At 40.0% G+C, this 243,793-nt stretch overlaps 3 protein-coding genes and 1 pseudogene across 4 annotated transcripts; 2 read left to right on the top strand and 2 right to left on the bottom strand.

Moving 5' to 3' along the window:
• Window positions 1-476: 476 nt before the first annotated feature.
• SUMF1 (sulfatase modifying factor 1) lies at window positions 477-95,586 on the top strand. 2 transcript variants are annotated; one of them, XM_027522785.1, is made up of 9 exons: window positions 477-784; window positions 12,872-13,045; window positions 16,494-16,568; window positions 38,320-38,402; window positions 40,934-41,056; window positions 41,786-41,900; window positions 46,919-47,032; window positions 80,209-80,268; window positions 94,481-95,586. In XM_027522785.1, exons 1-9 carry the CDS (start codon window positions 515-517, stop codon window positions 94,589-94,591), a joined length of 1,125 nt encoding a protein of 374 aa, XP_027378586.1. In that variant the 5' UTR covers window positions 477-514; the 3' UTR covers window positions 94,592-95,586. The 2 variants fall into 2 exon arrangements, with proteins under 2 accessions (XP_027378586.1, XP_027378587.1); XM_027522786.1 differs by lacking the exon at window positions 46,919-47,032 and having other exon boundaries at window positions 497-784.
• Window positions 95,587-105,019: 9,433 nt separating this feature from the next.
• Window positions 105,020-105,475, bottom strand: LOC113880766 (26S proteasome complex subunit SEM1). The gene has a single exon (XM_027523306.1). The coding sequence runs from the start codon at window positions 105,380-105,382 to the stop codon at window positions 105,170-105,172; it is 213 nt and encodes a 70-aa protein (XP_027379107.1). The 5' UTR covers window positions 105,383-105,475; the 3' UTR covers window positions 105,020-105,169.
• Window positions 105,476-114,650: 9,175 nt separating this feature from the next.
• Window positions 114,651-125,553, bottom strand: LOC113880535 (histone-lysine N-methyltransferase SETMAR). Its single transcript, XM_027522811.1, has 2 exons — window positions 125,314-125,553; window positions 114,651-118,687 (listed from the first exon to the last, which is right to left on the bottom strand). The coding sequence occupies exons 1-2, from the start codon at window positions 125,428-125,430 to the stop codon at window positions 117,884-117,886; spliced, it is 921 nt and encodes a 306-aa protein (XP_027378612.1). The 5' UTR covers window positions 125,431-125,553; the 3' UTR covers window positions 114,651-117,883.
• Window positions 125,554-232,125: 106,572 nt separating this feature from the next.
• On the top strand, window positions 232,126-233,050 carry LOC113880536 (annotated as a pseudogene).
• The last annotated feature ends 10,743 nt before the right edge of the window (window positions 233,051-243,793 follow it).

The following is a 243,793-nucleotide window of genomic DNA, read 5'->3' as shown; positions in this document are numbered from 1 at the left end:
CGCCGAAGAATTGATGCTTTTGAACTGTGGTGTTGGAGAAGACTCCTCAGAGTCCCTTGGACTGCAAGGAGATCCAACCAGTCCATTCTGAAGGAGATCGGCCCTGGGTGTTCTTTGGAGGGAATGATGCTAAAGCTGCAACCCCAGTACTTTGACCACCTCATGCGAAGAGTTGACTCACTGGAAAAGACTCTGATGCTGGGAGGGATTGGGGGCTGGAGGAGAAGGGGACGAGAGAGGATGAGATGGCTGGATGGCATCACCGACTTGATGGACGTGAGTCTGAGTGAACTCCGGGAGTTGGTGGTGGACAGGGAGGCCTGGCGTGCTGCGATTCATGGGGTCGCAGAGTCAGACACGACTGAGCGACTGAACTAAACTGAACTGACCTGACCTGGAGAGAAGTGGAGAGAGGACAGCTCTCAAGGCCACTTCTCAAGTCAGCCTGGGGCTTGGCCCCTTTAAGGAGGGCGGGGACACGTGACCTACAAGGTCACATGGCTCGCAGGACAACATGGCTGCGCCCGCGCTAGGGCCAGCTCGAGGATGCGGCGCCGAGCTCACTCTCGTCCTCTTGTTGTCGCTGTTCTTGCTGCTAGGCTGGGCGGCGGGGGGCGAAGAGGCTGGGCCCGAGGCAGGCGCGCCGTCCCTCGTGGGCTCCTGCGGTTGTGGCAATCCCCAGCGGCCCGGGGCCCAGGGAAGCTCGGCAGCCGCGCACCGATACTCCCGGGAGGCGAACGCCCCGGGCTCGGTCCCCGGAGGGCGGCCATCCCCACCAACCAAGGTGCTCTCTCTATTCCCTAATGATGGATGGGGCTCGCCAGGTTCCTCGACAGGGTTGGGATGGATAAACCAAGTGGTTGAAGGAGGGCAAGTAAAGATTGTAATCACATCGCCAAGTCGCGCACTGGCTGATCTAGTTTGATGAGAAGTTCCTCCGCCCTCCAAAACAGCTGGGTCTTGGGGCTCTGCCTAATTCTGAGCATTAGGTAGTTTGGTTTGAGGACAGTTGTCTCGCCTTTTCTTGTCTTTTATTTCCTACTTCCTCTTCTTTCAACCCCGTCTTCTTGATGAGGTTCTCCGAATTTTAAGTTAGACAGATGTAGGTTTAGACTTCTAGGTGGTGCCAGGGTAAAGAATCCATCAGCCAATGCAGGAGACGGGTTTGATCCCTGGGTTGGGAAGATCCAGTGTAGTAGGCCATGGCAACCCATTCCAGTATTCTTGCCTGGAAAATTCCATGGACAGAGGAGTCCTAGGTTCCTCTCATTAATTGTGAAGCAATCAGGACACTGGGTGTCAGTATCTGTAACATTGTTGTATACTTACTGGTAGTCTCTTACTGTAGATTCTGCCTCTTGAGGACTTGTCCTATTTATTCTGCTGTCCTTAGCACTTTAGCACATGTGGAGAACTAAGTAAAACAGTAGTAGTAGTTGTTGTTGTTGAGTTGCTAAGTCGTGTCCAACTCTTGTAACCCAGTGGACTGTAGCTTGCCAGACTTCTCTGTGGGATTTCCCAGGCAAGAATACTAGAGTGGGTTTCCAGTTCCTTCTCCAGGGGATCTTCCTAACTCAGGGATGGGACCCGGGTCTCCTTCACTGGCAGGCAGACTCTACCACTGAGCCGCCCGGGAAGTCTCCTGCAGACCTTTCCGAATCGCTTTCCTTTCTGTCCCGTCAGTATTTCCATATGCTGACACAGTAGTGTCTGTTTACTCTGATATAATGATTACCAAAGATACTTGTCTGCTGGTGTCTCGCCCCAAGTAGGTTGTAAGAGTGATGGGGGTCAGGACCATAATCTCGTGACTCTGTATAGAGTGTTAGGAGGTTGGTAGCTGGACTTCTTTTTGTTTTTCCATCCTGTATTGTAATTATTGGCATTTAAATTTTTGTTGTTCCTCAAAGGATGCCCTGAATTATTAGCATTTATCTTTTGTGTGGTAAGGAGCTTTGGTTACAATTACAGTGTGTGTTGGCCATATTCCTCTAACTTGAATGGTAATTGATAGTCTGTCTCTCCTGTGAGAAAGCCATCTGTTGCTCTGCTCTGTGACAGGGTTGTTGTCTTATTTGCATGTACACTGGTCTGTGTCAAACTTTACCAAGGACCTTCTGGACAGTACTGAACATTCCTCATTTTAAAAGGTCCAGTGTCTGATTGATCCCAGAATTGGATGTAGGTATCTTTTGAATTACATTTTTAAGATATGCTTTTTTTTGAGCCCTTTAGAGTGGTTTCATGTGCAGATTGAGTATTGTATGGGTCATCTTTGGCCATATCTTGCATTCACTTTAAACATTAATTAAATTAATTATATTTTGTTTTCATGCATTTATTTTATGTTCATTTTTACTTCCATTCAGTTTCTATAATGTTTGGCTGCATCTCAGGTTATTAGTAAATTAACAATTGTTGAGAACACAGCTCACAAGCCTTGAAGGACTCCTAAACTTAATTCTTGAACATGAAATGGACTTCTTATCAAGACGAAGGACTTCTTAGGAGGCTATTCTTTGTCTCTCTGTTTTCCTTGGTTTCCAATGTTTTAGTTTATGTGCAAATGACTTTAGTCTCATTCTGACACCGATTTATTCTGAATTTTGGAAGTCCAGTATTATGGGAGAGATACGTGGTCCTAGTGATAACACTTTTTCCTCTTAATTTTCTTTCTTCTTTTAGAAAAAGGATTTTTCTTTTTGAGCAGTTTTAGGTTCAGAACAAAATTGAGAGGAAGGTAAAGAGATTGCCTGTGAATTCCCTGCCTCAACACATGCATAGCCTTTCCCATTATCAACATCCTCCACTACAGTGATACGTTTATTACAACTGATAAACCTACATTGATATATCATAATCACCCAAAGTCATTACACTTGACCCTTTAAAAATATATAGGTTAGGGACACTGGCTCCTTGTGCAATCAGATATCCTTGTATAACTTTATAGTTGGCCCTCCATATCTGCAGTTCTGCATTCCAGGATTCCACAAACTGCAGATCATGTATGACAGTACTGAAGTATGTATCTTTTGGAAAAAAAATACGTATGATTGTACCCTCGCAGTTCATACCTGTGTTGTTCAGCAATCAACTGTAATATACTTTAGGGTTTGCTCTTGGTGTTGAACGTTTTATAGGTTTAGACAAATGTACAGTGACATATATTCATCACTATAGTATCATGCAGAATATTTTATTGCCCTTAACATCCTCTGTGCTCTGCCTATTCATCCCTCTTCCTCCTCCCCACTGGCAACCACTATCTTTTTACTGTATCCTTAAGTTTTGCCTTTTCTGTAATATATTTGGAATCATGCTATATATAGCCTTTTCAGATGGAGTTCTTTCATTTAGGAATATGCATTTAAGTTTCCTCCATGCCTTTTCATAGCTTGATAGCTCATTTATTTTTAGTGCTGAATAACGATGCATTGTCTGGATGTACCACACTTTATCCATTCACTTACTGAGGGGCATTTTGCTTCCTTCTGAGTTTTGACAATTATGAATAAAGCTGCTATAAAAATCTGGGTGAAGGTTTCTTGTGTGTATATAAAATTTACAGCTCCTTGGGTAAATTCCAAGGAATGTGATTATTGGGTCATATAGCAAGAGTATGTTTAGTTTTGTAAGAAACTGCCAAACTGTCTTCTGAAGTGTGTGTCCCATTGTGCATTCTTACCAGCAGTGTATGAGCGTTCCTGTTGCTACACACCCTTGTCAGCATTTGGTATTGTCAGTGTGTCCAGTTTTAGCCATTCTAAGATGTGTTATAATGGTATCTTGTTTTAATTTGCGTTTTTTGGTTGACATGCTGAGCATCTTTGCCACCTGTATATCTTCTTTGATGAGGTGTCTGTTAAGGTCTTGGCCTTTTTTATCAGATTGTTTTCTTATAGTTGAGTTTTAAAGGTTGCTTACTTTGGATAACAGTCTTTTTTTTTTTTGGATAACAGTCTTTTGTCAGATGTGTCATCAGCAAATATTTTCTGCCAGTCTGTTGCTTGTCTTCACAATTCCTTGACATTGTGTTTTGAAGAGTGGTCTGTGTCTAGATTTTTTGTTTGTTTCCATGTGGATGTCCAGTTGTACCAACATTTGTTGAAAAGACCGCTGTAGCTCTGCTGTATGGCTTTTGCTCCTTTGTCAAAGATCATTTGATTGTGTTTATGGAGGTCTATTTCTGGTCTCTCTGCAGTTCCATTCACCTAGTTGTATGTTCTTTAACCAGTGCTTGTCTTGGTTACTGTAGTTTTATAGTACGTCTTGAAGTTGCATAATATCTTTCCTCCAACTTTGTTTTGCTCATCAATATTGTGTTGGTTCTCTAGATCTTTTGCCTCTACCTACAAACTTGAGTATTGTATTATTGTTATTGATCAAATAACCTGCTGGGATTTTGATTGAGGTCGTATTGAATCTGTTTTTGCTTTATTTAGTTTAATTCAACAAATTTTTATTTGACACACATGTAAGACTGTGTCCTGTGTAATGGGCATAAAGAAAAGAAAGATTTATGCCTTACCTCAAGGCATTTACTTGTTGGTAGGTCTCTCGTTATTCTCTGTCTCTCTCTCTCACATACACAGATTCATGAGTACATGCAAGCATCATTTTTCTATTGTGACTGCGCTCTAGGAGGAGTATGTACAAAGCAGTTGGAGAGGAAGAAAGGATTCTTTCTTCCTGGACAAGTCAGGAGGTGCTCAAAGAAAAAGATGCATTAAGCTAGGCTTTGGAGGAAACGTTTTCAGCAGTTGGGGATGGCGGGGCAGCTTGAAGGACCTTGCAAGAAGGAGAATGGCATGGGTACAGACAAATCATTGTACAAATGCATTGGTGTATTCTAGGAAATGTAAGTAATTTAAGGTTTCTGGGGGTGACATTTTCACCCTATTTCATGTAACACCTTTTAGGTGTGAGTTTGTTGTTTTTTAATTTTAATTTAATGAGCACTTGGCAAGATGAGGTATGCAAAGAGGTAAATAGCACTAGGCTTTACTCTCAAGGAATTTAGTTTCACTAGAAAGTTAAGGCAGCAAGAATTGTCTGGGAAACAATAGAGACACTTTCAAATTTTACTTAAGTTCCCTCCAGTTAACAAAATATACAATGCTCTTTGAGAAAGCTTTTCTAACAGTGTTCTACACTGCTGATTATTTTATTAAAAGGTATCAAAATATTTTAATTTCCATGTATCATTTACAATAGTTGATGTGACATTGAGGATAATGAGATGATAAAATTGTATGTGCCATCTCTGTTTGTATAGGTGAAGTCAGTTGATTTCCTGTCTGAGAATGGTTTGATAGGGTAATGCTGACCCGGGTGTCAAGGCGGGATTGAATGCCCTCTCCTCTATGACCCCTTTCTTCCAGGAAGAAGTAGTGTTTTTCTCTGTGTTCTCAAGTATTTTGTCATTGTTTGAGGGAAACGTGTATATTTTCTTTAAAGTAGTGTTATTTGTGTAATTGTTTGATGTCTCATTCTGCACGGGAAGCAATTTTTTAGTCCTGCTTTAATCTCTGTGTCCTCTGAGTGCTTTACACATTTAAGGATGGTATAACAATTTCTGGAATGATCTTACCTTTTTGTTGTTACTGGCTACAGTACTGACAAACTGCCAAGGGAATAAAGGGTATCAGATACTTTTTAAAGAAACCTTTGGCAAATAGTCTTTTTGCTGTCTCTCATCCTCCCAAGGGTCCTGTGAGATATTATCCCCTAGTTTACAGATGTAACAACTGAGGCCGAATAGAATCATAAACTCACAGGGCTTAAAGGGACTTTAATGTCATTTCATCTGCGATTAGTGGCAGTAGAGTGAGAGGATGATGGAGGTAGATAAGTCCTACATAGATAGTTAAGGCAGCACTTTGTGGGCAGAACCAAGGAGCTTGGTTCTCTTGTACACTCAGCTTCCTCCAGAGTTTTTAGCTTTTTGCTTAGGTTTGAGGAGAGGAAAGAGGGGAAAAGGAGAGTGCTACACAAAAGAGCTGCATATAAGTTAATTTTGTTTTTGTGTATAAAACAAAAGCCCAAACTTTGTACTGCAGTTATGGGAACATTGGTTTCCAGGTTACTTTAACTGAAATTTGCTGCTGACATGTTGAGTTTGTTCTTTAACAATAATCTCAATTCTTTGACTTACCTCATTTCAGAAGACCAGACCTAGTGAATGTACTGATGAAAATGCATCTATTTCAGAGCTGACTTTAAAAGTTTAGGTTTTTTACTTTATAAGCTGTGCATATGAGTATGCCAGCAGCATACGAGGTAACTGTTATAATATTTAAACATAGCTCACTTTCTCTGTTAAAAAAACAAACAACCCACAGAGGCAAGTGAAAGAAAAGATTCTTAAAACTAGCTTCTTGTTATTGTTGTTCAGTTGCTAAGTCGTGTCCAACTCTTTGACCCCATGAACTGCAGCATGCCAGGCTTCCCTGTCCTTCACTATCTCCCGGAGTTTGCTCGAACTCATGTCCATTGAATTGGTGATGCCATCCAACCGTCTCATCCTCTGCCACTCTCTTCTGCCCTCAGTCTTTCCCAGCATCAGTGTCTTTTCCAGTGAGTCTGCTCTTTGCTTCAGGTGACCAAAATATTGGGAGCTTCATCCTTAGCATCAGTTCTTCCAATGAATATTCAGGGTTGATTTCCATTAGACTTGACTGGTTTGATCTCCTTGCTGTCCAGGGGACTCTCAAGAATGATAAAAAACTGGGGGAGGGGCTCTCATGACTGGGAAGTTCAAGTGCAGCTGTGGCCCCAGACACAGCTGGATCCAGGACCTCAGGCAGCATCTCCAGGTCTCTCCTTCTGGCTCTCTCTTGGCAGCTCTTCTTTCTTCTGTGTAGGCTTCACGTTCGGGTAGTATCCCTTCTTAGTTCCAACTCTTTGCGACCCCATGGACTGCAGCACGCCAGGCCTCCCTGTCCATCACCAACTCCCAGAGTTTACTCAAACTCATATCCATTGAGTCAGTGATGCCATCCAACCATCTCATCTGTTGTCCCCTTCTCCTCCTGCCTTCAATCTTTCCTACCATCAGAGTCTTTTCAAATGAGTCAGTTCTTCGCATCTGGTGGCCAAAGTATTGGAGTTTCAGCTTTAGCATCCTTTCTACTGATAAAAAAACTGGAAGAAAGAGGTTTTTTCCCCTTATAGCACCAGCAGAAGTTCTGAGATTAACTGTGGTTGGGTTGTGTGTCTGTCTCTAATTGTATCCCTATGGTCAAAAGAATGTGGTGATGAAAATCATCAGACCTGAGTCACGGGAGGTGGAGCAGTTATTCAGCTCCCCCCCAACACCCAGCGTCATACTCTCAGCTGAAGAAGTGGTTTTAAAAGATGTCACTTGCTCTTAGAAGAACAGGAAGGAATGGGTGCCAGGTGAGCAGAAATAATAGATGTTCACTGCACCTGGGCAGAGTGTGTAGCCCGAATGAAGTCCTAGTGGTAAGAGGGTCACTTTGACTTCACGTGTGCTTTTGGCTTGGCAGTAGCAGGAACTGTGGCGGCAGCGGGGTTTGAGCTGACTGCCAAGGAGGAATGGACTGTTTGAACCTGGACCTTTCTTGAAGATGTGGTTAAAGTGGTTCTTTGTATTTGGCTTCCCTGGTAGCTCAGAGGGTAAAGTGTCTGCCTGTAACCGAGGAGACCTGGGTTCGATCCCTGGGTCAGGAAGATCCCCTGGAGAAGGAAATAGCAACCCACTCCAGTACTCTTGCCTGGAAAATCCCATGGACAGAGAAGCCTGGTAGACTACAGTCCATGGGATTGTAAAGAGTGGGATACAACTGAGCGATTGCTTGCTTGCTTGTATTTGGCTTACGACTGTGAGACCTGATGCTCCAGGTTTCAATGGAACAGCACTTTACATTTGCAGGACCGAGATTTCACTTCATTAGTATAATTTGGGAATTATGATCCAGTCAGAGTTTTGTGGGCTATTTTTGTCTGTCGCCTCCAGAATGAAAACTTGGCTTCTTCAGTGTGGGTTATCTCTGACAGTCAATGAAAAACAGAGGGAAAAAAACCCAACCAGGCCAGGAGTCCACAGTGGAAGTCGTGATTGTGTTGGCATTGTTGGTACTCACCTGGAGGGAGAGTGGGATGAGAAACTGAGATAATTGTAAAACTTCATTCGATACAATGAAGCCCACAGCTTCCTGTGGCCCTTGTGTTTGTAGGAAGGTATGAACAAGTGTTCTTAGAAAAGGACCTCCTTGTCTGCTGCTGGAAGCTTGTTTTTCCTTTAAGTCCTTTATGAGACATGAAACCTTCTATTAGATCATTTTAATAATCATTTTAAGCTTTCATCTGCAGGCTTCTATTTTTCTACTTCTTTGCAGAGCTGCTTAACATTCTGATTTCTCACCTTAGGACTAAGGGATCTTGTGTCCCAGACGCTTGACAAATGATGAGAATAATGTGGGAACCTAGTTCAGTCTCTGAGCAGAGTCTGTTCAGCAGGTTTCACTGTGATGCAGACACACTACCCATGTCTGGGATGGTGTTATAGAAGAAGGAGAATTTTTTTTAATTTAAATTTATTTATTTTAATTGGAGGCTAATTACTTTACAATATTGTATTGGTTCTGCCACACATCAACATGAATCCGCCACGGGCATACATGTGTTCCCCATCCTGAACCCCTCTCCCACCTCCCTCCCTGAGAATTTTTATAATTAGGAATAATTCAGATGATACATTTTTCATTGTACTTGTGAAGTCATCTGTTCAGTCAATGAAGTTTCTTCCTCCCCATCTTCCTTCCTCCCTTCCATCCTTCCTTCCTTCCTTGAATTATGCACCATACTAGGAGCTGGGGATATAGAAATGAAAACTTTATTTCTGGTCCCCAAGGAGCCTGGGATCAAGGGCAGGTGTTGGGATAGAATGGTGTTTAACAAAGGACCCCTAATGAGAGATGTATGCAGAGCCAGCAGAGGGAAATGCAGGCAGGAAAGGCTTTCTGTAGGAGATGATCCTTGAACATGGATGTCATTAACAGAGAGAAGTACAGATAGAGTCCAGGGTGAGAGAGATGGGCTCTATGCTTCGATATTTTACTCTGAAAGGTGATGGAAGAACCCTAAAGAATTTAAGTAGGAAAATGGCATAATCAAATTGACACTATACTGTTTTTTTGAATAGAGAGTACATTACATGGTTTTAAAATTAAAAAATAATTGTGTAGAAGGGTGTATGGTGAAAATTTTTCCACTTACGTAATAACCTTACCTTCTGACAACCACTGCATGTGTTTTTTGAATATCTTCCCAGAGCGGTATTCTGCAAATGTAAGCAAATACAAAAAGAAGATGTGAATCTATATTTTCCCCCTCACCTCCTTTTCACACAAATGATAACATACCATGCTTTCTTTTTTTTTTTTAAAGTTTATTTATTTTAATTGGAGGATAATTATTTTACAATATTGTGATAGTTTTTTGCCATACATCAACATGAATTGGGCATGAATTGGTCATTGTCCTCTCCATTCCTTATCCCTTTATCCTGGTGCTGCTGCTACTGCTAAGTCGCTTCAGTCGTGTCCGACTCTGTGCGACCCTATAGACGGCAGCCCACCAGGCTCCCCTGTCCCTGGGATTCTCCAGGCAAGAACACTGGAGTGGGTTGCCATTTCCTTCTCCAATGCATGAAGGTGAAAAGTGAAGGTGATCTCTCCATATCTATATATTAAAACTGTCTTCTTTTCTCCCTCAGTTTTCCTTCTTTTTCTTTTCTTGTGGCTGCTTAATTTTCCATTTTATGAGTGGCCCACAGCTTAGTTAATCATTCCAATACTGAAGAATATTTCGGTTGTTTCCCACCTTTTTCTGTTCCAAGCAGAGCTTCAATAAATTGTGTTGGATATAGAAGACATATTTTGGAAGGTTCAGTAGGGGCTTGGATATTTGTTGTATGAATGATTTGAGTGGAGGGTTGGTGGCTTAGAGAGGAGCTAGTAGAAATGTGAAAGTATGAAGCTGGAGGCAAAGGAGCCAATTGTGAGGCTACTGCATTTATTGAAGAACAGAAAAGGGGAGAGATGAGAAGGGTATATATTTAGGTGACCCAGTAAAACTGGGTGATTGCTATACTGTTGGGATTAGCAGATGGGCGAGGTCGGGATGACTTCTTAATAATAATACATTGGACATTAAAACATTTATTACTTATGTCATAGATGAAAGCAGCTCCATTTTCATTGGGAAATACATGCACAAAATTGAAAGCAACCACCAGTAAAGAGAGTGGAAATAGAGCGTAGGAAACCATGATTACTGATCATTACTTTCTGTTACTTCTGATCTTGTTTTTCGAACTTTTCTGCTCTTATTGCTAAGCCACGTTTTCTGTTTTTGTTCCTACTAGCTATTACTCTTTAGTTTCTTTTTTTTCCTTTCCTCAAGTCAAACTTTTGTTTTCTAGATCAGAGATCTGACAGATCCTAATCTGCTGAGAAGTGAGTGAATTGTTTTTTCACTCAAATGATTAGCATGTAAGACACTGTGTCTGCAGAGTATATTTCTGATAGATGGTATGATTGTGTTGCTGTTTAGAAATTGAGATACAAATGACATGTCATAAAATTCACCCTTGGAAAGTTTACAATTTAGTGTGTGTTTTAGTATAGACACAAGGTTTCCACAAGCATCATCACTAATTCTAGGACATTTCATCACTCTGAAAAGAAACCCCATACTCATTAGCACTTATTCCCTCTGCCCACCTCCCTGCAGGCTCTGGCAATCACTAATCTACTTCTGTCTCTTTGGCTTCAGCTCTGGGCATTTTGTATAAATGGAATCATACAATATACAGCCTTTTGTGAGTGGATTCTTTCATTTAGCATCATGTTCTCAAGGTTCACCTGTGTGGTACTTCGTTTCTTTTTATGGCTGATTTCTATTTTGTGGATGTGTGACATGTTATTCGTTCATCAGTGGACAAATGAATATTTGGGTTGTTTCCACTTTTGGGGTATTATGAATAATGCTGCTATGAATATTACTATACAGGTTTTTTCATGGATATATGTATTCATTTATCTTGGGTATAATCCTAGAAGTGGAATTGCATGATCATGTGTTAACTCTTTTATGTAGCTTTTTGAAGAACTGACATTGTTTTCTAAAGCAGCAGTGTTACTTTACATTTCTACCAGCAACATAAAGGGTTGCAAGTTTCCTTCATCCTTGTTGACACTTGTTCTTATCTGTGTTTCTGGTTACAGCTGTGCTGGTGGGTGTGAAGTGGAATCTCACTGTAGATTTTGTCTGCATTTCTCCAATGATGCTGACCTTGGACCTGTGTTTATTAACTGAAAATTTTAGGTGTGATCCTCAGATCTTATGTTTAGTGCTAGGACAACATGTGAACAAGGTAGCCTCTCTTGCTGCCCTCGCGGGGTTTAGAATTTATAGAAAACAGTTGTTGTTCAGTCACTAAGTCATGTCTGACTCTTTGCGACCTCACGGACTACAGCACGCCAGGCTTCTCTGTCCTTCACTATCTCCTGGAGCTTGCTCAAACTCATGTCCATTGAGTCAGTGATGCCATCCAACCATCTCATCCTCTGTTCCCCCTTCTCCTCCTGCCTTCAGTCTTTCCCAGCATCAGGGTCTTTTCCAGTGAATCAACTCTTCACATCAGGTGGCCAAAGTATTAGAGCTTCAGCTTCAGCATCAGTTCTTCAAATGAATATTCAGGACTGATCTCCTTTAGGATGGACTGGTTGGATCTCCTTGCAGTCCAAGGGACTCTCAAGAGTATTCTCCAGCACCCTAGTTCAAAAGCATCATTTCTTTGGTTCTCAGCCTTTACAGTTCAACTCTCATATCCATACATGACTACTGGAAAAACTGTAGCTTTGACTATATGGATCTTTGTCAGCAAAGTGATGTCTCTGCTTTTTAATACACTGTCTAATAGATAGAAACAAAGTAACTGCAGTTAGAGTTTTGCGAAGGTGTTAAAAAAGGACAAGGCATAGTCCTTTAGTAAATGTTTTAGATTTTCCATTTGAGTGATTTAGGTCTTTTCCATTATCATTGGCAACCTCGATTGACTGAGTTGGTTTTAAAAGATATTACATGTGGCATTTTTATATTTGCTTTTTAAAATAGTTTAAAAGGAATAAGAACATAGTAAAGGAGGAAAACGCACAGATGTATAAAGTAAAGCGAAATGAAGTCGCTCAGTCGTGTCTGACTCTTTGCAACCCCATGGATTGTAGCCTTCCAGGCTCCTCTGTCCTTGGGATTTTCCAGGCCATAGTACTGGAGTGGGGTGCCATTTCCTTCAGATGTATAAACAAGTGGAATATGCTCCCTGCCTCTGACCTCCAGTCATTAGGAGCTTGGTGACTCTTGCTCTAAACCTGCTTCCATGGTGTGTGCAGGTGTGTGTTTTTTTTTTTTTTTTTTTAATTATTTATTTATTTGGCTGCGCCACTTCCTAGTTGCAGTATGTGGGATCTAGTTCCCTGACCAGGTATTGAACCCTGCCCCTCCCTGCATTGGGAGCACAGAGTGTTAGCCACTGGACCACCAGGGAAGCCCTTTTTATTTTTCATTTATTTATTTGTGTGTGTGTGTGTGTGTGTGTGTGTGTGCAGATATATATTATGAAGAGTTTTTTCTAGATATATTACTGTCCTAAAGACTCTTCACTTCCTTTTGTGACTAGCCGTTCGCTGGAGTGTGGAGTCACCTTACTCATCTCTCAGTGGCTTTTGCGGCGGGGGTTCGCTCCCCGTCCGGTGCTCACCTCGTGCTGGCACTTTACACTTGGCCCGGGTTTACTCTGACTGCAGTGGCCTGACTTCCTGTGTTTCCCCTTTCGCTGCAGATGGTCCCCATCCCTGCCGGTGTGTTTACAATGGGCACAGATGATCCTCAGATAAAGCAGGATGGGGAAGCACCTGCGAGGAGAGTTGCTATTGATGCCTTTTACATGGATGCCTATGAAGTCAGTAACGCTGAATTTGAGAAGTTTGTGAACTCAACTGGCTATTTGACAGAGGTAACGGGATTGGGATGGGGAGGAACGACTTCATCAGTTGACCACTTTTCACTGTGTTCCCAGTGCTGTGCCAAGCACTTTATATATGTTTCATCTAATTGTTGTTTTCATAGAAACCCAGCGAGGCAGGTTACTTTTCAGGTGGTAAACGGGGGATTATCAAAGCATCTTGCCCTGAGTCCCGTAGCTGGTTAGTTGTGATGCTGTGGTTCAGGCCTTGCCAGTGTGACCCCAGCACCTGTCTTTTTAACCTTGATGCTCTGGTGTGTCAATGCTGTAATATGCCAAAGGGTGCCACTGTCCGCTCAGGCTTTTTGAGATAACAGCATGTAAAGTAAGGCCACTCTTCCCTCTCAAAAAATTATAGTTCGTCTGTTTTGGAAGCATGGCGTAATTCATAAGTGATAGATGAAGAAGTGCAGCTTTTCATTTTTGTGGTTTTATTCCAGTGCCTGAAGACACAGGAGGTTTCCTTCGGCAATTCCAGTGTCTGCTGTGGCTGCTGAATCACAGAGCAGTGTTCTGAAAGCAGCTGTTTGTACTCAGTGGCACTAGGAAGAGGGAGGCTTTCTAGATGACGGAAGCTTCTGAGTGGCTCAAATATCCTTGTCATATATATATGTTTCCCATTTTTCTTACCAAAAGATTCTTCCCTTGCTTTCAGTTTGTGGAGTCCCTGCCTTGTTTTTGTTTTTGTTTCAGGGTAGAACATCTTTTTTATTAAAAAAAAAAAAAATTCAGAGTGAATGCTGAAAGCAGAACAACTTCCAAATTTGGTTTTGCATTTCTTTGGCATTTCCTAAAATATACAGAATGGTTGCCGCTTTGATCCCATTCCTAGTGAGAAGTTTCTGTACTTTTTGTTTCATGAGAATACTCTTAGATCAAGTTCCTTAATAGTCTGCTGAAGTTAGAAGATGGCTTCTAAGGCAGGAAGTTTCCCATGGACTAGGGTTCTCCATCGAGATTAGACAGAATGAGTAGAATTTAGGATGTGTAGGAACATGGATGATAGAATACTACATCTGGATTTCTGTTACCCTCTAACTGAAATTGAGCATGTCCTTTAATTAGGAAGTAGACAATGTCGTACAGAAATGGCAGCAATGCCTGTGTCTTTGTCCTCAGCAGAAATCACAGACACTTTGTGTCACATTAGTCTTATCTCAGAGATCTTAACCTTAAAATTACTTGTATTCATCCCCACCTTGCTACTGCTGCTGCTAAGTCGCTACAGTCGTGTCTGACTCTGTGTGACCCCATAGATGGCAGCCCACCAGGCTCCCCTGTCCCTGGGATTTTCCAGGCAAGAACACTGGAGTGGGTTGCCATTTCCTTCTCCAATGTATGAAAGTGAAAAGTGAAAGTCAAGTTGCTCAGTCGTGTCCGACTCTTAGCCACCCCACGGACTGCAGCATACCAGGCTCCTCCATCCATGGGATTTTCCAGGCAAGAGTACTGGAGTGGGGTGCGATTGCCTTCTCCATCCCCACCTTAGAAATGATAATTATGAGACCTGCCACTAGATCTTATTTAATATATTAAAAAATAAAAAAAGGCAGACATATACATATAGACACACACCTGTATGTGTTACTATAGCACACATTTGTTTTACGAATATTTTGATATAACTCGCTTTCTTTGTAATTGTGTTGATTTTGTTTTATACACTTCACCCGACTGCCAAAAGGGCCTAGGGAACTAAAAGGGTTAAAGCCCTGGCTTTGGATAAAATACTTCATATTTTTATGCCACTTTACAGTTGTTTTTTTGTTTTTGTTTTTTCCATTTCTCCAGCTTCATTTTACATCCCACTTCCATTGCTCATCACATTCTGATCCTGCTGTTCTTGTTTCTGTTCTTTGTGAACTGGACACTCTTTACCATCTTTGGGGCACAGCCCATACTCTCCCCTGCTTGAAATTTCCTGCCTGTCCCCCTTTTGCAATGGCCGGCTCCTTCTCATTCTCGAGTCATCTCATCTTAAATATCCTTCTCAGGGAGGCTTCCTCTGCCCGCTCTCTCAAAAAGAGACTTTTCTCAGTACTCTCCACTTTACAATGTCACATAAAGTTGTACTTATTTTCTTCCATTCTTTTTTCAACTTGACTTTTGTTCTAAGTGCTCCATATTTAAGTGCTCTAAGGTCAGAGTCCATGCGTATGTAATATTGACCTTGTATCTATGTCATGTAGCCCAAAGGCGGGCATCTGGTAGGTCTTTGATCAATGTTGTTGAATGAGGGACTGGTCTGGGTTTTTAGACATGGTGACGCCACAAGGGAATACAGGAAGAAGAGCTGGGATGCAAAAAGTTGATGAGCTTGAATCAGGAAAAAGAATTTGAGGTGTTCATAAGGCCTGAAATCCAGGTATGTAGCAGGAAGTTACGCTCATCTAGCGAGGAGAGGATATGTATGCAGGTAGAGATCTGAGCATCATTTGAAGTGCTGGCAGTGGTTAAAATGATGAGATTGCCAGAGTTTGTCCAGCAGCAGGTCTGTGTCTCTCAAGTGGGATCTCTTAGACCACCTATGTTAGAGTCACCAGCTTAGCTGTTCTTATGTGCAGATTCCTTTGCCTCACTCCAGACCTCCAGAATCAGAAGCTCTGGGCTTGGGGAGCTGTGATGTGTAGTGGCAACAAGTTTGCCAGCTGATCTCAACTGCACAGAGCCCAAGAGCCGCTGGAATAGAGTAAGACGAGCAGAGAGGCAAGGTAGAATATCAGGGAGCAACAGTGTTTTAGGGGCTAGAAGGAGAGCCCACGTATTTCAGGAGATGAGGAGGAAGAATCCAAAAGGAGGAAGAAAACCGGAAGAGTAGAACCATGGAAACCAAGAGGCTACTTTGCACATTTGCTCACTGGGGCCACATGCAGCAAAGAAAACCAAGTAGATACAGACTTGAGACAGTAACGTTAAATAAAAATGATTAAAATACATATTTCCACCTGGTGTTCAGGTTGGCCACTTGAGATTTATCAGCACAGCAGACACCTTAGTGGAGCTAGAATGTGTCAGAATATCAGCAAACAGTGCCATTTGCTTCTTTTAGCTAAATTCCTGGAGTAGAACAAAGGAAAAGGTTGATATGTGATCTGATATGTAAAGAATCCTGTTATTTTCCAAAGTCATTTGTAATACTTGGGGAGATGTGTTTCCATCAACAGAGACAATCACAGGCTCAAAAGCTAATCTCTTCCAGTCTGCATCCTTATCAGCTACATGAGCCTAAAATGAAAATGGGCTCTGTAAGTGACACTAACCTGTTTTAATAGGAAGCCAGATGCTTTAATGTCATTTCTGAATCCTTTGGGAGGTCATATGACAAAATTAAGTTCATTTGGACAAGAAGAACCACTCGAGCAGCGTACACAGAACATGGCACTTGTGAAATGTGTTACTGCAAACTTTTCTGCATTTTTATTTCCCTTCTTTCCTTCAGGCTGAGAAGTTTGGTGACTCCTTCGTTTTTGAAGGCATGTTGAGTGAGCAGGTGAAGTCTGACATCCAGCAGGCAGTAAGTAATGTTTTAACAGGCTCATATTTCTCTACTGCTCATTAGAAACAGCTTGGGTGAAAAATCCAAACTACAAGTCCTTCCCCTCCCCCCAGGTAGCTCACCATTTTCCTGCTATAGGTTTCCCCTAGGACAGGCCTATGGACGGGGACACTGTGTCTTGAAGAAAATCACAGACCTGGGATAGTGTCTAACGTGTGGAGTCTGACTTGAGCTGCTGTCTTGTACCTGGGCTTTAAACCCTTCTGGGTTTCTTTTACTTATAGGCATTTCTAGAATGGAGGGTTAAATGTGTATTTTTTTTTCAATTTACTTCTATTCTTAAAATCTTGGGCTCATCAGGTGTTGGTATGGAGAGAGAGCATCCTTTTAAAGGATTCTTGAATTCACATGATCAGAGTAGCATTTATGAAAGGGGCCCTTTGCTTTGGATGATCACAGAAATTGAGGCCAGAACCTGGTTCTTAACATCTGGGGTGAACCCTCTCTTAGAGGGGACCCAGGGGAGTCATGGAAGCAGTGGATAAGGCCTCTAGAAGCACCTGTGTGGTAAGGGGAGCTCAGGGTTTCTGTTGCAGACATTTTAGTAGGTTTGTGTATATTTGAAGTGAAAGTGAAAAGTGAAAGTGTTAGTCACTCAGTCGTGTCTGACTCTTTTCGACCCTATGGACTGTAGCCCATCAGGCTCCTCTGTCCATGGGATTCTCTGGGCAAGAATACTTGAGGGGGTTGCCCTCCTCCAGGAGATCTTCCCAAGCCAGGGGTTGAACCCAGGTCTCCTGCTTTGCAGGCCGATTCTTTACTGTCTGTGTATATTTGGGTATATATTTACTCATCTGCCTCATGAGAAGGCAGAAAACATACAAGGGAAGGAGGGAGGGGTAGGTAAGCTGGAAAGCGGAAGGTTCACGGAACAGGGCTAAGGATGCAGAAGAAGCAAGAGGTGGTGAGAGAGGAAAGGAAACGGGGTCAGCTGACCCCAGGGAGACTGAATAAGACCCTGACTTGGAAGACAGGACTTCAGCACTAATCTTCCTTTCTTATACAGGTTTCCTTTCAACTCCTGCCTGAATCTCATCTTTATATGTTGGCTTCACCGTTCTCTCTTGTGAGCTAACCATCCTGGTTTGACTCATGTAGAAAACCTGGGGTAGTGAGGGGGAAAGATGAGGTAAAACCAAACTTGCTCTCAAGCCATTTTATAGGAGAATCAGGCCTCCTTTATATATGTATTTCATATTACTTTATTTTTCGTTTTATTTTTTGTCCTGCTGCCTTGCAGCATTTGGGGTCTTAGTTCCCTAACCAGGGATCTAACCCATGCCCCCTGCATTGGGAGTGCTGAGTCTTAACCAGGGGACCACCAGGGAAGTCCCAGTGTTTTAACAAACATGACCAAGTTCCATCTGAATCGCAAGGTTTTCCTCACAAGTTTACATTACAAGTCTGTTATGTATCTGATATACCCTGTCCTCCCCGTCCCCCTTTTTGAAGGGGTTTGCGGTCAGATTGGCTTAGTGTTGATGAGCGAACAGCTCAGGCTGTGAGGTCTTGTTTTGTGATAGGGAGTTCCGATGGGGGAGGGCACTTAGTTTTGTATTTTGCGCTTTCAGATACTAGGCCTCTTGTCAGTTGAGAAGCTCTGAGCGCTTTAGGCATAAAGGCTGATCATTACTAGGCTCTGCTGGTGCCCTGTTAAACCCACAGTGAAGTGTGTGTGCTGGTAACCAGGACGAGGAGAAGCAGCTGTTACCCGGTCATAGTGTTGGGCACTCACTTAAGTGCTCATAATGGAAAAGCAAACCTTTTAAGCATGATTAGAAAGGGCTGGAATGAGTGAAATGAACCTGTCAGTGATTTGAGGGAGCTAAGTTTTTGTTTTTTCAGCCTCCTCTTAGGTCTTGGCATACCCTCATGCACTAGACCTATTTTTAACCTGGTGTTTCCAAGAGTGTAGGAGAGGAGATGGGCCACTAGGTGACTTTACGTGAAGCAGGTGAATCAAGGTGGTACATGGCCAAACATCAGATCACACAGTCTCGGGCTCAGGGCTCTTGTAAGTTGAGAAGAAACTCTCATCTGAGTGTTTGCTTGTCACTAAAACTCAGTGAAAGTGAAAGTTGCTCAGTCGTGTCCAACTCTTTGCGACTGCATGGACTATACAGTCTATGAAATGCTCTAGGCCAGAATTCTGGAGTGGTTTCTTAGTTCCCTTCGTCAGGGGATCTTTCCAACCCAGGAATTGAACTCAGGTCTCCCACATTGTAGGCAGATTCTTTATCAGCTGAGCCACCAGGGAAGCCCCTAAAACCTAGTAGCACTTGTTAATCTCATTTTTAACATAACAAATAGGCCTCAGAAGCTTCCCCAGGTTTCACTGGCTGGATGGAATTTATTAATGTAGTTTACTCTTATGTATATATTAAATGTAATTATTTTATAAGATTATTTACTTTCATGCAGTTTTTTTAGATATTTACAGTCATGTGATTATTTTATGTTTCATATAATTCTTTAAAATAATGTAATTAAATTAATTATTTTAAATGTTATAAATGTTCTCTCATGATAGGAAACACTAGGGCTATAACTTTGCATTTTTAGGAAAAGCCTTTTCATTGTAAAAGAAAAATCAAATACAGATCACACAAATCAAGTGAGTCATTTTACTGTGTTACTCTAAAACAAACATCACTGTAACCTTGTCTTAAGTCAGGAATTAGAATTTTGCCACCTGCCATAGCAACCCCAACCATGTGCCACATCCTGATCACCACCTGCTCTGTCCCTGAAGTAGCCACTATCTTGCTTTTTTTAAAAAGAGTTTTGTTGTTGTTGTTGTTGTTTGTTTGTTGTTGTTTGGCTGCACCATGCAGCAGGTGGGATCTTAGTTCTGTGACCAGGGATTGAACCTGTGTCCCCTGCATTGGAAGCCTGGAGTACTGACCAGTGCACCACCAAGGAAGTCCCTATCTTGCCTTTTAAGATACTTCTTGATACTTTAACATACTTTTTAGATACTTCTTTGCATTTCTTTATAGTATTATCAGCAGGCATGTATCCCCAAGACTGCCAATGTTTAGTCCTGCCCATTTAAAGCAAATTTGTGTCTTTTAAGATTTTTTTTTTGGCTTAGTTAAGACTGTTATAATCTGACCAACCTAGATAGCATATTGAAAAGCAGAGACATTACTTCGCCAACAATGGTCCATCTAGTCAAGGCTATGGTTTTTCCGTGGTCATGTATGGATGTGAGAGTTGGACTGTGAAGAAGGCTGAGTGCCGAAGAATTGATGCTTTTGAACTGTGGTGTTGGAGAAGACTCTTGCGAGTCCATTGGACTGCAAGGAGATCCAATCAGTCCATTCTAAAGGAGATCAGCCCTGGGTGTTCTTTGGAAAGAATGATGCTAAAGCTGAAACTCCAGTACTTTGGCCACCTCATGCGAAGAGTTGACTCATTGGAAAAGACTCTGATGCTGGGAGGAATTGGGGGCAGGAGGAGAAGGGGACGACAGAAGATGAGATGGCTGGATGGCATCACCAACTCAATGGACATGAGTTTGAGTGAACTCCGGGAGTTGGTGATGGACAGGGAGGCCTGGCGTGCTGCAATTCATGGGGTCGCAAAGAGTCGGACACAACTGAGCAACTGAACTGAATTGAACTGATCCTGCTCCTTCCCAGCCCCTGGCCCTGTCTGCTACTCCCCCCCCACCCCCAACAATTTATCTGTGAAAGAATCCAGGGTTTTTTTCTGGATTGCCCTTTCATGTTGCACCTCAACTCTTCTTCCTGTCCTGTGCATTCCCTGCCAGTGGTGTCTGGATCCATAGACATGATCAGACTTACACCTGGACCCCATTGCAAGACCTCAGATAGTGACACGTTCTTACACCACAAGGCACCACAAGGCACATAATATCTTTCTCTCTATATAATGTTACCTGCTGTTAATCCTGTTAATGTTAGTGTCTAGATCCACGAGTTCATTGGGGGTTGAAAGATGTTGAGAATATAATAGTTTTTTTTTTTTAATTAATTGAGAATTTATAAAGAAGTGGTTCCCTCATCTACTATTTTCTTAACCATTGATACTGTTCATACAAGAAAGAGAGTAAATGCTTGATTCTTTACTAGGTTTTAAAATAAAGAAGTGATCCCTACTACTCTCTAGAAATAACCGATTTGATTTTTTTTGTAATTAAACATTTAAAGAATATTGTAAATTTACATGCGGTTGTAAGAAATAATACAGATATCCCATACACCCTTCCCCTGGATTCCTCCAGTGCTAGCATCTTACGTAACCTTAGAACAGTTTCACAAGCAGGAAGTTGACAATTGACACAACCCACTTACCTTCATCTGGTTTTATCAGTTTTATATGTACTCATTGGTATGTGTGTATTTAGTTCTATATCGTTTTATCACAAATGTAGATTTGTATAATCACCAGATTAAAAAAAAAATGTCATGAACCTATGGATTTAAACATTCTTAAACATTCTTTGTTTTCTTCTTTAGGAACTCTTAATATATCTATAGGATTCATTTTCAGAGTTTATCACTTGTTTTGAATTGTTTCTTTTTTTTTTTAATTAAAATTTTTTATTCCTTTACATCTTCTTTGTCTCTTAAGTATTCTTGTGTTCATTTCTGAAGTGGCCTTTTCTTTTGATTTAGTTATTTCTTGATTTATCTGCTCATCTGAGTTTGCTGATCCTGTTCTATTTTATTCTCTCATGAGTCATTTTCTTAGTGCCCTTGACCTCATTTTGACATGGCGTTCTGAGCATTCCTTACCCTTTAGAAGGAGGCGTGGTCCAGGGTAGCTTCTGTCTCTTGAAGAACTCTTTATCTTCAGTTGTGCTCACATGGGCCTCAAACATATGATCTCCTGTTCCTTCAGAATTTCCTGCATCTCTTCCCTTCCATTCCTTCTCCTCCTTTACTCTCTTGTCCCTTGTTTCCTAGAGTTTGATTTTATTCTCTCAGCTTTCTCCTTGGTGAGGGACTCTGTTCTGGATGGGAACCCTAGCAGGTCAGTGTCAAGAATTCTTGGGGCAAGACTGTTCAATGGCCTTTGTACTTTCTCACCACGGGTCCCTAGCGCGCAATAGCCACCACAGTGGGCAGAAGCCATCCCCGTTTTCACTGCTTCCTCACACTGTAATTCTCTGCTTTCCGGGGATGTCCACTGGCTGCTTTGGGATTTTCCTCATCACAGCTCTGATGACTTGTTGCTTTCTTCTCTTTTCTCCGTACAGCTGTAACAACCACGCAGGTTGTGTGGCTGTTGGCGGTTTCCCTTTGCCTGTTTGTATCCTGGTTTGGTAAAGGTACCTTCACATAGATTGGCTGTGCATGTGTGCTTAGGATTTTGGGGTTTTACCTAGTGGTTATCTAATTGCTGTGTCTGGTTCTACACATCGACTTGGAGAGATTAAAAAACTGCTGATGCCGCTGTCCTTTTGGGTTGGTTTGTTTTTTAATGTATAACGTTTAGAGGCAAAGCATCCATCTAGCTCTCACAGTTTTCTTGTAGAGATAAATGGTAAATTTAATGGTGAGAAACAGAGTATATGTGTGTGTAGAAATTTACCTACTTGTGATTATTACTTGGATGTTTCATTTAAAACAGTGTCTTAAAAACTATAGATATCAAATCCTAGAAGGGATTAAGGCTAGCTTTTGTTGTTGTTTTTGTTTTTTAACTCTAGATAACTTAAACTACCTTAAAAGGATGGTATTTAAAATATATAATTTCTAAAGAGTATGTTTCATTTTTATACTTGTGTCATTAATGTATCTCCTAAATCTTGGACAGAGGAATAGCAGTGAGATGGGAAAAAACAATTCCTCTTGGTGGGAACCTGAGAAATAATGATCATCTATTTGTTTGTGGTTTAATACTTTCAAAATTGTTAACAGTTTAAGGAAACAAATTGCTGAGTAAGTGTCCTTGAAAAAGGAGGATGAGAAGCTATTTTGAGACTGTCTTTTCAACTGAAAGCCAATTTCATTAAGGATTCAGAATTACGAAGACTGCTTCTCCTTTTTCTTTTTTCAAATTAAAAAAAAAAAAAAGTCTCTTCTGCCTAAAGGAGATAGATCTTTTGGTAAATGTTTTTTTTTATTAATTGTGTTCAAATATATTTTGCTTCGTTACTGAAAGATGGAAATGGCAACCCACTCCAGTATCCTTGCCTGGAAAATCTCATGGACAGAGGAGCCTGGTGGGCTGTAGTCCATGGGGTCATCTGTTCTTCTGTAGGTCATCGAGTTGGGCCCACTTTTAAAACGATCTCCTGTCTCTGCTGTTCTGCAGTTTCCCTGTGATATGCCTAGGTGTTGGTTTCTTTCCATTTTTCTGCTTCAGTTTCATTGAGTTTCCTGAATCTGAGGACAAGTGTTTTTAAATCATATCTGGATTATTCTTAACCATGATCTTTTTGAATATTGCCTTTTTTTCCATTCTTTCCTCTGGGACTCCAGTTAGATGTTGGTTAGACTTTGTCACTCAGTCTTCCATGTCTCTTAACTTCACTTTTGAGTAAATGTATGTATGTGTATATATTTATACTATATATACTTAATATAGTTATTTTTAAATATATGTATATATTTTATACTGTATACATTAGTATGTATATTTCATTTTAATTTCTGTTAGCTTTTGGCTATATCTTTGGTGTTATTTTTTTAGTCTTCAAATATATTTTGCTTCATTACTGAAAGATAATTTAAGTATCTTTAAGTATAAAATTAAAGTTTAATTTTTAAGTATGAAATTAAAGTTGCTCTAAGAATTAGAATATACACACCTAACTCCTCACAGTCTACTACAGAGTTAACATTTTAAGACTTACTATAGAAGCCTTATTACCATGTAGGTTCTTTTACCTGACTCCCTGTATTATAGTTGTTATATATAGTAAGTACGTCTTCATAAAGGGGAAAGAACCCCCAAATTTTGCTTGTAATGCTCATACATATGTTTTTATAATTTAAAGAAGAAAATAATCTATTCTATTTACCCAAACTATTTTTGTAGTTCTTCCTTTATTCCTAAAGTTCCAGATTTCCCTTCAGCTGAAAAAACTTCCTTTAGCATTTCTTTTAGAGCAAGTCTTACGGTGATGAATTCTCTTACTTTTTGTTCATCTGCAATGTGTTTATTTTACCTTTATTCTTGAAGGATGTTTTCACTGGATACAAAGTCCTGGGTTGACACTTCTTTGCTTTTGTGACTTTAAAATATTGACTCACTCTTTTCTGTAGATGTGGTTTCTAATAATAGACATTTGAACCACTAATCTCTCATATGTATTGTGGCATTTGTTTTACTGACTTCTTTCAAGATATTTCAAAAATCTTTTATCTTTAGCAGTTTGATTATAATGCTTTTGGACATTGTTTTATTAGAGATTATCCTGTTTGGGGTTTGTTGAGATTCTTGTGTCTGTAAATTTATGTCTTTAACCATATTTTGTGGAGTGTCCAGCCATTATTCCAAATATTTTTTCAACACCAATTTCTCCTCTCATTTTGGGATACTGACACTTTAGTTAGACTTTTTATTACTGAAGAGAGGTTCCTTAGATTTTGTTCATTAAAACAATTTTTTTTCTCTGTTTTTAGATAGTATACTAGTGATACAATCTAGTATTCTAGTGATATGTCTTCAAGCTTCCTGTTTTCTCTGTCATTTTCATTCTGCTCTTGAGCCTATCTGGTGAATTTCAGATACTGTATTTTGCAATTCTAAAGTTTCCTTTTTAAAAAATAGCTCCTGTTTCTCTGCTGAGAAAGAATGCCTAGCTTTTTTATTCATTTCAAGAGCATTCACCTTCACGTCATAGCTGATAGTTATAATAGCTGTTTTGTTCTTTGTCCAGTAATTCCAACATCTGGGTCATCTTGGGGTTTGCACCTGTTCATTTTCTTTTCCCTTCACTTTTGGGTCTCTGGGTCCTGTTATAATACTCTGGAGAATGTTGACTTTTTTTTTGAGGCAGTTAACCTAGTAACCTGGTTAAGTACAAATCAGAAGTTTTGCCTTGTCTACTGCTAGTAGTGACTTTGTAGCTCTGTTTGTTCATCCTTTTCATGTTAGTGTAGCGCCTTAATTATTTTTTCTTCATCCTAACTAGAATTTTAGTTTTTTAAAAATTATAGTTATTTACAATCTTGTGTTAATTTCTGCTGTAAAGTGATTCAGATATGTGTATACAATATTTTTAAAAATATCCTTTTTCAGTATGGTTTATCTCATTTTACTTGTTTAATCAATTTCTTATAGGGATATTAATGCCTACCTAGTTGTTGTCATCAGTTGCTAAGTCATGTCTGACTCTTTGTGAGCCCATGGACTGCAGCATGCCAGGCTTCCCTGTCCTTCACTAAACTCATGTCCACTAAGCCTACCTCGTAGAGTATTGTAAAGATCAAATGAAGTAATGTTCATAGAACTACCTAGTAGTACAATGTCTGGCACATAAAGAGCCTTTTAGTAAATGTTGCTCTGGTTTCTTCAGATTCTCTTTGCCTGGCCTAATTGAAAATTTAGTTAAATTTCCTTTGCTTTACTTTGGCTCATTCTTAAGAATTGGCATTGCCACATATAGCATTGTACAAAATTACAGTGATATTTTCAAAGGATTTGCTGTCATGGGATAAATCTTCTTGGTTATCTTAGAGGCCTTGGCTAGAGGAATATACAAGTGATACATCTTTTTTGGTAGGAAAGTGAGATAAAATATACGTAACATAAAATTCACCATTTAAACTATTTTTAAATGGATAATTCATTAAAGTTATGTACATCCCTAATGTTGTGCAACCCTCACCACCACTATGCACTTAAAGGACTTGTTTGCCATCCCAAACAGAAACTCTGTACCATTAAACAATAATTTCCTATTTCCCTCTCCCCTAGCCCCTGGCAAACCTTGATTCTACTTTGTGCCTGTGTCAGTTAGTCTGTTCTAAGTGCCTCATAGAAGGAATTTTACAATATTTGTCTTTTTATGACTGGCTTATTTCACTTAGCATAACGTGTTCAAGCTTCATTCATGTTGTACCATGTATCAGAATTTCAATCCTGGATAAACAACAAAGGCCTACTGTATAGCACAGGGAACTATATTCAGTATTCTGGGATAAACCATAATGGAAAAGAGTATTTTTTAAAAATTATTTATATGTACAACTGAATCACTTTGTTGTACAGCAGAAATTAATACAACATTGTAATCAATGAAAAAAGAATTCTATTCCCTTTTTAAAACTGAATAATATTCCACTGTTTCCGTATACCACATTTTGTTTATTTTATATGTCAGTCGACATTTGGTTTGTTTTCAGCTTTTGGCTATTACAAATAACGCTACCATGAATGTTGGTGTACAAGTGTCTGACTTTGTCAGTGCTTTCAGTTCTTTTGGGTGTATATAGTGACATTTATTTAAATTCGTGCCTCCTTGGTTGTCTGCCATCCATCAGTGGGGTCTGTTTTTTGACTTATAGAAGAAATGAGCTTAGCTCCCTCTGTTTGAAGATTTCCTTTCTGGATTTATATGTAGCCTGTTTGTTTAGCAAGCCATCGGAAATGTGTTGCTGTCTCCTAGGTACTGTACTCTTCCTGGGAATACTAAGATGGAAGATATCTTCCCTGTCTTTTAACTGCTCAAAGTCTAAGGAATGCAGTAACATCGAATTCAAACCAATATTGGGTGATTTTTTTTCTGAATTATGACTTTTTAGTATGAAATATATTAGAGAAACAAGAATGAAAACACATATATCATCTGTTTAAAATTTATCAAAAAGAGTAAGAGTATATGAAGTCCATCCCATCCTGAAGTGGAAGTACCTCAGCAGTGCTGTGATGAAGAGAAGTGGTGAGGAGTGGGGAGAGATGCCTGCAAAGTTGAATTTATTAGGTTGATCAGGGAATGCCTGTGTGAGGAAAAGGCATTTTAGGAAAGCCTTTCAGGTAAGGAAGAACTCGTCTTGGGATCAACTAGGACAGAGCTCTGGTGGAGTGCCTACCATGTCCTGCTGCTTTGACAATCCATATTCAGCTTTGCATGGTCAGGTTTCAGCTAAACTTACTCTGGGCAGTCCATTTGAAATGCCTGGCTGTTGTCCAACATTGCAGATTGAGATGCTTCCATTTATTTGTTCTTACGGCTTCTTATGCCTTCGTTTCACATTATTTATCTCACTCATCATTATTTGTGTAGGTATTTATTGAATGCCCTTTTCTTTACCCGAACCGTCCTGCGATGGCAGGTAAAGCTGTTTCCGAATTATTCACCATCCCCCGAGCATAATACCTGTCACTTAATAAGGACTTAATAAATATTTGCCAAAAAAGGAAAGAATGCCATTTGAGTATCCTCTACAAGAGCATTCATTTTTGAGAGCTGTGGGGCTCAGACCTGGTATGACCTGTCTCATGTTGGAAAGGCAGGTTTTTCTTGGCAGGAGAATGCTGATTTGATCAATAGGGTGAAGGTGAGTTCACAGAAACTGAGTTTTTCAGGAAGTGCGATCCAGGGTTGGCTGATTGGATAAGAAGAGAACATGGTCAGACAACTGTGTTCTATGTCTGGTTTTGAAAAGGCTGGTTGTCTGCCTGTCCTGGGAGTCAGTGTGTGGTGTAGACTCAGGAAACAATTGATAACCCTGGAAGGTGAGAATCCAATAAAGTAGGATAACAGGGCACAGTATTTTATTCCAACCAGTTCTAAAACAAGGCCCCTGATCAGAATGAGTGTTAGTGAGGCATGGTGGGCTCCCAAAGGCTCAGATTTCAAATCTGTTTAAGAGGTTCTTAAGTGTCTTTTCAAGTCATGGGTCTTTTGAGGTCTGACTTGGATTAGGAAATAAAGATGATTCTCTCATCTCCTACCTCCCAGGTGTTGGCATTTGTGCTGTAAACCTCTGCAGTGAGACAAAGACTGTCAGGTAGGGAGTTCTGCCCAGGGGATATGCAGCTTTAGGAAAGACTTACGCAAAAAAAGAGGATTTAGAATGGATGAAACTTTCAGAATCATCTGGTGAAAAACTTTCCTCTTCTAGATGAGGCAACCATGGCCCAGGAGGGGAAATAGCTTGTCTCAGTTCTTGGAAATGTTTAAGGGGGGCACCTAGGAGTACCTCTGTGTGTGTGTGTGTGTGTGTGTGTGTGCACGCACGCTCTTAGTCACTCAGTTGTGTCTGACTCTTCGCGACTCCCCAGACTTAGCCCACCAGGCTCCTCTGTCCATGGAATTTTGCAGGCAAGAATACTGGAGTGGGTTGCCATTTCCTGTTCCTGGGGATCTTCCTGACCCCGGGATAGAACCCACATCTCCTGTGTCTCCTGCATTGGCAGGTGGGTCCTTTACCACTAGCGCTACCTGAGGACCAGCCTAGAACCTTTCCTGTCAGGGACCCTTTTGCAAAACCCCTAAGATGAGGGCTGATTCTCCCTCTCTATAAAAGTATGTCCTGTTGAAACACTGAATTTTTAATCGATATTTATCCAGAAGAGGGTCACCTGTGGTGGGGAGGGGTTTGGAAACCATGGAAGCCTCAGGAACAGATGAACTTATTTGTTAAATAAATGTTTATCCCATATATACTGTGTACCAGGCAGTGTTCCAAGTACTGTGGATATAAATCCTCACTCTCCTGGGAGTTATAGCTCCAGGGAAAAACACACTCTACACAAGTGAACTTTTAACTGACTTATGCTAATGGCCTGTGAATAAAATAAAACAGAGTAATGGGGGAGAGAGTGGTTGCGTATTATACGATTAGGCTCCTTGGGCTCTTTTATGTGTGGGGTGTGGGATGGCCTCTCTAAGGAAGTGACACCTGAGCTGAAACCTGCCTGGTGAGTAGAATCCAGCATGACCAGTACTGAGGGAGTCATGAACGGGGGAACTGGGATAGGAGCTAGGCTTAGGTTGGAGAAATAGCAGCAGTGGATGACCTAGACTTTGTGAGCCTCAGAGAAGTTTGGGTTTCTTCTTTAGTGCAGCTGGAAGCCACTGGATCTAGTTAACATTTTTTTTTAATTTATTTTATTTTGGCCATGCTGGGTGTTTGTTGCAGCACATGGGCTTTCTGTAGTTGCCCTGCGGCATGTAGGATCTTCGTTCCCCGATCAGGGGTCAAACCTATGTCCCCTGCAGTGGAAGGTGGATTATTAACCACCAGACCACTGAGGAAGTCCCCTCTAGTTAATATTTTAAAGAGAGCACTTTGGCTTCTGTGTGTGTTTTTGTCGTGTGCCAGGTGTGACATGATGTGGCTGTGGAGCAGGCTGGCAGGAGGAGAGATGCTGAGAAGGGTCTGGTGTTGGATATCTGAGAGCAGAGGGGGCCAAGTAGAACTCCTGGGTACTGGCCTGAGCAACTAGGGAGGCTGTGATTCCTTTCACTTGAGACGGTAGAGCCTGGGGAAGGGTGAATACGTGATTGAACCTAGAGAAGACTAAGAGGTGAAAGAATTATGATTATTCTACACATGTCTGCAAGGTGATCCAAAGGGAATTTAACTTGTTCCACGTGATCCTTGGAGCTTGATCAGTGCCAGCAGACGAAAGGGCTCTGGGAGGCATTTCTCTTGCACTGTTGATGAAGAGCTCTGTTTGTTAGAATGATCTGAGCTTGAGTATGTACCTGCAGGGAGGTGATGTCTGTCCCCTAAATTGTTGAAGCTAAGATGGGGGATCATCTACGAGTAGAGTGACCATTATAATTTATGGTCCACATTGGGATATTTTTGAGAATAAAATGGGTTGCTCTAAGTACGCCAGAATAACAAGTGTACGTCTGGACTGTCCTGGTTAAACCAGGGCCGTGTTCATCCTGTCTTACATATTCATCCTAGGGATACTGTAGAGGGGATGTCTTTGGTTGGGTATGGGTTGAAAGCAGGTGTCCTCTGGGCTTCTTTCCAAGTCTAAGATTCTGAATATCTTTGGTGTATTTTATTTCACAGAAAAAGTTGATGTTTGTCTTTTTTGGATTAAGTGAAGTACTCTTAAAATACAGGGAGATCAAGTGAAGTGGACATGTAATAAGAGCAGCTTCTCCTGTGGAACATCCTTCTCACACCCATCCTACCTCACTTGCTCCTCCTTCTCCCCTCCTGTGGGACACATTTGCAGGGTGACACCCCCTGACTTCAGTCGGGTCCCCATCCTTGGGCTCCCATAGCTCATCAAGCCCCTCTTGGCCACAGTACTTAATACAGCCTTGAATGAATCTGCTTATTTGTCTGCTTCACCCCTAGATTGTGGACGTGGCTTCTCACCCCTCAGGCCTCTCACAGGGCTGCACAGGGCAGGCACTCATCAAATGTTTGATGAATGTATAAATGAGTGAATGAATGAATAGCATTGTAAATGAGTTCTTGAGCTCTCTTGTACCAACACTTATACATGCTTGTCTTCTGAATGCTTATGCTAAATCCACACTGTAGTAAGCCTGTTAGATACGTTCTCTTCAGTTCAGTTCAGTCGCTCAGTCGTGTCTGACTCTTTGCAACCCCATGAATTGCAGCACGCCAGGCCTCCCTGTCCATCACCAACTCCCGGAGTTCACCCAGACACACTTCCATCAAGTCAGTGATGCCATCCACCCATCTCATCCTCTGGTGTCCCCTTCTCCTCCTGCCCCCAATCCCTCCCAGCATCAGAGTCTTTTCCGATGAGTCAACTCTTCACATGAGGTGGCCAAAGTACTGGAGTTTCAGCTTTAGCATCATTCCTTCCAAAGAAATCCCAGGGCTGATCTCCTTCAGAATGGACTGGTTGGATCTCCTTGCAGTCCAAGGGACTCTCAAGAGTCTTCTCCAACACCACACAGTTCAAAAGCATCAATTCTTTGGCACTCAACCTTCTTCACAGTCCAACTCTCACATCCATACATGACCACAGGGAAAACCATAGCCTTGACTAGACAGACCTTTGTTGGCAAAGTAATGTCTCTGCTTTTGAATATGCTATCTAGATTGGTCATAACTTTCCTTCCAAGGAATAAGTGTCTTTTAATTTCATGGCTGCAGTCACCATCTGCAGTGATTTTGGAGCCCAGAAAAATAAAGTCTGACACTGTTTCCCCATCTATTTCCCATGAAGTGATGGGACAGGATGCCATGATCTTCGTTTTCTGAATGTTGAGCTTTAAGCCAACTTTTTCACTCTCCACTTTCACTTTCATCAAGAGGCTTTTGAGTTCCTCTTCACTTTCTGCCATAAGGGTGGTGTCATCTGCATATCTGAGGTTATTGATATTTCTCCCGGCAATCTTGATTCCACCTTGTGCTTCTTCCAGTCCAGCGTTTCTCATGATGTACTCTGCATGTAAGTTAAATAAGCAGGGTGACAGTATACAGCCTTGATGTACTCCTTTTCCTATTTGGAACCAGTCTGTTGTTCTCTTACTAGGCTGATTTTGCTGATTGAGAAAACCAAACTCAGAGAGGTTTAGTAACTTGCCCACTGTCACAGAGCTAGTAAGTAGTCAATAGTCAGGATTGGAACCTACCAAGCCCTTGGCTCAAAGACCATCTCCCGTTACTCAGAACTTAACCATGACTGTTAATGTAAGCAGTTCAAAGATTTTGAGGAGTTCTGCAATTAAAAAAACTAGTTTAACTTGATTACCTGAGTGCTTTCCTGGCTAGATGGACTGCTTTGATTGTGGAACTTCCTTCCACCCGCCCCATACCGCCCTGCCCCCTCCTCCCCTCCATAGCTATTAACGTCTTGTGGAAGACTCTGGAAACAGCTTTTGGAAAAGCCTGGGTAGTAGAACAGACTTATAAATTGAATATCTGTGGCTGTGGGTTCCTTCCCTAGCCCTACCACTACCTGCCACATTTCAGGGCTCATTTTTCCATCCTTAAAATGAGGGAATTTAAACAGTTGGCCTCCCTATCCTCTCACCTTTAAAACCTGGCAGCATTGTAAGCCTGCTTGTGTTAAGCAGGCAGCCAGGCTGGGAGAGCTTCTTAGGTGCCTTTTCTATTTTCTGTCTTCTGTTTGACCTTTTTTCTCAGAAGCCTCAGAACTTGTAAGCCATGAAAACAAAGTACAGAACCAATCAAATGTCATTCAGATGTTCTGTAATTTCCCTGTTTTAGACATTGAGAAAGGCTCGTAGGTAAGCCAGTAGCAATTTAAGGAGCTTAAATGAAGCCTTTTTGTAAAGAGTTGTAATAAAAGCTTCTTTGCCTAAAGACATAAAAGACTTACTTAAAAAAATAAAAAATTATTTCTCTTGTTTTCAGAATTTTTTTTTTAGAAAGCCTCAGATCCCAGACCTAGAGAGCATTATACTAAGTTAAATAAGTCAGACATAGAAAGACAAATACTGTATGTTATCACTTACATGTAGAATCTAAAAAATGAAACAAACAGATACATATAACAAAACAGAAACAAACTCACCTATGTAGAAAACGATCTAGTGATCCTGGGGAGACAAAAGGGAGGAGAGGCGAGATAGGGGTAGGAGATTAAAAGATACAAACTCCTGGAAACTAAATAGATAAGGAACAAGGATATGTCATATAGCACAGTGAAATATAGCCATTGTTCTGTAGTAATCTTAAGTGGAGTATATATTATACACCTGAAATGAATACAATATTGTAAATAAACTATACTTCAATAAACATTTTTTAATAAAAAGCCCCAAATCTACTTTCCCCATATTTCTGCAGGTCTCAATGGAGAATGAGTCAACTACCTCACTTTTAAAGGGTTCTTGGATGCTAACGATCCTTTTTGCATTTTTTATACATTGTCTTTAACAAGTGACACTCTAGGATTTCTGCTCCTCTCTTAAAGACATGTAATAAATGTTTAGAGTGTACAAACTGGTATTTCAGGAAGGCAGTGAATTCTATAATGAGGAATTTCATTAAGAACTGGAGCAAAAATGTTGAACATTTTCAGATTGGCCTTAAGTTTCATAAATGTTTGTACTCTATGAAAAAGCATGCATTTTTCTCTCTCACATATTCTATTAAGTAGTCAAGGTACCTGATTTAGGATTTAATTTGAAATAAGCTGTCAGACCTGACTACCTATCTATTTTCATGATGAATTTGTTTTTACTCTTTATTCAAGCCTACTTCTCAATTTTCTACATTTGTATTGTAGAAAATACAAATTGTATTGGGTGCTGAAGAAGAGATTTTACTCATTGTGTGCTTCCTATTCCACTTGATTCCTTCAGTTGTATTTGATTCTCACCCAGTTTTATTTATACTTCATGAATTTGAACAGATCTGCGATTTCTTATTGTTCGCTGGTGCCAGTTGAAAAATTCTCCCAGGCTGTTTTTATAGGGGTAACTGTCATGTTTATACTGCGTTTCAAAAAACATCCATCTTTTTAATTTGCTTGTCTAAATGTATTGAATTTTTAAGAGAACAGTTGTAAAGTTGTGAACTTGACATTTTTACACTTGAATGTGCATATTAACACAGTGCTTTGTCTTTTTCCTGTGCCGACTTTATTCTGGGCTGTGTGTGTATAAGAAGCATAATTTACCACTTCTGGCAAAAATAAAGGCACCTTCGCTGTCTTCCTCCTTTTCTTTTCTTTAAGCTGTTACTACACGTCTGGCTATGTCCCTAGGGAGAGGTGGGAAAAGATGTCTTTGCCCTCTGAAGTCCATGTCTCAAGGGGACGTCAGTACTCACACGGATCCTATTTACGTTGTAATTGGTTGCTGGCTGTCTGGTACAGCTGTTTCAACTTAAACCCAAGACAGTTGCTATGGAGATGGTTTGACTAGAAATAGGTCAAGTAAAGTCCTTTTCTCCCTGGATGTAAGGGAGTGCTGTAACTCAACTAGAAGTGTCTCAGTTGAACAGAAAATACGTAGATGGGCAACCACATCCACCGCCCCCTACAGTTTCTCTTTTTAGGATGAGGCTTATCACAGGTGCCAAACCACTCATGTTGTTGCTGTGACTCTGGAATGAATGCATATGAAGACTCTTTCTGTTAAAAGGAATCATAGATGTTATAATTTGCAGTGTAACCTTGTTTAACTGGCTTATGTATGACTCTCAAAAGTTGCTTATTTCATAAATTACTAAACATAGTAGAAGAGCATTTATTTTGAAAATATGACCAGGAGTTCAAGAACAAGTCTTAAAATGTGGAGTTAACAGTGATATTTGAGAGAAGTTATCTGGTGACATCAGATGGGATTTGTTGTATGTTTGTCTAGAAAAGATGGCTTTCCCAGTACAACTTGGCTAAGAAGAATGATGTTCTGCCTGTAAGCTAAGTCCTCTGTGTGGGTGACTCTGATTGCTTATCTTTCCTTCTTCATGTGTCTGGTGCGGAAGTGGTTCCTGACTCTGTGTCTGACCATTGTGATGTAGAGTTACAGTCTTTCTCATAGGCGCGGGTGTCCTACGGTCCTCTCATAGGCCCCCAAGCTTTGTCTCGTTTGGGGCTTCATGAATGTGGAGACAATTTTTTTATTTGTTTTATCTCTTTTTAAAATTTATTTGTTTTTTAATTGGAGGATAATTGCTTTACAATATTTTGTTGGTTTCTGTCATATATCAACATGAGTCAGCCATACATACATACGGACCCTCCCTCTTGAAACTCCCTCCCACCTCCCACTCCACGCCCCCCTCTAGGTTGTCTCAGAGCACCAGGTTTGAGCTCCCTGAGTCGTACAGCAAATTCCCACCGGCTGTCTGTTTTACATATGATAATGTATATGTTTCCATGCCGCTCTCTCTACTCGTCCCACTCTCTCTTTCCCCCTACTGTGTCTACAGTCTGTTCTCTATGTCTGTGTCTCTACTGCTGCCCTGTAAATAGGTTCATAAGTACCATCCTTTTAGATTCCATATATATGTGTTAATATACGATGTTTGTTTTTCCCTTTCTGACTTACTTCACTCTGTATAACAGGCTCTAGGTTCAGCCACCTCATTAGAAGTGACTCAAAATATGTTTTATGGCTGAGTCGTAATTTGGTTCTCACAGTTGAGTGGGGAGTAGGATGCTATTGGCATCTAGTGGGGAGAGGTCTGGGATGCTGCAGGGCTTCCTACAGTGTACGGAACAGCCCCCTCCATCAAGGAATTGTGTGGCCCAATAAATCAGTAGTGCTGAGATGGTCTGTATTGGATGGGTTATTAAGAAATGTAAAAGCTTTCAGGAAAGAATGATAGTAAGAGAACTGGAAAGCAGATATGTAAAATGAGAAAGTGTGTGTATATGATGGGAAAGAAATTGAGTAGGAACTATAGCACTGATGTGTGTACCTGGACCCACCAATCTGAGTTTTACAGATATTTTTGGAAGAAGATTAAGTGAGTAGTTAACCATGTACGATAAATATTAATATGTACAATAAATAATTGAGAAACTCTCAATATACCAAAAGTCTTAAGTCATACTCTCAGGATTCTGGGAGTTGAAGATTTCCTTTAGGAATGAGGTTCCTAAAAAGGGAACCTGGCAGATGGTAGGCGCTCAATAAATATGTGTGACCAGAGTGAGTTGAGGGGAAGCAGAGAGGAAAAGAGAATGGACTCAGAGGCCACAGGGGCAGCTGCCCCGGGTCTTCCCCACACAAGCCAACTCTGTGGAATTTTCCCATTGAAGAAGGTTGGGAACCTTGGAGGACTTCTGCCATTAAGGCTTGTGTTTGGTTGTCTTTACTAACGCTGTGCATGTGTGGACCCTGGGATCCAGCCATTCCACTCCACAGCGTGCACTCAGCAGGAATGCTTCTGCATATTTCCTGAGTCATGAGCTACCAAGAATGTTCACAGAAGTAGCACCATTCAAAGTAGCTCAAACTGGAAACTGCCCAAATGCCCATCGCAGTAGAAGAGATAAGTAAATCCATTTAAAAAGTTGCTAATGATGGAATATTTCAAAACATAATAGGGTATAAGAAAAATAGGCATTCTAGTTTCCACCACCCAGATTTAACAAAAGCTAGCATTTGCCATATCTGCCTTTTAAAAATTCTTTTTTTTTTTTTTTAAATTTGAGAAATAGAACCTTCTGGTGACCTTAGTGTTGGGAATGGGTTAGAATTGGGTGAGTAATCTGAAAATCTTGAAATGTTAAGAGTGGGATGACCTGGGCTTTCTCTGCACATCTTCCCTTGACGCGGAATGAATTACCTGTCGCTGGCACTTAAACGGGCTTCCCTGGTGGCAAATATCAAGCAGTGTAGTGAGCGAGAACACCACCCCCCCACCGCCCGCCCTGATTAAAGATTCCACAGTGCCACAGAAGAAAGAGGAAGAAGCCCTGCCTTTCACCTCTCCTGCTCTCTGAAAGAGAAAACACTCTGCAGTAGTGTCCTCAAAGGACATAATGCCTCTTTCATTGAGATATAAAAGAATTTGTCTTTTCCCATCAAATTGTGATTGGAATACCGTGAATGTTTTGATTGTGCTGATGTGAGAAAAAAAACAAGAACAGAGTTTGGTGTTCTTGGTGATTGCTGTAATTGTTAGCCGGGAACACATCCCCCATCTCTTCCACTCAGCCCGGCTCGTCAGGACGCAGAGGACTGAGAGCAGCATTGTCTTGGGGATAACTTGAGTCCGTTCCGGTTTACAGCAGAAGAATCATTTGCAAACTTCTGTTCTTTACTTAGTATTAGCATCACTGATGATGGTAATTTTTTTTGGGTAACTCTCTCCTTGATTGTCATGAGGTCCATGGTTGACTGCTTCCCTTTACTGAGTGCTTGCTAAGTGCTCGGCATAGTCTTAAGCCCTGGATGTATGTTTGGTTTCCTTGTAATAATCTCTGAATAGGCATTGTTACTGCCTTCATCTTACAGTTGAGAAAACAGATGTAGGGACCTCAGTAGGGAGGTTGCCAAGGGTTACCCTCTGCATGGCAGAGTCTTAATTCAAATCTCATTTTGACTGACTCCAAAATCAAGTTTTTAACCAATCTCTAAACAATCCCAGGTGGCGCAATGGTAAAGAATCTGCCTGCCTGTGCAGGAGATGCAAGAGATGTGGGTTTGATCCCTGGGTCGGGAGGAGGAAATAGCAACCCACTCCAGTATTCTTGCCTGGAAAATTCCATGGACAGAGGAGCCTGGCGGGCTATAGTCCATGGGATTGCAAAGAGTCAGACACAACAGAGAAAGCACAAATGAATGAAAAGGAACAAAACAAGGGCCACTTGATATTGGTATATGGGTTGACAGAGCTATAAAGTAGCAGTTAAGGTCCTGGGAACAGGATGTGGGCTGAGCACTTCCCAATCCTTTTAGATTCACCCTGCTCTGAGTCTGAGGTGGGCAACTGGGAGGCTGCTCTCATTTCACAGATGAGGACTTTGGGGCCAGACAAGCAGTGAATTTGCCCAGAGCCACACACCTCATGTTGGGCTGGATATTAACCAGGGTCTTTTGTGAACACACTGCAGCTCTGTATTCGGTGCTTCAGCTTGGTCTCCCACCACCTTGGTTGACCTTCAGCCTGGCACCAAGTTGTAAGATTAATGCTGTTTCCTCATCTTTTACATCAGAGTGGTACCAGTTGTCCCAGTTGTTAGAGCTTATAGAGGATTAGCTAGCAGTGTCTTTTTCAGATTCTTGGAAAGATATACCATTTAGATACATATTTATTTAATCACTGTGGGGCTTTATGATGCGAGATAATACCTTTTTAAAAAAACTTTTTATGTTGTATTGGGGTATAGCTGATTAACAATGTTGTAGTAGTTTAAAGTGAACAGTGAACGGACTCAACCTTACATATAAATGTATGCATTCTCCCCCAAAGCCCCCTCCCATCTAACCTGCCACATAACACTGTGCCTTTTTGTTTGTTTGTTTTGGGTGCATGTGTGGCTTTCTAGATCTTAGTTCCCCAACTCAGGATTGAACCTGGAGCACAGCAGTGAAACGAGTCCTCACTACTGGACCACCAGGGAATTCAAGAGATAATGCTTTTTTGTTGTTGTTAGATTTCAGTTCAGTTCAGTTCATTTGCTCAGTCATGTCTGACTCTTTGCGACCCCATGAATCGCAGCACGCCAGACCTCCCTGTCCATCACCATCTCCCAGTGTTCACTCAAACTCACGTCCATCGAATCGGTGATGCCATCCAGCCATCTCATCCTCTGTCGTCCCCTTTTCCTCCTGCCCCCAATCCCTCCCAGCATCAGTGTCTTTTCCAATGAGTCAACTCTTTGCATGAGGTGGCCAAAGAACTGGAGTTTCAGCTTTAGCATCATTCCTTCCAAAGAACACCCAGGGCTGATCTCCTTCAGAATGGACTGGTTGGATCTCCTTGCAGTCCAAGGGACCCTCAAGAGCCTTCTCCAACACCACAGTTCAAAAGCATCAATTCTTCGGCACTCAGCTTTCTTCACAGTCCAACTCTCACATCCATACATGACCACTGGAAAAACCACAGACCTTCATTGGCAAAGTAATGTCTCTGCTTTTCAATATGCTCTCTAGGTTGGTCATAACTTTCCTTCCAAGGAGTAAGTGTCTTTTAATTTCATGGCTGCAGTCACCATCTGCAGTGATTTTGGAGCCCAAAAAGATAAAGTCTGACACTGTTGTTAGATTTAATTACATATAAATTTTTGATCTGGTAATTCCATGGAAGTTGAAGACCTTAAGTGAGATTGTTTTTTTTTTTTTCCTGCATTGACTGAGTCAGTGTTTTTTTAGAGCTAACCTCAGCTTATCCTGTGTTTCTCTGAGGTTGCAGCTGCTCCGTGGTGGTTACCTGTGAAAGGTGCTAACTGGAGACACCCAGAAGGGCCCGACTCTACTGTCCTACACAGGTGAGACTGGTGGGTCTTAGACTAGATGATACTTTCATTTCAAAATCAGTTCCTATGATGTTGAAGAGAAACTCAATGTCCATTGTCTATAAAAAAGTATGATGAACTCTAATCGGTTGGAAGGGAAATAGGATGGCTAGAAAGAGTCAATGTACAGACCCAAACATTGTGCATAGGTCATGGAACACTCTGTTAAAGATTTTTTTTTTTTTTTTGATGTGGACCATTTTTAAAGTCTTTATTGAATTTGTTACAATATTGCTTCTGTTTTATGTTGTGGTCTTTTGGCTGCCAGGCATGTGGATCTTAGCTCCCTGACCAGGGATTGAACCCACACCTCCTATATTGGAAGGACCACTGGACCACCAGGGAAGTCTCTGGAAGGCTCATAATAAGTGGCCTCTTGCCATCTTCATTTGGCCTTTTAGAGGGTTCCCTCCTGTCATTCTTTCCCCATTTGATAGACCTATTACAAATGTCATGACATGTAACCTTTACAGATTGTTTGTTCTTCCTCATGAGTAGGCCATCATGAGGACGGAGACTGCCTCACAGAGAAGCGGTGGTGTCTTGCCAATTGGCCACTGTTTAACAGCTAGGCCTTGGGTCCAGGACTCATGTTCTCTGCAGTCCTGGACTGACATACTTTGAAGCCACCATCTGACTGAAAAACCACAGAGCTGCAAGTCGGTCAGCAAGTCTCCAGGGTGGCAAAGAAATAATTATCTCAAGCAAAAATAGAGTAGCACTTTAAGCCCTGGAGTCAGAGAAAGGTTTGGGTCAGGACTCAGCATCTCAACAGCCCAAGAAAACTGTTCTCCTAACCTAGTTTTTCAGATAGGATTCTCGAGTCTCCGTTTTCAACATCGTTCCTGCTTACTGCCCTCAGTGTGGGGGAGCCGGAAATACATGAAGTTCAGCTCTAGGGATACAGCTCCTTGATAAATGTCATTCTTTCAAACTCTTGAGTTGGTAGGCCCCGGGGTAGAAATAGACTCTGAGGTAGAAAGTTGTAGGATTCTCAGATACCTCAGGTTGATGACCTCTTAGTTCCCAATATATAGCTTCTTTCTGAAGTATCATAGTAGAAGGAAAAGCTGAGGACAGAAGGAATACCCAGAAGGAAATGTATTCTATCCAATGAGTCCTTTTGAGAAAAGTGCATGTCTTAAAACATCAGTGCTGAAAACAGTGACTGGCACGTAAAGGTACTCAATAGACGCTTTGGAAAGAATAAGTGAAAGTCATGGTGTAATTACGATAGGGGATTCAAAGATGCTTAAGAGGGACTTACCTGGTGGTCCAGTGGTTAAGAATCTGCCTGCCAATGCAGGGGATGTGGATTTGATCCCTGATCCCGGATCTACGATCCCACATGCCGCAGGGCAACTAGGGTCTCATGCCGCAACTACTGAAGCCAGTGCACCCTAGACACCATGCTTCCCAACAAGAGGAGCTTCACAATGAGAAGCCCAGGCACCACCACAACTAGAGGAAGCAAAGGAGTTCTTGCACGGCAACAAAGACCCAGTGCCGCAAAAAGAAAAAAAAGAATAAAAAAGTTTAAGAAATGGGCCAGGAGTGTAGAGTCCGCTGGAGAAAGAGTGAGCAGGAATTAAAGTTATTGGTGCTGAATAAATATGTTTATCCCCTTATTCTCAAACTTCCCCCTAATCTTCCCTGCCCTGCTATACTGGTAGAAAAAATAGAGGCTTACTTGGGATATGCTGGAGTGAGGCAAATAGAGCAGAGTCATCTACAGCAGAAAGACAAGAGTTTAAAGCCAAGTATCACAGATTGGATTCTTCAGAAACATATGCTGAGACAGAGCTTGGTGTGCAGACTATTTATTAGGGATCTGCACCTGTGGGAGGGACGGGGAGGAAGCAGGATTGGGCAGAGGGAGAAGCCAAGACTGCAAGGCAGGTCCAGGAAGTCCCAGCCAGTCCCTCGGGGGTGGGGTGGGGGTGGGGCTCTGGGGTATAAATGACCCATAGGATTGAGCTATGGGTGAACCCACATGGCTGTGCCTTTATGCTCCTGCTGTGGTTGCTCGTTGGTGACTGTGAGGTGGTTCTTTGCAACTTTTCTGAAGGAGCTGAGCGCTGGAAGCTTCTGCTCATACCATGTCCAGCAGCTGCAAAATCGTTCTTTCCCCATGTCCAGCAGCTGCAAAATCGTTCTTTCCTCACAGAAGAAAGCATTGGTTGGTGCAGCTGGGTGGTGCATCTTCACACCCTGCTGCACCACGTGAGATTCTCTGGGGGTTCAGGCCTGCCAGCAAACTGGAGTAATGTTTCGAGTCTTGTGCCAGGAGGGACCATAACCTATTTGGGAGCCTGGGATGTCAGAGACCCCTGGTGGAGGCTGACAGAAGTGCAGGGGGGCAGGGTTGGGGACGTTGACCTGGGGACCAGGCCCACCTCCGGGTCAGGGATTTAGGTGAAGGCGAAGATGGGCGGTTGGCTGGAGCCGGTCCCTGTTTCCAGTTCCGGTTCCGCCCTCCTCACTCTGCGCTCTCTGTTCCCCAGGCCGGACCACCCGGTTCTCCATGTCTCCTGGAACGACGCCGTCGCCTACTGCACGTGGGCGGGAAAGCGTTTGCCCACGGAGGCCGAGTGGGAGTACAGCTGTCGAGGAGGCCTGCAAAATAGGTACTTGGAGGGTCTCCCCTTGCTTAATAGTATGTGGATCCTCTTTCTAAATCCACAGGAACTTACTCTGGACAGTTGATTTAAAACCACAACCACCAGGGCAGCTCTTTCCTACTGGGCTTTCCTCACGTTGGTGAAGTTCCTTAGGAAACACCCAGGCAGAGGTGGGCGCATGGCTGGTGGGGTGGGCGCCGGCCACGCAGCCCCATCCCGGTGCCACGTGGTCCTCCTTCGAGCCCCTCTGGCAGGCTGCCTTCGCTTTTAGGGGTTTCTTATTTTAGGCGTCTCCTGAAACATCAGTATTTCTCTGCTTCCAGAGCCATGAGACAGAAAACTCACGATTGGGCCTCAGCTTCTAAAAAGGCTCCTTAAAATAGTGAAGGCTTTATTAAAAAGTGCGGTGTTATGGTGCCCCGTTATGCTTCCATATAAGTCCAGAATGATGGCTGCTCTCCCAGCCTCCTATAAGCCCGTCTTTTAGTGAGGTGATTTATATCAGGCCTCCTGAGGCCTCGGGAGAGACTGATGTTGTTGTGAGCTTGACATGATTTGGTTGTGTGGAAGTTAAAAAAATTCCTGATTAAAAGCTTTATGTATTAAAAAAATAAAATAACTCACTTGGAACAAGCGAGCAGTGTGCTCTCTCCCTTTCACTGCCTTCCTCTTCTTGACTTGTGGCCAGAAGCCTGTGCATGTTTGACAGGCTGATGCCTGTGTCTCTTCTGACAGACTTTTCCCCTGGGGCAACAAACTGCAGCCGAAAGGCCAGCATTATGCCAACATCTGGCAAGGCGAGTTTCCTGTGACCAACACCGGGGAGGACGGCTTCCGAGGGACCGCGCCTGTGAGTAGCGAGGTTCAGAGGGCTGCAGCCACAGCGCACGGAGAAACCACTAGAAACCGCTAGACATGAGGGAGAGTGTTACTCACTCTCCGCTCTAAGTCTTGTACCCTTTCTGCCTTCATCCACTACAGCACGAGGCAAATACTAAGACGTTTTTTTTCGTGACACCTTTTTCTTTCCGATTCTATAATACTATAGAAACTTTGAAAAAAACCAGAAGAGTTGCACAGGAGAAAATTGAAAGAACCTGGAGGAATCTTATCTCAAGATAGATAACCCCTATTAGCGTTTTGGTGCAATTCCTCCCATTCATTTTCGGTGTTAATGGTACTAATAATTGCTAGGAGTTAATACTTGCAGTGTGCCAGGCATGATACTGAGGTATTTGCGTGAATTATCTCAGTTAATGTTCCACTCTGTGAGGTAGGTACTGTTATCCCCATTTTTCCAGGTGAGCATTCTGAGGCACAGAGAGGTTAACTGACTTGCCCAGGGTTACACAGCTGGAAAGCCACACATCTGGGATTTGAACCAGGTCGCTTTGTTTCAAAAGCCCATGCTCTTAACTACCTTATAGGTGCCAGTGTAAATATTTCTTGTGTTTGTGTGCATATATATTTTTTACATATTGCTTTGGGGTCATACTATTATATTTAAAATCCTACTCTCCTTTCCCTGTGTAATACCAGGAACATTTTGTCTGGCATTAGCAGTTCTTCACAAATACATGTCTTTTAGCAGCTGGATAGCTTGTCATTTGAATTAACCCTAATTTATTTGCCCCTTATTTTTGCAAAGTTACATATGTTTTTTTGCTGAATAACAACATCTTGTGCATAAATATTAAATTGTATCTCTGATGATTTAAAAATAGTTTTTGAGGTATAGTTGATTTACAATGTTGTGTTAGTTTCTGCTATACAGCAAAGTGAATCAGCTACACATATGCATATATCTGCTCTGTTTTTAGATTCTTTTCCCATACAGATCAATTCTGAGTATTGAGTAGAGTTCCCTGTGCAATACAGTAGACCCTTAATAGTGTGGTGGTTTTTTTAATAGGTAGATTCCTAGCAGTGAAATTAGTGAGTCAAACACTAGAAACCTTTCTTGGTAAGAGTTTCAAAAACATAACCAAACTTTTCTGGAATGCATGTAGCCTGTTTCCCTCCATGAGTATTCCTTTCTGTCTGTTGTTTTTTTTTTTTTTTGTCAGCAGAACCATACACTAATGAAATAATGATAAAAGCATTTTGGTTTTTTTTGACACATTGAGCTAAGATGTCTTGTAGTGGGGAAATAGCACTTTACTGGGTTTGTTGTTACAGAAGATAATATTCTTTCAACAATCTTTCAAACAGTTGTCATTTAAAAAAATTTGTGTTTTTAATATTTGTTCACACAAAAATAATTCTTCCAAAATTTATTTATAAACGTAACACACATATGTTATTTGGAGCATGACCAAATGATTCCAGAATTTCAGCTGAAATAATAAACAAGTGAAAAAGACAGACAGTTTTTGGAAGAGATGAAGGATGAGAAGACACTTGACTTTTCAGAACTTCAAACATACTTTGAGCCATATAGTTAAAACATTACAGTTGTTTTTGCAGGGGTGCAGAAGTAATGTAAAAAAAAGTTACATGAGAATATGTTGCCTTTAAATAGGCACAGGAACTCACATGTGTGTGCTTCTAAAATTTCATATGTATGAGTTAGGTATATGATAAAATCACCAACACAAACAGTGGGAATTGGATGTATTTTTCAAAAGAGGCAAAATTTATTTGCTACTATACAGCAAAGTGAAGTTAGTTCTTTTCAGGTTTCCTTCTGGATAGCTTGTACTCTGAGGGGCACATAGGTTTATTCAGTAAAATGAGTTATTAGAGACCTTGGGGTCTAAGAGATCTCAACCTTTTTCTCAAACTGTACATGGGTAAGAAGGGCAGCTGTTATCTCATGGGCCACTGTTGGCAGAACCTGCGCTGCAGGATGAACACAGTAAGGAGCCTGATGAAGATGCTTAGGAGACCCCAGGAAAGGTGACACGTGATGTAGAAGCAGGACACTTAGCCTTGAAGCATATATAGCATAGACTTCTGATAGACCAGACAAATTACATAAGCACCTGTCAGTCAAAAGACCATGAGAATCTGTACTGGACAGTTATGAATATTTTATAGCACTTAATGGCTACAGAATTTCACATCACTATTTAGACAGATGAACCTCCAAGGAAAAAGTCATTTATTCTCAAGTCAGTGCATCTTCTCAGAAAATAACAATTGCCGTATGAAATAAAGATACTTTACAGATATTTAGAGTGGAGAAGGCGATGGCACTCCACTCCAGTACTCTTGCCTGGAAAATCCCATGGACGGAGCAGCCTGGTAGGCTGCAGTCCATGGGGTCGCTAAGAGTCAGACACGACTGATCGACTTCACTTTCACTTTTCACTTTCGTGCGTTGGAGGAGGAAATGGCAACCCACTCCAGTGTTCTTGCCCGGAAAATCCCAGGGACGGGGGAGCCTGGTGGGCTGCCGTCTATGGGGTTGCACAGAGTTGGACACGACTGGAGTGACTTAGCAGCAGCAGCAACAGCAGAGTTGGAATATTTAACTGGGGATGTGTAGCAGATGTCTGCCTTGGAGGATATTCAACAGAACTTACCTGAAGAAGTTGCCATGGAAGTTCCTAAGACAAAATTAGAACATTTACCAGGAGCTGACATGAGAAATATGACCTGAAGAGGAAAAAAACCAGCACCTGTTTATCTCAGGTTCTCCTTAGCTTCCTTATTGGGTCCACAGGCCTTGGTCCCTTGAGAGCAGGGATCGAACTTCCAATGCTGGGATGGACTACAGTGAAATATCTCCCTCATCTGCTGTTTTATTTTATTAGTTTCACTCTGGTTTTAAATTTAGTGAACTATTCTGACCGCAGTGAACCTAAAGAATTGGTTTTCTGTTTGATTGGGCCTCTGTTGTAAGTTATTAGTATGTTTTGGTTTTCATGCATATCTGCTCATTCACCTGAAAATAAACATGTTGGAAGTATTTCTTCTGAGCTTTCTGGAAGGAGGTTTTGGTTGGTGTGATTAACTGAACAAAGAGCAGTTAAAATTTTTATACTCTCATGTGGTAATTTTGGGAGTGGTGACCTCCAGATTTTACCTCACTTAAACATCCAGGTATTTACAGAAGGAAAACTCCTCAAACCTTTCAGTAGATGCTGTTATTAATGTTTCCTCATCTTAGGGTTTAACAGCACCTCGTAGGCTAACTTGCTTGCCCAGCATTTGTTGTGTGTTGTCATGTAATGAAGACCTTAGGCTGGCTGACCTCCATTAGTCTGCTCTCTAAGCCTGAGAAATGGTTCCTCCCTCCACTTCTCCACTTCGTTCATTCCATCTTTCAGTTGCTCTCATACCCCTCGCTCCTTCCCATCTTTTCACTGAAACAAATTATTTTCTTCTTTTCCTTCCAACTATTTTTCTGTCTTATTCTTCCTCATTATCTCCAAATTCTTAAAAGAACAGTTTATGCCTCTGACCCCTTCTCCTTCACTGTCTCTCTGACTTTTGACCTCTGACCTTGATTCCCATAAGATGCTTCTACCTTTGTGGAGGAGGGTTCATCTTCAGCTCGAAATCTCTCCCTCTAGGGAGTTTCTGCATATTTTCTTTCATTCTCTTACCCTACTAATCCCACCCTGCCTTTCTAGATTGGATATTTTTAATTTTTGGCATCATCATTTTTTCTCCCTCATTAAAACTCTTTCACGTCTATGTCATCAAACCCTTTCTGCCTTCAGTCGACATGCATGGAATTACTGAATGAAGCAGTGAATAGGTACTGCTGTTTCCATAATGAATGCTGAGTTTGGAAGCAGAATGGTAAAAATTTTCAGCTTTCCCCATCATCTGGATTAATTTTTTTTCAGAGTAGCGTCATAACTTTATTGAAGTGCCCTGGATTGCCCACATATCACATGGTTCCATATTTATGTGTAGATCTAAAACCTTCTGAAGCCAAGTAGGAAATTAATTTTATTCCTTTTAGTTCTACTTCATTAATTGAGAAAAAACATGAACTTACAAAAAGATTTTTTAAAAAGAATCTCAACGATAAATTAATATTTTTTTCACTTAAAAAATAAAAGTTTCCTTCATGTATGAGCATTTCTTGTAAAATATGTTAGGAAAAAGTTCTGAGTCCCTAAAATAGCAAAACTTGTTCTGTATGCATTTACTATTCAGTCAAAGGTTTTTCTCTGGTCCTCCTCCCCACCTTCCTTTGTACACAAGCTTTGCACTTTGGTATCATGTCTGTGACATAACTATGTGGCAGACTGTCTGATCTACCTTTGAACGTGATGTAATTGCTGGCTGAAGAGCCCATGCAGCTTACCTCATAGTTGCAGGTCCCAGGGATTGCAAACTTTCTTTGTTTTATAGATAGCACTTGATAATGAATTCACAGTTTCTCTGTAATAAGAAGTCCCATCAGTGTTTTGACAATAATGACTCAGGCTTAAAGATAAGCTGGTGAGTTGGAGGGGGCTGGTGGAAAGGACAGAATTGGCTGAGGTCTCTCTGTGCCTAAAGATGTTGTGGCCAGCAGAGCTCAGCTGTGATGACAAGACTGATACTGGGTATAATTCTGTTTCTCTTATGCTTCTGAAGGTCTACAGATAATTTACTTGCCACTTCTCAATGAGATACAGATTTGACTTGTGATCAATACTAGTCTCTCTATTAAAAATTATTTCATTGACTTTCTTACCATGTAACATAAACTCTTCTTAGGTTTCTGAACTCCCTTTGAGAACTCAAAGCTGAAAAATATCTTCTTCTGTTTTTTTTATATTGGCCAGATTGTATTTTCACTGTTGGAATGAAAATTCACATTCATACTTTGAAGTAAGAGGTCTTTGTGCATTTTTATACTAAAGAGGCTTTCTAGACAAGGTGAGTAGATTGACAACATTTCCCCCTTTTTTAAATTTTCAGGTTGACGCCTTTCCTCCCAATGGTTATGGCTTATACAATATAGTAGGGAACGCCTGGGAGTGGACTTCAGACTGGTGGACTGTTCACCATTCTGCTGAAGAAACGATTAACCCAGTGAGTATTAGTCTCAGAATATGTATTATGAAAAGGTTACACCCATCCTTTGGGCAGATTATGGTAGGAATTTCGTGTGTTTTGGCTATTTATGTACTATTGAAATTAATCTTGGAATTTCCCCAAGGAATATTAAGCACATCTTTTTTTTTTTTTCCCCCAACCTTAAGGCATTGTGTAGAAATGTCCGTGGACATTTTGTATGCTGCTGGATCGTTTTGGTGATAATGATTTGAGGAAATCTGCCTATAACTTTAGAAATTATATTCAGCCTCATAAATGTGATCAAAGTAATGAGATATATAAATAACTAGGAAAATTCATTAATGTTTGTTAATAACTAGTGAGATCTGGTAGATGGTATTTATTGTGCTGCTAATTGCCTGAGTTTTCATTGGCTGAAATTTTGATTGAAGAACATTGTTTGGAGAAAATGAGAAGGATGTTTTCTGGGTGAATGCTGAATCAGGAAGTTGAGTCATTTGGTGATTATTTCCTGAACTCCACAGTATGTCAGTTCATAAACCTTGGGAATGTAGCAAAACTAAGTTAAATTTTACCTTCTCTGGCACGGGAGGACTATTGATTGCAGCTAGTGGGCTACTCTGCCTCTAAAGCCAAGCTCTCTCAGCGTATATAATGATTTAGACACTATAAGAATTAGGTGTGCGAGTGGGAAGTACTTCCTTTAAAAAGAACATGTCTGAGTATTTCTTGTGTGAACAGATTGGGGGGGGAAATGCCATTTAAAAATCCTATCTCTAGCAAACTAGACATTCATAAGTCAGATCCAGGAATATATATTTATACCCAAACTAGCTAGACTGGGAACTTAATAACCTTAACCTCTTGAAAACTTACAAAAGGTAGTGATAAAGACAATTAATTCTTTGATCTCTTCTCAGTGAAAGGTTAAACAGCTCAGAGTAGTTGAAGAAATTTTCAGACTCTGTGCCTCCGGCCTTCTTTTTTTTCAGAATTTAGGCATAAATTTATGTGATATGCTTGTTTTTTCTTCACAGAATAACACATGAGTTGCTCATGAATAATCTATAGACAGAAATCTCCTTTTTGGGGGGCAGATTAAAAAGCTGAGTTCTTCAGAAATGGTCATTTCCTCTTTGGTTTCCTTGGCAGGGCTGGTGGAATTAGTGGTCAAAGGCAACCCATCTCTCTAACGTGAGAGTAAGATTGTGAAATTTTCGGTGGGTTTGAGGTTGGGAGACGCCATTCTCTACTGGCACAATGTGACTTGGCGTTTGCTGTCAGAAGCAGAAATAGAATTTTTTTCTCCCCTTAGATGAAAGCATCTGCATGTTTGGAAAGGGTGCACAAGGCTTCAAAATTCTGGCAAGTTGTGAATGTATTTCTGTGACCATCTGTTGTCGAGCTGAGTGCTTATTAGCTTTCAGTTTTATAATTGCTTGTGTTGCTTCTAAGGATTTACAGAAAAATCCATATATTCTTGTTTTCACAGTCCCAGGCTCTGATCTTGGATGTTGTCTTTGCTCTATAAATCATTAGCCTTGTAGGTTTCTGTCACAGAGGCCTTATTTGCTTCCTGGTTTGACTGGGACTAAATTCACCAGTTTGGAGGACTGAACCCCAATTCCCTTGCAAACTCAGACTCTATCATTCAAATCTTGACAGCGCCACTGTTGCCTCTCTGTGTTACCACATCAGCCTCCCAGTTGGGCTCCCTGGCTTCATTCTTTCTGCTTTGTTGCAGCTGGAATGATCTTCATAGAGAATACGGTTAATGCTCTCACTCCTCTGTTTAAAGAATAAATGAAGTACAGACTCTTGAACATGACTTCTGAAGGCTAAAATAATTTAACTGTTGCTGATCACTCAGTGACCACAGCTTTTTCTTCCTTTCAGCATTTCATTTTGAAACGTTACAAAAGTTCAGAAAATAGCATAACAGAGACCTATGTATCTGGCATTACGATTTAACATATACTGACAGCTTATTGTATTTACTGTATTTCTTTTAACCAAAGAGATAGAACAAAAACTACTCTATCAACACTTGAAATTTGTCGGTATTTTTAATTTAAGCTGTTCTGGTCTGTGTATAGTGCTATCTCACTGTGGTTTTTTAGTCATTACGTATATATGTATTTTTTTCTTATTTTATTGAAGTAGAATTGATTTACAATATATTAATTTCCACTGTACAGCCTACTGATTCAGTTTATGTATATATATACACATATATTCTTTTTATATATGTGTATATATGCATACTTTATATATATTCATATACACACATTCTTTTTCATATTCTTTTCCATTATGGTTATCACAGGATAGTGAATACAGTACCCTGTGCTATATTGTTGTTTATCCATTCTTTATATATGAGTTTATATTTAGTCATCATATATTGAAGTCTGTATCTGATAACTCTCATAGCATGCCACTCAGTTGACCAGCTTCTGTTGTGTGCCGTTCTTGGGTTTTGGTTACATCTTATTTTCTCATATGCTTCAGTATTTTTGATTGAGTACCAGACATTGTGTGAGATAAACTGTAGAGATTGTTTGAGATCTGGAGAGTGGAATCTCTCTCTAGAGCAGGCTTATCTTTGCTTCTGGAAACTTACATATCATATTAGCTATTCTAGCCAGTAATTGAGGTGATTTGAAGCTCAGCTTCAGTCCTTGTGAGGGCTAGATGTATATAGCTCCTCAGGGTGCCAGCCAGTGGGCTAGGGGGTTTCCACGACTCTTCTTCCTTGGAGGGCCCTGTGAAAGTTGCTCAGTTGTGTCCGATTCTTTGCGACCCCATGGGCTGTATAGTCCATGAAATTCTCCAAGCCAAAATACTGGAGTGGGTAGCCTTTCCCTTCTCCAGGGGATCTTCCCAATCCAGGGATCAAACCCAGGTCTCCTGCATTGCAGGCAGATTCTTTACCAGCTGAGCCACCATGAAGGCCCTAAGCTCCAATTGTTTCCTTGGGGCCCATGAGTCTATGCAAAGTTCTGTTCAGCTTCTCAGTATTACACTTGCTGCAGCTGGAATCAGCTGACCTCTGGGAAAATAAGCTCACCTCTCTGGCCTTGTCTTCAGTCTGGGATTTGAGCTCAGCAGTTCCTCACAGCTCTTGATAGTTCTCACCTGAGCTGGTTTAAACTCCCATTTCTCTTCAAGGTCTTAATTTATCTGCCTTTCTTCCCTAAGGGCTGTGTGTCTCCAGCGCCTAGCAAAGAACCTGGTCCTGTAATAAAGCCAGTTCCAGATACCTAGAATCGAATCAAAGAGAGTTTGATCACTGTTCATACTGGAGGTGTTTCAAAAGCAAAAGCTAGTTAAAAACATATATTTTCATGGTAAGTTTTGAACCAAAGTAAACATTTCAACCCAGAAACGGACCTCTTCAGTGTCATGTGTATATTTTAGCTCCAAGACTAACTCATAATGGCAAATACTTTTCAAGCTTCTTTGGGGAACTTGGGAACAGTCAGTGCTCTGTAGGCAGAGGCTATTCAGGGAATACCTTTTTCTTGTTCAGTGACTTCCAGGGAGCAAAAGTTAATCATTAGTGTTTATTTTATTGGCTAGTAACACCTTGTATGCTTTGTACACAAAATCCTAGGAGAGGCGGAGGTATTTGGCCATATGGAGTGAGGGTCAGTTTGATCTTGCCTGGTAGAAGGTTCTGGGGAGTGTCCATGCATGCATGTGTGTAATTTTCGAAACTGCTTAGGTTGACAGCCTGTCTTTCTACACAGGTGCAATCCAGAGTGTGGCCGCTGATGCTACTTTTTTAACCCAATTAAGAAGTAATTTGTATGTGTGTGTGTGTGTTTTCCTTTGTAGTTACTTTACCTAGAAACCCAGATTAATCTCTGGAAGTGTGTGGTGGTGCTTGTATGCTTAGTCGCTCAGTCTTGTCTGACTCTTTGTGACCCCATGAACTGTAGCCCTCCAGACTCCTCTGTCCATGGGATTTCCCAGGCAAGAATAGTGGAATGGGTTGCCATTTTCTCCTCCAGGGGATTTTCCTGACCCAGAGGTCGAGCTCACACATCTCGCACTGGCAAGCAGATTCTTTACCACTGAGCCACTGGCAATCCCCCAGAAGTGTGGTGCTTTCAGTCAAAGACTATATAGCACTTATCTAGCATCCTGATTTCCCACACCTACATCCTTACTTCACTACCCTAGTACCATACCCGGGGTACCATGGTACCCTGGTTCACTGGTGATACAAAAGGATAGAGTAATCTGTAATATCTTTGCCACTCTCACTTAAGGTACACAGTTTCATTTGGGCAGCTTTTTTTCTGTCCTAAGGGAAAGAAATATAGCCTTAGAATTAGTCAAAGTAATGTGGATTTTAGCTCTACCAGTTGATCTTAAAGGAATCTCTCTAAGGTTAGGACATACCTTAAGTTCCCTTATATACAAATTGGGAATAATTATACCTATCTCATGAAATTGTTGGCAAGTTAGATCTGATAATGTTGCATGTGAAAATATAACTTTAGACCCCAAAAGTACTATTGTGCTAGTGATTTACTTTTTCTTTTTCTTAATTATTTTTTGCTACGTAATTGGAAGATTATATGCTTCTTTTCGGGCTTCCCAGGTGGGTCAGTGGTAAAGAATCCAGCTGCCAGTGCAAAAGACGTGGGTTCTATCTCTGGGTTGGGCATATCCCCTAGAGGAGGAAATGGCAACCCACTCCAGTATTCTTGCCTGGAAAGTCCCATTGACAGAGGAGCCTGGTGGGCTGCAGTCCATGGGGTTGCAAAAGAGTTGAACATGACTGAACAACTGCACACATACAAATATATGCTTCTATTCAGCAGAATTAACAAGAAATGTTGGCCTTTGGGAGCAGAGGAGGCGAAAATGATGTTTATAAATAATGAATGCCTAATATTCTTCCTATCCTTACCTTTTGTTAACATATCACGTAGTCATCCTTACAATGAAAATCTTGCTTTGTGGCTCATTAGAGTCCATTGGGAATAAAGTTTCCCAAAAAGTATTCCTCCTCTGAATGAATCCCTGATGCTTGTCAGATGCTATTAGCCAGAGATTCTGTTTGTTCTGTTTTTGTCAATGTGGAGTTTGACTGTTCAGTTAGATCATATAGCTCTAGACATTTTGGGAAATGTGTTGTTTTGCAAGGCTGCGGTGTTGTGGTGTGGAACTGACCAGAGAAAACATAAGCCCTCCTGTTGTGCTGGTTGTGGTTTGGAGTTTGCACTCTGCATGTTTTGAAGAACACACCTCTGACCCTTGCCTGTCACACAGGACACGTGCCAACCTCTGACCCGAGGTCAAAATGGACCACATATTGGCAGGTGCCTCATGGTCAGTCCTGTTTTTGCCATTGGGTGATTGGACTTGGAACTTGGACTTGAATTTGTCCATCCTCTAAATTCTGCATTTATTTGTTCCTTGTCCCAATAATGCCTCCTCTGGCCACATACCACTATATGAATCAATGAATTTTGTGCATCAGAAATGTTAGACTCCTGCTTAGCCTGTTTCCCAGACCTCCTCTGCCTATGGCATGAGACTGGCCTTGTCTAAGCCTGGCAAGAGACAGTAAATATCACATCTTCCTGAGTTGAGACTGTCTCACCCATCAACTACCCCCTTGGCAGCCTATTCAGCGCAGCTCACATTCCTGGAATTCCACTTGTAGGTAGTAGTGCACAGAGAAGTTGGTTAAGGATTTTTATCTCACATGAGACCCTTTATTCACGTATTTTCAATGAGGACAGTTTAGAATAAATCAGTTTGATGGAAAAGTAACCTGGTGTTCAAAATGAAAAAGACATGAAAATATTAAGGAAGTTGACTTAAACTTGATAATAAATTACTATGGTTGTAAATTATACTTAGTAAGTCCCAAAGGAAAAGCAGAGTGATCAAACAACATCAATCCCTTGAGGCCATGTTTATGAAAAGAATTTCATCTTCTTCTCCCTAGTGGAAGATGGAAATTGTTCCAGAGGAACAGCTGATGTTGATCTATAGCCACTTTTCTTTGTGGTTGTGGAGCAAGGTTGGTCATTCAACAACCACAAAAAACTGTTGAGAAATAGAGGAAATAAGCTTGAGTATATATGGCTCAGATATTTAGATCCTGTAAACGAATTTTCAAACACAGTATCCAGACACATGCTTCTTGCTTGAAAAGAGTGAATGCTAATTCCAGTTGCTATTTCAAAGGTGGTAAAAATGCTGTGTTTGTTCATAATATTACCTCGAGTCTCATGTTATAACTCTTGACTCCTGAGCAGACAGAGCGGGACACCCAGATATATCGTGGCCCCCTCTCTTAGTTTGGAGGACCAGTGGATCTTGGTGGGAAATGAAAAACTGCAGCCCCTACCACTGTAGGACTCCTGTTTTGATCCTAGTGACACGTTGGTCCTGCACCCTTGAGCTTCAAACGTCCTGGGCCCGAGAACGCTCTGATACCTAGGGCATCTAGTTGTGTCATCAGATGTGCCCACTGTTTGATGTTCTTCCATGGCCAACCGAATATTTTCGCCCCCAGAGCTTCAGCTCACTGGTCGTCATTGCACAGTTGGTGAGGACACAGAACATGGCTTCTGTCTTGTGCATGCAAGCTTTTCAGACCCCCCAAAACATTCACAGCCTGTGCCCCCTCGTCTTTCTCTTTCTAGATGAACATCCCCATCCTTTCAATTGCACCTGGAATAACTTGGATTCTAATTCAGGGCAACTGGGGTTACAGTCCTCTGTATAATATGGGTGGGAAAAAAGTCCCCTTTTCTACATGAGCATCCAGAAATGTACACAGCATTCTATCTATATTCCCTGATAGATGCAAATAATAGTGCAGCAGTCCTTTTCCCTCCTTCTCTGTCATTGGGTCTCAGACTGTGGTAGCCATTAAAGGCTGTGCCAGTGGAATCCAGTCGAGGGTTTTTGAATTTTGTTCCTGTCACTGTGGTTAACATGTGACCCTGGGCAAGTCACTTAACTACTCTGGGACTCAGGTTTGCTTCTTTCATCAGTGGGGACAGAGTTGCTGTGATTGAGAGTGTTGGTAGCTACTTAGACCAACATTTGGCAAAGAGCAAGCATATGGTACATCCAGCTTTGGTTTTCAACATTGCTGGTTCTGTCCCCCTTCTGCCACGTGGTGCCGGGGACCTGCCCCGGCTGATCCAGGGTATTCGAAGCGGGGACGGCGTCAGCGACCTATTTATTTAAATATTTTATCAAAGATATAAAGAGTAATAGGATGAGGATAGCTCAGTAGGAAAATTCAGTGGAGAAAAGAGGCTGAGTAGCTTGGTTTACGCGGGAGACCAATAAAACTTCAAGACAAGAAGCTTGCACCACTTACGTAGGCCGCAGGCGTCCTTCCGTTCTCCCGAAGGAGAGGAGACACTGAGGCCTCCCCGGTCGGATCTTAGAAGCCCAGGCATAATTAGTAAGCATGGTGGGTTCCGCGCTCCAGATGGAGACTCAGCCAGAGTGAGAAAGAGAGCGACATGGGGAGACCAGTATTTCGAGAAACTGATCCCAATTCTTTATTTTCCAGAGTCTGTTTTTATACACTGAGATGTTATACAAAAGTCACGTGGGGACAGCAGTCCTGACTTTTATTAAAGTCAGGTGCTTCACACAAATGTATACAGAGGTCTTAGGGGTGTTACATCATCTTCTGGCCAGGGGGGCCTGCTGACAATTTACGACCCTCTCCTTGTGACAGCGGTCAGTCAATCAGGACACTTATTTCTCCAGGGCTGATTATTCTCAAAACAGACGCCACCCAAATAAAGTTACATTCCTACAGGGTGAGGGTGTAGTGGGTTTTAGCTAAGGAAAGAATTTACTTAGCCTAAGGTCTAACGTGATTAATATCAAAGGTTAATACTTATTTCTTCTATATATTCATTAATGTGTGTAAGGGCAGGGGATGTGGAGACTTAGCAACAAACATTGGCTCAACAAATGAAAAACCCTTCACCAATACAATTTCTAATCAGCCCGTTATACTTATACTAATAGTTTTCTAACTTCTCTAAAGAACCCGTTTTTAGAGGGTTTAAAGCATCTTGTGCCTCTCACGGTTGGGAGGCTGTGAGCAATCACATGTGGCCGGACGAGCCTGTCAGGCAGGCTAGAGAACCTTCAGAGGAGTTTGTAGGTTAAAACACTCTTATCACGCCCAGGAATTATTATAAACTGGAGCTCTAAGTTAACTCCTTCTCCAAAAGAGGTGGTGGGGGACAGCCCCCCGTAAAGTCAGAGGTGTAGGTGAGCACAAAGTAGTAAAGTAGGCAGGCTCTGGTTATGGGGGTAGATGCTCGAGGAGTTCCAGGGGGACTCCTGAGGCTCGATCCCGCCTTTGCGTATGTCGAGCCTCCTTCCTCATGACCTTTGCCATGGGCGGAGTACCTCACTCTGGCCCCCAACAACGTGGCCTCTCACTATCACGTGCAGTTGCAGCAGCGACAGGAAGAGCAGCATCTCACCGTTGACCTCTCATAAGCTTGCAGTAGCCAAAGAGTACTTCCTCTTTTTCTCCTGGCTTCCCTGGTAGCTCAGACGGTAAAGAATTTGCCTGCAGTGTGGGAGCTGCTGCTGCTGCTGCTAAGTCGCTTCAGTCGTGTCCAACTCTGTGCGACCCCATAGACGGCAGCCCACCAGGCTCCCCTGTCCCTGGGATTCTCCAGGCAAGAATGCTGGAGTGGGTTGCCATCTCCTTCTCCAATGCATACAGGTGAAAAGTGAAAGTGAAGTCGCTCAGTCGTGTCCGACTCTTAGCGACCCCATGGACTGCAGCCCACCAGGCTCCTCCATCCATGGGATTTTCCAGGCAAGAGTACCAGAGTGGGGAGACCCCAATTCAATTCCTGGGTTGGGAAAACCCCATGGAGAAGGGATAGGCTACCCACTCCAGTATTCTTGGGCTTTCCTGGTAGCTCAGGTGGTAAAGAATCTGTCTGCAATCGGGGAGACCTGGGTTCAATTCCTGGGGTGGGAAGATCCCCTGGAGGAGGTCATGGTAACCCCCTCTAGTATTCTTGCCTGGAGAATTCATGGGACAGAGGAGCCTAGCGGGCAGCAGTCCATAGGGTCACAAAAGTCGGACACGACTGAGCGACTTAGCACACACACTTTGCCCCCCATGTTTATTGACTTTAGGCTGAGTCTCTTTAAATATTATTATTATACAGCTGTGTTTTATGTATTTATTTATAGGTAGTTTTTAAACTGTTTTGAATCTTATCTTAGTGGCCCTATTTTGAAATGTAATGAAGAGCCTATCTCTTCTTTCCATCAAATTCCATTTTTTTTAAAAAAATCAGTTTCAGCCTTGAGAGGCAGCTTACAGACTTCATTGTGACTATCAGTCCTGTCATTTATGGTAGTGGTTTTCCCTTACAACCTACTGGAATCAACCAGTTCAGCTGTTTTTTTTGTTGTTGTTGTTGTTATCAATAGCTGCATAAATGAGACGAGGCTGATGGCAGAGCCCTACAGCCATGGGCTCAGCCCGCATTTCCTGAGAACTTACTGTGTTGTGGGGCTGTGTTGGCTCTCAGGGATTCAAAGATGCACGAGATAGCCTTGCTGTTAGGGAATGTCTAGACTAGGGAGAGGTGGCGATCAGGTAAATCAAGATGTGCTGTGGTCACAGTTGCTGCTGGGACTTCCCTGGTGGTCCAGTGGTTAAAAATCTATCTTGCAGTGGATGAGACCCCCGTTTGATCTCAGGTCAAGAAAGATCCCACATACTGCAGAGCTGCTAACCCTATGCACCACCATCACTGTGCCTATGCTCTAGAGCCTGCGTGTTGCAACTACTGAAGCCCAGGTGCCCTAGAGCCTGTGCTCTGCAACCAGAGAAGCCACTGCAATGAGAAGTCCATGTATTGCAAGTAGAGAGTAGCCCCCCCACCCACTTGCTACAACTAGAGAAAAACCCTCCCAGCAACAAAGACCCAGTGCAGTCAAAGCTAAATAAATAAATCTTCAGAAAAAGAGTTGCTGCTGATGTGGTTGTGATGGGGCCTCGTTGAGCTCTGTTCTGTGCTGGTTGGAGCTGAGAAGGCTTTTCTGAGGAGGTGGCCTTAGGAAGGGTGGCAGCAGCTGTGTGCCAGGTCCTTGGCATCCAAACACAGGAAGGCCAGGGTGTGGCCTCGTGAGGAATTCATGGTCAGCAGAGGAAGGATTTTCATCCTTTACCCTGCTGCTTTCGGATCCCTTGGAGAAGGGAATGGCAACCCACTCCAGTATTCTTGTCTGGGAAATCCCATGGACAGAGGAGCCTGGCAGGCTACAGTCCATGGGGTCACAAAGAGTCAGACACGACTTAGCAACTAAACAACAACAGCTTCAGTTTCTTGAAGTAAAGCCCCAAAGCCATACCTGCCCTCTGCTTGCCCTTCAGTCCCAGAGTGTCTTACCTTTTCATACTCACAGTAAAAGCAGTGAGGGGGTGTGTTTCTTTCTTCTGATTTTGCTGCAGTGTATTTTTCCCATCCTTATGGGCACAACTGAGCTGTGTAAAGAATTTCCGTCAGCTGACCACTTAGGGGCTTAGGAGAGTGACTGGTGAATCGTCTTCCTTCATTTGGCATGCTCAGTGAAAGGGCTTTATGAACTCTGTTTCACAATGTAGAGCACTTCTGGGAGGGGAGAGACATCTGCTCTAAGATAGGGGTAACAGAAGGGCAGCATCGCCGGTTGGGGTTATAACAGAAACATTACAGGCAGAGAGTTTGCTCATGTGCTTATGTGCCGTCCTCTGTCACATTCTTCCGGTTGTGCTGAATGACAGAACCATGGCTTGGTGATGAAAGCAGAGGTCAATAGCCTGGAATTTCACCTGAGATTTAGCTTGAAAATGTCCAGGGGCCTTGGGTGAGTCATCTTGCCCTTGTCTGGCTTCCTGCTTCATCTGTAAATGTTGCTAGGGATGTAGCAAGTCATTCCTAGGACAGTCAGTCTGGACAACAGCCCTGGGGTCTGGTGCTGGCTTGGGAAGTAGGATGAAGTGGGATGAAGTAGTAGGATGAAGAAGCTGTTGGAATGTGCTTAAGAGGACAGGTTTTAAAATGATTCACACTCCGTTGTTCCACATTCTAGTTCTGCCCTTTGATGGCAAGGTGGCCTTAGGAGAAAGGGGTGACATCTTTTGATTTTGTTTCTTTGTCTATAAAGTGGGAGTAACAGGAAAATTTAAGGACGTTGGGTTGTTCTGAGGATTCACAAGAAATTCAAGCATGTGGCCCTGTATCTGCCACACAGTAAAAGAGAGCTAATTACTTTCCAAGCACGTCTCAGTCAAAACATCCTTTTTGAAAATCCTTTCCCCTTCAGCATGCACTATTACTTGTTAGACCAAATTGTGTTCTTTTCTTCCATTTTATTTGTTAATAAGCATTTACTGAGCACTTGCTTGGAGAAGGCAGTGGCACCCCACTCCAGTACTTTTGCGTGGACAATCCCATGGACGGAGGAGCCTGGGAGGCTGCAGTCCATGAGGTTGCTAGAGTCGGACACTACTGAGCGACTTCACTTTCACTTTCATGCATTGGAGAAGGAAATGGCAACCCACTCCAGTGTTCTTGCCTGGAGAATCCCAGGGACGGGGAAGCCTGGTGGGCTGCCGTCTCTGGGGTCGCACAGAGTCGGACACGACTGAAGCGACTTAGCAACAGCAGCAGCAGAGCACTTGCTCTGGGCTGGGGCAGATATAAACATCACACCATCCTTGTCTACAAAGAGTTTGATTTTCAGAATCCCTAATTATGTTTCCTTCCATGGTGTGTGCATGCTAAAGTCACTTCACTTGTGTCCGACTCTTTGCGGCCCCATGGACTGTAGCCTGGCAGGCTCCTCTCTCCATGGGATTCTCCAGGCAAGAATACTGAAGTGGGTTGCCATGCCCTTCTCCAGGGGATCTTTCCAACCTAGGGATCAAACCCATGTCTCCTACATTGCAGGCAGACTCTTTACTGCTACGCTACCAGGGAAGCCCTCCTTCCATGGTACTAGGAAGCTTTTGCCTCACTGATGCTTAGGAAATCAGAACCAAAACCCAGGTTTTTTTGGCTTCCCTTCAGATTTGTTTATTCCTTCCCTGCACCTCTGTTTAACTGGAAGGGAACAGAGGGAAGGGAGGGTGGAGAGCTGACAGGGTCTCTGTCACTTGGTTCCCTTATTTATTTGGGTCTACAGTTGACAGGCCAGGTCTGAGCAGCGTTTCTGGTCAGAGGGGGTACTCACCAGATTTTAAGTGTTAGGAGGCCTCCATTACAGGTCAGTTGCCTAAGGTTTTTCTTCTCTGTTCCTGGTGTGGTTTGAAGTATGAATTGACAGCCAGAAGCTTAGGTGCTGTATGCAGAGCCAGATCCTCTCCATCGGGCTTGGCATCCCATCTTCCACCTCCGTGACCCTCCCTTCCCATGTTCTTCCTACTCTAGCCTCCCTGGACAGATTATTTTTTTATGTGAATCCCCCAGCACTCCCCCAGTATCACAGCCTCTAATTTATGCTTAACATTTTCAGCCAAGGCCTCTATCTCATCATGCTTGACAGTCAGCAAAGGTTAATATATGTGTATATTCCGGTACACAGAATAATTCTCTTCTTTACAATTTCTCATATACAGTAGCCTATAGTCATAAATACTTTGACCACAGCACTCCTAAACCAGAGATGGGATCATTACACATTGGGAAGAAAACGTGTGTTCCCTGTCAATCTGGAGCTGGTCCCCCAAGCCCTTCCCTACACTGGCTTTCTAGAGCCTTACAATGAAACATGTTTGGGTTACAGAAGAACAGGTGTGCCTCAGACCCTTGTCCACAGCATGACTTGTTCCCAAGGCCACCTAGTGCTTGTGTGAGGAGCCAAGTCAAAGTCCTTATCCTTCACATTTATATTTGTTTTTTTTCTCCTCAGAGAGCTCAGAGTGCTCTGTCTCCCTCCCTCTTTCTCAGAGACCCTTCTATGTTTCTCATACCTGCAGAATATTGATGATTGTGCAAAAGGAGGCAGGTGGTCTTAGTGTCATTTCTTATGATAATTCATAGAGTGGAGAGAGGTTCTGGCTTTGCCCCAGATTTTGAATTTGGTTTGCAGAGTCAAGATGAAATCCCAGGTCTTCTGATCTTGAAGCTCATACAGTCTTGGCTGGTGTCCAGATGTTATTTGAGATGCAGAACTTGAAGGGCTGCTTACTTCCTTGTAGTATTTTACCACAGACTGCACACGTTAAGTCAGGAATTTCAGGAAGTGTGGTAACTCTGAAAGATAATTTAAAGAGATATGAATTGCTGAGTCATACTTGTTTCGTACTTGAGTCATACTTGGCTTCTTCCAAAAACAAGTGAGAGGCAGTATGGTTTTTTATATGCCTATGGTTTTTTTATATCTTGAGATTTTAAATCAATTTCCTGTCCTTTTTACCTTCTTAATCTCTTATTTCCTTCCACTAAATTGTTCTTAAAAATTATTGATTTGGCAAGTCAGTTTTTGCACTGAACATTTAGCCTCTTAATGAATTGTGAAATAATTTGGTGTCATTTTCCCTTTCTATAGCTTCACCTTTCATGTCTTTCCCTATGCCGTAGTGTGACTCATTTGTTCTTTCCCTAAGGATCTGGAAATTAAACCATGTTATTGAGAAGAGAAGAAATAGAACAGTCTGATTATCTTTTACATCAGGTTTTTCTGGGGAGGATTTTCATGTGGATATGTGAATATATTTATAATATAGGTATATTCCTATCCATATGTGTGATTTTTATATAAATATATGCTTTTATTCATTCAGCAAAGTTTATTTGCAATCTACTGAATGCCAGACTTATGAGCTGGGTTCTGGGAATCCCACAGACATTATCCCTTTGCCCTCTGGAGCCTGCAGATGTGAAGGAGTCAAGCAAATGCATGTAATTACATATATGTGGTCATGTCTTTAATTATATGTGAGGAGGAAGTTTAACATGATGGTTAACTTCAGGCAGTTTGGGAGTTGGACCTGAATTCCTATCTTAGTCACCTACCAGCTGATTAAGCTGGAGCAAGTCACTTAAATCCTCATTCAGCTTCCCCATCAGTAAGTGAGAAATAACAGTACCCCTTGTGGAGAGACGGAGAGATTTCAATGAGATACCACAAAGAAATTGTTTAGTGTAGTGAGTGGTATGTAGTAAACACTTGATAAATCTTAATCATGACTAGTTTTTAATATGCAATGAAAATTTCATTGAGCTATGAAATGACAGCTCACTCTGAAATCTAATTCATGAAAGATACTTATTCTGGACCTTTTTAGGGATGTGGAAACAAGATAGGACATTCGGTAGCACTCAACTGTACACTTCTTTCTGTGGACAGTTTCTGCTTTATACACACTAAAAAAAGTAAACACTGCTTCTAATGAAGTGACAGAACTTACAGAATTGGGCACTTAGCACTTGTCTACTTTCACAGTATACGAAGTAAAATCATGGAAGTAATCAAGTATTCTTTGCAGAAAATGTTTAACCAGAAATATGATTTGGTATAAACTAATTGCTTATACTTTCTCATAACTTGCTAATGAGTTGTCACTGAAGATTGTGAGTATAAGAGAATGTGATAAACAAAATCCTTATGAAGACTATAAACTGGTTTTCTCACTTCTCAAATGCTTTAGAGCCATATCTGTTTGCAGCCAGGACTGAACAGTTTCACAGAATCATTCGGAGAGAAGCAAGTGAGTGACTGTGGAGTAGACCTTTCAGCAGATGTAGTCTGTACCCTCTGATCTTGGGTACACTTTCACTGACCCAGAAGTCACCTTTCTTTAGGATGATGCTACTGTGTACCATAAGGGCTTCCCAAGTAACTCAGTGGTAAAGAATCTACCTGCCAGTGTAGGAGACGTGGGTTAAATCCCTGAGTCAAGAAGATCCTCTCGAGGAGGAAATGGCAACCTGCCCCAGTATTTGTGCCTGGGAAATCCCATGGACAGAGGAGCCTGGTGGGCTACAGTCTATAAGATCACAAAGGGTCGGAACACAACTTAGCAATTTAACAACAACATCTATATACTATGCCTTGTTTAGGATGAAATAAACTGATTTCTCTGTTCTTCAGAACCAACCTCTTCAGGATTGGATAGACTGTGCACGCTCTTTTGTGTAGTATGTTAGCATATTAAGCTTTCTGAAATTAAAGAACTACCTGCATTATTAGATGACAAATTCTGTTTAGCAATGTATGCTATCAGCAGATGATGAGAAAGTTAGTTCTTGGTTGTGGAAATCCAGTGTGTTACTTATTTTCTCTTAATAGTTGCTTCCTCTGTGTTTAGGTTGATGGGTTTTTAGCATTTAGTTATTTTATGGCCTTGTGTTGAAAAACTACCATGGATTTTCACAATTTTTATGATCCATATCTCAAATAAAACATATGTATCTACCATTGTAGAAGTCATAGTGTTAACCATTTTCTTGGGACTTTGCTGCTTTTTCTCCTCTCTTTCATTCCTTGCGAAAAGTTGGATAGAGTGACTGTAGAAGCTGAGGTCCTTGGGCACCTCTTACCCACAAGGATGACTGCTATTAAAAAAAATGATGCAACTTCTTAGGAAAACAACATAGTGGTTCTTCAGAATGTTAAAAATAGAACCCTGTGATCCTACAATGCTACTTCTGGATATATGCCCCACAGAATTTTTTAACAAGTATTTCATTTTTGTTTTAAAAATTGAAATATAGTTGATTTACAATATTGTGTTAGTTTCATGTGTACAGCAAACTGATTCAGCTACATATATATATATATATATATATATATATTCTTTTTCAGATTCTTTCCCCTTATATAATAGATTATTATGAAATATTGAGTCTAGTTCTCTGTGCTATACAGTAGGTCCCTATTGATTTTCTGTTTTACATAGAGTAGTGTGTCTGTGTTAATTGTAAACTGTTCATTTATTCCTCCTCCTGCTTTCCACTTTGGTAACCATAAATTTGTTTTCTATGTCTGTGAGTCTGTTTCTGTTTTGTATATAAGTTCATTTGTATCTTTTTTTTTTTTAAGATTCCACACAGAAATGATATCATTTGTCTTTCTCTGTTTGACTTACTTCACTTAGTATGATAATGTCTAGGTCTATTCATTGTGCTGCAAATGGCATTATTTAACTCTTTATTATGGCTGAGTAATACGTGTGTATGTATCACATCTTCTTTATCCATGCATCTGTTAATGGGCTTTTAGGTTCATTCCATATCTTGACTGTTGGAAATAGTGCTGTTATGAACATTGGGGTGTAATTTTTTTTTTTTCTTTTTAAAAAAGTCTTCTGTAAATCCTGAAATCTTTAACTTGGCTTTATTTATTTATTTGCCACGCAGTTTGTGGGATCTTAGTTCCCCACCAGGAATTGAACCCAGACCCACAACAGTGAAAGCACAGAGTCCTAACCAGTAGACCACCAGAGAATTCCCTGAGTGTATTTTTTCAAATTATAGTTTTCTCTAGATACATACCAGCGAGTATGTGTTGGATCATTGGGGTTGGTGAATCATAAGATGGCTCTATTTTTAGTTTTTTAAGGAACCTCCACACTGTTCTCTGTAGTGGCTGCACCAATTTACATTTCCACCAACAATGTCGGAGGGTTCATTTTTCTCCACACCCTCTCCAGCATTTATTATTTGCAAACTTTTTGATGATGGCCATTCTGGATGGTGTGAGGCCATTCTACTGCATCATAGCTTTGGTTTGCATTTCTCTAATAATTAACGATGTTGAACATCTTTTCATATGTCTTTTACCCTATATATGTATCTCCTTTGGAGAAGTATCTGTTTAGATCTTCTACCCACTTTTTGGTTGGGTTCTTTTTTCTTTAAATATATTGAGCTGTATGAACTATTTGTATATTTTGGCAATTAATCCCTTGTCACTCACATCATTTGCATTGTTTTACATGTTAGCTGTCCGCCACTTATTGAAGAGATTGTCTTTTGTTCAATGTATTCTTGCCTTTGTCATAGATCAATTGCCTATGTAAGTGTGGTTGTACTTCTGGGTTCTCTGTCTTGTTCCATTGAACTGCATGTCTGTTTTTGTGCCAGCACCATACTGTTCTGATTACTGTAGCCTTGAAGTATAATCTAAAGTCAGGGAGCATGATTCCTCCAGCTCCCTTCTTCCTTTTCTAGATTTTTCTGGCTGTTCAGAGCCTTTGTGTTTCTGTATAAATTAAAAAGAAATTTATTTTAGTTCTGTGAAAAATGCCACAGCACTTCTGACACCAGATGTGTAACTTTTTTCCACGCCAACTCCCTGGACACCATCTGGATATCTTTTGTTCAGTTCAGTCTGACGCTAACCACCTGGAGTCAGCACAGACTCCAAGGTTTAAGGGCTCAGTCCCACAAGTCTGCCCCCACTTTAAGATGCCAGTCCGAGTACTGGGTGCTCTGGGTGCTTGCACTTCTGTCTGAGGTGGCTGCTAAGTCAGGAGTTCCCACAGTGTCCTCCTTTCAAATTTGATAATATGCTAGAACCATCCAGATCCCTTTACTTACTATCACGGGTTTATAATAAAGGATACCAATGAACAGCCAGATGAAGAGATACACAGTGTGGGGTCCAGGAGAGTCCTACACACAGGAACTTCTATCCCTGTGAATGTAGGGTGTACCACCCTCCCAGTACATAGATGTGTCCACCAACTCAGGCTCTTCAGATCCCATTGTTTGGTTGTTTTATGGAGGTCTCGTTACGTAGGTATAATAGATTAAACCCTTGGCCATTGGTGGTTAGGTCCAATCACCAGAACCCCTACCCTCCCCGGAGATCTGTGAAAGAAAGTGAAAGTTGCTCAGTCATGTCTGACTCTTTGTGACCCCATGGATTATACAGTCCTTGGAATTCTTCAGGCCAGAATATGGGAGTGGGTAGCCTTTCCCTTCTCTGGGGGATCTTCCTGACTCAGGGATCGAACCCAGGTCTCCCACATTGCAGGCGGATTCTTTACCAGCTGAGACACAAGGGAAGCCCGCAGAGATCAAGGGGTGGAGCTAAATGTTCCAACTTGATAATCATGCCTAGGTCTCTCTGCCTGACCAGGGCCCATCCAGAATTTACCTAGGGCTCCCCAGCTACCAGTCATCTTATCAGCACACAGTAGACACAAGTCACTCTGGAGAATCAGTACAAAGACCAAATATGTAATTTCCCATTGTATCACAGGGGTCTCTACCATCTTATTTTTCATTCTAACCTTTCCCCCCTTTTTTGTTGAGTCTCTACTTTTTGACCAAGAGCAATCATATAGAAACGTAAGCACAAGGCATACATCCACTGGTTCAAATAAATCGACATCTATAGTCTTAGCCACTGTTTAAGGCTCAAATGATAAAGCAGGGAATAGAGCAAAGTCTGTGGTGTCAAGGTGCCTGCCCTATTAGGAGAAGGAAAGCAATTTGTAATTTGTCACCAGTAGTGTTAGTGTATTTCATTTTTTCTTGTACCGTTTTGACACCACATGTGTGTGTTTTATCTGATACCAAATATGTAATTTATCTCTAACATGAGCTGGGTGTCCAGAGATTCAGTCCAGTTCTGATGCTTACTCCTGGAGTTATCACAGACACCACAGATTAGGAACACAATCCTACAAGTCTTCCAGTACTTCATATACCAGCTGAAAATGGGGTACCCAGGCTCCCCACACTTCTGCCTGGCAGAATGCGAATTTGGCGGTTCAGATGATCCCTTTGCTCAGGCTTGGTAATTTACTAGGACAACTCACAAAACTTAGGAAAACACTTTACTTATGATTGCTGGGCTTAATTTAAAGTATACAACTCAGAAGAGGCAACGAAAGAAAGATTCTCGTCTTTCTCTTCCAAGGATCTCAGGAGCTCTGAGGCAGGAACTGGGGACAAAGACCAAATATTGGTGTTTTGCTACAACAGCAAGGACGAAGGGGGACATATAGGGTAGGAGGAGAGACAGTGATGGAAGGTGGAGGAGGGGGGTGTGATCTTTCAGGCTGGCTGGGGGCTTGTCATTTGACAGAGCCACTAAATGGAGTGTGAAGGCTGAGGGAAGAGGCAGAAAGAACTGTAAGTGCAATGGACAGTGATGTCATGAGGGACTCAAGAAAAGGGATAATGGGAAATAGACCAATATCATGTTGCCTTAGGAAGCAAGACCAGGGGACTTGCCTGCTGGTCCAGTGGCTAACACTCTGCAGTCCCAATGCAGGGGGCCTGAGTTTGATCCCTGGTCAGGGAACTAGCTCCCACTTGCCACAGCTAAGAGTTTGCATGTCACAACAAAAAGATCCTACATGCCCCAACTACCAAGATTCCGCATGCTGCAACTAAGGCCCAGCATAGCCAAACAAATAAATAAATGACAAAATATTAGAAAAAAAGAAGCAAATCGACATGCTGTTGTGTGTTTACATAAAGACACTTTCTATGCACCTGACATTGTGACTTGCTGAGATCTCATGGCACTTGTCATTTAGTCTGTAATGAAAGGAGGATGTTGGATTTCCTTGTTATCACTTTATTTCTGAGGCATGCTTTTCCCTTGGAGGTATTTGAAAACTTTTCCAGTAATACACAAGGGAAGATGAGACCTTACAAAGTAGGTCTATGAAATGAAACAGGTTTTTCCATGGTATGAGGTTGAGATTGAGATCCCCAAACCCCAGGGGATTTGAGCCAGAGAAACTGCTGAAGGCATCCTCTGTATGTGGATGTCTGTTTAGGTGGTAAGTGTTGCTACTTTAAATGTCTATTTATTCTTAAGTGAAAAAAGCAGATGCCCTGTGCTGAGAGAAGCACATTTGGAGAAGCCACATCTAATGGGGGCGTTATTTCAGCTCTATCCTGAAGCTGATGAATGTCTTTATTTTTTAAAAATATGAACTCTCAACTCAGTTTCCCTTGGGCCTAGCCATTTTCTTGCAGTGAACTTGTGAAATATGGAAGGGCTTATGCTGTTCAAACTGGAACAGTGGAATTATTTCTTTAAAAATATACCACATCAGCTCATAAGGGGCACATGGCTGAGTGGCTGAGTGGGAGCCTGGAACCAGATGGCCCGGCTTGAACCCTGGCTCCTCCCATTACTAGCTGTGTTACACAGGACAGGCAATTTAACCTTTCTGTTCTTTGAGTCTTCATCTGTAAGATGGCCCAGATGATGGGGTGTCCAACATCTCTAGCCTGTGCTCATGCCTGGCACAGTTGTTAATAGATGCCCTATTCATTCCCCAAGGTATCCTTATTTGGACAATTGATTATATAGTTGCCCTCCCAATAATAGAACCTACATCAGAATATCATTTTAAAAATTCAAAACATTAAAACAATACCTGATTCTAACATGTGCTCAGCAAATATTAGCTGCTATTATTAGCTGTTACAGTTGGAATCAGTGTTTTAAATAACCAGTTTTATGTATTATCCCCCAAAGCAAGAACTGTTACTGTAGTCCCTGGGCTGTGAAAGGGACATATTTTTTTGGAAGAGGAGGACCACGGACACTGAGCAAGTTAATATCGTGTTGAGAATTCTCTTCCTTTTTAGCCGGGCGTGGGCGAAACAAGTAGCATGGAGGAAATGACTGTTTTCATTCATTTCTCTAACAGGGTAATCACCATACAGTGCATGCTGGTTTTACAGAGAAAATACTGCGGGGGTTGTTAATTTGGACTGTGTGTTTAGTGTGCTATTCTTTCCAATCTGATCTCTCGTTTCCTTTCTTTGACCTTTCTCCGGGTGTCACCCTCCTTTTCCTCTCCTCATGCAACATCTAAAGCTAATAGCAGTCCCTTATGTTGGTCCTTGTGCTGGGGGTTGAATAAAATTACACATAACTGAAACAGTTTTATTTGAAGTACTGGTTTCAGCCACCCACTCTTAAAATCCCTTGTCACATTTGACATCAGGTAACTGAAGTGACTTTTGGGTTTTTTTTTTTTTTTTTTTTTTTTTACTTTGTTTTTCACAAATGTGCCTTGGTCAGAGGTGCAGCTAGTCTGGAAGAGTCAAACTGAACAAGCACAGGGGTGGGATGAACCTCGACTTCTGGCTTTGTCACTTGCTACCTGTGTGAGCTGGATCTGTCCATTTATTCCATCTCTCTGAGCTTCACTGTTCTTCATCCCTGAAATGGAGATCATGATACTTTCTGCTTCCCAAGGCTTTTCTGAGCATCAAATGAGTGAAGAGATATTATGGTAGTATGCTCTAAGCAAATGTAGGCAGAGTTCCTTTTTAAAAAGTATTTGTGTATTTGACTGCATCAGGTCTTAGTTGAAGCCTGTGGGATCTTCCTTGCATCCTGCAGGCTCTTTAGTTGCTGCACACAGGCACTCTAGTTGCTGCACGTGGGCTTAGCTGTCCTGCAGCTTGTGAGATCTTAGTCCCCCAACCAGGGATGGAACCCACGTCCCCTGCATTGCAAGGCTATTCTTACCTGCTGGACCACTAGGGAAGTCCCAGAGTTCGTTTCTTGAAAAATAGTTGAGGTGATTGGAAAGAAATTCCTTTTAGGAGACACACAAGCAGATGCTAGAAGAAAAAGGTTAAAAAAACTGCTCCTGTTGGTGTGTTTCTGAGCTGCCTATTGCTTAGTACTGGGTGATTTAACAAGGATGTTGTTTTAACATGCATGAAGTGCTTCAAATCGGCAATAAGATCATTTTTCTTTAATCCTGAACTTAAGAATGCCAAAATTAAGCCTATGGAAACCTGGATGATAAGATAGCTTAAAGGCTTGATGAGAAGTCAGGTGTGCAGAGAGCACAGCTTTTAGCCAGTCAGGGCGAGGATGACTTAGCTTTCAAGGCACGATGCATGCTTCTCAGGATCAGAAGGTGGAGAATGAAACCTGTCCTTTTAAACTCCAAACCCCCTATAAATAAACTTCTGAGGAAACTTTGGACTCCTAACATTTGGGAGCTCTGAAAGTTTTTCTTCTTTTAGCTTATTCTGGTGTATGTTTTCTGTCATTTAACTTAAAAATTGTTCTTATTATAGAAAATTTCAAACATGCAGAAGCTGAGAGAGTGGTATATTAAATCCCCATGTCCTTCATACCCAGACTTAATAATTATCAGCTCATGGCTAATTTAATTTCATCTGTATTTCTGTCCACTCATGCCTGCTCTCCTTCTCCCCTGGATTATTTGAAATCAATTTCATATCTCATAGTTTATTTAAAATACCATCATTTAAAAATTTGTTTATTTTCATTAAAATAGCTTTAATGTGATATAATTTGCATAAATTGTACATTTTTAAAGTGTACAGTTTGACCAGTTTATATATATAAATAATTATATGTGTGTGTGCCATGCACAGTCATGTCTGACTCTTTGCAGTCCCATGAACTATAGCCTGCCAGGCCCTTCTGTGCATGGAATTTTCCCAGCATGTATACTGGAGTGGGTTGCCATATCCTTCTCCAGGGGATCTTTTTGACCCAAGGATCGAACCTTTGTCTCTTGTAGCTCCTGTATTGGCAGGTGGATTCTTTACTGCTGTACCACCTGAGTATAACTGTATATACTGATCAAAAAATAAATATATATACACATGTATCCATGAAACCACCATAGTATAGGTAGTGAACACAACCATCACCCCAAAATTTTCTTACGCCCTTGGTAATGGCTCCACTTTGCCCTTTCTGCCTCTAATACTTGAGCAATTGCTGATCTGCTTTCTGTCATAGTAGATTAATTTGTATTTTGTATGTTTTAGAGTTCTAGATGAATGTACAGTGTGTACCTATTTTTTTTTGTCTAGCTTCTCTCACAGTGGCATAGTTTCTATTTATTTAACAGATATCATTGTGCTCCTATTGGGTACCATTTTGGAAGTTGCAAGACCTCTTAGGAGACAGTTGTAATAGTCCAGGTGGAACATGGAGCAGGTGGTTTGGAGCAGGGTGGTTACTATGGAGATGATAGCTGCCATCCATTTGAGATCAGCTTTGGAGGAAGAGCTCAGACCAGCTGGATGTGGGGTTGGGGGAGAGGGAGGAATCAAGAATTACTCCTCATGATTCTTGCTTGAGCAGATGGGTAGAATGTAGTGAAATGGAGGAAGACTTTGAGAAATAGGCCTGACTTTGTCTTAATTTCATCCTTTACTGGGTGTCCATTGCTTTTTCAAAGATATTATTATCATTGGTTGATCTGAGGCAGTATCAAATCTGCAGATGAAAACAGTATTTAGTGTTTAAGATATTCACCAAATTGCTAGGTCTTCTCACAAATGTTATTAAATACAGGCCAGCTGTCATTGTCAAATTGAAGATAGTGAATTTCAGTTTTCTCCTTGGGTGTTTGTGATGTCATTTGTACCAGGAAAGGGGAACAGAGAGTAGTGCAAAGTCAAATAATATTTTCACTACATATGTGTATGTGTATGTGTATTAAGTAATCGAAATGTTTAGTTTTCACCTAAAAAGCAATAAATATGCAAACAGGAAACTGATCAATACCAGGGAAAAAGATTAAGTAGAAACTGAGTAAGCACAGATATTGGATTTAACAAAGGCTTAAAAGCAGCTATTATATTTAAAGGACTAAGAGAAAATATATTCAAGAATTGGTAGAAAATACTATGTGAATCAATAAACAGAGACTCACAACAGACAAATAGAAAAGATAAAAGAAGAACCATGTGAAATTTCTAGAATTGAAAATATAATAACTGAAATGAAGAGTTAACATGTAGCAGATTAGAAATGGTAGGATGCCTCAATCAGTGACCTTGAAGGTAAGTCAAAAGAAAACTTCTAAACCAAACAACAGAGAGGGAAAAAAAAATTGGGACTGATCATCAGAGGCCTGTGTGACGGTATCAAACATTTGAACATGATTTTAACACATGTATAATAGGAGTCTCAGGTGGAGATGGGAGCAAGAAAGGGATAAACCATTTTTGCCAAATTACCTAAATACCAAACTTGATGAAAATTATCTACAGATCCAAGAACTTTAGTGTGAATTTCAACCAGGATAAACATAAATGAGAAATATACCTAGACATGTCATAGTCACAGTGCTGAAAGACAAAATATTGAAAACAGCAAGATAGAAGTACCTTATCACATACAGGCCAACAATAGTGTGATTAGTGACTGTTTTCTCATCAGAAACCATAGAATTCAGAAAATGGTAGAGTGATATAGTCAAGAGGCTAGGGAAAAAGAAACAAACTTAAGACTTCTATATCTAGCAAAACTATCCTTTAAAAAATGAATGTGAAGGAAGTCTGACTTAGGTTCTAGGAAAACGGAGTAGACATAGATTTCCTGTTCTTCCTACTAAATATGATTAAAACTCTGGACCCTATCTAGAAAAGGAGCATAAAAAGTCCCTGAAAGGTGTAAAGATGGCAGAGTAACTGCAGACCTTGGACCCTAGGAATGACATGGTGGTGAATTCCATAGATTTTTCTTTTTGCCCCATATATCCAAGACTTGGAGCTGAAGAAACCACCAACCTCCAGATGCCAAGAGGTGTAAACCAAGTCTCGAGAAAAGCCTACTCTCTCCAGCCAAAGGAGCAAGTAGGAAAGTCTAAAAACACAGTAGACTTCTAGTTAAAGACTTACTAAACCACCCTACTCCATGTGGCACCATAGAAAAACAACTGTTCTTCTGTACCTGCACAGGCCAAGAGGGACCACATGCACCCTCATCAGGCTGGTTGAGGTGCCATAACCTACCTGTCAGGATGGTGTCAGAGAAGGCCAGGTAGTGCCAGGCCTTTCATCCTTGGCTGGCAGTAATGAGACCGACCCTCCCCATGCTGCAAGTGGATGTTGTATGGGGAGCAAACTCTCACCTCCTCCAGCAGTAAGTGAAGAGTGTCCCTTCTGAGGTGATAGTGGAGACTGAGTGGGGAGCCCGGACTTCTGCTTACACCTGGCAGTAATGAGATGGCTCTCTCCCTTTTCCTGTCAGCGTGGTGCCAAAGAAAGCCAACTGAAACAGAATGTTTGAGTAAGAGCCAGAGGGACTTCCTGGTGACACATTGGATAAGAATCTTCTTGCCAGTGCAAGGGACGTGTATTTGATCTCTGGTCCAGGAGAATCCCACATGCCACAAAGCAACTAAACCTGTGTGCCACAGCCACTGAGCCCACACTCTAGAGCATGCAAGCCACAACTGCTGAAACCTGTGCGCCTAGAGCCCAGTGCTCCACAACAGGAGAAGCCACCGCAATGAGTGGAAGCCCATACAAAGCAGTGAAGACCCAGCACAGCCAAACACAAAAAAATAAATAACTTAAAACAGTAAAATGAAACTCAGTAGTACAATAATTTTGAAAAAAAGAGTCAGAGTCATGTAACATATAAACATTAGCCAGGTTTCAACTGAATAATGAATTGTCATACCAAGAACAGGGGAGATACCAAACTAGATGAAAGAAAGACAGTCAATAGATACTAACATGTTTGAAACAAATGAAAAAAGAGAATAGAAACTTCAGAAAGGAAATAGAAAATATAAATGGGAACTAAAAGCAAATTTTAGAACTGAAAAACAGAATAACCAAAATAGAAGCTTTGTGAATGGGTTCAGCAGCAGAATGAAAGGGACTGAGGGGAAAAGAAATCAGTGAACTGGAAACAAAAACAAATTATTCAATATAAATATTGGAGAGAAAATACAAAATGAATAAATGGTGTCTCAGGGAACTTTGTGATTGTTAAAAAAGATCATCTAAAATTTTGTCTTGGGAGTCCCAGAGGATAGGGGAAAGAGCATGGGGTGAAAGGTTACCCAAAGAAATAATGGCTGAAAACTTCACAAATTTGGGAGGAGACTTAAATCTGTAGTCAAGAGGCTAAGTAAACATTAAATAGGATCATCCTGAAGAAATCCATACCAAGACATACCATAATTAAATGTCTGAAAACCAGAGACAGAAAATCTTAAAAAAGCCAAAGAAAATCAACACTTAACCTGTAGGGGATAAGCCAGTGTGAATGACACTGTATGGGTTTCTCGTTAGAAATCCTAATAAAGGGCAGAAGAAGTGACGCAATACTTTCCCCCTGTATTCCTTATGCTAAGTTGCTTCATTGTGTCTGACTCTTTGCGATGCAATGGACTGCAGCCCACCAGTCTTCTCTGTCCATGGGATTCTCCGGGCAGGAATACTGGAGTGGGTTGCCACGCCCTGCTCCAGGGGATCTTCATGACCCAGGAATCAAACTCGGGTCTCCTGCACTGCAGGCAGATTCTTTACCCCAGAGCCACCAGGAAAGCCCCCATATTCCTTATGGACATGATATTTTTTATGTATTCAGTTCAGTTCAGTTCACTTCAGTTGCTCAGTCGTGTCTGACTCTTTGCAACCCCATGAATTGCAGCATGCCAGGCCTCCCTGTCCATAACCAACTCCCAGAGTTCACTCAGACTCACATCCATCGAGTTGGTGATGCCATCCAGCCATCTAATCCTCTGTTGTTGCCTTTTCCTCCTGCCCCCAATCCCTCCCAGCATCAGAGTGTTTTCCAATGAGTCAACTCTTCGCATGAGGTGGCCAAAGTACTGGAGTTGCAGCTTTAGCATCATTCCTTCCAAAGAACACTCAGGGCTGATCTCCTTTAGAATGGACTGGTTGGACCTCCTTGCAGTCCAAGGGACTCTCAAGAGTCTTCGCCAACACCACAGTTCAAAAGCATCAATTCTTCGGCGCTCAGCTTTCTTCACAGTCCAACTCTCACATCCATACATGACCATTGGAAAAACCATAGCCTTGACTAGATGGACCTTTGTTGGCAAAGTAATGTCTCTGCTTTTGAATATGCTATCTAGGTTGGTCATAACTTTCCTTCCAAGGTGTAAGCGTCTTTTAATTTCATGGCTGCAGTGACCATCTGCAGTGATTTTGGAGCCCCAAAAAATAAAGTCTGACACTGTTTCCACTGTTTCCCCATCTATTTGCCATGAAGTGATGGGACTGGATGCCATAATCTTCATTTTCTGGATGTTGAGCTTTAAGCCAACTTTTTCACTCTCTTCTTTCACTTTCATCAAGAGGCTTTTTAGTTCCTCTTCACTTTCTGCCATAAGGGTGATGTCATCTGCATATCTGAGGTTATTGAGATTTCTCCTGGCAATCTTGATTCCAGCTTGTGCTTCTTCCAGCCCAGCATTTCTCATGATGTATTTTGCATATAAATTAAATAAGCATGGTGACAATATACAGCCTTGACGTATTCCTTTTCCTATTTGGAACCAGTCTGTTGTTCCATGTCCAGTTCTAACTGTTGCTTCCTGACCTGCATATAGGTTTCTCAAGAGGCAGGTCAGGTGGTCTGCTATTCCCATCTCTTTCAGAATTTTCCACAGTTTACTGTGATGCACACAGTCAAAGGCTTTGGCATAGTCAATAAAGCAGAAATAGATGTTTTTCTGGAACTGAAAACTGCCAACCCAGAATCCTTTATCTAATGAAATGTCTTTTAGGAATAAGAGAAAATCAAGACATTTTCAAATGAAGGAAAACTACAGAATCTGTCATCAGCAGACCTATCCTAAATGAATGTCTAAAGGAAGTTCCCTAAACAGAAAGGAAATGATTCAAGAAAGAACCTTTGAACATCAGGATGGGAGAAAGAACATAGTAGGAAAAATATGGGTACATATAGTAGGCTGTCCTCTCAAGATTTCCAAGTTTTGTTTGATAGTTGAAGCAGAAATTATGATGTTGATGTGTTTCTAAATATGTTTGGAAGAATTATTTAATGTAGTTATAAACAGGGGAAGCTAAAGAGATATAAAGGGAGGTAAATTTTCTGTACTTCACTGGAATTGGTAAAATAATACCAGTAGACTAATATTTTATATCTTATCAGTTTTATATATGTATAAATTAAGCATTATATATATTTAATACTTGTAATATGTACTATATAATATATATTTAAGTTATATGTTTAATGAATATACATATATTAAATATATATGTCAAACTGTAATTAAGCATTGTAAATGAATAAAAATGAATTTCTTTAGAGAAATCTTTCTGCCACAGGAATGCAGAAAAAAGAAAACAAAAAGTAGAGAACAGACAAAAGCAACAACAAAATGGCTGTCTTAAGTCCTAAAATATCAGGAATTTCATTGAAAGCACAATGGTCTAAATATTAAAAGGCACATTGGCAATGTGGATTAAAAAACATAACCTAACTAGATACAGTTCTACAAAAAACTCACTTCAAACAATGATATAATAGATTGAAAACAAAATGATGCGAAAAGATGTTTTATGTAAACATTAATCAGAAAACAGCAGGAATAGCTGTTTTAATGTTGTATAGAGTAGACTTCAAAGCAAAATTACCAGAGTCAGGGAAGGGCATTGTTTAATGATAAAACGATCAATCTACCAAGAGGATGTAATAATGCTAAATATGCATGCCCCAGAAAAGACCTGAAACCTATGAAGCAAGAACTGATAAAATTGAAAGGAAGAATAGGCTAACCTGCAGTTTTAAGTCTAGATGATAATGCTTGTTTTTCAGCGATTGGTAGTATAACTAGATAGAAAAATCAGCAAAGATATAGAAGAACTCAACACCATCATCAGCTTTCACATGGATTCTTATCTGTTTCTGAGCAAAATCTCTGTGTTCAGTGTGTATTTTTACTTTGATTCTTGAATACTGGTGATCGAGGTCATTTGGGCACAGCAGCCTCTCTTCTTACCAGGTATATAGGCAGAAAGGTGAGGTATTCAGACACTACAGTCTGTAGCTCCTTTAAGTTGTTTTAACCTACTTCCCTGGTGACTCAGTGGTAAGAAATCCACCTTCAGTGCAGGAGACCCAGGTTCGATCCCTGGTCTGGGACAATTCCTTGGAGAAGGAAATGACAGCCCACTCCAGTATTCTTTCCTGGAGAATTCCATGGACAGAGGAGCCTGGCGGGCTACAGGGGTTGAGAGTCCAGGGGTTGAGAAAGAATCAGACACTACTTGGCGACTGAACAACAACAGACTTTACTGTGAGAGATGATGTTAATTTTGATTTATTGATCCTTCAGCAAAAAGAAATGGAGGCATTTCCCCCTTATATTAGTTTCCTAGGGCTGCTATAACAGATTACCACAAACTTGGTGGCTTGCAAAAACAAAAGTTTATTCTCTCACAATTTTGGCAGCTAGAAGTCTGAGACCAAGGTCCTGACAGGGCCATATTCCCTTCAGTCTCTGGAATCCTCCCTTGTCTCTTCCTAGCTTCTGGCAGTTCCCCAGAGCCCTTGGCATTCTTTGGCTTGTAGCTACATCAGCCCAGTCTCTGCCTCCATCTTCACATGACCTTCTCTGCGTCCTTTCCTCCTGTTACAAGAACACCAGTCGCTGGATTTAGAGCTCACCATAATCCAATATGACCTCACCTTAACTAACACAAAATTTACAAATGTGCACGCTCCCTATTTCCAAATTTGGTCATATGCTGAGGCTTTGGGTGACCATGAACTTGAGGGAGGGGGCACTATTCAACTCATTACACACTGCTAGTAATTTTTCTGTTTTTTTGTTTGTTTTACAAAGTGGTAAGCATTTCAAACAGATGTAGCTAATCCTGTAATCCTGCATCATGTTTTCTGGCAAAAATAGTTTTATTTATAAGGATCAGCTGAGCAGTTACCTAGAGGACTGTATTAACTGCTGTGGTCTTATCAGCCTGGGGTGACTCTCATTAGGACTTGTGTGTCACTTTGTTGAATGTCATTTTTATTGATTGAAGATTCAGTTCATATGAGATGGTGATGAGAGGGAACTATTTTGTTCTCGCTCCTTCCTGTTAGCAAATCAGCTCCTTCTTGTTCTTGGATCTAACTTGACAAAAGAATTGAATCTTGCACGCCAGCATATACTGTGAGCAACTTTAATCAGAATTTAGACTGCCATTTGGTACATCATAACCCAGCATGCAGAGAACCACCTGAAGCAGTGCAATGCAAGAATCCCCAAGCAAGAAATTTAATGTAGGAGAGAGTGGCCATTCTGTGGGATAACAGCACAGTTATAAATGCTTTCATCTCTGCTTTGGTGAATTCTGGGTGATTATGCTACTTTTATACAATAATAAACGCACCAAGCAGATTCTGTTGTAATGGCTGTCAGATTCCAGATAGTCCTGGAAAGGATGCTGTGGTATGAAGTCATTATTTTCAGATGTAGTTCTTCTCATTTATAGCTTGCCCATTTGTAATCAATAAGTTTAACAGTGTAACATAAAGCAGTTAAGGGTATGGAAATAACTTGGGCCTTGCAGTGGAATGAAGGATAGCCAGTGGCTTGGTCTTTGACAGTTTTTAAGTACATGAAAATGCTTTGAAGAAAACATGAAGTTCTGCTCACAAGTTGTTTTCTTGGAAAACAGTAACATACTGTTTTCCAGTCAGTGTGTTAACTATGCTTGAAGAAAACATGGTTCTTTTAGGTTCTGCCACTTAGATCTGGGCCTTTGACAAGGAAAAGGAAAACTCAGATTTCATGTTGGCTCACACAGTAAAGAATCCGCCTGCAATGCAGGAGACCTGGTTTCAATCCCTGGGTTGAGAAGATCCCCTGGAGAAGGGAATGGCATACCCACTCCTGTACTCTTGCCTAGAGAATCCCATAGGCAGAGGGCTACAGTCCATGAGAATGAAAAGAGTTGAACACGTCTGAGCAACTCACACTTTGAAAGAAAAAAGAAAACTGAAATAAGAAGCACTGTTCAGTTCAGTTCAGTCACTCATTTGTGTCCGACTCTTTGCGACCCCATGAATTGCAGCACGCCAGGCCTCCCTGTCCATCACCAACTCCCAGAGTTCACCCAGACTCAGGTCCATCGAGTCGGTGATGCCATCCAGCCATCTCATCCTTTGTCATCCCCTTCTCCTCCTGCCCCCAATCCCTCCCAGCATCAGAGTCTTTTCCAATGAGTCAACTCTTGCATGAGGTGGCCAAAGTACTGAAGTTTCAGCTTTAACATCAGTCCTTCCAATGAACACCCAGGACTGATCTCCTTTAGGATGGACTGGTTGGACCTCCTTGAAGTCCAAGGGACTCTCAAGAGTCTTCTCCAACACCACAGTTCAAAAGCATCAATTCTTTGGTGCTCAGCTTTCTTCACAGTCCAACTCTTACATGCATACATGACCACTGGAAAAACCATAGCCTTGACTAGATGGACCTTTGTTGGCCAAGTAATGTCTCTGCTTTTCAATATGCTATCTAGGTTGGTCATAACTTTCCTTCCAAGGTGTAAGCGTCTTTTAATTTCATGGCTGCAATCACCATTTGCAGTGATTTTAGAGCCCTCCAAAATAAAGTCTGTCACTGTTTCCACTGTTTCCCCATCTATTTCCCATCAAGTGATGGGACTAGATGCCATGATCCTCGTTTTCTGAATGTTGAGCTTTAAGCCAACTTTTCCACTCTCCTCTTTCACTTTCATCAAGAGGCTTTTCAGTTCCTCTTCACTTTCTGCCATAAGGGTGGTGTCATCTGCATATCTGAGGTTATTGGTATTTCTCCCGGCAATCTTGATTCTAGCTTGTGCTTCTTCCAGCCCAGCATTTCTCATGATGTACTCTGCATATGAGTTAAATAAGCAGGGTGACAATATACAGCCTTGATGTATTCCTTTTCCTATTTGGAACCAGTCTGTTGTTCCATGTCTGTTGTTCTAACTGTTGCTTCCTGACCTGCATACTGGTTTCTCAAGAGGCAGGTCAGGTGGTCTGGTATTCCCATTGCTTTCAGAATTTTCCACATCTGTATCATTAGTTGTTTTTGTGTAACAAAGGAAAAGCAAAAAACTCTTATCCCTCTCAGACTTCCCAGATGTGGTTCTGGTTTGTAGGAGTTTACTGGTAGCTCTCAGATACTCTTTGCATGGCTAACGTAATCATGAGGCTTTTGACCCTGGCAACTAAAACTTTACAGCATTCATTTCTATTGCAGTTTTTCCTAAGCCCTCCTTAGAAGAAATAGTCTTACATCTTGGCTTGCTCTTTCTGGCTTCAGTTCTCATTATAGTGGAAGCCCCCGTTCAGTTTCCTATACTCTTGGTCTCTAAGCTCTGGAACCAGGCTGTCTCAGGGTGAATCCTCATTCTGACATTTGCTTAATCTCAGAAGTTGTTATGGAAATCATGTGAGTTAATACTTGCAAAATACTTCGAGCCCTACTTGGTTCATAATAAAATGAAAGTGAAAGTGAAGTCGCTCAGTCGTGTCCGACTCTTTGTGACCCCATAGACTGTAGCCTACCAGGCTCCTCTGTCCATGGGATTTTCCAGGCAGTAGTTCATAATAAGCACTATATAAATGTTTTTGAAAAAGATAAACTACATTCTTTGTCTTGATTGTGATGGTGGTTATATGATTATAGGACTTCCCTGGTGGCTCAGACGGTAAAATGTCTGTCTACAATGCAGGAGACCTGGGTTTGAAAACTCAAAACTCATTATAAGTGTGCATTTAAATGTTGTAGAAGTATAAATTTATATAAATTATACCTCAGTAAACCTGACCTAAAATTTTTTGGAGAGAAAAATTATATCTATTTATTCAGCTAGGAAAGGGTGTATAAGGTGTTGCATAGTAGGATTTTAAAAACATAACTCAAAAAGGCTTGCCAGTCTAGGTCTGCAGGCCAGTTATAATGCAGGATAAATTTGCCTGTCAGCATGAGAAGCTGATGGAAGAGATGTTGCCAGGCAGCCTATTAGTCATCTAGGAAGAAAACCCTGTAGGGGTTTGGGTTGCTTAAGATAGTCACAGAGTTCACTGAAGAGTGGGAACTTGAGCTGGACCTCAGAGACTATAGGATTTGGAAGGCATTAGAGAAGGTGCTTGGGTGCAGATGCAAGACTCAGGGACAGAAAAGCATGTGCCCCATTTAGGCAACTATGAGAGAGCTGGCTGGATTAAAATAAATGCTCTGTGGATGGAGAAGGGAATGGCTACCCACTCCAATATTCTTGCCTGGAGGATTCCCATGGACAGAGGACCCTGGTAGACTATAGTCCGTGGTGTTGCAAAAAGTCATACAAGATTGAGTGATTAACACATACTCTCTCTCTCTCTGACCTTGGAAGGGCAGTTGTACTATCTGAACTAATGAGTTCTCTTCTTTTCATCCACAGAAAGGGCCCCCTTCTGGGAAAGACCGGGTGAAGAAAGGTGGATCCTACATGTGCCATAAAGTAAGTCGAGTCACTAACCTCTGCTTTGGTGTTCTAACAGCAGGTGTATGGGTCCATTGTAATCATTAACCCCCAAATGTCCCATCCATGTCTATTAATACATCTCCATCAAAGCAAGAAAAAAGAGAAGTTTGGGCACAGGCATGCCAACAAGTGATTCAAGAAGCAGAGGTTATAAATGGTCTGTTGTCAACCATATTCCATCTGTTGTATTGTGACCCTTTGAGAGATCTTTGTTGTCCCACGAATCTGGGTGGACTGTATACCTTTTCCATCATGGAAGTCTGGAACCACACCCTTAATTTATTTGAGGCTCCAGATATTTTTTTGGCTTCTCTATTGCTATTAAGGTAAGGATTATAGATGGAGGGTAGATTGTGGTATGTCAAAATGGAAATATCCCAAGTGTTCTTTCTTGGGATATAGAATGTACATTGTAGAATAAAGATTAATCTCAGAGAATGCTTTTTCTCTTTGGGCTGTAATGTCAGTGTCAGAGACAGTTGTTCTTGGCTAGTAGAAGTGACTCAGTGTTCATGAGTAGCCTTTTTTAAGGAGTTCAGAAATTGAATAGCACGCCTCTCCCTTTTTTTCTTTAAATCATGTATTTTTAGTGTCTCCAGCACTTCAACTGCTGTCTTTCTATCCCTATGCAAAGATGGCATTTCACAGATTGTTCCTCCAAGAAGCATCCTATGATAATTCAGTCAGTCTAGGCAGTTAGAGACTTAAAATACCCTGTAATGGCTCCAAATTAAGTTATTAATTTGATAATGGAGGCATTGTCAAACTTTGCCTTAAAATAATGGTTCTCAAACTTTATTGAACATTAGAATCATTTGGGATCTATAAAAGGTACTGACGCCTGTTTCCTCACTCACCTCATCCTGATTTGATTTTTCTGTATTATGACCTGGGCATCAGGATTTTAAAGCTCTTGAGGTGATCATAACATACATCAAAGCTTGGGAACCACTGGCCTAAAAAGACTCTCTTTAAATTATGTGTATGAGAGAGTTCATAGGTATGTGTGTCTTCTTCCTTTCTTAGAATTTTTAATATAATCATTTAGATGGAATTTCACCGAGTTGACTCAAACTATGCTTTACACCTACCTTTATAACAAGATGTAGACAAATTTATCTTTAAAATTCTAATTTTAATTTTAAATTAAAAGCATTGCCCTAGGCCATTCGAGTAGTTTAAAATGTTCATATACCCATCTGTCTATAGTCCCAGATTTTTTTTTTCTCTGATTCAAGCTGTTACTGCAGGTGTATCTGAATCCTCTTGCTGGGGAACCAGACTTCCATGAAAAACAGGTGACTCTCTTTTTGCACAGCAGTAGTTCAAAACTCTAGTTGCCACCAGTTATGTCTCTGACATATGGCACTTTTCTTAATTGATAATCCATTTACTCTATAAGAATTGAGGACCAGAAGATTTTTTCTTCACAGATAAGTGGAGCAAATGAAACTTGTAAAACACATTTCAAGTATGAACACCAAAATATTCCAGTGCCATACATATAAATGTGCCTACTTTACCATTTCATTTTGCTTGCTTATTTTAAATGCTTTAAATTTTTATAAGCGTCTTAGTTTATGCTTTTAAAATATCTTTTAACCTAATACATGTTTTTAATAAATACAGTTACATGGCAGAGTTGATTTTTGTATATGTGTTGTATAACCTTGTTAAACTCATTTGTATTAGTAATGTTTTTGTAGATTCTATTGTATTTTCTACATTATACCAATTGGGAGTATAGACAGTTTTACTTCTTCCTTTTTAATTTGGATATCTTTTATTACTTTCTCTTGCTGTATTTCTCTCTAGCTATAACCTCCAGTATATTGTTGAATAGGAGTGATAAGTACCAAGAGTCTTACCTAATTTTTGATCTTAGAGGAAAGACATTCAGCTTTTCAGAATTAGCTATGATATAAGCTATAGTGTTTTCAAAGCTGCCCTTTACCAGCTTGAGCAACTTTCCTTCTAGTCTTAGATTTTTGAGAGTTTTTATCAGAAATGGATGTGGATATTGCCAGACGTTTCTTTGAAGCTATTGAGATGTTTATGTGGTTTTTCTTTTTTAGTCTGTTAATATGGTGAATTTATTTGTTTGTTATTGATTAATCTTTGGGAGTTTGTGTCTTTCAAGGAATTTATCCATTTCATCTGAGTTAATGAATTTATTCACATAATCTTTGCATTTTCACTTGCTGTTTAGACCATTTACATTTAACATGATTATTGTTATGGTTGGGTTTAAATTTGCCATCTTGAGATTTATTTTTCTCTTTGTCTCATCTGTTCTTTTCCATTTGCTCTCTCTCTTGTTTTTTAAACTTTTTTGGATTAAGTTTTTTAATCACTTCATTGTCTCTTCTTTGGCTTATTAGCTTTCCCTTTTTGTTTTAAAATTTTTGTGGTTGATTTAGAGTTTATATTACACATCTGTAACTTTTCTTAGTCACCCTGAAGGATAAGTTTTAATTTAGTCAGGATCAGAGGGCTGGAGAGAGTGTTCCAGAAGAGAGAATAGCAGAGAATAGCAGAGAGAATAACTGAGTGGGAACCACAAGATTTTCCAGAGAGAAGTGGCACCTCTAGGATCTCAGTCAAATTAATTGTAAATGATGTAGGTATGTAACCTCAGTCTGGTTATTTTGGTGAGGTCAAGGAAATAGCGCAGTGTTGATTGTGAATTACTTTCAGAGTGCTTCTTCTTTCCACTAGATTAAGAGTGACAGCTTTAACTGCCACTGGGTATAGGAAGTGCATTAAACTGTGGAGTCTAGAATTAGATCTGGGTTGGAATTCTGTAACTTCCCTTTGCTAGTCTTACCTGTAACTTTAGACAAATTACTTAACCTTTCTAAGTCTCAGTTTTCACATATGTAAAATGTGCATCATAATTGTAGCTACTGTAAGGTTTTTATGAGGAACAAATGTACCGAACAAATGTATGCGAACACATGCCTAGCTCATGGTAAAGACTCAGTAAGTTAGTTGCTGCTAATACCATCATTCTTTGTTTTTTTTTTGTTTGTTTGTTTTGTTTGTTTGTTTTTTAAACAACAAAAATTTATGTTCTCACAGTTCTGGAGGCTAGAAGTCCAAGATTCAGGTGTTACCAGTCTGTTTTCTTGAGGTCTCACTCCTTGGTTCAAAGATGGCAGCCTTCTGTCTGTGTTCTTGCAAGGTCTCTCCTCCGTGCATGCAGGGCTCTTCTCTCCCAATCTCCTCTTCTTACAAGAATGCCACTCAGATTGAATGAAGGCCCATCCTAACAGCTTACTTTTAATGTAATTATCACCTTAAAGTCCCACTTCTAAATAGTCACATTCTGAGGTACCAGGGGTTAGGGCTTCATACATAAGAACTTGGAGGACATAATTCTTTCCAAACAGCGCCACCATTCTTAATCATCATCTTTATTAAGATTGTCTCCCCTCCATCTTCTCTTCTGAATAAAGAACCAGCAAAAGAACTACTAACTAGATAGGCAGAATCCTGGAAATAATTCTTATGGCAAAGGTGAAAATCAGTAAAAGAAAGAAAATCAATAAAAAGAAGAATGGTTAATTCATTTTGCAAAAAAATAACCTTAATTAGAAGGTGACTTATTTTTGATCATTATCAGGGGCAGTCTGCATGACTAAAGTAAGTCACTGATGATTATTTCTGATTTTTTGAGAGTCCGTCCAAAGTATGGCTTCAGTAAGGATAAGAGAGCACAGAAAGAACAACTGTGAGTCAACATGGTGTTAAGAGCACAGATTCTAGAATGGGACTGAAAAAGGTATAATCCTAGATTCATGATTATAAGCCATGTGATCTTAGGAACACCATTGCCATACTTGTGCCTCATTTTTTCCTTGTATATATGATGCATGTATAATAATACCTACCTCAGGGTTATTAGGGAGAAGGCAATGGCAACCCACTCCAGTACTCTTGCCTGGAAAATCCCGTGGGTGGCAGAGCCTGGTAGGCTGCAGTCCATGGGGTCGCTAAGAGTCGGACACGGCTGAGCGACTTCACTTTCACTTTTCACTTTCATGCATTGGAGAAGAAAATGGCAGCCCACTCCAGTACTCTTGCCTGGAGAATCCCAGGGATGGGGGAGCCTGGTTGGCTTCCATCTATGGAATCGCACAGAGTTGGACACGACTGAAGCGCCTTAGCAGCAGCAGCAGCAGCAGCAGCAGCAGGGTTATTAGAAGGATTAAGTCACTTAATACATGTGAAGATTTTAGAACAGTTCACATAGTAAGTACTCAAGAAATATTAGTTGTTTTTGAAGTTGTTAGATTAATTTCCGTGAGATCTTTAGCCCAACCCACAACATTGAGGAAATTCTTACTTGTTGCTCCCACAACCCCACCATTTTACACCAAGATTACTAGCAAAAGGAGTTGATCAAGTGTATTGACAAGGGCAGTGGATGGGAAATTGAGAGACCTGGGTTCTACTGTGTCATTTTTCTATAATCATTTTGTTCCTAATGAGCTACAGATACCTCAAAACTATTCTTTATACCTAAACCTCTTCCTCTCATGAAAGCCATATTGCCATCCCACTTGACTCCAGTGCCCCAAAGCTATTAAGCCATTATCTTAAATGGATTGTTCTTGAATCCAGGCTCACGTGCTGAGTGCAGCTATCCAGATCAATTCCACACAGTAATTAGCTATTTTGATGAAATGGGGCTAAAACAGGTCCTCACCACTACCTCTGTTCTTAATTAATAAAATGACCTATATTTTAGCCACTCAAAGTCCTAACATCATTAATAACCATTTTTGGTGCTAAAAGTAGAGTTGGAAAAAAAGAAAGAGCAATGAGGACATATGAAATCAGGCCATTTTCCTCTTTAATTATGTATTTCATTAGTTGTCCATTATTGGAATTTAAAATGAAGTACTTATATTAATAAGTGTTTGCTGAGTGAATAAGTACATTTAAAATGCAATGATAATGTGAATTGACTGTTGTCTCATGTGATCGTCCTGACCTTTTCAACAGTAACTTGTAGTGAGACTTGCTTTTTAGGGTTTAGTTCGTTATCATTTAGGTAAATGGAAGAGTTTAGGTATTGCTGTGATCCAGTGAAAGAGTAGCTCTTTTTATCACTTATTTTAAACTTTTGTTGTTATGTAAGCAAAACGTTTTCTTTCCATAAAAACTAGAAAATAAATAATAAACATAAAAATGAAAAAATAATTTACCTTGCTTTCTAAAGAATATATTGATAGTATTCTACTCAACTTTTTGGTGCAGTTTTAATTTTTCTTCCCCAAATGGAATTATGCTGTATGTACCAGGGTCTTCAAGTATGGCTATAAGCAAAATCTCTTATACATCATAAGTGTCTTTTCTGACCACAGTGTTCCAGGCAGGCGCACTTTGTTACAGTTGCTACAGCCTGTATTTTGTGGCATATGAACACCTAATTTTAAAATAATTTGTCATATAATCTGAGAAATAAGTTACATATAGAACTGTGCCATTCAACAAAGACCTAACCCTAACCCTAATGCTTGTCACCAGAGATAGTGCCTCACCTTTCCCATTTATATAGCAAATGATTTTCCTATTTATGTAGCAAATGCATGCATGCTACATGCTGCAGTCATGTCCAATTCTTTGGAACCCTATGGATTGTAGCCCACCAGGTTCCTTGGTCCAAGGGATTCTCCAAGCAAGAATACTGGTGTGGATTGCCATGCCCTTCTCCAGGGCATCTTCCCAACCCAGGGATTTAACCCATGTCTCCTGTGCCTCCTGCATTGCAGGCGGCTTCTTTACTGCTGAGTCACTGGAGGAGCCCAAAAAGTAAAGTAGAAGTCGCTTAGTCCGACTCCTTGTGACCCCATGGAGTGTGGCCTGCCAGTTCCTCTGTTCATGGAATTTTCCAAGCAAGAATACTGGAGTGCATTTCCATTCCCTTCTCCAGGGGGTCTTCCCGACCCAGGAGTTGAATCCGAGTCTCTTGCATTGCAGGCAGATTCTTTACCATTTGAGCTACCAGGGAAGCCCAGCAAATGCAGATGCTGGCAAGAGAATTATCATCTTTACAACATAAGATATCTAAGGCCTACAGGAAAGCTAATGAGCGCTTTTGTTTTAGTTAGGAAGTGGGTTAACCCAAAGAAGTCAGATAAGACAGGCAAAGTGAGTTCCTTTAATTAACAGCATTGGGTTCATTATAAAGTAACAGTTAAAATAATCTCCACGTCTACCACTTAACTTTTTCATGTAAAGATAAGATGAAGCATTTTGACATTATCCCATTAGTAGACCCATTTTGGAGAAGGCAATGGCAACCCACTCCAGTACTCTTGCCTAGAAAATCCCATGGACAGAGGAGCCTGGTAGGCTGCAGTACATGGGGTCACTAAGAGTCGGGCACGACTGAGCGACTTCACTTTCACTTTTCCCTTTCATGCATTGGAGAAGGAAATGGCAACCCACTCCAGTGTTCTTGCCTGGAGAATCCCAGGGACGGGGGGGCCTGGTGGGCTTCTGTCTGTGGGGTCGCACAGAGTGGGACACGACTGAAGCGACTTGCAGCAGCAGCAGCAGACCCATTTTATCAATGGAGAAGATTTAGAAAAGCTTTGCCTAAGGTTAAATAGCTAATGAGTCTTGAATTTTGCCTTTTTGAGCGGGTAAATCAGCAAAATGTCACAGTTCTCATCTGTGTCAAGCCCAACCTCTTTCTGGTTAGAAGACTGCCTTTAAAGTAACTCCATCCTATTTATCCACCCGTGCTTCCTGCTTTTTATCATTTTTCCTCTCTGTACCAGTCATTGACATTCTCATTCTGTAAATCTCTAGGTGGCTCAGCTCCCATCGTGCCTCCTCAGAGGGACCTTCTCAGGCCACCTTATCTAAGAAGCACCCAGTCATGCCTAGTCCTCTCTCCCTATTTAACTTTCTTCCAAGCTGACTGCTGCCAGAAACACTCTTGAATTTATCGATTTATTTATTGTCTGACTATTTACTCTCTGTTGAATATAAGTGAAAATGGAGAGTGAAAAAGTTGGCTTAAAGCTCAACATTCAGAAAACGAAGATCATGGCATCCGGTCCCATCACTTCATGGGAAATAGATGGGGAAACAGTGTCAGACTTTATTTTTTTGGACTCCAAAATCACTGCAGATGGTGACTGCAACCATGAAATTAAAAGACGCTTACTCTTTGGAAGGAAAGTTATGACCAACCTAGACAGCATATTCAAAAGCAGAGACATTACTTTGCCAACAAAGGTCTTTCTAGTCAAGGCTTTGGTTTTTCCTGTGGTCATGTATGGATGTGAGAGTTGGACTGTGAAGAAGGTTGAGTGCCAAAGAATTGATGCTTTTGAACTGTGGTGTTGGAGGAGACTCTTGAGAGTCCCTTGGACTGCAAGGAGATCCAACCAGTCCATTTTGAAGGAGATCAGCCCTGGGATTTCTTTGGAAGGAATGATGCTAAAGCTGAAACTCCAGGACTTTGGCCACCTCATGCGAAGAGTTGACTCATTGGAAAAGACTCTGATGCTGGGAGGGATTGGGGGCAGGAGGAGAAGGGGATGACAGAGGATGAGATGGCTGGATGGCATCCCTGACTCGATGGACATGAGTCTGAGTGAACTCCGGGAGTTGGTGATGGACAGGGAGGCCTAGTGTGCTGCGATTCATGGGGTCGCAGAGTCGGACACGACTGAGCGACTGAACTGAACTGAACTGAATATAAGTCAGCTTCATGATAACAGGTACATTATCAACAGAAAATTGGAGTAAAGATTTACTGAACATGGCCCCGCCCATCAGAACAAGGCCCAGTATCCCCCTCAGTCAGTCTATCCCATCAGGAAGTTTCCATAATAAGCCTCTATCCTTCTCCATCAGAGGGCAGACAGACTGAAAACCACAGTTACAGAAAACTAACCAATCTAATCACATGGACCACAGCCTTGTCTAACTCAGTGAAACTATGGGCCATGCCGTGTAGGGCCACCCAAGATGGATGGGTCATGATGGAGAGTGCTGACAAAATGTGGTCTACTGTAGAAGGAAATGGCAAACCACTTCAGTATTCCTGCCTTGAGAACCCCATGAACAGTATGAAAAGGCAAAAAGATAGGACACAGAAAGATAAACTCCCCAGGTCAGGAGGTGCCCAATATGCTACTGGAGATGAATGAAGAAATAACTCCAGAAAGAATGAAGGGATGGAGCCAAAGCAAAAACAACACCCAGTTGTGGATGTGACTCATGATGGAAGCAAGGTCTGATGCTATGAAGAGCAATATTGCATAGGAACCTGGAATGCTAGGTCCATGAATCAAGGCAAATTGGAAATGATCAAACAGGAGATGGCAAGAGTGAACGTCAACATTTTAGGAATCAGCAAACTAAAATGGACTGGAATGGGTGAATTTAACTCAGATGACCATTATATCTACTACTGTGGGCAAGAATACCTTAGAAGAAATGGTATAGCCCTCATAGTAAACAAAAGAGTCTGAAATGCAATACTTGGATGGAGTCTCAAAAACGACAGAATGATCTCTGTTTGTTTAAAAGGACAACCATTCAGTATTAATGGTAATCCAAGTCAGTGCCCCGACCAGTAATGCTGAAGAAGCTGAAGATGTCCTTTTCATTATAGGGGACTGGAATGCAAAAGTAGGAAGACCTACCTGGAGTAACAGGCAAATTTGGCCTTGGAGTACAGAATGAAGCAGGGCAAAGGCTAACAGAGTTCTGCCAAGAGAATGCACTGGTCATAGCAAACACCCTCTTCCAACAACACAAGAGAAGACTCAACACATGGACATCACCAGATGATCAATACCAAAATCAAATTGATTATAATCTTTGCAGCCAAAGATGGAGAAGCTCTCTACAGTCAGCAAAAAGAAGACCGGCAGCTGACTTGGCTGAGACTTCGTGGCTCAGATCATGAACTCCTTATTGCCAAATTCAGACTTAAATTGAAGAAAGTAGGGAAAACCACTAGACCATTCAGGTATGACCTAAATCATATCCCTAACAATTATACAGTGGAAGTGAGAAATAGATTCAAGGGACTAGATCTGATAGACAGAGTGCCTGAAGAACAATGGACAGAGATTCATGACATTGTACAGGAGACAGGGAGCAAGACCATCCCCAAGAAAAAGAAATGCAAAAAAGCAAAATGGTTGTCTGAAGAGGCCTTACAAATAGCTGTGAAAAGAAGAGAAGCCAAAGCAAAGGAGAAAAGGAAAGATATAAGCATCTGAATGCCGAGTTCCAAAGAATAGCAAGGAGAGAGAAGAAAGCCTTCCTCAGTGATCAGTGCAAAGAAATAGAGGAAAACAATAGAACGGGAAAGACTACAGATCTCTTCAAGAAAAGTAGAGATACTAGGGGAACATTTCATGCAGAGATGGGCTCAATAAAGGACAGAAATGGTAGGGACCTAACAGAAGCAGAAGATATTAAGAAGAGGTGGCAAGAATACACAGAAGAACTATACAAAAAAGATCTTCATGACCCAGATAACCATAATGGTATGATCATTCACCTAGAGCCAGACATCCTGGAATGTGAAGTCAAGTAGGCCTTAGGGAGCATCACTATGAACAAAGCTAGTGGAGGTGATGGAATTCCAGTTCAGCTATTTCAAATCCTGGAAGATGATGCTGTGAAAGTGTTGCCCTCAATATGCCAGCAAATCTGGAAAACTCAGCATGGCCACAGGACTAGAAAAGGTCAGTTTTCATTCCAGTCCCTAAGAAAGGCAGTGCCAAAGAATGCTCAAACTACCACACAATTGCACTCATCTCCCGTGCTAGTAAAGTAATGCTCAAAATTCTCCAAGCCAGGCTTGAACAGTACATGAACCGTGAACTTCCATATGTCCAAGCTGGATTTAGAAAAAGCAGAGGAACCAGAGATCAAATTGCCAACATCTGCTGGATCATCAAAAAAGCAGGAGAGTTCCAGAAAACATCTATTTCTGCTTTATTGACTATGCCAAAGCCTTTGACTATGTGGATCACAATCAACTGTGGAAAATTCTAAGAGAGATGGGAATACCAGACCACCTGACCTGCCTCTTGAGAAACCAGTATGCAGGTCAGGAAGCAACAGTTAGAACTGGACATGGAACAACAGACTGGTTCCAAATAGGAAAAGGGATACTTCAAGGCTGTTTATTGTCACTGTGCTTATCTAACATATATGCAGAGTACATTGTGAGAAACGCTGGGCTGGATGAAGCACAAGCTGTAATCAAGATTGCTGGGAGAAATATCAATAACCTCAGATATGCAGATGATACCATCCTTATGGCAGAAAGTGAAGAAGAACTAAAGAGCCTCTTGATGAAAGTGAAAGAGGAAAGTGAAAAAGTTGGCCTAACCTCAACATTCAGAAAACTAAGATTGTGGAATCTGGTCCCATCACTTCATGGCAGATAGATGGGGAAACAGTGGCAAACTTTTTTGGGGGCTCCAAAATTACCGCAGATGGTGACTGCAGCCATGAGATTAAAAGACGCTTACTCCTTGGAAGGAAAGTTTTGACCAACCTAGACAGCATATTAAAAAGCAGAGACATTACTTTGCCTACAAATGTCTGTCTAGTCAAGGCTATGGTTTTTCCAGTAGTCATGTACAGATGTGAGAGTTGGACTAGAATGAGTACCGAAGAATTGATGCTTTTGAACTGTGGTGTTGGAGAAAACTCTTGAGAGTCCCTTGGACTGCAAGGAGATCCAACCAGTCCATCCTAAAAGAGATCAGTCCTGAGTGTTCATTGGAAGGACTGATGTTAAAGCTGAAACTCCAATACTTTGGCCACCTGATGCAAAGAGCTAACTCATTTGAAAAGACCCTGATGCTGGGAAAGATTGAAGGCAGGAGGGGAAGGGGACAACAGGGGATGAGATGGTTGTATGGCATCACCAACTTGATAGACATGAGTTTAAGTAAACTCCAGGAGTTGGCGATGAACAGGGAAGCCTGGCGTCCTGTAGTCCATGAGGTTTTAAAGAGTCAGACACAACTGAGCGACTGAACTGAACTGAACTGTCTTGTTTTGCATTGTATCCCTCTTGCCTATAATAGCATCTAGCATGTGGTAAACTGTCAAATATTTAATGAATAAATAAACTGTGCTCTGATGCCATCAGCCTATGGCTTTGCTGTTCTCTTCACTTACCTGAGTTTTTCCATTTTCATGCCTCTGACATCATTGTTTTCTCCACTTAACATACCTTCTTTCCTCCTTTCTAAGTCCTATAAATCAGTGCTACTTAATCTGTAGCTCATGGGCTGATAGCATGAACAGCACCTACAGGCTGGTTAGAAATGCAGATTCCTGGACCCCAGACCAGTCTTACTGAATTGGAATCTCTGTGTTTGTGACCTGGAAACAGATATTTAAATGAGTTCTCCAGGTATTCTTCTATATCCTCAAGTCAGAAGTTGTTATTATTTAGTCACTAAGTCGTGTCCAACTCTTTTGCAACCCATGGACTATAGCCTGCCAGGCTCCTCTGTCCATGGGATTTATAAGGCAAGAATACTGGAGTGAATTGCCATTTCCTTCTCCAAGGGATCTTCCTGACTCAGGGATCGAACCTGCCTCTCCTGCATTGGCAGACAGGTCCTTTATCACTGAGCCACTTGGGAAGCCCAGGTCAGAAGACCTCAGATAAGTCCCACTCTGACCGAGTTCTGCCTTCCAAAAATCATTCCTAAAAACATAGACATCCACAAGCGACCATTTTTTCCCCTGAGTTAGTAATAGCCCCAGATTCTTTTAACCCCAGCCTGTTTTGTCTTTTTGATGTGTAATCATTGTTTCCTCAACAAGCTTGTGAGCTCCAGCCAGACAGTGTGTGCTGAAGGCTCAGGAGAGACTTGACTGGTTTTTTTTTGTTATGTGTGGTACAGTTTTGGAACATGACTGCCTCCCCCTGAACTGCATTCTTGCTTCAGTATGGAATCCACCACAGACAGTGGTAGCATGGGGCCCTGCATTATCCATAGGATCTTGATTCTAGAAATCCCAAAGCTTTTACTTCACAGCAGCCCAAAGAGTAAGCCCTGCATATACCAGAGCTTCTGCTGTGTCTTCCTGCATGGTCACCTCTAGTCAATTTGGAGCCTCCATTGCATCTCAGTCACAGGTCGTAACAGATGCCATCAATTTTTTCATTATTTCAAGCATACTTTTTATTCATTGTCCTTCTGCCTGCCTGAATATTGATAATAGTGTTATATTCCTCGCTGGTGGTGGGGAAAATGAGAAAATTGGTTGCTATTGTTTCACTATCTATAAAAGAAAAGCATGTCTTTTTTTTTTTCTTTCTTTCTATGGTAGAAGTGCTCCAGAGAAGTGCTCCAATTTCTTTGTCAGCTTTTAGAGATAATTTTTATGAAGATTAGAAACATTCAACTTTTGTTAGAGAAATGAGAATAACAAGAATTAAGGAGGGGGAACCACTTCTGTCATGCTGACCTATTTTCCCCTCCACAAATTATCTCTCCTTCATGAGTTCCAGAGTATACACTAAATGATTCTTTGCTCAGTTTCTTTAACCAGCAGCAGGGACTTTAATTTCACAGGGTTCACTCGGAGTTGATGCTTTTCAAACATTGGGTACCTAGTTTATTTTTATTCTCTGTTATTTTGGATTAAAGCATAATCTTCGGACCTAAGAGTTCCTTGCATGGTTATTTTTGGAAGATGGAAGCTTTTGAAGTGTTTAAATCAACTCATTTTGTGGTTATTCACTGAATATCTAATAGGTGGCCAGGAATATATTAGGCTTTCTTATTTGTGAGTATGTGTGCACATGCAGGAGAATTTATCAGGGGTGGGAAAGAAGCATGAGATGTGATACATTTCCATCTTGCTAGGGAAGCAAGTACACCACAGTTAGATCTGGGTTTGAATTCTACTTCTTTGAACAAATGTGTCATCTAGGGTAACTCATTTAGTTCCTCTGTGCTATTATAATCAAATGTGAATTAAAGATATGTGATGAAGGTACCTTGAACTGTGCTTGGAGAACTTGATGTCTGTATGTGTTTGTGTGTGTGTGTGTGTGTATGTGTATATATATGTATATGTATATATATATATATATATATATATATATAATAGTCTGCACTTATAAAACAATACAAAACAAATCCCCCACACAAAAATATATAGCTTTATGAGTTATTGTGATTTAAACACCAAAAGCAATGTATTAAGAAAAAAGTGTTTTTCACAGCGTTTCCTACTCTTGATTGGCCTGGGTTTGCAATTTAATTTTTGCCAACTTGCTGTATATTAAGTAGTATCTTAATGTTGTTCTTAATATTGTCTCAATTGCCATTTAGCTTTATTACTTGGTTTCATGGCAAATATTATTCTAAATGTAAAGATAACTTTTCAAATTATAACAGTAATACTTATTATCAGAAATTTAAAACTCCACTGCCTGAGGGCTTCCCTCATTGCTCAGTCAATAAAGAACCTGCCTGCAAGGCAGGAGACCCCGGTTCAATTCCTGGGTTGAGAAGAACCCCTGAAGAAGGAAATGATAACCCACTCCAGTATTCTTGCCTAGAGAATCCCATGGACAGAGAAGCCTGGCAGGCTACAGTCCACAGAGTCTCACAGAGTCAGACACGACTGAGTGACTCACACAGACACCATTCAGATTCTGGTGCATTTTGAATCTTTCAGTCTGTTCTTCTTTGGCATACATGATGATCTAGATTGAGATCACACTACATATAAGGTTTCGTATCCTAACTTTTTCATGTAACATTGTATCCTGAGACGTTCCTGTGTCATTAAGTGTTCCATGCAAACATGCCTTTGAGTGGCTACTTACTAGTCCAACTTCTGGATGTGCCACAACTTAAGTAACCAGTACTTGTTTCATGGTTTTTGACTATTCTAAGTAATGTTGACAGCAACATCTTTGTATTATATTTGTGTCAAGTTTATAATGTAAAGGACATTGATGAGCTCTAAATGTGGTACCTTTTTTGAAACCTACATATTCCATGTGCATGGGGTGGGTGCCTATAGGGGAGGCACTGTTTACAAGTTGGCATAACTCTCCATAGCTGGTACTTGGTTACCACATGAATCTGACAGTTGAGAGCCCTCAATCGAGAGTCCAAGAGCACTCACCTGTCTGGTTCTCTCTGCAAAGTCCTATTGCTACAGGTATCGCTGTGCTGCTCGAAGCCAGAACACACCCGACAGCTCTGCTTCGAATCTGGGATTCCGTTGTGCAGCTGACCACCTGCCCACCACAGGCTAAGAGCCAAAAAGAGCCTTCCCGAACCCGAGAAGTTGTGTCTACTCTGCACGCGGCTTCCCTCAGAAGGCTGAACAACCTGCTGTGAAGAATTCCCACCCCAAGGTGGGTTACATACCTGCCCAGTGGCCAAAGGAACCATATGGCAAGACCAAATCGCTGAGCTGCATCAGCATGTGCGCTTTATTGTGTGATGTGTTTCATGTTTTACTTTTGAGAGTGTTTTAAAGAGGAAGGAGGTGGTGGGCATCCTGAGCTAGGCTTCAGGAGGCCTGTGTTCTACCTAGGGTCTGCCCATTTGGATAGACCCCAGGGTCCCACTCTTGACCTTCCTGGGCCTCAGTGAGTTCATCTGTCCAGTGAGGGGATGCACAGCGTGATGTCTGAGGCTCACTGTCGACTTGCAGATCCTCTGGATATATCAGATTCTATTGTGATTTCATAGTGAGAATTTATGACAGATGATTTTTTAGCTATATTTTCCCCATGTGTGAACCTTGGGTGATACTAATCATGTAAAATAGTTTTTCTCTTATGTATTATTTTCAGAAAAGAATGGGGTGGGGTGGTGGGGATGAGTCTTTATATTCATACTGCACTTTGCTTTTTCAAGGAAATCAGTGTCTTTACATTGTTATGACGAATCCCACTTGGGCCAGCGATGGCACACTCAAGTTCAGCCATCGGAACACGCAAGAATGTCTGTGGGGTGACTCTACTGTGCTTTATCTTTTAACATTAAGTGCCTTTGGTTTGGGGGGCAGCTGTAAGCCCTATTTTCCCCCTCTCCCCAAAGCCTTTGGTGAATGTGAACTGTGTGCCACACAGAGAAACTTGTTTAATTCTAGATGTAGGAGAAAAGGAGCAGGAGCCTTGAATCAACTATATTCAAGGTATCCAGTATTTTGTAATAGGGAAGTAGGAAATCCTGTTGTCTGTGGAGTATCCCATGCTTTGGATCATGCACTATGTCGAATAAACTGGTATCTGCTAAATCAGCCTTCCCTCTCATTGGTTCTTTTTCTATTTCACTCTATTAATGTCTTCTTTTTAAAAAATGACTGTGCTATGTGAGATGTACATGTTTTTTATGTAAAAAGTTTTCTAGATATACATGTGTTTTGTTTGCTAGAAAACTTTCACATCGATTAGCTGCTTGGTAACTTTGATATGGGAATAATTTGTGGGAGTGTTTATTCCAAAACACAAGGCTGCATTCTGCCAGGAACCTCATTATGCCCTTGCTTCTTCATCCTCAGTGGTTGAGACAAAGTCAAGTGACTTTGACTCCAAAGTACAGTGATTCCATCCTGTAAAAACTGACAGGTGCTTCACAGGCAGGGAAAGCACCATGTTTCACAGTGATGGCTTCCAACCAGAGATCTCTGTCATCAGGATCCCAGCCTGATGCCCCATTCTTTGAAGACCTCAAATTCATTTCTAGTCTATCATTTGAAAGGAAAGGCTCATCTTGAGGTTGGTTATTGAAAAACTAAGTCAAATAACATTCTGAAGGGTTCAGCCAACTCTTGACTCCAACTTCTGTGCCTAGCCTCTTAATGTTAAAACGTTTATCTTGAAAAATAGTCATGTTGCTGGGATGTTTGTCCACATTTGTTAATCTGTCGCTTTGTGGATATAAAATGTTTCTTTACAGACTTTCATCAAGTGATGATTAATTCAGGCAAAACAAACAAAAAGCATTTGCTTCATTAAAAAAGCTAATAGAGGAAATAAGGTATTTTATTCTTGAAGTCACCACTAGTCAAGCACAGTTTTTGTTTTTACTTATTACCTCCCACCTGCTTGGATTTTTCACATGGTTGTACTTTTAGTGTGTATATTTTAGATTCTTCTCTTGGTAATTAATGTTATATGGCATAAATATTTTGAGGTGTGTTTTGGCTTAGTCTTTAGAATTGCATTTTTAGCAGTAGCAGAATGTTAAAAAGCATTAAAACAAAATCCTAACAAATCCTTCATTTAAGAACCACACTTCCAAGTTACTAGGGCTTCCCTGATAGCTCAGTTGGTAAAGAATCCACCTGCAATGCAGAAGACCCCAGTTTGATTCCTGGGTCTGGAAGGTCCCCTTGAGAAGGGACAGGCTATCCACTCCCACATTCTGACTTTCACTCACTGACTCCAAGTTACCAGCTACAGAGTGCACCAGACTACAGACAGCCATGGCCACTATGCTTTATAAAATTGCATGTTGATTTATGAACAGACCAAGATTGTAGTATAATAACTGCAGCTTTAATTCCGTATATGCGTTCCTGAAATGCCTCACCTTCTGCAAAATCACATTTGAAAAATAGGGAGTGAAAGGGAAAAATAAAGGTGGGGCAGACGACTCTAATCTTAAGGAACCTTGTAACCAGAGCACTAACAGAAATAGTAACTATCCTGTAACTATCAGTTAAACTTGCACTCACATTTGTAGGCAGCATCACAACCCGTCAGTCCTTTGCTGCCTTAAGCCATGGGGTTCCTCCATCTTTCTTCTCCAAGATGTAAATTTTTAACCACATTTACTTTAAAAAATTATTATCATTTATTTTTATTTTTTACTGCACTGGGTCTTCATTGCTATACTTGGTCTTTCTCTAGCTGCGGTGAGTGGAGCCTGCTCTTTGTTGTGGTGGGCGGGGCTTCTCATCGCAGGGGCTTCTCTGGTTGCTAGAGCACAGGCTCTCGTGCCCATCCAGCAGTTGCGGCTCATGGACTCAGCAGTTGTGGTGAACTGGCTCAGCTGCCCCTGGGCATATGGACTCCAGCATTGGCAGGTGGACTCTCAACCACTGGACGACGGGGGATGTCTGGCATTTGCTCTTTAACAGACCACTTAGGTCAGAAGTAAAGATCTGATTGTGGTTTAGACTTCTGCATCAGTCTCTTTAAGATTGGTGGGAGTGTGGGAAGCAGTATTTTTGTATTATCTTCATTTGAACTCTCAGATTTTCAGAGTTTAATTAACATAGGGCAAATTTTAGCAATTTTGAAGCCACTAAATAAACCACTTTTTATGCTTCCGTTGGATTAAAAAATTATTTTTTGTTTGAGATCTTCACATACTGCTTTAGTTTTCTATTAAATTGCAAGAAAGTTTACCCCAATTGTTTCAAAACACATTTCAAATAACACACACCCCAACATGACTTTTATAGTCTACCATCTTCCAATTTCTGTTTACTAATCACTTACAAGCTATCTCTGCTTCTAAGAAATATTCATCGTTACAGAGCAGACTGCTTGGCTGACGTGTCAATACCAGTATTAAAAATTCTGTTTTTGTTGTTGTTTTTGTTTTTTTTCCTCAGGAGTTCATATATTGGGTCTATGTTTCTAGTTCAGTTTTTTGCTCCTTTGAAGCATAGAGGAATTTTAAGATTTCTCAAATCTGCTTTGGTCCTGAATTCTGCTGCTGCTGCTGCTAAGTCGCTTCAGTCGTGTCCAACTCTGTGCGACCCCATAGACGGCAGCCCACCAGGCTCCCTCGTCCCTGGGATTCTCCAGGCAAGAACACTGGAGTGGGTTGCCATTTCCTTCTCCAATGCATGAAAGTAAAAAGTGAAAGTGAAGTCGCTCAGTCGTGTCCGACTCTTAGCGACCCCATGGACTGCAGCCCACCAGGTTCCTCCGTCCATGGGATTCTCCAGGCAAGAGTACTGGAGTGGAGTGCCATTGCCTTCTCCAACCTAAATTTGTTTTCAGGGATATACATGACGGATTGAGTTAGGAGCAAGTCTTATCTTCTTTTTAAAGCTTTGTAAACATGTTTAGAAGGTGGTAGGTGAAGGGGAGCTATGGTTCTCGTGATCAAGAGTGGCATTTCTTTATTGGAAAACATCAAATTACATGGAAGCCTCAAACTCTGTGTGGTTCAGCCTACAACTTAAAGTGAAATACAGACCTGCATCAATGTAGACACTGTGTTTTCTTCATTTACCCCTCCCTCCCCACATTTTTTTTTTTTTTTTTTGACAAAGTATCCCTATTGTCCACATGACCCTTTAGGAAAAGAAGAAATCAAAGATTCAGAGATGCTATATGCTTTAGTAAGTGTTGATTTGGGCTGGAATGGTGTGGGGTAGTAGCTCCAAGCTAATGTGTTGGTTAATTCTGTTTTCCACTGGATTCTAGGCCCGTTGCTGATCAGCTTTTCAAAACAGATCATGTTGTCAAGCTACAGATAGAATTGTTGTATGTGGTAAAGTCTGTAGATGACTTAATGAAAGGAGTATTTTTGGGGGAGAAAACAACATGGAAATATGGTGTTTTCTGTTCTGAGACTTCAGGAATTTCATACAAGAGACTAGGATGGGATTTATTTTTTCTTTATAAAATGATATTTTGCTTGCATTTCTTCCTCCTCCTCTCTAACAAATACTTACCTTACTGTTGGCAATATTTCTCATCAGGGAGTTAACTTGCAGCCTGGCTATTAGGCAGTCACAGGAGGTGCAGAGTCTGGCTCTTGTGGGAACAGGGGCCAGGTGAGAAGCAGGCCGAGCGGTGCCCATTCTTAATGTGCTGTCACCGCTCTGCCCTCCTGTGACTGCCATACAGAAACGTGAGCCCAAATTTGCTGGATTGTCCAGTTTCTGAGGGTACCTGACTATGTGCATTTTCATGTGAAGTCTGAGTTTTTAACATTGGCAACTAAATTCAGATTTTTAAAAAAATAAATACTGTAGGACCTAATAAATTACTTCTGTGCCCAGATTCAGCCTGTGGGGTGCCACTTGTCAACTGAAATTACGAAAAGTTGATTCATTTCATGCAGCAAAAAAATCTCATATATTTCTTTCTGAAAAAAGACTGATCAAGCAAGTAAGTAACATACCAGTTAGAAATGTCCAAGTGTGAGAAAGGGCAGTGGTTTGCCCCAGGTCATCATCTTATCTAGAAATGCCTTAGGACAGTGGTCCCAAACCTTTTTGGCAACAGGGACCAGTTTTGAGGAAGACAGTTTTTCCCCAGATGGAAGTGAGGGGGCAGAGATGGTTTTGGAATGATTTAAATACATTACATTTATTACGCTGCTGCTGATCTGACAGGAGGTAGAGCTCAGGCAGTAATGCAAGCAATGGGGAACAGCTGTAAATAGAGATGAAACTTTGCTTACTGAGCCGCTTATCACCTCTTATTGTGTGGCCCAGTTCCTAACAGATCTGTGGCCCCAAGGTTGGGGACCCCTGCCTTAGGAAACTCCTCCTCTCCATCTCCACCCCACCCCACCTAAAATCACCTAACAGCCACAGACAATCTCAGCAGTGCTATCAACAATTCATTTTCATTAACTTTGGCACTTATTAATAAGTGTTCAGACTAATATCAGAGAATAGAAGAAATGTCAGTTTCTTAACTATTGGTTTCATGTATTAAAATTTAATTGTCTGTAAAACAAACTACCCCAGAGTAGGCCTTGTTTTTATAGGTTTTGTCAGAATCAGTCATACTTATAGTGAAAAGCTGGCCTTGGTTGTTTCATGTGCTTGAAACACCATGGAAATTATTAACTCCAGGAGCCTCAGATGGAGCACTGGCTGCAGGCCAGAACTCCTTCCTTCCTCTGACTCTTGTGTTTAGACCATTAAGCAGGAGTTTAATTAATTTTTTGATAAAGCAGAATCATTACAGATAATATTCAGGTAGACTGTAAAATGAGAAAGGCCCTTTTCTGAAGCTTGTCCTATTTAGGATTGGAAAGTTGGAGGGATTAGCACCAAGGAGGTGGAATTTTTCAACTTCAGATCAGATTCTAATCTGCCCCCAAATGGTAATTGACCCCGCAGTCACCATTATGAGAAAGCTGGTTGGACCTTTGGAATTAGTCACCATTGTCAGAAAAAAAGGCGATTCCATTTCAGGGTCATTGAAGTTCGGGTAGGGTTCTGTCCCACGCCTGGGTCTGGGCCATGCTTGACAAACTCCTTGTTTTCTTTGCTGAGGAAATGGAAGGCCGATCAGAGTAACCCTTTTCCAGCATGTCAATTTGGCACCTCATCGGGGTAACATTAGTAGCTCTGAATCAACAGTTACGGGGAAAGTGAAACCAGCTGACAATCAATCAGGGGACCAGAGATAAGCTTTCCTTGTCAGGTGGTGCTGATCAAAGGTTCACCTGCGTTTAGTCTGGTGCCTGTGAAGAGGGGCCTTTTGTGATTGCTTTTCTGAAGGCCACAGTTTTTCTCTGCTCCAGACAGAGAACTTGTCAAATGAAATTTAATGTCTTTACTTTTAAATGACATGGAAGGATGCCCTTTTCCTCTCCTCCATTATCATCTTTAAAAGGCAATTTAGGGACTTCCCTGGCAGTCCAGTGGTTAAGACTTTGCCTTCCAATACAGGGGCTGCAGGTTCAATCTCTGGCTGGGGAGCTGAGATCCCACATGCCTCATGGCCAAAAAAAAAAAAAAAAAAAAAAAAAATCCCAGAAACAATATTTTAACACATTCAAGAAATACTTTAAAATGGTCCACATCAAAATAAGTCTTTAAAAAAATAAAAATAAAAAGCCCTTAGCATTGTGTGGAGAGAGCACCAAAATCAGATTATCTGGGATCATTTCCTTGCTCCTCCACCTACTCACCTTGCCACCTTCAGGCAGGTAACATCTTCTCAGGTGAAATGGGGATGGTAATAGCACCTGCCTCTTGGGGTTGTGAGGAGAGATGAAATAATGCAAAAATAAAGTGTTTAGTAGAAATTACTTGGGTAAGTGCTTGCTTGGTACTTGTTTCTTTTTTTCAGACTTTAAACTTTTAATTTTGTATTGGAGTACGGTGGTTTCAGGTGAACGGTGAAGGGACTCGGCCGTACATATACACATATCCGTTCTCCTTCAAACACCCCTCCCATCCAGGCTGACACAGAACACTGAGTAAAGTTCCCTGTGCTATTCAGTGAGTCCTTGTTGGGTATCCATTTGGAATATAGCTGTGTGTACATGTCCATCCCAAACTCCCTGGCTATTGGTACTTGTTTATAGTGAGTATGATTGTTAGGATCAGAGGAGCAGGAAGGTACTGCCAGACCGTCCTGGTCAGTTCTGGGTTTCAGCTTAGAACAGAGAGCAAAGTTGAGAGAGCAAAACAGAGGGCCAAGAAGGAGAAAACAAAGAGGCTGAATTTAAAAGCAGAACTTGACCTCTATCTCAAATATTAAAACACAGGGGAAAAAACTGACATGAATGACCCCCAAACTTCTGTTAATTCTAGGTTGGCTAAAAAAAGTTTGTTGAGGTTTTTCAGTATGATATTATGGAAACACTGGAATGAAGTTTTTGGCCAACCCAATACTTGAATTTGAAAATATTCTGATAGTGTGTGGTCCATCTGTTCCCCAAAGTTCTCTTTAAAGGAAAAATATTAGATCTGCTTATTGCTACATAGATTGTATAATTATGAAGTTTTTCCTCTTCAAGCCAGCTCACAAAGAACCTCTGGCAGGTTTAATACCAATGAAAATGTCATTTGTTAGCCTAGCAATAATTAGAAAGAAAACAGAAAAGGGAGGGCAGTCTGTTGGCTCATAATATTCTGGTCAGCCTGTTAATGTTTTCTGTGGTATCTTTAATGTTAATTTACATGCCAGTTTTAGAGAATAGTTGTTTAGGTAATTCTACTAAGTCATTTAAATTATTTCTTCTTGCTTAATTCTTTTCTGAAATTATTGGTCCAGGATGTAGATTCTAACTTTATAAATTACCACATTTAAAACTCAAAACCACACTCAATGAACAGTTTAGGGTTTCACAGTGTTTATAGGAATCAGTGTTACAGGTTTTGAGAACAGCAACTCTTAAAACACAGCCTCTGGACCCCTTTCAGGGAGTTGAATCAAATCTATCTTCATAATAATACAAAGATGTGATTTGCCTTTTTTATTCTCATTGTCTCATGAGTGTACAGGGGGATTTTCCAGAGACTTAAGGATGTACAGCCTAATGGCTCATAGAATACAAGCTTGTGTAGTTTTATGTTTAAAAATGTTTCCAGTCTTAATTTTTAATGTACTAAATGTTAGCTCTGACCCAAATAGCAAAAACTCTTTTCAGTCTTCAGTCATAGGCATGTGAGGGATCCTGGGGCTTCCCAGATAGTGCTAGTGGTAAAGAACCCACCTGCCAATGCAGGAAACATGAGATCCAAGTTCCATCCCTGGGTCAGGAAGATCCCCTGGAGGAGGGCATGGCAACCCACTCCAGTATTCTTGCCTGGAGAATCCCCATGGACAAGAGGAGCCTGGTGAGCTATGTTCCATAGGGTCACAAAGAGTAGGACATGACTCAAGTGACTTTGCACATGAAGGGGTCCCGAGAGCAAAAGATTTAAAGACTGCTGATCCAGGAGAAAAGTGAGGTCTGATGGTGACCGAGTCTGTCTTGGGAATAATGAACAGCCCTTCTCCATCTCTTCAGAGGACAATCCAGAAGAACTGAGTGTAAATGGTCGCTGCTGCTGCTGCTAAGTTGCTTCAGTCGTGTCCGACTCTGTGTGATCCCACAGACGGCAGCCCTCCAGGCTCCCCCGTCCCTGGGATTCTCCAGGCAAGAACACTGGAGTGGGTTGCCATTTTCTTCTCCAATGCATGAAAGTGAAAAGTGAAAGTGAAGTCACTCAGTCGTGTCCGACTCTTAGCGACCCCATGGACTGCAGCCCACCAAGCTCCTCCGTCCATGGGATTTTCCAGGCAAGAGTACTGGAGTGGGGTGCCATTGCCTTCTTTGGTAAATGGCCACAGGAGAAAGTAAAACAATCTGTTAAGAAGCGCTTCCTTCCTCTTCATTCCGGGATACCTAGTAAATGCATAGGAGAATACCTGGTTCTATGAAGATCCACCAGTGATTTAGTTGAAGCAGTTACCTGGAAGGGTCAGAAAGAGGAAACTTTGGGGAGGAGCACAGGCAGGCAGCCCCACCACGGGTTGTCACATTTCCACAGAGATGCTGATAATGGAGTTGGCTCCTGAGAGACAGTTCTGGGTGGATGGCCCTGTACCATCCTGTAGTCAGAATCACTCTGATATATCAATAGGACTCCTCAGATGGGCTTTGGAATATCAGGTATACACAGTGTAAGCTCCCCCACTGTTGCAGCCTCTGCTCAAGGTGATGTGGTCTTGGGACCCTGCCTGTCAACTGCCTGCCGCCTCCGATGGTGGTGGTTTCATAAGCAATTGAGGAAGGTCTCAGTGTTCCTTTCATGAAGTAGCTGACTTTCTCCTGGTGGAATTCATCTTCGTTGTGCTGTAAATTGTGATGTTTCTACCTTCTTGCCTGGTTTGTTTTCCAGTCGATAGTTTTAGGCACGCCTTATCCAGATACTATGCCAGTTGTTTTATGTACATGATCTAATTTGATCTGCAGATGATCTTGGGAAGAAGCAATTTTGGCTATTTTTGGTTAGTATTCCCACTGTGCACTTAGGAAGCTAGGACTCGGTGTTTGCGAGGCATCCAGGTGACATAGCTGAATGAAGCAGGACCAGGACTCACACCGTTTTTGTGACTTCAGTTCTCTCTACCACATCACTAGATCCGTGGTTTTAAATTAAGTGTGGGGTGGGGAAGGGTGGATTGAGGAGGAGAGATCACTGGGGTGAAAGGTAGCCTCAAGGAGAAAAAAAGGCAAAGATCGAGGAAGGGAATGGCTTAGTAGTTAAAAATGACAGTAGTTAGGAATGACCCTGGAGCCAGACTGTCTCAGTTTAAATTGTTCCCCTACTGGTTGCTTGATATGAGTTCCTTAACCAGTTTGTTTTTCAGATTTTGAAAATTAAATGGAAATACTTTTAGAAAAGGTAGAATTAAGGCAGGAGTGTTAAAACCATCAGTATAGGGTGCTGTGCTGTGCTTAGGCACGTCGGACTCTGCAACCCCATAGACTGTAGCCTGCCAGGCTCCTCTCTGCATGGGGATTCTCCAGGCAAGAATATTGAAGTGGGTTGCCTTGCCCTCTTCCAGGGGATCTTTCCAACCTAGAGATCAAACCCAGGTCTCCCACATTGCAGGTGGATTCTTTACCAGCTGGGCTACCAGGAAAGCCCCAGTATAGGGTGATCTGCTTGCAAATCTTTACTGGCTTTACATCATTTTCAATACAGCAATGAGACTTCCAAGGTTAGGACTACATGTTTTTCTTAACATCCTTTTCTTTCCTAAAGTGTGTTGCTTGTTTTTACAAAGTGATTATCTTTCCATAAAGAAGCGAATTTTTAGGGGTAAGGTAGGAGAAGGCTGAGTATGGGAAACATTCTTCTGCTGGAAATAATGAAGATCAAAGGGTGCATTATCAGCTCATTCATACCAAGCTCAAATTTATGAAAAAATTACAGCTGATAAGACGACTGAGATCATGTGTGAAGAGCAAAAGGAAAAGGGTCCTGCACCGTGCTTTCTTTTTATTTTTTATTTTTTTTTAGATCAAAACATTTATTTTTTTGCATTACAAAAACAAAGATAAATCAAAGCAGGTAATGAAATAAACATTTGTAGGTATCCCAGCCTGGGTTCTCTGTTCTAGAATTTAGTAAACAGTTCAGGTGTAGGTTGCTTCAACACTTCTTCTGGATGCTATGAAGTCTCCATCTTATACCCATGTTTCTCTAGTTCAGCTCTTAACTGATTGGAGAAGTCATCCTCTACGTTGTCATCATCCCAATTATCCTCCCAGACATGTGCATCTTCATCTTCATCTAAACCAGCCCAGTCTTCCGCAGGGAACTCCTCGAACTCGTCGTCCTCCTCCAGGAGACCCAAGTCTACCGGCTGTTTTTTCTCTGACATCGTGACCCCAGGAGCCCTAAAGCTCTCAGGCCAGTAAGAAAGTTCGAGCCCTCGTTCTTCCTCACCGCAGCCACCTCCGCCGTTGCCGCCTCTATGCTTGCACCGTGCTTGTTAAATAGCGCTCTGAAAAAGCATATGGGAGGACTTCCTTGATAAGAGTCAATTCCCTGGTCTTTGTGACAAGTTTCTTACTCTCTACCCCTAACTCTGCCAAGGGACTGAAAACTGGGTATTGTTTCTTAAGACGTGGTTTCAGGACAGCTTCAAACTTAGAATTTTCTTCTGTTCCAGAACATTTGTAAATACTCAGTTTGGTGGGGAGGAAAAAAAAAAAAAACCTCATTAATGTGGAAACCACATTCACATTTGTAGTTTTGTATTTATTAACAAACTCTTGCTCCAGGATATATTAGGCAAGCCAAGGGGTGAATCATGTTGATACTGCTTCTGGGCTGTTAGCGTTGGTCTCTTTTGGAGCCAGCCCTGGTACCTCCATCCATGGCAACTTGAACTGGTTTTATATGTAATGTTCCCCCTCTAGTGGCCACATTGGTTTTGGGTTTTGCTGTTTTTGTACAAATGATCCCTAAAGTTGGAGAACCTTTCATTGAGGGGTACTGTGGATTTGGGGAGGCAAGTGGGAAAAGATAAAGAAGAATGTGCAAATATTTATTCCATAGGAAAAATTTATCGGAAATATTTGTCCTCTCCAGTCTCGTGCTTTTTAAAGAGCTCGTGGAGACGAGAACCTTTGGAAGGGAGGAGGGGTTTTAGAATGATCTCTCATCTTATTACTCTGATTAGTTTCCGAATTTCTACTGCCTTTATTAGTAAGTATCTTATTAATAAGTCCATCAAGTTCCATTAGAAAAACCTTTTTTTTAAAAAAATTATAACAGCAATAAAATGCATCGGGTAAAACTAGAGACTCTGAAAAACATGCAAAGTGTCCTTCATTCTGTGAATTCTGGTCTTCTCTCAAATCTGTGCTAGGAGGTAACTATTATGAACAGTAAGTGTATCTTTCCAGACTTTTTGTATGCATTTACAAACACATATTATACATATGTCTGTTGGTAGACATTGAGTACAGATGATCATCAATATGTATTAGGTTGGCCAAAAAGTTTAGTCAGGTTTTTGAAAATACCCAACCAAACTTTTTGGCCAACCTGGTACATAGAGGCACACAGAAATCATACAAAATGTATTCAACTTATATTTGGTTTTTATGAAACAAAATGGAGTCATATTATAATGCTATTCATTTTACATGTTTTGCATGCCCCATGAAAGTACTATATAGGTCTAGCTCTTTTTAAATAGCTGACTTTATTTAAGCATTCCTTATTGATGAATATTTGGATTATTTTCAGTTTCTATTGTTAAAAAATGTTCCAATAAAACTATTTGTGCCTACTTATATCTCTGCCAGTTTGTGCAGATAGATTCTGTAGGATAATTTCCTAGGAGTCTTAACTCCTGTATCAGAGCTTATGGTTATTTTAAATTCTGATGGATATTGACAGCCCTCCAAAAGGCTGTCCCAATCTGTGTTCTCACACACAGTGAAGCTGCAGCTTTTCAGTACTATTTTTTTTTTTTTAGTCCTACAACGAATCTGAGAACAACCAAGGTAGCTCAGTGTAGGAAAATTCTCCTGTAGGAGTCAGACCTAGTTGTCAGAGGGTGATGAATGAAATCAAACTGAGGTCTTCATCTGGCCTCACCACTGCAGCATTCCTCACTCTCTGTGGCTGAAATATAACCCCGGGTTATGTGATCGGTCCAATTTTGATTGCAAATGAGTCCAGTCTGCAAAAGTGATTCACTGTTAATGAAATCAGTATTGAGGAGTAAATTGTTTCCACTCCCCACCCCTGCCCACAATCCACAGTGACCTCTTTACTGCCTGTAATTACTATGTTATTTTCCTCCTTGTGGTTTGGTGATCTGGACCCTGTCTCTGAGTTATTAATTCTGACCTTTCCTACATATGGCTTGGTTGGGATGCTTCAGACCTTAGGGGCCCCTGAAAGTTTAAAATTTAACTCATAGTCTGAAGGTCAGAAACTTTGCCTGTTATTGAGTCTCAGCAGCTTTGTATTCCCCATCTCCCTACTCCATCTGATGTCCTCAGACCTGGTCCCTATGCCACGTCTAGCTTGTTGTGTTAGAAGTACTCCCGGGAGTTGTCACAAATGCACTTTCCTGAGCCCTCGTCCCAGAAGACTGAGTGAATAGGGCTCCAGTGAGGCCTGGGATTACTTACTTTTTCAAATGCCCATTCTCACCTCTGGGGCTGCTTACCCCCTGAGGTAAGCTTTAGTTGCATTATCTGTAAGATGAAGGCTTGAAGTATATCAGATTCTCCTGTAGGGAAAAGGAGTAGCGAAGGTTGTCGGAAATTCTGCCTGAGACTATAGATGAGGAGCATTGCTCCAAGGAGTCACTCGTGTGTCCATCTTGGTGGAAACATTGGCAGCTGATAACTGCTTCTGCTTTAGGCTCTGTTTTTTGGCTTCCTTCTGAATGACACAGACCAGTTGGGAGGAAACGTATGCACCTGCCTTGGCACAGACCTATAGCAGACCCCTGATTTCACAAGGAGGGACCCTTCCCTCTGGAATTCTGTGACTGGGGTCCCTGGTGAAGTAAACACAGAGGCGAAGCCAGGGAAACAAAACTAAGCAGTAGCTTTTGCTTTTAAAAACAGTAACAACAGAAGGCTTTCCATAGTACTGAAGCACCAAAACGATAGCTGGTATGTAGTAAGTGTTTTTATAAATGTTCATAAATGTAGAAAGAGCCAAATGACCTCAGTTTTTGAAATTCGCATTGAGGACCTGAAGTTGGCGTGCTAGCAGCTCCTTGTTGGTTTGTGTCTTTTTGGTTACCCTTGGCATGTGCTTTCTCTCTTGGGGCCTGTGGGTTTTGCAATATGAACGTGGAGGTTTGGAGTTTTTATGTCCCATAATGTCTGTAAGATTCTAATAATCAAATTGGCTTTGTGATAAGGGATAAATGATTACTTACTGCTTTGTATGTCCTCAGAGTGGCACTGTTTATAAACAAATAAGCTGAAACCGCAATTGGAGAATTCTAACTGAATTTCTTCTTAATTAAAAAAAAAAGTGTGAATAACATTTATTATCACCATAGATGCTTTATGGCAGTGATGGAGTAGGTGGACAAGGTGTCTAACCAGTTGTGAAAGTATAGGTGTATTAGTAAAAAAAAAAGTTTTTTTTAAAAGGGAAAAAAATGTGACTTCTCTGGATTGCTGTCCAGTAACGAATGCCTAATGAATGCTTGTTATACTTTAAACCATTTGAAATGATAGGTGCCAACAAGTCTCGCTTGCCTTTAGCCTTATAAGTTTCCTAAATTTTAGAAAACCTATTTCTGTCTGGTATCATAATGAGAAATTGATACAAATGTCAAACTTGCACACACACACACACATCAAATTAAAGTGTTTTGAAGACCTATGAAGTATAGACATAATATGTAGATCTTTCAGTTGAGACCTTCTCACTCTTATTTTTTTCTCTTATTGGACTGTACATGCTTTGAGAATGAAGATTGCTTTTGGTCTCTATTTCTCCAAAATGTAGCATAGTAGGTGCTTGGAAACTTTTGCTGAGTTAAATATGAGTTCAGGGACTCGACTTCACGCCACCCAGCACGTACTAGATAACTTGATTTCTGAGGAATCAATGAATGAATGAATAACAGAATTCTTTAGGTGACTGGGTGGATCAGCCAGAACTACTTCCCAAGTACTCGTCTTGGGGAAGAAAAGTAAGGACCAAGTGTCAGGTTGTTTATAAAGCTACACTGATATCATTTTAAGAACTGCTGAGATATTTTAAGAGATTATATGCGCTCCTCCCCACATTCCCTGCACCTTCTCTTTCAGAAAAGGTGGTGGTAGTGAATATTAGTTGATTGTAAAATCCTCTTACTAAACCAAAAAAATCAACAATTTAGTAACCAGAATGGTTGTAAACTAGTCAAAAATTTGGGAGCAATTTCTGCAGAGAAAGGTAGGGTACTGGGAGGGTCTGGGGTTTGCCAAAGATCAAAGATTAGTCTCTGAACCATCCTTAATTTCCACACTTGATGGAGTTGAGAATGCATTTCAGTGAGTGTACAGTTGGTGGAGTGGGAAAGAGGTAGACTGGTTACTGGAAAGGAAAGGAGAAAGAAGTTATTTTTAAGAGTTGGGAAAGACAGGAGAAACAGGAGACAGACACTTCCAAAATAAACGACAAAAACCCCCACTTTGCTGTGAGGGTAAATGGAAGTTCTAATTGAGGGGATTCAGTTCAGTTCAGTCTCTCAGTCGTGTTTGACTCTTTGCGAGCCCATGAATCGCAGCACACCAGGCCTCCCTGTCTATCACCAACTCCCGGAGTTCACCCAAACTCATGTCCATCGAGTCAGTGATGCCATCCAGCTATCTCATCCTCTGTTGTCCCCTTCTCCTCCTGCCACCAATCCCTCCCAGCATCAGAGTCTTTTCCAGTGAGTCAACTCTTCGCATGAGGTGGCCAAAGTATTGGAGTTTCAGCTTCAAAATCAGTCCTTCCAATGAACACCCAGGACTGATCTCCTTTAGGATGGACTGGTTGAATCTCCTTGAAGTCCAAGGGACTCTCAAGAGTCTTCTCCAACACCACAGTTCAAAAGCATCAGTTCTTTGGCGCTCAGCTTTCTTCACAGTCCAACTCTCACATCTGTACATGACCACAGGAAAAACCATAGCCTTGACTAGACAGACCTTTGTTGGCAACATAATGTCTCTGCTTTTAAATTATGTTTAATATAGGCTAGGCAAATACATTTCACATTTGTTTGGAAGCACTTTTCTGTATCTACCTACTCTGCACAAATGCCTAGAGGTAGTGGTAGGTTAGAAAAAGACAGAGTGGTCTGGGGGTGGAGGGTGGGGGGAGGGTGGTCTGGTCGGAGGGGCACGTGGTGAGCAGAGGCCATGGGCCATGCGGGGTTGGAGTTAGTGGCTTCAGCCCTTTTTAATTGGCTGCCCTTGTAAACAGGGAGCATTGAATATGTCTAAACCAGAAGACTAATCGAAGTACACAGCAGGGATAGTATTGAGGTACGTCAGATGATTTATATTTTCCCAGTTCAACCATGGAGACTTGGCAGTGAGGACAAGGCTGGGCAGGTGGTTGGAGGAAGATGAACGACAAGGAGACAGCAGGCTGATGGAAGTGATGGCTAGCCACAGACCGAAACAGGAGTAGGAGGGAAGGAAGGAAGAAGAGACAGGGAAATAGAACTGCTGGCTCTCTTGTTACTTTAGCTGCCTGGGAGCCTTGTAAACAGGTAGCCTGGGAGATGGAGTATAAGAATACCAACAGTATCCAAAAAGACAATCCAGAGTATTTTGCAAAAAAAGGCAAGGGTAAGAACAATTTAAAGTAAAATCATACACACACACACACCCTTCCAATGCCCTCTGAAGGTAAGAACAACTTAAAGTAAAATCACACACACACACCTTCTAGTGCCCTCTGAAGGTAAAGTTAAGCAACCTGCTTCTTTAAGCTTCTTCCAGAAGGGAAGGGGAAGACGAGAGCATGGCTTTTCAAGTTGGACCTCAGAGAGAGATGAGTGAGAGATGAGGTGGAGACGGAGGCAGGGGCCATCTGGTCACTTTGAGCACTTTGGGCTCTATCCTGAGTGGGATAAGAAGTCATCGAAGGGTTTGAAGGCAGAGGATGCCCTGTGGGGATGGTGAGGCTGTGGCTGAGAAGAAATCATGGATGCCTGGAATGCAACAGTAACGGGGCAAAACAATAGATTTGAGAGATGCGTAGGGCAGGGAATGTATAGCACTTGGTGACTGATTATTTATGGGGAAGAGAAGGAAGAGTCACAGATGACTTGTAGTTTTGGGCAGTGAGGCAAAAAGTAATGCCATTAACTGAGTAACAATATATACAAAGATCGCAAGGCTTTTTATCATCCCAGGGAAATTCCAAATAATTATAAAGTAAAAGGGATGATGAACTAGAGGGGTGGAATGGAGTGGGGATGGAGTTTCAAGAGGAAGGCGATATCTATGTATGATTATGACTGATTCACGTTGATGTATGGCAGAGACCACCTCGACATTGTAAAGCAATTATCCTCAAAGTAAAAGTAAACTCCAAGGATGTTCTTCACATACTCTTCATAATTTGGCTATAATTAAATGATCAAAGACAAGTGTTCTTTTAATTAATTGATTAACAGACCTCCTTTGGGAACTTACACTTCCACATTTACCACCAAGAGAGACTTACCATTATATGGAATCTAAATGAATCTTGACTGTGATAATATAATTGCTTGTGTTTGGTTCTGTGTAGCACAGTGTAAACCCAGAAATATGCCTGTAATGATAACCAAATTTATATGGTACTTTACAGCCTATATAAATCCACTATTTTCTGTGAGTCCCATAACAACCTAGCCAGGGGAGCCAATTCCTTCCCTCCTTTATAAGCATCAAGGCCAGGACAGCTTGTGGAAGAACCATAGGCAATATGTCGAAATATTTAAAATTTATAAGTCCAGTTTGACAAAAATGTCTTCATAACCACAAAAATAGACATCATGTATAAAGTTACGGATTTTTATATGACTGAAGTTGGCAAAATATAATATATGATGAAATTTAATTATCCTTGGGCTTCACTTGTGGCTCAGCTGGTAAAGAATCTGTCTGCAATGTGGGAGACCTGGGTTCCATCCCTGGGTTGGGAAGATCCCCTGGAGAAGGGAAAGGCTACCCACTGCAGTATTCTGGCCTGGAGAATTCCATGGACTGTATGGGGTCGCAAAGAGTCGGACACAACTGAGTGACTTTCACTTATCCTTGTTCATTCCTGGCATCAAGTTGAGTTGGCAATGCTTGGATGGATAATAAAATAATGACCTGTGTGATTCATAATTTTTTACATAATTATTCTAAAGGATCGATTTTTCTTATCTTCCTTTCAGTAAAATCATAAATTGTGCTATTATAAACTGGATTTTCACATGGTTGATGTCCTGTTAACAGTGATGCCAAATGAGACACATCTTTTTTGAGTCAGTGTAGCTCTTCAATAGTCTTTTTAAAATTAAGTTTGAGAAAACTTCACTGTACTGAAACAGAGTTGAAAATAAATTATGAAATTTACTTATCACGTCCATTTAATGATATTATTTCTGATGAATTATCATTGTAGAAAAAGATGTTAACTTCGTCACATAAACTGCTATCACTTGTCATTTTAATTATCTCTTTAATGAAAAAAATGAGAACCATGTAATGTGAAGAACCAATATCAAACTTCTAGACACACACATCTGCAAATTTAAAAGTAGTATTAATTACAAAATATTTGCCTCCGTGTGCAACTGTAATGCATACTGTGCTAATTTGTAAGAAACCACACAAACCACTGGAACGACAACTCAAACAGAAAGAAAAACAAGAAGACTGATATGCAATACTACAAGGAACCCTACTTTGTTATTTAAGAATGGCATTCATGTTGAGAGGAAGGATCTGACTAATTAATCAATCTATCCATGTTCTTACCAAACTAAGTACTTCTACTGTTTAAAATCTTGCTGCCTTGTGAGCAGAGTCTATCTCTGATAGTGGTGATGGCCACAAAAAAATCACATTAGAGGTAGTATAATGTAATCACATTGGATGTTTTGTTTTGAGGACATGAATAAAGCAAGTGGAGAAGCATTTCCCTGGGTTCTGAGAGTGCTTATTCCTGAGAGTTCAGAGTTACAGGTTACCAGTTTCCATGTGAGAGGCACCCATATCGTCTTTCTTTTTCTTATGACAGCTTTTTTTTTGGGGGGGGGAATATAAATTTATTTAATTGGAGGCTAATTACTTTACAATATTGTATTGGTTTTGCCATACATCAACATGAATCCGCCACGGGTGTTTGAAAGTGTTAAGTCGCTCTGTTGTGTCCGACTCTTCGACCCCATGGACTGTAGCCTGCCAGGTTGCTCTGTCCATGGAATTTCCCAGGCAAGAATACTGGAATGGGTTGCCATGCCCTTCTCCAGGCGATCTTCCCGACCCAGAGATCAAACCTGTGTCTCCTGCATTGCAGGCAGATTCTTTACCATCTGAGCCACTAGGAGATAGAATTCACATAACATGATACTCACCCCTTGCAAGTGGTTTTTCATATATTCACCCTAAAAGTAAACTCTGAACCCATTACCAGTCACCTCCTGTACCTCTCTCTCCACCAGCCCCTGGCAAAAATTAATCTACTTAACGTGTCTATGGAATTATTCTGGACATCTCATATAAATAGGATCATATAATTTGTGGCTGTTTGTGTCTGGCTTCTTTCATTTAACATATTTTCAGCATTTAACTGTGTTGTGGCATTGTCAGCACTTCATTGCTTTTTATAGCTGAATACTCTGTGATATGGATATCACATTTTGTTTATTCATTTATAAGTCAGTGGACATTCGGGTTTGTGTACTATTTGACTATTACAAATAATGCCACTGTGAAGGTTTGCATACAAGTTTTTGTGGGACATGTTTTCATTTCTCTTGGGTCCACACCTAGGATTGGAGTTACTAGGACATGCGGTTACTCTATGCCCAGTGTTTTAAGGAACTAATCAAATGACTTTACAAAGTAGTTGTGCAATTTTACAACTCTACCAGCAAAATAGGAAAGTTCTAATTTCTCCACATGCTTGTCAACACGTGTAGTTGCCTTTTTCATTATAGCTGTTAGTGCTGCATTATCGTTTAAACCCTTTACAAGTGTTAACTTATTTGTCCTCTCAATAGTGCTATATCCAGAAAAGGGAATTCAGAGGTTCAGTAACTTGCTGAACACTCAGGCACTGGAGAGTGGCGGAGCCGTAACAAGCAATATGTTACACAAAGAAAACTCTGGGCACTCAAGGGAATGATAAAAATTTGGGGAGACTTTCACCTCTTTTAAATGAGATCTTCCTGAATTTAAGATAAAACTATTCTATGTAAGATAGGCTCCTGTTGATGTATACTTAATCCACTTCTGACTTATGTTTCAGAGTTAGGCTGTATTGGGGCTCAATATTGAAAACAAAAGGGAGTAAAATAATCTCTGAATATTCATTTCAATTAAGGCAAAATTTTCCATTTAGTCAAGAATAAAATATACTAGCCACTGATATTAATATTTCATGATTATTAATTTGAAATTTTAAAAAGACTTCAAAAGTTGTGTTCTCCAAGTATGTTCTTTATTATTCTTGGGCAAAAACAATTTCTGAAGTACATATTTGCATATTCTTAATGAATTCAGTGGAAATTGACATAAGAGCCATTTTTACATTTTTATGTTTTAATTACATGAATACACATAACACCTTTTAAAATTCTAATTTTATAATTTATATTGTAAAAAGAGACATGATTGACTTTCATTTTATATATTTTTATAATAATCAAACAGAAGTATATCTTTTAATATTTGCTCTCAAAAGTATAAATGTCAGCTTTTTTAGGAACATAGCAATTAAGTAAATACAATTAATTCAGTGCCTATAAAAGATGTGGAAGAGTCTTCAACTGTTACTTTGGGAATCTGATTTCCAGGTGCATGTGTGCTCAGTCATATACTGTAGCCCACCAGGCTCTTCCATCCATGGGATTCTCCAGGCAAGAATACTGGAGTGGGTTGCCCTGCCCTCCTCCAGGAGATCTTCCTGATCCAGGGATGTGAACCTCTGACTCGTAATGTCTACCTGAATTGGCAGGTAGATTCTTTCCCACTAGCGCCACCTGATTTCCAGGACTGTGTGCTGTTTAAGAATACACTTGTGTATGAGTACAAAAAACTCCAAGGCTGAGTTGTCTTTGGAAGAGACATCAGGATGGAAGATACTGCTCATTTCCTAACTGCTTATACAGAGACAGTGATATTCAGTAGATAAGGAGCAGAGGGAAGAAGGAAAAGGTATTTGTAGAATCAGTGACCCACTCACGTTCCTTCTGACCATTTCCTTATTATGTTGTTAAATTTTATCTTTACTTTTTTTTGACCACAGCACATAGCATGCAGGATCTTAGTTCGCTGACCAGAGATCAAACCCGCATTCCCTGCAGTGGAAGCATGGAATCTTAACCTGGACAACCAGGGAAGTCTCTCCTTATTGCTTCTTAAGTACCTCATTTACTTGAAGCACTTGAAAGGCCATTTTAAAGTTCAGGTTACAAGTTGCCTTACAAAAAGCAGGACTGCTTCAGAGGAAACAGAGTTACAGAGGAAGGTTGGTAGGAAGAAATTATTAGTTTGGAGGAAAAAACCTGTTCTCTTTTAGAACAGATTTGTATGTTTGTAGTTTGGGGCATTTTATGTGTATATAGTGTCATTTGTTCATAGGGAATCATTCCTGATGATGTTGTATGGATATGTACACTGTAACATAGTTATTACTTTTAACAGTTTCATTCAGATATAATTCACATACCATACATTCCGTTCACTTAAATGTGCAATCCTTTTTATGATATATAGGAGTACAATGTTATATATAATATGGGACCCTATGATATACCTTTTAAAGCTCAGTCTCTTGGTGGTAGAGTTTAAAGAAAAGTTTAAAGTACAAGAAAAATTATAGGGCTCAAGTAATTATTTTAGCTTTCAAAAAGTCTAATAAACCTCCACAGTAGCTTTGTTTTTGCTTTAAGGAAGCAAACACTTTTGCTTTAAGGAAGGAAGTTAGAGATGTTTGCCTCTCCAGAAGTTTAAATGCAATTATAAAATTTCTATCACCTTCAGTGGTGTGGACAGTGTTATTTTCATGTTGTTAAAACACGGAGTGAAACTGTTTGAAGTTCTGAAGCATAACTTCATAAATTTTCCAGTATAGCCATGGTATATAGCAAAAATTTTACAGTTTGTTTCCTTTTATGACTTTTGGTTATACACATGGAAGTCATTCTCATGGTTATAGTTTTCACTGTCGGTGGTGATCATTAGGGTTTTAGTAGGTGATAATCAATCATGTCCTTTTCCTTGATTTATTTAGCAACAAATGAGAAATAAAATGCAGGAGTCAGACAGAAATGAAAATATCAGCTTTATTGCTGATGAAATGGATTGTAAAGCAAGGCTTAGGTATATAGCTGTAAAGGCTTCCTTGGATCATTGATTAGGTTCGGTGCTAGTACTGGAAAATTCAAAATAACAGTGGCATCAATGATGGAAAGACTGTTTCGCACCTAAAAGTCCAGAGGGGTCAGATCAAGACTGGTACAGAGCATTGCCCAATATACCATCCCCAGACTCCTTTCAGTGTTGCTGCTTTGCTGTGTGTGGTTTCCTTTTCATTTAGGGGACTAGGATGCATGCTCCAGCTCCAGTTATCATGTATACCTTACAGCCAAGAAGAAAAAAGAGGTAGGTAATGGAAGGATGTCTCAATTTAAGGACACATTTTCCCTCATATTCCACTAACTGCAACATAGTCCCTTAGACACATCCAACTAGGAAAAATGAGTACAGTAACATATGAATGAGTTCTGTTCCAAGAGTTAATAAGTCCAATTTGTTCATTAAGTCCAACAAAGTTAGCCTAGGTACCCAACTAACACGGGCTTCCCGGGTGGTGGTAGTGATAAAGAATCCATCTGCCAATCCAAGAGACACAGGCGAGTCAGGTTCGATCCCTAGGTCAGGAAGATCCCCTGGAGGAGGAAAAGGCAACCCACTCCAGAATTCTTGCCTGGAAAATTCCACGGACAGAGGAAGGAGCCTGGTGGGCTATAGTCCATGGGGTCACAAAGAGTTGGACATAACTGAGCACACACCCAACTAAAACAATTGACTATAAAGTACTGTACTGTGGTAGGTTTATAATACTTTTCACACAAATACATAAAAAACAAACATACACACAAAATAAAACATTTTTAATCTTACAGTACAGTACCTTGAGAAGTACATTAGTGCAGTACAATAGCTGGCATACAGGGGCTGGCACTGAGTGCATAGGCCAGGAGAGTTACTGACTAAAGGAGGTGAGTGATGGTAGAGCTGAAGCTTCATCAGCAATAGGAGATGGAGGGCAAGCTGCAACTTCACTCACACCTGACGTTGATGGAATGCATGTTTGCATCTTTGACAGTTTGGAACTTGAAGGTTTGCATGTAGAGTACTTACTATGTTCTCGATAGTCACATACCCAGCTAAAAACTGAGAATTCTGATAGGAAGGGAGAGAGTGTTGCTGGACAATCTGTAGTCTGTGCCACATTCCCAAATTAAACTTACGCAGCCAGGCAACCACTGGCCTCCCGTAGAGGAAGGGGTGAGTGAGCTGCTTACTGGAGAGTAGGGACCAACCTCGAGGGTAAGTTGCTTATAAGAAGGGAACCCAGGAAGGGCTGAGTCAACAAGCTTGGTTCCTTCTCATGCTCTTCCACTGCGAGGCCAGACACATTTCTCCTATGCTCTTCCTTCCTCACTCGTGTCTGGCTTTTCTGTGGGGCAGTACAGGGAGCTGTCATAGGGCAGGAACGCAGCACATGATCTGGCACCACAATAACAAGGTTTCCTTAATTTCCCATTATCTAACCTTTCTTTGTCTTCACTATGCATTAGATTAAGAAATCTTCCTGAGTAGTCATAAGAGAGTTCTTCTTCTGGCAGAATGTCTCTGGCTGCAAAAAGTGCCAACTTTGGTACCATCGAGTCTATTCGGACAGGAATCATCAACAGGTTTGGCTCACAAGAATGGTTAAGGAATCTTCCAATATTTCCTATAGAGGCAGGATCCACAAATGTTTCCATTACCTGCCCATTATAGACATGCTCCCTGATGGCTATAATGTAATTCGAATCATGTATTGTTTGTAACTGAACTCTTCTCTGCACTTCAGAGATTCCTAACACCTCACCGGCATATTCACAGACAAACCGTCCTTTTGGTATGAAGTCCAGGGTACGAAGTCCCCAGCCTTTGTGATCCGTCTTGAACACCTGGAGGTGGAACTGCAGACCCCACTGGACCACTCTGTTCCTGCAGCGCTCGCTGCACTGGCACAGGACATTGCACTCGAAAACTGGCTCAGCGCACTTTGCTTCGGATCCTATATCTCTGAGGCATGAACGATCGTCATAGTTATTCTCATGACGGAGACAGGAACAAGTACCAGGGAGGCAGGGAGTTTTGAGACAAGCACATCCAGGAAAGGTTATTTGAGAGGGATCTGTATCTGCTCCAGGCCCAGCTACGTGATCAGGAGTATACTGCAAAAAGCAGAAACACTGTAAGTCAGCATGGTACGTCATATATCTCATCTGTATTTCAAGCAGCTCTTGCTGAGACACTTCCCGATTCCAACAAACAGAACAAAAATGACAAAATATATTAAAATATTGTCTGAAAACATCTCCAATTTAAAAAAAAACAAGGTTATTTCTTAGACTTAAAATTCGGTGGTTTCCTTTTAGGTATTGGAATAACACTAGGAAAAAATTATGTATTTTCCCTGGTGGCTCAGATGGTAAAGCGTCTGCCCGCAATGCAGGAGACCTGGGTTCAATCCCTGGGCCAGGAAGATCCCCTGGAGAAGGAAATGGCAACCCACTCCAGTACTCTTGCCTAGAAAATTCAATGGATGGAGGAGCCTGGTGGGCTACAGTCCATGGGGTTGCAAAGAGTCAGACATGACTGAATGACTTCACTTTCTTTCTTATCAGATATTGGAAATTTTGTAATCCATTTTGTTTCCCTCTTGGCTTTAAGTGTCAGGAAAATTGGTGCTGAATTTAGTTTTTGAAAACAGCTAAGTATTTTCTCTTTGGTTTTTGATCTCTTTTACATTTATCTGATAATATACATGTACATATATATTTTTATTGTGAGCTACCTGAGATCTTTAGGATAAGAAAGTCATAAATGATAAATCAATGACCTTTCGCAGAGTCTTCCATTGATTTTTTGAAAGAATTTTTAAAATGTGAAGATTACTTAAACTCATATACTCTTTCATCTTTTTAAAAACACTGTTACCTTGTAGTTCTACTTGAGTCTTCACAATGTTCAAAGCAGAAATTTGGCAAAAAACTTGCAGACAGAATTTGAAAACTGGTTATATAATAGCAATAGATACTGAAATTTATTGTAGATATATTGTATACATATATACACAATAGAAATCTTGTTCATATTAAGTGTGAAAGGGATAAAACAAAAAAGTTTCTTGGTCTTTTAAATGTATCTGTCTTTTCAAAATGTCACATTTATAAGATGTTACGAAAAATAAGTCCTAACTTTAAAATTTGTGTGAAGCCTTACCTCCAGTTATTTCCTCACTGGCAGAAAGAAGCATGTTCTCAAACCCTGAAGATCAAAGTTTCTCTGGTAAGCCCAGCGTATTTCTTTATATATAGAGTAATTCATTGACTTATACTTGTTTTGTTTCAAAAAGGAACTTTTTAATGAGACTTAGAAAGAAGTAAGATAAACAAACAACAGATAAGGAAAGTAAGGTGAAGTGAAAAATAAGTCAAGCGAGCTTAGATACCTAAGTGTGCAGCAGAAGTAGACTGGACATCCGGCTGTGCGCCAGGATAGTCAAAGAGGGAAATGTGGTTAGATGTATGGCTTGTACTGTCCTAAGGAACAGTCTTACTGTTCAGAAGCATTGACTTTTTCCATTATGGAGACGGGAGAGAAATGTCACCAATGAGTCTGTCAAATTGTTCTTTTCTAGGAAGCAGTTTCATGGACTGCTTTTCATCTCCTTCATTCTGACCCTCAGGAAAGGCTGTTGGCATGCTGCCACAGCCTGTCAGCAAGAGACCAGTTGAATAGCCTGTAGTAATTCAGGGATTGATTTTAGTGCATCCAGAGGAACATTTGAACAACCTAGCTTGCAGTCAGTTTTCTATTAATACTGTGTCAATACTTTCAGAAAAAGTATTGAACAGCATGTAGTTACACTCCCTGTGGAGGCCTCGGAGGAGCTATGCAGTTAGGTGCAGAATCCTATATTTTAAAAAACGCTGAGCAGGGGTGAAGGATTGACATCCTCCTGTGAAAGAATGGTGAGTGGGTGTACCTGCGGGGGAAGGCCAATACTGCTTAAAAAGTGATTTGTGGGTGGAGAGCGGAAATAGCTTCTCTTGTTTGTGTGGGTTCTTACAGCTTTAGCTTGGCAGAGGTGTCCTAAAAGGATAAAGGATGGCTTAGAAAAACATACCCTATCAATCAGATTCAGTGACTACTGTCTTATACAGAATCTACTTCCAGATTTTAAGAGTCAACTTTGAAATGGTTACTGAGGCATTTTAAGAAGTGCTTGTAAAATGAAGACTTTACTATCACTTTGTTAAACTGTTCATGAAGAATTCTTTTCAATTGATGAGTTTTTAAAGGTACATATGGGCTTCCCTGGTGTCTGAGACAGTAAAGAATCTGCCTGTAATGCAGGAGACCAGGGTTTCATCCCTGGGTCAGGAAAATCCCCTGGAGAAGGGAATGGCTACCTACTCCAGTATTTTTACCTGGAGAATCTCATGGACAGAGGAGCCATGGGGTCGCAAAGAGTCAGACACGACTGAGCAACTAACACTTTCACTTTTCATTAAAGGTGCATATAATTTTAATGTATTATAGAAATCACTAAACTCTAAGGCGATTTTCTTTTTTGACACAGATGTATGTGTTGTATGTGCTTAGTCCCTCAGTCATGTCTGACTCTCTGTGACGCCATGGACTGTAGCCTGCCAGGCTCCTTGGTCCATGGGATTTCCCAGCCAAGAATACTGGAGTGGGTTGCCAGTCCTCTTCCATGGGATCGTCCTAACCCAGGGATCGAACCCATGTCTCCTGTAGCTGCTGCATTGCAAGCAGACTCTTTACCACTGAGCCACAGGGGAAACCCTCTTACAGGGGTTGCTAAACTATAGAGTATCTACCAGGCATTCCTAAGATCTAGCACAGACATTCGACCTACTGAGTGTGTGGCCCACCACAGGACATGGGAGCAGGGGTGTGAGGTGGGGAGGTGGTAGAAATATCTGATGATAGCTTGAGCGTTCTGGATCCAGAGATGCCTATAGTTACTGCTCTTGGACTTTGCTGTTATGTGGGGCAATTGCTTCCCTTTTTTGCCTGAGTCAGTTTGTATTGTATTTATGTTTCTTACAAACAAATGAGTCTTGACTAATACCCCAGGGTGAAAGCTGAGCATGGTTCCAGGAAATGGCTGGAAAATTTAGTTAAAGATATAAACGCTAATAAGCAATGAGGTCTCCAGCTGGGAAGTGAGATGACAGCAAAGCGGGCGGGAGGCCAGCCAGAAACTCTGTGACTGCTGCCTGGAACTCTGGGCAAGCAATAGAGAACTTCTTAATGCAGAACATGGAATGTCCCAGAGGAGACTCGCACAGGTCCAGGCTCGTATTAGCACCATGACTTACATAGCAAGTGACTTGCTAAACTTTAGGTTAGCAACTATAAATCAGGGATAATAGCTATATTCGAGGGGGGAAGGTTCTCAAGAAATTTAATTAACATAATATTGTACTCTGTGTCAGCCGCTTCATACTTTTAAAATAGTCACTTTCTTAAATTCTTCTAGATATTATTTCTAGATTTTTATATTTAAAACATCATATATTTCTGGCATATTACTTAAGCTCTCTAAACATTCCCTTCCTATCTTCTCTCTCTTACAGGTTGCTATGAAGGAAATAAATGTGAAAAACCACATAAAAAGCTTACTCCAGTGGCTGGCTCATAAGTGTTAAATATGAATTATACAGTAGCCATTTAGTAGTGGTGGGAAAAAAAACAAACAAACAGGTTCTGCAGCTAAACCTCTAGGTTTAAACATACTCAAACCAAAATATGTGTGGGAAACCATATGATTATCTTCCTACCTCCATTACTTAGCCATCTGGAGCAGGGAATACCAAGAGCTGACCCAGTACAGACTGTCTTCATTCATCAGTAAATACTGCCTTATTGTCTACTCTATGCACATGTTCCACTGGGTCGCAAAAAAGTGGGACACCACTTAGCGACTTACCAACAAACAACATGCACGTGCTGGGGTTTAGAAAGAATCACTCAGAAAAACAGAAAAGAGGACATAGGATTTTTATCACTTTTTCAGTTGTCACAACATAAGTTTACTTTTTCCATGTATGTATCAAAGCACAAAATTGATCAGGTAAGAGTTGGAAATAAATACAAAATGATCAGTTCAAAATGCACTAGAAACCAGATCCTTGAAGAACTGGGTGGAGAATTCACGTTTTTTGACAGAAAACTTAACAGAAAATTTTTTATAAACACAGCCACCCAAGAAGCCAAAATGCAAAGAGAAGACTGTTAAAGAGTAAATATACCTCCTTGGCTATCCTCATATACAATTAATTTCTCCCTTCTCTGAACTATGTGTGCACTTATTAATAGCATGAACTTTGGAATCTTAAGTGGCACAGACTGTCAGGCTCTCTGGTTGTACTAAGTGTGGAGGTCTGACCCTTCTAACAAGTATATGTATCTTAAGGAAAGGCATGGTCATGAGGTTTGGGGTATGGAATGGTGATAGGTGTTGGGTTCCTATCCATGGTACTAGGCACAGAGCAGGTGACTTAGGGAATGTTATTTGACTGCTTAATTTCAGCTCTTAATAATTTCTGATTGGAAAACTGATGTTTTTGAGTCACATTCCATACCACAGCCCCAGAAACTAAAACATGTCATTGCACAATATTCCAGGCTTAAACCCTAGGCCTCAATTCTGGATTTTAAGGGAGTGCTGTGAAAATCTTCATTCCTTTTTTGGTTGTTTTGAAACACCAGCTACAAGAATCTTTGTACTTGGCCTCTAGCCCCGTGAGTTTGTTTTTGCTCCAAGCAGCTATTAGGAGACTGTGAGCCAGATCATTCTTGTCAAGGCCAAGTTGAGACCTTAAAAAGGATATCTGAGGCTGGTTTTAGAAACCTGAAAACACGGCTAGATCCAGCTCTTAGTTCAAGAAAATCAGTTTATTTTCTACTTCTGTTGCAACACCGATAGCATTATGATGTGCTTGTTTCCAGAGTATCTGAATGTTCTTTTTGCCTTTTCATATAGGACCCAAAAGCAAACTAGACACAAAGTTATTTTTACCTTGAATTCTCTGTGCCTTAATTCTTATGTGTACATATGCCTGTGAAGATAGGGTTTGGGGCAAGCAAACTGTTTTGAGCTTTTGTAAGACTGGTATTGTGCTTCATGAATATATGGGAGCAAACTAGTTGAAGGCACTTTTAGACTTGTCATTACATGTTTCACAAATGCTTTAACTTCTTGGTAAGGCTATAAGCTTCTTAAGGAAGGGAGCTTGTCTTCTATTTGTAACTCTTAGTGGTCCCAGTGCTGTGCGCACAGCCAGGAAGCTAGAACACCATGGAATTGAGTCTTAGTTTCCTGATTTTCATTTATGCCCACCAACTGTAGGTGTAAGGATCAATCACAGGGCTTCCTCCACCCCACCCCAGTCCCATATAGTGCTTTCTGTATGCTCTTGTAAGCGCAAGGGCAGGAACTGTATTGTTACCATTTTATCTTCTATGCCTAGTTTAACATGCCAGGCACATTATAGGCACTCAGTTATTTTTTGAAGAAAGAAAACATAAATCAGTGTTTTTGACCAGGAATTTAGCAATGTTTGGTCTTCAATAAGCTTTTCGGGATCAGTGTTTAATATGGTGCTAGTCAACTGTATTATTAACCACAAACTGCCTAAGGCAGTTTGAGGAAAAATAACCATTTCCAACATGAATATCCTGCTCTACTCTTTGAAAACCGCTATGAATCTTTATTGTCTTATTTGATTCTCAAAATAACCCTAGGAAGAGGACAGGCAGGGTTTGATATTGATTATGGGTTTGACAAGGGGAATAGAACTTTTATTTTCATTTTGGAGATGAAGAAACTCAGGCTCTGAGACATGGCTAAGATGATAAACCCTGAAGCTAGCTCTCCTATATTTCCATGTACAGGGCTGTTTCCACTCCAACATTCTGTTTTGTGGGTTTTTTTTTTTTTTTTTTTGGTCATTCCTTGTTTCTTAAGCAACATGCAGGACAAGCTCAGAGAGAGTGAAAAGTTGGAGCAGAAAGGGCTTTGAGGTAATAATAGCAGTAAACATTTATTGAGTTCTTTCAGCAAACCAGGAACTGTATTTTACCTGTAATTCTCAAAGCAATCTGGAAAGAGGTACTATTATTTTAATAGCACATGAGAGGGCTCTGAAGGTTTAGCCGAGGCTATTTATATTTGCCAAAGCTCTCATAGCATGGAGGAAGCCTCAACTAAGTCTGACTCTAAAGGCTAAGTTTTTAATCATGACACTGGGATCTTAAAAACAAGACACCTGAGACCAGAGAGGCCAGTGATTTGCTCCCTATCTTTCAGTGAGTTCTGGGGACAGAACTAGGACAAAAAGCCAGGTTCTGGTTTTCTCTTAAGGGAACGGCCATTCTTAGGGTAGAAAAGACCTTGTAAAGATCACTGTGAAGGGTTAACTGAAAAAAAAAAACCGGAAACCTGACAATTTAAGATCTATTTCCACGAGCAGATAGCTGTGAGATTGAGTTAAGAAAAAAAAAAAAAAAAGGTAGAAAAACCTGAACAACCCGAAGCAAGCATGAGCGTCAACCATCGAAAGACGACCACTATAGGGTAACTGCGAAACGAGCGCGACGACCACCTACCCTACTAACACGCTTCCTGGAAAGGTGCCAGCCCAGACTCCGACTCTGCGCACGCAGCGCGCGAGACCGCCTAGCCCCGCCCCACAGAAAACGATGCCGGCCACGCCCTCGGGGGCCGCGCGCGGCTCTCGGGCCAGCCGAGCCCCGCCCCTACCTGAAAGGGCTCAGGCTCCGCCCCTGGGGGCCAGGCGCTCACAGGCAGATTTTCAAGGCCACGCGCAACGTCCAGCTGGCCCTTCAAGGCCTCAGGCACCTCCTCACACGTTGCCATTGTGTCAGGGCCAGTTCTTCAGGGCCTTAGTGGCCGTTTTGCCCCGACACGGTGCTCCTACCACCTAGACCTCTTGAGCCTCGCAGAGGACGCTGGGAGTCTAGCCCTGGGGGCCCCACAGCCTCATGGGAGCGGTAGTTTTTATACCGAAGCTCACGAGTGGCTCCTCCCTCCACGCTCAGCCTTCCTTCACTTTATGGTCTGGCTCACTTTTTGCTTTGAGTCAGACGCACAGAAAGTAATACAAAACCTTCTAAGGTACGGACAGAGCTTTGGGGACGCAGTGAAGTCTTTGACGTTTTCCTGTGCGCCCAGGGAGGGCTTTCGCGCCGAGGTCGTTTGTCCGTGGCTGAGGGTTTGGAAGTTTTACCTGGCGCGGGGCGGGGAGGGGCGCGCCCTACGCTGAGGTGGGGAAGGCACCCCCTGGGTCTCTGCAAACCTGAAATTTGTGGAGCGGCTCCGGGGCGTGTGACGGGGATTGTGCTTGGAAGCCAGGTAGCCTGACCTGGCATCGGAAGTCTGTGTAGGGTCCGCGCGCTCCCTGACTGGAATCTGTGTTCCCTGTTGACGTCCCCTGCTCTGAGAAAACCAAGCCTGGTCCCGCAAAAGGATGCCGATAATATCAAAATTGCTGAATCCAAAGGAATACTTTGAACTTTCCCAAAGTGCGTCGACTCGACTGTTCTGCTGCTTCTATGTGAAACCCTCTCACAGATTGTGGGGGCCCCGTCCTGGGTGCCCTTGCCTTGCGCAGACCGTCTTTACTGTCCTGTCCTCGGGCGTGACTGAAATGGGGCCGTTGTCACAGGTTTCTCTTAGGCCCCCTTTCTCACCTTCTCTAGGATTCCTCAGTGATAGCATCTACTTTTTGGCTTCAGATACTCTTATAAAAGTATTAGGGTTTCAGCTCAGCTGAAGATGGATTCCAGTGGTGGATCACTTCAGTTCACTCGCTCAGTTCTATCTGACTCTTTGCTGCCTGCTGCAGTCCATGGGGTCGCAAAGTCGGACAGGACTGAGCAACTGAACTGGACTGCAGCACGCCAGACTTCCCTGTCCATCACCAATCTGGGAGTCTACTCAAACTCCTGTCCATCACATTGGTGATGCCATCCAACCATCTTATCCTCTGTCATTCCTTTCTCCTCCCGCCTTCAATCTTTCCCAGCATCAGGGTCTTTTCAGATGAGTCAGTTGTTCGGATCAGGTGGCCAAAGTATTGGAGTTTCAGCTTCAACATCAGTCCTTCCATGAATATTAAGGACTGATTTCCTTTAAGGTGGACTGGTTGGATCTCCTTGCTGTCCAAGGGACTCCCAAGAGTCTTCTTTTGAACCACAGTTCAAAAGCATCAATTCTTCGGCACTCAGCTTTCTTTCTAGTCCAACTCTCACACCTATACATGACTACTGGAAAAACCATAGGTTTGACTAGATGGACCTTTGTTGGCAAAGTAATCTCTCTGCTTTTTAATATGCTGTCTAGGTTGGTCATAGCTTTTCTTCCAAAGAGCAAGCATCCTTTGATTTCATGGCTGCAGTCACCATATGCAGTGATTTTGGAGCCAAAAAATAGAAAGTCTGTCACTGTTTCCACTGTTTCCCCATCTATTTGCCATGAAGTGATGGGACCAGGTGCCATGATCTTAGTTCTCTGAATGTTGAGTTTTAAGCCAACTTTTTCACTCTCCTCTTTCACTTTCATCAAGAGGCTCTTTAGTTCTTCTTCACTTTCCGCCATAAGGGTGGTGTCATCTGCATATCTGAGGTTACTGATATTTTTCCTGGCAATCTTGACGCTGGGCTGGATGAAGCACAAGCTGTAATCAAGATTGCCAGGAGAAATATCAATAACCTCAGATATGCAGATGACACCACCCTTATGGCAGAAAGTGAAGAAAAACTAAAGAGCCTCTTGATGAAAGTGAGAGAAGAGAGTGAAAAAGTTGGCTTAAAACTTAACATTCAGAAAACTAAGATTGTGGCATCTGGTCCCATCACTTCATGGCAAATAGATGGGGAGACAGTGGAAACAGTGAGAGACTATTTTGCGGGGCTCCGAAATCACTGCAGATGATGATTGCAGCCATGAAATCAGAAGATGCTTGGTCCTTGAAAGAAAAGTTATAACCAACCTGCTGCTGCTAAGTCACTTCAGTCATATCTGACTCTGTGTGACCCCATAGATGGCAGCCCACTAGGCTCCTCTGTCCCTGGAATTCTCCAGGCAAGAATACTGGAGTGGGTTGCCATTTCCTTCTCCAATGCGTGAAAGTGAAAAGTGAAAGTGAAGTTACTCAGTCGTGTCCAACTCTTCCAGACCCCATGGACTGCAGCCTACCAGGCTCCCTGGTCCATGGGATTTTCCAGGCAAGAGTACTGGAGTGGGTTGCCGTCTCCTTCTCCAATGACCAACCTAGACAGCATATTAAAAGGCAAAAACATTACTTTACCAACAAAGGTCCGTCTAGTCAAAGCTATGGTTTTTCCAGTAGTCATGTATAGATGTAAGAGTTGGACTAGAAAGAAAGCAGAGTGCCAAAGAATTGATGCTTTTGAACTATGGTGTTGGAGAAGACTCTTGAGTGTCCTTTGGACTGCACTAAGATCCAACCAGTCCATTCTAAAGGAAATCAGTCCTGAATGTTCATTGGAAGGACTGATGCTGAAGCTGAAACTCCAATAGTTTGGCCACCTGATGCAAAGACCTGACTCATTTGAAAAGACCCTGATGCTGGGTAAGATTGAAGGCAGGAGAAGAAGGGGACAACAGAGGATGAGATGGTTGGATGGCATCACAGACTTAATGGACATGATTTTGAGTGAGCTCCAGTGATGGACAGGGAGGCTTGGCGTGCTGCAGTACATGAGGTCGCAAAGAGTCGGACATAACTGAGTGGCTGAACTGAACTGAACTGATTCTGGGAAAGATTGAGGGTGGGAGGAGAAGAGGACTACAGAGGATGAGATAATTTGATGGCTTCACCGACACAATGGACATGAGTTTGAGTAGACTCCAGGAATTGGTGATGGACAGGGAAGCGGGCGTGCTGCAGTCCATTGGGTCACAAAGAGCTGGACATGACTGAGTGACTGAACTGAACTGAACTGAAATATTCAGTCTGGCAGGACTGTCATAAAGCCACACATGTCAGGTTCACTCCGAAGGTCACAGCCTGCCGCCCCAGAGGCTTCAGATGTTCTTTGGGAATAGCGCATGCAGTTATCACACAATAGATGATTACACAGTAGGTTATAAATGCCTTAGTGTTCTTGTTTGTCTTCCCAGAGGATGATTCAAATGCAAGAGGAGATCCTTATTAATAGAAATTGGAATCATCCTGAATGAGGAGTCTTAAACGCCATTGGAAGTATAGGCTTGAATGTAGTTACCTAGTAAATATTTTATCAGACTTGGCTATGCACTTGCTCTTACCTAGGAGACAGTTGCTTAAGCAATGCAGTTGGTTAGAGTATAATTAAGGATGTAAGGAAGTTTTAGGTAAATTGAACAACAAAAGAAAGATCACTTGTAGGTGGGAAATTTGGAGAAAGCTTCATGGAGAAGGGGTTATTTGCCATAGGCCTTGAAGAATGAATAGGATTTATGAGATTAGGAAAGGGCATTGCAGGAGAAGAAACAGTAGGAGTAGAATAAAGAGAGAAATGTGTAGAGAAAAGGAAAATTTCATTTTAGATGATGGCGATCAGGTTCATTTCATTTTTCAGGAATTGTAAGCAATGAAGGAATTTGCAAATATCCAAAGAACATGCTGTTCTTTCATTTTAAGAAACGTTGGAACACTGATTACATGCACAATGCTACCTACCAATTTGGGGAGTGTACCCACGAAAAAGATATGGTGCCCAAGTAGAGCTTCCACTCCAGCACAGGACTATATAACATCCAGAAATTTATAAGAACTCAAAGAATGTTTTGAAAAAGGAATTATAGAACAGTGAGAAGAACCACACTTGTATTTCTAGATTATTATGCTGTTTTCCTTTTTGAGTTTTTTGGGAATATTGTCTGCCTTTTGGAAAAATTGTTTTGAAAGATCCATTCTGTTTTTTTTATATCTAAAGTTGTCAGTGATGGTGCTTCCAGTAAGATATTTAGTTCATGTCATCCCTTCATTTGTTTTTGTCTTTCTGGCAAAGGATTCCCAAGTATTGTAGATAGTGAGATTAAAGTAATGAAAGGATGTTTACAGGCTGATATAACCAATCTTCAGAGTGCCAAGTAGTCATTCATCTTTTCCAGGTATAAAAACTTATTTTATTTTCTCTGGACACTTGACTAGGAGCCTGAATCTTCAAAATTTGTTCTGAAAACCATTATGGCTATTTGGTGAAAAAAAATATATATCTCTGGACAATAATGAGTTGCCCAACTAATTATTAATAAGCCTTGGACCTGAAAATTATCTTGATTATTCAAATTTCTTTTGGCTTTTTCACTGGCAGAAGAGAAAATAATCTGATGAGTAACAGAGAAAAATATTAAAGGAAAAGAAAATAAAGCAATAGTATAAACTGTAATGTTTCATATGTTATTTGTAGCTCGATTCTGAAGTTTGACCATAATGGCCTTTAATTGATGCTTTCCTTAGGCCTTTTCTTTTTGCCTCTGTTTAAAAGAAGTTTTGCATGATTTTGTATTTAGAAGCCATTCTTTCATCAAAATCTAACTAGCATTATTTGAGCTTAATCAGAGATATATTTTATAGCCAATGATGGAAGGTCTACAGTTCAGTTCAGTTCAGTCGCTCAGTTGTGTCCAACTCTTTGCGACCCCATGAATTGCAGCACGCCAGGCCTCCCTGTCCATCACCAACTCCCGGAGTTCACTCAGACTCACGTCCATCGAGTCAGGGATGCCATCCAGCCATCTCATCCTCTGTTGTCCCCTTCTCCTCCTGCCCCCAATCCCTCCCAGCATCACAGTCTTTTCCAATGAGTCAACTCTTCGCATGAGGTGGCCAAAGTACTGGAGTTTCAGCTTTAGCATCATTCCTTCCAAAGAAGTCCCGGGACTGATCTCCTTCAGAATGGACTGGTTGGATCTCCTTGCAGTCCAAGGGACTCTCAAGAGTCTTCTCCAACACCACAGTTCAAAAGCATCAATACTTCGGCGCTCAGCCTTCTTCACAATCCAACTCTCACATCCATACATGACCACAGGAAAAACCATAGCCTTGACTAGACAGACCTTTGTTGGCAAAGTAATGTCAGCAGAAATTATATATTTATTGGTGTTAATGACTGCTTTAATAAAACAATTTTGAGCATCTTTGCTTTCTGATAACTGTCACTACTAGATATTAAGTCGGTTCAGTTCAGTTCAGTTCAGTCACTCAGTCGTGTCCAACTCTTTGCAACTCCGTGGACTGCAGCATACTGGGCTTCCTGTCTATTACCAACTCCCAGAGCTTGCTCAAACTCGTGTCCAATGAGTCGGTGATGTCATCCAACCATCTCATCCTCTGTCCCCTTCTCTTCCTGCCTTCAGTCTTTCCCAGCATCAGGGTCTTTTCCAATGAGTCAGTTCTTCACATCAGGTGGCCAAAGTATTGGAGTTTCAGCTTCAGCATCAGTCCTTCCAATGAATATTCAGGACTGATTTCCTTTAGAATGTACTGGTTGGATCTCTTTGTTGTCTCAAGTGTCTTCTCTAGCACCACAGTTTGAAAGCATCCACTCTTCATCATTCAGTATTCTTTATAGTCCAGTTTTGTTATGAGATTGCAGCAATTCAGTCACACTTTCAGGCTCCACTTCTAATTCTAGTTCTTTTGCTGTTTCCACTACATGTGTAGCTTCTTTCTCTACTGAAGTTTTGAACTCCTCAAAGTCATTAGGGGAGTTGGAATCAACTTCTTCCAAACTTCTGTTAATGTTGATATTTTGCACTTTTCCTATGAATAAGGAATATTGTTATTGACATCTGAAATGGTGACTCCTTTATAGAAAATTTTCAGTTTATTTTGTCCATATCCATCAGAGGAATCATTATCTATGACAGCTATGTTTTACACTATGTATTTCTTAGTATGACTTGAACATCAAAATTACTCCTTGATCTGTAGACTGCAGAATGGATATTGTGTTAGCAGGCAGGATAACAACATTAATCTTATTGTACATCTCCTTTAGAACTCTTGGGTGAGTAGATAGTAGGTGCATTGTCAATGAATAGTAATATTTTAAAAGGAATTTTTTTTCCCCTCTGAGCAGTAAGTCTCAACCATGGACTTAAAATACTCAGTAAATCTTGGTGTAAACAGATGTGCTGTCATCCAGACCTCGTTATTGCATTTGTACAGCACAGACAGAGTAGTTTTAGCATATTTCTAAAGAGCCTTATGATTTTCGGAATGGTAAATAAATACTGGCTTCAACTTTAAGTCACCAGCTGCTTGAGCCCCTGAAAAGAGAGTCAGCCTATCTTTTGAAGGTTGGAAGCCCAGGATTGATTTCTCCTCCCTAGCTAGTGAAGTCTTAGATGACACCTTCTAAAGTAAGATTATTTTGTCTGCATTGAAAATCTGTTTTTTAGTGTAGCCACTTTCAGTAATTATCTTAGCTGGATCTTCTGGATAACTTGCTGCAACTTCTTCATCAGTACTTCCTTCACCTTGCATTTTTATGTTATAGAAATGGCTTCTTTCCTTACACCTTACCAAACTTTTCTTCTGTAGTTTCCTTACCTCTCTCACCCTTCATAAAATTGAAGAGATTAGGCTTTAACTTAACGGAAATGACTGGCTTGATCTATCCAGACCACTCAAACGTTTTCCAAATCATCAATAATGCTGTTTCACTTTCTTATCATTTGTGTGTTCACTAGAATAGCATTTTAAATTTCCTTCTAGAACTTTTTCTTTGCATTAACAACTTAGAAAATTGTTTGGTGCAAGAGGCCTAGCTTATGTCTTCTTTTTACATGCCTTCCTGACTAAGTTTAATCATTTCTAGCTTTTTTTTGTCTGTGTGATAGGAAATAATTTTACTATATTTTATAGCTTTTTAAAAATTTAAACTTTTTATTTTATATTGAGGTATAGCTGATTAACAATGTTGTGATAGTTTCAGGTACTCAGCAATGTGACCCAGACATACATATACATCAGATACCCCTAAGTATCATCTGAGATCAGAATTCTTCTTACAGATCATACTGAATTTCAGTTTCTTGTAATTCTTCATTCCTCAACTTTCTATATCTGTACCAGCATTTTCTCTCTGGTAGCTTCCCAGCTGCAATTCTGATATTTGGAAGGAGAAAGGAAGTGAAATCAAAGAATACCAAGACTAATGCAAAGAATTCTACTCAAGTACCCAAGACTAACTGGCTAAATTATCTCTGGAGAAATGTTGATTATTCACACTTATTTTTAGATATTTCAGTGAGAAACGGAGAAGGCAATGGCACCCCACTTCAGTACTCTTGCCTGGAAAATCCCATGGACGGAGGAGCCTGGTAGGCTGCAGTCCATGGGGTCATGAAGAGTTGGACACGACTGAGCGACTTCACTTTCACTTTTCACTTTCATGCATTGGAGAAGGAAATGGCAACCCACTCCAGTGTTCTTGCCTGGAGAATCCCAGGGGCAGGGGAGCCTGGTGGGCTGCCGTCTGTGGGGTCGCACAGAGTCGGACACGACTGAAGCGACTTAGCAGCAGCAGCAGCAGCGGTGAGAAAAAATTTGGTGTGAAAAGAATCCTACAGAGGAAAAAACCCTTTCCTTTCCGTTATCTCTATAAGTGTTACTGTGTCAAAGTCAGTGTTGTTGCTCTGAGGAGATGATCTTTAGATATAAATCGAGGATACTGTGGAGATTCTTTTCCTGTCCCTGCCCCCCACAGTCCAGAAAGATCTTCCCCAATGTCCGCTGTAATGCCTGAAATCTCCGTTGTTAGAATTTCTCCTGTTTGTGATAAGCATTGTTTTCTCCCTGCAGTGATCTTTTAGAACACCATTATTCCTAGGAGAGGAAAAAAAAAAAAAAGATAAACATGTATATATCTTATTATCTTGCTCTCCTTCAGGATAAGGAGATACCTTGGGAAACCTGAGAATTTAAAGGAATTGAAGAGGAAGAGGCAAAAGATGCCCCACAGAGCAAATGAACATTTACTGAGCACTTACTAGATTCTCTGCTGCTGCTGCTGCTAAGTTGCTTCAGTCATGTCCCACTCTGTGTGACCCCATGGACGGCAGCCCACCAGGCTCCTCCATCCCTGGGATTCTCCAGGCAAGAACACTGGGGTGGGTTGCCATTTCCTTCTCTAGTAGTGTCCAAAAGTTTCTATGATGATAAAAATGTTCTGTACTAGCCATAGGTGATTGTTGGTTACTGGGATATGCTTAGTGTGACTGTAGAACTAAATTTAAAATTTATTTAATTTTAATATATCTAAATTTGATTTAAATAGCCACATGTAGTTAGTGCCTACTATATTGGGCAGCATATTTCTAGGCTTTATACTTCATACTATATACATTTTTTGTCTATATACATTTCTACATATTATATACATTGTATATATACATTTCTTGTCCATGAAGTAGGCAATATTATCTCTATTTAAAAAGTTTTGGGAATTGAAGTTCAGATAAATTAAGTAAATTACCTGGTGTGTTGTAGTCCATGGGGTTACAAAGGGTCGGACATGACTGTGTGACTTTCACTTCACTTCCATATGTATGACAGGTAGAATGGAATTTGGGCCCAGGTCTGAAACTGCCTGTAAAGACAAAGTTTCTCACCATTTGTGTTAACATATCTTAGCTATATTCAGAGACTGCCTTTCTTCCAGCTTGTTCAGTTGCTCAGTCACGTATGACTCTTTGCAACCCCATGGACTGTAGCACACCAGGCTTCCCTGTCCTTCACCATATCCTGGAGTTTGCTCAGACTCATGTCCATTGAGTTGGTGATGCCGTCCAACCATCTCTTCTTTGTCATCTCCTCCTTCTGTCTTCAATCTTTCCCAGCATCAGGGAAATGAGTCGGCTCTTTGCATCAGGTGGCCAAAATATTGGAGCTTCAGCTTAAGCATCAGATGAGATCAGATCAGTCACTCAGTCGTGTCCGACTCTTTGCGAACCCATGAATCGCAGCACGCCAGGCTTCCCTGTCCATCACCAACTCCCGGAGTTCACTCAGACTCACGTCCATCGAGTCAGTGATGCCATCCAGCCATCTCATCCTCTGTCGTCCCCTTCTCCGCCTGCCCCCAATCCCTCCCAGCATCAGAGTCTTTTCCAATGAGTCAACTCTTCGCATGAGGTGGCCAAAGTACTGGAGTTTCAGCTTTAGCATTATTCCCTCCAAAGAAATCCCAGGGCTGATCTCCTTCAGAATGGACTGGTTGGATCTCCTTGCAGCCCAAGGGACTCTCAAGAGTCTTCTCCAACACCACAGTTCAAAAGCATCAATTCTTTGGCGCTCAGCCTTCTTCACAGTCCAACTCTTACATCCATACATGACCACAGGAAAAACCATAGCCTTGACTGCATAAGTCCTTCAAATGAATATTTAGGGTTGATTTCCTTTAGGATTGACTGATTTGATCTCTTTGCTGCCCAAGAGATTCTGAAGGATCTTCTCCAACACCACAGTTGGAGGGTATCAATTCTTTGGTGCTCAGCCTTTTTTATTGTCCAGCTCTCTCATCCATACATGACTACTGGAAAAACCATAGCTTTAACTAGACAGACCTTTGTAGGCAAAGTAGTGTCTCTTCTTTTTAATATGCTGTCTGATTTGTCATGTCTTTTCTTCCAAGGAGCAAGCGTCTTTTAATTTCATGGCTGCAGTCACCATCCACAGTGATTTTGGAGCCCAATAAAATAAAGCCTGTCACTGTTTCCATTGTTTCCCCATCTATTTGCCATGAAGTGATGGGACCAGATGCCATGATCTTAGTTCTTTGGATGTTGAGTTTTAAGCCAATTTTTCACTCTCCTCTTTCACCTTTATCAAGAGGCTCTTCAATTCCTCTTCAATTTCTGCCATAAGGTTAGTGTCATCTGCGAATCTGAGGTTGTTGATATTTCTCCTGGCAATCTTGGTTTCAGCTTGTGCCTCATTCAGCCCTGCATTTCACATGATGTGCTCTGCATATAAGTTAAATAAGCAGGGTGACAATATACACCCTTGATGTACCCCATTCCCAATTTTGAACCAACCCATTGTTTCATGTCTGGTTCTAACTGTTGCTTCTTCCAGCTACTGTGGAGGAAATAAAGGTTTAGAAATGATGAAACTTAAAGAAATATATACACACACACACAATCTTTTATCTTATTTGAAAGTATAGTAATTGTAGATGAGGAACTTCCCTGGAAGCTCAGATGGTAAAGAGTCAGCCTGCAATGCAGGAGACCCAGGTTCTATCCCTGAGTCGGGAAGATCCCCTGGAGAAGGGAATGACCACCAACTCCAGTATTCTTGCTTGGAGAATTCCAAAGACAGAGGAGACTAGTGGGCTATAGTCCATGGGGTCATAAAGAGTCAGTAAGGACTCAGTGACTAACACTTTCTTTCATGTAGATAATGGCATCATTTAACTTGAGAGTTGTTTTTTTCCCTAAGTTCTGTGTCCTTGGGCTTTGAAAAAACAACCAGGTTAATTAATTGTTTTGCCTCCAAAAAAAAAAAAATCTTTATCTCACTACTGGATATTCTAGTCCTGAAATCTGACTACTAAGAATAGCCTCTTAGGCTACTGAGGTCTCTGCCTTATGACAGTCAACTATTATTACAATGATTTTACCAATTTGAGTTAGCTGAGAGAAGGAACTGAATAATATAAATCTATTTGCAGTTGGGATTCTGTCTATCTCTTGGTACTAATCAGAGTGTAGGGAAAATCAACTTATGAAGGGCCACAGGAGCAATTTCTAGTTCCACTGTCTTTATCTTTTAGGCATTTTAAGTAAATGGAGGCAACCAAATTCTCCATTCCTGTTCCACTGAGGAGAGGCAAAATAAGTGGCCTTTTGAATGCCAGACCTTTCACCTTCAGAAAAGAAGGCGAGAAGTTTATTTTTATGGGAAATAAAACTTTCTTTGTAATAGTAGTAGGGTTTTTTTTTCAGTGTCATTCTAGTCCTAACTCTTCTACTTCCAGTTATATATTATAAAAACACTATGTGGTTAATAAATGACTGATTATATCTTGCAGGTCTGAATTTCCTTCCCTAGTTGATTCTAGCTTCAATCTCCTCAGTTGAAAAGTTTCACCTTTCATTTAGCTCTTCCTTTGTGATATTAATTTGCAATTTTTAAAAAAGTGAAATATTTTTTGAACCTATTTGCTTTAGTAAAGTTTTAGCTCTGAAAGGTGAAATTTTATGTCCTGGAATTCAACCATGAGCTCAGCTTATAGGAACATTGAATATAATAATTTGCTTTTTTTACAGAGACTGGAAATTACAGAGTTGATGACAGGAGAAACCGATTCTCTCTGAAGATGAAATATGTGAGTCTTATCCTCACCTCTTAGCAAATTTATTAAAGTTTTTCCCCAAAGTGAGTTTTTTGGTAAATTATACAGGAAGTTCAGATTGTGTTTTCTAGACCCTAGATTTTGTAGTTATTTGGTGCTGGGACTTTTGTCTTAATAAACTCTGGCAGTACCTCTTTAGGTAAGACAGCTCATTTTACCTTTGCCCTGGCACTGAGTCCAGCCATCTGCTCTCGGTCTGAATTCAAACACAAAGGGAAAATACAAATTATAGCCGACTTGGTGGTGACAGCTGTTGGGAAAAAGAATCATTGTGTTTGATGGTGTCGTTGGAAGCAGACCAGGAGGTGAATCAAATACAGTGTTTTGTTTCATCTTATCAGTGCCTGCAAGTTAGTTGAAATTTTAATTTCTAACTCACCCACCTATTTGTACTTCTAGAGGAAGCCCCTTTTGTCACATACTGTGTCATCGAAATGTTCTTGATAAGGGTAGACCAGGACTGAAGTAAACATTTCACTTAACAAAGCGTTTGCATCAGCCAGTGCATTGTGGATGTGCTGTTTGTTTCAGTCTCTTAAACTAGAAATGATCATGGACAGAATTGTGTATTCTCTAGGGCAAATAATCATCTTAGTGATATTAGTGAGCCAATATTTTATTTTTCCCCCATTAAAAAATCTCTGTGCTAATTAATAATAGCTAAGTAAGGGGAACAAAATTTTATATGAATAAATTTACATTTGAGCAACTGGAATTTTATTCCAAACCATCTGAAGTAAATCATACTCCAGTCTGTTTTTGCAACTAAATAGTTACAACTAATTAGTTATTTCCATTTTTTTGGTTTTATTAGTGAGCACATGAAGCTACAGCAGATCCTTAAATATAGTTATGGAACCAGCCTTATATCTAAAGAAACACGGTATTAGGATTGTGATGAGCTGGGTAAAGAGATTAAAGGGTGACATCAACTTTGAAGGACAAGGAGATTTCTTGTGTTCCTTTTTGGAAAGTGTCTGAAATTCTTGATAATTTGGTTTTCAGCTTTGTACTTGGAAACTTAATTTTTGTCTTTCCCCAAAGGTCAGTTCAAAAAAACCCATTTTCTGCCATTGGCCAATCAAACAGGAGTATGTTATCAGTGGAAGAGACTTAGTAAAAAGCTACTTCATTTTCTTCAGTTGGAGAAACTTAAAAAGCTTATTCACTAACCATGAAGCCATGTTATCTATTATTTACAACAAACCTTTTCTGGAGCAAAATGAGGCATAAATTATATATTTTGCATTGTGAAATAAACTAAGAAGAACAGGAGAAAGGAAGGCACTTTAGACTGAATCAGAAGGGCCAAAAAATGCAGAAGGAAACAAAGATTTGTATATCTCTTTATATCTATATTTATGTAGATAAATATATCTAGAATTCTAATCTAAATGAATATAACTGGAAATTTTTGAGATAAAAATCTGTCAATTTATTTAGAGCAGGAAGAGGCAAAGAAAAGAAGTCTGGGTTATTTTTCAGCAAAGAACTTATATCCCTTGTAATGATCTGTCCTGTTTTTAACCTGGAACTACTGTCAGTGTTAACATGTCTTAAAATATTCCATTGAAATTCTTTATTTTATTTATCATTTAACAACTGAGTATTTATTGAGGGATTTACTGCTTGCAAGGCACTGTGATGGGGTAAGGAGAATGATTATAGTATTTGGTGAGCGCGATTAATACGCCAGACAGTAGACACAGCCTTTTATGTGGGTTATTTTGTTCAATCCTTCGAATCTTGTGCAGTAGGAACTCCTCTGCCTCTCCTCACTAAGTAATGCAAGTAGAGAAAATGAGATGTGGAGAAGTTAAACCTGATTAAAATTTTTTAAAGTATCTTGATTTGTTTTCTGATTTCTGTTGTGTAAATGTTCCTACCATGACCAGTTTCAGCCTACCAACAGTTTAACAAATGGCTTGAAAATTTCTGAGTAGTAAGCTATTGGTGAGAGCAGGCATGAGCCGGTTTCAGTACTTGCAGTCTACATGTCCTCAAAATACTTCCAGTGAATGTAAGACTTTGTAATACCAGCTGGAAAATAAAAGGAACCATATAAGGTAGCATGGAGGTTTAGAGCAAAGACACATTTTCATTTAGTCATTATCTTGTAATTTTAATTTACAATTAGAGATGATTCTATGATATGGACATTTAAAAACAATGACATTGGTTTTATTCATTAGAATTATTAAAGTCAACCTAAAGTGTATATGACTATAACATTATAAAAATCTGCCATCTTGCTAAATGATTGAAAATTCCTCAGCCTATCATATTTTCAACAATTACTTGTTTATTAATTATTCTATTTTCTAGCAAAATTCTAAAATGTCATAAAATATTATTTTAAATATTTTAATATTAATCGCAACTTTATGTTTAGCCAAGTGAAAATAATCTTCTTGTATTGATTGCATATAGCATAATTGCCTTCTGAATTTTCTCTCATATGTCTCTATGAAGTTTCATACCATCCACATTCGTATTTATTCTTTTAACAAAGATTTATTACATGAATGTTTTTTATCTGCATCTTATGAGGATGCTGCTGTACTAGTCCATAGCTTGTATATTCACTGCCTCCAAATAGGGGTGAGAGATAGGTGAACAAAAAATTTAAGTTAGAAATTGGTCAAAAATGTAGTAGATGTCATAAGTTCAGTTTAGTTGCTCAGTCGTGTCTGACTCTTTGCGACCCCCTGGACTGCAGCACTCCAGGCTTCCATGTCCATCACCAACTCCCGGAGCTTGCTCAAACTTGTGTCCATTGAGTCGGTGATGTCATCCAACCATCTCGTCCTCTGTCATCCCCTTCCCCTCCTGCCTTCAATCTTTCCCAGCATCAGGGTCTTTTCCAATGAATCAGTTCTTCACATCAGGTGGCCAAACTATTGGAGTTTCAGCTTCAGCATCAGTCCTTCCAATAAATATTCAGGACTGATTTCCTTTAGGATGGACTATTTGGATCTCCTTGCAGTCCAAGGGACTCTCAAGAGTCTTCTCCAACACCACAGGTCAAAAGCATCAATTCTTCGGTGCTCAGCTTTCCTTCTAGTCCAACTCTCACATTCATACATGACTACTGGAAAAACCATACCTTTGACTAGATGGACCTTTGTTGGCAAAGTAATGTCTGCTTTTTAATATGCTGTCTAGATTGGTCATAACTTTTCTAAGGAGTAAGCGTCTTTTAATTTCATGGCTGCAGTCACCATCTGCAGTGATTTTGGTGCCCAAGAAAAAAGTCTGTCACTGTTTGCCCATCTATTTGCCATGAGGTGATGGGACCAGATGCCATAATCTAAGTGATGGGATCAGATGCCATGATCTTCATTTTCTGAATGTTGAACTTTAAGCCAACTTTTTCACTCTCCACTTTCACTTTCATCAAGAGGCTTTTGAGTTCCTCTTCACTTTCTGCCATAAGGGTGGTATCATCTGTGTATCTGAGGTTATTGATATTTCTTCTAGCAATCTTGATTACAGCTTGTGTTTCATCCAGCCTGGTATTTTGCATGATGTACTCTGCATATAAATTAAATAAGCAGGATGACAATATCCAGCCTTGATGTACTCCCTTCCCAATTTTGAACCAGTCTGTTGTTCCACATCTGGTTCTAACTGTTGCTTCTTGACCTGCATACAGATTTCTCAGGAGGTAGGTAAGATAGTCTGATATTCCCATCTGTTGATAGGCATAATACTCAGAGTAAAATTACTTATAGATGGTCTATAATTTGGTGATAAAATTATTCATTAATAATGGTGAGGACATTTAAACTACATTTTGAGTAATGGGTAAGATGTAAAGATGAAGAATTAGAGGCAGAATAACTGGAGGTGATGGGAAAGCATGAGCAACTACTGTTCAGTGTTTTCTGTCCTCCCATTCTTAAAATGTGCTTTTGGCTCTGAAGCAGCTATACCCTAACAGTCCACAAGGTGGTAGGGTAACTCTATTCTTTTCTTCAAGTTTCACTGTTGAAAATAAGAAAAAAGTTTTCAAATGCTTGTAGGAATTGTGATGAGGAATTTCAGAGAAATGCTTTCCTATGCCTTGACATATTTCGATTCACATTTATAGGCAATCTAAGAGAAAGTCACACAATGTGTAACTTGACTAAGTACAGAATTCTTAAGTGACTGAGTGCATAACTTTGACAAAGAAATAAAATACTATTCAGAGGTACTAAACTTGGGAACATGTTTTATTTGTCTGGGTGCTAAGAACTGGGTATTTCTAAGTTTCATTGTGATTTAAAAAACAAAACCAACATAATTTAAATTTATTAACCATGATGAAATGGTAAGTATGCCAGTCAGTATGACCTGTGATTCATGTAGTTTGCTTATATCTGGGTCTCATTATATCTAGATCTGCCAGTAGTTACAAAAATGCAACTTGATAAGTTACAGAACAAGAACAAGTTGCAGAACATGTTTTAAAACATGTTTTTATCAATACAGTTTACTGGATGTTAGAATCATTTCTAATAAGAAATGATTTGTAGCATTTTTTGTGGCATTCATTTGTAGCATTTTTTCACTTAGCTACCTAACACATGCTTATTGGGCACCTGTTGTATGATAATGATGATGGTGTGATCACTGACCTTGAGCCAGACATCCTGGAATGTGAGGTCAAGTGGGCCTTAGAAAGCATCACTATGGACAAAGCTAGTGGAGGTGATAGAATTCCGGTTGAGCTGTTCCAAATCCTGAAAGATGATGCTGTGAAAGTGCTGCACTCAATATGCCAGCAAATTTGGAAAACTCAGCAGTGGCCACAGGACTGGAAAAGGTCAGTTTTCATTCCAATCCCAAAGAAAGGCAATGCCAAAGAATGCTCAAACTACCGCACAATTGCACTCATCTCACACGCTAGTAAAGTAATGCTTAAAATTCTCCAAGCCAGGCTTCAGCAGTATGTGAACCGTGAACTTCCTGATGTTCAAGCTGGTTTTAGAAAAGGCAGAGGAACCAGAGATCAAATTGCCAACATCCGCTGGATCATGGAAAAAGCAAGAGAGTTCCAGAAAAACATCTATTTCTGCTTTATTGACTATGCCAAAGCCTTTGACTGTGTGGATCACAATAAACTGTGGAAAATTCTGCAAGAGATGGGAATACCAGACCACCTGATCTGCCTCTTGAGAAATCTGTATGCAGGTCAAGAAGCAACAGTTAGAACTGGACATGGAACAACAGACTGGTTCCAAATAGGAAAAGGAGTACATCAAGGCTGTATATTTTCACCCTGTTTATTTAACTTATATGCGGAGTACATCATGAGAAACGCTGGACTGGAAGAAACACAAGCTGGAATCAAGATTGCTGGGAGAAATATCAATAACCTCAGATATGCAGATGACACCACCCTTATGGCAGAAAGTGAAGAGGAACTCAAAAGCCTCTTGATGAAAGTGAAAGTGGAGAGTGAAAAAGTTGGCTTAAAGCTCAACATTCAGAAAACGAAGATCATGACATCCTGTCCCATCACTTCATGGGAAATAGATGGGGAAACAGTGGAAACAGTGTCAGACTTTATTTTTCTGGGCTCCAAAATCACTACAGATGGTGACTGCAGCCATGAAATTAAAAGACGCTTACTCCTTGGAAGGAAAGTTATGACCAACCTAGATAGCATATTCAAAAGCAGAGACATTACTTTGCCCACAAAGGTTCGTCTAGTCAAGGCTATGGTTTTTCCAGTGGTCATGTATGGATGTGAGAGTTGGACTGTGAAGAAAGCTGAGTGCCTAAGAATTGATGCTTTTGAACTGTGGTGTTGGAGAAGACTCTTGAGAGTCCCTTGGACTGCAAGGAGATCCAAGCAGTCCATTCTGAAGGAGATCAGCCCTGGGATTTCTTTGGAAGGAATGATGCTAAAGCTGAAACTCCAGTACTTTGGCCACCTCATGCGAAGAGTTGACTCATTGGAAAAGACTCTGATGCTGGGAGGGATTGGGGGCAGGCGGAGAAGGGGACGACAGAGGATGAGATGGCTGGATGGCATCACTGACTTGATGGACATGAGTCTGAGTGAACTCCGGGAGTTGGTGATGGACAGGGAGGCCTGCCATGCTGCGATTCATGGGTTCGCAGAGTCGGACACGACTGAGCAATTGATCTGATCTGATATGTATGTTGGCCATTGTGCAAGGTGCTATTAAATTAAATTAACTTTCATGTTTGCTTTATTTTTTAAATTTAGTGTTTCAAACAGGTTTTGTTTTACCAAAAAAATGTGCAAATAGTACAGTTTTCATAGACCCATATCCAGCTTCCCTTCTTAATTAACACTTTACATTTATAAGATATATTTGTTACAATTAATGCACCAATTTAAGTAATAATAAATTCCATATTGTATTCATATTTTATATTAGACAATGGTATTAAAAATGGATATCTGGGCACTAGGTATGCTTCCTGATTCTGGAGTGTTGTTGATCTTAGGCTTGTTGTTGATATATATGTATATATATTTATGTATGTATATACATATCTATACATATATATGTATATAGATATACACATACATACATATGTATGTGTATATACAACATGTATATATATATATATATACAATAGAAGCAGAAGATATTAAGAAGAGGTGGCAAGAATACACAGAAGAACTGTACAAAAAAGATCTTCATGACCCAGATAACCATGATGGTGTGATCACTCACCTAGAACCACACATCCTGAAATGTGAAGTCAAGTGGGCCTTAGGAAGCATCACTATGAACAAAGCTAGTAGAGGTGATGGAATTCCAGTTGAGCTATTTCAGATCCTAAAAGATGATGCTGTGAAAGTGCTGCACTAATTATGCCAACAAATCTGGAAAACTCAGCAGTGGCCACAGGACTGGAAAAGGTCAGTTTTCATTCCAATCCCAAAGAATGTTCGAACTACCGCACAATTGCACTAATCTCACATGCTTGCAAAGTAATGTTCAAACTTCTTCAAGCCAGGCTTCAACAGTATGTGAACCGTGAACTTCCAGATGTTCGAGCTGGATTTAGAAAAGGCAGAGGAACCAGATATCAAATTGCAAACATTTGTTGGATCATCGAAAAAACAAGAGAGTTCCAGGAAAACATCTACTTCTGTATTATAGACTATGCCAAAGCCTTTGACTGTGTGTATCACAACAAACTGTGGAAGATTCTTAAAGAGATGGGAATATCAGGCCACCTGACCTGCCTCCTGAGAAATCTGTATGCAGGTCAAGAAGCAATAGTTAGAACTGGACATGGAACAACAGACTGGTTCCAAATCGGGAAAGGAGTACGTCAAGGCTATATATTGTCACCCTGCTTATTTAAATTATATGCAAAGTTCATCATGAGAAATGCTGGGCTGGATGAGGCACAAGCTGGAATCAAGATTGCTGGGAGAAATATCAATATGCAGATATTCATATGCAGATGAATATGAATATGAATCTCAGATATGCAGATGACACCATCCTTATGGCAGAAAGTGAAGCATTAAAGAGCCTCTTGATGAAATAAAAGAGGAGAGTGAAAAAGTTGGTTTAAAACTCAGCATTCAGAAAACTAAGATCGTGGCATCTGGTCCCATCACTTCTTGGCAAATAGATGGGGAAACAGTGGAAACAATGAGAGACTTTATTTTTTGGGGCTCCAAAATCACCGCAGATGGTGACTGCAGGCATGAAATTAAAAGACGTTTGCTCCTTAGAAGAAAAGTTATGACCAACCTAGACAGCATATTAAATGGCAGAGACATTACTTTGTCAACAAAGGTCTGTCTAGTCAAAGCAATGATTTTTCCAGTAGTCATGTATGGATGTGAGAGTTGGACTATAAAGAAAGCTGAGCGCCAAGGAATTGATGTTTTTGAACTGTGGTGTCGGAGAAGACTCTTGAGAGTCCTTTGGACAGCAAGGAGATCCAACCAGTCCGTCCTAAAGGAAATCAGTCCATCCTAAAGGAAATCAGTCCTGAATGTTCATTGGAAGGACTGATGCTAAAGCTGAAACTCCAATAGTTTGGCCACCTGATGCAAAGAACTGACTCATTTGAAAAGCCCATGATGCTGGGAAAGATTGAAGGTGTGAGAAGAAGGGGACCACAGAGGATGAAATGATTTGATGGTATCACCGACTCAATGGACATGCATTTGAGTAAGCTCCAGGAGTTGGTAATGGACAGAGAGGCCTGGCATGCTGCAGACCATGGGGTCGCAAAGAGTTGAACACAATTGAGCAACCAAACTGAACTAAACTGATATATATATACACACACACACACACACACACACACAACAACATCTTTGTGTTGTTGATATATTTATGTATATATATATACATAGACACACACATGAAATAGTATACATATACATGAATTCATACTGGTGTTTCCATTTCTAATCTGTTACCACAAGAATCATTCATTTATATGTCTTCTTCCCTGCTTATCTTTACTTTTATTTGATTTTAATTGAAGTATAACTGGCTTACAATATTATATTAATTTCAGGTGTTCAGCATAGTAGTTTGATGTTTTTATATATTACAAAATGATCCCCACAATATGTCCAGTTACTGTCCATCACCACAAAAAGTTATTCCAGTACTATTGACTGTGTTTCCTATATATGTTATTTCCCCATGACTTACTTATTTTATAACTGGAAGTTTGAATCTCTTAATCTCCCTCATCTATTTTTCTTATTGCCCTTCCTTTCCTCCATCTTCCCATATGCTACCAGTTTGTTTTCTACACTTGTGGGTTTATTTCTGTTCTGTTATATTTGTTTATTTATTTTGTTCTTTAGATTCTAAATATAAGAGAAATCATACATCTGACATATTTCAGTTGAATATAATACCTCTGGACTCATCCATATTGTCACAAATGGCATGGTTTCATTCTCTTTTATAGGGTGTGTAATATTCCTGTGTGTGTGTGAGTGTGTACACACCACATCTTCTTTATCTATTTTTCTGTTGATGGACAGTGAGGTTGTTTCAATATCTTGGCTGTTCAAAGTAACACTGCAGTGAACAGAGTGCATGTATCTTTTTGAATTAGTTTTTTTGTTTTCCTTGAAAAAGTAACCAAAAGTGGAATTGCTGATTTTGTGGGGTATTTTATTTTTAATTATTGGGAAACTTCTGCACTATTTCCATAGTAGCTGTACCAATTTCCATTCCTACCAACAAAGCATGAGAGTTCCCCTTGCTTCACACCCTTGCTAACATGTGTTATTTGTTGTTGTTATTGTTTTGCAATAGCCATTCTGAGTGGTGTGAAGTGACATATCATTGTGATTTTAATTTGAATTTCCCTGTTGGTTAGTGATGTTGAGCATTTTCTCAGGTTTCTGTTGGTTATCTGTATGTCTTCTTTGGAAAAATGTCTATTCAGGACCTTTGCCTTTTAACAAAATCAAGTTTTTTTTTTTTTTTGATGTTAAGTTGTATGAGTTCTTTGTATATTCTGGTTATTGACACCTTACGAGATATATTGATTGAAAGTAACTTCTCCCATTCAGTTAGCTAGCTTTTCATTTTATTGATTATTCCCTTTTCTATGCAGAAGCTTTTTAGTTTGATGTGGCCCCACTGTTTATTTTTGCTTTTATTTTCTTTGTCTAGGAGATAGATCCAAAAAAATATTGCTAAGACTGATGTCAAAGAGCATACTGCCTATGTAGTTTTTCAAAAGTTTTATGGTTTCAGGTCTTTCATTTTGGGCTTTAATCCATTTTGAATTTATTTTTATATATGGTATGAGACAGAAGCCCAGTTTGATTCTTTCACGTGTAGTTTTCTAGTTTTCTCAACACCATTTATTGAAGAGGCTGCCTTTTCTCCATTGTTATTTCTTGCTGCCTTTGTTGTAGGTTGCTGCTGCTGCTGCTAAGTCGCTTGAGTCGTGTCCGACTCTGTGCGACCCCATAGATGGCAGCCCACCAGCTCTGCCATTCCTGGGATTCTCCAGGCAAGAACACTGGAGTGGGTTGCCATTTCCTTCTCCAAAGTATGAAAGTGAAAAATGAAAGTGAAGTCGCTCAGTCGTGTCCAACTCTAGCAACCCCATGGACTGCAGCCTACCAGGCTCCTCCATCCATGGGCTTTTCTAGGCAAGAGTACTGGAGTGGGGTGCCATTGCCTTTGCCCTCGAAGTGTGGGTTCATTTCTGGGCTTTCTGTTCTGTTTCGTTTACCTGTGTGTCTGTTTTTGTGTCAGTACCATAGTCTTCAGAAAACTGTAGCTTTGCAGTATAGTTTGAAATCATGGACCATTGTACCTCTAGCTTTGTTATTCTTTCTCAAGATTGTTTTGGGCTACCCATGGCCTTTTTGTGGTTCCATAAAAGTTTTTAGAATTATTTTTTTCTAGTTCTGTCAGAAATGTCATTGGTATTTTGATAGGGAATGCACTGAAAGCATAGATTGCCCTGGGTTGTATGGTCATTCTAATAATATTAAATCTTTTAATCCGTGAACACAGTATATCTTTCCCCCTGCTAGTGTGTCCTTCCATTTTTTTCATCAGTATCATATAATAGTTTTCTGAGTACAATTGTTATATCTTATTGGATTTATCCCTTGATCATTCCTTCCTTGACTCTTGTTATACTCTTTGTTTTAAAGTATTTTGCCTTTTGTAAGTATTGCTACCCCAGCTTTGTTTCCATTTTCATGGAATACTTTTTCCCATTCCCTCACTTTCAGCCTGTGTGTGTCTTTAGGGCTGAAGTGATTCTCCTGTAGGCAGCATATAGATGGGTCTTGTTGTTTTTGGTCTATTCCAGCACTCCATGCTTTTTGCTTGGAGCGTTTAGTCCATTTATGTTTAAAGTAATTATTGATAGATATGTACTTATTGCCATTTTTATTGTTTGCAGGGTTTTAAAAATAGTTTTTTCTTTGTTCTGTTCTTCTTTTGCTCTGTCCCCTTTACATTTGATAACTGGATTATGTTATATTGGAATTCTTTTATTTTTTCTGTGTGTGCATTTATTATAGATTTTTGTTTGTGGTCACCATGAGGTTCATATACAATAGCATTTATAAGTATATATTATTATTTTAAGTTATTAATTTCATAAGTTCAAACACATTCTCACAACTTTGAATTTTTACTTTCCTACTGTACTTAATGTTTTTGACATAATTTGCATCTTTTTCTTTTGCATATCCCTTATGCAAGGGATTCTTGGATCCACAATTAACTACTTATTGTGGATATAGATGATTTATAAATGATTATATTACTTTTGTTCTTTATCCCTCCTATTAGCTTTATAAGTAGCCGATTTACTGTCTTTACTATGTACTTATCAGTTGGATTTTTCCTTTCATAATTTTCAAATTTGTAATTGTGGTCATTTTTCCCCCTTATGGACATCCCTTTAACATTTCTTCTAAAGTTGATTAGTGGTACTGAGCTCTTTTTGCTTTTGTTTGTCTATAAAACTCTCTATCTTCCCTTCAAATCTGAGTGATAGTCTTGCCAGTTAGGTTGGTTAGATTGATTATGCATCCCATTCTTGAAGTGGCCTTATGTAGATTCCTGCGGAGCTCAGTACCACATTCCCCTCTGGTCACCAGAGTTATATGCTCTAGGAGTGCCCCCCATGCTGGCTGCTTGGGCTTTTCTGTTGTGGGGCTGATAATTGTGTGTATACTGATAGGCAGTTGACTGCCAGATGCTGCCTCATATGGTGGCTGCTGGCCAGAAGGTGGTTAAGGCTGGGTTACAGGTCAGCTGACAGAGGGGCCTAGGGATTCAGGGCTAGTTCTGGCCCACACTTGGGCAAGGCTGGATCCTAAAGTAGCTGGCTGCAGGCAGCCCTTGTGGGTAGCTGTGCTAGGTGCTATTTTAAGTGGTCCTTTGTTGCCATTGTGCTCCAGCTAGAAACTTTACAAGTAGACATTTACCTTGTGTGGATGATAGTGTCACAGAAAATGAGTTTAAGTTAAGAGAGATCGTGGTTCCAGTCTATAATAGTGCAGGAGGTACTGGAATGAGTGATGGAATGTGGGTGTATGTGGGAGGGTGGTGCTTCCCAGGAAGACTTCCAGGAAGACTTCCAGGAAGTCTTCAGGAACAGAGGATGTGTAATTAAGACCTATATGTGCCTGAAGGCTAGAGTTTAAACCCTGTCTCTTAGGTTCCTTCCAATTTCATTTCAAGTTTCTAGATGTTAAAGCCGTAATGTGAGAACATTCCCTCACACATCATCTATGAGTGGCCAGTGTACACCAAAGTGGCACAATATGCTTCTTGTTGAACTCAGTTTCATAGGATGGGCCTGAGAATTTAATTAGACAGGAAATGTGTGATGTATTTTGGCAACTGGAAACGGCTTTTTGAATTCTAGGAGGAGAAAGAGAGCTGCAGATTCCTCACCCCCATCCCCAGGTGATAGTGTCCTCACCTCCAACTGCTCTTTTACCTCCAGTCTGAGTTTTACAGGCTTTCTTTATGTCATTTTCAGTACTACATGATCGAGTCTGCAGATGTTTGACTCCATGGATGTGGAACTGTGAATACAGAAGGCAGATTCTACACTTATATGTGGATTTTCAACTTCATGGGAACGAGGGTTAGTTCCCTAGCAAGCTCATTGTTCAAGGGTCAACTGTAGTTCTTTCAAAATCTTTCCCAAAAGTTCTAGAGTATTTATTTTTTAAGTGGAAGTACATATAGAACAGTAATTTCTGCTTCTTAATTTTTTGCCTGAAGCTGATGATATTTTTGTGCTATGCCAAGAGTAATATTCTGTCTACGTGTAGTTTCTCCACTTGTCAGTACTATTTGCATACTGCTCAGATTTATTTGCTAAGATTAGGAAACTGGCATTTATGTACCAATGATGAAACAATTAAGAACTTGGTTATATTATTGTATATGACCTCAACTTGCCTAGGTGTTTTCTGGTGAGGTAGTTCTAAATGATCACGAACCTGTACTGAAAATAGCAGGTGCCTGAACTCTCACAGGTCATTATTTTGCTTTTATGTGGAATCATCTTTAAATTTTTCAAGGAACCAGAGTTGGGAAAGGAAACTCATAAGACGGGGAGGAAAAAAACCATGTATGTCAGAGCAGCAGTACGAACTGTCCAAATCCATGAATTATCAGAAAAACGTCAAAAATCACCCTATTTTGCTATACTGGATGATTTGCTAATTTATTTTAAGATCTTAGTTGATAATAATGGGATTTTCTAATCACAAACAGCTGTCTAATGCAGAACTAACTAAGGTAACAATGAAAAGCACTCTATGATTTAAATATATTGTTTTCAAAAGCACTGAGACACCTTAGGGCAAGTGAGGAGCACTCGTAGGGGTACTGCAGATTATTTTAAATATTCAAGGGGAACACAGTGATACTAAACATCTGTGCAAATTATTAGTTCTAGGATAGTTCATTTTCAACCTCAAATTCTGCTATATTCCTTTTGATTAGGTCATATCTTTGTGAAGTTGGGTTTTGGTGATTACTGTGATGGATATAAAACAAGTACCAGTGATAAGCAATAGGAAGTGAGAGTGTTTTCAACCTCTGAGGAGTTGGGTAGTGACCTGTAGGCACACACATCTCATTTGTAAGTAACTGTCCTTAAGAATAAAAAATTTCATTTTATGTGAATTATCTTTCCAAATGGCTATTAAGTGGTTGAGGCATAAATAGCTGTTTGGATGTAACAGAACTCTTATATTTTCTCCTGGCCTAAGAATGTCACAAAAAAATTAGTCAGGCACTAAAGTTGGTGGCTCAGTGGGTAAAGACTGTGCCCACAGTGCAGGAGACCTGGGCTTGATCCCTTTGTCAGGAAGGTCCTCTGGAGAAGGGAATGGCAACCTACTCCAGTATTCTTGCCTGGAGAATTCCATGGACAAAGGAGCCTGGTGGGCTACAGTCCATGGGGTCAAAAAGAGATGGACGTGACTGAGCAACTAACACATACAAGGTTACCATGACTCAAAAAAGTTTGACAACCTATAGGTTAAATCATTTTTGAAAATTGGTTTGGGCTCTGTTTTTTTTTCTTCTTAAAAGCTTTTGTATTTTTTCCCATCATTTTACCTAAATGTAATCATATAACTATTTTTTAAGCTATTTTTTGTTTCTGCTAGATTTTTTCTCTACCTCTTCGTTATACCTCCCCACTTCCTCACCAGGTAGGAACCTGATATATGTTGTTAGCAACCTAGTATATATCCTTTTATATTTGTCAAGGATATGCTTCTATAAGACATATATACATGTCTATTTAAATATACAAGGCTGGGAGGTATTACTGTTTAATGAAAATGAGAGAATGGTAGTTACAAAAGGCAAATGATATCTGGGCATTATTATGGAAATAATTTTAACCTTGCAGACCCTCTGTAATCATCTCAGAGATCCCAGAAGTTCCTAGACTACAGTTTGAAAATATTTGCAATAGATGTATTTTTTTTAAGCAAATGAAAACCTAAATCTGAATTGTAGTGATATACCCATAGTAATTGCTTTTAAGTTCTATGTAAATATTTCATGTCTAAAAATGCTTAATAATTTTTATCTACAATATATAGTGTTATAAATGTAATGTGATATGATAGTGTTATGATAGATTTTTCTTAATATTTTTCATTTCCTTTATTGACACTGATAAAATATCTTTTGAACTTATAGTTATTTTAAATGTTCTAGGATGTGAAAATTATTTGTAATATTCTTTAAATTTTTTTTTTTTTGGATGCGCTGTGCGGCTTGCAGAATCTCAGTTCCCTGACCAGGGATTGAACTCAGGCTGTGGCAGTGAAAGCCCAGAATCCTAACCATTAGGCAACCAGGGAATGGCCATATTTATAATATTCTTTTATATTTTCTTTTTAATTGGCATTGGCCTGATGGCTGACAATGATGAGAACCATGTCATGTGCTTATTTATTCTTTGTATATCTTCTGTGAATTTTGTTCATGGCTTTTGTTCATTTAAAAAATCAAGTTGCTAGATTTTGTAGTTGTTCTTTATATATTTTGGATATTATCCTTTAATATATGTGCTATATTTTCTTCCAGTCTGTGTGTGTAAGATAGTTTTGAGATTCAGATGAGGAATTATACATTAGGAACAGTACTTGGCACATAGTAATTATTCAAAATAGGTAGAACAGAGGCACCAGTCTATGAATGCCTCTTTCATATTTTCCTTAGGGATTTTATCTGGGGACTATGGGCTTAACATCATTGCTATTCTGATAAAAATGAATTCTGATAAAAATAAACAATAACACATTTGACCATCATTTTATTTAACCTTTTGTTAAGAAAATGAGTCAATTGCATTTTTGTTCAAATAAGTCATTTTTTAAATTTCAGAATTAAAATTTATTTCTCTTTGCAGTGTCTGTGCTTAGCGTCAAAAGACATTCTACATTCTAGGCTGTTATCACTTTGTATAGTATTAGATGTTCCCAGTCTTGTTTCTTCATTAACATGGTTTCCTCTAGATTCATAAAATTAACGTTTATAATATTCAAAAGAACATTAAGAAAGTATCATAACTTTGTAGTTTTTTTATTCTGAGTACTTATTTTTATTATTTTCTTATAGTCTTATAAATGGAAAAAACTGCATTTATTCCTTACATAAGAACTGTAATGCACTGACAACAAAGCTAACAACAACAACAAAAAAACCTAAACATTTTAGAAATAGAAGTGACTATGTAATTTGGGAATATTGTGAACTGGTGATGCTTTTAAGATGTCTCATAAAGAATATGCAGTATACTCTTGCAGCATACTGTAATATGGGCCAAGCAGATGGGTGTTGCAAATATTTCTTATCTGTCACTAGTATAAGAGGCTCAGTTAGGATTTGTTTTTATGACAAACCCTAACAATAGGCTTGAATTAATGAAGTGAACTTATAATTTATAAATTTCCTTAACTTTGTTTTGCTTATTACATCACCATTCTAGGATTACCCATCAGTATGGAAGTATTTGAACATTTTAACAGTTCCGGTGTGTATCAGATGACTACATGAACTCTAATCTTTGCATTCTTGGAAGTATCATTCATTCCTCAAACAGCTACTAATTACTTTACAAATATGAGGGACAATGAACCACTGTGGGAGAATATAATTATGTAATAAGATCCAGAATGTGTACTTGGAAAGCATGTAAAATATGATACATTTATATAAACAAATAGAACATACAGAAGAAAATGCTTAAGTCTAGGAAAGAAGTATTAATAACATGTAATTTGCATTCACAGAGATAGAACAGTTTTGTTTGAGAAATTTCATCATCAAAGATTGAAATTAACCATATATATAATATTTTTTCCTTATTATAATCATATACTCTCATGGTGAAAAAAATCTGAAACTCTACACAGTCACACAGAAGAAAAATTGCTTATAATTTCACGTAACAATTGCCATTATTAGTATTTTGGTGTTTGGCTTTATACAATATCAGATCAGATCAGATCAGATCAGTCGCTCAGTCGTGTCCGACTCTTTGTGATCCCATGAATCACAGCACGCCAGGCCTCCCTGTCCATCACCAACTCCCGGAGTTCACTCAGACTCACGTCCATCGAGTCAGTGATGCCATCCAGCCATCTCATCCTCTGTCGTCCCCTTCTCCTCCTGCCCCCAATCCCTCCCAGCATCAGAGTCTTTTCCAATGAGTCAACTCTTCGCATGAGGTGGCCAAAGTACTGGAGTTTCAGCTTTAGCATCATTCCTTCCAAAGAAATCCCAGGGCTGATCTCCTTCAGAATGGACTGCTTGGATCTCCTTGCAGTTCAAGGGACTCTCAAGAGTCTTCTCCAACCCCACAGTTCAAAATAGGCCCTTTTAAAAAGTAAAGATACATTCTGGGTAGAGTTCTAGGAGTAATGGAGATAATATATACAGCTCTTGCTATTGGTGTTTCTGTAAGAGGAAGGCTATTAGGTCAAGTTATCTTATGCACAGGTTGTTTAATGGACAATAGTGATTTGACCAGAGATTTTGTGTATAACTTCACCATTGTGTCCAAGAGATCTGAAATAAATAGTGCAGCTTCCTTATTTGGTGGCTTAGGGACAGAAGACTCTCAGCCATGGAATTCTGAGAATGTGATAGGTTCTACTGAGAAATAGAAGCAAGCCTCATTTTACTTCGAGGAAGGACCATCAGCTGATTCTTAGAGACAGCATTATACTTACATGAGAAGTAGAAGCTTAGCAAATCCACTATCACAATTATGACCACATAAATGTTATTAGTTAAACCTTTGTATTTAAATTAAGATAGTTTTATTTCGCCTCTTCATTTTTTTAAGTAATTATTTAAACTAGTGTGAATTCCATAGGGGACTAGCTAAAAGATATTTTTGATGGCAAGAAATTAATCACAGTGGAGCAAAAGATGTGTCAAAGATATTTAAAGTGGATCATTCACATGTAGATAATGGAAAGTTGATAGTAGGGCCACTTGTATGCAAATAAATAGAAAAGCATGGCAAACCCACTTTTTTGTACTTTTCCATTTTTTCTTTTAACATTTCTCATTCTTAACTCTCCTTGCTATTTTTCTAGAGTCCCTTTCTGGTGGGTAATATCTACACTGGTCTTCATTATATGGTGTCCAACACTTAGGCTTATTCTGTGCTTTCTCCCTTTATCAGAAATGTTGTTACTATCAGCTGTTTTTTCTGTTACATGTTGAAAAATAAACTAATGTTCTGATCCTCCCAAAAATGTTAATATTTAAAGGATATTTTAATTTATTAATCTTTCAGTCCTATTTGCATTTTGACAATTTTTAGAGAGGCAAAATTTTAACCAAGAAAGAACAAATATTTCATGTCGCATTTTCAGATGAGTCGACAAAAGTATTTAGACACTGGGTTAACATTATAGACCCCTCAGTTCATGCTATAGACCACCAAACAACTCCAGTTGAATATATACTTTTACTGTGTCAAGAATAGAAGAGAGAAGTGCTATTTGTGTCTTTTAATGCAAATAGACATGTGGAAATTCCTTTTCCATGAACTTTTACAGACTTTATTGTTGCCTCCAGAAGTTGAATTTAGGGGCAATTTTCCAGAAGAGATTTAAAATAATAGGAGCACACTTAACAGAAGCTTTGCAAACAGAAATCTCCTTAGTGATTTCTCTATCCCTGAGAGTCTAAAGATCGTCAGGAAAAGGCACCCCATGCAGAACGTCAGTTCATTTCAGACCCACACTCTGAGCTCCTAGAATGGTATAATATGCAATCTGAAATAGAGAGGCAGTCATCTAATTCATTTTGTTCTCAGAGTAGAGAAGTGTAGTGCATGATTACGGATTGAGCCTTTAGAAGAGCAATAAAAATAGCTTTGACAGTCATCTCCAATAAAATAATTTTTTTCATTGGGCAGAGTATCTAATCAATAATTACATTTTTGGTGTTCTTGTTTGTATAATGCAACGTTTGAAGATATTATGTCTCCAAAAGTAGTCACAGGAAAAAGGAATACATGATTGAGACACCTTATCTTAAGAGAAATGATCTATGACCTTTAAGTTTTAAACTAAAATTTCCTTTTAAGACCTTTTTCTAAATACGAATTGACTGAGCAACAGTTCTTTCACCTTATACTCTTATGCGGGTATCATTATTTTCCCTGAAAGTGCCATTTAGCATAAAAGGGTTGAAATTGTAATAGCTGTGGCTAAGAGCCATTCATATTACCATAAAGATTTTTTCCCCACTCTTGGGGCCAAGTAGTTCTGTTTGCTTTGACAAGGCAAGAATTGGGAATTAGAGAAATTGTGGAAGATTTGTATGAAAAGATTTTTTATTCTAATTAGTGATTGTATAAATTAAATAGAAATAGTAGTCTGTTAACTCTACATCCTTCCCCTCTATTGCTTCTTTTTAACAAGGTTTAGAATTCTTAGCATTGTGTCTTATTAATGGCCAGGTATTGCTTCTGGTAAAACTGCAAAAAAAGCTTTCCCCACCTTCCCATTCATTTGAATGTGATTTCTTTCCATGGCTAGATAAGTACATTGATTTTATGTTTCATGGAGATTAGTGGTTTTAACAAAATGTTAATAGGGATTATCGATTCTACTTTTTGTACATTGTTATTGGACTTAGTAGTCTTTTTAACCCATGCAGAGTCTTTAAAGATGTTTTCTTTTTGTTCTAAGTAATATTAAACAAAATGTATAATAATTATACAAATCAGGCATATTCAGTTCAGTCGCTCAGTTGTGTCCGACTCTTTGCGACCCTCTGGACTGCAGCATACCAGGCCTCCCTGTCCATCACCAACTCCTGGAGTGTACTCAAACTCATATTCATTGAGTTGGTGATGCCATCCAACCGTCTCATCCTCTGTTGTCCCCTTCTCCTCCCACCTTCAATCTTTCCCAAAAACAGGGTCTTTTCAAATGAGTCAATTCTTCATATCAGCTGACCAAAGTATTGGAGTTTCAGCTTCAACATCAGTCCTCCCAATGAACACTCAGGATTGATCCTTAGGATGGACTGGTTTGATCTCCTTGCAGTCCAACGGACTCTCAAGAGTCTTCTTCAACACCACAGTTCAAAAGCATCAATTCTTTAGCACTCAGCTTTCTTTCTAGTCCAACTCTCACATCTATATATGACTACTGGAAAAACCATAGGTTTGACTAGATGGACCTTTGTTGGCAAAGTAATGTCTCTGCCTTTTAATATACTGTCTAGGCTGGTCATAACTTTCCTTCCAAGGAGTAAACATCTTTTTAATTTCATGGCTGTAGTCACCATCTGCAGTGATTTTGGAGCCCCCCAAAATAAAGTCACCCACTGTTTCCCCATCTGTGTGCCGTGAAGTGATGGGACCAGATGCCATGATCTTAGTTTTCTGAATGTTGAGCTTTAAGCCAACTTTTTCACTCTCCTCTTTCACTTTCATCAAGAGGCTCTTTAGTTCTTATTCACTTTCTGCCATAGAGTGGTGTCATCTGTGTATCAGAGGTTATTGATATTTCTCCCGACAATCTTGATTCCAGCTTGTGCTTCATCCAGCCCAGCGTTTCTCATGATATACTCTGCATATAAGTTAAATAAGCACAGTGACAATATACAGCCTTGACATACTCCTTTTCCTATTTGGAACCAGTCTGTTGTTCCATATCCATTTCTAACTGTGGCTTCTCAAGAGGCAGGTCAGGTGGTCTGGTATTCCCATTCTTTCAGAATTTTCCACAGTTTATTGTGATGCACACAGTCAAAGGCTTTGGCATAGTCAATAAAGCAGAAATAGATGTTTTTCTGGAACTCTCTTGCTTTTTCAATGTTCCATCCAGTGGATGTTGGCAATTTGATCTCTGATTCCTCTGCCTTTTCTAAAACCAGCTTGAGCATCTGGAAGTTCACGGTTCACGTATTGCTGAAGCCTGGCTTGGAGAATGTTGAGTATTACTTTACTAGTGTGTGAGATGAGTGCAATTGTGCGGTAGTTTGAGCATTCTTTGGCATTGCCTTTCTTTGGGATTGGAATGAACACTGACATTTTCCAGTACTGTGGCACTTCTGGTATATTAAGTAAACAGGCATGTTAAGTAGGCAAAATTAAGATTGTGGGCTTTTACCTAAAAGTAAAAGCCAATTTCCAAGTCCTTATATAAGCTTCTGCATTCTGGATTCTTATTTTTACTACTATACTGAATTGTTCTGTCTTTATAAAGTGTTTTATGCTACTTTTTGAAAAGGAAGTGTGTTCAAATAGATTAAAAAATCAAAGCAATGTAAAAAGTTTATGGTAAGGATTCTCATTCCTACTCCTGTTTTTACCTTTCTTCTTTCTCTGTTCCAACATTTTATTCTACAGGTAACAACTTTTATTATCTTCTTTAAATCCTTCCAATTTTTCTTTATCTAAATACATATTCACCCCTCTTCCCCTCCAAAGTTCACTTCGTGTGTAGACAATTCTAAATCTTTCTGTGTTATTTCTTCTAATTATTTTCTGTCGCTCTGAACTGTAAACATGTTCCCCAGACTTTTTGGCTTTTTGGTCAGACAAACCTGTTTGAAAGTGCTGGCCCTACTACTTACTAAGTATGTGACCTTGAGTTAAACTTGAAGGTCTCAATTACTTTACTTTTAAAATGTAAGTTTCTTTACCTATGAGATAGGGTTGCTGTGAGTATTAAATGAGGTGATCTATGACTGAGAGCCTATGGTGGGCAGTGTGTATCAGACCTTTTTCCCTTGGCCTTTTCTCTCTCCCATAGTATAACTACCCTTTCCCATCATCTCTTCCCTGAGACAAAGGTACTATAACCTCACAAATCACATAATTAGCCCCTGCCCATCTATTCTTCACACTGCAAGTAGAGGGGTCTTTCTGTGACTTGTGTCATCTGCACAGAGGATGAACTTCAAAGAACATCATGTGATACTGTTCATGATCTAGGCTCTTCTTACCTGTCCAGCCTTATTTTATGCAATTCCTCTTTTGTGTTCTATGCTTTATCTCCCTGTCCAGAGGATATTCTTCATTTGACATTTCATAGATCTTTTCTTTAGGGTCAATTATTAGAGCTTTCTTCGTTTCCTTTGGCAGTATCATATTTACCTGGTTTTGCATGATCTTTGGTTTGTTATGCTAGTCTCTGTGCATTTGCGTAATGGGGCTCCTCTTCCAGACTTTGTAGGTTTGCTTTGCAGAGATAGTTCTCCACCAGTTGGCTTAGTTTGGGTTTCTGGGTGTGTCTGCTGGTGATGTCTTTGGGCAGATGGTCTGTTTTTGAGTGAGGCAACTATTTGAGCTCTGAGGATGGGGATGAGGGGTGTGCCACTAGCTGAGAACGTCTGGATAAGACTGCTGGCCTGGTTCCCTTCCCATGTGAAGTTTTAGGACAATTTCTGTGGTTGCTTGAGTTCTCTGGTCAGGCTTACTACATGGTCAGGACTGGGTACTACAGCCAGTAGCTGATGGGACTATAACTTATTAATAGCTTCCGTTCACTGGCAACAGGCCAGGGCTCAGGGCCTGTAGAGATGTACAGTTTGTGGGCCTGATTCTAGCCTGGTCAGATGTTGCCACCGATTTTGCTCTGCAGACAAGGGAAGTCACGGGTTGTGCTCTGTGTTCAATTGCCACTATATGTAGGGCTGTTGAATGGGCTATTCAACTCCGGGTGTGCTCTGGTTAGATTCTCTGGTCAGACAGCTGAAGGCTGTATTCAGTAATGAACAAGGCTACAAATTAAATTCTCTGTCTGGGTGCAGTGAAAGAAGCAGCTCTAAAACTGGTAAAGCTTTTTGTTGTCTTAACTCAAGCCATCGCACATCTCATGTTCCCAGGCTAAGGAGGTCCCCTGGCTTTGCTCTACAAACTATTGGTTCCGTCTGCCCTTCTCTCAGCTTAAGCACCACAGGCACATTACAACCTCTAGGACTTGTCGCTTGCCGTCCTGGTCAGATGTGGGCCTGCCCTTCTGGACAGAAGACTCTCTCCACAATAGGTGGAGGTATGACCCAGCACCTTGCCTGAGTTTGGGAAGCTGGGATCTAGGATAGAAAAAATTTCTCCTTAGAGGACTCAAATCAGCAGATCTGCATCCTGTCAAGCTCCCTGGCCAGAGTCCACCCCCAGCTTATTTGCGCAGGTAAGCAAAGCTGCCAGTTGGGATTACTATTAATACTTGGGCACGACACATGTGAACTTGGTCTGACAAGATCCTTGTGCTGGTTGTTGCAAGCCCTTCCCCACTTCTCTGTCACAATCAGATTCACAGTATTTGAGCCCCATAGATTCCTCTATGATTTCTGTGGTAAAATCAGAGTAGAGTTCTACTGTGAGAAATCAGAGTAGAGTTCCCCATAAAGTGACCCACAGTGCTTTGGAAAGCTAGTGTTCCACCCCCCTCCCCCCCCCACCCCTCCCACCTCTAACCCCTGGTTCTCTTTTCCCACTGGAGGAACTGGAAACTGATGGGAGACCTCTCTGTATGGTGCTGCCCTGCCCTGGAGAAGGGGCAATGTGGTCAACATGCAGATACTTCTCTCGCCCTTCTAATGCAGTCTGCCTTGATGGCTGAGGTGCAGGGGGTACTTCAGACTCACCACTGTGTTCTGGGATTCTCTTACTGGTGTTTTGATCTTGAATAGATGTGCGTGTTCTTGTCAGGGAGAAGAAATGACCTGTATTTTGCCATTTAGTCCATATACAGTTTTTTTATTATAAGCTTTTTATCATTACATAAAAAAGAAACTAGTGTGAAATTTAAGTGAATTGGCTTTAATGGCAACTCATAATTTTTCTCTATCACTAAGTATACTGTTTAACTTGCCAACTTCTTTCTCCATAATAACTAGACTTTTCCAGTGAAGAAAGTAGTGCAGTAACTTATATTTTGACTCAGATTCCTTGTTGTTGTCCAGTCACTAAGCTGTGTCCAGCTCTTTGCGACCCCATGGACTGCAGCACACCAGGATTCCCTGACCTTCACTATCTCCCAGAGTTTGCTCAGACTCATGTGCATTGAGTTGGGGATGCCATCCAACCATCTAATCCTCTGTCACCCCCTCTCTTTATTTGAGTAACTATTCCAAAAGCATTTCCTGTTATTGGAGCTATTCCATTTGACCACAGTCATATACAAAATTTAAATTCCAAATCACATGTGTTGACAATGTTGAGAATTTAGAAGTTTATACAGTTCAGAACTAGTTGTGTTTATCAGCAGTGTAGCTGGAAAGTAATCATAAATATACTACAAAAAATTGCCATGTTAACAGTGAAAATTACTAGTTATATTTGTTCTAAAAACTGAGCTTCTATATCATTAGCCAGTGCCTGGCTATGCTGGGCTATTGTGTTATTGAAAAGTAGTTTTTGAGCTACTTTCTTTGCCCTAGATTCACCTACATTTCCAATAAAACATTTTTGTGTTTTTTTAGTCTTAGCAATCTGAGTGCTACATAAAAAAAGGCTTAAAAGCACTCATATTTATATGTGAGATATTGAGCATCTGCTTCTATTAACTTTTTAATTCAGCACCCTTTCTTTCAAAAAATTATTTGGCTCTGAGCTTATTTCTTTTTGATTTATATATAAGATCCACTTGAGTTTTGACCAGTCAACTTGTCTCCACAAATAACACATTGTGATTTTAGTATTTTACCCTCAATTATGACTACACAAAATCATAATATAAATTAGTTAATATACATATGTTAAATATAATATAAAGTGGTTAATATACATACCTTGTATATTAACTAAAGTTAATATAATAACTTTAATAAATTTAATAGCTTTAATAAATTAATAACTTTAATAAAGTTAATAGCTTTAATAAAATTAATAACTTTAATAAAGTTAATTTGTAATATAAATTAGTTAATATACATACCTTGCATATTAACTAAAGTCAATATACAAGGTATCATATTTCTAATAGAGTTGGTACAAATTTGTTTGGTCCTCATTTACTTGGAGTAGACTTCACTGTTATCACTTGATTTACTGTTGCTGCTGTATGCATAAAAATGAGTGTCTCTTCTGGAAAAAATATTTCAGTGAGGTTTGTCTTGGCATATGTAAGTTAGAGTTAAAATAATTTTATGCCTTAATTTAGCTTATTAAAGTATAATTTAAAAATAAGCTTAATCTAAAATCGTAACAATTATAAAAATATTATAACAAGTTTCAAAAATAAGTACCTGCATTTTATCAGATTTTTATTCCCTTGTGGGTTATAGGTGACAAATTCATTAGAAATATCACATATTTCAAGGTCTTATTGTGTGCTTAACTAGCATGCAGTTTAGGCCCCATGCTGCTCACCACTGAGTATGACAGCATCCAAACTTGTTTATACCTTATTTATCAAAATGAGCCCACTGATCCCATGCTAGGATGTTGTGGCAATGTCAAAGTGTTTAGTAAGTTTCTAAACTCTCACTATCATATTCTATAGTTATCTTGTCAAGGACCAATAACAAACTACTGGTTCACAGACCACACTTTGAGTAATGCTGGCCAGGCAGATATTAATGGGCTACAATAATACCAACTAATGTATATTAAATTTTTATGCCAGGCTCTTTGGCAAGCAGTTTACATGTTTGTCTCATTTAATCCGTACCATACCTCATTAAGATGCAGATAGTGTTGTCATTTCTACTTTACAGATAACAAAAATAAGGCTCAGAGTAGTTTAGTAAATTTCCAAGGTCGTAAAGTCTTCCCAGGTGGACCTGGCATTTAAGCCCAGGCCTGTAGACTCCAGAACTTGAGCTCTCAATCTCTAACTCAAATGCCATAAAGCAGGGGTCTCCAAGCTCCAGGATCTAATGCCTGATGATCTGAGATGGAGTTAATGTAATAATAGTAGAAATAAAGCACACAATAAATGTGATATGTTTGAATCATCCCCAAACCATCCCATTCCCAACCCCACCACTCCCCTGGGCCCCTCATGCCCCTCTTCCTTCTCCCCCCAATCCCTCCCTGCAGCCGTGGAAAAATTATCTTCCACAAAACTGGTCTCTGGTGCCAAAAAGGTGGGGGACTGCTGCCATAAAGTATTGTCTTCGGCCTTATAGGGTGAGTTACAGTGGAAAACATGAGAAACTAGGTTCTGCTCTTAGTTTTGGTGCAACCTAGTAGTTGTATGGCCTTTGTCAAATCATTTTATCTCTGGGCTTTGGTTTTTCTATCTGTGACATGGGGAAGGTAGAGACATCAATTATATGCTCTGTAGGCGGTGGTGTGCTGGAGGCAGTTATACTATCTCAGAAGAGCCAATTGTTAAACTTATAGGTATTTTTTTAGCTGGATTGATGTCATCTTGGTAGCTTGAAACTGACCATCATGATAGTACTTAAACCATGGAAATCAGCCAACACTGTAAATTAGGGCTTTCTCTTGGTTATTAAACATTTACTAGCCCACAATGGCACCCCACTCCAGTACTGTTGCTCGGAAAATCCCATGGATGGAGGAGCCTGGTAGGCCACAGTCCATGGGGTTGCTAAGAGTCAGACACGACTTCACTTTCACTTTCACTTTCCACTTTCACGCATTAGAGAAGGAAATGGCAACCCACTCCAGTGTTCTTGCCTGGAGAATCCCAGGGACAGAGAAGACTGGTAGGCTGCAGTCCACGGGGTCGCACAGAGTCGGACACGACTGAAGCGACTTAGCAGCAGCAGCAGCAGCAGCACAATAGCACTGCTTTTAGGACTCTTCAAGTTAATTCCATATATTTTCAATCTTACTATCAATAAGGAAGCAACTTCTTTGTCTCTTTATCTTGTATGGTTAGCACAGTAGATGGGTATCTAGTACATATTGGATGATGATGATGATGAAATCACCACATCTATACCTTAAAACTTTGGATGGGCCCTGCTGGAAGGTACTTCCCTGGAAATAGTGGTCCCTCAGGGGAAGTTCTTCCTATGGCTCCAGTGACCTGTGTATTGGCCTAATTTTTAGTGGAGATACTTTAACACTGCTTATAGCTTTCTTTTGCAATCCAACTGGCCTTTATCACATTATTATGCTGAGTGGGAAAGTATAACACAGAAATGGTACATATGAAGTCATTATCCTTTATGCTAGTTTCATTGAGTTCTGGATTTAAAGAACATTAGTGGTTTTCATTTTTAGCTCATTGCAAGGCCCTCCTGTGTTGGTCTAGTCTCCTTTACTAACTTGGATAGAATCCCTGCTGTTCTATCTCCAAATTTTTTTTCCCTCCAGTTTCCCCTGTCTCTCTAATTAGCTCTTGGTCTCTCTATTGCTTTAACTCATACCCCATAGCTGTTTTCCTATAGCTAATCCTCATTTTCATGTTCTCTCTTAAACAGTCTTTCTCCTTAGATCCCAAGAGTTACAACTGGTTCTTAATGTAATGTTTGGCATACTACTTTAGTGTATTGGGTTGGCCAAAAAGTTTGTTCTTTTTTTTTTTAATTAAGATGGAAAATCCTGAAGGAACTTTTTGGCCAACCCAGTATTAATGATGTAACTGATGAGGTAATGGAAAGAATACCAGGCTTTTGGTAAGGGGGACCTAGATATTTTGCTTTTGCTTTTTTTCTTTAACCATTTGAAATTTTTTCCATTTATCAAATGATGCAGTTAGATTATATTGTGATTCCCAAACCTGCCTGTGCCTCAGTATCACCCAAGGAATTTGATTAAAATATAGATGGCCTGTCTCACCTTACTCTAGAACTAATGTGTCTCTTTTGGGGTTGAGGGACAGAGAATGATGTGGAGAGTTTATTCTTTTCTATATAATGGGTGGTAGAAATAGAGTTTCAGACAGTTTCCACAGAGAAAGAGTTTCTTCTTTCATTTCCTTCTTGTAATGGAAACAAATAGGATTACAACCAAGTATTGGTGGAATGTTCTACTGATATTATACTCAAAAATTCTCATTTATCATTGTAAAATAAGTAGTTATGTTTTTAATGTAATAGCAGTGTTTATGGAAATCAGTTAAACATTTCTTGTTTGGTGAGTCACCTAATGTCTTTTCTGGTTATTGAAGGTGGATTCCGGTCAGTGAAATCCCCCAGGGGTCTTGAGATCTGAGAGAAATTACTGTCATATGCTTGTACTCATGAACTACTTAGATGTCATGAGAATCAGGGTTCAATTTTTTTTTTTTTTAGTTGTGTAAGATAGAGACATGGTGAAATGAAACTGATTTGGGAAATTAGCTTCCTGGGAGTTCTTAAAATAGACAGATTCTCTTCAGATACTAGGATATGAGCAGAAATAAGCCAATGTGATTTTTTCTGTTCTTGTTCCCAAACTCCAGCTTCTGCTACTTCTGAACTTTGCACCATAGTTGCTGGCAAGGTGACACTTGCTGATTTCAGCAATTAGAGCATTTGTGCAGGGTACAATGTTGATTGTACACCTGACCAACATTTTGCCCTTACTTCTTCCTGAGAGAATTCTGACTTTGTCTGAATATCCAGACAAAGCTCCCCAGAGCTTTGTGCTTTAGAGGTCGTTGGTCTCAGCAGTAGTTAGAGCAGGCACATTCTGTTTAGACTGAGCCAGTCATGGTGATTCCAAGTGGACCACATGCTAGTGATTGGTTTAGAGGTGATAAATGATTTGCTTTGGACAATAAGATATGAGGGAAGGTTGCTGGGGTGGAAGTAGGGAGTTTTGGGAAAAGTTTTCTTGTTTTTATGAAGGATACACCAGAAGAGACCATTCATTTTCAACTCTTCACATTATTTTGTTTGTATATTTTGTCTGGAGCTACCTCCTCTTTTACCACCAGTCTAAGGATAAGTTAATGCAGAGGAGAGAGGAAGCAAGATAATCACAGGGAAGTGGAGCTGGAGTCCCAGTCATATAACCTCTGAAATTGCTCTAACTCTGAATTTCCCCACGTAAGAAACAATACATATTATTTCAACAAGTTGAGTCTGTCTGTACTTGCAGATGAAGTCATTCTGACACCTACATCTCTCCTGTCTGTTATTCTACCATGGTTATAGGCTCTTTTTCTAATCATTCATAGCACAAACTGAGGCCAGAATATAATGAAAAGGATGTGCAGTGTGGAGAATAATTTTCAACTACTCATTATGCAGATCAAACCTGGGGTCTCTCCCTAGATGCAGTGGACACAGAGATGTGACATCCAAGAACTCTGATGGGCAGTGCTTGCCCCAGAGAGCCCCACCAGGTTGGTCAGGGCCTTATTAGGCCTGCATCACAGTGGAACTTCTTGTTTTGTCCTATCTAGCCTCCCAGTGCTTCCTTTCACTGACGTTCTTTCCTAATAAACACCTTGCCCCCTCCCGACAACCATCTCAGTATCTGCTTCTGGAGAACCCAGCCTGTGATTCCAGGCCAGCTTGCTGTTCCCTTCTGTCCTGTCTCTATGCGGCCAGGAGCACCTCATCTCCCACAGTCATTCCCGATTGCTTTGAACCTTGGTGTCCAGGTAAATGGGCCAGGACGTTTTTGGAAGAAATATCCAACTTTAGGAAAAACTTCTCCCCAGGATGTTTTATAGTGGGGTAGTCAGTTTTTTTCAGGGGAAACTCCATTCCAATACACAGGGGACAGAGTCTTGATGCATAGCTCCAAAAAGACAATCACAAAGTAGTCTGAAATTCATAAATATATTGTCTGGTTTATACAGTCTTATCCATCATTGTTTTTTTAACCATACTTGATGAGTTCAGGTGAACTGTTAATCTTCTGAACCTCAGCTTTCTCATTCATTGAATAAAAATAACCATCTACCTCACAGAAATTGTAGTTAAATAATAATTATGTATGAAGAGGACCTAGGACAGTATTGACTATAGTATGCTCTCAATAGATGTTAGATTTTTTTTTCTGTTTTAACTCCTGCCTTTTCCCCTTATGTATTTTGTATTTTGGTGAAGTTGAAATGAACACCTAGGGCAATCTTGAAGGAAAAAAAAATAAATGTGATCTCATTAAATGTGTATATAGTTGCTCCTTGGTATTACATATAGGAACTCATGTAACATGCAGTCTCTTTTGGCTTCTTTTGTTTAGCATAGTATATTCTTTATTTAGTTATTTTTGGCTGTGCTGGGTTCTTGTTGTTTTGGGTAGGCTTTCCCTTGTTGCAGTGAGTGGGGGACTACTCTCCGTTGGGGTGCGTGGGTTTCTCACTATGGTGGCTTCTCTTCTTGCTGAGCACAGGTTCCAGGCGTGTGTGCTTCAGCAGTTGCAGTACATGGGTTCATTAGTAGGCTCCTGGGCTTCAATAGTTGCAGCTTGTGGGCTCAAGAGCGTGGGGTCAGTAGTTGTGGTGCACAGACTTAGTTGCCCCGAGGCAGCGGGATCTTCCTGGACCAGGGATCAATCCCGTGTCTCCTGCAATTGGCAGGCAAATTCTTATTCACCGCACCACGAGGGAAGTCCTAGTATATGTTTCCAAAGTTTATCCTTGTTGTAGTATGTATGTATCAGTACTAAATTCCTTTTTATTCCAGAATATTAGTCCATTCTATGAATATAACACATTTTGTCATATCCATTTACCAGTTGATAGACATTGAATTGTTTCTGTTTTTGAGTCTATTTTGAATAATGCTGTTATGAACATTCTTCGTGCATAAGTCTTTGTGTAGATGTATATTTTCATTTGTCTTTCACCCAGGAGTGGAATTACTGCTTCATATGGTAAATTTATATTTACTGTTCAAAGAAACTACCAAACTGCTTCTCAAAGTGGTTGCACTATTTCCTATATTTATTACCTTTGATTTTTGGAGTTGTTTTAAGATTAGTTGTCTGTTGTCTATTAAGAAACAGAAAGTTGTTAACCACAGTATAAAGTAATTATGTAGCAGACACTCTGATATGATACCCAGATTCTCCTTTAGGACTGAAAGATCTATTCCTCTACCTTCTAGAAGTGCTGCTAGCTGACAGTCCTCAGGTGTGTCAGCCCTCTCCAGAAACTGCCCTAGGCTAATCGGTCACCTTGTCCAGGGTCATGGCTGCTTCCAAAGGGCAGAATGTATCCAATGACTAGTTGATATGAGTCATATCACTGTCTTTTTGCCCCTTCTGAGGGGGCCATCCAGTTTCAGGGTTCTCTGGGGAGCTGATGGAGGCCCTTGTTGAGACCGCATTACTGCCCCATCCCCTGTCTTCTTTCTTCCCTTCCTCCAGAAGGAGGATTGTTACTCAGACTACTCTCTAGTAAACATTGTGCACATTATTCTGTATCTGTCCATCTGAATTGGTTCTTGGAGGAAACCAGTCTTGAAAACAACGAATTTCTACCTTTTAAATATATAGATTACATTTTTACTTGTCTTATTAGGTATATCCCTCTGTTGACAAGAATCAAAGTATCTTGTTGAAGCCTAAAGCTACGTTCTAATCCCTGCATAGAAATCAGCTTCTGTTATCTCAGTATCTACCAAGAGAGGGCAGTGACATGCTAGTTAAACTAGCAGAACTGTGCTGAGAATAAAGCAGTTTGATTATCACAGAAATTCCCAGTACTTTGTTCTCCAAAATAAAAAAATATATATATTTTGCTGACTCTTCCTATATATTGAGAGATCTGTAGGATATATTAGGAATAACTTCATTTAAAATGCTCTAAATAAAGCAGAATTCCAATGAGTTCCCTTTTTTAAAGGACATTTCTAAGCACAGACTGCGGTTTTAATTTTTAATTAATTAATGCTTCATTTGAAGCATTTGAACAAAGTGGATTATTCTTAAAATATAGTTATGGATGACTTATAAAATCATATACTGTTAGACTCCAGGGTTTCTTCAGTTCAGTCTCCCTATTTTGTAGGTAGAAATACATGGTGTCAAAGACTTGGTGCGGTTAGTTCAAGAGTACCAAGGAGAACCATGACTAAAATTTGGTCAGCGTTTTTTCTCTATACCTTACTCCTCTTCCTCTCTTGTAGGACTTTGGTTATTTATAGTTTTTCAGGGAGTCAAAAACACTCATTCATAAAGAAAAACACTACAGAAATTCCCCTGAATGGGATTAGTGATGGGTATTAATGTCAGAGAATTAGGCTGACTATGATATTTTCAGTGACTGAGTTTGGCATGTTCCAGGATTTGTTTTCTCTCTTTGCATTGCTAGTCATTTAAAATATTACTCTTACCAATAGCTGATAATTAGCATAATTAGTTCAGTCAGATCTAATTGGCCAGTTACTATTTTGGATGATTTGGTTTTACTTTGTAGTACCCAAAACTCTTCTCTTGGTGAAATTATATTGTTTAAGAATATAGAACTCTCTGGGAAAGTTCGTAACAAAGTAAAAATCAAATAACCATCTTTGTTAATATCAATATTAAGTTTTCTAACCTCTTTGCTTGGTAAAAGCAGGAAATATCCTGCACCAGACCTGACTAAGTTTTTAACACTAGTTATATTTAGGGAGCTTCCCACATACTGGTGTCCTTTGTTAAAATCGGAGGCAAAGTTCAGTGCCATTTATCTTTTGATGATCTTGCCGTGAATTAAAATTCTCCTAACACTCAATTCTCTTTGTCTCTGTAAACATGTACCCTTGTTGTGACAGAATCCTAAAGAATTACAATGTGTAATTATAAATGCATTGCTTATTCAATGGTTTAAGTTCTCCATCTCTTTATCATGTGTTTTGAATTTTAGTGGTGTGTGTGTTTGAGAACAGAGAAAGATGAGAGAGAGAGAGAGACAGATAGACAAGAAAGGAAGGGACCATTTCTTTGCTGGTCTCTTTGCTTGTTTTCTTTTCTTCTGTATTGAGACCTGTGGTCCCTTTATCACCGCAGAGTTGGTTATGCTTCAGTTATTGTTTCAATACTGAGGTGTCTTTTTAAGGAGCCCAAAGCCATCTTCACATCTTCAGTTGAGCACCAATTTAGCTTTTCCAGTGGTCCAGCTCTGACCTCTAATTTGTCATTGGTTTTTCCTGAACTTTGAGTAAATGATCTAACTATTCTGAGCCTCAGTCTCTTGTACATGACATATGTTAAGAATACCCAACTCACAGTTTCAGTGTGCAATGGTAGCTATGAAATATTTAACACACAACACTCAGTCAATATGTGGTATCATTACTTCACTGTAAGAGCTTCACCTTCAAAAATTTCCTGCTTAACTGTTAGTTGCATGGAGTGTAGAGAAACTAGAACAGCTTATGTTATTATATGAGCTCTTTGTTTCCCACTCCATCCCCAAATGGGTGGAATTCTAATAGGGTCAAACAGCAGGGATGCATGTCTGGTAGAATTTCAGGCATCAACCAATCAAATGCAAGAGTCTGATGGAGTGTCTTTGTTAGGTTTCTCATGGCTTCCAAAATTATTCCACATGAGGAGTTTTCCTCTTTTGCCTTTGGGCATGACTGTTGAATTTTGGGAAACTTGAATTTTTGATTGTCAGGATGACTACTTCATTCATTGTTTCTTTCTCATGCTTCAGGCCTTTACTCTCTTCTCCCCTATTAATCGTGGTGCCCTATCTTTTGCATATATCAACTAATTTGAAACATGGTACTTTAAAAGATTGCTTTGTATTTGCATGTATCTACTAGATATCTTTTAATTATGATGCATGACTAAAATTTTATTTATATATTTAAAGCTTGAAAATTTCAATGCTGTAGTTCCAATACTTTGATAAGTGTGTGTTGCTAAAAAACAGACTAGTTAAGCGTCAGATTTCTAAAATACTATCTTGTAATTCTTTCATTTTTTTAAATAAAAATATTATTTAACTGCTTAAAAATAAACTGGGAAGATTTAAAATATTTTGTCTTTTTATGAAATGCTATAATCTGGGGGTAGATACTGAGAATTTACTTACTGTGAGAATACTTACTGTGAGAATTTAGATAACATTTGTGAAAAAGTGTCTTGCAAGCTATAAACTGTTATTTATATGAGGAATCCTTATTGCCAAAGAAACTGACAACCAGACTTGAAGTCACTGTTATAAATAACAATAGGAATTTTAGAGAAATAAAAATATGGCTCACAAGTTTAATCTCTTGGTTCAGGTTTGGCTGTGTGCGTGCTAAGTTGTTTCAGTTGTGTCTGACTCCTTGCGACCCTATGGACCGTAGCCCACCAGGCTCCTCTGTCCATGGGACTTCCCAGACAAAAATACCAGAATGGGTAGCCATTTCCTCCTTGAGGGGATCTTCCTGACCCAAGGACTGAACTCATGTCTCCTGCGTCTCCTGCATTGTTGGTGGATTCTTTACCACTAGTGCCACCTGGGAAGCCCCCAGTGTTTGGCTACATTGTCTTTAAGATAATCAGTCTTGCAGTCTCTGAAAACACAAGCAGAAATTCAAAAGTAAAACAAAAAAATTAACACAGAGATGCCCATGTTTCCATCAGATGCAGAGGACATGTTTTTGTCCTATTTATTAAGTGATGAGAGTTGGGGTCAGATGTGTTACAAATTACTACTGTAATGATGTCTGATATTGGTTAAGTATCTCTTTTATAGTCTGTGAGTCAGGGTGCTCCTTCTCTGACATACCCCTTTTATTTACAATGAGCCTATTTTCTGATGATATCCTTTTAAATAGTATCCATTTTATCACCCAATTAATCAAGGTTGATAGAAAACCTAAATGGAACGTTATTTTTCTCAAAAGAAAAGCACTTTAAAGGTAGTGAAAGGGCAGCTGATTTAGATGTTTGCAAGTCATATCTACGGAAAAATAAAATATGTGCCTTTCCATCCTGTCTTCCCTTTAGTAAAGTGTTCTGATGCGGCAAATTACAAAAACACTTATGGCTTATGAAATTCTCATTACCCCAAACCCCTTTTCCCTTAATTGTTAGTGTGGTAATGCGTGATGGCAAGAAACAGACTCTGGCGTTTTGAAGAGGCATAGTACTAATGCTATGGCTTGTGGCAGCTCTTTTATTAAAAGTCTCACTGTTCCTTTCCAGTGACTCCCTAATTAGCTCAGGCTCTGGCCCAGAGGACTGTGCATGGCTGTATTTAACTGCCTGGAAAGTGGCTCTGAAAAGATGCTGGCTCAGCGTAAGTAACTGGGTTGTATCCTGGCTGCCTTTTGGGTGAGAGCTTTATTTTTAACTCTACTCCCTGTTTCAGATGATTGCTAAAGTTAGACTATAGTGAGGAAAACTTGGTTTCATTCCTAGACCTTTGCTTCCTACTTGGTAGTGCTCATAGCCATTTTGTTCTTCTCTTTTGCCACTAAGAGGTGGAAGTAAAATGATAGGCTTCTCTGGAAAAGGTTATGTGCACAGTACTTAAGATTTGCTATGTGTTTCTCTGTCTATAGCTCTTGCAGGAACAACTCTGTCTTCTTTTATTCAGGTCTTCTATCACTGAATGATATAATAAATAAATAAATAAAACAATACAAAACAAAACAAGCAATTCAGTTGCAATTTCAGGGTGGGAAAGAGGCTATAAATATATGGAAAAGAGCACATGCTTGCCCACTAAGAGTGTGTATCTAAGTATAATATAAGGTAGACTGAAATAAGGGTCAGAGAGGAGAATTAATGTTAATAATATACTTTAACTCAAGAGAGCTAAATAAGGGGATCAGGGAATGTTTCCTGGAAAATGTGTTGTGTGTGTGAAGTTTTTAAGAATGAAAAGGGTTTTCTAGGCAAAGAGTAGATTGGGGGTATCTCCCAGTCATGAACTGAGAAGAGCCATGGCAGGGCTTGGTGACCAGCACTGATGAATGTGGCATATATGCTTGGATATACTAGCAGACAAAGCTAGAGAGTCAAGGAGGGTCTTGAATCTGCTAGCTAAGGAATTTTAATATTTTATAGTACTGGATTTTTATAGTACTGGATCTCTCCCAATCGTATTTGAAATCTGTTGAAATATTTCTGTATTTGTTTTTTGAAAAACATTATATACCTATTACTTGAATTACTTTGGAGTCATGCTCTTGGTTTCAAAACAATACATTTTAGTGAAGCAGAAATCATTTGGAAGACATATCCATGACGTCATTTGTCTTATTTAGTCATCTCCAGAAGGAGTGACTTAAACTGATCAAATGAGGTAATATACATGGACACTTTAAAAAGAATAATGTCAAATGGTAGATTCTATTATTCTAAAGAAAACCCTTGACCTTTATATTATCATATCTACATTTATTTAAAACTTAGCATTGTTATTCTTTTCCTTTATTCCACACCCTCCACCTTCATTAAAGAATAAAGACAATATAATAACATTAAAGAAAATTTGGAAACAGAAAGGAAAATATACGTACAAGTCCCCTCCTCTCATTGAGCTACTTCTCTCACTATAGTCCTGGGTTAGAGCAAAGTTGCATTTTGGCTGTTTTTGCCAGGCTGGCTGGTATTTGTTCTCTTTTTATCTTGAGTATCATTCTGACTTTCCTGAAGAAACAAGCTACTCTTGGACCACATGGTTGGTGTGAGACTGACCTTTTGCTTTGTCTGAGAGGATCATGGCATGGCCACATGGCAGTTGCATCATTCTAGTTATGATGATTGGTTTAGGGATGGACGTGTGGTCAAGCTAGGGCTTTCCTGATAGCTCAGTTGGTAAAGAATCCACCTGCAATGCAGGAGACCTGGGTTTGATCCCTGGATTGGGAAGATCCCCTGGAGGAGGGAAAGGCTATCCACTCCAGTATTCTGGCCTGGAGAATTTCATGGACTGTATAGACCTTGGGGTCACAAGGAGTCGGACATGACTGAACGACTTTCACTTACATGTGGTCAAGCTACGCTATTCAGAATCACAGACTCAATTCTGTGACTTTTGTTAGAACTTTTGGAAAAGAAGCATGCTTTTTCCCTGAAGTTTGCTGAGATAATAGAATATAAGCCTAAAGCTACCCGAAGTCATCTTGCTACCACTTGAGTAAGAATGGGGCCAACTTGGGGGAAAACAGAACCAAGAGCCAGAGAGAAAGAGAAAGTGTTTTCTGATGGCACTGCTTAAGAAGCAGCCATGCCAGGAATTGCATTACAGTCATGGATATTTTTTAGGTGTGTCTGCCAATAATTTTCTTTTTTGCTTTGGCCACTTTGAACTGTATTTCTGTCATTGATGAACAAACAGAGAAATACCGGAGGTGTTAGAGTTTGAACTCAGAAGAAGAAGATTATCAGTGGGAGCTGTAGTGGTCTGGGAAATCAAAATGTTGGCAATGGCATTTATAAAGCTTTGAAGGATGGCTTGGATTACATTGTTTTATTAGACACAGCCTCTCCATCATGCTCTGGGGTTTGTGCTGAGTAGTATGCACCCTCCTACCTGGCCCAGGGATGACACACTTCCATGTACCCTCAAGGTCAGTTTTTAGGAAAGGAGGGACAGCCACCCTGCCTTTGTGCTGTCTGCTTGGCATGAGACATGGCTTAGACCTACTTCAGCTTATAGTAGCTCTGTGTGCACAGAGAGGATTGGAGATGACATCAGTTTTGGCCATTTTGATAAGAGAGACAGACCATGTTATATACTTGGTTTCTCCCTTTGTTCTCATCCCAGAATATTTTTCCTGGTGAATCTAGCTGAAATGAATATCAAGGTCAGCTAGAAAGAACAACCTGTAGGCTGTGTACAGAGATGGAGTGGGATACTTGCTCTGAACCTTTAGAACCAAACAGTAGAAACGTCTCCTGTCATCCCCTGTCTCTGTGCATCAGGGCTCAAGTGCCAGCAGCACAGGCACTAACTGTGGCGCCTTTGGAAGAAGTCTTTGTGTGTCGCCGAGGCTGTTCTTCTCCTGCACCCTGTAAGGGGAAGCAGGAGTGAAAGTGGACAGATTTTCTGAGCAGGCTTAAGCTCTGATGTCCTTCACGCTGCTGACTTTGGCATCTCTCTTGCCGTCGAGCTGTGATTGCAATCATCATCTCGGCAGGCATATCACAGCTCCAGTTAGACTGCAGATGGTTTACACCCAAGCCAACAGAAAATGTGCATAATCCACGGGCTAACAGATCCTCACAAATCCTCCAGAGACAGCAGGACATGCAACCCATGCCCAAGCTGCTTTCATTTCTGCAAATTCCAAACTGGTTAGACAGTGAAGGATCAAAAGCAGGCATTTAGGTAACAGTAAAGAGGTAGGCTGATTATGTAGTGGAGTGGCTTTGCATTTTAAACTGAATTTATCTCTTTCTCTCTTTCACTTACTTGTCCTTTTATCTAGTTCTGAATCCCAAACCAAATGTTACTACTCCAGTAAGTTCTAGTTAAACAGAATGTTTCTCTTTTTTCCCTTTTCTTTCCTGTCCTCACCTCTCCTCTTTCCCTACCCTCTCTTTCTTTTCTGTGCATGTTATTGATTCCACTCTTATGGGAAAATTACATTAAAAACAAACAAACACTAAAGCAGTCAAGACAGGCTGGTACAGAGGGAAGATCAACAAATGTCTTTTTCTCCTAGCTTCATCTTTATGTTCTGTGGACCTTAGTTTCCAAATCTATACAATATAAAGCTAGGAACACTATATTATTTTGTTACCATTGTTCTAACAAATGATCACAAACTTAGTAACTTAATACAAATTTATTATCTTACCGTTCTGTAGGTAAGAAGTCTAATACAAGTCTCTTGAGCTAAAGTCAAGGTGATAGCAAGGTGTCATTCTTTTCTGGAGGTTCTAGGGGAGAATCTGTTACCTTACCTTTTCCATCTTCTAGAAGCCACTGCCTTCTTCAGTTTGTTGCCCTTTTCTTTCTTCCTCAAAGCCAGCAGGTCAGATCCTCATGTCCTATCTCTCTGACCTACCCTTTGGCCTTCCTCTTCTATTTTTAAGGACTCATGTGATTAGGTTGAGTCCACCAGGATGATCCTAGATAATCCGCCTGTTTCAAGCTTCTTAATCTTAATCACATCTGCAGAGTCCCTTCTGCCCTGTAAGGTAACATAGTCACAGATTTTAAAGAATCTATCTGCAATGTAGGAGACCTGGGTTAGAATTCTGTGTTGGGAAGATCTCCTGAAGAAGGGAATGGCTGCTGCTGCTGTCACTTCAGTCGTGTCCAACTCTGTGCGACCCCATAGACGGCAGCCCACCAGGCTCCCCCGTCCCTGGGATTCTCCAGTCAAGAACTCTGGAGTCGGTTGCCATTTCCTTCTCCAATGCGGGAAAGTGAAAAGTGAAAGTGAAGTCACTCAGTCGTGTCCGACCCTCAGCGACCCCATGGACTGCAGCCTACCAGGCTCCTCCGTCCATGGGATTTTCCAGGCAAGAGTACTGGAGTGGGTGCCATTGCCTTCTCCGATTATTCTGCTTACGTGTTAGTGGATCCCTAAGTCTCTATACATATTGAATTCTCTTTGTGGAAGCTTCCTGTCTTCCCATCTTGTCCTAAAGATCAAGACTATGATCTAAATCTAACTCAAGTTCAACTCAATCTCTGATAACCAAACTGATAATTGATAGGGCAATTTAGGTTCATCATCATGCAAGTTAGCTTATGTGTTTTAAAAATGTCTGTTTAATTGAAAATTTTTAAATTGGAAATTTCACATAAAAACACAAATTTCCAGCTTCTCTCAAAGGAGCAACAACACCACCACCAGCAGCAAAATAGGAGAATTTGATAACACTAGGCTTTTTTTTTTTTTTTTTTTATCCTTCACATGACAGCCCTTAACCAGAATTGAGTAGTGCCTATTGGTTATCTTCTTCAGACAGGCATTTTGTAGTTTGGTCTCTGTGTGAGCATTTGAATTTTCTAGCTCTGTTATAGCCCTTCTATTTCTTTAGCCCTACTATACAACTGCTCTTCACCCTGATGATTGAAAAGTACTGCACATGCCTGGAGTTATAAATTATACTTTATCCACTAATTATTGAACTAGGCAAACAGATTACTGTATTTTATCTCTTTCATTTTTTTTTTTTCTGGTTCAAAAACAATACATCTATTATGGCATTTGAGAAAACTTTCTAAATCACCACAACTATACCACCTCCCTTAAGGATTTCAGTTAATTGAGGTTTTCAATATTATTGGCTTCCTTCTGTTTATAAAAGAAAAATGAAAAATGGTAACTGTCTTTTGTAGGTAGTAATTAATGGGTTGCTTTAATAGCCTCCGTTTTGAAAATGTGTTTTCCAGCTTTCCAAAGTGCGGGTGATACTTTTATAATATAAAAATATTTAGTGGAAGTTATTCATTTCATAAACATCCTTTTGCCACTATGTTTTGTGCTGCTACTACTGAGCTCTAGGCAAAGAGAATTGAATGGAAAATTATTCATTGCTTGGTATTTTGAGACTTGCAATTCCCTTCCTAGATTATTCAAGGCCAGTTATAACCCAAAAGGCAAGGTGCTGAGATTTATTGATAGAAAAAAATAAAATAAAACAAGCAAACCACAGTCCCCAAAAGTCACATATCCCACATCGAATCCAAATATTACTGTGATGAAAAAGCAGAAACATGTAAATAATTCGCATCTGAGACTTTAATTCTGTATTGAATGATGTCCATTCTGAAGGAGATCAGCCCTGGGATTTCTTTGGAAGGAATGATGCTAAAGCTGAAACTCCAGTACTTTGGCCACCTCATGAGAAGAGTTGACTCATTGGAAAAGACTGATGCTGGGAGGGATTGGGGGCAGGAGGAGAAGGGGACGACAGAGGATGAGATGGCTGGACGGCATCACTGACTCGATGGACGTGAGTCTGAGTGAACTACGGGAGTTGGTGATGGAGAGGGAGGCCTGGCGTGCTGCGATTCATGGGGTTGCAAAGAGTTGGACACGACTGAGAGACTGATCTGATCTGATCTGATATCATCTTAAGCAATTATATACTCAACAAAAGCTATCTTTTTGCCTTCTGAAATATGTAGATCAAATGGGGTGCTCTTCATTTAAATTCAAATTGTGATAGTTGTGAAAGTTCAGGAGTAATGGAAAGAAACTTTGCTAGAGATAAGCAATGTTCATTCTCAGTTTTTTGAAGGAAACATAAAAGTTGGAATGTAAACCAAGAATTAGTTACATAAATTGAACTTACGTCTTAAAAAGCTTTCTAACGGTGCCTTTTTTTCTTACACTACATCTTATTGAACAGGTAAAATTTAGCTGGATCTTAAAAAATTTGAACCTTTATGGAAAGGTACATAATTAAGTCAAATTGGTGATGAATTAGGTTGAAAGTTAGGTGATATAAATCAAATGTTCCCTAATTCTGGTTTCAGAAGAGCAAGGAGCCAGTGGAGAGGTTGGCATTTTACAAAAGAATATACCATGAACACTTTTGTAGAGGGTATCTTTTTGTGTTTAAATATCAAGAAACAGAGATGCAATTTCAAATTATCTGTTCACTGCCTGAATATTCACCAAGTCAGACAATTTGCAGTTTTTTCATCTTAGAGGTAGAGTTCCTTCCTGTGCCATGATTTTCCAGTGTACCTGGTGAAAGAACAGATTTTCCCTTTTATTGAAGAGGTTGGCTGGGTGCATATAGTAAATTTGGAAGAAAGTGGTTTGATGGAAACTGTTTGAGGTTGTAACTTTCAATTTTCCTAGTTTTCGTTCTCTCCCTTAGACCTTTGAGTTGATTGTACCCAGGAAAAAGGAGAAAAGGCAGGCTGGTAATGAGCTTGGCTGCCTTCATTCTCCATTCCTGCCACTCAGGATTTTATTTTTCAATATTTGAAAGTTCAGCAGTTTCAGAAGGGTAAATCTATGTAGGGATTACTTTGTTTTTGTGTTTTGGGAGAATAAATAATGTGGGAGGTTGTACAAATGTTTTTTAAACAGCTCAGTGTGTGTGTGTGCACGTCTGTGTGCATGTTTGAAGGGGAATCCAAAACCTCCTGCCGAACTACTATTTGCTACTTTGTTGTTACTTTTCAGGGGATTTGGTTGTCCCAGAAATGACACTTATGTAGCCCAAAGAAAATAAAAGGACATATTTGAAACATTTAATTACATTTCTGTTTTACAGATATTATGTATTTTGTAGGAGATTAGGATCTTTTTCAGAATATATTTTTTTCACATAAAACATCCCAAATTACACATTTATCCACTTAATTATGTCAGTGGTATAAGGACAATGAGGAAATTAGGATGAAAACTCCTGCTGTTTATATTTGGAGGCTCAGTAGAATGCATAGTTTATAGTTAACTAAAATTACCTTGATATTTGGTTTGCTACTTGTCAAAGACAAACGGCATCCAACTCTGTGAGAGAACATAGAGCTTATTTATCTCCCTGCTAATTTTCCAAGCCAATCCTTTAGAAAGACATCTGAATTGGGAATAGGAATCCCTGTCTGCCATGTGGCTCAAGGCACATGAGCAGATGTCAGTCAGTGAAAAAGGAATAATGGAATGAAAGCTCTTACACATGAGCCACCATGGCCTCTGTGTCTCCCTCTTTGAATGTATATCACACTTTAAATCCACTGATCCTCTCAAGCAAGCCTGCAGGCCCCAGTGGGGGCAGTTTGGGCATGTCTGGTTTTTTCTGTACCACGTATAGTTTCCAGGAATATGTTACTTTCATAGACCTTTTTTCTGCCTGGATCTTGTCTCCCTGTCTATAACCCCCTCTTTCTCTACTACAGCTTTCCCATGTTGGTTGAGTATATGCTGAAAGTTTGCATCCTCCTCAGATTCCAGGTGGGAGCGGGAAAAAAGCCCCTTCTACTCGTGAATCTTCGAAGTGTAGCTGAGGGAGGGCTGTTCTTAGTACCCATTCTCTGAATCTAGGAATGAAACCTGGGTCTATGGGGATGGTGGGAGGTGGTGAAAGGAGCCCTCACTTACATCTAACTCTTCACTTTTTCCCTCCACCTGCTTAATTCAGCTCAGGAATGGTTTTGAGGGCTTTCCTTTGTAGTGGAAAATTGCACTTGCATCATCTCCTCTTTTTTTTTATTCTACTGCTCACAGGAAAAAAAAAATAGATACCTTAAAGTAGCCCCTTATTTTTAATATAAAGAGAGGCTTCTGGAATTTAGGCAACTTTTTTTCCTCCTAAGTGTGTGGTTCTCGATTTGGAGGGCTATTACTTTCATGAGTGCTACCCTTTTTATGACTTAAGTTGAGGTTGAGCAATGACTCCTGTTTCCTGCCCTCTAGTAGTGGCTGCTTCAGCCTCACAATGGCTAGAGGATCACAGGGGCTATAAGACTTAGGCAGGATGAAAATATATCAGACAATATGCAAAATGTTATTCCACGAAATCAATACTACTAATAGCAAAAGCCATACAAATACCACCACTACCACTTCCACATGTGTGTGTCATTTTGTGTCTAACCATTTTCTAATGAATGCTTAATTCCTTCCACAACTTTGCAAAGTAGCTTTCTAAAGTTCCTTTTTTGTATGAAGAGATTAAGACAGACAGATCAAGGGGCAAGCCCAAGATGATCTATGTTGAGAGTTTTCAAATCTAGACTGGAACTGAGGCATTCTGATTCTTTGTATTTTATTAGACTTGATTTCTGCATTAATAGGTCTTGTGGCAACTTGTCTGGGTCATTACATTCTTCTGCTTCATGCTTTTCTAGGCCTTCAGTTCTTGACTGACTCCTTCTGTCTGTTTTGAAACTTGCTTCTCTTATGTTAGTCTGGATGTCAGTTGCTTTCTCCAGCTTCTGTCTTGCTTAGATTAACTGGCATTCCAGATCTCCAGCTGGGCTTCTCACCCCATCTAATCCTCCTCTGCTTGTTTACTATAGTAGAGTATAATCAGATTTCCTAAAAGATTAATGTAGTGAATAGTGAACAATGCCAGTTTCTAAAATCCCGAATTCTAATTTTAGAGCCTAGTATTAATAGCTTTGCATAGAAATCTTTATTGGTATTTTGTATCCTATTGATTTCATTCTAGGATAAAGTTAAGAGTTGAATTGATTTTTGGTTTTCATTGGATAATCTAGGACATACTAGCTCTGAGTGTGTGCGTGTGTGTTAAGTCACTTCAGTCATGTCTGACTGTGCGATCCCCACGGACTGCAGTCCGCCAGGCTCCTCTGTCCATGGGATTCTTCAGGAAAGAATACTGGAGTGGGTTGACGTGCCCTCCTCCAGGGGATCTTATTGACCCAGGGATTGAACCTGTGTCTCTCACTTCTACCTGCATTGGCAGACAAGTTCTTTAGAGTGGGCCACATGTGGAAATTGTAGAACATATTCCTCAAAATTGAATCTTTTGTGCAATGGAGTTTGCATCATAAATTAAATAGCTGGCCTTGACTCTGGTCCCACTGCTGTTGCTGACTCAGTGTTTCACCAGGTAATCAGTGGGGCAGTGCAGACTATATGTCTCCTGTGCCATGTATGTCGTATTATTTTACTATTTGCATAGACTCCATTTAAGTAGCAAGATAGAAGATAATACTTAAAATACAAAGTCAACTCATAGATATGCCTTGAAATCAATTGCCCATGCTTAAAGCTCCATAGATAATAGGAAGTCATTAACCCTGAAACAAATGGGTTGAACTTAACTAAAAATGAATTGTGTGTTAAGAAAATATGTAATACAAAAACTGTAGATCCGTGACCTACAGAATTAGTGCTGTGCTTCTTCAGGTTACTGTTATATTTGCCTTTATTCTTCTGTCATAGGAAAATATGAAAATGTCAGAAGTTAGGGGGCATTTGTCTAAAGCTGGCAGCTTAACCACTTCTCTTGATGGCTTGTACAATAGCTTCAGTTAAAAGATATCAGGAAATAGAAAAGCAAAAGTCTCAGATGACAATGACAGCTATAAAGGTGTGGGAGTTTCTAATGAATCTCTGTATTATAAAGTCATATACCAAGGCCAGCTTTTATACAAATTGTGGCAAAAATGTGAGAATATAATTACATCAGTGGACAGGGTAGCAAAAGGTTGTGGAGTCAGGGGGAAGCATTTTAATAGGGTTCTCTGTCACAAAACAAAGGCAGAAGTATTTAACAGAAGTAATACGAGTCAGCAACTGGTTCTCATTCTGTGCCAGAAGAGAAAAGGTCCTGATAATTACTGAAAATTTGAATAGACCCCTAAAAGATAGACTCAACTCTGCTAAGGGAACAGCATCATGATCTAAGTGAACTAGTTATCAGAATTATTTAACTCCTGTAGGGACTAGGGACTTGAAGTAAATGGTAAATGAAAGAAACACACTCTCACTTGGGGTAATTAAAATATTTTAAAGTATTTTGGTTCTTTGGAGTGCTGTGTTTTTCATTTTTTCTCTGTAGACTCTCAATATGCTTTGCTGTTATGTTTCATCTTTTATTTTGAGGGACAAAATTGTAATTTGTTAATACCACAATGGTATGTGTATGAAAGTGAAAGTGAAGTCGCTCAGTCATGTCCGACTCTTTGCGACATGGACCGTAGCCTACCAGGCTCCTCTGTTCATGGGATTTTCCAGGCAATAGTACTGCAGTGGATTGCCATTTCCTTCTCCAGGGGATCTTCCCGACCCAGGGATCGAACCTGGGTCTCCCGCATTGTAGACAGACGCTTTACCATCTGAGCCACCAGGGAAGTCATAGCACAATGGTACGTGTATAGTAAGCACTTATTTGTTGAATTGAATGAGTGATTGACTCAATAATTATGAAAATATAGCAATTACATTATTTTAATGGCTCACAGTTTTATATTTGCTGTGATTGTTTATTGATGGCCAGACTTAAGGCAAAAATTAAGGTTACGGGTCTTGTAACCTTAAAATTAAGGCTTGTAACTAAAAATTAAGGCAGAGCTGATTTTAGAGTTCGATGTTTCGGAAAGACAGATTTTGGAGAAAAGGATATATTTACTATTAAAAAGTATAGATGGGTAGCCCTGTCCCCCCTGAAATACATTTACAATTAACCTTTTAAAAAAATCCTCTATCTCTTATATGTCTTTCTGAAATGTTTTGCCTCCAACAGGGCTAGTTTAGACAGTGCTATCATTTACCTGACATTTTCAGTGAGTTGGACTTCCCTGGTGGCTCAGCTGGTAAAGAATCCTCCTGCAATGCGGGAGACCTGGGTTCAATCCCTGGATTGGGAAGATCTCCTGGAGAAGGGAAAGGCTACCCACTCCAGTATTCTGGCCTGGAGAATTCCAAGGACTGTATAGTCCATGGGGTTGCAAAGAGTTGGACGAAACTGAGTGACTTTCACTCGCTTCACTTCAGCGAGTTATGTTTAAAGCCATTTTGCTTTTCTGCATTTCTTTTCCATGGGGATGGTCTTGATCCCTGTCTCCTGTATAATGTCATGAACCTCATTCCATAGTTCATCAGGCACTCTATCTATCAGATCAAGGCCCTTAAATCTATTTCTCACTTCCACTGTATAATCATAAGGGATTTTATTCAGGTCATACCTGAATGGTCTAGTGATTTTCCCTACTTTCTTCAATTTAAATCTGAATTTGGCAATAAGGAGGTCATGATCTGAGCCACAGTCAGCTCCCGGTCTTGTTTTTGTTGACTGTATAGAGCTTCTCCATCTTTGGCTGCAAAGAACATAATCAATCTGATTTCAGTGTTGACCATCTGGTGATGTCCATGTATAGTCTTCTCTTGTGTTGTTGGAAGAGGGTGTTTGCTATGATCAGTGCATTTTCTTGGCAAAACTCTATTAGTCTTCGCCCTGCTTCATTCTGTATTCCAAGGCCAAATTTGCCTGTTACTCCAGGTGTTTCTTGACTTCCTACTTTTGCATTCCAGTCCCCTATGATGAAAAGGACATCTTTTTTGGGTGTTAGTTCTAAAAGGTCTTGTAGGTCTTCATAGAACTGTTCAACTTCAGCTTCTTCAGCATTACTGCTTGGGGCATAGACTTTGATTACTGTGATATTGAATGGTTTGCCTTGGAAACGAACAGAGATCATTCTGTCATTTTTGAGATTGCATCCAAGTACTGCATTTTGGACTCTTTTGTTGACCATGATGGCTACTCCAATGCAGAAAAGCAAAATGGCTGTCTGGGGATGCCTTACAAATAGCTGTGAAAAGAAGAGAAGCAAAAAGCAAAGGAGAAAAGGAAAAATATAAGCATCTGAATGCAGAGTTCCAAAGAATGGCAAGAAGAGATAAGAAAGCCTTCCTCAGCAATCAATGCAAAGAAATAGAGGAAAACAACAGAATGGGAAAGACTAGAGATCTCTTCAAGAAAATTAGAGATACCAAGGGAACATTTCATGCAAAGATGGGCTTGATAAAGGACAGAAATGGTATGGACCTAACAGAAGCAGAAGATATTAAGAAGAGGTGGCAAGAATACACAGAAGAACTGTACAAAAAAGATCTTCATGACCCAGATAATCACGATGGTGTGATCACTGACCTAGAGCCAGACATCCTGGAATGTGAAGTCAAGTGGGCCTTAGAAAGCATCACTACAAACAAAGCTAGTGGAGGTGATGGAATTCCAGTTGAGATATTTCAAATCCTGAAAGATGCTGCTGTGAAAGTGCTGCACTCAATATGCCAGCAAATTTGGAAAACTCAGCAGTGGCCACAGGACTGGAAAAGGTCAGTTTTCATTCCAATACCAAAGAAAGGCAACGCCAAAGAATGCTCAAACTACCTCACAATTGCACTCATCTAACATGCTAGTAAAGTAATGCTCCAAATTCTCCAAGCCAGGCTTCAGCAATACGTGAACCTTGAACTTCCTGATGTTCAAGCTGGTTTTACAAAAGGCAGAGGAACCAGAGATCAAATTGCCAACATCTGCTGGATCATCAAAAAAGCAAGAGAGTTTCAGAAAAATATCTACTTCTGCTTTATTGACTATGCCAAAGCCTTTGACTGTGTGGATCACAATGAACTGTGGAAAATTCTGAAAGAGATGGGAATATCAGACCACCTGATCTGCCTCTTGAGAAATCTGTATGCAGGTCAAGAAGCAACAGTTAGAACTGGACATGGAACAACAGACTGGTTCCAAAGAGGAAAAGGAGTTCGTCAAGGCTGTATATTGTCACCCTGCTTATTTAACTTCTATGCAGAGTACATCATGAGAAACGCTGGGCTGGAAGAAACACAAGCTGGAATCAAGATTGCCGGGAGAAATCTCAATAACCTCAGATATACAGATGACACCACCCTTATGGCAGAAAGTGAAGAGGAACTCAAAAGCCTCTTTCACTTGAAAGTGAAAGTGGAGAGTGAAAAAGTTGGCTTAAAGCTCAACATTCAGAAAATGAAGATCATGGCATCTGGTCCCATCACTTCATGGGAAATAGATGGGGTAACAATGGAAACAGTGTCAGATTTTATTTTTCTGGGCTCCAAAATCACTGCAGATGGTGACTGCAGCCATGAAATTAAAAGATGCTTACTCCTTGGAAGGAAAGTTATGACCAACCTAGATAGCATATTGAAAAGCAGAGACATTACTTTGCCAACAAAGGTCTGTCTAGTCAAGGCTATGGTTTTTCCTGTGGTCATGTATGGATGTGAGAGTTGGACTGTGAAGAAAGCTGAGCGCCGAAGAATTGATGCTTTTGAACTGTGGTGTTGGAGAAGACTCTTGAGAGTCCCTTGGACTGCAAGGAGATCCAACCAGTCCATTCTGAAGGAGATCAGCCCTGGGATTTCTTTGGAAGGAATGATGCTAAAGCTGAAACTCCAGTACTTTGGCCACCTCATGCGAAGAGTTGACTCATTGGAAAAGACTGATGGTGGGAGGGATTGGGGGCGGGAGGAGAAGGGGACGACAGAGGATGAGATGGCTGGATGGCATCATTGACTCGATGGACTTGAGTCTGAGTGAACTCCGGGAGTTTGTGATGGACAGGGAGGCCTGGAGTGCTGCGATTCATGGGGTCGCAAAGAGTCAGACACGACTGAGTGACTGAACTGAACTTTATACAAAATGGGAGCAGTTTAATTAAGTTATTTTAGAAGCAGTAGATTTGGAGTTGGAATAATCTGGCTGTTTCTCTTGCCTGTCCTTTGAATAAGAGGTGTGGTTTTGGTAGACTGGCCTCCTAGAGCCACTTTGAGCATTGGCGCCGCCGTGACACAGAGGAGAGCTGCAGACCAGTGAATCTTTTCAGTTACTCCGAAGATAGCACATTGTTCAGTGAGTGACCAGATTATTTCAAGCACTCTTTCTAAGATTAAGATAATTATTAAATCATGATAACATGTGTTTAAAGGAAAGAAGTATCTCATAAAATCAAGGGAAGAAATAACAAATGTAGAAAAGGCTCTTTTGGTTTTTTAATACGTACATGAAACACAAATAAGCGGGACTTTAGCCAGAGCTGAAAGGGACAGGCAGAGATTGAATAACTTGGCAGGAGGAACCGCTAATAGGTGTTGGTAGACATAAGGCAGAAGGTACAGTAATGGGTATTTGTTTTGCCAGTTCTGTGTTCTTTCACATGTATTCCCTAGTTTAATCTACTTAGCTGCTTTGATAAGTGGGTCTTATTTATCTTATTAGAGAAGGAAACTGAAGCACCCAGAGCTTCAGTTTGAGCTGTTGGCAAATAGAGCCAGGATTTGAATTCAGAGATGATTCCTTATCCCTGTATTTGAAGCATCTCACACAGTGATTGTTTCCCAGTTGATGCTCTGGTCTTTGTAGTTTTCCCCGACTTTTCTTAAGTCTCTAGGTCAGACTTCCTTAGAAGGTTGAACTCTCTTGTCATAGGAAGTGTATATGCCTTGTCCTCCTGCTCTGAGCCAGGGGTGCACAACTAAGACTACGGTCAGGTTCATCACCCTGCTGTTCCTCCTGTCAGTTTGTTTAACCTTCCCGCTCCCCGTGAGTCCTGTCTCTGTACTCTCAAGGTTTGGTCTCTGGCTCCTTTTATTAGTTTCTTTGAGTCTGGGTGTTTATCACCACCAGTGTCTGGGTCACAGCTTCTGTGTTCTAACTGAAGTTCCTGCTCCTTGTTCCCTGTACCCTCACTATATGTTTATGCTCTGCACAGTGTGCTAAAATCCAGAGCCCTGTGAGACCTCTTGATGCCTACCTGCTCCTTCTCACCTGCGGCAAACTCCTGCCTCTCTAATCTGGGCCACCAGTTTCACTTTCCTTTGCCAAGACCCCAGTTTTGCCCTGCCATGATGCTTAAGGATGGGTGTTATTCCCTGCATATCATCCTTCCACAAGTGCATGCAGATGTGGATAAAAATCCAGAGAAAATAAGCAAATAGTACCACCAACTTGTATTCATTTGGTGTGATTTTCTTTAAGATATTTTGTTGGATGTAAGTAATACAGTTTACCTATTTTATAATCTTGAATTATTATTTACATAAGAAAATCAGTTAACATGACTAATCTGATTTGTATCTTCATTTTAGAAGAGGAGTTTTGCTCTGCTACCTCACAAAGCAAGTCTATGCCATCAAGAAATAAACATAAATTTTTTTGTTTTATTGCTTTATTTTATTGTGATGATTATAAGGCTTATAATTTTAAGATTTTAAATAAATTATCTGTATGAATAGCATTACAATAAAGTTCACTTCTACTGTCACATACTTTTGACCTAAGTAAGTGTTAGTCGCTCAGTCATGCCCAACTCTTTGTGACCCCATGGACTACAGCCCACCAGGCTCCTCTGTCCATGAGATTTTCCAGGCAAGGATACTGGAGTGGGTCACCATTTCCTTCTCCAGGGGATGTTCCCAACCCAGGGATCGAACCCAGGTCTCCTGCACTGCAGGCAGATTCTTTACCAACTGAGCTACAAGGGAAGCCCTAGTTTTGGCCTAGATAGTGTCATTTTAATGCTAATAATAATAATTTAAAATTATTTATTAAAATAAAGAAATTTTGAAATAGTTTCAGTTACCAGTTGCACATAGTTCTTCCTCAGTATCCATGGAGGATTGGTTCCAGGATACCCTATGGGCTTCCTTGGTGGCTCAGACAGTAAAGCGTCTGTCTGCAATGCAGGAGACCTGGGTTTGATCCCTTGGTTGGGAAGATCCCCTGGAGAAGGAAATGGCAGCCCACTCCAATATTCTTGCCTGGAAAATCCCATGGAAGGCGGAGCCTGGTAGGCTACTGTCCATGGGGTCGCAAAGAGTCGGACACGACTGAGCTTCTTCACTTCACTTCAAGTTCTTTGTATAAAGTGGTGTATTGTTTGTATATAACCTACAAACATCCTCCCATGTTCTTTAAATTATCTGTAGATTATTTATAATACCTGATGTCATGTAAATGCTATGTCAGTACTTGCCATTGTCTGGCAAATTTAAGTTTTGCTTTTTGGAAATTGCTGGAATTTTTTTTTCAAGTAACTTTGATCTGTGGTTGGTTGAATCTTTGGATGTGGAACCTATGGATATGGAGGTGTGATTATTAGTGATGGGAGGACAATGACGGTTTTAGCACAAATGAAAGTGTGTAGGTTGTGTGAGCTTAATGTCCCGGTGCTATAGCAGCTCCTTTCTCTTTCATTCAAGAAAGCGTTTCAGGATGGATGTGAGTGACAGTGGAGTTATTATAGGGAAATCCACAGAGTAGTTGATTATGTACTAACTTTCTACTGGTACTTTAACTTTTATTAGAATCTAGTTGCTTTTGACATCTCACTGTTGATCAACACACTAGTGTATCTTAATACTGAGGATAAGACCTCCATTCTAGCTGTTGATGTCTAAACTTACAGTGTTTGCTAGAATTTTCCAGTTTTTCCAGACTTTGGCCCTTGCCTCTTTTAATCTTATTTTCATTAATCAAAATATGTTGGTATATTGTATTGGAAAACCATAAGAAAAATCAGACCCAAAACTCATTACATTTTATTGATTTCTCCCACATATTATTAGGTTAAGGTTTAGGTTAAGTTTTATCAGAAATCTCTTGTTTTTGGTCATCGATATTGCCTTGTAGTAATAGGGTCAAGGAAATACAATGGTCTTTTGAAGTTAGAATGTTAACAGAAAGTTTTCAGGTGTGGGAGTACCTCTGTGTGTATAAAAAAACCTATATGTAAAAGATACAGTGACCTGGCATCTTGATACACTGTGGGCAGAATAATCTTTCTAAATACAAAAGTGACAAGATCTTCTCTGCTCATTAGCTTTCAGTGGCTGTTATTGCTCACAGAACAAAGACAGAACCACTTAACATAGTCTGCTTTTTTACTCTTATCTTACCCTTCCTTCTTTCTTTATGTCTGTGCTCTGGACACACTGTCCTTTTTTCGTCTTGAATGTCAGTGTCCTGTACCATAGGACCTTTCCTAATGCTGATCCCTCTACTTGATCCTTTTACTTTCCTCTCCCTTGCTACTCATCTCTCAGTTATCAGCTCAGGAAAGACTTCACCAAGCTAATAGGTCCAGATCATCCCCTTCAACTAAATATTCTTACTTCTTATTATCATCCCAAATTTCCTTTTATATTTATATGATTCTGTGATTGATATTTGCTTTCCCCCTCTTGGTGGGAACTCCAGTGGCTTTGTCTGCTTTTTTTCATTGCTTTTATTTCCAGTGCCTGGCACATAATCTGCTCTGAATGAATAAATGAGTGAGTAGATAAAACAACATAACACAAAAATGGCTTTTTTGTGTTGCATTTGAGATGCATTTGAGAGCTTGTTTGGTTCCAGCTGGGAAGCACAGCTGCAGGTGAACCTTAGCCAAAGAGTGGCCCTTGTCTACCTGAGAAGGTCATCTGCCTTTTGGATTGAGCCTCAGGAGTGCTGCATGTGGAGCTGTCAGGGAGGAAGAGGTTGCTTGCCTTGGCATCCAGATGTCTATCACTTGCCCTTTCAACCAAGAATGCAATTTTTGATCTTCTGAATTACTGGAGGCCAAACAATCTGTTGTTGATAGGTTGAGAATTATTTTATTATAAAATATATCCATTTGGTTAATATGTTTTAGCTCTCATTTATATGAACTCATTCAGTCCTCATGACCATGCTGTGAAAGAGACACAGCTGTTATCATTAACATATGAAATGACTGTTCCATACTGGTTGTATTACTTTACCCAAATCATGCCCTAGATAAGTAGTTGAGCTGAACCTTAAATTTGGACCTTCAGACTTCAGTCCAGAACCTGTCCTACCAAGATGCTCCCTCTTTAATTGGGCATATTATTTTGGAACAAGAGGTCAGTGAAATTTCATTTGATAGCCTTTTGCCCCACAGTGAAGGTAAATGACAGATATCAGGATAGGCTGGGTGTAGCTTATATCACAGGGTTTCAGAAGTTGAAGACCCTTTGCTCTCTTTTGAGATACCATATTACACAGAGCCATTTGAAGAGACTTCTCTGGTTGCTGACAATAATCTTGTCAATTATCCTTCCTAACCCCCAAATCTCTCTTCTAATTATCTCAGATTTCTTCCTAATAAACCAGACTCTCCTAATTACTTTCCACTGATTTCTGCTCTGGAGTTTTATGTGTGTTTTGGGTGCTTAAATCTATTTTGTGATAACAGTGGGAAAAGGCATCTTATCTTTATTTTGGTCCCAGTGTCATTTGTCACTGTAAATCTTATTTTGAGGGCTTTTATGAAATTTTAAATCCTTTCTAATTGTAAAACTAATATAAATCATATAAAAATAAAAATAAACACAAATAACCTACATTTCATTTTTGAATTGATAACATATTTGTATATCCTACCAGGAAATTAAAAATTTGTTTTAAAATGTTATTTTTAATAACTTTATAGAATTTCATCATCTGAGTATAATATACTTTATCTAACCATCTTTGTGATTTTTTGATACTTAGGTTGTTTCCAATTTCTCATAATCATAAGTAAACATTCAGAGTGTTGAATAAATATCTGTGTCCAAACCTATGGTTATTTTCTTAGGATAATTGCTTAGAAGTTGCATCATTAGGTTCACCATCCTTCTAAAACATGCAGTTGGAAACAAAAATAAAATAGTAACAATGGTTTCAAAATAAAAATTAAAAGCTTTCTTTTTTTTTTTAGGACTTAGAATTTTTATTTTGAATTTACTCAAATTTAGGCTTATTTTATTTTTTTAATATAAATTTATTTATTTTAATTGGAGGTTAATTACTTTACAATATTGTATTGGTTTTTCCATACATCAACATGAATCTGCCACAGGTATACACTTTCTTTTTAAACTTGTAAAAATTAACTCAAAATTAGTTGTGGACCTACATGTAAAATGTAAACCTATTAAAACTTCTGGACAATAACATAAGAGAAAATCTAGATTACCATAGGTTTGGCAGTGACTCTTAAAATACAACATCAGAGGCACAATTCATAGAGAAATAATAATCTGAATACATTAAACTTATAAACTTTTGCTCTGTAAAAGACATTGTCAAGAGAATGAACTAAGCCACAGATTGGGAAAAAAATATTTGCAAAGAGGTTCTCTGACAAAGGACTGTTATACAAAATATACAAAGAACTCTTGAAACTCAATAGTAAGAAAGTGAACAGTCTGAAAAATGAACAAAAGATCTGTACAGACACCTCACCAAAGAAAGTACATAGTTGACAAGTAAACATGTGAAAAGATGCTCGACATCATAAGTCATTAGGGAACTGTAAATTAAAAGTGAACTACCACTACATGCCTATTAGGATGGCAGAAGTCCAAAACATTGACAACACTGAATGCTGCTGAGGATTTGAGGCAACAGCCACTTTTGAAGACACTTTGGCATTTTCTTACAAAACTAACATACTCTTACAAGACCCAACAATTGTATTTCTTGGTATTTACACAAGGAGTTAAAAATATATATCCACACAAAAATCTCCATATTGCTATTTATAGTAGTTTTATTAATAACTTCCAAAACTTGAAAATCCCCAGGCAAGAATATTGGAGTGGGTTGTCATTTCCTTCTCCAGGGAATTTTCCTGACCCAGGCATCAAACCTGTGTCTCCTGTATTGGAAGGCAGACTCTTTAACACTGAGCCATCTGGGAAGCCCGCAATGGAATATTATTCAGCACTAAAAATAAATTGACTATTAAGCCATGAAAAAACATGGAGAAGTCTTAAATGCTTTTTATTGAGTGAAAGAAACCAATCTGAAAAGGCTATATACTATAAAGTTCCAAATATATGATATCTTGGAAAGGGTAATACTATGGACAGAGTAAAAAGATCAGTGTTTGCTAGGGCTTGGGAGTAGGAGGAGGGATTAATAGCTGGAGCACAGAGGATTTTTAGGGCAGTGAAACTATTCTGTATGAAATTGCAGTGATGGATACATGTCATTATCCATTTGTCCAAACTCATAGGATGTAGAATGCCAAGAGTGAACCTTAATGTAACCCATGTACTTTGGATGGTAAGGATGTGTGAATGTTGGTTCATCCATTGTTACAAATGTACCACTCTGGTGCAGGAATGCTGTATGTGTGTGGGGTGGAGGCAAGGGGTTACGGGAACTCTGAATTTTCCACTCAGTTTTGCTGTGTACCTAAAACTGCTCTAAACATAGATTCTATCTGAGAAAAAGCTCCTTCCTCTTTCCCCCTTCTCACAGGCTCACTTCAGGGAAAAAAAATCCACCTTTGGCCATTTCTCATCTGTTAGTTGTAAGATGCTTATATTTTTAGTCTTCAGTTTCTCAAGGTGGGAAATTTCTGTTGATGCATATTGATGCTGTAGTAACAAAGATGAGGAATTCAGTTCACATATTGTCCTCTGCCAATTTTTGTGGGTTTATGGTTTTCCTATTAGTTTCCTTTGTGGCTTTTAAACTAAATTGTGGTACCTTAATTTTAATGTAGTGTACCTCTTGGGATAGTGGTGTATTTGTCTTTCCTCCTCAGTACTTCCCCATTATTGTGAAAACCTCCCCATTGTCATGAAAACCTCCCCAGAGATGGCTTGGCATGGTGGTGGGGGAGGAATGCAATAATTCAGGGCAGCACTGCGTGGAAAGAAGGAAGGGTGATGGCACTCTTATCCTCTGGTAATGTCCGTTCAAAAATCAGGGGGTATAAGCAGTACCTGCCTTGCCTCTTGTCCCAGCCTTCCACTGCCATGAGAAGCATGAGGCTGTGTAAGAATTTCCCAAAGAAGAGTCTGGGATGCCTCCATGTAAGTATTGATATGTATTTGTAATATTAGTACTTTAAATTTTGTGGTGTACCTTTTAAATACAGAATATCATAAAACATTTTTCCTAAGTATAATTTTTATTACTGCTTAGTTTCTATAGAATTATATAATAGTTTATTTAGTCGTTTGCTGACTGATTATCTCTAAGATCTTTCTTCTGGATCCTATTTTCTTCTTTCTTAGTGTTTTCTCACTAGTATGCTCTTAGTGTTACCTCTCTTTGGTATGCTGTTGATTCCCAAATCTTATCTCTAGTCTAGTTTATTATCACACAGGTGCCTCAAATTTATGAAATTCAAAACTGTACTTATCCTTTATTTCTAGAACTTTTTAATCTTCCACATTATAGTGAATGGCACCATCATCAACTAATTGCTTAGACAAGAAAAGTAAGTGCCAGCCTTGACTCTTCCATCTTCCTGAATCCTCACACATCTAGTTGGTCATCAAATCCTATAGCTGGTCCTTGGTACATTTTTTTTTAATTGTTTCATTGACTTTTTTCTAGCTCTATCATTGTTATCCTTCCTTGCCATTGGTCACCATTGTTTCTCAACTGGATTGTTACAGCTGCTTTCTGTTTGGTTTCTCTCCCTTCAGTGTTACTCTTAAAATTTATTCACTGTGCTGTAGCCAGAGTGACCTTTTTAAAATTTCAGTTCAACCAATGTTACTCTCCTTAAACCATATGTGTATCTGTGTATGTATATATCTGTCTATCATATATGTGTGTACTCAGTTGCTTAGTCATGTCTAACTCTTTGCGACCCCATGAGCTGTACCCCATCAGCCTCCTCTGTCCATGGGATTTTCCAGGCAAGAATACTGGAGTGGGTTGTCATTTCCTTCTCCAGGGGATCTTTTCGACCCAGGAATTGAACCTGCATCTCCATTGCAAGTGGATTCTTTATCACTGAGCCACCAGAGAAGCCTCACATGAATATATACCAGCATTCATGTCCATGTTGTTGAGTGAATACTTGCATGAGCATAAGAAATTGGAAGATTCCATTCAGCATCTATGTAGGGCTTTGGTGTTACAAAGAAGTCTGTGAGAGGAAAATAAATGCAAACAGGATCATAGAAGAAAACATTTTATAACTGAAAGTAAAGTTTTCAGTTGCTGCTTCTATTTGAAGTGAAATGGTATGCAATAATAATATTCACCTTTAAACGCTGGGCTGGAAGAAGCACAAGCTGGAGTCAAGATTGCTGGGAGAAATATCAGTAACCTTAGATATGCATTGGAGAAGGAAATGGCAACCCACTCCAGTGTTCTTGCCTGAAGAATCCCAGGGACGGGGGAGCCTGGTGGGCTGCCGTCTATGGGGTCGCACAGAGTAGGACACAACTGAAGTGACTTATCAGTAGCAGCAGCAAATATGCAGACAACACCACCCTTATGGCAGAAAGTGAAGAGGAACTAAAAAGCCTCTTGATGAAAGTGAAGGAGGAGAGTGAAAAAGTTGGCTTAAAGCTCAACATTCAGAAAACGAAGATCATGGCATCTGGTCCTATCACTTCATGGAAAATTAGATGGGGAAACAGTGGAAACAGTGTCAGACTTTATTTTTTGGGGCTTCAAAATCACTGCAGATGGTGATTGCAGCCATGAAATTAAAAGATGCTTGTTCCTTGGTAGGACAGTTATGACCAACCTAGATAGCATATTGAAAAGCAGAGACATTACTTTGTCAACAAAGGTCTGTCTAGTCAAGGCTATGGTTTTTCCAGTGGTCATGTATGGATGTGAGAGTTGGACGGTGAAGAAAGCTGAGCCCCGAAGAATTGATGCTTTTGAACTGTGGTGTTGGAGAAGACTCTTGAGAGTCCCTTGGACTACAAGGAGATCCAACCAGTCCATCCTAGAGGAGATCAGTCCTGGATGTTCATTGGAAGGACTGATGTTGAAGCTGAAACTCCAATACTTTATTTAGCCACCTCATGCAAAGAATTGACTCATTGGAAAAGACCCTAATGCTGGGAAGGATTGGGGGCAGGAGGAGAAGGGGACGACAGAGGATGAGATGGCTGGATGGCATCACCGACTCGATGGACATGGGTTTGGGTAGACTCTGGGAGTTGGTGATGGACAGGGAGGTCTGGCGTGCTGCGATTCATGGGGTTGTAAAGAGTCGGACATGGCTGAATGACTGAACTGAACTGAACGTTGATAAACTGATTAATTTCCATGAATCTTAATTCATAAAATAGAAATATTTAATTATGAAAATAGTTCAAATAGTTTAACCCCTAATTTTGAAAGTAAGAAAACAGGGTCAGAGAGGTGAAGTGATTTGTTTTAGAAACAGAATCAGAACCCAGTTCCAACTCTCTTGGCTCTCAGGTGCTATGTATGATTTTAAACATCCATAAAATGGTTAGCATTGTGCTTTCTTTAAAGAGTGTTCAAGTTTCCAATTTGGGCACTATAGGAAAATGGGCATACTTTTTTCAGGCTAGTAGGGGACCACATTAGTGCCTATAACATACTGATGAACAACAAAATGTTAATGCCTAGCTAGGCAGGCGTGACATAGTTCCTGGGAGAATCTGGTGAATGTTGCGACACCTCTGCATATAATGAAATATTTATTAGTACATCACTGGAAGCACAGTTGCTTTTGTTTGGGGGAAGGAAAGAGCAGTACACAGATTTCCTTCTATATCCTCCTTTCTGAAGCTCATTTAATACTAACTTCAGTTTTATAGCTCATGTCCTCACCTAACTCCTACAGGTTCAGGGACTCCCTCTAGAAACTTCTGTAACAGCATTTCATGTCTGCTCATCTGTGCTCTAGTAGTTTCTTCTGACTCAAACTTTTTGAAAGTGCAGTGTGATATTTTAAGGCCTTACTGAATTGCATACTTTATATTAAACAATTCAAATTGGTTGTGTGTTCTGTTAGAACAGGGTAGCCTCTTTGGATATTCAAAAACACACCAAATTAAATTGGTACTTTTTTATAGTTTAGTAATTGCTGACTGAAAACACATAGGCTGACTACTTCCTCAGGGACCAGGAAGAACAGCTTATAATAATTTTATATTAAAAAATGAAAATTGGTTATAAAAAACAAGAAAATTACCCATTGTAGGGAATAACTCCTTACAAGTTTTATCATTATAACTTACTCCTCCTCACTGTTCTGTTAAGTGGGAGGATTTGAAGCAGAGGGTTTTTGAAGTGTACCAACTCACACTGCTGTGACAGGTCATAATGACATCCCTCATGGTACCATCTGCAGATCTCAGAGTAAATGCTGGCTGAGTTCCCACAGAAGGTGTAGTGTTTGCTCAATGATCTACAAAGGGCAGGCTGCTGCCAAATAGCCATTTGTGCCTGGATCTAAGGATGTGTATTTCCTAAATCCAGGTCATTTGTTTGGAATTCACAGTTGAAAACCTGGCTCAGCATAGGTACAGATATTGGCCTTACTTTAATCCATAGGCTTTTGTTAACTGCAGCCACACATACAAAGTACCTGAATTTGAATGTTAGGGACGGTAAGACCTGTATTTTTTATCCTCCTTTAGATGAGGAGGGAAGTAAGGACAATAACCCACTGAACCTGTGGGGTTTGGTCCAGCAGCCAAGTGCTTGGACATTCTTGTTTTGAGTGCAGGTATAATAACCACGTTGGAATCACCTTCTTACTGCACAACAGGTTGGGTATCTGAGGTAGTGAGAGTGGATCTGAGATTGTACTTTCTGGCTGATGGATCTTTTATGACCTGAGATTGTCTTTTTTTATAATATCATATGACCTTGAAGTCTTTCTTAAATGATAGACAAACACACATACATGTTGTTGTTGATAGCTTTCTTTCTCCTTCTTTTTTCTTTTGGCTGCAAGCAAGCATAAATCTTCCCTTCAGAATAGTACCCTGATTTCTGTTGAGAGAACTGTCCTCTATCATTTCATGTAGTGTTGTTGGGATGGTAAATTTTCAGGTGCCTATCTGCCTCCATGGAATCTGAAAAAGAGAGCCTTCTGTCCTCTCCCCCTTCTGGGGGCTGACAAGCAACCTGGCCCTGGCAGTCAGATTCCTTCTCTCTCTTGAGTGAGTGATTTAAGGACACAAAGTACAGTTGGACATCATTCATCATGGGGAGCAGCTGCAGTGGCATCCTGCTCCGGCTGCAACAATGAGCTTGTTGTGTTTCCTGCTTCTTGGCTCCTGGGATTCCCTTGCTTACTGCACAGAGCTAAACCTGTTCCTCCAGACTCCACTTGGTTCTGCAACACTGTCCACCCACAATATGCTGGCTTTTGATTAAATTAGTCAACGTGCATTCTGTTGTTTACAGTTCAGAACACTGATGCATGTATCTGAGTCTGGTGGTGTAACATGAACTCCACTTCCATTTATCGACGAGATGCTAGGAGGAATTTACACTGGACACTTGCTAATTTTAGTTATTGTCCTAATCATTCCCAGTAAATTAATTCTCTCCAACAGCACCTATACTCTTTGGCACTCAACAGATTAAGAAATTCCTTTCTTCCCTAAGCTTAATAAAACATGGAATGAAGTCCTCTATGATGAGATCACTCTGAGTGTCAATAATATCTTTATGACCGTGGCATAAAGAAAGGTAGGGTGGTTTTATATCCTAGATTCCTGTGAGCACACATATATTTACATCCTACTGCCAGGATTCTCCTTTGCCCAGAGTAGAATGCATTGTTGACCTCCTCCTCCAATAAATGCAGTGATTTTCTAATGTGAAGCAGCAAATGTTATCAAGATATAAAAACCTATGGCTGATTTATGTTGATGTTTGGTAGAAACCAATGTAATACTATAAAGCAATTATCCTTCAGTTAGAAATAAATAAATTAAAAAACCTATAAACAAAAAAAAAGAATGATATGTTATCAAGATAACAGTATTTTCTTAAGGAAAGGCTTTTACATCTGCCCTTCCTGCTCAAGAGGTTATCTCTTTCCCAGAACTTATTAATCCCTTAAACTGGAGAGAGAGAGAGAGAGAGAAAAAAAAAAAGGAGGTGCATCCTTTGCATGTAAAGTAAAGGGTGTATCAATGGAACTATCATGATGGCAAATACCTCTGTAACCTGCTCCTCAAAATCATCAGTTCAGGTTTCATTTCTTGCAGACCAAGTTGGTTTGTTAGCAACCTGGTGAGAGGTTGACATAAAAAAGCAGGCTTTCCATTTGAAGAGCAGGGTTATTTGAGACAAGTTCTCCATATTATTTTCCAAGGGCAATGGTAGCCTTCCTAGGGTTATTATATTTGAAAGCAAAAGTGGGCCTAAAAAACCATCCATGTACAAATATCTCATTTCATCAGCTAGAAAAGTGAAGTCTATAAAGGTTATGTGATCTCGCTCATACTGTAGAATTGGTTACATCACCCTCCTCCTTCTCAGTGTCTTGTAATAAACTCATTCTCACCTCTCAAAACTGGATGGTGCCCAGCTTTTAACAGGCCAGCTCTCTAGTTGTTTCCAGGGTAGACGATTTTGTGTTCTGTCATCCTCTTGAATGCTGAATGGTTTAGGAATATCTACTAGCTGGCTTGGCACCTAGATATTGAAATGAGTGGGTCTTTTTTTGATAATATTCTTTCCCTTCTAGAAATTATTTGTGAATGTAGGTCTATTAAACACTGTAATTCAAATATGCTTCCTCTTACCCCACAGACTCTTTCTGAAGTTTTGGTAAGTTAGCTTTTGGATACCCAAGTGTGATATAGTAAGGAATAGATATTTGGTCTTTGTTCCAGGTTCCTGGCACATAGCTTCTAAAACCTTTGTTATCTGAGGAGTGATCAGAGTGTCTTTTGTATCCTTACAAAATGACTGATGGCTGGGGACTCCCAGCAGCTTCAGAATGGGGATTGGTCACCAGAAAGACCAAGGTATAATTAGAACATTGACACTTTCATTCCAAATCCTGACCTTCACTGAAGGGAGAGGGGTTGGAGATTGAGTCAGTCACTAATGGTTACCAATGGCCAGTGATTTAATCAATCATGCTTATGAAATGAAACTTATAGAAGCCCCTAAACAACAGGGTTTGAGAGCTTCTGGGCTGGTGAACACATTGAGGTACTGGGAGGGTACCAGTACCTGGAAGCCAGTACCAGTGCCTGGAAGCTCTGCATGTACCTGCCCCTATGCATCTCTTCCATCTGACTGTGTCAGCATTGTATCCTTTATTGTAAACTAGTAAATGTAAATTGCTGGGAAAAATACCAACAACCTCAGATATGTAGATGATACCACCCTAATGGCAGAAAGTGAAGAGGAACTAAAGAGCCTCTTGATGAAGGTGAAAGAGGAGAATGAAAAGGCTGACTTAAATCTCAACATTCAAAAAACTAAGATCATGGCATCTAGTCCCATTACTTCATGGCAAATAGATGAGGAAACAATGGAAACAGTGGCAGATTTTATTTTCTTGGGCTCTAAAATCACTGCAGATGGTGACTGCAGCCATGAAATTAAAAGACACTTGCTCCTTGGAAGAAAAGCTATGACAAACCTAGACAGCATATTAAAAAGCAGAGAAATCACTTTGCTGACAAAGGTCTGTCTAGGCAAAGTTCTGGGTTTTCCTATAGTCATGTATGGATGTGAGAGTTGGACCATAAACAAGGCTGAGTGCTGAAGAATTGATGCTTTCAAATAATGGTGCTGGAGAAGACTCTTGAGAGTCCCTTGGACAACAAGGAGATCAAACCAGTCAATCCTAAAGGAAATCAGCCCTGAATATTCATTGGAAGGACTGATGGTGAAGCTCCAATAGTTTGGCCACCTGATACAAAGAGCTGACTCATTTGAAAAGACCCTGAAGCTGGGAAAGATTGATGTCAAAAGGAGAAGGGGATGACAGAGGATGAGATGGTTGGATGGCATCATCGACTCAATGGGCATGAGTTTGAGTAAACTCCGGGAAATAGTGAAGGACAGGGAAGCCTGGCATGCTGTAGTCCATGGGGTTGCAAAGACTCAGATATGACTTAGTGACTTAACAACAACAACAAATGTAAGTGGGGTGTTTTTCTGAGTTCTGTGAGCTCCTCTAGCAAATTACCTAACCTGAAAGGGAGATTTGTAGGAACCCTCAACTTTGCAGCCCAAGGAACAGCAGTGTGGGTACCCAGAGCACCTATTCCTTGCAACTGCATCTGAAGTGGGAGTAGACTTGTGGGACTGCGCCCTTAGACCTGTGGAGTCTGTGTTGATTCCAGGTATTAATGTCAGAATTGAATTGAATTGCAGGACACCCAGTTGATGTCCAGAGAGTCAGAGAATTGGTTAATGTGAAGGAAAAAACCCATACATTTGGTGTCAGAAGTGTTGTGAGTAGAAACAGCATCAGGTCCCACTTGTAACACTCTATAGATATTTTCTATCTAAAATTTTCTATCTATGGGAAATACATGTAAAAGAAAGATTCTTTTAATCTTGTTAATAATCTTTAGTTTATTTATTTGAAAACTGTGATTTTTGTACTTATATTTTCTTGGAGTAGATCATATGTAATAATATGACAAATAATAGCTGGAATTTATTGTGTTTGCTATGTGCCAGGCACATTGCCAAATGCTCTGTATGAGTTTTTTCATGTAATCCTCACAGCTACTCTATATGAAAGGTATCACTAATTTTACAGATGAAAGAAGTAAGGCTCAGAGAAGTTATCAATTTTCCTCATATTAATTATTCAGTCAAAAAGGAGTGGAGCTGAAACTCTTAAGGAGAAATAGCATGTTTAAAAGAAGCTGTCGTGTTTTCTCATTTTTACTTTTGGGGGTGTAGACATTTAAAAGATGTGGATTATCAAAAGCTCACCAGAGGATTTTAGAGGAATAAAATGTATGCAGCAGCCAGATGCTAGATTATTAGAGAGGAAGATTGGTGGGGTGGGCAGTATATCCATGTAACCACTAGGGAAGAATTCAGGAAGGAACAGGGCTTCCTAAGTTTAGAACAGCCGGGGAGAAATTGACCACACAGAGTATATTTATTTGTTCGGCATTTTACTTATTGCTTTGTATGTCCTTTACTTGTTTTATTTTATTTGTAGCTTGTGTTCCTAGAGGCTAACTGTCGTCTTGATCTAAATTGCTTTGTGCACCAACCAGCACAGTTTCTTGATGATGAAGGTCACACAACACAATAGGTATGGGCATACATTTTGCATCTGGGTTTGAGTCTTATTTCCTACTTTTACCACCTGGCATCCTTTGTCATAAAAATTTACCGTTTAGAGCCTCAATTTTCCTCTTTATAATCTGGGAAAAGTTGTAGCATCTACTTTATAAGCTTATGAGACAAAGGATGTAGGGGCTGCTCCAGGTACCTGACATGTAGTAATGTCTATAAAAGGCATTTAATACCACAGCTACCCCTACCGATACTTCTGTAATTAACTAAAGTGGCCCATTTAAAATAATTGATATGTCAGGGTTTAAGAATTTACAGTGTTTCTTAGGATTTGTGACCTTGGAAAGCTGGAGGAAAGAATATTGAATTTCCTTTACTTAGAGGGAGCAGGTGTTTGAACATAGTAACTGCATTGTCTGCTGTTCTTAAATTTCCCTTACATCTGATCTAGAGAAGCAATGAAGCAGAGCTGCATAAAGGTGAGGGCAGATTAGTGAATATGGCCATCACTAGTACTTAGAATTGGATATTGGCTCTAATTGGCTCCATAGGGGCCACTTTCCTTAAACGTGGTATTGAAACAGCCATGAGTATTCTGTCCCCTGCCATCTGCCATCAGAGGGTGTGTACTTCATTCTAGCAGAAGATGAGAAAATTTGGACCCAGAATCAGCTAAATGCAGTTGGCAAGTGTATATTGAAAGAGTCAAGAAGACAAGATAGAGTGGCTTGGTAACTATGTTTCAAGTTAGAGAAGATTTTTAGGAAAATTCAAAGTAGTGAAAGTGTTAGTCATTCAACCATATCCAACTCTTTGTGACTGTAGCCTGATAGGCTCCTCTGGAATTCTCCAGGCAAGAAACTGGAGTAGGTAGCCATTCTCTTCTCCAGGGGTTCTTCTTGACCCAGGCATTGAACTCAAGTCTCCTGCATTGGAGGCAGATTCTTTACTGTATGAACCACCAGCAAAGTCCAAGGAAAATTAACATGGGCTAAAGTAACCTGAGTTTAAATCATGCCACCAAATGTAGATTTATGGTGATGCATAATATGCAAAAAATGAGTTACCACGTGTACCACATACCCTACATAATCTGACCCCATTCTCATCCCCCACAACACTGATCCCACACAAACCCTGCTTTTAGTTTATTCAAAAAACTCTTTCCCACCTCAGGTTCTTTGCATATATTGTTCTCTGTGCTTTGAACCTTAACCTCCAACTCTTCCCTTGGCTACTCCTCTTCCTCATTCTTTAGGGCTCAGCTCAAACATTAGTTCAAAGAAGTGTGTGTGTATGTGTGTTTAGTCATGTCCAACCTTTTATGACCCCATGGTCTGTAGCCCACCAGGCTTCTCTGTCCATGGGATTTCCCAGGCAAGAATACTGGAATCAGTTGCCATTTCCTTCTCCAGGGGATTTTCCTGATCCAGGGATCAAACCCATGTCTCCTGTGTCTCCTGCATTGGCAGGCAGATTCTTATCACTGAGCCACCTGGGAAGCCCAAAGACATTGATCTCAAATATAATTTAGGTTTCTATTCTTGTAATGGTTATTTCTGATAAAATAATAAAAATTAGGCTGAAAAAGGAGTTCATTGGTCTCTGAACCAGGGAGCGCAGGGATGGATCTGGAGTTTCAAGCTTGACTGGGTCTAGAGAGTTAAAACGGAAAAGGCAATGGCACCCCACTCCAGTACTCTTGCCTGGAAAATCCCATGCATGGAGGAGCCTGGTGGGCTGCAGTCCATGGGGTCGCTAAGAGTCGAACGCAACTGAGCGACTTCACTTTCACTTTTCACTTTGATGCATTGGAGAAGGAAATGGCAACCCACTCCAGTGTTCTTGCCTGGAGAACCCCAGGGACGGGGGAGCCTGGTGGGCTGCCGTCTATGGGGTTGCACAGAGTTGGACACGACAGAAGCGACTTAGCAGTAGCAGCAGCAGAGAGTTAAAAACAGAGCCTCTTAGATTCTGGCAAATACATGTCTAACATGTAACTGTCACCAGTGACTAAATGTGCTGTGGGTTGGGCTTTCTTCACATCAAAGCCAATCCCTAGATGCAGAGTCTTTCCCTCCTTTTACCTTCTAATGGTTCCTGTCTTTCTACCATAATTAATTTGGTATATGGCCACTTCTAAGGTTTGCCACGATGAGCAGAGGAATTTTCCTCAGAGCCTTCAACTTCAATTGTATGTGACAAGCCCAATTTGAACAAACTTAAGGGAAAACAAAGGGTTGATTGGCTCAGGTAACTGGGAAGGATGAAGGTACAGATCACAGAATTAAGAAAGAACTGCAGGATACAGGAACTTGAGAATCAGGGCATAACTCCACTCAGATTTTCTCTTTGTTCATCTCTCATTTCTGCCTGTCTTTGTTTTCATTCTGCTTTCATATCTCAGGCTTCATGTCTTAGCTATCCTAATGTAAAAAAACCTTGCTTCTTTTTCCTAAAAGATCTTATTTGTCATTCCAAGAGAAGAATTCAGTTGGCCCTATTTAGTCATGGGTCCACTGCTGGCTTTCTCATAATGTTCATGTTCATGGGGTTCTCGAGGCAAGGATACTGGAGTAATTTGCAATTCCCTTCTCTGGTGGACCACATTTTATCAGAACTCTCCACTATGACTCATCCATTTTGATGGCCCTGCACGCTATAGCTCATAGATTCTTTAAGTTATGCAAGCATCTTCACCCCAATGAGGCTGTGATTGATGAAGGACAGAGGATGAGATAGATAGCATTACCCACTTGGGGGACATGAATTTGAGCAAACTTTGGGAAATAGTAAAGGAGAGGAAAATCTGGCATGCCTCAGCCTATGGGGTCACACAGAGTCAGACATGACTTAGCAACTGAACAACAACCACCACTGTTGTTAAATCAATAGTGTTGTTGTTAAATGAGTCCCATATGTTGGACTCACTCCCATAATATGGGAGTGGGCAATGCTGACACTAGTGGTACTTGTTAACCATGGTACTGGTTAACTGTGGTAGGAGTTTATGCTGACCGATGGTGCCCTTGCTATGCTGATTGTGAAATATTTTGAGTAGTATCCTTAGAAACATAGTATTCTGTCTGCTGGGTCATCTATCTATTTCTGTGAGCCCAGGTTGAGGGTGGTGGTACACATGGCATGATTTGTTATAAAAATAAGGGATAGGAGAAGTAGGCTAGGGAGCCCAAAGCCATTGTCACTGTAATATGACTCAAATATTAGCTAGCGGAATTCAACATCAAACAGCCCATGGTTAGACAGCTTATATCTAAGTACCCCATTTAGGTCATCTGTTGATACTTATAAGGCTAAGTTCTTGCTTTTTGTCCCCTTTCCAGGTCTTTCCTGATGCCAGGCTCTGCTTTGCTTTCTGATAGAAACTATTTTCTTGTCAGTCTTGTGGCATGAGCCCTCTGTCTCTGTCTCTAGGAATCATGACTATCTTTTCTCCTAATTATGAACATGTGGCCCCCACAGTATTCCCCCTCAACTGAATTCTTGTCTATCTTTGCCAGCCCTCACCACTGCTCACTCCCCATCCTTTTTTTTTTTTTTGGTCTACCCTTGATTTTCCTTCCCCACAACCCCCTGTTCTTTTTTGCTTGCTTTTACCTTTAATGCTCTTCTGTTAGTCTGTTCCTGACAGAAGGAATGGCTGAATGGATTATGACGTTTGCCTAATAGATTGAAGAAATGAAGGCTCAGAGAATTTAAGGTGATTTATTTGTTCCAGGTCATACAACTGGTAGTTGGCAGATTAGCAGTTTTTATTCAGAGCCTTCTGACACCACAGCTTAGAGTCTTTCCTCTTCCTCAAGTTCTCTCACAGTGCTTTGTCATTTTATTTAACTATATAGTCACCCTCCCAATGAATTACCATAATTTGGAAAGGGAGATTATCTGTGACAGTGATTTAGGGATAATTTTGGAGTGCTGAATCTTGAGGTGAGTCTGGAATATAATTCAGGGTTTTGATAGTATAGCAGGAAGGGAGGCCATTCCTGGGAACAACAGCCACCTGAGTAAAGCAGCTGAAAAAGAAGTGCCTTCTGTCACGTGTCAGAAAAACAGCCTGGGAGTAGTGATAGTAAGAACAGTAGCCTCAAGGAATGTGATGATGAAAAACCGGTGGGCAAAGTGAGCAGCTGCCCTGCTCCAGGCATTTTTCTGAGCACTTTCATGCATTATCTTATTTAATGCTTAAGGTAGCCCCCTGAGCTATCTCAATTTTCCTGCTGAGGAAATGGAGGGACAAAGAAGGTAATTAACTTGCCTGAATCACATAGCTAGTAAGAAGCAAAGTTTGTACACAGACTTGAACCTGTTTGATCCTGATGTCTATTGTCTTAACAACAAGTCTTTGCTGCTAGAGGATGTGGCAGGAATTTGATAGGAAGTCAAACAAGTAGTCCTGGAAATCTGTCCAGAGATTTGACAGAGAGCTGATGCCATGAGTAAAAATCGTTCTGTTTGCCAGTATTTTTATTTTAAAAAGGTGTATCTTTCTTAGATTTGAGTTTGAATAATGAATTCAGAAATATTGTGCAATCTACCTGTCAAAGATTCAGACAACGTACTGTGGGCTTCCCTGGTGGCTCAGACGGTAAAGAAGCTGCCTGCAATGCAGAAGACCTGGGTTCGATCTCTGGGCTGGGAAGATCCCCTGGAGGAAGGCTTGGCAACCCACTCCAGTATTCAGATTTGAGCTTTAATAATGAATTCAGAAATCTTGTGCAGTCTACTTGTCAGAGATTCAGACAATACAGAATCAGAAGCAAATGTGGAACTTTTCTTTTATTATTAGTGTCCCTTCATGCTGTGCAGAGTATTTTGTATTTTATCTCTTTGTGCTACAGTGAGGGGAGCAACTCTTTTACTAACTTGCCCAGGAACCTAGGCATGTCACTTAAAAAAAAAAAAATCTCTGTACCCCGTTTCTTCATCTGTAGCTTGATTTTTTTGCTTACCACGCTTCCAGACTTAGGATTCTCTGAATGTCTCTTTTCCTGCCCAGCGGCAATGACTCAGGAATCCTGTGGGTAAAATGTATCATGTTATATATAATGAGCCCTTCCTTCTGTTCTGTGTGCTAGTTCTTTTCACAGTCAACCTTGATGGGTTGAGGCAGAAGAACTGAGTTTAGAAATGAGCACCTACCCCTTGGAGGTGCCCTCTGTGTGAGGAGATGAACCTGACAGTCACTCTGGAGAGAGCTAGGAATAAGGTGGTGGGCCACTGGAGAAGGGGCAGTGCTATTGCCTGCATAACTAACTCACAACCCAACCTTGAACACTGGTGGTGATGTGTCCTGCCAGGATTTGAGATAATCACTGAAGCTCCCAGTGTTCACTGACAGTGATCAGATACTAGTATGGGTGAAAAAGCTTAAATACCTGGTACCTCCCTCACAAGAAAAAATTATGAACAGTATCTTGTGCTTGGTGTTAAAATGGCAACAGACTCAACAAAATATATAGTCGTTTAACAGAGTGACAACGTGTGGCCCGAGGGTGGAGATGGTCAGAGAAGACTTCCCAGAGGCAATGAGATTCCAAAGATAAAGGAAGTAAAAATTTACTACATGTTTATTGTAGAAAGCTTATGTAATTTTAAAAAACCATTAAAGACAAAATGACCTGTTATACCACCAAAGATAATTGCTATTAGTATTTTGGTATATGTCTTTCTAGTTTGCTATTATTGCATTCTATAATCAAAATGAAATCTTATTACACATGCTGTTTTGCAACTTTAATTTTTAGTAATATATGACATTTTTCTATGTCATAAAATCTTTAAGCACATGAAATTTTTACAATGGAAAGGTTTTTTTCTTATTATAAAAGTGTAATGCTTGCAAAAAAAAAAATCAACAACTATATGACATTACAAGGAAGATAAAAAAAAAAGCACATAATCTTACCCATGGCAATTGCTGCAATTAACATTTGAGTGTATGTTCTTCCTGACTTTTATCCAAATAAGTGTGTATATGTATATAAAATTCATAGATATAATATATACTGTTTTATTCCTATACATATTTGATTAATCTCTTTCATTCACCTTCCAGCCAGATTTTAAACATCGTAAACCAAACATCATCTTTCTCATTCACCAGATTATTCCTAGCTCCTTGCATACTGCCTGGAACATAATAGGAAAATAATAAATATTAAATGAATGAACAAGTGAATGGTAACTCCATATTGTGGTGAATCTTAAATGAGGAGATAATGTGTGCTGTCTAATCACTGAGAAATGAGCATTCAGAACGATGGACATCAGGACATTTCCTTATATATGTTCAATATCCTTGCATTTTTTTTTAAAGCCAGAGCAAAAAAAAAAATAAACACAAACCAAGCCAAACCCAAACTTGCTGCTCTTAGTTTGATGAAAATTTGACTTTGAGTAATAAGATTCATGGCAAGTTAAATCACTTCCTTCTCTCACTGTCTATATCTCTCTGGCTAGCTTTAGGAAGGCAAGGAACATGTCTTGTTCATCTTTGTATTGCTAATGCAGTGCCACATGTGCAGTTGGCATCAGCGCACATTTCTTGGTGAGTGTGATGGTACAAGGAGGAAGGCAAAGGAAGATTATCCACAGAGAGACCTGTAGTGAATAAAAGGCATACAACACTCCTCAGATGTGACCAGATGCTAAGACGACTACTTATTTCATCAGGATTCCTTTCCCTTATCTAGTTTTGCTAGACCTGATTAAAGAAGTTGCAGTGAGAAATATGTGTGGGCAGACAGTTAAGTAGCTAAACCAACTTTATTGTAGTTCCACTGCTGTTAGCATAAGACTCTAGCGCACTTTCTGAGAGACATTTTAAATGCTCTGAACTTAAATGAACCAAAGAGTAATTTGGATCCAGAGATTTTAAATGTTCATGTTGCTGGGATCCAGAGAGGTCAACTTGTAGAAGTGTAGAGTATTTGTTTGAAGGGACCTTGGATACCCATTGGTGCAGTCTTCTCATTTTACAGATGAAGAAGCTGAGTTCCAAAGGGAGAGTTGAATTACTCAAGGTCCTTCAGCAAGGCAGTGGAAAAGCTGGAACTAGAACTCAGGCATTCTGAGTTCCAGGCTCATGTGATTTCTGACATTTGCTGTGAGAAAGATAAAAACTCAAAATATCCAAGAACAGCTCGTGACCACTATTTGAGTGTGTTTTATATATAGGTAGAGAGAAAGGAGGCAAGAAAGAAAAGGAGGTAAATGAGGACAAAGGATAAAGGAAACAAATGAAAAATTGAGAACTTTTCTAGGTAATGCATTCTGTGGTTTCAACTCCTAGGGAACAAAGTGTGAGTCATACAAAAGGATTTGTAAAGTGATGCTCTCATGAACTTCTCTAGTGTGTACAGAAAGCAGAGAGTTGTAGTTTTTAAAATGAATTTGAAGTGCTTTGGATATCAGTAACAGAAGCTCACTACCTTTTCTTTGAATCTAAATGAATTTAGCAGGGGCAGTCCTAAGATGGCAGAGGAATAGGATGGGGAGACCACATTCACCCCCAGAAATTCATCCAAAGAACATTTGAACCCTGAGTAAATTCCACAAAACAACTTCTGAATGCTGGCAGAGGGCATCAGGCACCCAGAAAAGCAGCCCATTGTCTTCTAAAAGAGGTAGGAAAAAATATAAAAGATAAAAAGAGAGACAAAAGAGGTAGGGACAGAGCTCTGTCCCGGGAAGGGAATCTTAAAAAAGAGAGAAGTTTCCAAACACCAGGAAACACTCTCACTACTGAGTCTGTCATGAGCCTTGGAACCACAGAGGGCAACATAACCGGGAGGAAAAATAATTAAAACCCACAGATTACGTACCCAAGGGTAACTCCCCAAGCAGAGAAGCAGCGCAGATGCCTGCATCCGCCACTAGCAAGCAGGGCTGGGCAGGGAGGCGTGGGCTGCATTGCTTAGAGTAAGGACCGGGCCTGAATGCTCCGAGGGCAATCTGAGGGAACTAACTTGGGATAGCAAACCAGACTGTGGGATAGCTACCATGCGAAAAGCCCTAACCTAAGACACCGTCAGGCCCACTCACAGAACAAAGGACTGAGCAGAGCTAGCCTGCTGCATCCCGGCCCATCCCCCTCCAGTGACAGGCAGGCGAGGGCAGCCAGAGTCAGAAGAGGGCAATTGAGGCCCCAGAGAGGCATTATCTACCAAACTGCAGGCAGGCTTCCTTGCTAACCAAGACTTCTCGGGATTCTGGACATCCCCCTGAGAAGGTGCGCCTGTTGTACACCCAGAAAACCGAGTGGCAGGGACGGGGGAGGCGATAAGTTGCAGCGACTGCGCTCGCCAAACACCTGGTCACCTGAGCTGCTGGGACCCGGGAAGGGCACAAAACGCAGGCCCAAATGAGTCTGCACTTGTGAGGACTACCCAAGTACCTGAACCTGAGTGGCTTAGACCTGGGAAGTGCATACAACCCAGGGCCTGCCTCAGACAATTCCCGGAAGAGCAATCTAGAGCCTGAGCAGTGTAGACATGGAAAGCACACACACCGTGAATGGAGGCAAACCCAGTGTGGCTGAGACACTGCGAGCACACGCCAGTGTTATTTGTTTCCAGTGTCCCTCCCTCCCCACAGCACGACTAAAGAAGTGAGCCTTAAAAAGTGTCCACCACTTCCCCCTTGTGTCAGGGCAGAAATTAGACACTGAAGAGACCAGCAAACAGAAGCTAAGACAGAGGGAACCTCCTTAGAAGTGACAGGTGCAATAGATTAAAACCCTGTAGTTAGTACCGACTACATAGATCTTGAGAAATATGAGCTGGATCAAGGAACTATCCGAAAATGAACTGACCCCACACTGCCCACAACAACATCAGAGAAAGTACTAGATATATATATATATTTTTATTATTTTTACTATCATTCTTTAATTTTTTTATTTTTAAGTCCTCTATTACTCCCTTAATTTTCATTTTTATAACCTACTATTACTTTGCAAAAAAAAAGAGACCCTATTTTTTAAAGCAAACTTCATATATATATATTTTATAATTTTTGTGACTTTTTTTTCCTTTAATATTGTATTTTTGAAAATCCAACCTCTACTCTAGATTTTTAATCTTAGCTTTTTGGCATTTGTTATCAATTTTGTACCTTTAAGAACCCAATCTTCAGTACCCATTTTTACTTGGGAGCGAGATTACTGTCTTGACTGCTCTCTCCCCCTTTGAACTCTCCTTTTTCTCCACCAGGTCGTCTCTATCTCCTCCCTCCCCCATCTCTTCTCTACCCAACTCTGAGAATCTGTGTGTTCTGGACGGTGGAGAACACTTAGGGAACTGATTACTGGATGGATCCGTCTCTCTCCTTTTGATTCCCCTCTTTATCCTCCTAGCCACCTCTGTCTCCTTCCTCCCTCTTCTCTTCTCTGTATAACTCTGTGAACATCTCTGAGCGGTCCAGACTGTGGAATACACATAAGGAAGTGATTACTGGCTAGCTTGCTCTCTCCTTTTTGATTCCACCTCATCTCATCCTGGTCACCTCTATCTCCCTCTTCCCTCTTCTCATCTCTATGTAACTCTGTGAACCTCTCTGGGTGTCCCTCACTGTGGAGAAACTTTTCATCTTTAACCTAGATGTTTTATCAATGGTACTGTATAGATGGAGAAGTCTTGAGGCTACTGTAAAAATAAGACTGAAAACCAGAAGCCGGAGGCTTAAGTTCAAATCTTGAGAACACCAGAGAACTCCTGACTCCAGGGAACATTAATCGACAGGAGCTCATCAATGCCTCCATACCTACAATGAAACCAAGCACCACCCAAGGGCCAACAAGTTCCAGAGCAAGACGTACCACGCAAATTCTCCAGCAACACAGGAACATAGCCCTGATCTTCAATATACAGACTGCCCAAAGTCACTCCAAACCCATTGACATCTCATAACTCATTACTGGACACTTCATTGCACTCCAGAGAGAAGAAATCTGGCTCCACCCACCAGAACACTGACACAAGCTTCCCTAACCAGGAAACCTTGACAAGCCACCTGTACAACCCCACCCACAGTGAGGAAACTCCACAATAAAGAGAACTCCACAAACTGCCAGAATACAGAAAGGACACCCCAAACACAGAAATATAAACAAGATGAAGAGACAGAGGAATACTCAGCAGGTAAAGGAACAGGATAAATGCCCACCAAACCAAACAAAAGAGGAAGAGATAGGGATTCTACCTAATAAAGAATTCCAAATAGTGATAGTGGAAATGATCCAAAATCTTGAAAACAAAATGGAATCACATAAATAGCCTGGAGACAAGGATTGAGAAGATGCAAGAAAGGTTTAACAAGGACCTAGAAGAAATAAAAAAGAGTCAATACATAATGAATAATGCAATAAATGAGATCAAAAACACTCTGGAGGGAACAAATAGTAGAATAATGGAGGCAGAAGATAGGATTAGTGATGCAGAAGATAGAATGGTAGAAATAAATGAATCAGAGAGGAAAAAAGAAAAACGAATTAAAAGAAATGAGGACAATCTTAGAGACCTCTGGGACAATGTTAAATGCCCCAACATTTGAACCATAGGAGTCCCAGAAGAAGAAGACAAAAAGAAAGACTATGAGAAAATACTTGAGGAGATAATAGTTGAAAACTTCCCCAAAGTGGGGAAGGAAATAATCATCCAAGTCCAGGAACCCAGAGAGTCCCAAATAGGATAAATCTAAGGTGAAACACCCCAAGACACATATTAATCAAATTAACAAAGATCAAAAACAAAGAACAAATATTAAAAGCAGCAAGGGAAAAACAAGAAATAACACACAAGGGGATTCCCATAAGGATAATAGCTGATCTTTCAATAGAAACTCTTCAGGCCAGAAGGGAATGGCAGGACATACTTAAAGTGATGAAAGAAAATAACTTACAGCCCAGATTACTGTACCCAGCAAGGATCTCATTCAAATATGAAGGAGAAATCAAAAGCTTTACAGACAAGCAAAAGCTGAGAGAATTCAGCACCATCAAATCAGCTCTCCAACAAATGCTAAAGGATCTTCTCTAAACAAGAAACACAAAAAGGGTGTATAAACTTGAACCCAAAACAATAAAGTAAATGGCAACTGGATCATACTTATCAGTAATTACCTTAAACATAAATGGGTTGAATGCCCCAACCAAAAGACAAAGACTGGCTGAATGGATACAAAAACAAGACCCCTATATATGTTGTCTACAAGAGACCCACCTCAAAACAAGGGGCACATACAGACCGAAAGTGAAGGGCTGGAAAAAGATATTCCACACAAATAGAGACCAAAAGAAAGCAGGAGTAGCAATACTCATATCAGATAAAATAGACTTTAAAACAAAGGCTGTGAAAAGAGACAAAGAATGACATTACATAATGATCAAAGAATAAATCCAAGAAGAAGATATAACAATTATAAATATATATGCACCCAACATAGGAGCACTGCAATATGTAAGACAAATGCTAACAAGTATGAAAGGGGAAATTAACAATAACACAATAATAGTGGGAGACTTTAATACCCCACTCACACCTATGGATAGATTAACTAAACAGAAAATTAACAAGGAAACACAAACTTTAAATGATACAATAGACCAGTTAGACCTAATTGATATCTATAGGACATTTCACCCCAAAACAATGAATTTTACCTTTTCCTTAAACGCACATGGAACCTTCTCCAGGATAGATCACATCCTGGGCCATAAATCTAGCCTTGGTAAATTCAAAAAAATTGAAATCATTCCAAGCATCTTTTCTGACCACAATGCAGTAAGATTAGATCTCAATTACAGGAGAAAAACTATTAAAAATTCCAACATCTGGAGGCTAAACAACACGCTGCTGAATAACCAACAAATCACAGAAGAAATAAAAAAAGAAATCAAAATATGCATAGAAACAAATGAAAATGAAAACACAACAACCCAAAACCTGTGGGACACTGTAAAAGCAGTGCTAAGGGGAAGGTTCATAGCAATACAGGCATACCTCAAGAAACAAGAAAAAAGCCAAATAAATAACCTAACTCTACACTTAAAGCAACTAGAAAAGGAAGAAATGAATAGCCCCAGGGTTAGTAGAAGGAAAGAAATCTTAAAAATTAGGGCAGAAATAAATGCAAAAGAAACAAAAGAGACCATAGCAAAAAGCAACAAAACCAAAAGCTGGTTCTTTGAAAAGATAAATAAAATTGACAAACCAGTAGCCGGACTCATCAAGAAACAAAGGGAGAAAAATCAAATCAATAAAATTAGAAATGAAAATGGAGAGATCACAACAGACAACGCAGGAATACAAAGGATCATAAGAGGCTACTGTCAGCAATTATATGGCAATAAAATGGACAACGTGGAAGAAATGGACAAATTCTTAGAAAAGTATAACTTTCCAAACCTGAACCAGGAAGAAATAGAAAATCTTAACAGACCCATCACAAGCATGGAAATTGAAACTGTAATCAGAAATCTTCCAGCAAACAAAAGCCCAGGTCCAGACGGCTTCACAGCTGAATTCTACCAAAAATTTAGAGACGAGCTAACACCTATCCTACTCAAACTCTTCCAGAAAATTGCAGAGGAACGTAAACTTCCAAACTCATTCTATGAGGCCACCATTACCCTACTACCAAAACCTGACAAAGATGCCACAAAAAAAGAAAACTACAGAGCAATATCACTGATGAACATAGATGCAAAAATCCTTAACAAAATTCTAGCAATCAGAATTCAACAACACATTAAAAAGATCATACATCATGACCAAGTGGACTTTATCCCAGGGATGCAAGGATTCTTCAATATCCACAAATCAATCAATGTAATACACCACATTAACAAATTGAAAAATAAAAGCCATATGATTATCTCAATAGATGCAGAGAAAGCCTTTGACAAAATCCAACATCCATTTATAGTAAAAACTCTCCAGTAAGCATGAATAGAAGGAACGTATCTCAACATAATAAAAGCCATATATGACAAACCCACAGCAAACATTATCCTCAATGGTGAAAAATTGAGAGCATTTCCTCTAAAGTCAGGAACAAGACAAGGGTGCCCACTCTCACCACTACTATTCAATATAGTTTTGGAAGTTTTGGCCACAGCAATCAGATCAGAAAAAGAAATGAATCCAAATTGGAAAAGAAGATGTAAAACTCTTACTGTTTGCAGATGACATAATCCTCTACATAGAAAACCCTAAAGACTCCACCAGAAAATTACTAGAGCTAATCAATGAATATAGTAAAGTTGTAGGATATAAAATCGACACACAGAAATCCCTTGCATTCCTATACACTAATAATGAGAAAATAGAAGGAGAAATTACGGAAACAATTCCATTCACCATTGCAATGAAAAGAATAAAATACTTAGGAATATATCTACCTAAAGAAACTAAAGACCTATATAGAGAAAACTATAAAACACTGGTGAAAGAAGTCAAAGAGGACACTACTGGAGAAATGGAGAAATATACCATGTTCATGGATCGGAAGAATCAATATAGTGAAAATAAGTATACTACCCAAAGCAATCTATAGATTCAATGCAATCCCTATCAAGCTACCAATGGTATTTTTTCACAGAGCTAGAACAAATAATTCCACAATTTGTATGGAAATACAAAAAACCTCGAATAGCCAAAGCAATCTTGAGAAACAAGGATGGAACTGGAGGAATCAACCTGCTTGACTTCAGGCTCTACTACAAAGCCACAGTCATCAAGACAGTATAGTACTGGTACAAAGACAGAAATATTGATCAATGGAACAAAATAGAAAGCCCAGAGATAAATCCACACACCTATGGACACCTTATCTTTTACGAAGGAGGCAAGAATATACAATGGAGAAAAGACAATCTCTTTAACAAGTGATGCTGGGAAAACTGGTCAACCACTTGTAAAAGAATGAAACTAGAACATTTTCTAACACCATACACAAAAATAAACTCAAAATGGATTAAAGATCTAAACGTAAGACCAGAAACTATAAAACTCCTAGAGGAGAACATAAGCAAAACACTCTTCGACATAAACCACAGAAGGGTCCTCTATGACTCACCTCCCAGAATTTGGAAATAAAAGCAAAAATAAACAAATGGGACCTAATTAAAATTAAAGGCTTCTGCACAACAAAGGCAAGTCTAAGCAAGGTGAAAAGACAGCCTTCAGAATGGGAGAAAATGATAGCAAATTAAGCAACTGACAAAGAGTTAATCTCAAAAATACACAAGCAATACCTGCAGCTCAATTCCAGAAAAATAAACGACCCAATCAAAAAATGGGCCAAAGAACTAAACAGACATTTCTCCAAAGATGGCTACAAACACATGAAAAGATGCTCGACATCACTCATTATCAGAGAAATACAAATCAAAACCACAATGAGGTACCATTTCACTCCAGTCAGAATGGCGACTATCCAAAAGTCTACAAGCAATAAATCCTGGAGAGGGTGTGGAGAAAAGGGAACCCTCTTACACTGTTGGTGGGAATGCAAACTAGTACAGCCACTATGGAGAACAGTGTGGAGATTCCTTAAAAAACTGGAAATAGAACTGCCATACGACCCAGCAATCCCACTGCTGGGCATACATACCGAGGAAACCGGAATTGAAAGAGACACATGTATCCCAATATTCATTGCAGCAGTGTTTATAATAGCCAGGACATGGAAGCAACCTAGATGTCCATCAGCAGATGAATGGATAAGAAAGCTGTGGTACATAGACACAATGGAGTATTACTCAGGCATTAAAAAGAATACATTTGAATCAGTTCTAATGAGGTGGATGAAACTGGAGCCTATTATGCAGAGTGAAGTAAGCCAAAAAGAAAAACACCAATACAGTATACTAACACATACATAGAGAATTTAGAAAGATGGTACCGATAACCCTGTATATGAGACAGCAAAAGAGACACAGATGTATAGAAGTCTTTTGGACTCTGTGGGAGAGGGAGAGGGTGGGATGATTTGGGAGAATGGCATTGAAACATGTATAATATCATATGTGAAACGAATCGCCAGTCCAGGTTCGATGCATGATACAGGATGCTCGGGGCTGGTGCACTGGGATGACCCAGAGGGATAGTATGGGGAGGGAGGTGGGAGGGGGGTTCAGGATGGGGAACACATGTACACCAGTGGTGGATACATGTATGGCAAAACCAATATAATATTGTAAAGTAATTAGCCTCCAATTAAAATAAATAAATTTATATTAAAAAAATCAATGAATTTAGCAAAGGAACTCAGTTTTAATCACAGGATACTAATTAAGCCATCTTGGATGAAGAGCAGCACACAAAGGGGAGATGAGCTGAACAGTGACACAGTGTAATATGCTCAAAGAATCAACTTGGCCTCTTAGTGGTGGGCAATGGAGACTTGGTGAAATGAAAGATTTTGTAAAAGATGAAGAGAGGAAATTATAGTGACTTCTGTAATGCTCCTTACAATTTTTCTTTCTATTCCTATGTTTACCCTTCCCTCTCATCCTACTCCTCAAACTGTTCTACTGCAGTAATCTCAGCCTCTTTCCACTCCAGAATAGTCTAAATACTGCTTCCAAGGTTTATCTTTTTATAATAATCCTTTGGTGATTCTAGTTTCTGGCTCAAAATATCTCAAGGTTTTCCTTGCTGAAAGCAGTGGCTCTCAATTTGTTACCAACAACACATAAGGGCGCTTGTTAGAAAAGTACATTCCTAAACACACTCCTCAGAGAATCCGATCCCATGAATCTAGCATGATGCTGGAGAATTTATATTTTTCCAAGTATATTTCTAATGCAGGTACCTCAGTAATGTATTACTGAGAGAAAGTTACTTACATGGTCAAGTCCAGCTCTTTAGCCAGAGGACTGACCTTTAATGGTGGAAATTCAGTTCTAGGGCAGGTAAAAGAGGGGGAAGAGTGGTTTGGGGAGACTGGTCTCCAAAATATCCATAGGATAGGATACATTGGCAACCATGATTATGGGGGAATTTGCATCATATGGATGGAAAGGAATTTGTAAAGTCATGCCATCTGTTTTTTTGACTTAAGCCTCCCAGATATCTGGCATAGTGAGAAGTCTGGAATGAGGGCAGAAGACAAAGGTGTACTGCTTAACTTCCCTGGGCCTCAGCTTTCTCATCCATAAAATAGGAATGTAAAAATGCCTTCCCTCTCATTGTTGTAGATATCAAATGTGTGAAAATGCTTTGAAACTTGGAAAGTGTTGAATAACATGAGGTAATTATTTATATTAGTAGTCTGTTCTCTTCACCCTCTGTTCTCTTCACCTTTGCAAAATGACAAAAAAGATCTTGCTCAGGAGAGTAATTGTGGTTAAATACTCTAGGCTAAGCCTGTGGAGGGAGTGTGTGTTATTGACATCAATCCTGCTACAGTTATTTTCAGGAGAAAAGGTATAAGTCCTATAGCAGCCAGCAGAGTGTTTTTGATTACCCCATGGATTTGGGTAGCTTGGAGATCTGCTGTAGAGCTGGAATCTGACTTCCTCTGTGAGCATGAATTTGGCTGAATTTAGTAGTGAGAAAAGCTTAAGAAAACCCACACATGCTGAAACCCAAAAGGCTAATGAGAATAAACAGCTTGTGTAATTAGACCTTGTGCATTTCCCTAAAAAGAAATCATGAAATATGAACAAAATGTTGTCTCTGAAGACTTCATGGTTACTTGGTCTAGTTTTCAATTTGGAAACTATGCTCATTGCCTGCAGGAATTATAAGAACAATAGGCTTCTGGCTGTTTAGTGAATTGATGCCCTCACATGGATTCTGACATTTGATGTCCTGGCCTTGGCCCCACTCACAGCAGCAGGGCACTCATGCAGGCCGAGTTTTGCTCTGTTCTGAGCACTCACAGCTTAGCGACCTTACGTGGCTTTATATCGTGACTTCTTGATGAGCCAAAGTCTTCGTGATTTTGGTTTCAAACACGTTTATTCTTCCCTGTATGTCTTGTCCACAGAAAACAATGAAATGTTTTGTTTTAAATAAACTCTACTGTTCTTCTCAGAGTCCTGGTGTTTTCAGTAAAAAGGACACAATTCCCTTACCCACCCAGGTTTGTCAAATCTCTGCATTTTGCCACTTTTGCTCCATGTCTTTTGTTATATAATAAATATCTTTATTTTTAAAACAAATAAAATGGAGATGCAGTTCAAGCGCCTGTGAAATCCTCCCCACCAGATTCTTGTTTCTCTTCCTCTCTTCCCAGCAGTGGCCACTATGCTGAATGAAGCAAGCAACATGAGGCTCAACTGAATGTTTTGACCAAGTAATAATATTTCAAAATGAAGTTCCCATCCCTTGTGGAAATGTGAAAGTAGGTGTCTCAAATCAGGCCATAGGAAAGTCATGAAATTTTGTTTCTTCTAGAAATAATTTTCTTAGTTTCTACCACTTTCTGGTATAAACCTTTAAACTTTCCCCTGCTGAATTTCATTAGTAGTACTTCTCTTTAAAAGATAAGTAAGACATTACATGGTTCAAACTTCAAAATTGTTTCCAAATAATATATATTAAGGCTTCTTTCATCTACTTTGGTCCCCTCATTCCCAACCTTGTGGTTAATAATTTTTATTAGTTTCTTGTTTGTACTTCTAGTCTTTTTATTTTATACACAAAAAAATGTGAATATACATTCTTACTTTCCTGCTTTCTTTTCTCAGAACATTATATTCTATATTCATTGTTTTACATCACATTTTCCATTTAGTAATATATCCTGGAGATCTGTACTGCAGCAGCCCCCTTCTCTCTCTCTTTTTATACCATGTTGTATTTTATAGTTGTATAACATTTCATCCAGCACATATTAATGCATAGGACTTTATTAATTTTACAATTACATAGTATTTAATTGCATGGATAGAAAATATTTATCCTAAATGACAACTGGACTTTCTTTTTCTATTGCTTTTTGAGTTTCTTCTTCCTTTTTTTTAATCTTTTTGTTGAAGGATAATTGCTTTACAGAATTTTGTTGTTTTCTGTCAAACCGCAACATGAATCAGCCTTATGTATACATATATCCCCTCCCTTTTGAACCTCCCTCCCATCTCCCTCCCCATCCCAACCCTCTAGGTTGACACAGAGCCCCTGTTTGAGTTTCCTGAGCCATACAGCAAATTCCCATTGGCTATCTATTTTACATATGGTAATGTAAGTTTCCTTGTTACTCTTTCCATACATCTCACCCTCTTTTCCCCTCTCCCCATGTCCATAAGTCTATTCTCTATGTCTGTTTCTCCATTGCTGCCCTGGAAATAAATTCTTCATTACCATTTTTCTAGATTCCATATATATGCATTAGAATATTTATCTTTTTCTTTCTGACTTACTTCACTCTGTATAATAGGTTCTAGGTTCGTCAACCTGATTAGAACTGACTCAAATGTGCTCCTTTTTATGGCTGAGTAATATTCCATTATGTATAGGTACCACAGCTTCTTTATCCATTCATCGGTACTCAGGGGAGTTGGTGGCTAGGGTGGCAGGAGATATAGTGCTCTAGAAGGGTATGTCAACCAGTACTGGCCAATACACTCCAGTATTCTTCCCTGGAGAACCCCCCTCCCTGACAGAGAGACCTGGAAGGCCCCAGTCTACAGGGTTGCAAAGAGCTGGGCTCTAGCGAAGTGACCCTGTGCATGTAGATGCAAGATTTTTTTTGCCTGTGGCAGCTCTGCCCCAGTGAGAGTTGAGCATTAAGATAATGCAGCTGCTTGGCTTGCGGGGACCCTGGCAGTTCCAACTGTGTAGGAGCATGGACTGCTTCTGCTGCAGGAGTTATGGCCCTATCAGAGTCTTTTTCTGAGCCTCTTGTAGCTGGGGATCAGAACACCTCTTTGGCCAATCTTTCTCTGTAGCTCCACCCATTCAGGCACTTAGAGGGCTCCCTTGCCTGCGGTCCTTCTGTGTTGTTCTGCATGTCAGGCACATAGAGGGGTCTTCCTGGCTGGGATCTTACTCTGTAGATTGGTGGGTCAGGCACTTAAAGGGGCACCCTGGGTGGGGTCCTGCTCTGTAGTTCAGTGCATCACATGTTTGACTGGCCAGCCTGTCTATTGTTCAGCTGCCCATGCTGGCATGTGGAGAGAGAGAGGCTATGGTGATGGCTCCACCCCCTATGCGTGACTCAGCAGTAACGCCTTCCTTCCATGACTGCCTGGCTTTCCTCCACAGGCATTTCCCACCACAATCTCTTCCCTCACATCCCCTCTATCTGTCTCTCCACAGTCAACAGCAGCCCTTGCCCTGGGATTGCTTCACAATCCCTAAACTCCAGCTCCCAGCCACTGCGTCTTCCAGGGGACCTGCGTCCCTGTCCAGGGTATGTATGGCTGCAGTAAGGACTGTCTGATTCTCATTCCTTTTAGGCTGCCACAGATCAGCTGTTTCACTTTCAGCCTTAAATGTTTCTCCTCTGACTTAGACAATTGCTCTGATGTGGGAACAAACTCCTGCTTTGGTTCCCCTACCCTCCTAGAGCAAGTCCAGTCCTACTAATACTCCTGTTTTTCCCCCTAGTTCCTTTGTCCTACCAAGTTTTGCGTGGTTCTATGTTTTCTTTTCCTTTGGTCAGGTACTCCTGTCTGCTCTCAGCTGGTGTCTGAAGGTGTCTTCCTGATGTATCCGTGGAGAGAGATGTACTCCACGTCCACCCACTCCTCAGCCATCTTGTTCTCTTTCCTCTCCTTAATTTTTAGGATTTCCTTATAAATTAGGAATAACATTTTGTCTGTGCTGTGAGTTTTAAAAATTTTTTCTTAGATTGTCATGTGTGGCAAAGTTCACTTTTACTCTTTTATCATGGACGAAATTATTTTAAAATGGAAAGGATCTTAGAACTCTTCTACTCTTTCATTTTGCAATGAGGAAACTCTGGCTTATGATGCCTGAGTACTGAGTACCACCTACCAGGTAAAGACAGAAGCTGAATTTGAATACCAGTCAATGGTTTGTCCACCATGGTCCTGTGCATAATGAAATAGTGCTTATTATGGAGTGATTGACTTGTGTAAACTTCATGAAAGTAAAAATTTATGTTTTCTCAAAGACAACTGTAGAGCTACCCATATCCTAGTTCCCCAAAGATTTAGTTGAATCGTCAAAAGAATAGTATCCCCTGAAGGCATGTCCAGGTGTAGATGGTTTAACTAGGGAATTCTATAAGATATTTAAAGAAAATACAATACTCATCCCACATAAACTTTTTCAAAAAATAGATGTGAGACCTTCTTAATTAATATAATTGAAGACAGTATTATCATGATACCAAAGCCAGATAAAGCCATCAGGAGGAAAGAAAACCATAGACCAGTATCTCTCATGAACATAGAAGAAATCAACCTTAACAAAATAATGGCAACCTGAGTCTAGCAACGTGTGAAAAGGATTATCATCATCTAAACGGTACTTATTCTAGGAATGTAGGGTTAGTTTATCCCTTCCTTCTCCCTCAGTTATTCCCATTATGTGTTACACCTTTTGTAGTTGTCCCACAGTTTTTGGATATTCTTTTCTGTTCTTTTTTGAGTCATTTTTCCCTCTTTGCTTTTCAGTTTTGGAAGTTTCTATTGTTATATCCTCAAGCTGAGAGATTCTTTCTTCATAAAATTAATAGCTGTGTCCAGTATAACTAATAAGCACATCTAAGGGATTCTTTATTTCTATTACAGTGTTTTTGATCTTTATCATTTCTTATATATTCTTCCTTAAATTTCCCATCTCTCTGCTTTCATTATCCATCTGCTCTTGCATAATGTCTACTTTTTCCATTAAAAACCTTAGCACATTAATCATGGGTTTAAAAAAAATCTTTTAATTTCAGCATTTCTGCTGCATCTGAATATGGTTCTAACGTGTTTTCACTATCTTCAAATTGTGTCTTTACCATTCAGTATAACTTTTTTTTGGTGTGTGTACGTGATTATGATATACTGGGTGAAAGGAAACTGTGGTAAGTAGGGCATTAATAATGTAGTGATAATGTGTGGAGAGAAGGGGAAATATTATAGTCTGTGATTTGGTTTCAGTCTTTTGGGGAGCCCATGCCCCTGGATTGTGAACTTCCACAGTGCTGCCTAGTATCTGCTACCTCACATCTCCCTCCCCCACCACTTAGGTGGAATAGGATGGCTAGAGAGAGCTGGAGTTCGTGCTTCTCTTCTACCATGTAAGTTAGTCTCTGGTAAAATTGCTTCTCCTGAAGGCAGGCCTTATTAAGAAAGACGGAATGGGTTGATATATTTCAAAATGATACCTTTTCCCCCTCCCCTGCCTGCGGGAAGCACAAGAGAGTTTTTCTGATAGTCACATTGAAAACAGGATGAAGTTCTTAGAGGTAAAACTTAGAAAAGTGTGGCTCCTACTCCATGACTGGGTCCCCTTGGAGTTTGTGGTCTCTCAGACTTGTGCGCACTGAACCACCAGCAATTGTTAACTACAGTTCAAGTAGCCCTACCCTGGTGCCGGGTTCCATGGATGTTTCTGCCTGCAGGTTTCTGTTCCAGTAAGTTGTAACCTGTATCTCTGTATCTGCCTGTCATTCTCTCCAATTTTTAGACCAGCAGTTTGTCCTGTAGCCTCATTTCTCTGATGGATCTAAGAACTCTTTTATCTTTTTACTTGTTGTTAGGATGAAGTGCTGACTTCTAAGCTTCTTACAATGCAAGGTTATCCCAAAATTGATTTGTGTAATGTACCATGTTAACAGAGAAAAAGGACACAAACTACGTGATTAGCTCAGTAAACATAAAAAAAAATTTTTTTTAATATCCAGCATGCATTCATGATAAAAGTTCTCAACAAATTAGGAATAGATGAAAATTTCCTCATCCTGATAAAGAGCTACAGCTAACAACATGCTTAATATTAAAAGCTTGAATGCTTTCTCTCCTTAATATTTGAACAAATATATGCTCTTGCCTCTTTTATTCAGCACTTCACTGGAAATTCTACTCGGTGCAATAAAGCAAGAATAAGAGATCACAAGTTACAAGATCAGTATCTAAAAATCAATTAGTATTTTCTATATATATTAGCAATTCAGAATCTAAAAATAAATTTAAGAAAATAATGTTATTTATTATGTAATAAAAAAGAACAAAATATTTAGGCATAAATTTAACAAACAGAGCAGAAGCTGTATGCTGAAAACTCTAAGACTTTGCTAACAAAAAGTAATGAAGACCTAAGTAAGTGATGGCACCCCACTCCATTACTCTTGCCTGGAAAATCCCGTGGATGGAGGAGACTGGTAGGCTACAGTCCATGGGGTCGCTGAGGGTTGGACATGACTGAGCGACTTCACTTTCACTTTTCACTTCCATGCATTGGAGAAGGAAATGGCAACCCACTCCAGTGTTCTTGCCTGGAGAATCCCAGGGATGGGGGAGCCTGGTGGGCTGCTGTCTATGGGGTCACACAGAGTCAGACACGACTGAAGTGACTCAGCAGCAAGTAAGTGAGAGATAGACTATGTTCATGGATTTGAAGACTCCATTTAGTTAAAATGGCAATTCTTTTCTCAAACTGATCTATAGATTCAACAGAGTCCCTATCAAATTCCCAGCAGGCTTTTTAATATAAATTGACAAGTTGATCCTAAAATTTAATTGAAAATTGAAAGTAACTAGAATAAACAAAGCAATTTTGAAAGGACAGTGTCGAAGGAGTTGTGCTACCTAATTTTCAAAGCTTAGTATGAAGCCACAATAATCAAGACAATGTGGGGTTAGCATTAGACTATGAATCACTGGAACAATACAGAGTCCACAAATAAACCCATACACGGCCCCTTGATTTTTTACGGACTTGTAGATAATTCAGTGGGGTAGGAGTAAGAGAGTTTATTCAATTCGTCTCGAACAATTGGATGTCTCTATGCAAAGCAAAAGTACATCATACACAAAGTTCTATTCAAAATGGATCATAGATCTAAATGTAAGAGCTTAACATATTATATATCTAGAATTAAACTGGAGAGAAAACATTGATAACTTTAAATTTCTTAGGACACAAAAAACATGAACAATGAAAGATAAAATGTTTACTTTTCAAACGACACCATTGAGAAGACAGAAAGGAAAGACAAGTAAAAAGAATGGGAAAAATATTTTAAATTATCTGATAAAGAACTTATATTCAGAGTATGAAGAAATCCTGTACAGTAAATAATCTGAAGGCACACAACACAATTAAAAATGGATAAAAATTTGAATAGACCCTTCAAAAAAAGATCTGTGAATAGCAAATAAGCACATGAAAAGATGTTCAACATTGTTAGACCTTAGGGAAATACAGACTGAAATCCCATTGAGAATCCCCTACACATCTCTAAAATACATGCTACCAGAAAAGACTGAGAATACTAATTACTGAGGATACATAGAAACCAGAACTCTCATATGTTGCTGATGGAAGTGGAAAATGAAACAATCTCCTTTGAAAAATTGCGTAGCAGTTTTCTACAAAGTTGAACTTACATTTATCAAATGACCAAAAAATTTTCCTTTCTAGGTAGGAATATGCCCAAGAGAAATGAAAATACTTGTATCCAAATATTTGTTACACACAATATCTCTTTTTGGAATATTTGGAAGCAATCCAAATGTCCATCAATTGGGGAATAGGTAGGCAACAGTTATATCTAAGCAACAAGTGCCATTCAGCAGTAAAAAGGAGTGAATTACGCATGTAACAGCATGGATAAACTCCAAAAACATGCTAAGTGTAAAACTAACATGGGAATATATACTGTGTGATTGCATTTATGGGAAATTGCTAGAAAAGGCAAAACTATAGAGACAAGAAGCAGGTTGCCTGGAGCTGGGATTGGGAGTAGGGATTGACAGCAAATGTACACAAGGGGAGTTTGGGGGGATGATGAAAGTGTTCTAAAGCTTGAGTGTAATGATGTTTACAACTGTGTACATTTACTAAAAGTTATTTGATCTGTATACACCGAATGGGTAAATGTTACACTATTGTAAACTATACTTTAAAAAGCTGTTAAAGAAGGAGAAACTCTAAAGACGAAGTTGTATCACATGGTAATAGCTTGGAAGGTATCTTTCTTAAATGATTGTTTCTTGTTTCTTCCTTTAAAGTGAGTAGGGTTTTAATTGTTTTTGCTTTTTGAACAGGCTACTTCCTGGTGGCTCTCTGGAGGGGTCATCCCCTAGAGCAGATGTACATTATAGCTCATGCTGAGTCTCTCCGTCAGTAGAGACAGTTGCCAGCCAAGAGTGAGACTCAGCTGGAGAGGCAGAGTGAGGCTTCTGGGGTAGGCGCCCCTCAGGTTTTCCTCTAATTATTCCAGCTGAGCATACAAGAAGAAAGGCAAAGCCACAGGGAGGCATATTAATTAAAATGTCTCCTTTTTCAGTGGGCCATTGTGATTCTCCTAACTTTTAGGAGGTTACAGCTGTAGGTTTACAGTTTGTTATTTCCTTCTATTGCCAACATAATTGCAAGATGAAATAATCCCACATTTTAATATTCAGAAATAGTCACTTGGATAGATTAATAAGCAGGATATCTAATTACCGATTGGGGTCAGGTAAGAAAAAGTATCTAGTTTTTAAATGAGACTGTTGAGAACTGTCCTGAATGGGGACTTTCACTATAGATTTCCTTCTGGTGTAGTTTACTTGGACATAGCAGGAAAGATCTTAGTCTTTGAGCTTTTGGTGTCCAATTGCCTCTTATGTGAAAAAGCTCCACTCACTGGTTTTGTTACCACTGTTTGCTTAGACCTTCACTGCCAATTAGTAAGGAACAGGAGAAACATGCCTCTTAGGGAATATAGAGAAAATTTTACTTTGATCTTATCTGCTGCCATTTTTGAATACATTTTCCCTTTGACCAGTGCCCCCCTTTCTCTTCTCACACAAAAAGCCTAAAACAAACAAAAACATAAGAGCAATTTACTTAAACTAGTTGTTATTCAGAAGTGTTTTTGATTTGATGTTTTAATTTTAAGATTACTCTGTTCATTGTAAGACCAGAGGCTTATATTTTCAGAGCCATATGCTGCTTTGGTCTTATGAATGGACACCCTGTGGATCTCAGCGGGAGTTAAAGCTGAGCTAGTTGCAGGATGGTGCTTTCTTCCTTTTGTTGCACAAAGAATTTTTCACTTGATTTTTCCAAAGAGTGTAATCTGCATGTATTAAGGGCACTTGTTTGGCATGTATGTTTACTGACATGTTTGGCTTAAATGTTTACTGACATGCTTGACTAAACAATAGCAATTGTTTTATAGGCATTTCTTAGTTTACTTGCCAGCACTAGACCTGCTAAAGATTCTTCCATAAGAGTGGCTTTCCCATACCCTTGCTGGGCAATTACTTTCAGTTTCTTGAATCTAAATATTGTTTGTCCTATTTTCAGAAGAGTGAGATGTTCCTTTCTCTATCCTAGGAGCTCATTTCTTCTGCAACAACATTTCCTTAGTCTATGTGTCCATCTGTCATGCCCTCTGATCTCCAAACCTTATCTATCATTCAGAACACAGTTTGAAGTTTGATCTCCTTTATGAAATCATCCGCTGGATCATCTGGATGTGCTGGATCATTGAAAAAGCAAGAGAGTTCCAGAAAAAGATCTATTTCTGCTTTATTGGCTATACCAAAGTCTTTGACTGTGCGGATCACAATAAACTGTGGAAAATTCTGAAGGACATGGGAATACCAGACCACCCGACCTGCCTCTTGAGAAATCTATATGCAAGTCAGGAAGCAACAGTTAGAACTGGACATGGAACAACAGACTGTTTCCAAATCAGGAAAGGAGTACGTCAAGGCTGTATATTGTCACCCTGCTTATTTAACTTCTATGCAGAGTACATCATGAGAAACGCTGTGCTGGATGAAGCACAAGCTGGAATAAAGATTATTGGGAGAAATATCAATAACCTCAGATATGCAGATGACACCATCCTTATGTCAGAAAGTAAAGAGGAACTAAAGAGGCTCTTGATGAAAATGAAAGAGGAGAGTGAAAAAGTTGGCTTAAAGCTCAACATTCAGAAAATGAAGATCATGGCATCTGGTCCCATCACTTCATGGCAAATAGATGGGGAAACAGTGGAAACAGTGGCTGACTTTATTTTTTGGGGCTCCAAAATTGTTGCAGATGGTGACTGCAGCCATGAAATAAAAGGATGCTTATTCCTTGGAAGAAGTTATGACCAACTTAGACAGCATATTAAAAAGCAAAGACATTACTTTGCCAACAAAGGTCTGTCTAGTCAAGGCTATGTTTTTTTCCAGTAGTCATGTATGGATGTGAGAGTTGGACTATAAAGAAAGCTGAGTGCTGAAGAATTGATGCTTTTGAACTGTTGTGTTGGAGAAGACTCTTGAGAGTCCCTTGGACTGCAAGGAGTTCCAACTAGTCCATCTTAAAAGAAATGGTTCCTGAGTATTCATTGGAAGGACTGATGTTGAAGCTGAAACTCCAATACTTTGGCCACCTGATGTGAAGAGCTGACTCATTTGAAAAGACCCTGATGCTGGGAAAGAACGAGGGCAGGAGGAGAAGGGGAATGACAGAGGATGAGCTGGTTGGATGGCATCACTGGCTCTATGGACGTGAGTTTGGGTGTACTCCGGGAGTTGGTGATGGACAGGGCTGCAGTCCATGGGGTCACAAAGAACTAGACATGACTCAGTGACTGAACTGGACTGACTGGCTGATGAAATGATCTCCCTGTGGCTCAGAGCACACTTCTCCCTCTTTCTGAACTCCTGAGCTTAATTTTCCCCATTGAACTCATTTCCAAATTATGGCAAGCACTGATGGTTGGTTCACCAATTCTTTTCTCGCTGTAGATACTACTCTTTTAGAATGCTCATATGTATCTCAGTTAAGGCCATGATGGTGGCAGTCTGCTGTAGGGTCTCTGGGAAGATTTTTTTTCTTATGTAGGTGACAGGCTGCCAAATGTTGAGGTGGTCAATTAGGACAATGAGCCATTCTGAAAGTATCAGTCAAGTCTTTATTTATTGTGACAGTGCAAGCAAGAGGCAAAAGTGGCACCGGCTCCCAGGTGCTCCATTTTTCCCTATGGAGCAATGCCTAACAAGGGTCAGATACATGTGGTGCAGATGAGGGGAAGTGTTTCATTGCTGAGGAGGCCTGTTGTCTTCTCATGGATCCGGGGGGTATGGTAGAGGGAGGGGGAAAAGGGTAAGGAGTAGAAAAGTACTACTCACCATGGAGAAAATGCCTTAATCCAGTCCCAGTAATGAGGTTGCTGGAGGTGTCCGAAGTGCGTTAGCCAAGGCCTCCGATAAAGGGACCTCTGAAGAGAAACGCCTGGGCTAGATGTGTGTATACTGATATGTGTATGAACATGGCTGGCTCAGATGGGTGGAGTAGAGGTGGGTTTCCTTGATGGTAACTCTCTCTCCAGAAAATTGTAGTGCATTGGTGATAAGCAGGTCTGGTGCGGGGAGGGCAGCTTTCCACTATGAGGCCTGTCAGGCAAAGCCTTGCAATTGCCTGTGGTGGGCCTGGATGATTACACACAGATTTTTTGATCTAGAGATGGACTCTTCAGTAGGTTCCACTTCTTCTTTTTATTTTTTTAAGCTGGAATGTGACCTATTGGTTGAAATTGTAGCAGCCAACCTGTGTCCATGAGGGAAATATGAAGGGAATTCAAAGACTCTGGAGTCAACTAAACCAGAAACAAGAACGGCATGCATTTGGACTTCCTCTTATGTGGGGAAAAATAAGCTTCTAAATATTTAACCCACCATAGTCATGTTTTCAGCTCTGTGTAGCCTCAATTATTCCTAACTGGTACATCATTTAATCATGCAGCGTTTTTTACTGTTCCATAACTGATATTTATCTAAATTATTATTTATTACTTGAGATACCTCAAAGGAACAATTTCAGCTCTACGACTGAGCAACTTCACTTTCACTTTTCACTTTGATGTGTTGGAGAAGGAAATGGCAACCCACTCCAGTGTTCTTTCCTGGAGAATCCAGGGATGGCGGAGCCTGGTGGGCTGCCGTCTCTGGGGTCGCACAGAGTCGGACACGACTGAAGTGACTTAGCAGCAGCAGCTGCTACCGTCATAGTATTTTTTGATTCTTATTGCAATTCTGAGTTGGTGGTAAGTATACATTGAAGTTGTCAGTGTTTCTTTTTTTGTAGCTAAGTCACCAGAGATGAAAACCATATAATTCTTAGTTTATTTGTTGCCACTCAGAGAAGAGTGATGCTGACAAAACTCCTAGCATCAACTGCCTTGAAATTGAAGACCTGAGTCTGGGTCCCAGCTATAGTTTCTGATTAAAGAAAGCCCCAGGTCACTTGTGTTTGGAATATTCAGCATTGCTGTCCATGATAGGTTTAGATCCTTGTCTACTTGTTGGGCTTCTCTTGTAGCTCAGCTGGTAAAGAATCTGCCTCCAATGTGGAGACACGGGTTCGATCCATGGGTTGGGAAGATCCCCGGAGAAGGGAAAGGCCAACCAGTCCATTATTCTGGCCTGGAGAATTCCATGGACTATATAGTCTGCGGGGTCACAAAGAGTCGACACGACTGAGTGACTTTCACTTCACTTCACTTCACTACTTGTTACTCCTATTGGCTAGAGGTAAACAAAAACAAAAATATAGGATGATTTTAGTAAAAAATACTTTGTGACCTCTCTAAATGATTCCATATAGATGTAGACCAATTTCATTTTTTATAAGCTGCTACTCTAGGCTTCTCAGGACAGTGTTTTTCAGGAGTATGTGGGTCGTAGACACAGCTCTTGTCTTACTGGGGAACATTACATAAGTTTCATCAGTTAGCGAATAAGTTTCTTAGGAAACTTGAAGAAACCTTGATTTTATTGACCTTGTATCAGTCCTAGGCTTATGTACAGCAATAGGTTATGCTCTAGATACAGAATCCTAGCTATTAATACTTATGTGAGACTTATAACACTACTACCTAGATTTCCAGGTCATTGGCATGAGTAAGTTTCTTGGTAGATTAGATAGTATCTTAAAGGAGACAAAATACAATGTATTTTAAATTCTCCCCCTTAAGGTGGATCTTAATGACTTGATATTATTCCTGGATGAGCCAAATTCATGCATCCCTGCTATAGGGATCAGGCAGATAAACATTTGCCTAAATGCTGATGATATAGTTTATTTTCTCAAATTTAGAGTAGCCTCCACAAACAATGGCTCTTTGATCTAATTACTTTAGTTACTTCAAAACCCAAAGATCATCAGTTTTGACAGAGTTCTGCAAGCATTTAGTTGGTCACAATCTAAGAACCCTATATAGAAAGTCAACTTGTTTACTTACCACTAGGTTTTCTTAAGAGTTAAGCAGTAAATAATACTGTTTTCAATTCAATATTGTTGCTACATGGGCACTGTATTGAGATAATTAACATCTCCAATTGAAGTTGTTACAGGCATATTTTATAGCACAGAATAATTCTGATAATGATGATCAGTTCAGTTCCGTCGCTCAGTAGTGTCTGACTCTTTGTGACCCCATGAATCGCAGCACGCCAGGCCTCCCTGTCCATCACCAACTCCTGAAGTTCACCCAGACTCACATCCATTGGGTCAGTGATGCCATCTAGCTGTTTCATCCTCTGTCGTCCCCTTCTCCTCCTGCCCTCAATCCCTCCCAGCATCAGAGTCTTTTCCAATGAGTCAACTCTTCACATGAGGTGGCCAAAGTACTGGAGTTTCAGCTTTAGCGTCATTCCCTCCAAAGAAATCCCAGGGCTGATCTCCTTCAGAATGGACTGGTTGGATCTCCTTGCAGTCCAAGGGACTCTCAAGAGTCTTCTCCAACACCACAGTTCAAAAGCATCAATTCTTCGGTGCTCAGCCTTCTTCACAGTCCAACTCTCACATCCATACATGACCACAGGAAAAACTATAGCCTTGACTAGACGAAACTTTGTTGGCAAAGTAATGTCTCTGCTTTTGAATATGCTATCTAGGTTGGACATAACTTTCCTTACAAGGAGTAAGCGTCTTTTGATTTCATGGCTGCAGTCACCATCTGCAGTGATTTTGGAGCCCAAAAAAGTAAAGTCTGACACTTTTTCCACTGTTTCCCCATCTATTTCCCATGAAGTGGTGGGACTGGATGCCATGATCTTCGTTTTCTTAATGTTGAGCTTTAAGCCAACTTTTTCACTCTCCACTTTCACTTAAATAAAAGAGGTAAAATTGATTGAATGTTTGTTGTGGAGGGCACTGTGCTAAACAGTTACATGTGTTTTCTCTTTTAATTCTCACCACAACCTGATAAAGTCTGTAGAACTTTGGGGCTTCTTCTAATTATAAATTGTCGTAAATTCTGGGCTGTTTTCTGAGGAAAACCTTGTCTGCAAATATTACCTTGGCCCAACTCCATGTCAAAGTAAGTGGGCTTTTCTCCAGGCTCATGCCTGATTGGTAGGCTTCTTGACTTATATAACAAAATATTAAACCTGTTCTTTTCTTGAATACCCACTGAACGCATGATTCTGCCTTTAACCAGTAACTTGGACTTGAATCCTCATCTGCAGTCCTTGCTGGAAGCTTGACTGTTATAAATATTGTTCATGAAAGAGCACTCAGAGGGCATGTGGGCTCTCATTTTCCCTAGTTGTCTTCACTGTCCAATATGTGGTAGCCATTAGTCTCATGTGGCTATTTGAATTTAAATAAAATAAAAATTAAATAGAATAAATATTCAGTTCCTTAGTCAAAACAACCATATTTCAAATGCTCAATAGCCCTATGTGGCTGTAAGTCTTCATAATGGACAGGATAAATATGGAACATTTTGGTCATTCAGAAAGTTTTATTGGGCAGTGCTGTGATAAACTGTTAGGGTTTCACATCTGGACTGCATCTTCTTTAAAAAAATAATTTTCATTAAGTTGTTCTTTGATGTGTTGACAGTGGCCTGCCATTGTGGTCCATTCTAATAATGAGTCTTGAGTTCTTATATGTCAGAAATGGCTTTAAACACTTTTTATGAATTAAGTCAATTCTTTTAATAGTTTTTTGAGATAGAGCATTATTATTATCTTCATTTTACAGAGCTTGGAGAGTTAAGCGACTTGCCTGTAGTCACCCAAATGGTAAAGGGCAGTGGTGGAATTTGAGTCCTGAAGTCTGGCTAAAACCTTTGTTCTTCACCACCACACTGTGCTGCCTCTGAAATCCTTATAAAGTTTTCTTGGATTTCATTCTTAGGATATAAGTAGTGACCTCATTATTTTTATCTCTTCATTTTTATATCCCTATTCCTCATGGCTGTAGCTCTTTATTTATTTAGTTTCTGTTATTATTATGCTGCAGTGCAATTCTGATGCCAAGCACCTAGTGTTAGCATGGACTCCACAAATTAAAGGCATAATTCCCTAAAAGATTACCTTTACTTCTAATACCAGCCACAATTTCAGAAGTCCTCAGACCAGTTGCACTTTGACCAACTGGCTATAAATATAAGGGTTGCTTTAACTCTTTTAGGTCTGATAATTTGCTAGAATGACTCACAGAATTCTGGAAAGCACTGTATTTACAGCTTTATCATAAAAGTTGTCAATCAGAACCAGCCCAATAGACAATTAGGATGATAACTGGAAGGGAAGTAGAATACATCACCCTTCCCCAATACTTGATGTGTTCAGCAATGAGGAAGCTAGCTGAGGCAGCTCTCATCCAGGCAGCTAGCGCAAGGCTGTGGAGCGCTGAGCTGCGTGTCATGCCCTGCGCTGCTGACTAGCGAACAATACAGTCAAGATGGCTAAAGGTGATCCCAAGAAACCAAAGATGTCTGCTTATGCCTTCTTTGTGCAGACATGCAGAGAGGAACATACGAAGAAAAACCCTGAGGTCCCTGTCAATTTTGCTGAATTTTCCAAGTAATGCTCCGAGAGGTGGAAGACCGTGTCCAGGAAAGAGAAGTCTAAATTTGATGAAATGGCAAAGGGGGATAAAGTTCATTATGATCAGGAAATGAAGGATTACGGACCAGCTAAGGGAGGCCAAAAGAAGAAGGACCCTAATGCCCCCAAGAGACCACCATCTGCTCTGAACTCCGCCCCAAGATCAAGTCTACAAACCCTGGCATCTCTATTGGAGATGGGGCAAAGAAGCTGGGCGAGATGTGGAATAACTTAAGTGACAGTGAGAAGCAGCCATACGTCAACAAGGCATCGAAGCTGAAGGAGAGGATGTCACAGACTATAAGTCTAAAGGGAAGTCTGATGGTGCTAAGGGTCCTGCTAAATTTGCCCGGAAAAGGTGAAAGAGGAAGATAAAGATAAAGAAGAGGAGGAGGAGGAGGAGGATGAAGAAGAGGAGGAGGAGGAGGAGGAGGAGGAATTAAACAAACAAACAAACAAAAAGCCCTGTTATCTGTCTGATTGTGAATACCTTAGAGTAGGGAGTGCTGTGATTTATATACCTCTTGCCCAAGATGTGTCGGTTGCCCTCGTTAGGTTTAATTACCCAATTGGATCACAGTCATATTGTAGTCTCTCAAAGTGCTCTAGCAATTGTCAGAGGTTTACATGAAGTGGCCATGGGTGTCTGGAATACCCGGAAACTGTATCAAAGCTGTACATATTTCCAAACATTTTTAAAATGAAAAGGCTCTTGTGTTCTCATTTCGTGCACTTTGCTGTTGGTGTGACAAGGCATTTAAAGATGTTTCTGGCATTTTTTTTTTTTTTTTTAATTAGTAAGGTGGTGTGTTAACTCTGTGGTCATTGGCTAGAAATCCTGAATTCTCAACTGTACATATCTATAGTTTGTAAAAAGAACAAAGCAACTGAGTTACACTCTTGACCATCCTTGCTTGGTGTGGAGGTTGTGGGGGCTATGCCTTCTAGAGGGGCTGTAGCACAGGGCATGCACTGTGGGGCTGGACCTGTGGACACTGCACTGAGCATCCATCTAGCTTCAGGTTGTCTTGTTTTTGTACATAGCCACATAACACCCCACTGCCATTCTTAGCTGTGGAGAAGGGGAGGTCAGCTGGCATGAGAAGTGTTTTGGGTCCTTTTTAGTTGAAGTGTGATAGTTTTAAACTCTTTGTTTTCTTAAACAAGCTGTAGCACTCTTCATTATCAGCAAAGCAAAGAGCTAGTGCACCAGTGAAAGTTCAAGAACCTTCTGTACTAAACACCATCTGCAATGTTCTCTTATTTTTTGTGCGTGTGTTTAGAATGCTGAAATGTTTCCTAAGTTAAACAAATAGTATTACATTTAAAAAGAAAAGCATATCTGAGAGTTAGTGTCCATAGTTTTTGTTGGGGTTTTATTACAGAGGCATGATTAATTGAATCATTGGCCATGTGATTGAACTCAATCTTTAACACCCCCTCTCCTCCTTGGAGGTTGGGCTGGTTCAAAGCCTCAACACTCTAATCCTGTGGGTAGGTCCTTCCTATGACTAACTCTCATCCTGAGTCATCTCATTTGTATAAATCAGGCATGATGCAAGAGACTCATGAATAACAAAGCCTTCCTATCACTCAGAAAGTTCTAAAGATTTAGAGGTTATCTCCGGGGGACCAGGGACCAAGACAAGATAAATCCTTTGTTACACAACAGTAGGTATTTTTCTTCTTTATTGAAGAATAGTTGACTTTCAATATTATATTACTTTCAGGTTTACAACATAGTGATTCAATATTTTTATACATTATGAAATGATTACCACTGTGAGTCCAGTTACCATCTGTCACCATAGAAGGTTATTACAGTGTTATTGACTATATTCCCTTTGTTGTACATTATATCCCTGTGACTTACCTATTTTATAACTGGAAGTTTGTACCTCTTAATCCCATTCACCTCTTTCACCCACCCCCTTCCCTCCTCCCATCTGGAAACCACTAGCTGATTCTCTGTGTCTATGAATCTATTTCTGTTTTGTTATGTTTGTTCAGGAAATCTATAAAACTATGATTAGTAGTCCTCTTGCACCTGTATAAAAATATGTATTTATATATATCTACATAAATGTTCTTTTATTTTTATGTATCAGTTCAGTTCAATCATGTCAGCTCAGCCGTGTCCGACTTTTTGCGACCCCATGAAGTGCAGCATGCCAGGCTTCCCGGTCCTTCACCACCTCCCGGAGTTTGCTCAAATTCATATCCATTAGTCAGTGATACTATCCAACCATCTCATGCTGTTTCACCCCCTTCTCCTCTTGCCCTCAATATTTCCCAGCATCAGAGTCTTTTCCAATGAGTCGGCTTTTCGCATCAAGGGACCAAAGTATTGGAGCTTCGGCATCAATCCTTCCAATGATTATTATACTTGACTGGTTTGATCTCCTTGCAGTCCAAGTGACTCTCAAGAGTCTTCTCCAGCACAGCACTTTGAAAGCATCATTTTTTCAGTGCTCAGCCTTCTTCATGGTCCAACTCTCATATCTGTACATAGCTTTGACTATACGGATGTTTGTCAGCAAGCTGATGTCTCTGCTTTTTAATATGCTGTCTAGGTTTGCCATATATTTCTTTAGGCTGACTCAAATCCTTTTTGAAGTAAGGTGAAATGTTTATGTGTGTGTGTATGTGTGTGTGTGTATGAGTATAAATAGAAACAAACATTTTATGTATGCCTGTATAAATATATATTTTTAATATAGGTGCACAAGAACTAACCACAGTTTTATTGATTCCCAGATCTATAGATTACCTTCGAAATAACTTAGTTTTACGCTTTTATTTTTCTGATGAAGAAATAAACCAGGAGACATGAAGTATCTGCCTAGCTGGTTAGTGGCAGAGTTGGGACTGGAATTCAGGGTTTTTAATCTTGCATTTAATACTCTTCTTGTTTTCATAATTTTAAGCTTGTCCTTTACATTAGTCATATACTTATCACCTCATATTATTCTCACCACCTTGCTAGGTCCAGAAACCTCAAGCTGCCCTCCAGAAACAGCTTTGGTGCAATAGGGTGAAGCTCAGCACAAACTATTTTTGTACTTTCTGCCTTTACGCATGTGCTATTCTTTCTGCCTCAAGTGTCCTTCTCACTCACTGGTCATTTCTTGATTGTTTTTAAATGTACAAGCTAAACCTCATTTCCCTGTGAAGGCTTCCCTGACTTTCTTTCATAGAGTTAATCTTTCTCTTCCTTTTCACATTATTTAGCATATGCCTGTATCTCAGTGGCGTTTATCACACTGCATTTTAAATTCTTTTCCCACATTTCAAACCTTAACAGAATTATTTATTTCACCCTTGTTGCCACTAAACCTATTACTCTCTCTGTCTCTCCAATCCTGATATAGCATCATCAGTGACTCAGCTGCTCCATCCAAAAATCTAGAAGTCGCCTTGATTTCCCTTTCATCCTCATCTTGCACATTTAATTAACAACAAGTCACTTGGTTATACAGCCTAAATATATCCCAACACTTTCACCTCTCACCTTCAAACTGGTCTGTTTCCACTCTTGCTTTTTTTTCAATCCATTCTCCAAGCTGTGACCAGAGTTCTTTCAAAATAAAAAGCATCTCATGCCACTTCTAGCTTTAAATTCACCATTAGCTTCTACTTTTAGTAAAATACAATACAAACTTCTTAATTTCAGGTGAACAGAAAAGTGAGTCAGTTATAGATGTGCATGTATCCACTCTTTTTCAGATTCTTTTTGCAAATAGGCCATTACAGAGTGTTGCAGTGTTCCCTATGCTTTGTAGTAGGTCCTTGTTTTATATATAATAGTGTGTATATGTCAGTCCCAATATCCCAATGTATCCTTCCCTCCTCCTTACCCACTAACTGTAAGTTTGTTTTCTATGTATGTGTCTCTATTTATTTCTGTTTTGTAATTAAGTTCATGTGTACCCTTTTTTTTAGATTCCACATCTAACAGATATCATATATTTGTCTTTCTCTAGAAACATGCTTTTTTAAAAAATTAAATTTATTTATTTTTTGAAAAAATCCAAACTTCTTTCTGTGCTTGGAAGTAACCTACATCATGGTACCCATCCCTTCTTCATTGTCACCAGGCTCTCTCACTGTCCAGGTACTGGCCTCTCTCAATTTCTTCTGGTTTCTCAAACACACCAGGTTTGTGAATAAATAATACCCCTTATTGTTTTCAGCAGGCTATATACCCTGTGGGGCAGGTGTTGTGACTTGTTTTCTGGTATCCCTAGTGCTCAGCACGAAGAGTTGCACAGGGTGAGAAATCAATGAAAGTTCATTGAGTAATATTGAATAAAATTTGACTGCTCCCATTTATTATTTACGTGATCTTGGCTAGTCCGTTAACCTTTTTAACTTCATTTATAATGCCCATATCTTAGGGTTGTTGTCAAGATTAAAGGAGGTCAGTGGGTACAGTATTCTACAAATGTAGGGGATTGTTACTGCTATCATTGGTCACTTTTCTGTTCAACATGCCTTTGGGGCTTATATTAACAGTGCATTTCTCAGTAATGCCAAAGCTACTCCTTATTGGCTTTCATAGGCCTGAATGCATTATATGGTAAATTCTAGAGAGGCTGGAAGGCTGTTATAACTCTTGCTTCTGTTCTGTTTGTAGTAATGCAAGCCTACTTGGTAATTGGAGCCGCCTATAGATGTATTGCTGTTGCCAACATGTAGTTCTTATTCTGTGCTTCCCTAGTGTTTCCATTAGCCAGGTAATATATTTTTCCAGCTAAATGATTAGCATCCAGCAGTTCCTGTGTAAATGCTTGTGTTCATTTCATTAAAAACAAAAATGAAAAAACAAACCACCTCCCAATAAGGATTCTTAGTTAATTAAATAACTGTTTAAAGCACAGAGAATATTTATTTTTTTGTTAAAAAAAGTAATTATTCAACTCAGGGACATTTTTTAGTGTGGGATTAAGAATCTCTACAGATATCAATGATTATTTGGAAAAGTTAAATTGGAGGGCAATTCACTGATGTTAAGTACAACAGCTACTGGAACTATGTTTAAAAATGTGTTCCAAAGTGAAGGGTGAAGAAAATTGATTTTGCAGATGCTCAGTTGAAAGCAGTCACTTCATATTAGGCAGAAAAAGGCAGTTTGAGATAATCTCAGTATGAGAGAAATGTGATTTTTAGGCCAGCCAAAGAATAGGAGCACACTGGGACAGCTGGAGGTGTGGAAAGTGTTATCACTGATCCAAAGGGATAGAGGATTAGGGAGAGGGTGGGGAGATAGTGTCAGCTCAGATAAGGGTAGATAATTTATTTTTAGTTTTCTCCTGACTTTAGTTCTTAGACAACCTGAGTGTTTAATCCTGGCCTCCTGTTCTTTTTTCTCCTACCTTGTAAAATTTAACCTTTTCTATCATTTGTCTCATCACAACATATGCATGTTCTCACCTGTCCATCAGCCATCTGTTGGCTAAACTCAGACCCTATTTAGTGGGCATAGCATAAATGAGCATAGCATCAGCTTATATTTGTCAGGAATGCCCTGGGAGTATCTTTCTTGACTCCAAGATGATGATGACTGCTCTTTTAGAAATGTAATGCATTTTGTTTTAAGATGCTTATCTTTTCAAAATTTTCCTGGAATCACTTCCCATAGGCATTATCATTTCTTCCCAAATGGACAAAGATAGACTTGAGTGGGCCAGTGGTCAGGCAGTTGTGTGTGATAATCAGAGAGGAATAGAAACACGCTCGTGTGGCATATTCAAGTTCCTCCTTCTCCCAGTTTCAGTCCTCCTAAATTAACTTCCTCTGTCCTAAGATCGGACCAGGAACACAAATACAATATAATACAACTTATTATATTCAGAGACTATTACCAATGGATTAGTATTTTGGATTTGATTGTACAGACAGCTGTACAAATCCCATTTTCTGATTGAACAGAACTGAGTAACTTGACCAAATCACCTATGTGTCTTAAGCCCATAGAATATCAGATAAAACCCATTAAAACTGTTGTTTTTGTATGTCAAAGTGGTGAATTATTGGTAATTTCATACAGTCAAAACTAATAATAGTAATCACTAACAATAGCTAACCTTAATTGCATGTAACATGTATTAACTGTGGTATTTATTCAAATGAATACAAACAAAGCACTCTGGACAGCTCTTGGCAGAATGGGGTCACACCATGTGCTTTATTTTACAATGATGACCCCATTTAATCCTCACAAACGCTTTCTGTAGTAATGATTCTTATTAATCCTGTTTTATACATGAAGAAAATAAGGCTCAAAGAGTGACCTCTTTGAAAAGGCACTGAGAGACGATCCAGGATCTAATCCTGAGCAGTGTGTCTCCCAGCCTGCTCTCTTAACTACTACAGACATCATCTCAGATGCCTATGTATGCCTATTGTACTCTCATTAAACAAATGTTTTATTCAAAACCTACTGCCTAGAATTCTGCCCTGGGTAAGGTTTTCTAGAGAAAACCTCACTTGTGCATAAAAAGATTTTATTATCAAGGGTCAGTACAAGATAGTAACTTTGGGGTGTCTCAAGGAAGTACATGTTAAGGTCCAGGCGCATGGTCAGCAAATACTGTTAATTCTGTTAAGTTCAAGCATTATTTGGCAAAGTGAGGTCCAGAGGAAGATTAAGATAAACTACTAGTATACACTACATTCAAAATTAAAAGAAATTATTGATTTCTTCTATGTTATTAATAATTTAATGTTTTCATTATCATTGACACGCATACTCAGATACCATCATCCCTGTGTGCATTGCTGTGTTTGGTGAGTATAGATGAATGACTACTCACAGTTGCTGCATTGAAAATAACTTTGATTTTCATTTATTCAGAACCTCTTTAAAATTGTGTCCTCTTCAGTTTAAAATCCATAATTCTATTTATTCATTTTTTAAAAACTTACTGAGTATTTTCAGTATAGCAGGCACTGAAAATTATATATCAGCAAATAAGACATAGTCCCTGGGCCTAAGAAGCTCACCATATTCTGAATGAAAAAAAAAAAAAAAAAAAGCACATGTTTGGACAAGAACTCAAATGTCTGAAGAAGAAAATCAATGTTTCAGTGCAGCACAAATCTTAAAATTAACAAAGATTTACTCAAGTGCTTCCTGACTATAAAGTCTGTGTTTCTTCTTAATTGTTTTACCATTTCAGAAGATCTACGGTCTACTTTCCATTGTGTAGTACAGTTCAGGTCCTGCTGGAAGATGCTAATGACTTACTGGTTTGTATCTGTTACCTTCAGGGTCATTTTCAGTAGATGTCAGATTCTGGAGTAGATCTAAACTTTTACTGGAATTGGGTAAAATTCAACCAACATTGTATAGAGAAGAAAGAGAAGAGTTTGACTCAGTACACTCTTAGAAACTTTGCTAACTTCCTGAATTCCTGGAATCATGGGAACAGATAACTTCTCACATTTTCTTCATGGAGAAAATTTTAGTTAAGTTTAAATAGTTAATTTGCATCTTTACAGAGAAGCTATTTTCCGTAGTCAATGTGTAAGAAAAAATTTGGGTATAATAAATATTACCTCTAAATACTCAATAAAATTGGTCTTAATCATATCAGTTCAGTTCTGTCACTCAGTCATGTCCAACTCTTTGTGACCCCATGAATTGCAGCATGCCAGGCCTCCCTGTCCATCACCAACTCCCAGAGTTCACTCAAACTCATGTCCATCGAGTTGGTGATGCCATCCAGTCACCTCATCCTCTGTCGTCCCCTTCTCCTCCTGCCCCCAATCCCTCCCAGCATCAGAGTCTTTTCCAGTGGGTCAACTCTTCACATGAGGTGGCCAAAGTACTGGAGTTTCAGCTTTAGCATCATTCCTTCCAATGAACACCCAGGACTGATCTCCTTTAGGATGGACTAGTTGGATCTCCTTGCAGTCCAAGGGACTCTCAAGAGTCTTCTCCAGCACCCCAGTTCAAAAGCATCAATTCTTCGGCACTCAGCTTTCTTCACAGTCCAACTCTCACATCCATACATGACTACTGAAAAACCATATCCTTGACTAGACGGATCTTTGTTGGCAAAGTAATGTCTTTGCTTTTGGATATGCTATCTAGGTTGGTCATAACTTTCCTTCCAAGGAGTAAGCGTCTTTTAATTTCATGGCTGCAATCACCATCTGCAGTGATTTTGGAACCCCCCAAAATAAAGTCTGACACTGTTTCCATTGTTTCCCCATCTATTTGCCATGAAGTGATGGGACCAGATGCCATGATCTTAGTTTTTTGAATGTTGAGCTTTAAGCCAATTTTTTCACTCTCCTCTTTCTTTTTCAGCACAAAGTAATTGAGATTGGTTAAGAAACGGTGGGTCATTGCATTTTACTTCCCACTCACGCTTGGCCATATACTTATTGAATGAAATGGTAGGCAGAATTGCCTACATTATTTAAATTATTATTATTATTACTTTTGCTGAGCAACATATATTTGAATTTGTCTAAATGTAAAGAGCACATGATGATAATCCACTGTATTGATTATGCCCCTGCTCCTTATAGTTCTCTTGCAGTTCAGCTATACCCCATTATTGTAACAACCCACATGAGTAGTCTTACTCGAAAAAAATGGAAGGATTGAAGCTCCCAACACAAACTTGACCCCAAGTTTGTCAGTGTTGGTCTTCGGGTTCTCATCGTTGTCTTGTAGGGTCTTGGTATTTTGTGACATAAAACAGGTGCCCATAGGCATAAGCTTCCAAGTTGATCCAGACTGTCCTAATGTCTTGGTGTAAAGGAGATAAACTCCCTCAGTGTTTGTTAAACACAGAACTTGTAATATCTTGAGTGTATTTAAAATTATCCCACCACAGATGATGACACAATTAGTCATCTTAATGGTACTATCCATAGGGAAAGAGAAAGAATAAAGGTAGGTTTGAGCTATCCAGGGCCAGACATTTGCTTCTGGTATGTCCAGTGTGGCTCCATCCTAGTTGAATCTGAGAATTCCTCAATTTAGTCCCACCTACCATAAACTACTTTTTCCATGGAAAAACCATTCCTGAATATATAAGAACAAGAAAATCCTGTTTCAGCCTGCATAATTCACAACCCTGATAATTAGCACATGTTTGTGGTTATCTATATTTATATATAAATATATTAATTTACAATCACTGTAATCATTATTAACTGTGGCATCCCTTGTATTGTTGTTTTTGGATCCAAATATTAAATTTCAATTGCTCAGTTCTTGTTATTACTGACTCTGAAGTTACCTTCAGTGTGTGTGTTTCTGTCTGCTAGACATGAGGCTCAGAACATCAGAGACTCTCAGTAGACTTTCTTTGCAACACAGGAAACATGGGCGCTTTCATGGTGGTTACTGGACTGGAGTAGGATACTGTATCTTGTGTTAAGTAATTCACCAGTATCTTTAGTTGTCATGATATCCAAAGAAACAATGAAAAATAAAATAAGCCCATCATCATCTTCTGCAGCTAAAAATCATTATTCACCCAATATTGGTTATTGAGTGTACATGTAAGCACTTAGAGCATACACAGTTCCATCTTTATAGCAAGATGGGGTACATATAGTATACGTATGGTATTCAGATGATCTCTTTGAAGCTTAAACTGTGGATTATTCAGTAAGGATTATACCTTTTGAATTCTGCATACAATATAATTTCTCTAGGGAAATTTATATACATAAAAGAAGCATGATATGTGAAACTCCTAACTTTTATTTTATAAGACAGCATCATAGGTCTGACTGTCTTACAGCTAAATTTTACCAACAAAATCTAGTATGTGACATAAGATGATCATACCTTATTTTAAATCAGAGAAGTTTATAGAATGATTTTATTAATAATATATTTTTAAAAGCACATGGAAAAATGTCTAGCATATTTTAAACCAGGGAAAATACTTTTTCTGTAATACCTAGAGAGGTGAAATTGGATTTAATTAATTATGATCTGAATCTGAGATCACAGAACATTGAAAGTTTAAGTGACTTTCAAAACTATCTTGAGACCAAGTCTCTCTTACCTGTTTTCTTTCAGTTCAGTTGCTCAGTCATGTCCAACACTTCGCAACCCCATGAATTGCAGCACGCCAGGCCTCCCTGTCCATCACCAACTCCTGGAGTTCACTCAAACTCATGTCCATCAAGTCAGTGATGCCATCCAGCCATCTCATCCTCTGTCTGTTTTCTTTAGTACCTTTTTTGTTGGGGTATTTACTTTTTATAAGGTAACCCATTTCCTTGTTGACCAGCTCCTAATTATTTGCTTTAATTAATGAGAATTCTGTTTCCTTTTAACTTCCTTCCATTGGTCTTGGATATCCTGAATCATATATGCAGGCTTCAGGAAAATAAGAAAATCATATTGATTCTGATTTTCAGTATGAACACTAATTTTTCCTTGAATCTTCTTTGTCGTTAACACCATAGATTCTTTAGTTGCAGATCCTGCCAAAGAAGTGAGCCAGTGACACTTTTTCCTCTAATTAGTTAACTCTGAAACTAAATTAAGTCTGAATCAGCAATCTGTAATAAGTACATTAAGATTGTTATCTCATGACTGCTATCAATTTCACTTCTGTTTCTGAATTATTAGTGTCTTATTTGTTTACATTACAAATTCAGTAGGAGTAATTATATAATAAGAAAATGATGCTGTCACTTTAAATAAACTGCTTAGCAACTAAAACATCTATAATTAAAGGCATCATTCAGAGCTTCCATTTTAATATATAAAGGAGAAGGACATGACTAGATTTTAATGAACTTGCTTTTGTTTTAGCTTTATTATTGTTTTATTTTAACCTGGATGTGGTTATTTCAAAATACCACTAAATGTTACTAAGCGTTCTTAATTTCATACATTGGTGTTAGAGTAAATTTAACTCTGACAGCAAGCTTTCAGTTTTTCTCATACCTGGAATAAATATTCTGCAACTTCTAGGCTAGTAAACTGTCTAGTCCCAGCTAACCAGTGGTAAAAATGTGTCAGATCACATGAATAAACCCTCAAGCAAATGCCATTGTCTACTTAAGTCCTTAGTTTAAAATAAGCCTAGAGAATCTGCCTGAGGAATAATAGAAGGAGTGCTGAGTAAGAGCAATGGAAGGAATACTTGGAGATTCATGACTAGGGCTGAGTATATGAGTTCCTGAGTTA

The sequence above is a fragment of the Bos indicus x Bos taurus genome, chromosome 22, assembly GCF_003369695.1.
Source record: "Bos indicus x Bos taurus breed Angus x Brahman F1 hybrid chromosome 22, Bos_hybrid_MaternalHap_v2.0, whole genome shotgun sequence".
Lineage (NCBI taxonomy): Eukaryota > Metazoa > Chordata > Mammalia > Artiodactyla > Bovidae > Bos > Bos indicus x Bos taurus.
This window is presented reverse-complemented; position numbering and strand designations above follow the sequence as displayed.

Excerpts from the sequence above, each read along its gene's own strand:
- SUMF1 (XM_027522785.1), top strand. The coding sequence starts at position 515 with ATGGCTGCGCCCGCGCTAGGGCCAGCTCGAGGATGCGGCGCCGAGCTC. Across the intron at positions 16,569-38,319 it reads AGTCTGACATCCAGCAGGCA|GTTGCAGCTGCTCCGTGGTG; the intron begins GTAAGTAATGTT and ends TGTTTCTCTGAG. Across the intron at positions 38,403-40,933 it reads GACTCTACTGTCCTACACAG|GCCGGACCACCCGGTTCTCC; the intron begins GTGAGACTGGTG and ends TCTGTTCCCCAG.
- LOC113880766 (XM_027523306.1), bottom strand. The coding sequence starts at position 105,382 with ATGTCAGAGAAAAAACAGCCGGTAGACTTGGGTCTCCTGGAGGAGGAC.
- LOC113880535 (XM_027522811.1), bottom strand. The coding sequence starts at position 125,430 with ATGGCAACGTGTGAGGAGGTGCCTGAGGCCTTGAAGGGCCAGCTGGAC. Across the intron at positions 118,688-125,313 it reads CGGAGCCTGAGCCCTTTCAG|TATACTCCTGATCACGTAGC; the intron begins GTAGGGGCGGGG and ends TGCTTTTTGCAG.